General features: G+C 53.8%; 4 protein-coding genes across 13 annotated transcripts; 1 reads left to right on the top strand and 3 right to left on the bottom strand.

The window, feature by feature from the left end:
- The first annotated feature begins 19,647 nt into the window (after positions 1-19,647).
- On the top strand, positions 19,648-95,196 carry CPAMD8 (C3 and PZP like alpha-2-macroglobulin domain containing 8). The gene is made up of 42 exons (XM_079116630.1): positions 19,648-20,020; positions 23,316-23,467; positions 24,750-24,772; positions 31,717-31,882; positions 31,953-32,005; positions 33,844-33,861; positions 34,191-34,245; positions 35,728-35,841; positions 37,635-37,719; positions 38,717-38,825; positions 41,741-41,968; positions 44,262-44,432; positions 45,266-45,394; positions 50,049-50,238; positions 51,581-51,753; positions 53,081-53,230; positions 54,300-54,461; positions 56,236-56,378; positions 59,959-60,021; positions 62,962-63,193; positions 63,706-63,859; positions 64,145-64,275; positions 66,793-66,844; positions 69,705-70,003; positions 70,534-70,759; positions 71,639-71,815; positions 74,134-74,215; positions 78,529-78,685; positions 78,995-79,069; positions 84,906-85,071; positions 86,240-86,326; positions 86,432-86,568; positions 86,862-87,017; positions 87,092-87,154; positions 87,865-88,082; positions 89,256-89,343; positions 90,341-90,415; positions 91,055-91,160; positions 91,236-91,346; positions 92,154-92,363; positions 93,055-93,193; positions 94,260-95,196. Exons 1-42 carry the CDS (start codon positions 19,770-19,772, stop codon positions 94,279-94,281), a joined length of 5,598 nt encoding a protein of 1,865 aa, XP_078972756.1. The 5' UTR covers positions 19,648-19,769; the 3' UTR covers positions 94,282-95,196.
- An 880-nt stretch (positions 95,197-96,076) lies between these two features.
- On the bottom strand, positions 96,077-97,944 carry F2RL3 (F2R like thrombin or trypsin receptor 3; the record flags this gene model as incomplete). 2 transcript variants are annotated; one of them, XM_079114247.1, is made up of 2 exons in its annotated part: positions 96,077-97,460; positions 97,819-97,944. In XM_079114247.1, the coding sequence occupies 2 exons, from the start codon at positions 97,942-97,944 to the stop codon at positions 96,432-96,434; spliced, it is 1,155 nt and encodes a 384-aa protein (XP_078970373.1). In that variant the 3' UTR covers positions 96,077-96,431. The 2 variants fall into 2 exon arrangements, with proteins under 2 accessions (XP_078970373.1, XP_078970372.1); XM_079114246.1 differs by having other exon boundaries at positions 96,077-97,513; positions 97,839-97,944.
- A 3,538-nt stretch (positions 97,945-101,482) lies between these two features.
- Positions 101,483-144,490, bottom strand: SIN3B (SIN3 transcription regulator family member B). 2 transcript variants are annotated; one of them, XM_079116636.1, is made up of 19 exons: positions 144,364-144,490; positions 144,006-144,112; positions 142,581-142,734; positions 135,838-136,038; positions 132,312-132,455; positions 125,315-125,437; positions 124,334-124,423; positions 123,695-123,813; positions 116,285-116,492; positions 115,427-115,543; positions 113,804-114,042; positions 112,780-112,963; positions 109,584-110,190; positions 108,573-108,742; positions 105,313-105,486; positions 104,978-105,070; positions 103,932-104,026; positions 103,410-103,614; positions 101,483-103,310 (listed from the first exon to the last, which is right to left on the bottom strand). In XM_079116636.1, exons 1-19 carry the CDS (start codon positions 144,469-144,471, stop codon positions 103,080-103,082), a joined length of 3,369 nt encoding a protein of 1,122 aa, XP_078972762.1. In that variant the 5' UTR covers positions 144,472-144,490; the 3' UTR covers positions 101,483-103,079. The 2 variants fall into 2 exon arrangements, with proteins under 2 accessions (XP_078972762.1, XP_078972763.1); XM_079116637.1 differs by lacking the exons at positions 101,483-103,310; positions 103,410-103,614; positions 103,932-104,026; ... (2 more) ...; positions 108,573-108,742; positions 109,584-110,190 and having other exon boundaries at positions 112,842-112,963; positions 113,799-114,042.
- A 6,521-nt stretch (positions 144,491-151,011) lies between these two features.
- On the bottom strand, positions 151,012-218,130 carry NWD1 (NACHT and WD repeat domain containing 1). Of its 8 annotated transcripts, XM_079114748.1 has the most exons (20): positions 215,270-215,309; positions 214,894-215,118; positions 211,702-211,787; positions 209,751-209,867; positions 205,706-206,003; positions 199,568-200,840; positions 185,478-185,681; positions 183,834-183,993; positions 181,999-182,116; positions 180,541-180,699; positions 174,824-175,021; positions 172,884-173,006; positions 171,827-172,035; positions 168,971-169,243; positions 161,237-161,327; positions 160,049-160,203; positions 157,653-157,929; positions 155,835-156,385; positions 154,983-155,088; positions 151,012-153,061 (listed from the first exon to the last, which is right to left on the bottom strand). In XM_079114748.1, the coding sequence occupies exons 3-20, from the start codon at positions 211,783-211,785 to the stop codon at positions 152,766-152,768; spliced, it is 4,692 nt and encodes a 1,563-aa protein (XP_078970874.1). In that variant the 5' UTR covers positions 211,786-211,787; positions 214,894-215,118; positions 215,270-215,309; the 3' UTR covers positions 151,012-152,765. The 8 variants fall into 8 exon arrangements, with proteins under 8 accessions (XP_078970874.1, XP_078970872.1, XP_078970873.1 ...); XM_079114746.1 differs by lacking the exons at positions 214,894-215,118; positions 215,270-215,309 and adding an exon at positions 217,734-218,130; XM_079114747.1 differs by lacking the exon at positions 214,894-215,118 and having other exon boundaries at positions 215,270-215,458.
- Positions 218,131-233,152: the final 15,022 nt, after the last annotated feature.

The following is a 233,152-nucleotide window of genomic DNA, read 5'->3' as shown; positions in this document are numbered from 1 at the left end:
GGTGGGTGGCTATAACAAAATGCCGTAGACTGGGGGCTTATAACAACAAAATGGTTTCTTTCTCATAGTTTCGGAGGCTGGATATCCAAGATCGAGGTGCCATCAAATTCAGTGTCTGGTGAGGACTTGCCTCCTTCAAAGAAGGCTGTCTTCTTGCCATGTCCCCAGTGGTGGAAAGGTCAAGTGGGTTCCCTTGGGCCTCTAAAAAGGGCACTAACCCGTTTGCTGGGGCTCCACCCTTAAGACTGCTCACCTCTCAGAGGCCCCACCTCTTATCACCATTTTAGGACCAGGATTTCAACATAAGAATGTAGGTAGGAAACATTCCCACCACAGCTCCCAGTAGTCAGCCTTACATTTCTTCCTTTCTTCCTCTCTCTCTCTCTCTCTTCCCCGCCCCCCCCCCACCCACGCGTATTGAATCAGGGGCACTCGACCACGGAGCCACATCCCCAGCCCTGTTTTGCACTTTGTTTAGTTACAGGGTCTCACTGAGTTGCTTAGGGCCTCACAGTTGCTGAGGCTGAGCAGGAGTATCCTCACCAGATGGCTTTGAACTCACGATCCTCCTGCCTCAGCCTCCTGAGCCACTAGGGTCATAGGCAGGTGCCCCCTGCACCTGTTCAACCTTACATTTCTAATAGACTTTCTCCCCTGTCTGAGCTGCAGCCTAGCCCCCAGCCCCCCATCTCTATCCTCTCTTGGTCTGAAGCTCATGAAAAGGCTTTGCTTAAGCTCTGTTGTGGCCTGAGGTGCTGGACACTGTTCCATCCCCCGACCTTCCCACAAATCCCTAGTCTACGGCAGGATGGACCACCAGACCCTGGCCATTCTGTCTTCTTCATTTTGACTGATCCTCCTGACTTGCTCCTAGTGATCCCAGTAAGATGTCACACTGTAACCTCTGCCTTACGATTTTAAAAATCTACAAACGTGATCATGACACTTATCAGGGTCCTTTAATATTCAGGGACCCCTAGGCAGTGCCTTTGGTACGTCAGCCTTCCATGATGCTATCTTAAGTTCTTTGTTTCAGTTTACGAAGGTCCACACCAAGAGTGTTAGTACCCTATGCTCGGAACTGTGGCCGAAGACCAAGTATATTTTTTCTTACACCCAAGGTGGACATCATCTAGACTGGTTTTTGGTTGCTATAACAGGATACCGAGACTGTGATGTTTATAAAGGAAACAGGTTTATTTAGTTCACAGTTCTGGAGGGCAGGAAGTCCAGAGCATGGTGCTGGCATATTGTGAGGATGCTCCTGCTCTTCCGTGACACGGTGGAGGGCATCCCGTGGTAAGGCAGCAACCATGCCACTTCTCATTTTTGAAAGCCACTCCTGCGATAGCCTGTTGGTCCACAGTGGATCAATCCACTCCTGAGGTCAGAACCCTCACGACCCAGCCACCTCCCAGAGTTCCACCTCAACACCACGGCACTGGTGCCTGTTCCCAGCACGCGCACTCGGGGACGCGCTAACCAGAGCGGGTGCTGTTGGCACAGCCAGCAGAGGCCGGGGATGGCGCTCGGCGCCCTGTGACGCGCAGGGTGGCTCCTCCGCAGAGGTCCGTCCTGTCGAGTGGGTGGCTGGGAGCTCAGGACTGAAGACAGCACCTAGGAGGTGCCGCCAGACTCGTGGAGAAGCACAAAGCCTGCCAGGGTGCAGGGCCAGGCGCTGGGTTCCGTCCCGAGCCCCGGGGACCATCGAAGCCCCGACAGGGAAGAAACGAAGCACTGACCAGGGGCCAGCAGGGACGAGCCTGGGCCGTCCTGAGTGGGGAGCCAGCACAGCTCGCAGGCTGGGCTGCAGGCGCAGGGCGTGTCCAGGACAGGCAGACCCAGAGGAGGAGGCAGACGCCTGGGACGGGGCCGGTCTCCCTCTGGGGAGACCGCACACACCGCATGTGCCAGCTGCCCCTGCACCGTAGACTTAAAAATGGCCTGTGTCATGGAGGTTCCACCTCAGTTTACAGCCGGGATGACTGGCACCTGGCAGGAGGGAGAGCGGGCATGGGATGGCAGTGCCCTCTCAGCCGTGGGGCTGGGGCGGTGCTGCACTTCCCATCTGAGTGAGCAGGATGAGGAAGCCAGGGACAGCAGGGGTGAGTGGGGGGGACGGCACCACCTGTCACTGCAGCCAGAGTGAACCCTGCCATGCTGTGGGCATCTCCAAGCCATCAGAGGGAAGGCGACCTAATAAACTCAGCAGGGTGCCAGCAGCTCTGCCCGCTCCCAGGACGCTCCCAACCCACGGTTCCTCCCTGTCCACCTCCATTTCCAGACCAGGACCCAGGGTTTCCACAGGTCACCTTGGGCACTCTCCAGATGTAAGGCACAGAGCACTGGTTCCCGCTGGGGCCTTAGCCAGGGGTCTGGAGTCACAGCAAATGGACTTTGGGCCAAACCTGCAGGGACCACCTGTGCAAACCTCAGGGACTGTGGGCCTCCCGGGCCGCGGGGCGGGAGGAACCGGGATCAACTCCTCCCACTGGCCTATGTTTTAATTTGTACCTAGCGCAGTAAACATGAGCCCAAAGAGCAAACAGCCTCCGAATCATGTCCGGCCCCCGGTGTAAGCGCTGGATGTCTTTGTCCTTGGTACTGTGCAACCCCGGGCAGATGACTTTCCCTCCCCGAGCCTCTGTCCTCTCCTCTGTAAATGGGGAACGTAAGATCCCGCAGTGGCAGGATTCCAGGAGCTGCTTTGGGGGCTCACTGCAGGTCACAGGAAGAGCCTCACGGGACACCTCCGGAATTGAAAGGCGTCAGCTCCATTTAGCAGCGGAGGCGCAGAGCTTAGACCACTGGCTGTAAAGCGCTCGGCGACAGAGCGGAGGAGGCGTAACAAATTCCAGACCAGCTCCAGGGCCCCCGCTGCTGAGCTTGCGCAGACGCCGTGGTGGCAGGTTACCAGAGGGAAGCTGTTCATGTTAGGAGTCTAACTTTGCTGAGAATTTAAAAGCAAGAAGAAAACGGAGCGGGGCTTTCACAAAGGACAAGAAGATGGCGCTGGCCGGGCCCTCCTGCCCCAGCGCGCCAGACCCTGGAGCGGCCGCACAGCCCAGCCCCCGGGGCCTGTGCCAGGGGCCCCGGCTGATTGGGGTCCCCCGAGGGAGAACGCATAGTCCCCCAAATGCTCCTAATTGCTCAGGGTCAGCGGGTCACGGAGATAATCCTCTGGGCCACCTGGTGGGCGTCTCTGCCACGGCCAGGGGCCTTCCGGAACTCCCTGGGCCCAGTCAAGTCCCATTAGCCAGCTGAGCGGGAACGTGGGCTGGGCCGCAGCAGGGCTCCTGGGCAGGAGACAGGGCCTGGCCCGGGCCCAGCTGGCTCTGGGAAAAGGCCACAGGCAGGGGCCGTGCCTGGGCCAGGAAGGGGGGACAGGGGCTTGTGGTCCGTGGGGTGTCTGTCAGCTGCAGGGCCGGGGGTCTGGTGGCGCGGGCTGCCTGGGTGATCTGAAGTTCTCAGGCAGGACAGAGTGTGTGACTGTGCCTGCAGGAGGCCCAGCCTTGTCACCCTGCATAGGGACAGGAAGAGAAGGATGTCAGCAGGCTGGGCAGAGGCGCCGCGGGCAGCCTCGCTTCGGTGAGCCCTTGTGGGGATGCTGTAGCAGGGCAGGTGTGTGTCCGGGGCTGGGCACAGCAATGGGGTGTGATTCCTGCGCCTGCGCACAACTCGAGTGCACCGATGGGTGCCCATGTGGGAGACACTTACATTTTTACCACCAGCAAATAAAAATCACCTGGATTGTTTGCAGCCAAGGAATTTGGCCATTCAAGGCAACAGATTCCGGAAGCGTGCGGTCTGCACTCTTGTTGCAGGAGGAGGTGTTTAAGTATTTGGCAGAACGTGCTTAAGTTGATGTAAACGCCTAGTACGTTTCGGACAGAAGGGAGCGGGCCCTCTCTGTGCCCCAAGGGATTCTGACCTTTACGACAGCTGGCTCGGTGGTCCCGTCTGGCTCTGCAGGCCAGCGGGCCCACCAAGGGGTCTGCGGGGTCACGCCCCTCCAGAGGCTCTGTGGGTGACCCTTCCTGTCCCCTTCCACCTTCCGGGGCTCAGGTGTTCCTCGGCTTGGGGTCTCCATGTGGGTGTCCTTTTTTTTTTTTTTTCTTTTTTCACTTTCCTGTGTCTCAAATTTCCTTCTGTTTTCTCCTATCAGGAAACTGCCACTGGATGTCTTCAGACTGAGACATCCTCTCCGGGCATCTCTTTTTATTGTTTGTTCTACTTAGTCGTACATGCTATCGTGCATCTTTATGGGGTGCATTATGGCCCCACAGTGCATGTGATTCAGGCACAAGCACTTCCGTCTGTCTCTTCAAACATGAAATGATTTGTATGGGTTGGAAATTTGGACTTTTCTTTTATGGTCATTTTGAAAATATCATAGGCTGTTTTAACCAATTAGTACCCTACTGTGCTATAGAAAAACCAGGACTGTCCCCTGTGCTGTCCCCTGTCCCCTGTGCTGAATCCCGTGTTCAACTTCTTCCTGTTCCCTTCCTGACCTCTAGGGGTCGCTATTCCACTCTGTTCTTAACTTTATCAGTCACAGGAGGGAGAACATATAATATTTATCTTTCTGCATCTGTCTTATTTGGCTTAACATAATGACCTCCAGTTCCATCCATGTTTGCAAATGATGAAATTGCCTTCATATCTTATGACTGAATAATATCCCATTGTAGACATATACCACATTTAAAAATTTGTTTTCATTTTTTAAATTGTAGATGAACACAATACCTTGGTTATTTATTTATTTGTCTGTGGTGCTTAGAATCGAACCCAGTGCCTCACACATGCTAGGCAAGCGCTCTACCACTGAGCCACAACCCCGGCCCCTATGCCACATTTTCTTTATCCATTCATCCACCAGTGGGCATCTAGATTGATTCTGTATTTTAACTGTTGTAAATAGAGCTGTAACAAACACAGGGGTGTAAATACCCTTTCAGTATAAATATTTCATCTCGGTTGGATACGTGTACAGTGGTGGAATTGATGGATCTTATGGTGGTTCTATTTTTAATTTTTGAAGACTCTCCACATTGTTTCCCATAGTGGTTGTACTAATTTACACTCCTAGCCACAGAGTATAAGAATTCTCCTTCCTCTGCTTCCTGGCCAGCACTTGTTGGTGTTTGTCTTTGAGGTGATAGTCATTCTAATTGGGAGAGGATACCTCTTTGTGGTTTTGATCTGCATTTCCCTGATGATGATGAATGAGTGTCATTGGATCTAGGACCTATCCAAATAGGATGATCTCATCTTGTGATCCTTCTCTTTATTATATCTGCAAAAACTTTTTCCAACTAGGCAAGGTGGGGCACGCCTGCATATTTGGGAGGCTGAGGCAGGAGGATTCCAAGTTTGAGGCCAGCCTCAGCAACTTGGCAAGACTCGGTTTCAAATTTAAAAAAAAAAAAATTTAAAGGGGAAGTAGCTCAGTATTAGAGCACCCCTGGGTTCAATCCCGGTACCACAAACAAGTAAACATAAACCCCTTCACTGTGCGCTACAGCACCTGCCCCCCAGCATGCTGCATGTGTAGAACTTGAGGCTTATCAGTTCTTTGGGCAAATCTTGTTCCTTTATGTCCCTTTCCGCTGCTGGCCCAATCATAACCAGCTGTCTCATGACGCAGAGTTCCTTTGAAGACAAACAACAACAACAACCCAGCACTGAAACCGCCAGGTCACCAAAGCTTGCACATTCAGCCTTACAGGCAGACTGAGCAGACCAGGCCGGGCAGAGGTGCGCACCGCTGAGCAGAGAGGTCCCAGAGAGGGTCGGGGCCCAGCTCTGCCCCTGCGGAGGCTGCTGCAGCCCCTGTGGGGACCAGGGCCTGCATCACAACCTGCTTTTAAGTCCTACCTGCGACCATTGGGTATTGGTGCAAGATTCACTTCTCTGCTCCTCAAAACTACTCCAGAACTGTCCAGTGATTCTACTCCTGAGTGGAGACCCAAGTGGATCGAAGACGAGAACTCCAACAAAAACTCGTGCGTGAACATCCCTAGCAACACCGTCTCAAGAGCTGAAAGGTAGACGCAATCGGAACGTCTGGGAACTAGCGATCAGATGGACACGATGGGTCCACCCGCGTGGAGTGTGATTCTGCCATCGGAAGGAAGAAGCACGACGCATGCCCCCTGAGCCTGGAGGACACGTGCTGAGCGACAGATGCACATGGAGGCCACGGAGCGTGCGATCCCCCTGCAGGGATGAAGGCGTCCTGGAGCTACCCCAGGGAGGGCAGCGCAGCATGGCCAACGTGCTGGACGCCTTGCAGTCGTGTGTTTAAAGTGCATTCCGTTGTGTCATTTCAGTTTTGCCTCCCTGGGAAACAAAGAGTTACTTCTCTAAGGCAGTCCCCTGATTTTAAAGCCAGAGAAGAACCACGTCTTCTGAGACTCTGGAGACGCTCAGCAGTTCTGGACCAGGGAGAGCTCAACACCTGTCAACTGGTATCCCGAGGCCTTCACATCATTGACACGGTTCACCCTTCTGGGCTCTGGGGTGGGGGTGGGGGTTTTGTTTGTTTGGTTTTGGTGCCAGGGATTGAACCAGGGGTGCTTAACCAATGAACCACATCTCCAGCCCTTTTTTTTGAAATTTTTTATTTTGAGACAGGCTCTCCCTGAGTTGCTTAGGGGCTCACTAAGTTGCTGAGGCTGGCATTGAACTTGTGGTTCTCCTGCCTCAGCCTCCTGAGCCGCTGGCATTACAGGTGTGTGCCAACACACCCCTTATCTTGTTTTTTTTGAGACAAGGTTGCGCTGTGTTGCCCAGGCTGGCCTGGAACTCCTGGGTTCAAGGGATCCTCCTGCCTCTGCCTTCCCAGGAGCTGGGACTATGGAGTTTCTTATCCACTGAGACAATGTCAAAATCTTGATAATATGTTTGTCTTCTAGATGTTCATTGGCTCATTATATATAAGAGCAAATAACTGGAAACAACTAACATGTGAAGCAAGTCTTGCTGCACCATGAGGAACGGTCATGTTTTCAGATACTTGACATGACAAGAGGCCCATGAAACTGGAGCACATCTATGGTGCCGGCTGCTGGGGAGGCTGAGACAGGAGGATAGCTAGGAGTTTGAGGCTAGCAACTTAGTGAGACCCTAGCTCAAAACTGAACAAAAAAAAGCCAAAAAGTCCATTACAGGACAGATGAGCGAGAGGGAGGAAGAAAGGCACCTCCCCATTTGTGTGTAAAATTTGATTGGGGTTCTGTGTTTCAAATTTGAATCATGCTCATCATTTAGGGGAGACAATTCTGATTTGTATTCTGTTCTTTTAATTCTCTCAATTCTCTATAATGACCCTGTCAAAAGAAGTCTGATAGGAAAGGCTAAAATACCATTCTGGTCTGTGAGCGGGAAGTTGGTTTTTTCAAGGCAGGGCTGGGGGTGTGGCTCAGTGGTGGAGCACTTGGCAAGCACGCGGCCCTGGGTTCATCTCCAGCAGGGGAGGGGCCGGCGGGGGAGGGATGCGAGAGGCCTTGCATCTGCATGATGGGTCTGACTGGCAGGGGGCTGGGTGAAGGTGGCCCCAGGGCTCCAGCCTCTGATGGTGGTGGAGCCCGGCGGGCTGGGGATTTGCTGCCCCCCAGAGGCCACCTGCAGAATCTCCACCTGAGAGGCGCCACAGTGTCCCCAGCACCAGGTCTACTGGATGTGGCTTGGTTAAATCCAGCCTCTGTGCAGGGTACCGACCTCTACTGGGGCCTCTGCCCTGTCCCCTCTTTGAAGACCTGGCCAATCGGTGGCCCTCGGGCCTGCTGTCCTCCCCCACCCTGGCCACACAGAGGGGCGCATTCCTTGTGGGGTCTCCGGAACAGCCTGGGTGAGAAAGCCTCTCAGAAGTGACTTTGCCCAGGGCGGGGGCTCTGCCCCACCCCAGTCCAGTCCTGCAGGCCCCACCTTCGGTAGCAGCTCACAGACCATCTGAGGAACAAGGGGCGTCTGGCCTGGCTCTGTCTCTGTGACCTCTTCCTTCTGGTCTTCTCTCCCAGCCTGCGTCAATCTGCTGTGCAGATTTGGGGTTCCCACCTACAGACTTCCTCATGCCTCTTGATGACCCCCCAGGCCCCTTAGCTGGCTTCTAAGGGAGACTCTAACCTTCACTCGGCTGCAAACACCGTAAACCAGAGGGTCCCGAGCAGGGCTCTGTGCAATCTGGGGCTGGGACATTCTTTGACGTGAACCTGCAGGCTGTCCTGTGCGTTGTGGGATTTTGTGCAATCCCTGGGTTGACCTATGGGTGCCAGTCGCGACCCCTACCCCTGAGTCCTGACCGCCCAAAGTGTCCCCTGGCGTTACTAGTGTCCCGTCGGCCTAGTGAGCAGAAAGAACCCCCGGTGAAAACCAGGCCCCTAAGCTGACGGGACTAGGCACAGGCGTCACTCCCCGGAAATGCCATCGGCCTCTGGCGTGGGATGGGCCCTATTTCCTTTGCAATGGCCCCTGGAGCTGAATTCCTGCAGGGAGGCGCTGGAGGACTCCGCCTCCAGGCAGCCCTCCGGATCTTTCGCTGTGGAGCCTGGTGTGATGTGCCGGCTCCCTGGGCCGTATGGGCACTTGGCTTCCCAGGGAGCGGGGCAGAGGGCGAGCTTGCAGCGCTTCCCTCCACGGCGCGGGCCGGGAGAGGAGACGCGCCTGTGATGATCCAGGAGTGTGTGTGCGGAGAGGAGCAGCGAGCGCATCTCCTCCGGGGCGCCCCAGCCCAGGCGGCGATCGGGGTGCGCTTCTCATCAGGTTTGTTCTGAAATGGCAGGAGGAAGGTCGGGGGGCGGGGACGCTCGGCCCAGGGAACGCTTGGGTCCAGACCCAAGCTCCGCAGGCCTTCCCAGGATGGCGGCATTCCGGAACTTTCCCGCACAGACAGTCTCCTTACCGCCGAGACCTGGTGCCCAGGTCACATTTCTGAGCAGGACATCCGCTCTCCAAGCGCGCAGCCTGAGCGCCAGGTGTTGCCCGCTCCCGGGTCTTGCTCTTGCCGTGAAATGCACCACACATGCCGCAGATGGTGACGGACACCAGGCTTCTCAAACTTTAAAAATCCCCTGCCCCGAAGGACATGGTCAAGACACTGGAGGAAAAATCAAGGCCGCCACCAGAAGGGGAGGAAACAGTCCTCTTGCGGTATCTGCTGGAAATTTGTCCCGGAATCCCACGGACGCTCAAGTCCCTCGCGTCCAGCGGCGCAGGGCTTGTGGAGAACAGTCACCCCGAGCCGGCTTGGCACAGCGAACACCATGCAGACGCCCTGCAAATCGTCGCATGCTGTGTGGCTCAGGGAATAACGACAAGAAACGGCGACTCGCTTGCAGTACAGACGCAACATTTTGGGGGGACTATTTTCATTCTGAGGCTTTTGAATTTGCCGTCGCGGAACCTGAGATACAGAGGGCCGACTTCAACCGTGAACCCCACATCGCATGGGGCTTCTAGACCTGTTATGCAAAAAGAACTTCCATCTCGAAGACCAAAAGCAAATAACGCAATTTAAAACTGGACAAAGGGGCTGGGTGGGGCTCAGTGGCAGAGGCTTGCCTAGCACTTGTGAGGCCCTGGGTTCCACCCTCAGCACCACGTAAAAATAAATAAAGGTCCGTCAACAACGAAATAAACATTAAAAAAAATAAAGTGGACAAAGGACCTGGGTAGACGTTGGCCGTGGACTGAACGCTTGTGTTTCCCCACCTGGCTCCTAGCGAAGCCTGAGTTCCCCGCGACATGGCATTTGGAAATGGGACCTCTGAGACACCAGGTCATGAGGGCGGAGCCCTGGCGGATGGGGTCAGTGCCCTTTTAAGAAGAGACACAAGAGGGATGGATGGCCTTTCCACCTCTGTCCCTCTCTCCTCTCTACCTTGTGAAGATTCCATCGGAAGATGGCCTCCTTGAATCAGGGAGTGGCTTCACCAAGAACCCAGTTGTGATCTTGGACTTCCAGTCTCCCAGACAGTGACAAGTGCATGTTTGCTGTTTAAGCCCCTCGGCTGGTGCTCTGTCTGTTACCGAGACAGCTGCCTGCTGAAGGCATACGCATGGACCGCAGGGGGACAATGAGCCACTGGTCATTAGGGAAAGGCAAACCCATACCACAAAGAGTGTCACCTGCAACCAACCAGAACGGTTCTAATAATAAAAGGTCAGATAGCACCGAGTTTGCACAAGAACGAATAAAAACTGCAATTGTCACATATTGCTGGTGAGGATGGAAAAAGGTGCAGCCCCCTGGAAGACAGTTTGGCAGTTCCTGGAAACAGTCAACATAGATGACGTGACCCAGCCACCCGACCCCTGTGTATGTGCCCCCCAAACTAAAAGAAAACACATGCCAAAGAGTTGCTCTAGAGTGTTTGTTTCAAACTTAGCTGTAATAGCCAAAAGGGTGGAAACGACTCAAATGTCCCTCAACAGATAAATATGTAAACAAAATGACCATCTATACAGTGGAATATTATTCAGTCATAAAAAGGAACGCAGCCTCGACCTATGCTCTGATGGGAATGAACTTCAATAACTGGATGCTGAGTGACAGAAGTCAGACACAAAAGGCCACGTAGCGTGTGATTCCACTGGTATCGCTTGCCTCGCCAGGGCTGGGTTAGATGTATGGAGAGAATGTGGGTGACGGATGCAGGGCATAGTGATTCTCTGTGGGGTGATAAAAGCGCCCCACAATTGATTTTGGTGAGGGTCGCATGACCCCGTGCGTATAGTAGTTCCTCCTTATCTGCAAGGGACACAGCCCAAGCCCCCAGGGACATCTGAAACTGGGGATAACACTGATCCCTGTTTTCTTCTATGTACACATACTTATGGAAGTTTAATTTACAAATCAGACACAGGAAGAGATCATCAAGACAACATTAATAACAACATAGGACAATTTATATATATATATATATATATATATATATAAAGATAACGGAATTTTCCATTTAGTACTTTTGGACCACTGTTGACTATGGGTAACTGAAGCCACAGGAGGGGACTGTGTCAAGTGTGGCTTGGTCCCCACATCCATGCTGAGGCTGGGTCCCCAGGGCACAGGTGTTGGGGGCTATGAGTGGTGACAAGGTCAGTGAGAGAGACGGACGCCTCCCTTGGGCGAGTTCCGGCCTTTCCGTTAGTTGTAGTAAGAGGGTGGAAACTTGACCCCACCGTGTCGTTTAGGGCGATGCCTTCAGAAGTGATTAGACTCAATGAGGTCATTAGGGCGGAGCCCCGTGATTGACTTTATAAGGAGGAGAGGGACCCCACAGACACACAGATGCACACACAATCTGGGCATGATGTGATGCAGCCCAAGGGGGCCCTTGCCAGAGCCTGTGCCATGCCATATCTTCATGCCAAACTGTGAGCCAAAATGAACCTCTTTTCTTTATAAAGTAGTCTGCCTTGGGTATTTTGCTATAGTAACAAAAGGTTGACCGACGCGATTAGTTATGTAGAAGTGGGTTCCTGGTGAAAGGATGGCTAAGGTCCTCTGCCCCCGTCTCTTTAGCGCTCTTGCCCTTCTGCCTTCAGCCACAGGGTGATGCAGCCTGAAAGCTCTTGTCCGATGTGGGTCCTTCAGCCTTCACGTCCCAGCCTTCGGTACTCCGTGACAGCAGCAGGACGGGCTAAGGCACTGCTCTCGGTGACAGAGTGCACTGTGGTGTGCCATCTGTGGAGCCACAGGCCTTGGTGTCCTTGCCTCGTCAGTGCCCCGCGTCCTTTAGGTGATGTGAGTTTCACCTTGTGAGCAGAGAGGAGGAAAGCCAGGGCACTCCAGGGAGGTGGAGTCGGAAAGCTCCCACAAGCAGCTCGGAAAAGAGGGAAGGAGGCGAACTCGCGGAACACGGGACTGCTGCGGGCGTGCACCGCGGGAGGCGGGCGGGCGGGCGGCCAGGGTGCTGGATGTGTCCACCAGAGCTACCGCGATACGCTGACCAGCTGGGGATAGACACTTACTCTGTCCTGATTTCGGAGCCGGAAGTCCAAATTCAAGGTGCCCGCAGGGCTGGTTCACTCTGGAGGCCCTGAGGAGGCCCTGAGGGAGGCCTTGAGGCCCTGAGGGGGGCCCCCGAGGGAGGCCCCGAGGGAGGCGCTGAGGGAGGCTCAGAGGGAGGTTCCATCTGGCCGCTATCCTGGCTCCTGGCTGCAGCACTGCCTCAGCTGGGCCCCCGTGTGGCCTTCTTTGTGTCTCTGTGTGTCTGTCTCCCCTCCTCTTTCCTCCTGGCGCCAGCCATGGGTGAGGGAACCACTGTAAGTCCAGGATGGTGTCACTTTGAGCCGTCACCTTAATCACCTCTGCTGAGAACCTCATTCTAAATTGTGTCATATTCTAAGGTTCTGGGAGGACACGTGGGGGGTGTGCCCCAATTCAACCCACGACACGCAGCTTCCAGTGTATTCATATAACCACAACCCTCACCTAATCTAGTTCCAGAACGTTCTATCACCCAGAGGGAAACTCAGTCCCTATGAGCCACTTCTCATTCCCCTCTCCCAGCCCCAGAAATCACTGGTCTGCTTCCTGCCTACAGGTTCTCCTGTTCTGGATCTTTCATGTCAGTGGGATCACACACCATGTGGCCTTTGTGTCTGGCTTCTGTCGTGTGTTTGAGTTTCAGCTATGCTGCAGGATCCGTCAGTGCTTCATCCCTTTTCATGGCTGAATAATATTCTGTTGGGTGGATAGACCACATTTTCTTTATCCGTTCATCTGTTGACAAATGTTCGGGCTGTTTCCACCTTGGCTATCGTAAACAGTGCAGCTGTGGACACGTGTGCACAAGTTTTGGTGTGAATGGCTATTTTCCACTCTTTTGGGGTCTGTGCCCGAGAGTAGAATCGCAGGGCCACAAGGAGTTGGATGTTTAATATCTTCAGGAGCAGGTGACTCTGGCTCAAACCCCCGTGGTTGCAGATAGGACTTAGGGGAGAGTCTGTGCCCTCATGCAGGAGCCCCTGTCCAGGCCCGTGAAGGGAGACTGCCCGCGGCGCCTCTGGCCAGCCCTCCTTCCCTTCCTGCAGGGTGATGAGGCCCGGCCTCCAGCAGGCACAGTCACGCACTCTGTCCTGCCTGAGAACTTCAGATGACCCAGGCAGCCCGCACCACCAGACCCCTGGCCCTGCGGCTGACAGACACCCCACAGACCACAAGCCCCTGTCCCCCCTTCCTGGCCCAGGCACGGCCCCTGCCTGTGGCCTTTTCCCAGAGCCAGCTGGGCCCGGGCCAGGCCCTGTCTCCTGCCCAGGAGCCCTGCTGCGGCCCAGCCCACGTTCCCGCTCAACTGGCTAATGGGACTTGACTGGGCCCAGGGAGTTCCGGAAGGCCCCTGGCCGTGGCAGAGACGCCCACCAGGTGGCCCAGAGGATTATCTCCGTGACCCGCTGACCCTGAGCAATTAGGAGCATTCGGGGGACTGTGCGTTCTCCCTCGGGGGACCCCAATCGGCCGGGGCCCCTGGCACAGGCCCCGGGGGCTGGGCTGTGCGGCCGCTCCCTCCTTTCTTCCCTGAGTTGGACGGTTCCAGTTCACGGGTGCCTGAGGCCCCTCTGTTCCTCTCGCTCCTGACTCCGCGAAGCCACACGGCTGCCTCCCTTCTCCCAGGCCTCCTGCGTGTGCGGGCTCAGGGTTGGGTGGCGAGTGGCAGAAGGATTTCATTCACATCAGAAGCCTCCCCTTTATTTTTGATTTTCAGTTCTAGATGGACACAATGCCTTTATTTTTGATTTACTTATTTTTATATTGTGCTGAGGATGGAACCCAGGGCCTCACACGTGCCAGGCAAGTGCTCTGCCACAACCCCAGGCCCAGAAGCCTCCTTTTAATCTATTTTTTTTTTTTTTTTTTTGGTCTGATCCAATTGGAATGAAATTTGTGGAACATAAAATCAAAGATTTTCTTTTTCCCCAGGGAACTTATTCAGTCAGAGCACTCTGGAAACCTACATTTTTCACAGGGACCCAGATGATTCTAGGTTTTGATTTTTTTTCTTGTACTGGGGATTGAACACAGGCTAGGAGAGTGCTCCCCCTAAGCCACACCCCAGCCCCCCCTTTTTTGGGGGGTAGTGGGGATTGAACTCAGAGCCACTCGACCACTGAGCCACATCCCCAGCCACATCCCTATTTTGTATTTTATTTAGAGTCAGGGTCTCACTGAGTTGCTTAGGGCCTCGCTTTTGCTGAGGCTGGCTTTGAACTGGCGATCCTCCTGCCTCAGCCTCCCCAGCCGTTGGGATGACAGATGTCTGCCACCACGCCCGGCTCCAAAAGGTATCTTGGATGATGTTCTTCCTGTAGAGAATGATCACAAAGCCACCTGCTCTCTGGTGGTGTTGGTCCTCTAGAGAAGGGAGATAGGCAATAGATAATAAGCACAGGAATCAAGAGTGAACTAGAAGGCAAGAAGAACTGCCAAACAGGAAAAATCCTGAGATGGTGAGGAGGGCAAGCAGGCCAAAGGGACAGAGCAGGGATCTAGGCTCCCATAGGGCCAGAGTACGTCCTGCTGAGAATGTGATGTCCTGGTGGTGCAGAGGGGCAGCAGGGCAAAGGCCCAGCGGAAGGAGTGTCTGGCCTCGGGGGACTTGGAGCTGCCCTCTGCGCCTGGGTTGGCAGACCTGAGTGTTCAAGTCATCCAGACAGGGAGGGTGGGCCTCACCTGAGCAGGTGAGGAGAACCAGGCACAATCTCAAAGTTCCTCAAAGGCGGAGGGAGCGTGCCCGCCTGGCATGTAGCAGGGAGTCTCAGCTCCAGTGTAATCCCACAGCTTTTCCCAGTTATTTAATTTCCATATAAAAACGGGATTGTCATCTACAGAGAGTGTGGTGTAATCAGAAGTCAGCAAACTACACCCCTGAGCACCTCCGCCTGCAGCTTGTTTCTGTAAAATGGATTTATTTTTGTTATGTGGGCATGGCCACGTTCCCTCCTGACCCAGTGGCCGCAGCTCTGACGTGCTGCAATGGCAGGGATGGATTGCTGTTCAGAGACCTCAGGTGGGTTTTGCTCCTGCCTCGCTGCCTGGCTGACACGGGATACACGCTGGTGCATCCCCAGATCCAGACGCGGGTACAACCACATGCTTTGGGTGTGGTCTGGGGGTGCACCCCCCCGAGGTCCATGTGGGTGGCGATGGGAGAGGTGGTGGGACCTTTAAGAGGTGACCAGGTCATGGGGACACAGCCCTCAGAAGAGATCACTGTAATGCTCAAGAGACCTTTGTGAGCTCCCTTGAGACTGAGTTGTTAAAAAGGGCAAGACTAGGCCCTGAATCTCTCTTACTTCCTGTCTCTCCAATCGATCTCCTCTTTGCACACAAGATCCTGTCACGATGCTTTGTGACGTAGTCAGAAGGCACTCACCAGAGCTGAGCAGATATCAGCACGGTGCTCTTAAGCCTCCAGAACTAAACCTCTTTTTTAAATAAAATACCCCGCCTCGGGTATTCTGTTACAGCAATACTAAACAGATGAAGGTCCTACACCACAGGATGAACAATGTCTCCCCAGAGATATCCATGTTCTAATCTTTGGCACCTGTGAACACCTGCCTTCCAGGGACAGCAGCCCAGTGACCTTCCCGACACCACACCTCTAGAAGGTCCTGCCTGCCCCGTCCATGCCATAGCCTGGGGTGACACTGATTTTGGCCTCTGGGCTCCAGAACTGGGCGAGGGTGAACTCGTGTTGTTTGAGGCCACCAGGATGTTGGGGACTTGTCCCAGCAGCTGCAGGAAGCCAGCACAGCCCTCCTGGGCACTGGATGTGCCACCTGTCCCTCGCCGCATGAACGTCCCCCACAGCCACAGCCTTCTCCCTCCTGGGGGACACTTTGGTCATCTGCAGGGTCTCGCTTTGGTCACAGCCTGCAGGGCGCCTGCTGGGTCACTGCATTCGGCCTCTCTGCCTGTTTGGCTGATTAAAAATGACTCGTGCGCTCCTGCCCTGGGGTCACCAAGCCACCCCTCAGGCGCACAGCTGTGGCCAGAGCCCCTCCCCACCGAGCCCTCCTCCACCACCAGCCTGGTGTCCCGGGAGGCCGCTCCTCACAGACGTGCCACAACTGCAGAAGGTGGAAGGGCAGTGGCCACGTCCACCCGTCCCCGGGACCCCGCCTGCCGGTCACTTCGGCAGCCAGTGCACTCCACTCAGGCCACAGGAACCTCTTGACATCTCAGACTCTGCTGGGGAGCCGGCTGTCTGGCTGGGGTCTTGTCGCTTCTGGTGCCGGGGGCCAGAAACATAAGCGGTCCTGTGTCGTCCTCGAGCCAGAGGCACAGGAGACCCAGGGCCCTGAGGCCCTTGGGATGGTCGACCTTGACACGCGGGGCCTGAGACCAAGGGCACGGGAGGGCGGGGTGCCGGGCTCTGGGGTGACCTGCCACTCACGGAGCCAGAATGCGACTGTGATCATGGACCACAACGATTCTACACCTGGTAGAACTGTGAAGACGTTGTATGCAGAACAAGACGCTTGTGCAAGAACAGGCATCCCTTGCACAGAGAAGGGGACACAGTTTCCTGTGACATTCCTGCCATCTAATCGCTGGAGGGCAGACACTGGGGGTGACGACAATAACAGACCCTGCTGTCAGTGACTCTGTGCTCCAGGGCGCATCTTGGTGTCCACGAGGGCCACTTCCTGTAGTCCTGCTTCACTCTGTGTGGTGACTCTACCTCTGCTGTCCCTGAGTCGCTTGCTACGTCATCACCCTGTGTCTTTTGTTTTGATACCAGGGATTGACCCCAGGGGAGCTGGAACACTGGGCTGCACCCCCAGTGCCTTTTTAAAATTTTTAAATTTTGAGTCAGGATCTCGCTAAGTTGCTGAGGGTCTCGCTAAGTTGCTGAGGGAGGCTGGCCTCAAACCTGCGATCCTCCTGACTCAGCCTCCCGAGTCGCTGGGCTTACAGGCCACTGCAGCCTGCTGTGCCATCATTTTTTGACAGGTCGGCATCCAGGTGAACCCCTACTCACCGACACACGCACATTCACACACATACGTACATGCATGGTGCACAGTGTGAAGCAGTTCAGAAGCACACGGACACCATAGTAAATACGGCACTGACCTGGAAACAGCCCCAGGTTTCCTGGTGGACCTGGGTGTGGGCAGGTGGCGGCCTCTGGGTCACTACGAAGGCCTGGGAGGCGGTTGCCTGAGATCAGATGGGGCGCTGTGACTCCAGACAGGGCGGGCTGCCTCCTCCTGCGGCAGGGACACTGAAGGAGCGTGAGGCGTCCGGGGCGTGCAGGGTGTGAGCAGGACGCCCGGCGCCAGGTGCTGCTTTCTGCATCCACCGGGTGTTTTCTTGAAGAAGGAAGCTCGTGTGAGCACACGCGACGTCCAGCCTGTCCCGCGTGTCCCTTACGTTGGGACCCGCTTGTGTTTTCCCACCGGCATGAAGAGCTGGGCTGTGGCTCCGTGGAGGAGCGCCTGCTGGCCGCGCGGGGCCCTGGGCTCCGTCCCAGCACTGCAGAGAAACAAAGCAGAGACAGGCATCAGCAGCAGGCAGCATCGGTCTCCACCACTCCCCAGAGAAGCGGGGGACACGCGAGAGTCGCCGGCGACCCCAAGGAGAACAGGAGGCCGCGAAATAACCCAGCGGTGGGTCTGGGGTCCTCACGTGGCCTTCGCTCGTCTTTTTGGCGGTGCTGGGGATGGAACCCAGGCCCCGGGCGCGCTGGTCACGTGCTCTACCCCAGCCGCGCCCCAGCCCTGGGGTGATCGCCAGCCTGGGAGGCGCTCAGAGGTTCTGTGAAAGACAGACGCTGGAGCATCCTTAGATTTTTGTAGGCAAGGGGGACCCTGCCACCAATTCTGCTCAGATACTGAGGGGGGACCCTGCTCCCACCCAGGGGAGGAGAGGGCACTGCATGCCAGGTGGGGCCCCCCGGGGGTGGAGCCAGCAGGGGCAGAGGGTGGGGTGGCCTCTGGGCCACAGGAGGAGGCAGTTGGTGTCTCTGAACAGTCCCCACGAGCAGGCAGATGAGATCTGAGGGCCGCCGGGTTGAGGATAAGGTGGGGGTGTCTGGGGGAGCGGGGAACCCGCTTCGGCCGCGGTGGGTCCGGGAGACTCAGTGACCTCACTCCCAGGAGGTCAGGGCAGGCCCCTCTGCAGGGAGACGACCGAGGTGCCCCTGAAGGCCGAGGGGAGGGGCGCCAGTCTTGCCAGGTGAGGAGCATTGCAGAGGGCACGCTGGCACCTGAGCAGCCCTGGTGCGGTGGCACACGGAAGCCAGCGGCCCAAGCAGAGGCCCAGGAGGCCGGCCGGAGGCTGAGAGCAGGCGGCTGGCCGGGCAGCATGGGTTGAGGTGCAGGGCTGGGCAGGTCCGTGCTGGGCCTAAGAAAGACCGTGGTACCCTCGAGGGCAGGAGAGATGGGGCCTCGGGCGACTGTGTCATTGTGTGGACAGCCCAGAGCCCTCACCCCGAGGTGAGGCCGACCTCGCCTGTCGTCCATTGAGACACAGACAGCGAGGCGGAGAGGAAGCCCTGCGGCCAGTCACACCGCAGCTTCAAGGTCGACTTTTTTTTTTAATAAGTAGAACACACTCTAAAATAAGGACAAATGTCTAGGAAACAGGTCAAGCAGCAAGTCATCCATGGTCAAGTGCCGTGGGCTGTTCTCTAGGACCCGCAGCTTGGTCCCGCTGCCCGCACCAGCGTCACCGCAAACACGCCAGAGTGAGCCGTGCTGGGACGTCACGGTGTCACGGTGGCTGTGGCATCAGCAGGGGTTTTCCAGCTCTGTTAGGATCTTATGGAACCGTCACTGTGTACGCAGCCCTTTGCGGTGCTGGGGATGGAGCCCAGGGCCCCGCACATGCGCCTGCCCCTGAGCTGCCCCCAGCCCCGCAGCAGCAGAGGGGGTCAAGAGCGTGGTTCATTAGGTAAAGAGGTGGGACAGGGAGCTCAGAAATTAGGCTGAGGTCAGGGCCACCAGAGCCACTCTGGACAGTCCAGAGTTTGGGCTTGGTTTCGGTGCACAGGGAGCTCAGAGGATTGGGGGCAGCTGGTCGCTGGAAAGTCCTCATTCTAGGGAGCACCGAGGACTTGCGAGTGGCACAGGAAGCATGGGCCCCCTCCCAGAGGGACCTAGGACAGCGGGACCACCAGCGGGAAGGGGTAGGAGGAGGCACCCTGCCCACCCTGGTGGCAAAGCTGAAGGGGAAGCAGAACCTGAGGCCCACGGAGAAGGGGCCTGGTCAAGGGGGTCTGGGGACCTGAGGCCGAAGCCGGGAAGGATTGAGCCCTGGCTAGACTCAGTTTCCCCAAAGGGCCAGGCATACTGCACAGGGTGCAAGGTCCAGGCCAGGGCAGGAGGCAGGGCAGGGGCCCCAGCGGTGGGAGGGTGAAGGTGGTGATGCCCAGGCCCAGCAGTCCGGGGGGGGGGGGCAGAGGGGGTTCTTGCAGGGGACCAGGGGACAGCTGTAGAGGCTGCAGGGCAGGGCGCTGGGGTGGGTGGAGCGGAGGTTAGGGAGGGGCAGGAGCGGGGAGGTGCCGGAGGAGTAGGGCGGCCGGTCAGGGGGCTCAGGGACTCTGGGGTGGCCGCGGATGGGCAGGGGGCGTGGTGGGGTGGGCCGGAGCGGGGCGGGGTCGGCCGAGCGAGCCGGGACCGGACGGGTAGAGTCGGGTGAGTCGGGAGAGGAGCGGGGCGGGCGGAGGGAGGACCCGGCGGCCAGCGGGGCGGGTCGGAGGAGGGCGCTGGCCGGGCTGCCCGCTCGGCCGGGGCGCGGAGCTGGGCGCATGGCGCCAGGTGCGCACCCGGGCTGTGAACAAAGGGCCCCGGGTGGTGGCGTGGGGACGGCTGCGCTCGGACGGTGGCCCTGGCCCAGCCCGGGCCCGAACCCCTGCCTGGGCGCCGCGCCCCCGCGAAGCGCAAAAATGAAGGGCGCCCTGTCCCGGCCACTGCTCCTCCGGTTTCTGCTGCTGCTGCTGCTGCTGTCGCCGGTGTCTTCGAGCGACGGAGTGCGCGCCCCCGCGCAGCCCCAGGGCCCGTGAGTTTCCGTGGGCGACCCAGGAGGCTGGCCGCCTTCTGGGGCGGGGGTGGCGGGGATTGGCCCAGAGATTTGCAGCGACCTGACCAAGGCCACACAGCCTCTGCGCAGGGCTGGTCCCGGAGTGCTGTCCCCGTAATCGAAATGGGGAGGGGACGTTCAGAATCTCCTTGGTGGTCCGCGAAGGTCTAGGGACTCCCCAAAGGTCAGGCTGCCAGGCCAGCCCCCTTCTGGTGTGACTGTCATCTTGGGGGGCGATTTCCAGTTTTCAAGACGAAAAGGTAAGGAGGCCCTTGGGCCTTGGTCAAGGAGTGGGAGGAGAGCCCCACGGAGCTGTTTGCCTTGGGTGGGCGTCTGGGGTGGGGGTGTTTGTTTTGCTTAGACATTTTTCTGGAAGTTTGCTTGCAGAGCTTCTGGTGGGTCGTGGGGGTGAGGGGTGAATGACTAGCTGCTGGGAGCAGTTCCTCCAAGTTGGCGTCCAGGGAGTGATTCCGGACTTGCCAAGTGTAGATGAGCCTTTGAGGCTGGGGTTCGAGGGTGGCGATGCACAAGCTCAGCTGTAGGTCCAGCTGGGTGTGACAAGGTGGCCTGGTCCACCAGCTCTGGTGCAGGTAAATAGAGCAGGTGGGGTTGTCACTCCCAGCGACGGTTCCTTTCCGGTCATGGTTGGAAAAGTGCCACACAGGGCACCGTGTTCTGAGCATTGGGATTTCCATTTCCTGGGCTTCTTGGAAACTGGAGTCCTTTGGAGTAGGGGTTCCAAGTCCCTGCAGGTGGTTTTTGCTTCTCTGCGGTCATTCCGTGTCTGGAGGTATTTGGGTCGTCACAGCTAGGGGCAGTGCTGTTGAATCTTCTGGGTGGAGGCCAGGGACCCTGGCAAACATCCCGCAGGGCACTGGATGACCCTCCACCGAGAGGTCTGGACCCAACGGGGAACATCAGCTTAGAAGGACCAAATTCAGAGCCCTTGGGTTGCAGATTTACTTTTTATTTATGTATTTATTCTTTTGTGGTATGGGGGTGGAATCCAAGGGGGCTGTCCCACTGAGCTACGTCCCCAGCCCTTTTTATTTTATTTTTTAAAATTTTAAGACAGCGTCTCCTAAGTTGCCGGAGCTGGCTTCAAATTTGCAATCCTCCTGCCTCAGTCTCCTGAGTTGCTTGGATGACAGGCATGCGCCCCTGTGTCTGTTGCAGAATTTTAAGCAGTTTTCAGGAGTGTTTGTCCCAGACTAAAGTCACCCCGAGGTCTTCTCTATTGAGTCCAAAGGGATTTCATGCTAGGAGGCCCAGTGGGGATGAGAAGTTCCCAAATGTCCCACCCAGGGTGACGGATTAGCTGGCCTCCAAGACAGTGCCACCGTTCAGCTAGCCCAAGGGCTCTCCTCTGAAATAGCCCTGGCTACTCGCTCCTGTGACCTGAGCATTATTTAGGTGAAGAGCCCCTGACTCTAAAAACCAGCATAAATTTGCATACTATCATAGGGCCAGTTCTGTCTGTGCTTAGCTAAACACCCCATTTCCCAGTCTGGGACCTTCTCAGACCAGAAGGATGAGGAGACAGTACCAGCCTAAGTGTTGGCGAGTGATAGAACTTGGTTGGCAAAACACGCCAACAGCTGCATACAACTGCAACTTCTGAACAGCTCAGGAGATACAGATTTTGTTATGTGAGGTTCTCTGGATGAAGACTCTAATCCAGATTGGGGTTAGGTAACCAAGGAAACCAAGGAAGGTTATCTGGGAAAGGTAACCAAGGAAAATGGCCACGATTGTGTATTCACCAAACCATTTCTCATTCTCCTCGAGTGCTACATGGAAGACCTTGCTAAGCTCTAGGGCACTCCTGGGAGTCAGACAGAAACACTCTGTCCTCAAGGAAGCCGTGTTCCTGTGCTGGAGCCAGGCAGGATACCTTCAGACCCAAGGTCATTGTCTGTGCTGGGTAGTGCTAGAATTTGATTGTACACAACACATATCCAAGGTCATTGCAAGCTCTGGTTGGTCCTGAGGTTGTACATGTGTGTGATCCCATGGGACTAAACTGTGGTCACTGCGCAAGCCAGACAGCACTGCATGATCCCGGGGTCAGTGCATACTGTGGCCAGCCCTGTGGCCTGCAGCAAAAACCACAGACCTGTTCTGTTTCTTGAAACAGAAAATCTTTAATGATAATTGGATGCAGCCCAGTTATCAATTGCATTCATGGAGGGTGCTTTTGGCTTCTTATCCAAGAAATCTCTGCCAAACCCAAGTTCACGAAGACTTTCTCCTGTATTTTCTTCTAGTGCTTCTACAATTTTCTCTCTTAAAGTTACACCTATGACCCACTTTAAGTTAGTCTTAGTGTATGGTGTGAGGTAAGGGTCTAAATTCATGTTTTTGCATATGGACATGGTATGATCACAGAGAAGATTTTTGAGGAAATGAAAATCCTAATCTCATTGCCTGGTCCATTTCCTTTTTAGTCTTTGCCTTCCTGGTACCCATAGTTCTGCATGGTTGGGATGAAAGCATTGCCATTGCTTGGCTTCTTGGCACTTGCCAGGACATTTCATGTGCTGACAGAAACTCTGTGCTTTTCCATGGAAGGCTGCAGATACTGGGATGCAGGAGCTCAGGTTGGGAGGTCCTGGGTCTCCGACTGTTTCCTGCCTGGTCGTGTGACCTGGTGCATGTTCTTTATCCTTCTGGAGAGTCAGCTTCTCGTCAGAAAACTGGGATAATGACCCCTGCCTTCCGGAAATGTCTTAGACAGTCAGGGGCTTTTTGAAAAGTGAGAGAAGCTGTCTTGATTAGAATCCTGGTCTCTTGTCGACTGGGGCACATGGCTTGCCTTCTTTGGAGCTTACTTGTTGGCTCTGTAAATGGGGTAATTGTAACATTTCTCATATGATGACCGTGAGGATAATATGGGATCTTGCTGGTGGCCTGCTTTATGGAGGAGAATATTTTGAACACTGGGTATGTCATGTGCAAAGGTCCTGAGGCAGAAGGAAACAGCTGAGAAAGGAGACCAGAGGCCAGAATACAGAGAGTGAGGGGTGGTGGTGTGATCTGGGTTGATCCCATGAGACCAGATTCTCATCCAACATGGGGGCTTCAGAGGTGAATAAGTCAGTGCCAGGCTTCAAGGACTGGTGGCAGATGCAGACACACAAAGCAGCAGTGTCAGCCTGGCGTGGTTAGGAAAAGATGGGAGTCTGCCTCTGGGGAGTGGAGTTCCCTGGCCCAGCCAGGGTGTTGGCAAGGCCAGGCTGGGTCAGACCTTCTCCTCCCTTCTCCTTTCCTGAAGGGGCTATTTGATCGCTGCGCCCTCTGTCTTCCGCTCGGGAGTGGAGGAAGTCATCAGTGTGACCATCTTTAACTCCCCAAGGGAAGTCATGGTCCAGGCTCAGCTGATGGTCCAGGGCGAGGCGGTGGCACAGAGCCAGGGAGCCATCCTGGGTAGGTCCTCCAGTGCCTGACCAGGCTTCCTCTCCTTCCCAAAGTGGAGCCACCGGGCCTCCAGGGCTGGGGCATCTTGGACGTTGCTTTCCTTTCTGCCACTTCCCATTCTGGGAGGTAGGGAGGAGGGGAGGTGGGCTGCCATCTCCCAGTGTGACAGATGGAGAGAGAGCGTGAGGTCCAGGAAAGGAAGCCCCCGGCTAGTCGTGGGGTAATATCCAGCGAGCCCTGGTCCCCAGTGGCCCTGGGTCTGTGGGTGCAGACCCAGGCCAGAGATGGGGCAGGGGACCTGGAGGGGACCTCATGACCACCTCAGACCTTTCCTTGGGCTCCAGCGCCCCTGTTGACCAGCTGGGCTCGCGGATCTGCCACTGCGTGGCGCTCGGCTCCCAGGCAGTCTCTCGCCTTTAGTGAGCACAGGAGAGAAGGGTGGTGGCCTCCGCGGAGGCCCTGCCGCCGGGAGCCTCCTTCCCCCCAGAGCGTCACGCACAGGGACACAGATAGGCCTGAGGGGCTCTGAGGCCAGCGAGGCTGCCCCTGTCCCGGGGGTGGAGTTCCGCTGGCAGCCCCTCCTGGGTGGCTCCAGTGGCTCCAGCAACACAGCTTATTAACAGCAGAAAGCCGACTGTGAGCGGGGACCGTGGGCCGCCAGTCCTCATGGGGCCTGTTTCTCCGCCGAGACCAGGGGGTTCCTTCTGATTGGTGGATCTTGGGTCATGTGTTCTACACTGAGCCAATCCCTGTGACCAGGAGGAAGGCCTATGCAGATTAGCACAGAGCCCCCAGGGAGATGGGTGCTGCCCTTGGGAGCCAGAGAACCTGGAGAGTTCCAAGAAATGTGGGGTTCTGTTAGGAATAAGAGGATGCATACTAGGAGGCCAAAACCGTAGACACCTAACCAAGTCCCGGAGACCAGAAAGCCCAGGACAGGTCTAAGAACCTCAGGCGACTCGATGCAGCTAGAAGAGCTGAGGCGATGGTGGGAGACCAGTTCTAGTCGGCTGGGCTGAGCTCCACTGGGGACCTCAGTGTCCTCTTCTTTCTCGCCGCCCCTCTCCTTGTTCCTCTCCCCTGGTGTTTCCTCTTTACTTCCCCCACAGCTTACTTTGGGCAGGGGCCAGGGATGAGGTAAATGAAGTAGGCGGGCGGCCAACTTTCCCCTGAAGAGCTCAGCTTTGCCCATCCCCTCCAGCCCTCCCCGCCTGCCATCTTGGAGAAGACCTCTCACATCTGCCAATCCCAACACTTCCGGATTTAACTTTCTTCCTTTTTTTTTTTTTAGATAAAGGAACAATCAAACTCAAGGTAAGCTGAGAATTTTAAAAATCATAAATCCTACCTGGGCAATAAAGGATTGAATGGAAAGGAATAAGAGAAGTTGCTGGTGTTTTGAGAAAAGTGGGGACTTGTAAGGCGTGATTGGCGAAGGTTGGGAAGCGGGGCCTGCCCCCGATCCCACCTCCACTCTTCTCACTTCCAGTCTCCTACAAAGTCTTGTCCGCATCAAGACAGGCGTGCTTATGGTTTCGATTCCAGGTCTCCACCACGGTGTCCTGCTGTTTACTCCAGCAGTCTCTCAGCATGTCTCAGCATGCTCCGTGTTCCTCCGTCTCTGTTGTGATTTGCATCCTCCTGCTCACTGCCGCCTGCTTAGCCCTTGCAGGCCCTGACTCACTCACCCCCACCTTGCACACGGATTTCATTTGATGATTTTTTCGGTGCTGGGGAGGAGCCCAGGTTCTCGGGCGTGCTAGGCAAGCCCTCCTCACTCACTGCGCACCCAGCCTGTAGATTTCTTTTTAAGATTGTTTTCAGTGGGGCTGGGGGTGTAGCTGGGGGGAGCGGGCAGCACTTGTCTAGCATGTACCAGGCCCCGGGTTCCACCCCAGCACCACCACCAAAAAACAAGTCGACAGTTTTCTCAAAAATAAGCTTTTGCTTATTTTTAAAAATTTTTAGTTGTAGATGGAAACCATACCTTTATTTCACTTGTTCATTTTTATGGAGGGCTGAGAATTGAACCCAGTGCCTCGCAGGTGCCAGGCAAGCACCCTGCCACTGAGCCGCCACCCTGGCCCTGGTTGCAGAGTTTCGACTTAATCTGACACTCGCCGGGGTTTCTGTGTGTCCAGCAGTGCTGGCCCTCCAGATGCCTTTCCTGGCTAAGAAGCATGAGGAGGTCGGGATGCCAGCTCCAGCGGGTGGTGCCTGTCCCGGGAGACACCCCAGTGCCTGTTCCCGGCCTCGCCTGCCACGCGTTAGGGACCAGATGTCCCCACAGTCTCTTCGGCACTGATGTTGTTATTTTAAAATCATTTTACATCCCACTCTACACTGTACAGGATTCTCTGACATGGATTTTTAGACTGGAGCCCCTGGATTTCAGGGTTTGCTGGCCTTGTCTGCATTAGCTGTCCCTGACCTTTACTAGATGCTCCCAGAGCCGGTGAGCAACTGGGCTCCTTTAAACTACAGTGTTCCCAGCCCCAGTGGTGGGAAGAGGGCCCAGGAGGCTCCCCCTCACTGGGTGTGTTGTCCAGGGCCGTGGTCTTCCTGCCCGCCGCCCCTCCAGTGCCTCTTTCTGCCAGAGCCGGGGATGGAGCCGGGCCTTGCGCATGCTCGGTGAGCCTGCCGCACCCAGCTCCTCCCCCTGACCCCGCAGGCCTTCTTTGCACTGAGAGAAACCTTTCTCCAAGGCTGTGGTTCTTACCTGGTGGGTGGCTTTGCCCCCACGCCCCACCCCAAGGGGGCTTTTGGTGATGCCTGGAGACGTCACCTGGGGAGGGGCACTGCCGGCATCTACTGGGTCGAGTCCGGGGCCGCTGGACTCCTGCGCTGCCCAGGAAGCCCCCACCCCAGAGAAGGCCAAGCCCCATATGTCCACAGCTGGGGAACCCCGAATAAAGACCAGAGCCGCCCTGCCAGCTTCCTGTGATCAGATCTGCTGTCTTGGGACATCAGACAGGCTAGACAGATGTTTAGACCTTGTGCTGTCCCCAGCCACCGGACCTAAGAAGGCACACCTGGCATCCCATATGCTGGGGATTTGCACGAGACTTTGAGGAAGGGCTGTGTGATTCTGAGAGGGCGTCTAGCAGGTCTCAGGACGGGACTTCTAGAGACTTCCAAGAAAGGGGCTTAAGATGGAGCACTCAGCACAGCTCTGGATAAGCATTTCTCAGCTTGAGGGGAAGGGATTCCACCCCCTGGCAACGTCCAGAGATGTCTGTGGTGGTCACAATTGTGAGGGGTACTGCTATCAGCACCCAGTAGGGGAGGCCTGGGATGCTGAGAAACTTTCTGCGTGCTCAAAACAGCCAATGTGGCAAAGGAAGATCCGGCCCCAACTGTCAACAGTGCTGAGGCTGAGAATTCTGCTCTGGAGAGTGAATGTTTAGGTGTCCGATGACAGCAACACTGCTCTTGGGGTGCAGGATGCCCTCTTTGTTCTACTGTAGTTAGTCAGTTTTCCGTTACTATAATAAAATACTTGAGATAATTAACTTATAAAGAGAAAAGGTTTATTCTGACTATGGTTCTGGAAGTTTCAGTCCACGATCAGATGGCCCTGTTGCTCTGGGCTTGTGGAGCATTGCATCATGGCAGGTGTGCATGGTGGAGCAAAACCACTTAGAGGATGGTCCAGGAGCAAGGAGGGAGAGGCAGAGGCCTGCGTCCCTAAGCCTCTTTGAGGCCACACCCCCAATAACCCAAAAGCCTCCCATGAGGCTCCACATCCAAAGGTTGCTCTGCACCTCCCAAAAGCAGCACCTGGGAACCAACCCTTTAATACATGGACCTCGGGGACACTAATCCAAACCAAAGCATCCTCCCCGGGGTCTCCTCCGGGCACACAGGAATTTGAGGGTGTGGAGTTTGGAAGCCAGTACTGTGGGGACCCACCACCAGCTCCGGGACTGTGGGCAGGCCCTGCCCAGTCTGAGCCTTGCCTCTCACTGTGCAGCAAGGATGCTGCTCAGAGGCTCTCGGTGGAACTTCTAGAAATTGTACCTAAAACCCAGCAATGCTTGCTTTATTCTGATGGTTTGGAAATATCCATGCATCAAGTAATGTTTGTCTCTCAAATGTCTGTTGGGCCTTCCTTGGAAGTTGAACACAGTCCTGCTTTCTGTGCCACCAGCTTACCAAAGGGGGAAGTCAGAACATAATAAAATGTATGTGATTATATTTTAAGATATATCAGGGGAAGGGAGAGGATGCTGAGGGGATAGCAGAGTAGAACTGTACTTTCTATGACAGGAAGAGTGACATTTGGGCAGAGAACAGAAGGGGAAAGGCATTCCAGGAAGAAGAAATGGCCCATGCAAAGGTCCTGAGGCAGGAAAGAGAAAAAGAGAGGCAGCCCTTGGCTTGGAGCAGAGAAAGCCACAAGAGCTCCTGTAAAGAGTGGGAGGAGGGTTTCTAATCTGTGGACTCAGCCTCACCTACATTCCTGTGGCCAGTTTGATAGACTGGACAACTGAGAGCCAGAAGGGTCCTCATGGCCACCACCTGTGTGTCTACATGTGCTGAGTTCTTCATATGCATGATCAGAGTGCCTCAAGGTCAGCCTTACACCCACTTCCCAGAAGAGCAGATGGAAAGTCAGGAGGCCAAGAGAGTCCGGCTGATTCTCATGGTCATGCTGGGGTGTGTACAGGGCTTTGCCTCCCCCGCCACAGACCCGGGTCTCCTGGGGGAGTTTCAGGTCTTCTGGGACCTGGGCAGTGTCTGAGGCTGGGCTTCCAGCTCTCTGGTCACCCGGGGCCACGTGCAAGGGATGCTCTGGATCAGGGGCCTTCGTGCTGGGCCTCCTGGGGACTTGCCTAGGCTGTGCATCCCAGAGGAGGGCAGGACAGGGTCCTTTAGTCCAAGACCCACATCTGGACTGAGAGGGTCTCCCTGGCCTGTCAGGGGAGAGGGCTGGGCCCAGAGTCAAGTCAGCCACCTCTGGATGTTTGTTGGAGCTGACAACCGGTCCAGCCTTCCCAAAGAGGAGCTGGCCCCCGGGCCTCTTTCCTTACCTGGCTCCTGGAATCTCCACCTTTGCTCTTGGCCTCCAGTGCTGCTAACTTGTCCTGGCCGCCTTCTCGATGAGTCCCCCATGTCTTTTGTGCTTGGATCTCGATCCTCAAGCCCTTTGGTGTCACTGATGTTAAATGAGTGAACTTGGATCACTGACCTTAGGATTGGAGGGGTGCAGCAGTGTATTTCTTGTTGCTATAACAAAGTACCTGGAGCTGGGTACTTTATAAAGAGAAGAAGGTTATTTCATTCATAGTTTTCGAGACTGGAAGTCCAGGATCAGGGGGCCCCATCTGTTCAGACTCTGCATAGGCCCCTTTGGTGGGGTTCTATCATGCAGATGACGTCATGGTAGGAACACGTACCAGACAGAGAGATGAGGTGGTGAGAGAGGAGGCCAAGTGCCCGGGCCAGGCGCACGCTATGACAACCTCCCCTTGTGGAAACTGGCCCGAGTCCCCGGAGACCTGCATGAAGCCCTTCCCAGGGCGATGCCCCCTGGCCTAACCCCCTCCACCAGGCCCCGCCCCAAGGGTCTCACACTGCCCAACGTCTCTGCAGGGGGACCAAGCTTCTGGCATGCGAATCTCTGGGGGGACCTTGTCTGACCATATCTGTAGCACAGCCGGGGAACCTGCTGAGTCCAGAATATTCTGAAAAGACCTTTGAGGGCCGGCAGTAGGACACTGTTTTGAGAGCAGCCCTGCAGCTTTGTGACCTGGGCCGCGTCAGGCCGTGTCTCCCAGGGCCATGCGTGATGGGGGCTCCACAGCCTTCCCGGGCGAGCACCGAGGGGAGCAGGGCCGCTACACCAGGCCCCCTGCCCGAGTCCCCCACTGCCTCCCCGGGGGTCACTGGAAACAAAGGAAGGAAGAGGGCGCCCCGCAGGGCCTGCTGTCTTCTCCCAGGGGGACCCCTCCCTGGAAGGAGCACCCCTACCGCCCCTTTCTCCCAGGCCTGTTCCCAGGCGGGCAGAACACTTTCCTCCCTCTTTAACCTTTGGCCAAAGTGGAGAAGTTTCCAGAAACAGGGCAGGTAAGGATTTTTGGATTGGAGTCTGGGCTGAGGTTGATCCCCATGGCTGGTCCTGAACAAGGAGACTGCAGCCCAGAGAGCCTCCCAGCGGAAGGAGGCAGGAGGCCGGGGCAGAGGTCCTGGCGCACCCGGCCTGCCTGGGCGCGGCCCCCTGAGGATCGGGAGTTTGGCACAAAGCTTTGTACGTAGCCTGAGCCGAGGTCCTGCACCCACGGGCCGCGCCGGGCCTGGAAGGGGAGCGTGGGGGTTCCCGGGAGAAGGCAGCCTCCGGCTGGGGCCCAGGTGCGGCCCCGGGTCCCACGGAGGGAGGCCTGAGTGTCGTTTGCGTCCGGCTGACAAGGCGCCTCTGAGCATGACTCACACGCTGGGGGCTCTGCTCACTGCCTAGGGACACAGGAGGACTGTGGACGTCTGCCCTGCAATAACGGAAAGTGTCCCGGCGGAGCCTCAGCCGGGGTCCTTGCCACCTATGTGGGAAACATCCTCTCTCTTTTTTTTTTTTTAAACATTTTAAAGTGCACGATTTGGTTTTCTTCTTTGCCATTTTATTTTATTTTTTAAATATATATTTTTTGAATATATTTTTTAGATGTTTATTCATTTATTTTTGTGTGGTGCTAAGAATTGAACTCAGGGCCTCATGTGTGTTAGGCAAGCACTCTACCCTGAGTGGAAACCCCAGCCCCTTTTTTTGCCATTTTAAAATGGCATTTGATACAACGTGTAGTGCTTTACAACCACCTCTGTCTAGTTCCGGAACGTTTCCATCCCCCTAAAGGAGACCCTGTCCCCACCACCCCCTTCCCCCAGGCCCGACAGCCACTGACCTGCTTTCTGTCTCTGTGGATTTGTCTGTTCTGATTGTTTCACATAAATACAAGCACAGACTGGGCCTGCAGGTGTTTTAGAGGGAAGGGAATCGGAGAAGTGTATGTACCGTACGTATAATACATCTGACGACTACAGCTGGTCCTCTGTATCTGTGGGCTCCAGATCTGTGGTTTCCACCAACAGCAGGTAAAAAAATATTTGAACAAAAAATCGCTTCTACACCAAATATGTAGAGATTATTTTTTTGTCATTATTTCCTAAACAATTCAGTAGATCAGCTGCGTCCCCAGCATTTACCTTGTATGAGGAACTGTAAGTCATCTTGAGAGGATTTAAAGTCCCAGGGAGAAAGTGGTCGGTTCTGTGCACATATTATGCTACCTTTGCAAAGGACTTGATCTCCCAAGGATTCGGGTCCCCTGGGGAGTCCTGGAACCGGAGCCCTTCAGACACGGAGGATCACACACACATACACACACTCACACACACAGACACACACACACACACATTAACACACACACAGACACACATTCACTCACACACACACGCTCACACTCACACACACATTAACACACTCACACACACTAACACACACCCTCACACTCACACACTCGCACACACATGCTCACACTCACGCACATATTAACACACCCACACATTCACTCACACACTCACACGCACACACGCTCACACTCACACACATTAACACACTCTCACACTCACACACACTCGCACACATATGCTCACACTCGCACACTTACGCACACTAGCACGCACATTCACTCACACTCACACACATGCTCACACTCACACATATTAACACTCGCACACACTAACACTCGCACACACACTCACACACACACACACACGCTCATGCACACACACGCTCACACACTCACACTTTCACACACTCACACACACACTCTCACACACACACACTCACATGTCTATGGGGCGGGGCTCTCTGTCCCTGTCACCCACGGTGAATACACTTGGGGAAAAGGGGCAATGGTTCTTCTGACTGTCCCTGAGTGGTGAGTCAAAAGGCTCTGTGACATGTGGTGTCGCAGAGGCCACGGTGACTGAGCTCGGCCAGCATTCCTCAGCACAGACCTGCTGGCCCTGGGGCGGGGTCCTTCTTTACCATGGGAGGGGGTCCTGGTCCACACCAGCAGCAGCCCCGCCCTGGCTCCCCCTCACTAGATGCCAGCATGCCTCTGGCTGCCAGGAGACCCCCAAACAGCTCCAGAAACTGTCCCCTGGGGAGCGGTCACTCCAGGCCAGCGCCCCCTTTCTAGAGCTCTGACTGCTTTCCCATCATCTCGGCCCCCGTCGGGGACCCTGTGCTCTGCTCGCAGGTCCCCACAGGCCTCCGGGGCCAAGCACTCCTGAGGGTGCAGGGCCGCGGCCAGCGGGCGGAGGAGGGTGCCCTCTTCCACAACCAGACCTCGGTGACCGTGGACGGCCGAGGTGCCTCCGTGTTCATCCAGATGGACAAGCCCGTGTACAGGCCCGGGCACCGAGGTGGGTGTCGGGCGTGGCAGTGGGGGGCTGGGCGCCGCTGGAGCTGCCAGCTGTCCCCTCTTTCTTCCAGTGCACATCGGCATCTTCACCGTCTCCCCAGACCTGAGGCCTGTCAGCGAGAAGGTGAGACTGGCTTCTGGAAGTGTTCCAGACGCGCCTGGCTGGACGCCTGGCCCACTGTGTCCCCCTCGTCCCCCCTGAGCTCTGAGTATCACCGCCCATATCCTCTAAGAATCGAAGAGCGGCCAGCACAGCGGCGCACGCCTGCAATCCCAGCGACCCAGGAGGTGGCGGCAGGAGGATCCCAAGTTCAAGGCCAGCCTCAGCCACTTAGTGAGGTCCTAAGAAACTTAGCAAGACCCTGTCTTGAAATAAGAATTAAAAAAGGTCTGGAGATGGAGTTTAGCAGGAAAGTGCCCTGGGTTCAATCCCCAGTGCCAAAACAAAACGAGAACAATTGTCACTTTTAAAAATTCTGACATTGGTACGATGATAGTGACATAAAATCTGGTTGCCTGATGATGTCCCGTCTCACCAGCTTCTTTGCCGGCCGAGACTCAGATCCTGGATGGTGTGTTGCTCTTTAGTGTCCTGTTCTGCGGCCTGAGTTGTCTGCTGTGACGGTGACGTTTTCCCAGAGTCCAGGTGTGGTTTTGCAGCCTGTCCCTCGGGAGGCTGGCTGCTGGTCCCGCATCTGCAGGCAGGTCACAGGTCATCGACCGTAATTGCACAGTGTCGATGCTTCTCCTCTCCTGTCCCTCTGCACTTATTAGTTGTCGTTCTGCTGCAAGAAGGAGCTTTGGAAAGGGCGTTGTGCTAGAGTGAAGACGGGAAGGGGCCAGCAGGACCTACAGCTCAGGAACCCCAGGGTGATTTGGGCCGGGTGCTGGCCCTGCCGCTTGGGCATGTCCCCAGAAAGAGCAGGCTTGGATCCCGCCTTGGGACTCATACACAAGAAAATAACCCTGCAGATTTTCCCAGCAGGTGGGTTACCAGCCCAGAATCACAGTCTGTAGGCACGCTCTGCTCTTTCTTATCCGTCAGGACCCCAAGTCACTGTGCTTTTCTCATTGGACACTCCCCCGCCCCCAGGGGATCAAACTCAGGGCTGTGAGCATGTTCGGCAAGCACTCGATCACTGAGTGACATCCCCAGCCCCTTTTTATCTTGAGACAGAATCTCGTTGAGTTGCTGAGGCTGACCTTGAACTTGCCATCCTCCTGCCTTAGCCTCCAGAGTTGCTGGGATTATGGGTTGCGCCACCACGCCTGGCTTCACTGGATACATTAGGCACTTGCCCACTCTGATGTGATCTCATTGTCCTAGTCTATTTTGTGTTGCTATAACAAGAGACCAGAGGCGGGGTACTTTATTTTTTATTTATTTTATTTTATATTTTTTGCAGTGCTGGAGATCGAACCCAGGGCTTTGTGCTTGCAAGGCAAGCACTCTACCGACTGAGCTATCTCCCCAGCCCCATCTTTATTTTTTAAAAGGGGGGTTTATTAGCTTACAGTTTCGGAGGCTTGAAGTTCAAGATCTGGCCTCTGGGGAGGTCTCCTGGCTATGTCATGCAGGGCAGCGCCATCAAGAGACAGGGGCCATGCAGTGAGACAGGAAGCAAGAGAGCGGGGAGGGGAGGCTGGCCTTTGAGAGCAACCTGGCCTCTCAGAGCTGACCCACTCCCATGAGACAGGACAGCAGACCCCTCAAATCTGGTCGCCTTTCAAAGTCCCTCTACCTCTTAGCACCAGTTCGTCGGGCCTTAAATTTCAATATTCGTTTTTGGGATGACGAGCCGCAGGCAACCGCAGAAGACTGAAGACTAAGACTTTAACATATGTATTTTGGGGGAACAAAACTCAGTCCTTAACAGCAACTGTGCCTGAAGACACATCGCGCACAGAGGCCTGGGAACTTTCTGGAAGCTGTGCTCACTGCCCTGTGTGTCTGTCCTGCAGGTGGACGCGTACATCCTGGTGAGTGGCCATGACCCTTCTGGCTCTGACTTGGGCCCCAGCCTGCCTCTGTGGGATCTGGTCTGTTTCTCCCACCAGCCTCTGTGGACCCCTCCCCACCTGCCCCAGCCCATCCTGCCTGACCGGGCCCGTCCTGGTCCTGGGTCTGTTCATCTGTGTCGCTCTGCACACCGCTCCCTGACAGGAGTAGACCCAGACGGCCCCTTCTGCCCTGGTCCTCAAAGGGCCACTTCCCGGTCAGGAGCGTCCTTTAGCCTCAGCCCGCATTCTGGGCCGGGGAAGGTCCCACGCGGCCACGCCAGCCGCCCTGTAGCCCCTGTGCCCCGCAGGACCCCCGTGGCTCTCGGATCCTGGAGTGGCGGCACCTGAGGAGGCTGTGCTGCGGTGAGTGCCTGGCCGGCCCCTCCCGCCCCTGCTGAAGAGCAGCAGACCTTCAGGAGGAACCCAGGGTGCCGCGTCCAGGCGCCCCCGACGGGCCCCAGCTGGAAGGGACCAGGGGAGCAGCGGCAGGCTCTGCCACCTGGTAGCTGGTGCCACTGGGGTTCAGGTCCCAGAGCCTCGGTGCAGCCCTCCACCCTTCTCCGCAGCGTGGGGACCCCTGGGCTCTGTGGATCCAGACCTTTCTGGAATAGCGTGACTCCCGAGGCAGGTCGCCCACCGCCTCAACCCGCTGTCCGATTCCTCTTCCAGCTAGACCTTAGGAGATCCTCTGCGCTGGGTGAGGGAGCCACTCTTCTTTCTCTGTGACAGTCAGGGTCACGTCCCACTTTGCCACTGCTGTGAGGTGGGGCAGGAGACAGGTGGGGCGTGGGGGTCTGAGCACAGCCGTGCGCGTGCTGAGCCATCCAGGGACGAGGTGACTGTGGATCCCAGGGTGGGACTCACGGGCCTGCTGGGGACCCTCCTCCTGTCCCTGTCCTGGCCCTCGGTCCCTTGCTCTGCTCCTCCTCCACTCTGCTCCTTCCTCCCGCTGGGTCATCCTCTCTCCTTCTGGCCTCCTCAGCAGAGGCGGACACCGCAGAGGGCCAGCTCTCAGCCTGGCAGGAGCAGACTGACTGAGCAGCCCAGGGGACCTGCTCCCGCCAGCTCGGCCTCACCTGCCAGCAGCAGACCCAGCCAGGGAGGAGGTCGAAGTCCTCACGGTCCAATGGCTTCCCAAAGCCCCACTCTGAGCACCAGAGGTGTTGGGCAATGTTCTGGGTCCAAACCATAAGACTACCTATCATCATCACCTACCTACCCACTTACCTGTCTACCTACCTACCCACCTACCTACCTGTCTACCTACCTGTCTACCCACCTATCCACCTACCTACCTACCCACCCACCTACCTGTCTCTCTGTCCGTCCTCCCGTCCTCTGTCTAACCTGGGGTCTCTCTCCTTCCTCTCCTCTGTGTTTATCGGTCGTTCTGTCTTCCCATCCATTGTTCTGTCATCTGTCTATAATTCTATCCACTCTTCTGACTTCTGTCTGTCGTCTATTTATCATCCCCTCCCTGCATCTCGGTGATTCTCACCCAGGAGTGACTTGTCCCCCTGGGGTGTCGGTAATGCCTGGTGACGTCTCAGGTTGTCATGCTGTGTGTTGGGGGCTGGGACCTGGCATCTGGTGGGTGGGGTGAGGGACGCTGCTTGACACCCGCAGTGCAGAGAACTGTCCGGTCCTGGGTGTGTCTGCCCAGGCTCGGAATGACAGGTGGGGCTGAGCTGGTGAGTGGAACCGGCCATGTCCCTCGCTGGGGCCTGACACGGGCTACAGGGAGCCTCCGGGAGCCTGAGGTGCCGCCGGTCGGGGCTGAGGACTGGCTCCCGCTGGCCGCCCTGCAGCGTCCTGCCCGACACAGACCCACCTCTGTCCCCACAGGTGTCACCAACGTGAGCTTCCCCCTGTCCGACCAGCCCGTGTTGGGGGAGTGGGCCGTTTTTGTGGAGATGCAGGGCCACGTGTACAACAAGTCCTTCGAAGTGCAGAAGTACGGTAAGGAGGCTCTCCGGACCCTGGGATCCCTCACCTGGGGGACGGCAGGCGCAGGAGGGGGAGCGAGCCTGGCCCCGAGGGTTGCTGATCCCGACGCACGTCCTTTTGAAAATCATTTGCATGTGGCTGATGAAGTCGCATGACACGAAATAAATGGGTCGCTGTCACCGTTTCTCAGTGTCCAGTGCAGGGACATTGAACACGTGCCCAGTGTTTGCAGCCCTGACCACTTCCCGCCCCAGAGCTGTCTGTTCCCAGTGAGACTGTCCCCTCTGGACACTCGTGCCCCGCCCCTCCCCCGGCCCCCACCACCGCCCTTCTACCTTGGGTCCCTATGAATGTGACAACGGTAAGGACCTCACACAGGGATCAGACAGTGCAGCCTGGGGACTGGTTTCAGGATCCCCTGGGGACGCCGCGATGCATGGCCTTAGCCCGTACGGAGGGGTGTGGTGTTTGCCTAGAACCCCGCACAGACCCCTGCAGACCTCGAGTCCCCTCTCGGTGACTCGCGACACCTCATGCCCTGTGCGTGCGATGGAAGTAGCTTACACTGGGTTATTCAGGGGTTCATGACGAGGAAGAAGAAGTCGCCCCCTCCATTCAGGCGCAGCACCTTCCTGAGCACCTCCCATCCGCTGTCGGGTCTGAGCCCGAGGACGCAGTCGGGGTGTAGAGGCCGCGGTCCGGGGGTGGAGGCCGGGGTTGGAGGCCGGGGGTGGGGTCCTGGGGTGGCTGCTTATTTTCACTTAGCACGCTGTCCTCAAGGTCCGTCCTGGCCACAGCAGGAGTTGGGGTTCCCTTCTTGGGGACACTCTGTAGGCGTCTCCATGGAGCGGAGGCGGGACGGGCTGCGGGCGCTGCCCAGGGGACGGCTCCCGTGGTGAGGAGGGACCCGGGCCACTGCTCGGCTCTCCGCTCTGTCCTCACTGGACTTCTCCCCTCTGGGCCGAGGGGCAGCCCGAGGCTGGGGCTGGGGCTCAGCGGAGGAGCGCTGGCCGGCCCGGGTGGGCACTGGGTTCCATCCTCAGTACCGCGTAAAAACAAATAAATAAAATGGGGCATCGCGCCCGCCTCCGACTAAGAGAGGAGCCAGGTCCCTGGGGACGGCAGTGGCTGTCTGGCCCCGGTTGTGGGCACCAGAAGCCCAGTGCAAATGCCCCTTGGCAACGGAAAGGATTGCTGTCATCTCCCCATTTTCCACCATTCCACCTGCGGGTCGGTGGCCCACAGTCCACCCAGAATGAAACTGTAATATGGAAAATTCCAGAAATAAGCTATCCGCATGTTTTAAATTGCTGCCATTCTGGGCAGCATGATGACCTCGCCTGCCATGGACGCAGACCGTCCCTTTGTCCAGCCACTCAGGTGCAGGTCCTGGTGGCGGCCCCTTCTCTGGCTGCCTGCGGGGTGACAGGATGGCTCCCTCGTCCCAGGGCTGCATTCAGCCGTGGAGAGAGAGCCAGGCCCTGTGGCCATCCTATGAGGGACCTTCCTCCATGGCTCCTGGGAGTCATGGGGACAGGGGGCTCCATGTGGCCACCTGGCCTCCCTGGGATGGGCTGGGGTCAGCCACACCTGCCCTGGACCTGGTGGGGGCCCTGCCCTGGAAAGGGGTCCCGATCTCTCCAACGTAGGTGGTGGTGCAGGCCAGCAAAGGGCCAAGTGGACCCACCCGTCGTCCACCTCTGGTGGCCGGGTGGCTTTGCTCTCGGCCCCCCACACCCCTCCTGGTGCCCAAGGCCCCCACAGCAGCGGAAGCCACCCGCCTCCCCTCTGCTCTCTCTGCTCAGTGTTGCCCAGGTTCGAGCTCCTGATCGACCCTCCCCGGTTCATCCGAGACCTGGACGTCTGTGAGGAGGCCACCGTACGGGCCAGGTGAGGAACAGGGGCTCCTGCGGTGGCCCTCCCGTCCCCATCCCCTTCCCTTGCTGGCGTGCCCACCCCAGTGCTGCCCCCTCTCCTACGTGGGCAGCCCCTGCCCTTCGAGCATCTTCCTTCCCCAGCCCCCCACTGCCTCCCGCCCCCTAAGACCACCTGCGGGGTGCCCTTCCTCAGCGACCTCCTGCCTCCCAGGCTCCTCCCACGAAGCCCCCCCCCCGACCCTCAGCATCACCCCACACCCAGCTCCTGAGCCAGTGGGGCCGTCCCCTGATGGCCCGCTGTGACGAGCCCACAGCCCGCGCTCACCCGAAGGGCTCTCCCCTCTGGGGGCGCTGGGGGCCCTGAGCTCCCCATCCCGGCCCCAGCTGCCTCGGAGGCTGTGGCTGAGGGCCTCCCAGACTGTGTGTCCCCTCCCAGGGCGGCCTGGGCGCACTCTTGGAATGTCTGGCAGCGTCGTGCGCTGCTGACTCCCACTCTGTTCCTGTGAGCAGGTGTCCCTTCTGGGTCAGACGTGACAAGGCACCTTTAACTCTCACCAAAGTCCCCAAGCCAATGGTTCATTCCCCTCTGCGCGAGGAACTCAAGGCTCAGGGAAGTCAGGCCCCTCGCTTGAGTTGGAACCCCCCTATGGAAATGTAGCCCAGCCCTGCTGGTCCTCACAGGTTCTGGCGCCTCTGCACTGCCCTGCTCCAACTGTGTCACCTACCTGCAGCTCTCAGGGGCAGAGTTCCTCTCTGACCATCTGTCTCTTTTTCCATCAAAAGCAAAACTGGTGTAGAGGGTTACAGGGCTCTCCCATCATCTGTCCTGACTCCCGGTTGCAGAGAGGGCTGCAAGGGCAGAATGCAGAACAAGGAAGGGCAGCATCTCAGACACCAGTGGGTACTAGTAGCCACACCATGCGAGGCTGACCTTGCCGAGACTGGCCCCTTCCTGCTGCCCCATCTGGGGTTGCTTGGGAAATTGAGCCCCCTTGGTCCTTTTGTTCCAGGTATACCTTTGGGAAACCTGTGTCCGGGACCTTAACCATAAACATGACCGTGAACGGAGTGGGGTACTACAGCCACGAGGTGGGGCGCCCCGTCCTCAGGACCACAAAGGTAAGGAGCAGGGACCCCCGGTGCTGGCTCCTTTGGTCCCTTCCCACAACTCCAGTTTCATTACCACAGATTTTATGTCATTGTCTAAAAAGGTCACACGATGGGGGTTTTCCTGATGATATAATTCACACAGAGACTAAAATATACAAAAAGGAAGAAAAGAAAGCTCCTCTGTCAGGCAGGCGGAGTCTCTGTTGATCGCCACGTGCTTCCCCCTGGAATATGGTGCAGACAATTCAAAAAGGGACGATTTTATGAGATATTATCATTCTCTTTCCATGCAGCTCACCACAGAGCATCGGGTTCCGTGGCTTTTCTGCGTACTGCCGGTCCCCGACTGGCGATGGTCCGAGTTATGATTTTTTGACCTTTTGGGGGAGTGAGAGTAACATCCACGCAAGCGTTACGTGCTTCAGTTTCAGAAATCAGCAATTCGTGCGTCTGAAGTTGCACGCTGTGTTTGATAAAGGGCACGAGATTTTCCACACTGAATCTGAGACAGGCTTCGGGTGAGGGGACTGTGCCCCGCGGTGTCCACAGGTGCCCCGAGGGCAGGCGGCCGGGCTGGGGCTCCGCCGTGCTCCCTGGGCAGGGCGGGCTCAGTGCACTGCTGACCTGTGACATTCCACTTCAGGACGGGCTCGCCAGACGGAGCCCCATCATAAAGCGGGGGGCGTCTGTAGTCGTGGAGGGGTGCAGCCACCGCGGCGATCTGGCCTAGGGTGTGGTTGTCCCCACGTGTCTACAGGGGAGGTTCCAGGAACCCCAAAGTGCTCAAGGCCCTTCTGTAAAGGTGTCTTATTTGCACAGAAGCCTGCGCGTCCTCCTGTAGCCTTGAAGTCACCTGCGGATGCCTTGGAACACCCGAGGCGATGCAGGGCTGTGTGTGTGGCTGTCCACAGCATTGCTTAGGGACAGAGGCCAAGAAAGGGAATCTGCAAGTCGGTGCATGTGTGATTTTAAAAAAAAAAAATAGCGTCCACCTACAGTTGGTTGAATCCAAGGATGCAGAACCTGTGGCCTTGGCAGACTGACTATTTTACCAGTTCCCCAAATCCTGTTCCCCTCCCCTATCCCCCACCAACCTCTTGTCTACTTCTGGCTTCCATGAATTCGCCTGCTCTGGACGTTCCATATCAGTGGGATCACACACTAGGTGGTTTCTGTCACTCAGCATCATGTTTTCCAGGCTCATTCAAGCCTGTGCCAGTGCTTGGTTTCTTTTTCATGACTCAGTAATACTCCACTGTATGAATGTGCCACCGTTTGTTCATTCATTCCTCCACTGGTGGGCATTTGAGTCGTGGAAGCAGGTCCTCCTCACATGTGCTAGGCAAGCGCTCCACCCCTGAGCTGCACCCACAGACCCCATTTCCACTTTTTGGCTAGTGAGAATCCTGCTGCTGTGACTGTCCCTGTGCCAGTCTTGGTGTGGATGAGTTCGGTCTCCCCCAGGTGCTTACCTAGGGGTGGAACTGCGGGTCACAGGGTAACACGAGGCTTGGTCTTTGAGGAACCGTTGGGGCGGGTGCCGTCGTACCTCCCCTCGTGTGTAAAGCTTTGTGATTTTTCAGCGTCGCATTGTGAGCAAGCCACATGCACCAGGCACGCCCTTCCTGGTCATCCCGCCTCTGAAGGTGCCTCTGCCGCTGATAAATCCCCTGGTGTCCCGGGTCCCACAGACAGGACCCTCGTACATGGGACGTGATGGGTCAACCCCCTCAGTGCCGGCTCCTCCCCACCCACCCGAAGCTCCTTCCTCAGGACACTGACAGCCCCAACGCGCCCCCTCTTTCCGGTGCTTCTCTTCTCTGGGATGAACACAGGGCCACCCTTCCCTGCCAATCCGGCCATTCTCCCCAGAGGCTGCCTCCCGGTGGCCCTGGTTCTCTTACCCTGAGAGATTTGGTCCCCAGCTATTTCTGGACGAGGGTGTCTGCCAGGCTCCGGGGGACCTGGCATAGGGGTTGAGGGGGGGCACTGGGCTCTGGCCTGGGCCTGAGGGGGCCGTGACGCCATGGCGGCCACCTGCGTGCAGGACTCGGTGGCACATTGGCAGTGCTGGGAGCCGCAGCTCCTAGGGTTCCAGAACATTCCCATCCCGCAAAGGAGACCTGTCCCCTGGGCAGCCACTCTCATGGCCTCGCCCAGCTCCTGGCTGCCGATCTGCTTCCCGTCGTGGGACCACCTGCTCTGGACCTGTCACAGCCCTGGAGTCACGCGCAGGCCTGCGGCGAGTTTGGAGTGAGGCCCAGGGCAGAGGCTCGTGCGGATGGCCCCCAGCCCCCGCCGGCCCCACTCAGGTGTTCTCTTGACCTTACGATGGTGCACAAGTGGCCTCCGTTCTGTGGAAACCGTGCTGGGGATCGTGCACGTGGACCTTTCCCTGAGCTGCGCACGTGTGGTTGGATCCTGGCGCAGGCACAGCGCTCGGTGGGCGGCGGCGCCAGGGCGAGGACGGCCCCGTGCTGATGGGCTGACCCGGCGGGTCGGTCAGGCGGACTCACTGCCCTCTGACCACGGTGCTTCCAACTTGCCGCGGGCTCATGGGGACACCACGTGTGACATAACAACACACACACGTACATGCCTACACATGTACTCTCACTCATGTGTGGGTGTGCACACGCGTGTGTGGACTGGGGCGTTGGTCTCCATCGCCAGCTGTGGATGCACCGGGGCACACAGGAGACCGTTCTAGCTCCGCGTGTCAATGAGTGACAACTGCCGCTCAGCTTGGGACCCTCTGAAGCCTGGCTCTTGTGTGAGGCTAGGACAGGTTTCTCAGCCCGGGTGCAAAGTGGGTGTGTCCCCAGTGTCTTGGGGCCTCCCGGCAGCTGAGAGCCCAGGGTGTGACTGTGTGTGGGTGATGTCCTCCACATCCACCCCAAAGCACCTGTTTCTCCTCCTTCTAGATCCTTGGCTCCCAGGACTTTGACATCTGCGTGAGGGACATGATCCCAGCAGATGTTCCTGAGCACTTCCGGGGCAGGGTCAGCATCTGGGCCACAGTGACCAGCATGGACGGGAGCCAGCAGGTGGCCTTTGATGACTCCACCCCTGTCCAGAGGCAGCTGGTGGACATCCGGTACTCCAGGGACACAAGGAAACAGTTCAAGCCAGGCCTGGCCTACGTGGGGAAGGTACCTTTGGGGAACATGCCCGGGGCTTCCTCCTGCTCCTGCTCTCCCCCACCCGACAATGGAGACCGAGCTAAAAACAGGCGCTCTGGTTACACTGGCATTTTTTGCCTTTTGACACCGGGATGCTTTGCATTTCCTTCATTTGGTGCTGACTTTTTAAACATTTTTGTTCAAAGCTAAGACGTGTTGGGTGCAGTGGCCCACTCCTGTAATCCCAGCAACACAGGAGGCTGAGGCAGGAGGATTGCAAAGTTGAGGTCGGCCTCAGCAACTTAGAGCCTGTCTCAAACTTTAAAAACTAAAAAGATCTGTGGGTGTTGCTCAGCGGTAGAGCACCTGTGGGTTCAATCTCCAGCACGCAAAATAAATAAATGAATACGATGATAAAACCAAGACACCATCTTCCACCCCGTCTCCTGCCACTGGGGGGCCTTTGGGGGCAGCACCACAAGGAGCTGTCCTTCCTGTGCCAGCAGGGCTTCCTGGAATCCTCCTGAGGGACCTGCCTGAGGCTGCTGTTATAGTGGCCTTTTAGTTGTAAGTATAAAGACTGCGCTCTGAGCAGCGATGGAGACGTAGCGTAGTAGGTCCGCAGACAAGAGCCGTCCTTGCTCAGCATCCTCACCGAGTACGATGCACGTGTTGTGAGTGCTGGGCTTTCTTTTTGTTTTTGAGCCAGGGTCCTGTTAAGTTGCCCAGGCTGACCTTGAACCGGCTCACGCCCTCCCGCCTCAGCCTCCCGAGGGCTGGGACCCCGTGTGCTTCGCCAGGCCTGGAGATATGCTCTCCGTTTCCAGGACTGGCAGCTCAGTAGGTTTGTCAACGCCGGCGTTACGTCACCAGGTTCCAGGGCTACCAGGCCACCGGGCATGGGAGTGTCCAGTTTCCTGTGGTCTCACCTGCAGGACCACTGCATGTATGTGCTCTGTCCTCGACCCAGAACTTAGGCAGCGTGGGGACGGTCATTCTTGAACCTATGCCATTAACCTGTGTGTCGAATGTTTGTTTATTTAAAACATTTTTCTTTGTAGTTGTGGGTGGACAGCGTGCCTTTATTTTATTCATTTATTTTCTTGTGGTGCTGAGGATCCAGCCCAGTGCCTCACATGTGCTGGGCGAGCGCTCTGCCCCTGCGCCCCAGCCCCAGCTCCTGTTCACTATCCTTAGTCCCTCTAAAGCAGTGCCATTTCTTATTTAGGTTTGTTTTGTCCCCTGGTGACCTAATGTCAGAGTCCCCAAAAGACAGGTCCCCTCTGTTCCTGAGACAGATTGATCCCAGTGGGGAAGCAGTACTCCCACCCACCACGTGATTCATTTGCACAGGACAGTTTGAGGTGGCCAGATACCGTGGTACTTATTCTAACTGCTAATGTGGGTCTGTGTCCCCACTACAGCTATGGGGCAGGGCGACAGCAGAGCCCAGTGTCACTCAGGGGAAGCCCGCCATGCCCTCACGCCTGTCTCTGCTGCCCACACCCAGAAAATACACATTGTATCAGTCAGTTTTCTGTTGTTATAATGAAATACCTGAGGCTGCGTACATAAAGAAAAAAGGTTTTTGGGTTTTGTTTTACATCACAGTTATAGAACTGAAAGCTCAAGATCAGCTGGTCTCATCCATTCAATAAGGGTCTCCTGGGCCATGCCCCATCATTGTGGTTGGGGCTGAAGAGATGGCTCAGTGGTAGAAGTATTTGCCTAGAATATGTGAGGCCCTGGGCTCAATCTGCAGCCCTGCAAAAGAAAACAACCCACCGGCCATCACTGTGGATGGCAGCAGCATGGTGGGAGTGCACGAGCGTGGGAGAGATCTCACGGCAAGACCCCTGGTACCAAGGGGTGGCACCCAGGGTCCCTGGCATGCTAGGCAAGTGCTGTACCACAGAGCTGCATCCCCAGCCCGTTAAAATTCTATCCTTAAAGCCAGGGTCTTGCTAAGTCGACAAGGCTGACCTTGAACTCACAATCCTCCTGCCTCAGCCTCTCAAATAGCTGGGATCAGAGGCGTGTGTCCTGTGCCAGTTGAGCTTGCTCTTTTAACAATAACCCTCTTTGGAGAACTAACTCTGGGTCCCAGGAGAAGGACTTTGATCCCTCCTAGAGATCACCCCCAATGATCTGGCACCTTCCACCTGGCTCAGGGTTGCTGTGGCTCTTCAGGAACCCTTGTGATTCCCTGTGACTTTCAGGACCAGGTGGTCGGTTTCTGCAAAGCAGTCAGCATCACCGTGGAGACTGCATGGGTCCCCGTGGCCAGTGCCACCGCCCTGACCTGTTTGATGACCCCTTCCAGGTGGAGCTGTCCTACCCGGATGGCAGCCCAGCCGAGGGGGTGACGGTCCAGGTCAAGGCGGAGCTGATGCCGAAGGACAACATCTACACCAGCGAGCTCGTGTCTGAGGGTGGGCTGGTGCGCTTTGCAATCCCCTCCATCCCTGTGTGGGCTCAGCACGTGTGGCTGGAGGTGGGTGAGCCCCTGACCCTGGTCGTCCAGCCGTGGCCTGGTGCTCCCCTGGTTGAGGCTGCAGGGAGTCCACAAGTGAGGGGGACAGAGAACTGCCACCCCAGGGCAGTGTGGGAGGGGGGAGGAGGAAGGGCTGGCTCAGTCTCTCCAGGTGGACTCCTGGCGTGGCCAGACCTGCAGGAGCTCTGAGGTATGGTGGGCTGTCAGGACCCACCATGAGCAGCAGAGATGCCCCGTCGTCTGGGGAATTCCAGGGCTTTGTCCCCCAGAAAGCCAGGGCCAGCCTGGTTGGCTCTGCATCACATGGAGTCTCGGGGCGCCTGTGGCCTCCCTGCCTGCCAACTCCACCCTTTCAGCAGCAGGTGGCGGAGGCCGGCTTAGATCCCTAAGGAGCAAATGTCACATAGTCGCCTCAGCCTGTGGCTCGCGGGTGCAGGGCCACAGACTCCACCTGGAACATGGTCCTAGCCTGGGGCGCCGTCCAACATGGCTGCTCCCCTGTGTTGATTCTCCAAGGGGGTTTTCCCCTCCAAGAAGCCACGAGGGCGATTAGCAAGCTCAAGAGTGGAGAGAGGGGCTTTGCAGGCCGCCCCGAGGTGGGGCTGTCCTTTGGAAGCTGGATGGGCTCCGAGCCCCTGCCCACGCTGATACCTTTGGCCGGCCTTGGACCCTTGCTCCTGGGAGCCGGGGGAGAATGGGCTGGCCACGCTGGACCCCAAAGGGAAACGGAAGCATGAGAGTCCTGCTCCTGGGCAGGGCAGGAAGACGCCCTCCCAAGACCCCCTTCCAAGGTGGGGTGCCCTGACCTTGACCAAGTGTCCCCTGTTCTTCAGACCAAGGTGACGGCGCTGAACGGGAAGCCCGCGGGGGCCCAATACCTGCCCAGTTACCTCGCCCTTGGCAGCTGGTACTCCCCCAGTCAGTGCCACCTGCAGTTACAGCTGCCCTTGCGTCCCCTGAAGGTAAGGTCTCCAGGAGCCCCTTCCCGGTCCTGGGCACACGTGAGCCCCAGGGGACTGGACATTGAAGCCGGCGAGGCAGGGGCTCTCTGCCCCTCCCAAGGGCAGATTCCACGGAATGAATGCACCGTCTTTTATCCTGGCCCTCGGTTGTGACCCAGGGATACTGCCATGGGCACCCCTTGTGACTCCCCTGCTGGCGTCTTCTTGTGCAAAGGCCCTGGGACTTTCCCCGTCCAGAGACTTCCAGACAACCAGGCGCACAGCTGAGTTTAGCGTCGAGTCTCACTGCGTCTGTTGTTACGCAGTCCTGAGCGAGGGGCCTGTAGTCTTAATAAACTTCATTGAATTAATAGGCTTAATTTTTAAAAAACTTTTTTCAAAAAACATTTTTAGTTGTGGACGGACACAATGCCTTCGTTCTGTTTACTTAGTTTTTTATGGGGTGCTGGGTTTCCACCCCGGAGCCTCCCCAGGCGAGGTGAACGCTCTCCCAGGGAGCCGCCACCCCAGCCCAGCGGACTTACTTTTTAAAGAGGATTTTCAGGGTTAAAAGATACCGAACAAATAGTACCAAGAGTTCCCTCCGAGCGACCTCAGCGTCCCTATCATTGACATCCTGCCTGAACGCGATGCGCGTTGCGGTCGATGAATGGGTATTGATAGGTCGTCACTCACTAACCTCCGTGGCTTACCTGAGGGTCACTCTGATGGACCCTGGCAAATGCCCGACGCCCTGTCTTCACTGCAGTCGCCCCCTCGAGTCCCCAGGCCTCCAGCAGTCCATCCCCGCCTGATGGGCCAACCCCTTGTCCCTTTTTCCCGGAATGTCATAGAGTTACATTTGCAGCATTGGCCTCCTCAGATCGGCTTCTGCCACTTAGCAAGGTGCATTGGTGGCTTCTCTGTGTTTGGTGGCTTTGGAGCTCATTTCTTCCTATCATTGAATCACATCCCCTTGTATGGATGCCGTGCAGTCGATTGTCATGTCGAGGGATATGTGTGCATGTGTGTGGGTGTGCACGTGTGCCTGCGTACCTGCATGTGCATACGTGTACACTGTATTTGTGTCTGTACATACGTGTGCACGTCTGTGCTCATTTCTGCGTGCACACACAGCTCCCCCTGCCTACTGAAGGATACGTATGCTTACCATGCACCCTCCGTGGAAGGTGGGATAAATACGTGTGTGTCTGTGCGTCTACACGGCCGGCCCTCTGTATCCATGAGTTCTGCATCCAGGGGCTTTACAGATTCAGCAAACCGCAGATCAAAGTATTTGGGGGAGGGCTGGGGTTGTGGCTCGGGGTAGAGCACCCTCCTCGCACGTGTGAGGCACTGGGTTCCATCCTCAGCACCACATGTAAATGAATGAACATAAAGCCTTTGTATCCATCATCCATCTACAAGCAAATATATTTCTAAAAATATTTGGGGGAAAAATGCATCCACACTAACCACCTACAGACTTTTTTCTTGTCATTTTCCCTAAGCTCAGCATACAGCTCAGCAACTGTGTACGTGGTACTTACGTTGATTAGGTTCTGAGTACTTTGGAGATGACTAAAGTCCACAGGGGGTGTGAGTAGATTCCGTGCAGATCAAATGCCATTTTATACAACACATTTGGACATCTGCACACTTGGTCATGGGGGGTCCCCAAGGATGCTGAGGGATGAATCTGTGTATAAGGATATAAATTCTTCCATGGAAGAGTGAGAAAGCCTGTATTTGTATATGCGCATGTGTGTGTGTGTGTGTGTGTGTGTGTGTGTGCGCGCGCGCGCGTCCGTGTCTGTATGCAGACCGTGTCCCTAGTGGGTGGATGGACGAATTGGTGTAGATATGTGTCTTTGTATGTGCACACGTGTGTATACTCGTGCCTGAGCGTGTCGTCAGGCAGATGCATGCACGTTCACGCCAACGTTCCTGTGTACATTTAGGCGTCACCCTCTGTTACCCTGGTGGCCTCCGGAGCCCCAGGCTGCCCCGCGTTGCACGGGGCTGCGTTCCTGGCGGGGCCTCCAGCGGGACCGCAGCCCTGCCTAGGCAGAGGTGCCGCTCCTGATGGAAACCAGTTGCCTCCGCGGCCGCCCCGCCAGGCGTCCACAGACCCTCCCGCTCCTCTTCTGCGGGTGGAAGACCCACAGGGCGCAGTTCCCAGCAGTCCCGGCGCCATGGTGCCTGTTCCCAGGGGTTGATGGCCTTCACGGGGGTGGTAGAGAGACTCGGATGGGATTGTGCCCACTTAGCGGGACCCGCTGTTCTTCCTGTAATGCTGTTAAACAGCAGCGTGGGGTGGGGACGCCGCTGGCGCCTCCTTCTCGGGGGTAGCGAGGACGTGGCTCGGCCTTGGGATTCTGCTCTCAGGGTGTCACCGCCCCCTGCCCGACCCAGATCAGCGTGTCCCAGCATGTTCCTGCTCCCCGCGGGCCGCCATCAGGGGCCGGCGGCACCGAGGGCAGATGTGCTAATGCTCTGCTGGCCCCCGGCTGTGGCCGGGGCACAGTTGGAAGCCTCCCTCGCCCACCTCTCAGCCCGCCCCCAGCCTGCTTCCCTCTGTAAGCGCAGCTGTCCCCAACCTTCAGGGCCGCTGTGTCACCACGGAGCTGCCCATGAGCAGGAAGGTGTGAGTTCCTTCCTTCTTTTTTAATAAGACCTCAAACAGAAGGGGACTCTGCCAGGGGGACATTTATAAATCTGGAGATTAAATTGAAACAAAAACCTGTAAGGTCGATATGCCTGTCACCTAGATTTATGCTTATTAACAGTCTGCTTTTCTCCTTCTATTCTCCCTGTACCCATTTGTCCGTCTGTCTGTCCGTCCATCCACCTGCCACACATTTTGTGGGCTACAGCATTTGAAAGCAAGTTAAGGCGATCACGACACTCGTGAACGCTTGAGCATAATAGCTCCTAAAAATAAAGACATTGTCCTACCCGACCTCTAAGTCACGGTCACACCCAAGGAAACGACGTGAACTCGATCAGATGGTCGAATTCGCAGGTGAATTCAGATTTTCAAAGGGTGTTCTCAACATGGACTCGATGTTAGGTGTGACGGCACCGCGGGCTCACACGTGTGTGCACAGCTGTGTGTGTGCGTGTGTGTGTGGGCACCTGCGTGTGTGCGTGTCTGGGTGCTTCGGGATCAGCCGAGCGTTGCCTTTGGCTCTTGATTCCTGCCTTCGGCAGTTCCCTGGATGATTCTCCACCATGGCTTTGTGAAGTGTCGGGTCCCGTGTGTCTTATAGGTGACCCCACATTCTGACTTCAGTGCGGGTCAGAGCATATGGGGGACGGTGGCTCCATAGACGTGGCCCTGTTACGTCTCTTCAGGACGCAGACTAGGGCGACCCGCCCTGTTGGAGCCGATCTTATCTTGGTTTCGGTCTGGTTCCTGCCAACTCTAATACTGTGGCCACACTCCGAGGGTCCCCAGTTACCTCTCCCCAGCATCATGGCTGATTCTGGTTCACGCTGAGCTGCCTGAGGGTGAATTGTGAGTTCCATCCTTCCTTTACGTTTATTAGGGGACATTTTTCTGTTAAAAAAAAATTCCCCACCCTTGTTTTTACTGTTGCTGTTGTTGTTTTGAGTCTTACGGACTTAAGAACTTTGACAAGTCTGGGACACGTCATGCTTCTTTTTTAAAACCCCTCTATTTGGGGTCGTCTTAGGTGTGCAGAACTCTGCTCATCCAGTCCCCAGGTTCCTGCAAACCCTTCGCCCACCTCCCCTGGATGTTTGTCTTTGATTTGCAAATATTTCCCCTTTCTCTGGGTTCACTTTTCACTTTCTTGATGTTTTCATTGACACTACAGAAGTTTTTGTTTCTGTGAAATCCAATTTTTCTCTTTTCTTTTGTGGTTTGTGGTTTTGGTGCCGCGTCTGACACAACCCCCTGCAAATTCGAGGCCATGCAGCTCCACCTGGTGTTTTCTTCCAAGAGCCTTATTTTATGGATGGAGAAACTAAGTCTTGGAGAGGTGAAAGGAACTGCCCAAGGGCCACAGCAAGAATGAGACTGTGCCCTGCCCAGGTTTCCTCCTCTGACTTCCAGGGTGACCTAGCCATCTGGGGACAGTCCAGACTGCAAACATGGCATGCAGCAGGGGACATCTGGGTGGCTTCCCAGGCAGCCTCTGGCCTCCACGTTGGACTCTGGTCGTGCTCTACTACTCAGGAAGGTCGTGGGACCTGGGGGGCAGCACAGTCTACTGCCCACCCGGAAGTGCCCCTGAGCCTCAGGGTCCAGTCTTCATTAGGGCTCAGTGTCCACCTGACTGTCCATCCGCAAGGCTGATCCAGGCTCCCGTCCCCAGAGGTCAAACTCAGCCTAGGACCCTCCCCAAGTCACATTGTTACACAGGGGATGACTGAAGACCCCAGGCACACACTGACCCTCCTGCCAGGCAGGACACTCCAGGGGCTTAGAATGGCAGGAACAGCAGAGGCCGCATCCCCTGCAAGCCAGGCTGCGTTCTTGACTCCCCAACACACCACCTTGGGCTCCGCGCTGTTACCGCCTCCATCAGCAGACTGGGCGCCATCACCAGCGCTGGATGGTCTGATGTGGGGCCGGCACTCCTCCCCGTCCCTGGAGTGGGGCTGTGATGGTGCTGGGCGCGGCCTCTGACTCGGCCGTGTCCCCCAGGTCGGGGAGGAAGCCTCCTTTTCATTGTGGTCCACGTGTCCCTGCAACTTCACCCTGTATTACGAAGTGGCCGCCCGTGGCAACATTGTGCTCTCGGGCCAGCAGCCCGCCCACGTCACCCAGCAGCGGAGCAGGCGGGCGGCCCAGGCTCCAAAGAAGCCGATTCGCTTAATGCACCTTCCGGAGACAGGTGAGTTGGGAAGGTTCCTTTCTCCCTTCTCAGTCATTGAGAGAACAGGTGCCCTAGCAAGGAAGGAGGAGGCAAGACCCAGCCGAGGTGGGTATCTGCTCCGGGTGGAGGGCGCATGTCTCCAGGGGGGCCGGGAGGTCCACTGGACCCCAGGGACCCATTGGCACTGTGTGTCCACAGGGACAGGCAGGCCAGCCACGCAGGGTCCTGCACCACCCGCACCTCCTGCCCATTCACACTGTGCATGATGTCTCCTTGCCCAGGCTGACCCGGCCTCTGGGTCTTGTCCACCCACTGGCTCCACTCCCCAGGGGCTTCCCATGCCCTTTCCTCTTCTGCCCCAAGCAGGGTCCCGAATCTGTGCACTGTGGACGTGTGGGGCCGGGTCATTCTCTGGGGTGGGCTGTCACAGGAAGCTTAGCAGCACCCTGACCCCCACTAGATACCTGAAGTACCAGTTCCCACCCTAGTGTAACAACGTCAAGGTCTCCAGCCATTGCCAATATTCCTAGGGTTCAAGGTCACGGGGGGGGGGGAGAGGGAGAGAATGGATGAGTAGGACAATGGATGATGGATGGAAGGACGGATGGGGGGGCGGGTGGATGGGTGGATGAACAGTGGATAGGTGGCTAAGTGGGGAGACTGATAGGACAGCTTGTGTCAGGTAGATGGATGGGATGATGGATGGGGACTGATTGGTAGAGACAGAGACACAGGGTCTCTCGGGCTAAGGCAGAGTTTCTCAGTCTCAGCACAACGGACATTGAGGCCTGGATCCTTCTCTGGGTTCAGGGGAGATGTCACATCATTGCCAGCTGAGCGTCTGCATCGCGGAGCACCTCGCAGACATCTAAGACCCTTTACAGAGTGTGTGTTTGAGGGTCTTTTACCCCAGGGGAGAGTATGTGGCTCTGTTCAAGTCAGCCAACGAAGGCGTTCAGGTCTGCCGCTGGGCCTGGGCTCCGGAGGGACAGGGATGGTCTCAGGGAGGGGTCAGGGGCCTCCTGGGCCTCTGGGAAGGGTGTCCTGTGGGGCTGAGAGGGCACTGCCTGGGCGATCTGAGGACTTCGCTGCCGATGAAGGAGGTGGTGGGCTGGTCTGGAGCCAGAGGACTCCCTGCAGAGAGGAGAGAGCCGGCGATGAGCCCCAGGTCACCCTGGAGCTGGCTAGTGGGCATGGTCAGCGTGGACCGGGGCGAAGCCTGGGAAAGGCCTTGCAGAGCCAGATGCCAGACGTCTCCGTGCGTAGGAATGGGAGCCGGTGTGGGCACTGAAGCAAAGGCGGAGGGCCAGCGTCCCCGAGAGGCTGACTCACGGCACACCGGACTCTTGCCTCATCTCAGAGCCCCCGCCAGCCCCGGCCGCCGAGGTCAACGTGTGCACGACCTCCCTCCGCCTGGCCGTGACCCCCAGCATGGTCCCGCTCGGCCGCCTGCTGGTTTTCTACGTGAGGGAGAATGGAGAAGGGGTCGCCGACAGCCTCCAGTTTGCAGTCGAGACGTTCTTCGAAAACCAGGTAGAGCACCAGTGCCCGGCGGGGACACCCACAAGTGCCACTGGGGCTTCTCAGGGCGGTGGCTCGGGTGACACGGGGACCCGCTCCCCACGGTGACACAGCACAGCTCTTAGGGGTGTTCTGCCTTGAGGACTGGTCAGGCGCCAGGATGGATGTTTTGATCAGACACCATAGGTGCCACGGTGGGCCCGTAAGATTTACTGGAACTGAAAAATCCCTGTCGACACGGCACTATTCGTACCTGCCTGACGTATCGACTCGGAACTCTGAGTTTGTAGTGATGCTGGTGGAAACAGATCCACCGGGCTGCTGGCATTTCAAAGCATGGCACAGACGGTTGCGTACTAGGCGGTGACAACAATGGCGGTTACTGGCTTGTGCGTTTACTGTGCTATAGCTGTTTGTTTGTTTTTTGGTACCGGGGATTGAACTGAGGGGCGCTTAACCACTGAGCCACCTCCCCAGCCCTGTTTTGTATTTCATTTAGCAACAGGGCCCCACTGAGTTGCTTAGGGCCTTGCTAAGTTGCTGAGGCTGGCTTTGAACTCCTGGTCCTCCTGCCTCAGCCTCCCGAGTTGCTGGGGTCACAGGCGTGTGCCACTGCACCCGGCTTATCCTATAGTTTTTGTTATTATTTCGGAGTGTACGTCTTCCACTTATACAAATAATTCGTTGTAAAGCAGCAAGCCCTGCGACACGGGCAGCACCTCGTCCGCCTGGTGTGTGCCGCGCCCCTGCAGCGTCATTTTCTGCGGTGCTCGATTTAATGTCGTGTTGCTCTGTTTGTCATGGCTCGAGAAGCAACAGGCTGGGCCACATCTGTGCGCCACGTACCTCGGTGTGTAGCAGGCGGTGCCATCTAGGTGTGTGAGTGCACTCCGTGTCATTTGCACAAGGACGAGGTGCCCCGTGGACCTGTGAGCCCAGACCCCGACGTTCGGCAGGCCTGTGATTGGAGGCGTGTTGCCGAAGTGCTTCCAGATGGAGACTGCCTCATGCCCATGGGGAAAGGGCCAGCTGCCCTGCCCTCCTCTGGCTCAGTCCTGTCCCCAGCACCCATGTCCCCAGCTGCAGGCCCAGCCTCCTGCCCCTCTCCCGCAGCCTCTGAAATGAGCTGCAGGTGGGCCCCGTCAGCACCGGCCTCCTGGTTCTCCCCATCCCTCCTGACCCTCTGCCCATCACATATGAACCAGTTGGATCTGGGTAGGGGGACAGGGTCGCAGCTGGACTGGCTAGCCTGACTCTCCTGGTGGGCACTGAGTGGACAGGTGGGATGGAAGAGGCCTGGGGCTGGGCCAAGCTCTTATTTCCCGCTGTTCGTGTGCAGGTTTCCCTGACGTATTCAGCAAATGAGACCCGTCCCGGGGAGGTGGTGGACCTCCGGGTCAGGGCAGCGAGGGGCAGCTGCGTGTGCATTGCCGCCGTCGACCGCAGCGTCTACCTGCTCAGGTCCGGGTTCCGGCTGACTCCCGCGCAGGTGAGCAGGACTCTCCCTTGCCCTTTCCCCTCTTCCTTCCCAGGAAATGAAGAACTGGGTGCCGACTAGATTTGCTTTCTCCCGGGTCGATTCTAAGGGAACCCAGCGGGAGCCTGGTACACCCTAGTTGCTGTGCTCGCGCATGCGCAAGATCCCGGTCCGATTCCTCGGACCTGCGGGGTGATGGGGGGCGGGTACTGCGCACTCGCCCCAGGGTCCGTTGAAAATGGACGGATACGGTCAACACCCACTGCTGTGGATTGTCACGACGTGATACACAGATGGTCCCTGAGTTACCATGGTTGAATTTACGGTTTTTCTTTGAAAAAAAGAAAAAGAAAAAAAAATCTGTGTGTGTGTGTGTGTGTGTGTGTGTGTGTTGTGTGTGCGTGTGTGTTTTGTAGATGGACACAATACCTTTATTTTTATTTAAAAATTTTTTTTTGTAGGGGCTGTGGTTGTAGCTCAGTGGCAGAGTGCTTGCCTGGCACATGTGAGGCCCTGAGTTCCATCCTCAACACCACATAAAAATAAATAAATATAATAAAGATATTGTGTTCATCTACAACTAAATTTTTTTTTTTGTAGTTGCAAATGGACAGAATGCCCTTACTTATTTATTTTAATTTGTTACTTTTACGTGGTGCTGAGGATGGAACCCAGGGCCTCCCACGTGCCAGGCGGGGGCTCTACCACTGCCCCACCACTCCCGCCTGCGCTTGAGGTTTTTCAGTTTGGAGGTTGTGGGAAGCAATACGTGCCCACTAGAAATCGTACTTGGACTTGTGAATCTGGCTCTTTCCCTGGCCGGTGACTGGGGTCAGGTTCTCTCTCACTGCAACGCGCGCGGCTCCCAGCCAGCCCCACGGTCCGGGCCCGTGCGCCCTGGGCTGAGCGGATGCATTTTGGACCTGTGGGATTTTCAACCTGTAGTGGGTTTGTCAAGACATGAGCGCATGGGAGGTCAGTGACCGCGTCCCCGTGACAGGAGGCTGCGCCACCCACGACAGCCTCCCTGGGCGGAAATGGAAACGTCAGCGGACGCAGGCCTGCCCGCTCTCGCCCGCAGGTTTTCCGGGAACTGGAAGACTACGACGTTTCCGATGCCTTCGGTGTGTCCCGGGAGGACGGGTCCTTCTGGTGGGCGGGGCTGACGGCTCGACGTCGCCGGCGCTCCTCTGCCTTCCCGTGGCCCTGGGGTGTCACCAAGGACTCCGGATTTGCCTTCACCGTAAGGAGAGGTGGCCTCGTCCCTCCACACAGTCCGAGCCCCGCCCGTGTGGGGACAGAGGGTCAGGGTCTGGGGGTCCAGAGATGGGGTGGAGCCCACGCTCCAGACTTTCCTTTTGCGGGACTCTCCCTCGGGGGCACAGCCCTGAGGGGCAGAGCTGCGCAGTCACGCGTTGCTTAGCGACAGGGATAAGTTCCAAGGCCGTGTCTTTAGGTGACTTCGGGGGCTCACACCCTGAGGGTAGGGTGCAGCCGGGCTCTGGGTGTGTGCGCAGCACCGCCCGTCGCGCCTGGGGCCACGGTGACCAGAGCAACCTGAGGTTAAACCCAGCACCCGGGCAAATGATGCCACCGAGAGACCGGCCAGTAAGAGGCAGGCGAGGCTGTGGTCCCCTGGCGGGGCATTCTGTGGACTGCTACCGTGTTTACAAGTAGCCGGAGCCCGAGCTAGAGTAACAGTCCCGCGCGGTCAGCACACGGCCCGGCACCCAGCGGCATGCGCTGCAGGAAGCCGTGCGCTGCGCTCTCATGCGGCGGGGGCACTGCAGCCTTGCTTGCCGGGACCCCGCGCACAAGTTATGCACGGCAGGACGTTGAATGGCTACAAGTCCCGGTCTGAGGGTGTTTGGCCCACTGTGGGCCAGATTGTTCTGACGTGATGCACGACTGTACTTGTACGTGGTCAGGTTCAGATTGGAACTTGACTGATGGACCAGTCGTGTGGAAGGTGCTTGGCTGGAGGGAAACCCTCCCCAGGGCGTGGCAGCCGTGGCTCCTAGCTCTGCAACGCAGGTTGATTTGGCCGAGTACCTGGCAACCTCAGGGAGGGAAGTGGCTGCGTTCTCAGGTGGCAGGAGGTTCAATCTGCCCGGGTGCCATTTGGAGTCACACTGATCCAGAGAGGGTTAGTGGTCTGGAGCCGACGGTGAAGTCAGGATTTCACTGGCATTAAGATTGGGATGGGCAGCCGCGCACAGTGCCACAGGCCTTCAGTCCCAGCTGCTCAGTGGGTACTCCTGGGTCCAATTCCAGAGGGAGAGAGACAGAGAGACATTCAGACCTGAGGTGTCACTCAGAGGTGGAGACCTTGCCTGGCATGCACATAACCCTGGGTTGGACCCCACATGGGAAAAAATAAAATAAAATGAATCTTCTCACCCATCAAGTTGCTTCCAATAACTATCGCGGGGATGAAGATAATAAGGAAAGTAATCATTGGAATACAGTCACTGGCCCTCAGCCTGGATCACACGCTGGGCAAACTGATACTTTTTGTAATTGTGGTGAAATAACATAAAACCATTAAAGTGCACAATTCAATGACTCTTAGTTCATTCATGGTCATGCACCCACCAGCTCTGTCTAGACCCAGAACATTTCCATTATCCCAAAAGGAGACCCTTCCCTACAGCAGCGCCCCCAGCCCTGGCAGCCACGCTCTGCGTCCTGTCTCTGGATTCACCTGGTCCTGTTGTTTGCCGTCAGTGGCATCCTACAAGGTGTGGCCGTTTACGCATGGGCCAGCTGGTTTGGGCCACGACCTAAACGTGCCGTCGTGCTCTGTGCTCTGAGCTGGATGGTCCCTGGGTATCATAACCTCCTCAGCCAGTTCCACCAAGCCCAGAGCAGAAGATGACCCCTGCCCCGAGGCACCCAGCAGTGAGGTCGAAATCAGCACCCACAGGGTGACAGGGCCTGTTATTCCCTCCCCTTTGCTCCTGGGGCCACCAGTATCAACTTCCCCACCACCGCTTTGGCTGTTGTCTGTTGCCTAGGAAACGGGACTAGTGGTGATGGCCAACAGAGTCAGCCTGAACCACCGGCAAGACGGCAGCCTGTACTCTGATGAGGTTGTTCCTGCCTTCCAGCCCCACACGGGGACCCTGGTGGCAGTGGCGCCTTCCAGGCAACCCCCCAGGTAACGGTCTATACCTTGAGCAGGTTTTTGAACCTTGACCCTGATGGTGTCTGGGGCTTTGCTTACTCTGGGTTGCTGTAACTGGATACCATAGGCTTACTCACATTCTAGAGACTGGGAAGTTCGAGAGATGCAGTGACTGGTGAGGACCCATGACCTGCTTCGTAGATGGTGTCTTGTTGATATGTTGGAATAGGGTGAAATGATTTTCACATGGTGAACAGAACGAGAGAGCTCTTTGGGATTCCTTTCATAAGGGTGCTATGTTAATTTGTTTTCTGTTACTGTAATAAAACACCCAAGGTCAGCTAACTTTATAAAGAAAGGAGGTTTCTTGAATTCACAGTTCTGGAGATTCAAGAGCAAGGGTGCTGGCACTGGTTTGGGTCTGGTGAGGACCTCATGGGGAATAGTGGTACCAAAGCAGGAGTGTGTTTGTAGGATGAAGAAATCACATCTTAAAATAGGAAGTCTGGGAGAGACTGGGCTCCCACAATCTTTTCCAAGGGCACCACCCCTAATGACCTAAGGACCTCCCACTAGATCTCACTTCCCGACATTGCCACCCTGAGGACCAAGCTCCCAACACGTGGACCTCTGGGGGACAAACAGCACCCAGACTATAGGGGGCACCCGTCCCATTCAGGAGGGTCAGGAGGGTCATGACCCAGCACCTGATGGAAGCCTTATTCCTAGTGCCATCACCTTGCGGGATGGGGTTTCCGCGTATGAATTTTGATGGGGACATGAACATTCGGCCTGCTGCCGAGCTGGTTCATCCTCCCCTGGGGGCAGGAGCTGGGCACCAAAGAGCCCTCTCCCAGTTCTCGGCCTTGCCCCAGTGCCTGGGAATGGGGCAGAGAAGACAGAGGCAGATGCATTGGGGGCGCGGGCCAGTCTGAGAACAGAGGGGTTCAGGCAGAGAGAGAAGAGCCAGGCTCAATTGTCCCACTTTCAGGGACTTTGCTTAGAAAATTCTTTCTTTTGCTCTTTCTCCTTCCTCCTATCCTTCCCTTCCCTCCATTCTCTCATTCCTTTCCCCTCCAACTGTTTTCTCAAGTTGGACACCAATTAATTACCCTCAGTCTTTCTTACTTTAAATATAATGGCTATGCCTTTATAGGACTATGAATTTCCCTGTGAACACTGCTTTGGCTGCATCTACTTGGCACTCTGAAATATTTGCATTATTGCTTGGTTCCAAATTGTCTCTAACTTATTAAATAATTCCCTTTTGAGCCATGACTTGCCTAGAAGTGTTCTAAAATTTCAAGTGATTTCTGCCCCCTCCCCTCCCCCCAGGAATATTCTTATATGTTTTCTAAATTCAGGTCAAACAAGCATCTATGGCCTACATGCTCTCCACCCTTTGGTTTTTATTTGGAAGAATGTGTGTCTCTTTTTGAGAAAAGTGTCCAAGTGCCCCATCATTGAATTCTGGGCTGTCTGTGGGTACTTTAGGTCAAACCCAGTGATGATGGTGTTCAAATCCTCTACACCTCTGCCCATTTTTCTGGTCTGTCCAGAATCAACTACTGAGTGAGAGGAGTTCAGTTTGCTACCTTAGATGTGCAGCTTTGTCCCTGGAGTCACGTCCTTCACTGGACATGATGGGACCAGCTGTTCCCTGTCTCCCTCTTCTTCTCTCTCTCCACCTGCTCTGCCCACATCTGTTCTCTCCTGCCGGCTTCTTTACTCTGCCCCCTCACTCACTTCTCAACTCCAGGTCTGGCCCATCAGCTTGGGAAAGGTGTCCTGAGGACCCTGCTTCCATCTTTCTTTAGAGGACGGAGAGGTGTCCCCATTGGAGAAGGGACACGGGCCTTGGCGTACCCTCCCCGAGGAGGAGAAGCCAGGGAGCTGAGATGTGGCCAGTGTGGTCCACCGCGTAAACACCGGGGTCTCTCAGAGACCCGAGGGTGGTCCTAGGCTCCTCCGCCCTTATTCTGAGCCCGAGGTGACACGGCCGCTCTCCTTCCCTGGTGCAGGGCCCGGCCGTGAAACACTCACGTTCCCAAAAGCTCTCTGTACAGATTGGGGGCCTTCTTGTCCTGATGGGTCCTGGGGGCCGTGGTCCTGCCAGCTCTTCCCACCTGGGCCACACCTGTAGCAGGAGATTGGCTGGCCAACAGGGCTTCGCTTTCTAGACTCCAAATCGGGACCTCCCCAATGGGATTTCCTGCCATGGTTTGGGCAGATCTGAAAGCATTTCTAGGATGTGGTTGAATGAGGAGGTGGAACGTGGCCCGAGGGCCTTCACCAGCCAGCAGCCGCCTTGGGGGCCTCGCCCACCCGTGCGCAGGATCCCGGGGAGCTAGATCAGGAGTGGACATGGAAGTAGCTTTCTGAGACTTGACACCCAATGCAGACAGACACAAATGCCTCAGGAAGGAAGCATCCAGGCCTCCCTGTCAATGGATGTGCATCCTGCTTCTGAGAACAGGACTTCCTTACTCTGTCTACCGGCAGCCGAAAAATTATTCCAAACACTGTGAAAGGATATAAACGAGACTTCAGTCTTCCTCCCACCCCCAAGCCCTCCATGACCTTATTCAGACATAATCATGATGAATAATTGCTTAGATGGTTGTACGTATATAAGAATTTTTTAAAAAATCTAATCAACTACTTTAACTTGTGACAATATCTCATCATCCTATGTAGAGGCCGCCTATAGAAATCTATAAAATGTTATAGGATACATATAGAATTACTCAATTTAAGTTTTTACAGATGTCTTATATATAGGACAATGGGACGTAATGGGCTAACAATATTCTATATCTTCCTCTTTTAATAAGCCTTGGAAACCATTTCACCTGGGTACATACACTTTTGCCATTGATCTTGTTCACCAGTGTATACTATTCCACTGATGAATATGCTGTCCTTTGATTAGCCATTAACCCTGTTGAAGGCAGCTGCCGCCATTTGTGAACCCTCACAGTGCTGCCTCGCCCTCCCTGTCTCTTATCACACGTGTCTGTGGCTATTTCCAGGATGCGTTTCCACAAGAGATATTGCTGGTAGAAAGGGTGCGAGCATTTTTAATTTTGAGAGACTTTGTGAAATTTTACAAAGGACCTCTTTTTGATTTTCAAGAAAGGGCCCGTCCTAAGGACCGTGAGCTGTGAGGTTGCTGAGGCACGGAGAGGATGAATGGAAGGTTCTCTGCAGGACAGAGAGGAAGGGGAGCGAGGGGCTCCGATGAGGAGGGGGAGACAGTGGCAGGGAAATCAGTAACGGGAGGGGCTGGGGCGGTGCCCTGGTCCTTCCACCCGCTGCATCCAGGAAATAAGGCCCACTCTGGTTTGGGAATGGAGCCTGCCGGGCCTGACGCCTCACCTTCGCTAATCCTGAGTGTAAAAAAGTGGACGCGTGGCGTCCCAGTCAATAAGAGAGCCAACCCTTCTGGGTAAGGGAATGGACACCCACCACTCGATCAAGTCCAATGTCAACCCTGCCGGGCAAAAGAACATGGCGTCATATTCGAATCGAGTAGTAAGCTCACCTCCCAGTGAAGGTTTGTAATGTCCATGAGACTTTAATCACTTCTTTCTCCTTTTAAAAATTTTTATAGAACTGAGAAGAGGCAAAGGACGTTCTTCCCCGAGACGTGGATTTGGCATTGTGTGAACATCAGGTAGGGACCGTCTCTTTCCTGAGTTGACTTTTCTGATTGATTCCAGGGCTCTCACGCCGGTCCAGAGGGTTCCAACCCGTTTGTGGGCGGACTGGCCACCACTGCCCCGGGGTGACACTGCGCCTCCTTTTCTGACCCTCAAACCCAAAGCCATGAGGTCACCCTTGAGTCCTGCTGCCGCCCTGGACATCTGCCCAGGAACAGCGAACCTCCCTCAGGGACTCAGCCTGCTCTGTTTGCGTAATGAGCTGGCGAGAAGATCGCAGTTTCCCGGAACAGGAACGTGAACCCGCCGTCTCCCGTCTCCCTCCTGGCTCCTCAGGGATCGGGCTCGGCCGCGCGGCAGGCTGCCCTGTGGTCCCTGAAGCAGGAGTCCCGATGCCCTGGCTCTGCAGGATGCAGTGGGCTCTTTCCTTTCCATGCTCCATCTCCGAGTGCCTGGTGAAGGTGGCTGACCCGGCCGTGACAAACCCGTCTGGCATGAAAGTCTGGACCCCAGGTCTGGTGGGAAGCAGCGGGTGGACAGCTGCTGGACCAGGTCCTTCTATGCACCAGCACTGTGTCACGTACTCAGCAGGACCAGGAGCAAGCTGGAGGCCCCCAGGTGGCTGCCGGGTGCGTGTGTCCTCATGTCACCAGCCCCCCCAGGCCAGAGGCCCCTGCGGGATTCTGCAGGACTGGACTCAGCCACCCACGGGCACAGAAGTGAGCCAACCAGCACACAAGCATTTAATGGCAGTTTGGCAAAAACGGGGGCGGCCGCGACCTCCGCTGGGCCTGCAGGTACCCAGTTGGCAGGCGCGGGAGCCGGGAGACACAGGGAGTCAGCCGCCCAGCGGCGCCGAGGAAGGCGCCGTCCGGGTTGGCCCCCATTCCAGCCTCTGGAAATTGTCGCCAGCAGGGAGCTGGGAGACTGGGCTCTGTGGCGCCGGGGATGGGGAGGTGGAACCGAACCTCTGGCCCCAGCAGGGCCCGGCTGTCGCGTTTTGTTCTGGAAGCCCAGTTTCAGGATCGCGCAGCTGCTCTGCTCGGGCTGGGGTGTGGCCAGGGGAGGGCGCCGGCTTCCCCCGGGCTGGCTTCTGTGTCCCGGCTGCTGGGTGGTGTTCGGGGGGCCCGGGAGGCCCTCCGGCGAGGCAGGCGGGGTCCCTGTGCTCCTGAGGGCAGTGGGGTCCGTCCTCCGTGGGTGTGGGACACAGGCCTGGGCGTCCCAGGGGCTGGGGGAACCCTGTGGAGAGGCCGGAGAGGTGGGGTCCCAGCCACGAGGCAGACGTGGACCAAGAGGAGGAGGAGCATCGGGGAGGACCGGCCTGCGCAGGCGCCAGGGGCGGGAGAGCCGGCGGCCCACGTGGCGGGCAGGGGAGGGGCCGAGGGCGGCAGGGCTGTGCTGGGCCAGAGCCAGGCGACCCCCAAGGACCAGAGCCAGGGATCTGGGCCTTGGGACCTTCCTCCCCGCGGCTGGCCTCAGGGCCAGGTCTGAGGCCAGGGAGGAGCCTCCGGTGGGCCCGTCCAGGGATGGGACCATCGCTCTCTTTTATCCTGTTTTTGAAACTGGGCAGATTCGCGGAGCATACAATTGGCCATCAGAGCCTTTTGTTGGCGGGAGTACCGGGGATTGAACACGGGGCGCTTGACCGCTGAGCCACCTCCCCAGCCGAGTCTGTACTTTATTAGAGACAGGCTCTCACTGAGTTGCTCAGCCTCTCGCCGTTGCTGAGGCTGGCCTTGCCCTCACCATCCTCCTGCCTCGGCCTCCGAGCTGCTGGGATCACCCGCGAGTGCCGCCGTGCCCAGCGATCAGAGCCATTTTTAAGTGCACAGTTCAGCGACATTAAGCTCTCATGTCATTGTGTGACCGTCACCACCATCGTCTCCAGGACTCTTGTGAAACTGAAACTGTCCCTGCGCCTCTTCTTCGCCTGCCGCTGGCCTCCACCATTCCATTTTCTGAGCATGAGTGTGACAACGCTGGTGACCGTGGACTAGTGGAACCACATGGAGTCTGTCCTTCTGTGACCTTAGCATAGGACCGCCTCCCTCTGACAAGGCAGCCTCCACAGGGGTGCCGAAGAGGACCTCTCCCGGAGAACCCTCGGTGTGGAGCTCAGGAAAGAGCACAGCTGACCGGGCCGCGGCGTCTTCCCGGCGCTCCTCCAATGCCGCAGTGCTCTCCCTGGGCTCCTGGCCCGACGTGGGGGCCGGCTTCCCCCATCAGGCCTGCCAGGCAGTCTCTCTTATCTGTAGTCTGTGACCCACGATCACCATGTCCACAAATATTAAATGGAAAACTCCAGAAACAAAGAATTCACAGGTTTTAAGTTGCACGGCCTTCTGAGAGGCACACGCTCTGACCATCTCTCCCCCGAGTCTCTCAGTGCCGTCGCCGTGAGCGTGAACACGAGGGCACGCAGCACAGGGTTGCGTGTTGACCCGTGGACCAAGGTGTGACCAGAGGCTGACAGGAAGCCAGCCCTCTCCCCGGAGGAGCCCCGGCCAGTCTGCTAACCCGAGTTCACAGCAACTCCCCAGAGCATAACTAAGGCAAAGAGTGTGGCCTTATTTCCAGATTGTTCCTCGCTGCTTTCTCAGTTGGCAGAAGGGTGGCGTGTGTTTGTGGGACACAGTGCGATCGCTGACACATTCCTCAGGGTGAACTTGCCAGTGTCCAGTTGACTGACTGGTCTCATCCATCCTGTGGCTTTCTCTCCAAAACCAGGCGGGGCCAAAGTTCACGTCCGAACTGGGTGCTGTGTTCCCCGTCCCCTGCAGAGCTGGCCGTGTTTTCTCTGAGGGCCAGTCAGGGCTGAGGGTGGCTCTCTCTGGTCACATGTTCCCATAGTGCCTTAAATAGCTGTTTGAGGCCCTGTGTTCCTCCCTGGGCCCCCAAGCCACATGGCCCGAGTCCATTCCCACCTGGCCCTGGTCCATCTGGTCTCTCCGCAGTGACCCGTCTGGGGAGGAGACCCTCAGTGTGCAGGTGCCTGACTCCATCACCAGCTGGTTGGGGGAGGCCGTGGGCCTGTCTGCCTCAGGGGGCCTGGGGATTGCTGAGCCCGCCCTGCTCCAGACCTTCAAGCCCTTCTTTCTGGACTTCACGCTGCCCCCTCTCGTCATCCGCGGGGAGCAGGTCAAGATCCCACTGAGTGTCTACAACTACTTGGGCACCTGTGCTGAGGTATCATCCCCCCAAATGCATGGCTTTTCCCATTTGCTGGGGGGGAGGGCGGTGCCTCACCTCTCTCAGGGTGGCAGGGGTGGATTGGGGCCTGAGTGGGGAACTGGAGTGTCGCAGCATCTTTGTTATCAGGGAGGCAGGGGTGAGAGGGTGTCTTAGGCTGTTTTGCTTTACTATAGCAAAATAGTTGAAGCTGGATAACTTTAAAAAGAAAGGAGGTTTATTCATTTTTTCTTCTTAACTTTGGTGCTGGGGATTGAACCCGGGCCTCTCACTGCTAAGCACATGCTCTCCCTCTGAGCTACGCCCCCAGCCCCGGGAGGTGGCCGGAGAGGCTGCCCTTGCAGCCTGTGGGGAGGAGCAGGCAGCAAGCCCGCAGCAGGGCAGCCAGGCGGCACCGTGGTTTGCTCTGACTGGAAGTGGGAAGGGGCCATCTGAGGACCGGGTGGACAGTGGGGTGCAGGGAGGCTGGCCTGGGTTCCCGGCCCACGAGCACCTGCTGCCCTCTGCAGGTGTACGTGAAGATCTCCGTCCCCAAGGGTGTCCAGTTGGTGGGGTATCCCAGCAAACGTCACCTGACCAAGAAGACTTGCGTGGCCCCCGGGGAGATGGAACCCATCTGGGTGGTCCTGTCCTTCAGCAGCCTGGGGCTCAGTAACATCACAGGTGAGGACCCACCCACCCCCTTCCCCAGGCCACCGAGGGCTCCAGGCACTGGCCCTGCTGGGGATGAGGGGCGGGTGGGGCAGCAGGTGGGGTCAGGACCGTCCTGAAGGACAGGGGAGCAGTGCCAGGTGCCAGCATCACAGGGGACGTAGACACGTGCACACGCAGGCCACACACCGTGTGCGCACAGCTGTCCTGCCCAGGTGCTCAGAGGCACGCGTGGCCGCCGCGGGAGGCGGGCAGCCCGCCCTGGCTGGGACCTGCTCTGAGAGCCCGAATCCACAGCCAAAGCCCTGGCTTCCGGAGACACAGGCTGCTGCCGGGACGGGAGGCCCAGCGAGCACGCCGAGGGCGCTGCTCCCGACCAGAGGGTCCCCGCTGGGACGGATCACGTCCGGCGCAGCGTGACCGTCGAGGTAAGGCCAGGCCCTCCCCCGCGGGCCGGGCGGGCTCCCTCAGCCCTGAGGCGGGAGCAGCCGGGCAAGTGGTCTGTCTCACACCCGGTGGCCACTCGGGTCTGCAGCGATGCCTGGGGACACTGGGGTGGGGAGCCCCTCGCCAGAGGACAGTGGCCTCTGACCCCTCCTCACAGAGCTGAGCTGGCTTCGTGAAGTGGCCTGGCCCTCTGTGGGGGCTGGAGGGAGTGTCCCCTGACCCTGCCTGGCCATTTTCAAGGGCCATGTGCTCATCTCCTGGTTCTGTACTTTTCAAAGGCAGTTTGTGGGACTGTGACGTGGCAGGCGGGGCTTTGGTCCCTGGAACGCTGTGTGTGTGGGTCCGAGGGCCAGGGGCCTCCAGACGGCTGGGAGGCCAGGTCTGCCTCTCACCTCGGGGCTGAGCAAGCGTCCTGGTTCTCCAACCCTGCTGTGCAAAATGCACAGGGCTTACTCCCCACTCCAGGGTTGGGGACCAGAGACAATGTGTACAGACGGCTCCCAGCCCAGAGAGGTTGGGTGAGTGGCCCCATGTCACCCAGCAGAGAGTGGATGTGTCAGGGCTCTCTAGATAAACAACCAAAAGGAGACACACAGATAGACACGGACGCACAGACACGAGCTCGTTTCAGTAAACAGTCGACCACGTGTGTAATGGTGGTCCGTGAGATCAGACCACCTAGTGACAGCAAAGCACCTGCACCCTGTAGGTGAGCACACTCTGACGTCTGCCGGCGACAGTCACCCGTGACGCGTTTTAGGTCACATCCCCACGTGACAGATCGATCACACGCGGACACATGACTGTGGAATGAGTTTTCTTGTAAGGCCTCGGCTCATGTGGCCTCAGAGTTTGGGCTGTCCCATGACCTGTCCTCCGCAAGATGCAGGCCCAGGAAACCAGAGGTGCAGCCAAAGGCTGGAGAGCCATGGAGACCCGTGGTGGGGACCAGGCCCGAGGCCTGAGGACCGCAGCACTGGGGGCAGGGGACCACATCCAGCGCAGGCGGACAGGTGGACAGGCAGACAGGCGGAACTGAACCCTCTTCTGCCTCGTTGTGCTGTTGGGGCCCTCGGGGGGGACAGTGCCCACCCACACTGGGGAGGCCCTGACTCAGTGCTCTTGCAGAATCACCCCAGAGGCCCCTTTGGCCAGCTGACTGGTGTCCTATGACCCAGTCAAGGCGACTCAATTCACCATGCAGGGGAGTGGGGCCCACAGCTGCCCTGCCACAGCTACTCCTCTGTGTTAGGCAGCTTTCTGTGACTATAGCAAACAGCCGAGAGGATCGCCTTATAAAGAGAAGAGGTTCGTTTTGGCTCATGGTTTTGGAGGTTTTGGTCCACCGGCACTTGGCCCGTGGCCTTTGGGCCTGTGGCGAGTCAGTCCATCACAGCAGCAGCGCGTAGCGGAGCAAGGCTGCTCTCCCGGGACTGGAAACCAGGGAGGAAGAGGAAGGACTGGTCCCCCATCCCCCTCAAAGCCACACCCTCCCACCAGGCCCCACCTTTTAAAGATCCCCTTACCTCCTCACAAGCCTCCATCCCAGGGGTCTTTGGGAGACAGTCCAGATGCAAACCCTAACAAACGCTTTGAGGTCTGGGAGTTAAATTCTGGGTGCCCTTTTATTTTTTAGTTGAAACAAAATATTTGCTCATATTCATGGGGTAACTGTGATCCTTCAGTACGTGGATACAGTGTGTAAGGACATTTCCATCTCCTCAAATATCATCTCCCTGTACCGGGAACCTTCAGACTCTTCTAGATATTTCGAAATGTGTGTCCCTTTCTGTGTCCCCTCCTCTCCCCCTCCCAGCCTCTGGTGACCACTGTTCCAGTCTCTCCTCCCGTGAGATCGATGCTTTTAGCTTCCACAGTGAACCACACGCACAGCATCTGTCCCCATGCACCTGGCTTATGTCACTCAGCGTGACGTCCTCCATTTCCACCCATTACCGCAGATGACAGGACTTGTCATTTCCTCTGACTGAAGGATCCACTGTGTACATGTGCCACATCTCCTTTGTCCCCACACTGTTGAGTCCACATCTTGGCCCTTTTCAGAGAACACGCTGACTGCCTTCCGAGGATTTGGGGGATTTTTGCACAAGAGACAGAAATAGGAGCCCAGGTAGAAGGGACAGGAGAAAGAGGGGTGGGGTGGCCCGTCTCCTGCCGCCCTGGGCCTCTCCGGTGCTCGAGGACGTCTCTGGGCCTCAGGTCCCCACAGTGTTCTGGGCACCGGGGGTCGGGAGGGGCGGCAGGCGCGGAAGCAGGGGCGGGTCGACTTGGCCTCTGTTTCCCCACCTGGACCTAGGAGCTGGGTGGACAGGTCATCCTCAGGTGTCTGTGACCCTGGTGTCACCCCCCTCCCCTGCTTCCTCGCGAGCCCTGCAGCACAACTACCTGGCTGGGACGGAGCTGCTGCCGGGGGTTCTGGACGCCCCTCTGTGCTGACTGCCGCCCGCCCCAGCGCTCAGCGCCCGTTTCCGTTGCAGCCTGAAGGAGCGCCCCGATCCTACACCTACAGCGCCTTCTTCTGTCCCGGCGGTGAGTCCCCCCACCCATCCCCCGCCACACGGTGACGGCCATTCCCCTGGAAGCCAGCACCCCTCCTGGGGACAGGTTGGGAAGTCAGATGTCCCCAGCAGGGACAGCCCAAGCCAGAGGAAGGGCCCGGCATCCTTCCCACCCGGAGTTCACGCACACGATGCATACAGCAGGCGCCGAGTCCTTCCGGTTTCCTGCGTGCAGCCTACAGTTGTGTGTGTTCACTTCCTGCATAGCCAGAATCCCGGCACACTCCTCAGAAACCAAAAGGAACAAACTATTGGCACGCACCACAGTTTGGGCGAAGCTTGGATGAAGGGAATTGAGGGAATGAATTGTTCCATCCACGACATCTTCGAAATGACAAAAATGTTAGAAATGGAGGTCACGTCAGGGGTTGCTGGGAGTTAGGGAGAGAGAGGGAGAAGGAGGGTGTGGGTACAGCCTCAAACGGACAGGGCTGGGGTCCTGTGGTGTAGGAACTGTTAAAAAAGGCAGAGGAAGCTACCTGGGAGCTGGGCGTGGGCGCACACCGGCAGCCGCACCACTTGGGAGGCTGAGGCAGGAGGATCTCAGGTTTGAGGCTGGCCTGGACAACTTAGCAAAATAAAAAGTAAAAAGGACTGGGGGGCTGGGCATGTAGCTCAGTGGTAGAGCAGCCCTGGGCTCAATCCCCAGTACTGGAAAAAGAAAAGAAAAATTCCACCTATGTGAAAAGTTGTCTGAACACACACACACACACACACACACACACACACACATTCACACACACAATTGGAGAAATCTGAATAAGATCAGTGTGTTGTATCAATGTCAATATCCCAATTGTGACATTGTACTAGAATTTTGCAAGATTGGTGGGGGCACGGGGGCACAGAGCTCTCTCTGTATTGTTTCTTACAATTGCATGTGAATATCTCAAGAAAACTTTAAAGTGAAGACATGTTTAAAAACAAGACATATGTCCACATACTGTATGATTGCACAGGTATGAGGCCCTGAGGAGTCAAAACCATAGAGGCAGGAAGCAGAACGTGGTTCAGGGAGGCGTGCCGAGTTTCAGTTTTGCAGGATGTAAAGAGTTCTAGAGACGGACAGTGGGGACAGTTCCACCATATGAGTACTCAATGCCACTCAACTGTACACTGAAATGTGGGTACAGTGGTCAACTTTAAGTGATGTGCATCTTACCACAGAAAAAATGTTGGAAAATGAAAAACGATAAATATGTTTTAGAGGAAATTTGGAGAGATAGAAAGAAGGAAAACAGTTTGCACTGGTTCACCCCCACAGCAGACCTCCTCTGACACATTGCTGTATTTGTTTTCACAGGGTTGATTATTGTTATAAAATAGTTGTGGGCTCGTGCACTGTATAATCTTACATCCTACCTTCTTCGTGTAAGAGCTCCTGACCATTTTTCTTTGCTATTGCAAAGTTTCTATGAACAGCAGTTCAAAATGACTTCCATGCAATGACTGCTCCATAAATGGAAAGTTATGGAACATTCTGGAACATACGATTGTACTTTCATATCGTGTTTCTATTTTTAATGTTGTAATTAACTATTATAAGTATATTCATATTTTAAGAAGTCAATAACATTTTAAAGATGCTTTTGAGGCATAATTGACATATAACAAATTACACATAAATATTTTCTTCTCCTTTTCCCCCCATTGATGGACTCATGGCTAGGTACTGAGCTATATACCCAGCCCTTTTTATTTTTTATTTTGCAATGTTCTCACTAAGTTGCCAACACTGTCTAGAACTTGCGACCCTCCTGCCTCAGCCTTCTGAGTGGCTGTGGTCAGAGGCGTACGCCACCGCACCAGGCTTAATAGTGTCATCCATGAAACAGAAGTTTTTAATTTTAGTGAAATCCTACTTACCATTATTTCCTTTTATGCATTATGCCTTTGTTGTGTCTAAAACATCTTCACAAATCCTATGTTTTCTGAAGTGGCAAGGATCTATTTGGAACTGACACCACGCACAGTAGGGACCGACATTCGTTTTTTCTGCACACGGTTCACCCACTGCTCCAGCATCGCTTATATGAAAGACTTTCCTAATGCCAGCTGCTCGGGAGGCTGAGGCAGGAGGATCACAAGTTCAAGGCCAGCCTGGGCAACTCAGAGAGACCCTGTCTCCAAATGAAATTTAAAAAGGGCCGGGGACGTGGCTCAGTAGTAGAGCACTCCCCAGCCCCCATTCCATCCCCAGTGCCACACACACACACACACACACACACACACACACACACACAGACACCCCTCCTCTCTAGGGGGAGCGTCTTTGCACCTTGTTGAAAATCAGTTGTCGTCCGCGCCTGGTCCCCTCCTGGGCTCCCTGTCTGTCCCGTGGACGTGTCTGCCTTTCCTCCATCCCACCTGCGGCGCCCACTGTAGCTGCACAGTAGGTCTCCACGCCCAGTGGTGAGGGTCCTTCCACGTCGTTCTTTACCGCAGCCGTTTGGGGTCCTCTTGGCCCTTAGGTTTCCCATAAACTTCTAGAGTCGGCTTAGCGGCTTCTCTGGGATTCGCCCTGAGCCTGTGGATCAGGCTGCGGAAGGATCAGCTGTCCCCCCGGAGTCCAGCTCTCCGTGGCCCTGGGTCCTCTCACTTCCTGCGGCCGCCCGTGCAGTTTCTGGCGCCTTGTGTGTCCCTTGCTGGATTTGTCCCCGAGTGTTGCCCCGGGTGCCACCGTCAGTGCTGCCGTTGAGCCAGCACCCCTGCAGCTGTGTGCAGAGCCCCGGGGAGACTGGCACGTGTCCTGTGTCACCTCCTGTCACCTGTGGGGGTGGTGGATTCCTCCAGGCTCCCCCTCAGCCCTCCACCTCCTTTCCTCCATCCAGAGAGAATCCACATCTCCACCCCCAACAAATACGAGTTCCAGTACGTGCCGCGGCCCCAGCGCCGCACCCGCTTCGACGTGGCCGTGCGAGCCCACAACGACGCCCGCGTGGCCTTGTCCTCGCGGCCCCAGGACACGGCGGGCACAATCGAGATCGTCCTGGGGGGCCGCCAGAACACCAGGTCGTGGATCTCCACCAGCAAGATGGGCGAGCCCGTGGCCAGTGCTCACACGGCCAGGATCCTCTCCTGGGATGAGTTCAGAACGTTCTGGATCAGTTGGCGCGACGGGCTCATTCAGGTACCCGGCCCAGCCCGTGAGTGGAACCTGCGTCCTGCGGGTGTTGGCTGCATCCTGTTCTGCCAGGTTTGGGGGGCGGAGAGGTGTGAGGGCCCCTCAGCTGGCTTGCAATCTGTCTGGACTTGCTTACAAAGGAAAAGGGAAAAGGAAAGGAAGGGGGAGGGTGGTTGGGAGACTGGATGTGAGCAGGTGAACGGGGACAAGGGCGCTTTCCAGGCCCAGAAAAGGGGACTTAGTAAAGGAACGGCTAACACGAAGTTCCAGGGGACATTGGGTTTTGAAGCATGAATAGGAGTCTGCCTGGTAAAACAGGATATTCCTGGTACAGGGATCAGCGTATGTGGAGGCCCAGAAGTTCCTGGGAGCCCAGTGACTCTGGAACCCACAGACCTTGCTGAGGATGACCTCGAGTCTCCCTCACCTCTGGCCCCCGAGGACCCTGCCTCACACCATGGACCCTGCCTCACAGGTGATGGCGTGTCACTGCACGCTTCCTGCCGGCAGCCAGCAGCCTCCGTCTCTTTTTCCAGGTTGGCCACGGTCCAGAGCCATCTAACGAGTCCGTCATCGTGGCCTGGGCCCTCCCGAGGCCACCAGAGGTCCAGTTCATCGGCTTCTCCACCGGCTGGGGCTCTGCGGGCGAGTTCCGCATCTGGAGGAAGACAGAGGCGGGCGAGAGCTCCGGCGAGGCCTTCACCCTGGGGGTCCCGCAGGGCGCCATCCCTGGGTCTGCTCGGGCGGCCGTTTCCATCACAGGTGTCTGTCCACAGCCTGGCTTGGGGAGGGCAGGGGGACAGGGCGAGTGGACAAGACAGAGGCAAGAGGTGTAGCGGAGGAAGGAAACGGGCAGCAGAGGAGGAGACCCTGTGCCAGTGCCTGTGACTCGGGTGAGACAGAAAAGTGGAGAGGAAGATGGGAAACCAGAGGAGGATCGTGAGGAAGCGGGCAGGTCGTGCCACAGAAGCAGTGCAGAGGCAATGGCAGCCTCGGTGAGGCATGAGGAGGCTGAGGAAGGAGGTTGGTTCAGTGAACTGCAGTTATCCCAGGGGGTCTATGGGCAGTGTCTGGGACAAAGAGGTCAATCAGAGGATGTCAGAATGCCAAAGGAATGGAGAACAGAAGACCACACAATTAGAGAGAGAGAACATTATATTCCAGAATGTCCCATGTGTATGGAAACTAAAAAATACTAAATACTCATGGTCAAAGGGAAAATCACACATAATACCGGATGCTAGAAGAAAGTACCTGGAATGGAACAAGAATGGCTGCACTGACTTCCTGAGGTTTGTGGGTGCAGTTAAAGTTGCACTTTGAAGACAAGTTATAGCCTTAAAATGCATCTATTTTAAAACCTAGAAAGAAAAAAAGCATTCAAAAGAAGGAAAAGCTAGAGAATACACATCCAAGTTAGGGCCTGAAAACACAGAGGCACGTAGGAGAGGGAGGGCAGGTGGTGCAAAGCTGGGACACCGCCGTGCGGGTGGACAGAGGGAGCAGCTGGCCCCAGGGGCAGCGCCCGCAGTCCCGGGCTGGGGTCCAGTGATGGAGCAGGTGGCCCCATCCCCAGGGAGAGCCGCTGCCGAGCTCTCGGGACTGGCGCGGCTCCAGCCCAGCCTCCCTCCCTCCTGCCAGGAGACGTCATGGGGCCAACCCTGAACCACCTCAGCAGCCTCCTGCGCCTGCCCTTTGGCTGCGGAGAGCAGAACATGGTCCACTTCGCCCCCAACGTCTTCGTCTTGAAGTATCTTCAGAGAACCCGGCAGCTCAGCCCGGAGGTGGAGAAGGACACCACCAACTACCTGGTCCAGGGTACAGCCGGCCGCCTGGGGGAGGGCAGGGGAGGCCGCGCCTGCAGTGGGCGGAGCCTCTGGGGGTGGCTCCTGCCAGGCGCAGATGGGAGGAAGTGGGCCAGAGAGGCCATTCAGGGTGCCCCATCCATCTCTGTCCACCGGAGCCCAGGGTCGTGGCTGTTAGGGTGACACTCTTAATACTGCTGCTTAGCCACAGGACAGCAACAACACCTTTTTTAAAAAAAATAGAGATCTTCGTTTCACAACAAAAGCAATATAATCACATTATTTTTAAAATTTGGGAAAGAAAAAAATTCAGTGTGATCTTCATTATTGTTGGCTCTGAGTTTACCCTCCTGCCAGCTAGCTGCACCAGTGAGCTGTGTTGCTATTTGTGCCTTATAACAGTGCATATCTTCAGAAATAAATGACACCGTACCAAACATCTTCAGAAATAAATGACACTGTACCAAACATCTTCAGAAATAAATGACACCGTACCAAACATCTTCAGAAATAAATGACACCGTACCAAACATCTTCAGAAATTAATGACATCATACAGAACATCTTCAGAGATAAATGGCACCGTACCGAACATCTTCAGAGATAAATGACACCGTACAGAACATCTTCAGAAATAGAGCATACAGCACGGAACATCTTCCATTACCATGAATCAGGCCCTTAGGGTGTGTGGAGGGCAGGGACTCTGATTGCCTTCCTGTCCCCTCCACATAGGGTGGGCTGGGTAGAAGCTGGAACCTCGCTCCCGTCTCAGGCCCCATTCTGAGTGCTCAGCTGGAGGCTGCTCCTCGGTGCCCTAGTTTCCCATCTGTGTAGTGAGGGAGCTAAGTTAGCTGGTTCCAAGGCCCCAGGGTCTCCTGGGCTTTGCTCCTGGCCTTGGGCTGGAGCTGGAGTGGAAGGGGAGGCTGACCCACTGAAGAAGGACCCCACTCGGGGACTGAGGCGTGGGCACCTGCATTCCAGGGCCCGCCCTGGGGTTCCCACTCCTGGCCGTAAGGCCCCTGCGGTGGCTCTGCTGCATTCAAAGCCGTCCACGGTGGTTCTGGTGACATGGAGTCGCCCATTCTCGTGGACAGGGAAGGGACACGTGTGATGGCCGATGGCCGACTCTCAGGTGGAAGCAGAAAGCCAGAACATCTGGCTCCGTGAAGGTGGACGTGGACCTCAGGAAGGCCAGTACTGGGCTCGGCCGGCACTTACGTAGGCCTGAGGGCAGGGGACACGGGCCATCTGCCACAGGTATACCTTGGTGACCCATCCAGGGCCAGTCTGGTGACCCCTGCTTGTGAGCGGCAGCCTGACCTCACTGACCTGGTGTCCACCTGACCAGTGGCGACCAGATGCGCCCAAGTCAGCCCATCTCCCCAGCACCTGCCATCGGGCGTCGGGCTGCAGGACCAGGAACTGGTGGCTCAGAACCACACCCGCCTCATGGTCCTGGAGGTCACGGACACAGGGCTGTTCCGCGGAGGAGAGAGGGAGGCCCTCGCGGGCCCCTCCTGGCTCCTGCTGGCTCCGGCCGCTCCTCGGCCCTGTCTTCTGCCTCCGTTGTCCGTCGGTGGCCATCTCCTCTGCCGGGTCCTCTTCTTTATGAGGACGCCAGCCTCTGGCCTTAAATCCAAGACGATCTCATTGAAGATCTTGGCTTCACATCTGCGAGATCCTTATTCTCCCGAGACTCCATCACGAGGCTCAGGTGGACGTGAATCGGGAGGGACACTGTCCACCCAGCAGTCTCTCTGTCGCATGTCCCATCTCTCTGGAAGCAGCCCCGGCCTGCCAGCTGCCTGGGTGGCAGACCTTCCTTCCGGCCACACAGAGGCCCCAGAGCGTAGGCCCCTCCTGCCATCCTCTCGCCTCCCCATGGCCCCCAGCTGCCCCTACACTCCCAGCCCAGCCTTGGAGGCCCCGTGGCCACAGCCTCCCGCCCTCCTCGCTCGTTGCTGTGGCCGCTCTGGCACCTTCCATCCCCTGGGTCCACCGGCTCCAGCAGTGGGCACCCTGGGGAACAGAGGGTGCTGCCCAGCGATGGTGCATTTCATTGGTGACCTGGGCACCACTGAGGGCTGGCGTGTGACCAGGAGTCACAAAGAAGCATGTCAGGAAGTAAGAGGCGAATGAAGCGCCCCGCGTGTGGGTGTGGGGCAGTCTCCAGAGCCCCAGATGTGTGTGCCATCCGTTCCGGGGACCCAGGTGTGGGTGTGGGGCAGTTTCAAGGACCCCAGAGGTGATGCAGGACAGTTTCAAGAACCCCAGGTGTGAAGTGACATTGTTGGGAGGTGCCAGGTGTCCCCTCTCTTCCTTCCGCAGGCTATCAGCGCCAGCTGACCTACAAGCACCAGGACGGTTCCTACAGTGCGTTCGGGGAGCGGGACGCGTCGGGGAGCATGTGGTGAGCACCCCCGGGCATGTGGACCCCAGGTCTGAGACCCTGGGTGCGTGGCAGGAAGCAGGGCCGGGAGAGCTTTGGCCCCCGCCTCGGGGCTCCTGGGGGGCGGCCAGGCCTGGGCACAGGCGGTGATGTCGCTGGCACTCCTTCCGCTACTGTTGCCATGGTGACGGGAGCCCGCCCTCGCTCGCTGGCCCCTGAGTGCTCTGAGCTTCCCCAGAGTCCATGGGATAGAGGACTGGCGTGACCTCGGGCAGGAAGACATGGGCAGGCCCGGGCCACCGCCCAGGCCACGGCCCGCGGGAGCCGTGGGCGCCGCGGGCGCTGGAGGAGCAGCCTGGGATCCCGTTCCCTGGCGAGCAGGCCCCAGCCGGGTCGTGTGCCCCGGGATGTGCTGGTGCGGCAGGTCCAGGCATCCTGTGGGACCTCCCAGACTGGGTCTCCCCTCCCGACCCCTGTGCGTCTCTGGGCTCCTCCCTTGTGGCCCTGGAAACCACTGGTCCACTGACCGAGGGCCTGTGGCCCAGCCGCAATGCTGGAGGCCATGGGGCAGGAGGCGCCTGCTGAGCCCTTTCCTGCAGGGGGCCCAGCCTGGTGACCTGCCCAGTGCCCCCCAGAACCCCGTCCGTCTCAGGGCACGGCCGCACTGAGTCCCGGAGGCACAGCCCCATCCACACCCCAGCAAGCAGAGGTCCCCCCAGGAGAGAGTAGCCACTGAGTCCTGGTCCAAAGGCTGCCGATCCCCAGAAGCCCAGGAGGCCCCTGCTGCAAGTGGTGCTGGGCGTGCGCCTCCCTCATGCACACTCAGCATCTCCTGGGACTGAGTGCACAGCAGGAGCAGGAAAAACCACCCGCCACAGCACAAAGCAAATGTAACACCAAAAGCCTCTGTCTCCCCGTGTGCCTCTCACTAGTTTCTGAACACAGGCATTGTCCTGGGGACATGGTAGGATAAGGTCGCGATAAACACAGGGAGCCACATTCACCCTGAAGTTGGGCAAACCTGGACTCTCTTTCCTGTGAGCTGTGTGACCTTGGACCTGATGCTCAACCTCTCTGAGCCTGTTTCCTCACTACACATCCCTCTCGGGACCTGGATCCAGGAAGCAGTGGGATAAATCAATGGGCATGCTCAGTGCGGTACTAGGTACCCAGCATGAGGGGCATCCTGGTGGTGTCTCCCCTAAATACATACCTGAGAGGTCCAAAATGCAACCTGAAAGCCTTAAGACTTGGATCCTATCAAATCGTCCCATGGACCCAGCGTACACCCATTTATTTGTTCAACAGTGTGTGCTGATTACCTGAGTCTGTTTTTTGTCTCTGTAACAAAGTTCCTAAAGCTAGTACTTTACAAGGACAAGGAGCTTATTTGGCTCAGTCTGGAGCTCAAGGGCAGGACACCAGCACTGGCCTCTGGCAAGGCTCTCATGCTATCTCAGCACATGGTGGAGAGAGTCACATGACAGGAGTGCAGGACAGAGAAAGGTCACGTGACGAGAGAGAGGGTGACACACTGAATTACTTTATGTATTACATATGAGGAGGCCAATCCAGTTCCTCAAGACTTAGCCACTCCCAGGAGAGGGACATTCATGTCCTCCCAGGGTGGTACCCGCCATGCCTAATTATTTCCCACTAGGCTCCACCTCTTAAAGGTCCCGCCACCTCTCAAAATCGCCACCCTGAGGACCAAGCTTCCAGCACATGAACCTTTGGTGACACACCATATCCATGTCATAGCACTCACTTTGTGCCAGTCCCTGGTCTTAGTCCTAGGAGACAAGATGTGGCTCCTCACCTGCAAGTGCTCACTGCCCAGTGAGGGAGGGAGACCCCACACAAAGAGAGGTGTCCCAGAGGAGGTAATGTGAAGGAGGTGAGGAGGAGCCATGCAGAAATCCAAGGAAGGAAGCACCCAAGGCAGAGGGAACAACTGGTGCAAAGGCCCTGGGGTAGGACTGAGGCAAGTCACAGTGACTGGAGTTGTGGGGGCGAGGAGGAGAGTGGTCTGGTACAAATGAGGAAGGGGCTCAGGGCCAGATGCAGCAGAGCGGGGAGTTTGGATTGGGTTCAGGGTATAGTGGGGCATCCACAGAGGGCTCTGAGCACAGCGTCCAGAGATCCGAGCTTCTGGGTGGCCTGTGTGTATGGGTGTGTGTACTTAGTTAACACACTTTTATTTTTTAGAACAGTCTTAAGTTTGCAGAAAATTAAGTAGACTGAAGTTCCCCAAACTTCCTCTCCTCTTCACTTTCCACTGGTATTAAATCTGGCCTTAGTGGGGTGTTTGTTACCACTGATGGAGGTGTGGATTCACTATTAGAAAGTCACATGGTCTGGATTGGCCTCATCCATTCTATGCATCTGACAAATGCACAGTGTCACATCCGCCATTACAGTCCCTTACAGAATATTTTCATTGCCCTAAAGATCCCCCGTCCCTCTCCTCCGAACCCCTGCCTCCCACTGATCTCTTTATCGACTCTATAAGTTTTGCCTTTTCTGGAACGTCACATGGTTGGGTCGTAAAGCACATGTGCCCTGTCCTGATGGCTTCAGTCACTGAGCAACATGCTTGCGTGCTGGGTTCCGCTGTGTCTGCATGTGTGAGTCCCTTTCCTCTTAATCCCTGAACGGCATTCCATGGTATGGATGTGCAATATGTTCATTCCTGTTGGTGTTTAAAAAGGGAAAAGTGGAACTGAACCGGTGGCATAGCCTGTCACCCCAGCTCGAGGCCAGCCTCAGCAACTTAGCAACACCCTGAAAAGGGCTGGGGATGTGGCTCAGTGGTGGTGTGTTCCTGGGATCCATCCACAGTGCCACCCAGAGAAAAAGAGGAAGCGAGAAGAGCGAAATGGAGAGGACGGGACAGTGAACGCGGGGATTCCATGCCTCTAGTGCCCTGGTGCCCAGAGCTGTCTTTGCTCACATCCGGGTTACACGCGTCAATCTCCCTCTGGCTGCTGAGAGCACAGCCGGGGATGGGCGTAGCATCATGGGGCGTGGCAAGCAGGGGATGGGCGTGGCAAGCCGCTGATGGGCGTGGCGTCGCAGGGCGCGGCTTGGGAGATGCCTGCCGTGGGGTGGCCTGCGAGAGGCGGGGTCGTGGCTTGGGGGAAGAGGATGGATTTGAGCGTCTGGCAGGGACCCTGGCCCAGGCGCAGTAACTCGGGGGTGGGTATGGGTGGCCTTGGAGTGTATTTACTTTCAGGCTTGTGTTTCAGGTTTCAGGTGAGACACGAAAACAGCCTAGAGTCACTTGATTTTGTAGGGGACAGGTTATTCTTTGATCTTGAATTTGGTGCATTTCCTCTGCTGACAGTTCTGTTTTTCATCCTCTTGGCTCCCTGATTCCTGTCCGTGATCCTCTTCATTTACTCTCTGACCCCGTCAACTCTTAGTGAGGGTGCACCTTGGTGCCATCTGCACGGGGTGGACGACAGGCAACAGAGCAGGTAGAGATCGGTGATACAGAGGTAGGGTGGTACCCAGGACAAGGGAGAGTTGCAGGGGTCCAGAGGCAGTGAGCCCACCCCGGAGCGGAGGTACCTGTGAAGCTTCCTTTAGGGAGACATGCCTGGGCTAAACCTTGAAAGACAAGAGGAACCTTGTCTTCTGAAGCCTGATGTGTCCAGGGCCCCAGTGGGACTGGGAATAACAGAAGTTAGTAGGTCCATGTAATGTCTTCAGCTGCAAGCAACAGAAAATCACATGAAAATCCATGGTGGGAGTTCACACCACAGGGCCAGGGAGGCTAACGGTCCCCATGGAAGCAGCACAGCAGCTACTTCCCTCATGGTGACAAAAGGGCTGCACCGGCTCCCAGCATTGTGCCCATTTCAAAGCCATTTCCAGTTTAGGGATTAGAATGTCACAGATGGGCCCTCAGGGGCCCAGGCCCCCAAGGGAGGGTCATAACTGCTGAAGAAGACCATGGGTCTTTGGCGAGGAACAAGCAAGGGATGTCTTTGGGTAGGTACCTACAGGGCTTCTCTCAAGTGGCAGCGGAGGCAAGGCTAAGCCAGCTCACAGAGAAGGCCTGAGTGCTGGGCCAGTAGTGCTGGGCTGAGGGGTTCAGACAGAGGGGGCCCGAGCCCTCGTGAGGCCCCTCTGGGTGCTGGCTCTGAGCCCTCCCTCGTGCATGGAGTGCTCACAGAGGCCTGTGGAGGTGGTGTGGGCCCCTCCCAGCTCACGGATGAGGAAACAGAGCCTCCAGCGGTGCAGGGAGCCTGCTTGCTGTCCCTTGCCCAGCACGTGGAGAGGGGACGTGTTCTGTGACACACCCCCAGCCCCACCTCGTGCTCTTTCAGGCTCACAGCCTTTGTCCTGAAGTCCTTCGCGCAGGCCCGGAGCTTCATATTCATCGACCCCCAGGAGCTGGCAGCTGCCAAGGGCTGGATCATCCAGCAGCAGGGAGCTGATGGAGCCTTCCCCGCGGTGGGCAGGATCCTGAACAAGGACATCCAGGTGAGTGACCTCGCGGCCTGCCCACCCTGTCCTGCTCCTTAGAGCAGGGCGGGAGGAAGCGCAGACTGGAGGCGGGGCTGGGCGGTGGGGGCGTGGCCTGCGCTGGGTGAGGTGTCGGGCCTGAGCAGGGGCCGGGCCTGGGCCCGGTGCTAGAGATGTGAGGAGGGGCGGGGCCCGAGCAGGGCTTAGGCCGGTGTTGGGTGATGGTCAGGGTTATAGAGGGAGGAGGGGCCGTGGTGGAGGCAGGGCTATGGCGGGAGGTGGGTTGTCTCCTTTGGGACAGGGGTGAACCTGTGCGTTCTCTTTCAGGGTGGGATCCACGGCACAGTCCCGCTGACCGCCTACGTGGTGGCTGCTCTCCTGGAGACTGGCACAGTGTCCGAGGTGAGCCCAGGTGGAGTCCTGGGAGACTGGGGACCAGGGGTGGGGTTGGAGGAACAAGCGGGAGGTACCCCCTTATGGCAGGATTTATTTCTTCCTCATTACTTTCCTTTTTACTCATGAATGAGGATCTTTCAAACTTCATAGACTGTGGTCACAGAACATCCACCTTCTAAGCCTGAGCAGAGGAGACCCCTGTGGTAACCATGGGGGCAGAATTGGCACATGCTGGGAGGTATATTAGCTTTTTATCACTATAATGAAATATCTGAGGCAATTCACTTATAAAGAGAAAAGGTTTATTTTGGCTAATGGTTTTGGAGTTCCAGTCCATGATGGGTTGCTTGGGGCCTGTGGTGAGGCAGCGCATCACAGCAGGAACACGTGGTGCAGCAAACTGCTCACCTCTTGAACCAGGAAGCAGAGAGGAAGAGGAAGAGACCAGGATGCTCCCGTCTCCTTTGATGGCATGCCCCCAGTGACCCAGGGACTTCCCTGGGACATCTTGTAAAGGTCCACAGCACCTCTCAATAGCACCACCCTTGTGACCAAGCCTTCAACTCGTGGGCCTTGGGGGACCCTCGTCCAAATCACAGTGGTGGGCAGGGGGGAGTGGTGTCCGGAGGATAAAGACTGCCAGGACTGCCCACAGCTGCCAGCCCCACTTCGGGAAGCCCTTCGGCTAGCTCAGGTTCCTGGCCAGTGGCCCAGGGGCCGACTTCACAGAACTGCATACAGATGTTAGTCTCATGAGTGTTTGGGGTGCGGAGAGGGTCTAGAATGTTCAAGGATGGTGGGTACTGGACCCAGATGGGGCTTAGGTGGTCCAAGGCAATCCAGACTCTACTGACGGGGCTAGGAGACCTTCTGTGTCCTGTGCCCTTGCCAAGGAGGTCCCTGGTCCTGTGTTATGGGATGGATTATGTCCCCTCCTAAATTCGTATGCTGAAGTCCTAAGCTGTCTTAGTTGGGCTGCTATAATAAGAGCGTGGGCTGAGTGGATCAAACCACAGACATTTATTGCTAACGGTTCTAAGGCTGCGAAACCCACGATCAAGGTGCAGGCAGATCAGCTCTTGGCTCAGGTTCTCTTCCCGGTGTGCCTGCCTTCTCACTACATGCACACATGACCTTTCCATAGTATGTGCACATAGATGGAGAATTCTAGCAGCTCTTCTTATAAGGACACTAATCCCATCTTGGGGGCCCCACCTTCATGACTTCATCTAAACCTCACCTCCCGCTATCATTGTACTAGGGGTTCGAGCTTCCGTGTGAATTCTGGGGGACACAAACATTTAATCCATAACATTCCTTATGTCTTCACCAAAAACCTCCCATGGAAGTTTAAAAGACATTGGGTCATCTCTTAAGTGTGCTTTCCTGATGTCCCTGCCAGTGCTTTTGACTGTCACTCCAGCTGAGGTGAGCAGCATGCAGGCCGAGGCACAGTAGCTGCCCTGTCTGCTGGACCCCTTCCTCTCTTTCTTCCTCCCTTTTTTCTGATTTCCTCTTGTGCCTAGGTGTCCAAAGGGGATTGCTTCCAGGATCCTCCCTGGATACCAAAATCCATGAATGTGAAATTCAAGTCTTTTCCATAATTTTATGGACTGCATTGGCAGAGAACCTAGGCACATCTTCACATGTACTTTAAATCATCTCTGTGACATATACTACCTCATACAATGCCTACGTATCAGTTCTTTTGCATGGATTCAGAATATTTCATGGCCTGTGGCAGACTCAAGTTTTGCTTTTTGGGATTTTTTTCTAAATATTTTTTTATTCCTGGTTAGTTGGCTCTATGAATGCAGAACCTGCAGATATGCAGAGCCTGCTGCACTGAGAAAAAGTATTGGGAGGTGAACTTTTGAGGTCTTGCATGTCTGAAAATATTCTTATTCTGTTCCAACACTTGAGTGATAGTTGAGCTGGGTATAGAATTTTCTATTGGAGATTACTTTCCTGTAAGATACAGGATGACATTCCATTATCTTCTGGTTTCCAGTGTTCTGTTGGGAAGTCTGTTGTCATTCTGAGTACTTTTTCTTTGAAAATGGATTTTTCTTTCCCCTGGAAGTTATCAGGTCTTCTCTTTGTCCACAGCAATTTGTGCTTTTACGACACATACTGGGAAAGGAGGATTTTTTTTTTTTTCTGCTTTCTATTCTGGGCATGCAGGGAGCCCTTTTCTATAGGAAATTTACAGGTCCCAATAGGTTCTGTGAAGAAAATAAAAAAGAATCTTGTGGACTGGGGGTGTAACTCTGTGATCAAGCACTTGTCTAGCTTGGGTGAGACTCTAGGTTCCTTTCCAGCATTGTAAAAAATTACACAAGTCAGCCAAAATGGTTAGGGAAGAGCTCTCTGAAGAGTGGTATTTCCCCTTCTGATAAAAAATATAAGCCTTCAGAGGGCTGGTGTTTTTGTCTCTTATTACTGTATATACTCAGCAGCTAGTGTATTGCCTTGGACAGAGAGTGTGTCCCATAAATATTTGTGGAATGGAAGAAAAAGTTGAGACCTAAATGATGAGAAGGGAGTAGCCATGTGAAATATTGGAGAAGACTGTCTCTTGTCAAAGGAGCGCAAGTGCAAAGGTCCTGGGGTGGAACATACTTACCATGAGGAAGAGCAAGGCCAGTGTGGCTGACTGATGTGAGAGGGGGAATGGGAGGAGAAGAGGTCATCAAGACCACAGGCAGATTGCAGCAGGCTTTGCGGGGGTCGCCGAGAAGTTGGAAGTTATTCTAAACGTAGCTTAGAGCATGCTGTGTGAGGTGAGATTTTACGCATCCCATTTAAACAGTATCGAAAGGTGTCCTGTGGACATACCTCCTTCCCACCCTGAGTTCCCCTGTCCTCAGAGGAGTCCGTGGGGCTTGGCTTCATCTGAGATGACATCTACTTTTCTGAGAGGGACAGAGAGAGTGCTTCGTACATGCACAGCTCTTTGCTAGGAATCGATCCTGAAGCTCTCTTCCAGATGCTGTTTCTCATACAGTCCTCCACGGAGCATCCATGAGTGGCTGGTCCCAGGACCCATGCAGAAGTCCTTTCTGCAAAATGGCAGAGTATTTACACGGGACCTGCACACAGATTTTAGATCATCTGTGGATGACTTAGAACACCAACACAATGGACGTGTCACAGAAATAGTTGTTATGTGGTCTTGGTGAGGGAATCATAACGAGAAAAAAGCCTGTACGTGTTCAGGATAGACACCATTTTTTAATGAAATACTTTTGACCCATGGTTGGTCACATCTGAGGCTGTGGAGTTTACGGAAAGGGAGGCCGGCTCACCACGGGCCCTGTTACCCCCGGGCCTTTGCCCAGGTCACTGTGCCTCCTTCCGCTGACATACGGGTGGTTTGCCGACACGGACGCCTAGACGGCAGCTCTGCAGGGAACCTCCTCAGACGCTGGTCGTGCTCTGGACTGTCCTCAGAGTTGAGCCACCTGGCCCTGGGTGAGCACTCAGCAGGCCCTCCACCCCCTCCCCTCCCGAGGACACCCCAGTCCCCACAAAACTCTTTCTCTGCCTTCTCAGGTCCTCCCAACTCTGTTCCCCACCCCCGAGGAAAACTGAGCTCTCCCCAGTCTTCTGGGCCCCGAGTCTCCGAGGTGGCTCCCCTTGGAGGCAGAACCTGCTGTCTTAGTTTCCTTGGGATCCGTAGCAAACGAGGTGGCTCAGAACAACAGGAATCCATTCTGACAGCTTTGAAGCCCGAAGTCTGAACGCGAGGTGCTGGAAGGCCACCCCGACTGAAGGCTCTAGGGAGTGGCTCACTTTGCTTCTTCCAGTTTCTGGTGGCTCTGGACATTCCTTGGCTTGTGGCCACATCATTCCAATGTCTGCCTCCAAGATCACCTCCAAGGCTCCTCTCCCCTCCTTTTTTTTTTTTTTGAAAGATCTTAACGACTTCATTTTATTTGTTCTCCGTAGCTATACATGACAGTAGCGTGTATTTTGATAAATTGCACATACATGGAGTAGAACTTCCCATTCTCGTGATTGAACATGACGTGGAGTTTCACTGTGGTGTATTCGTACGTGAACCTAGGAGAGTGAGGTCCAATCCATTCCACTGTCTTTCCTATTCCCGTCCCCTTTCCCTTCCCTCATTCCCCTCTGTCTAATCCAGGGAACTTTTATTCTTCCCTCCACCCACCCACCCACTTTTGTGTGTTAACATCCTCATATCAGAGAGAACATTTGTCCTTTGGTTTTTTTTGGGGGGGGTTGGCTTATTTCACTTAGCACGATAGTCTCCAATTCCATCCACTTACTGGAAGATGCCATAATTTCATTCTTCTTTAAGGCTGATTAATATTCCATTGTGGGGGCTGGGGAGATAGCTCAGTTGGTAGAGTGTTTGCCTTGTAAGCACAAGGCCCTGGGTTCAATCCCCAGTACCCCCAAAAAAATTCTATTGTGTATATGTACCACATTTTCTTTATCCATTTATCTGTTGAAGGGCTCCTAGGTTGGTTCCATAGCTTAACTATATTCCATAGCTTAACTATATTCCATAGCTTAACTATATTGAATTGAGCTGCTATAAACATTGACATGGCTGTGACACTATATGCTGATTTTAAGTCTGTCTTCTTTCCTTTTAAGGATACTTGTCTTTGGATTTAGGGTCACTCTAATCCAGAATGATCTCATCTCAAGATTCTCAACTATATTTGCACAGACCTTTCCAAATAAGATCACACTGGGCTAAGATGTGGCTCAGTGGCAGAGCACTTACCTAGCATGTGTGAGGTCCTGGGTTTGATCCCCAGCACTGCCAAAAAGAAAACAGAGGCTACCCAAGTAAGATCACATTTCCAGGTGCCAGGGGACATATCTTTTGGGGGGACCATTCAACCCACTGCATCTGCACTGGAATCAGATGAGCTTGGGGCACTGCCCGCCCCCCGCAGAAAAAATTTAAAAAGGCCTCGGTTCCTCTGAGCCTGGTTGTGTACACTTGTTTGTAGATAATGGAGTTCAACAGCAGCAGATGGGCAGGGTGGGCTCCGTCCCCACTTGGTGAGGTTTTCACAGCATCCGGGACCCTAACTGCCCACGTGGCCTGGGGCAACTCCCACGTCAGCATCTCTGCCCCTGAAATGGTGTCGGGCCCAGTGCTGGACTCGTGTGGGTCAGACCTGGCTTCTGCTACTCTGCCCTCTTCCTCCCCACCTCCTGTTTGGGGAGGTACAGCTCACACCCCACCACAGGGACGGTCTGCATGCTTTGTCCTGGGGTAAAGATCAGAAGCGTTGGGAAGTGTTCCTTCTGTGGTTACAGCTTTACTAAAGCAGCGTTATCCTAACCCCGTGGCTTCTACCAGGGGCCACCAGAGCAGCATCTCTGCTCATTTGCTGAGTTGGTTCCTGCTTTAAACAGTCATTCTTTCCCATGAAGTCGAATTATTTGGAACCTCCTCTGAACCAAACCTGTCACTAGGTGATGACTGTGCCCATGTCTTCCAGCGGGTCATAGTCTAGGGGACCTGAGGAGGTCTCTGCAGAGGCACCTCTTGACTCTGGGCCTGGAGTTGGGAGAGGGCCTGGGCTGGGGGTCTTAGAGGCCAGATGTCTTCATGAAGACTTGGCCATGGGTGGGAGCGGGACCGGGTTGCCAGAGCTCTTCCTGCTCCCCTGGAGCGTCTTTGCATCCATCTGGCGCATCCTTGAGCATCCTGCCCAGACTTCATTTGGAAGAAGGGGCTGAGAAGGAAGGAGGTGGGGCTTGACTGCAGGGTCTGCAGGCAGAGGGAGCCACGGATGCAGAGTGAAGGGCCGCGAGCGTCCAGAGCTTCGGGTGTTGCCCCACTCTGCAGGAGGAGAGGGCCGCCATTGCCAAAGCAAGACGCTTCCTGGAGTCCAGGGGGCCCCTGGCCACCGATCCCTACAGCCGCGCACTGACGGCCTACGCGCTGACCCTGCTCCACAGCCCCGCAGCCCCTGAGGCACTGCGCAAGCTCCGCAGCCTCGCCATCATGCAGGGTAGGCGTCCCCTGCCCACCTGCCCCGAGGTCACCGTGTGGGACAGCCCACTCGGAGCCCCCTAGACAGCTCTTGAACCACGTGTGCAACTGGTGAGGCATCCTTTGCTGGCTCCTGACGGCTTCCCACTGGCTCAGTGCCAACCAGCCAGCCACGTGGTGGGGTGAAGTGTTCTGTCCAAGGTCTAACATGCCCGAGCATTTCCCGTGCCTGTGAAGTGGGGCTCTGACCCCTCAGGGAGGGCAGTGTGCAGCGGTCTTGGAGAGAGACTCACCCAAACTTCCTAGAAACTACCCCATCGGGGTCACAGGGAGGGCTGAGGTAGACCCCCACTCTCCCCTCCATGTGGGTGAGCCTCTGGAAGGATGCATTGTCCATCTTTGGGGTGTCATTTCCCAAATGCAAGATGATTGCTCTTTGTGTTCAGGGAGCCCTGGTCATCAAGCCCCCGTTTGTCCAGATGCTCCCAACCAAATCCCTTCTCCCACCCCAGCTCAGTGGTCCTGCCCTCGGCCGCTGCTGCCTCCCCTTCTTTGCTTTGGCATCAGCTGAAGAATTGCTTTCACTGCTTATGGGGAGAGAGGTTCAAATGTAGAATGCTAAAGTCAGCTGATGCATTGTCTCTTTAAGACCTAATGCTTAGGATCAGGGGTGAGGGTAGGAGGTTGGGGGCAGGGCTGGTTCTCTCCAGGTTTGAGGGCCTGACACCTCACAGGAGATCAGAGTCCTTGGAGGACTCCCCCACCTGCAAGAGGGAATGGCCTCCTGGACTATGAGCATTTGGGGCTGCAGCAGTACCCAGCCTGGAGGAAAGCCATTGCTTAGTGATGTCTGCCAGGGCAGGGGATGGAAGCCATCGCTTAGTGATGTCTGCCAGGACAGGGGAAGGAAGCCATCGATTACTGATGTCTTCCCAGGGCTGGGGAAGGTGGCCATTGATTAGTGATGTCTGCCAGGGCACAAGAAGGATTGGGCTGCTTTGTGTTTGAAAATATGAGATGGAGCCCTGAGGCCCTTCCTGTTCAACTGTCTCTCCCTTGGCACCTGTCCCACTGAGGCCTAGTCCCCCAGCATCTCCTCTTCATACCAGGCACACAGACACCCACCATGGGAGGCCAGGCTGAGTGCCGGGTGGGGTTGTGGCTCCTGACTAGCTTTGTCCTTGCAGATGGGGTCACCCACTGGAGCCTGACAGGTTCCCGCAGCGTGGACAAGGACGCATTCCTGAGCTTCGGGGATGGGGTCTCTCAGTCAGGTACCGGCTGTCCCATCCCCGCTGGGCCTGCCTCAGTGGCTGCCTCTGTATCACAGAGACCTGGGTTCCAGGGTTGCAAGTGCCCAGCTGGCTCTTTCGTTGCAGTGGTCTCGGCAGAGGTGGAGATGACCGCCTATGCCCTGCTGACCTACACCCTCCTGGGTGACGTGGCCGCTGCCCTGCCAGTGGTGAAGTGGCTGTCCCAGCAGCGGAACGCACTTGGGGGCTTCTCTTCCACTCAGGTGAGCCAGGCAGGGCCAGTGGAAAGGACTGGGTCTGGGCAGGGTCACTGCAGGGCTCCAGCCTCGGGGTCACAGAACCCAAGAGTGGGTAGGGGTCAAGGGACAGGGGTCCTGGACCCTCCATGGGAGCCCAGCCCCTGCCTCCATGGGGACACCTACTCAACTCTCCTGGGGTCCCGGTCCCACGGGTCTGTACCTGGTTCCGTCTCCATTCCAGCCCTGTCTTTTGTTAGGCTTCCCTGGACGGGGCAGCCGGCCAGCTCCTCCCCGGGCTAACAGTGGTCTCTTCCTAGGACACCTGTGTGGCTCTGCAGGCCTTGGCAGAGTATGCCATCTTGTCCTATGCTGGTGGCACCAACCTCACTGTCTCCTTGGCCTCCACCAACCTGGACTACCAGGAGACCTTCCAGCTGCACAGGGCCAACCAGAAGGTTCTGCGGATGGCAGCGGTGCGTGTTCCCAGAGCTGGGGTGCGAGTCTTGGCAGAGGAGTGGGCAGCCCCTCACGGGTCTTCTCTCTCCAGATCCCCAGCCTCCCTACCGGGCTGTTTGTGAGCGCCAAGGGAGACGGCTGCTGCCTGATGCAGGTGAGGCTGTGGGAGGCTGCGGGCCTCTGGGCTCAAGCTCAGCCTCAGCTCAGGCGTGTGGAAGGACGTGCGAGACTCCAGGGCAGGCTGTCAGCCCCGTGACGCTGCAGCCCGGGTCCCCTCAGATGTAGGGCCTTTGGCGATCCCCCAGGAAAACCCATTTGATCCTCACCCAGTAGATCTGAGCACGGAAGACCCCAGCTGCACACTGTGGGCTTCGGCCAGCGGCACAGGTTAATCCCCCTGCAGTGGCCTCCATGGGGAAGCTCAGCCTGGAGTCCAGCTGGTCCTTGACCCTCAGCTCACCATTCATCACGTTCTGGGATTTACCCCAGACGGGGCTGGGGCAGGGGAGTCCATGAGTTCTGGCTGGTGGTTGGAGAGCAAGTTATCTTCCATGGCCCTTGCTGGCCTCAGCCTTCCCAGCTCTAAATGGGAACCCAGACTCCTCAGAGGACAGGAAGAGAACCCAACGGAGCTGTGAACCCAGCTCTGCACCCAAAGAGCAGAAGCTGGACGGACAGTCGTGCCCACACCCACGTCAGTGGTTCCCAGGCTGGTGGCTAATCATTGTCCTTGGAACTGTCACTGGTATTGGTGTCATAATTTGGGGCACCCCCACCTTCCCAGTCACCCCACTTTCTCTTCCTCCAGCCCATGCCTCTTAGGCAGGGACTGGGTCCTCTAAGCTTGTCCTGTGACACCCCCAGATCGAGGTCACCTACAACGTGCCTGACCCAGTGACCAAGCCTGCATTCCAGTTGCTTGTGAGCCTCGAGGAACTCGAGGCCGAGGGGCCCCTGTCCCCCGTGCCTGCCTCTTCAGCTGAGGCCCCCCGAGGTGGGGAGCGGCGCCTGGCTGAGGATGACGACCCAGCCGCCGACCAGCATCGCCAGGAGTACAAGGTGCTGCTGGAGGTGTGCACTAGGTGAGCTGCTCGCCTGGACACAGGCACCCAGCCCAGGCTGCCCAGGGGGCGCAGCCCCAGCCCAGGCTGCCCAGGGACCTTCTGGCTCCTGTCTCTCACCAGGCAAGTGCTCAGTGATGGTTTTTGACATGAAAGTAAGTAAAGGAGATGTTCTGATTGGATACAACAGACCCAGTGACGATCAGAGTAGCCAGGCGGGGTGGGGACAGCCATATGTGGCTGGCAGACTGGTCCCTGCCTGATACACCAGCTCCAGGGCCCTTGGTTTCTGACCGTGATCCTGGAACCCAACCACAGTGGTCCTCACCCTAAAAGGATGCTCGTTGCTTTGGCGACAAGGATGCTTATTGCCACCACAAAGACCTGGGAGTCTAGAGGAGGATGAGTGGTTGCCGTGGTACCAGTGGCACATCAAGCTGTCCAAGCACCTGCCCTGACCGTAACCCTCGAATGCCCAAGGTCTGTCCGTGTCTTAGAAGTTCCGTCTGGTGAATAAAGACCAGAAGGCTCAAGCCCCCAAGCAGTGGATCCTGGGTCCCTGACCCCCAGCTACAGTTTTCTGTCCCAGCGTGAGACTCAGGATGCAGGGGAAGGGGAGGCTGTTGGGTGTGATCCAGCTGGCCACTTCAGCCCTGCTGGGGATGCCTTGGTTCCTCCCGAGGTTAGAAACCTCACTGTGCGCCACGCTGATTCAGGCTGGCCTCGCCCCCACCCCGGGGGCTGTGGCACCTGTTCCCTCTGGTTCACAGCCTGCAGTTTCCATTCTGGTCAGCCTCCCCTTCCTTGTCCCCAACACCAAGATTCCAGCTACCCCATCCAAGCCATAGAAGGAGAAGGTGAGGGTGGGAGCGAGGGGGTGCCTTGCCTGGGTCCCCTGTGGAGGAGGCGAGGTCCAGCACCTGGGCTCTGGCTGCCCCATGGAACCACCTCCCAAGTAGGGCTCCCTGCTGTTTCCCAGGCTGAGGCACAGGGTGGGGTGTCCCCCTTCAAGAGACTTGGATGAGGCTCTTTCCTTGTGGCCTTGGCCTCCTGGCTGTGGAACAGGCTGACAGAACTGGCACAAAGGGCCTGCTGGCCGGGCCCAGGGTGGACTTCAGGGGACAAGGGGACCATGAATTCCACCTAGGGGCTTGAGTTCAGGCCCGCAGCCCTGCCCTCTCCTCTCCTTGGAAGGTGGCTGCACACGGGGTCTTCCAACATGGCTGTCCTCGAGGTGCCTCTGCTGTCGGGCTTTCGGGCTGACATTGAGAGCCTGGAGCAGGTAAGGCCAGGAGGCCAGGTAGGTGGCCGGGGGCCTCTGAGCAGCGAGTGGGCAGGGCCTGAGCCCCAGGGGGCACATTGGCTGGTAGCTCAAGCCTCTCATACAGCACTGCAGTCATCATCTTGACTTTCTGTTTTTGTTTGTTTATTTTGCTTCTCTGGGCAAAGATGGTCACCTGCCTCCTGAGGGACAGTGGAGCAGAGTGGGGCTCTTCCTACAGGCAGATCTCCCCTTGGACCGCCCTAACTTTAGCAAAGATGTGGCCGGAGTGGAGTGCCGGGGTTTCTGAGACTGGCCGCCATCCTCGAGACAGACCAGCCTCACGTTGCTGTTTTGCAGGGGAAGGAAGAAGGGCGTAGGGAGCTAGCTGTCATGCCTGAGGCCACAGCTGAGCCTCAGGGGAGGGCTTGGGGAAGAGCAGCAAGAAGCAAGGACTCCTGGGGTCAGCGGAGCTTTGCAGTGTGGGAGAGGAAGATGGGGAAGGCGGTGGGGCGCAGAGGAAGAACTTCGTGGATGGCGGGGGCAGGTAGCTCAGAGACCTGGGCATGTCGGCGGGGTGTCAGTCAACCACTGAAAAGACAACCCCGACCGAGGGGGCAGGTTGCGTGGTACAGGTGAGGCAGGAGGAGGTAGCAGGGACCAGGCAGTGCATCACACACCAGAGAGACCTGGGCGAGCCAAGGCTGAATTAGGGGAGGCTGGAGGGAGGAGAGGCTGGTGCTCTGGGCAAAGGTACTCAGTCTACAATCCCCTCTCCTGAGTTCTAAGGGGCTGCCATGGCCTGGGGGGCCTTGACCATCAACCCCAGGCCTAGCCAGGCCCACCTAGACCCTGGCCTATGAGGGCTTGCTGGATGGCCATGGGCAGACCCCCAAATATCTCAGAGCTTTGGCTTCCTGCCTCTGGCTGACCAATGAGGGCCTCGAGATCAGGAAGAAGTGATCAGTGAGGGGCGGAGGGGCCGCCAGGATGGACCTGCTTCTCTCTTGCTTGACAGCTGCTGCTTGACAGACACGTCGGGATGAAGAGGTACGAGGTGGCCGGACGCAGGGTTCTCTTCTATTTTGATGAGGTACGGCCAGCTGGAGTCATGGAAGAGGCTTCCAGGTCGAGCAACTCTCTCATGCCCTCAAAGACACACGGGCGGGAGAGTTGCAGGCAGAGCTGGTGCTGCCGATGGCTCTGTGCCCGATGGATGGATCTTGGTGGAAAAGTGGGGAGGGGAGCAGCGGAATATTGTTCTTTTATAAACAGGAATGAAGCATTGATCCATGCTGTGGCAAAGAAACCAGACACCAAGGCCCCTCGTGTATGATTCTTTTGACATCCTAGTGTCCAGAACAGGCGAATCATAGAGACTGATCAGTGGCTGCCAGGGGCTGGGGGAGGGGAACAGGTAGTGACTGCCGATGGGGGGTTTCCTGTCGGGGGATAGAAGCATGCGGGAGACCCGAGTACAGCAGGGCAAACACACCATGCACGTGCACACAAGAGAGCCAGGGGGCTGAGGCCACAAGGCTCCCGCGGAGACTTTTCTCCAGATGGGATGGACCCACAGAACTGAAGATGGGCTTAGGTTTGCGTGCCTCCTAGGTACCCCGAAATCAGTTCTGGACCCACGTTCGAGGCATCCCAGAGCATAACAGGCTGAGCTGAGCCCCCTGGGCCTGGTGGTGCTAGCAGGGCCTGAGCTTGCCTGCTGTCTCCGCAGATCCCCAGCCAGTGCCTGACGTGCGTGAGGTTCCAGGCGCTCCGTGAGTACGTCGTGGGCAGGACATCGGCGCTGCCAGTCTCCGTGTATGACTACTACGAGCCTGGTAGGCCGGCGCCCACCCGCGCCCCCTGCCTGCCCCTCGTCCTACCTTTTTCACCAGTCATCCTTCGTCTCGCAGCCTTCCAGGCCACGCGCTTCTACAACGTCAGCGCGCGCAGCCCACTTGCCCGGGAGCTGTGCGCGGGACCCGCGTGCAACGAGGTGGAGCGCACCCCAGCCCAGGGTCGCGGTGAGTCCGCGGGGCCACTGTCGCCCCACCACTGACCTCCTACCACCCTGCCCCACCCCCGCGGGCTCCCGGAAAGGCGTCTTCTTGAGATCAGAGAAAGAGGGGTCGTCAGATACAGAAGGGGACTGCACAGTGAAGTCCGGGGGACGCAGCACAGTGGCCAGCCCGCGCAGTGCGGGTGCAGGGCCGCCGGGCTGAGCTGGGTGGGGCTGCCTTGTGAGGGGCGGGGCGGAGCGGGGCTTAGAGGAGCGCGAAGGGGCGTGGCAGGGCGGGGTTTAGAGGAGGGCGAGCGTGAAGGGGGCGGGGTGGGAACGAGCACCGTGCGGAGCTGAACCCATTGGTGGACGCGCACCGTGTGCCTTTGTCACCTTTCTCACCCGAAGTCTGTAGGTTTTCGTGCGTGGCGCAGAGTGGCCGCAGCAAAAGGCTGAGTCGGGCTGAGTCTCTTAGGGCAACTATTTTTAAATTTCCAAACTGCTTTTAGAATGAATTGATTGTTTTTAACTTAGGCGTTTAAAAAAATATGCGTATATATGTATATATGTGTATATATATATATATACACACACACACACACATAATATATATATATATATGCATATTTTTTTAAGTACTAGGCAGACACCTGCATGAAATTCCACTGCGTCGGGGCTCAGGATCGCCCACTAAGTGTCGCATTCCCTTTCCCACCCTATGGGAGGAGTGGTCCTGGCTCCAGGGACTTTTCCCTCACTCCAGGCCTGGAAGTTAGTGCAGTCAAGGTTTGGGTTGGGTCCACCGCCTAGCAGACCCTACCTCGTCCCCCAGGCTGGTCCCCCAGCGAGCTGGGCCCCATGGTGGCCCCTGAGGAGGGGGAGGCGATTGCGCGCTGCGGCTGCGCTCGGGACTGTGGCGCCCGCGTGCACCCTGTGTGCGGCTCCGATGGCATCCTCTACGCCAGCGCCTGCCACCTGCGGGAAGCTGCCTGCCGCCGGCGCACGCGCCTGGAACCCGCGCCCCCGGGTCTCTGCGCCCTCGGTGAGGACTCCACTCCAGCCCGGAACTGGGGCCCCACCTCGGGCCCCACCCGTTGGCGTCGGCCTTCCTCTTCTCCCGCCCTGGCCCCTTCGTCTGTCTTCTGGCTCTTCTCTCCCCTCTCTTCACTTCCCGGTTCTGGTGGCCACTGCAGGCCTGCGCCGCCCTGCGGTGTCCTCGCGTGCCACTCACCCGCCCACGGGCGCCCGGGTTGGCGTCAGCTTTCGTCTCTGCCCCGCACCTCCTCCTCCCGCTTCCGGTCTTTCTGTGACTCAGTCCCACCTCACTCCACCTTGGCCATCAGGCAGCCACCGGGTTCCGCCCTGCAGGCTCCCCCTCCTCTGACTGCTCCCCTGCCCCAGTTCCTTCTGCCCATCTTTTGACCCTTCACACCTCCCTCTCCCTCTTCACCTTTCATTCTGGGTGGACGCCCTTGTCCCTTAGGCTGGCTGGCCGCCCATGGTTTCTGCACCCCCATCTCTGAACCTGTCTTGCTGAGTCCCTCCTCATCTTCACTCCATCTTTGAGTCTTCTGCACTCCCTCCCCACATCTGACACTGGGTGTCCCCTACCCTGGTCTAGGGACTTCTCTCTGTCGCTCCTCCTCTTCCCTCAGCCTGAGTCCCTCTGGACTGCCAGCAGCCCCCTGTCCCTTCCTGCAGCACCTCCTGGACCTAGTCTCCCTTCCTTCCAGAGCATCAGCCACCGGCCTCCCACGGTGACGACCCAGCCCTACTGGACCCTGGACGCCCACAGCAGGGCGTGAGGCTGAGCGTGCCTGGCCTCGAAGCCCTGCACTGGGCCCCGGAGCCTGAGGGGGAGGCCGAGGAGAGGTGACCGTGGACCCACCCCGTGCAGGCAGGAGGGACCCCAATTAAGGGATCACCCCACAAGTTTCTGGGGGTGGTGGAGGGGATCCATTCTTCCCTACACTGCACCTGCCCAACATAGTCAGACCCCAGTCCCAGGTGTGGGAAGGGAGGTGCGGGGAGCAGGCATGGCGTGCCAGTGACACTCAGGAGGGGCTAGAGTCGGGGTTAGAGGCTGCAGTTCAGTGGTAGGGCCCGAGCCTCGTATGCGCAGGGACACTTCGTTGTTCCATTTAAGTTTGGGGGTTTGGGGTAGGTGTCCTGTATGTGGGACGCTGGGACGTGATGGGTGTAATAGTTATTGAGAGGCCTGTCAGTATTTGCTCTGCGTCTCACCTCTTCCGTGCCTCTTTTCAGTTAGTCAGGTACTTTTCAGAATTTTCATGTTAGCTTAGCCTTTGTCTTTAGCATTCTTGTTTTTTTGTAGGGCTGGAGTTGTCTCAGTGGCACTTGCCTAGTGTGCACAAGACCCTGTTTCATAACTAGCAACACACATGCACACACACGCACACATACACACACACACTCAATAACACACTCACACACACTTACACACACTCAATAACACACTCACACTCACACACGCACACACGCGCACTCACATATACACACGCACACACGCGTGTGCGCACACACACACACACCGGGTGAGGGGCAGAGGAGGGAGGGAGGGAGAAAGAACAGGCAAGGAAGGAAGAAGGAAACAAGGAGCAGCCATCCTGGGAATCGCAGCACATCCTTAAACGTTCTGCGTGTACTTGGCGTTAGTGTCGCCTAAAGCACAGGCACTTTGGAGTCACAGTGTCCACCGCCATCCGTTTGCCGTCCCTAACCAGCCCTTGTGCTAACGTAGGGCTTTGAGCCCCTGCAGCCGCCCCTCTGGAGAGCTGTTTGGTTTGCCCCGAGGGCAGGGTCTGCAGGTGCTGTGCTGGTGACCTGGCCTCTGGCCTCCACTGAGGAGCCCCTGGGGCAGGCGTGGGAGGGGCAGAGCCTGGCGGCCCCACAGGCTTTTCTCCTCCTCTCTGGTCAGTCAGAGCGGGTTCTCTTCCTAACGGCCACCACGCTCGAAGCAGGACGACGTGATCCCACCCCAGGTGACCCCTGCCTCTAGATGTCTGATGAACAGGATGACAGAAACCTGCCCCGCCCTGGGACCACAGGCAGTGGGCCCGGCAGGGGAGAGCCAGCCCTGCCTCCGCGGCTGGAGGACGTCCAGGCGCCCCACTCCCAGCTCCAGGGTTGGGGCCTCAGCAGCTTCCACAGCCTGACGTTCGTCGCCCTGGAGAAGGGACATCTGTGTGGGAGGTGTCGTGGCCCCAGACGCTTCTCTGAGAAGATGCTCTGACCCAGCCCAGCGAGGAGGACAGCATCCCCATCCCTGTCCGTAACCTTGAGACGAAACCAGACACCTTTCTCTAAAACACAACACCCTGGACTCTGGGCTGTCAGGCCACTGAGCCACTGGACAAGGACCTCAAGTTGTCGGGACTGTGGCTGCCCCTTCCCTCTGCTCTGGCCCCAAGAGACCGTGAGAGTGCGTCCTGGACAGCAGAGGGCGCTGTGGCCCCGGCTCCTGGAAGCGCACTTTGCCTCCTGGGCTGGGCGACCCCGGGCCTCCGCGGCCAGTCTCCCCAGCCCTGGCACCCAGGGTCGGGTCCTGTCCCAGCAGCTCTGAGGGAACCCCAGCCCCGGGATGGAGGCTGTGTCCTTCTGGGACCCTCCAGCTGCCCCGCACCCTGACCATCTTCCTCTTCCTCTGGTGGCCTCAGTCCTGGTATCTGTTCCCCACGTGCCTCTTCAAGGTGGTATTTATTTCAGCCACCATTTCTCTGATCAAGGGGCCCGGCACAGACCCCTCCCTGGTCGAAGGGCTCCGGCCTGTGGGGTCCTCACCTGCCAGCCCACGAGGGACAGGCCGCAGGACTTCACCCCCAGGCTGAAGCCTGTCCCACTCACTGTAGGGGTTGTTGATAAAAATAAAAGCTATTTCCAGACTCCGAGGTGGTTTTCAGCCTCCTGCAGGAAGTGGGGGTCAGCGCCGAGGGTACAGCCCTGTCCACACCCGGGGCCCGCAGCCGGCCACACAGCGGCTGGCCTTCCAGAGCGGACGCTGGGGGAGGGTTGTGGGGATTGTCAGGAGGTGTGGGGCACTTGGCACCCAGCTTTCCCCAGCGGTGACCATGGGCAGGCGTGACCAGCTGCCCAAAGCCAGGCTGCTCAGTTGGCTCCAGTGGGGCTCCCCACAGTCCCTGAGCTGCCAGCGTGGGGGGCCAGTGGAGGCGTAGACCAGGGACCACGGACCCCTCACGCACACACCTGCCATCCTTGACTGGCACGGTGTGGCCGAGGGTCCTCCGACAGCTCAGGGTAGCTGGAGCCCCTGCCACCGAGCACATGGCCACCCTCCAGTGGCTCCATCTTGTCGCTCTCTGGAGGGAGGTCCTTGGTCGCCGTGGTGACGGCAGGAGGTGAGCCTTGCTGGTGGTGGGTTCTAGAACATCAGGGATCCGGGGAGCGGAGGGTGCACCCCACACCCATGGTTCAGGGGCTGTGCCACCCAGAGCTGGGCCTCCGGGGACAAGGACAACTACGCAGGCCCTGAGCCATGGGGGCCCAGCGCCGGCAGCTGGCGCTGGCCTCCTCCCAGGCCTGGGGGCCCCAGCCTCCGACTCACCCCTGCCTCCCATGTGAGGAGCCTGTCGACTCGGTGCCACCCGGGAGCTGAGCTGGGCAGCGGCTGGGCCCGGAGGTCTGCACCTGGCCTCCGCGGCCCTGCAGCCTCCACGGCCCTGCAGCTGCTGGAAGACGCACCTCAAACCAAGTGGCTTAAGACAAAACAAGGCGCATTTATTGTCTGGGTTTTGGGGGCCAGAAACCCAGGAGCAGCGCTCTGGGAGGCTGGTTCCTCCCGAGCAGAGGCCCCTCCGCCCGCGGGCTCCTGGTTCCCGGGCCTCGTCACTCCAGCCCGCCTCCTCCACAGGGCCGCTCCCCACATCTCTGTCCTCTCCTCTTTATGGACAGACACCGGTCACCAGGCAGAGGATCCAACCCTCCTCCAAGGTGACCTTGTCTTAACTAAGGACAGTGACACGACCCTGTCTCCAATAAGGCCATGCCCAGGTCCTGGAAGGACGTGAGTTTGGGGGAAAGACCCTCCTCAACCCAAGGTGGCCCCTTCCCCTTGGCCACCCTCCCAAGCCTGTCACAGAAGCGAGGAGGAGCGGGTGGCTGTCCCGGGGCCGCCTGGCTCCCCGGAGGCCTTGGAGGCGGTGGTGGCCCCGGGTGGCCGGCGGAAGAGCCCGGTGCGCACCTTGTCCCTGAACTCGGCGGACACATAGTAGTACAGGAAGGGGTCCACGCAGCTGTTGAGCGTGCTGAGTGCCAGGCTGGGCACGTAGGCGGCGTAGAGGTCTCCCCAGGCCCCCGGGCTTGGGTTCGAGTAGTGCAGCAGCAGCAGCACGTTGCTGGGCGCGAAGAAGGCCAGGGCCGAGGCCAGCACCAGGGAGGTCAGCCTCAGCGCATGGCCGTAGCGCCGGCCACCGGCTGCCAGTGCGCGCAGGGTGGCCCCGTAGCACAGCAGCATGGCCAGCAGCGGCAGAAAGCAGCCCAGCAGCGCCAGGCAGGTGAAGGCTGGCCGCCAGTAGGAGGCCTGGGCGCCCAGGGGCAGCGCGTCGTGACAGAGCACCCGGTCCGAGCCCGCCAGCTGGAAGGTCTGCCGCTGCAGGGTCAGCGGCAGCGCCAGGGCGGCCGCTGAGAGCCAGGCGGCCAGGCAGAGCCCTGCGGCCAGGCGGTGGCCGCGCAGGGTGCGGGCCCGCAGAGGATGCACCAGCGCCAGGTAGCGGTCCAGACTGATGGCGGCCAGCAGCAGCACAGAGCCGTACATGTGGCCGTAGAGGGCCGCTGTGGCTGCACGGCAGGCGGCCTCGCCGAAGGGCCAGCGCTGGCCGTGCAGGTGGTAGGCCAGGCGCGGCGGCAGCACCAGGGCCAGCAGCAGGTCGGCGGCCGCCAGGTTCACGAGCAGCATGGTGGAGGGCAGCCGCGGCACCCGCGTGGCCAGCACCCACAGGGCCAGTCCGTTGGCGGGCAGCCCCACCACCAGGACCAGCCCGTAGAGGGCAGGCACCAGCCTGGTGGGCACCCAGCCCAGCAGCAGCGCCCGGGAGCTGTCTGGGAGCTGCAGGGAGCTGCTGTCGTTGGGGCAGGGCTGGCCTGGGAAGCCACGGGGGTGAGGCTGGGTGGGCGGTGTCACCTCCCTGGACCCGGGCAAGGACCCCAGCGGGCCTCCTGGGGAGAGAGGCCGTGTCAGGGGACCCGGGCTGCCCCCCTGCCCTGACTGCAGGGAGTCCCGAGGGGCCCCTCTGCCCTGGAAGGCCCTGGCCGCTGGTGCTGGGGCGCCAGCATGTTCCCGCCCGGCTCTCAGGAACCCGGGTGGCGGGAGAGCAGGACGATGACATGGACAAATAGCCTGGCTGGCGGGGTGGAGGCCAGGAGGCTGGAGCAGAGGGCGGGACCGGGCGAGAGCACCCCGCACTGCCCACCTCCCTCTGGCCCCGGGGCCAGCTCTGTCTCAGGGACCCCACCTCCCGGGCCCTGGGGCTGGGTCCCTCACCACTGCCGGCTCCTGTGCTGTCGCTCTCGTCGTAGACGCTGGGGGTCTGGGCGTCGCCCACCAGGCCGAGCCCCAGCACCAGGGGCCACAGCAGCAGCCCCCGCATGCTGCCGCGGGGTCGGCTCCAACAGCTCTGGCCGCCGCCTGGGCTTCCTGCCTGCGGAGCCCCCGCCCCAGCTTCCGGAGGCTGGTGGAGGAGCCGCCGAGGCCGCGGGGAGATAAGCGGGACAGCGTGGCCGCCCCGCAGGCCCCGGGGCCCAGTGCTCCCCACCGGCCCGTGGGAGGCCTGGGCATGGCTCGGGGGGCCGGCAGGCTCAGGTCACTGTCCCACGGGACATCTCACGGGCAGACAGAGCGGGGGTCCTGGACTGCCGCCCTGGGGAAGCATCTGTGGGCTAAGTGGCTACTTCCTGCCAGCCAGTCACGTCCGCAGCTCTTGTTCTGGTGACAGACTGGCCCTCCACATCCCTACCGCATCAGGGTACTCGGTCCTTCCTGAAGCCCCCCATTTCCTGCCTGTGGTGGGCAAGACAAGGGCCTGGCCTCCCTGCCCGGGCAGAGGTCGAAGGCAGGTGAGCAGCCCTGCCCCAGAGCACCGCAGGCCTCTTGGGGGCCACCCGCCTGTCACTGCCTCCCAGCTCTCCTCCGGGAGGAGCAAGGCCAGGGCAGCAGCGGGACCTTTCTTTCGAGTGTGGGCCCTGCTGAGGGTCACTGAGGGGCTCTGATGCTGGCCCCTCTGCTGTGGGGACCCTGGCTGGCGCCCCCTCAGAAGCCCTGGGCCTGGTTCTCCAAGCCCCTCTGCTTTTTCCTGCCTCCCTCTGCCTGGACCCCAGCGGGGACCCTGGGTGACTCTGGAGGGAAAAGGGACCGAGTTATCCTTCCAGGGTGCCCACGCCTCCCTTCCTGCCCTCCAGGTCACAGCTCCTGGTGATCTGGGGACACCGTGCACATGAAAAGCAGGCTCAGAGGGGTGGGTGGCGACCCTCGGTGCTGTCCCACCCTGCCACTCAGATGCCACCCGTCCTGCCCTGGAGGAGACCCGTTCTGGGGACTCTTGGTGCCTGGCTGCAGGAGGGCCAGCCAGGGGAGGTTGGGCCTGGGACGACGGAGCTGACCAGAGGCGGAAGGGGTCCAGCCTGGCTGGTTCCTGCCTCATCGAGTCCTAATCTAGCCACACATTCAAGGACACAGGGGCCAGCCAGGAAGTGACGGAGCAGAGTCCTGGACAGAGCCAGCCCCTGGCACGGAGAGGCGAGGCCATGGCCTGGAGCACTCTGGCCAGGGCAAGGGACCCCCACTGTTTCTGAGCAGCTTCTCCAGCAGCACCAAGTGTCCTTCAGCCCACGCCCGCATCCCCCAGCGACAGGGCAGGTGTCCCCCACACGCAGAAGGAGGCTGGTGTGAGCAGCACTGGGGCACGGTGACCCAGAGGCACCAGGGCGGGTGGCTGGCAGGATGCAGCGGAATAGCAACTTACCCGCCCTCAGGCTGGGTCCTGCATCTGGGAGTTTAGGTGACAGTCGCATGCTCCGGAAGACGCCCGGCCCAGGGTGCTCACAGCAACCCTGGGACAGGGGCCTGGATGTGCCCGTCACCAGCCCCTCCGCGGGACAATGCTGTGACAGCACCAGCAAGGATGCCAAGCCCCCTGGGAGGACGCTGTGACATCCCATTGGTGATGAGCAGGGCCCTGGCGTCTCCCTGGGCATCGACTGCTCTTCTCCATTTGCTTCTTCGTGCTGGTAGAACTTCCGTTGCGTTCTTTGCCATGAAAGCTGATGTTATTTTTAAAATGCCAACTATTAGTCTCACGAAGGAAGGACGCGGAGTGACAAACCACGGAAAGACAAACCCTGCGGACTCCGAGGTCCCTGGAGCCGTCAATCGAGGCAGAAAGCAGGGTGGGGCGTGGGGACTGAGCCCTCCATGGGACGGAGGTATGTTGTGGCACAGGGGCCATCTGGAGAGGGCGGTGACGGCCTCTGGCAGTGCGACTGCTCCATGCCCTCACTGCTCTGCAGAGCGATCTCTGCAGAGAGTTTTATGTTTATTTTTTTCTATTATCTGTATTTGTATTATATATATATATATATATATATATATATTTAAGAACTTTTTTTAAACAAAGAAAAGTTGGCAAATGGACCCAGGTCTAGCCTAGATTTCTTTGTCTTCCAGTCCTTCTAGACCCCGTGAAGCCCCTGGGGACGGTCCCCACACCTCCTCTCCTGCCCGTCTGCCCCACTGCAGGGGTGAGTTAGATGCCAGGGGCACCCACAGACTGGCCACCGCCTCCCTGTTCAGGGCGGGCATCGCCCTGAGGATCAGCACTTAACCCGTGAGACTGGCCTGAGGAGAGGGTGCACGTCCTGACCACTGGGGTCAAAGGTCATGCCCAGCGTCACACTGACAGCTATGGGAGAGTCAGGGTCTGGGGTCCGGCCCATCCAACTCCGTCCAGGCTCACAAACCCAAACCATCTGCTCCGGGGCTCGCGAGGCTGTGACCCAGGGGTCCGCAGGGCTGTCCTCCTCTACAGCCTAGGGCTTCCTGAGCCCCGTGGCTATTGGCAGAATTTGGGTCCAGGCAGTGGGCAGTCGAAGCTCTAGCAAGCTCAGGACACCTGCTGAACAGTCCCCCTCCAGACACCTTGGGGGGCAGCAGGTGACCCAAATCACACCACTGTCAGCAGGTCAGCCAGACCCCGCCCACTGGAGGGCAGGGGACTTCTCTGAGCACATCCACTAGGCTAAGATCCTCAGGGCCGCCTCAGAGACCTGCTCTCCCGGGACCAGGCACCCCCTCCGGGAGCTGCAGCCAGGAAGGCTGACCTGGGGACCCTGGACCCCTTGATGACAGGTTGGAGACAGACAGACTACCTTCAGCTGGCCTTCCCAGCCTGTCCACAGCCCCGAGCCACTGGTGTGCACATGGGGCAGACGCTGCCAGGGCAGCCCAGGTGTGGGGTGCACGTGGGTCCTGGGGGACAGCCAGCTCCTGGGGGAGGCAAGGGACGACTCATGAGCACAAGTGCTTAGGGGAAGGGGAGGTGAAGCTCGGGGGAGGGTGGCATCTGCCAGGATCAAGCAGAGCTGTGGCAGCAGCTACCTGGAGACAGGCGGGGGTTGGCAGGGGCTGCCCAGGTGTGAAGGGGACACGAGACTGGAAGGCCAAGAGGCAAGTGGAGAAGGCAGGCAGCTGGTAGAGGGCCGGGCCAGGCAACAGAAGGTGGTGGTGGTGCCGGTCTCAGTATGTGGGCCAGGTGGCCAATGTCGGCGGGTGCACAAGGCTCAGAGTCTCACATCGGGGTTTGGACCCAACACTCAGGCAAAGGAGACGATTCTCATTTCCACTGAATGTGGAAAAGGAATCAGGAAAGAATGTTCTAGAAAATGCTCCCACCCTGGGGTGGGCAGAGCCAGGGTGGGATGACCTTTGGGGAGGCCAGCACCGCCACCTGAGCACTGCTTTGACTCCTCCAGGTTGCAGGGGCAGGGTCCCGCCCTACTGGGGGGCTTGAGAGGGGCCCCTGGGCAGGGTTTGGGGACTTCCAGGCCCTGGGCGGGCACATGGGGACACCTGATGACTCACTCCGTGGTGAGCTGTCTGGATTCTCGTAGGAAATGACTGAAGGAACCTCTTGATTTTACGTCAATATTTAATTTTTAACTTTAATGTGCAAATAAATAGAAATGGAAAACTACATTCAAAACAGCTGCGAAGAAGGACAAGCCCCGGAACAGAAATCCCTTGAAAACGGAAAAGAGTCGCTCCCTAGAAGCATGCGGGAGGTGGGACGGCCGCGGGCAGGGGCTCGGGGCCTCCAGAGCACCCAGGCCCACAGGCCTCCCCTCTGGCCACGGGGGAGGGGCAGGAGGGTCGTGGGCTGCAGGGAGGCTGCTCAGGAGTCCTGAGACCAGTCCCCTCAGGAAACAAGGACGCATCCTACGCGCCTGCGAGACACTCCAGAGACCAGAGGGGCCCTGGTGGGCTCTTCAGCGCTGCCTTGCCCAGGCCTGGGGTCACAGGTGTTGGGAGACTCATTCCCGCAGGAAACTTCTGGAAACAAGTCTGCTTCCTGGTTCCTCGAATGTGGCTCAGCCTGGCAGCAGGGTGGGTGCTGCAGCCACAAGTGGGAGGCCATGCAGTGGGCCAGCTCCCCCACGGTGGCACAGGGCTGAGCGAGGATCTCCGGTGGAGGGGCCTGGGAAGCTGGCCCAACCCATCACGTGGGGTCTGGCCACACCCGGGGTCCAGGGAGGGACAAGTCACCTCAGTCCTTTGCGAAGGGAGAAAATGACTCTGGGAGCAGCTGGGCTGACCCAGGGACGGGCAGGGGGCTGTGCGGCTGCCTGGGTGGTGGTGCAGGGCAGGGGCATCAGGGTGGACTCGGGGCTCCCGAGATTGCAGCCCCAAGAAGCTGCGAGGCCTGGCTGCTGCAGAAGGCAATGACCACTATGCGCGTAGAGGAGCAAACACGTGTGCGTGTGTGCGCTTCCAGAACACCCTCCAGGCACAGGGCTGCCAAGCGGGGGGCCACTGGGCTCTGGGGGAAGTCTGAGCCCCTCCCCTTGTGGGCCCAGGGTCTGGCCACTGGACCGGCAGGGGGCCTGGCATCACTGATCCAGAGAGGGGTCTTCTGAGGCATGGCCTGCCTGCTCCGGGTCTGGACGTCAGTCACAGTGGGACCCAAGCGTTGGGGGCTCTTCTCAGAGTGACCGAGGGTGCCAAGCACAGCTGCAGAGCTGACACCCAGACCCTCAGGCAACGTTTCTGGGGTACTGGGGAAGGACTTGCTTTACGAGCAGGTCCACCCAGGGCCCAGCTGCTTTGGGGTGAGGGTCTCTGGGACACTCAGCCCCTCCCACATACACGCCTTGCGTGTCTGTCACTGTGGCTTTTCCAAGACACTGTGACTACAGGGCCAGTGATGGCACGTGCCCACCCAGCAGGGATCTGGCACCTGACGAACAGCCAGGGCAGGTGCATGAACGTGGTCCCTGCTCCTTGGCCAGCCCGGCTGCCCAGCCCTGGGACATGGGCCAGGCCCAGGGCTCAAGCACAGAGGGTTCGGGTTTGGCACAGGACAGGCCCATACGGGCCAAGGAGCCGAGGAGGGGCAGAGCCCTGCTCCGGGCTGGCTGTCCCGCAGCAGTAGGGCTGGGGGACGCGGGCCCCCAACTCGTTCAGGAAAACGTCCTGAGGACAGGGGCTGTGGCCGAGGGCACGTCACTGTCGCACTCAGGGCGAGGCGGGGCGGCGGCTGTACTGCACGCGGTAGCGGGTGACGGGCAGGCCGTGCACGTGCGCTGTCTCGCAGAGCGTCTTGCAGGGCACCATGTCCTCGTCCTCCTCACCCATTAGCCAGTCCTGTACCAGGCTGGCTGCCTCCACGGTCACATTGTCCTCCAGCCAGCGGCCATGCCACTCCTCGAAGTGCTGGTGGTGGCGCAGCAGCACCAGGGGCTGCACCTGCAGAGGGGAGGTGAGTGAGGGGGGCCCAGGGCCCAGGGCAGAGGGCAGAGGGTGGGACTCGAATAAGGACCCGCTGTGGGGGCAGGAGCGCAGCACCTGCTTGGCCCGGCAGAGGGTCCCGCGGCGGTACATGTAGTCCTCGGAGTTGACGATGAACACCATCTTGTGGGAGCTGAGCTTGAAGCGGCAGTCCACATCGCAGGCGCTCTCCACCCCCACCAGCCGCCTCCAGGAGCTCTTGGCCTCGCCGCGCAGGGCCCGCGCCTGCTCACACTGCCAACGCCGAAACTTCTTGAGGTTCCTGGGAGCAAAAGGGGGTGCCGGGGATGCTGGGGAGAGGGCGTGGAAGCAACCGGAAACCACCCAAACCTGACCCCACAAGGCCCGTCTGGGTCGGGCTCTGCCCGGGGGCCTGGTCCCGCCAGTTGCAGAGGCTCCTCCCTCCGGGGCTGGTGCCCGGGCCTCCAATGGCTCCCCGGGCTCTGGCCCCTCTCCTCTGCTCCCTGGCGGGCGAGGCTGCCCGTCAGCTGGGGCCTCTGGAACCACCCCTACCCTTGGTCCTCTCGCCACTGGGACTACTGTTCTGCTCGCTCCAGACTGAGCCTCGGGGTCCCTCACCTCTGCAGGAACACGGGTTTCAGCAGGAAGCCCTCAGTGGGTGAGCTGGACGCGCCCTCGGTCCCCACGTACTGCTCCACGTAGCGAGCCAGGTGCTGAGGACGGGGAGACAGCCATGACTGCTCCACATCAGGCCACAGGCCTCACTCTCTCCGGCTGAGCTCAGCAGTCACAGAGATCTCCACCCTCCCTCCCCAAAGCGTAAGGGGGCCAGAAGTCACCAAGGGCCCAGTGGGTGACAGAGACCATCACGCTGCTGCCTGCAATCAAGGACATGGCCGTGAGGAGACACTACAACCAGGTCACGTTGAACAAGACCTGTGACCAGCATTCCAGGCCTCTGGGGAAGTCAGGCTGCAGCTGACCTGGAGCTTGTCACACGGAGACCTCACTTGGGGTGGGGAGGGAGAGACTCCTCACAGCTGGAGTGGGGTCCGGGACAGAGGAAGGGGAGGAATGGATGTCAGGACACAGATGACAAGAAGAAGAGACAGGACCTGGGGCTGAGCAGAGTGGACATGGCCAATGGTGGCCCAAGGGACTTTTCACCCGCTCCCACCCTGCTGAAATCAGACTCGTGCTAAGGAAAAGCACATTTCCTGGCAACTTCTGGAAGGGGGTCTTCCACAGTGATGGAAAAGGCCAGGAAGGAGCCTCCCCTGGGGACTTTGCACATAGGGTGTCCCTGCCACCACCTTGATTGGGGACTTATGGTTTCAGGACCATGAGAGAGTAGGTCCTGTCCTTTGAGGTCCTCTGGCTGCAGCCCCAGGAAGTGAGTGTGCCCCCAGGGGAGGCGTCCGGCCCTCGCCCCACCCTGCAGCCCTGGGACATGGTGGATTCTGAGGGGCCAGTCCTGTTTGCTCTGGAAATGGAGGACAGCCTGTGGTGGCGGGGAGGGCGGTCTGCGGGCACCACTGCTGGGTGGCTGCCAGGTGGCCTCCCTGGCCAGTGTGTGTACGGGAGCCTCACCACACCGCCCCCCAGATGCTGTCCCCTCCACCGTGCAGTGTGCACATGTGTGGATTTGGGGGCTGGGGCCTCACCTGGACCTCCACAGGGTCCTCAGTCTGGGCCTCCTCAGTGTCCAGTAGCTCAATGGTCATGATGACCTGTCCTTTGCGCTGGAGGAACATCACCTGGGGTGGAGGTGGAAGGACAAAAGCCTGAAGCCACCAAGACAGCCTGGCCGGTACAGGACAGGGTCACAAGGACACCGATCACCTGCTCGGCCACCTTCCAAGGCCCGATGATCTTCTCGGGCTCTGCCTTCACACTCCTGGGCCAGGCCAGCGTCAGTCTTGGCAGGTGAAACGGTGGTACCCGTGGCCACCCGCAGCGCCCACCCTGGCTGTGCACCTGGCTGAGGGGGCGGCCTCACCTTGAAGCAGTTCTCGTCGGCCATGCACCGCTCTGCCTTCCACTGGTAGCTGGTCTCCCTGGCGGTGCGGACGCAGCGGGAAGACAGGTTCCCGCCAGCAGCCCCCCGCTTCTTCTCGTTCAGGTAGAGCTCCACCACCTTCAGGCAGACGTCATCGCTCACGAGGTGGTGCAGCTGGCAGGAAGGGACGGCAGGTGGCACTACAGCCCCACCTCCTGCCAGAGTCCCCACCCCACCCACGAGGAAGCTGGCAAAGGCCAGAAACATACGTGACATGGGGGCAATGACCAGGATCCTGATGGGCTACACAAGGTGACCTTTGTGCCACTGTGCAGACCAGTCCAGACCAGCCCAGCCCAGACCAGACCAGCCCAGCCCAGCCCAGACCAGTCCAGGCCAGTCCAGACCGGACCAGTCCAGACCAGCCCAGACCAGACCAGCCCAGACCAGTCCAGGCCAGCCCAGACCGGACCAGTCCAGACCAGCCCAGACCAGACCAGACCAGCCCAGCCCAGCCCAGCCCAGACCAGTCCAGGCCAGCCCAGACCAGGCCAGGCCAGGCCAGAGGGGACCAAACCAGGCCAGACTGACACACTAGGCCAGATCTGGTCAGACCACCACCTCTGCCTGGATGTGAGAAATACCCAGAAAAGACACAGAAGAAAATGTGCCAGACAGAGAACGGTCACTATTCTCCCTCTAACCCTTTGGCTTAAAGTCATTTTCATCATTTTTATCTTTATGTTCATGAAAACGAGGACAACGGGCTGTGGGGCCAGACTGAGCGGGTGGGCAGCAGACTCCACCAAGGCACAAGCCATGGGCTCTGACAAGGGGTCCTGGGCCTCGGGGGACAACACACATCCTCCCTAATTGTCACTTTGTTGAACAAGTGCAATGACATCTAGACATGCACAAGTCCCGAGGGGTACCTGACACACTGCAGGTGGCCATCGCAGACCAGCTGAGGCTGCTAAAAAGCAGAAATGCTAATTTTGTAAAAAGTGAGGCCAAGAGGTCAGACCCGAGCTGGACAAGGTAGGCCACAAGTGGCAGCATGAAAGAGCCCTGGTGGGGGGGCACCTAGCCTCGGGGCTGTAGTTGGGGCTCAGTGCAGCCACAGCTGGGGACGGCAGGCAGCAAAAGGCTGGGGTCCATCCACTGCAGGTACAGCTGCGCGGTGTGACCGTGCCTGCTTGTCTTTGCTGCGACAGGTTCTAGGATGTCTGCAGAGAAGGGTTTCGGTAGGTTTGTTTTTCTAAGTATTCATCAAAGTACCCAATCTGCTCTAACCTCCTGGTGCACAAATAAGGCTGCTGTCCCAGAAGCTGTGTGGCACTGTGTGCAGGGACCTGGGTGCTGTTTCTCCATGACTCAGCCAAAGTGGTCACTACCATGGCTGAAGTCAGGAAGGGACGGAGAGCCACCCTGGCACACAGCAAAGTGGAGGGCAAAAAGGGAGGGCATCAGGACTCTGCCGTGCAGAGTCCTGTGGCCTACCAGTCACAGGTGGCACAGGGCAGGCTCTGGAGCGACAGGGCCAACATTGAGGACAGCTCTCCTCAGGCCACACAACTTGAGCCCCGAGGCACCCCACCAGGAGAAAGACACTGATGGGGAGCCCTGGCGAGGACACAGGGCTTGGCCTCGCCCACTGCCAGGTGAGCCACTGGGAAACAGCAGGCCTATGCTGAGGCTGGACACACCTGCACCCTGCACCAGGGCAAGGGGACAGAGTGCGTGCAGACGACACCCTGTGACCCCCTGCTGCTGCTCACAGCCCAGATGGGGTACGGGCCCAGGCATCCCTAGTAGGCATGGGGATGAAGGAACGAGGAATCTCCCAGGGTGCTACTCCTGGACATGGCCGTGACACACCATTACACGTGGCTCGAACCTCGGGGCAGAAATCAGAATGGGGGAAGCCCGCGGTTGAGGGGGCGGCTGCAGGGGACACGAGGTAGGGACGTTACATTTGCAAAAGCCCATCCAGCTGCCCACTTCAGAGCTGGGTCCTGGGTGTGTGTGTGGCTCAGGAAGAAGCCCCTGGAGTGGGGCGAGGGAGTGGTGGGGCGCCTGGGAATGCAAGGCCCGGGCGCTGAGCCCGGAGGAAGTGCCTTTTCTGAAAAGCTTCCCGTGCCTGCGTCTGGATGGGAGAGTTAACGACTCTCTGTTTACAATAAACGGCCTTGCTTGATAATCAGGAAACAGAAGTCACCGTGAACAATTCTGGCTGCAACCAGACAGGGCTCGTGTCTTAGGGCCACCTCCAGCTAGGCTGTTTATGACCCACTTCCTTTGCTGACATTTAGGTGTGGCCATTTTCCACCAGCAATAAAACCCCTGTTGGTGGGCACCGGTGATGTCCCCCAGGGTGGGGGGCTGAGGTTTACACATGCTGTCAACTTAGTCTCCAGAAAGATCCACAGGGATTCAACCCCAAACTCGCACAGATGCTGCTCCACTGGTCACGGCCACGACCCAACCACCTGCAGTGGAGAATGGCTGAACACAGGCAGCCACAGAAGGGATGGCACAGGCCACCAAGTGGATGGACCTCAAAAACATGATGCCAAGTGACAGAAGCCAGATGCAAAAGGCCACATGGCGAGTGAGTCCATTGATACGCAGCATCCAGAACAGGCGAATTCAGAGACAGGAAGCAGGTCGGCAGCTGCCTGCCAGGGGACAAGGGAGGGGAGCGGGGGTCTCTTTTTGGGGGGGATGAAAATGCTATGGGACTAGAAAGAGGGGGTGCTGCACAACACCATGAATGGCACAGGTAAGTCTCCCTTTTCCAAATACTTAAAACTAGGAATGTCCTGGATTTGGGGTATTTTCAGTTTTGGAATATTTATATGTGCATAATGGACTCAAGTCCAGACAAGAAATTCACCTTATTGTGCTCCTTATACCTCATGTGCACAGCCTGAAGGCAATTTTATACAATATTTTAAATCATTCTGTGCATAAAACAGTGTTACGTGATGTGGAATTTTCTACCTCTGGCATCAAAGTTCTGGATGTTGGAGCATTTGGATTTTGGACTTTTGCATCAGGGATGCTGGGTCTGTATTAAGTGTTATGAAACCATGCACTTCAAAATGATTAATTTTATGCTATTTGCTTTTCATCTCAATTAAAACAGTGGAAAGTCTGCTGAGCTGACCCCGGGTCAAGCCTCCTAGGGTGAAGGAAGGACTGGTTTCCCGAGTCCAGACCGACGGGCGGGGACGGCAAGTCAGCCCCACCCCGCTCACCTGTCGTGCGATGTTCTGCACCAGTTTGTCCATGGTGAAGCCGATGTAGGCGTGGATGGTGAACATCTCGCGCAGGGCGTCCTCGTACTGCGTGGGGTCGATGCTCCCCTCCAGCAGGCTCCGCACCATGTCCAGGAAGGCAGGGTAGTACTCCTCCAGCTCCACCTCGCCTAGGGAAGACGGACGGCGAGGCTCCGCTCACGCCCCATGGCCACTGCCATGAGCAGACGTGGGCTGAGCTCCCACCTGGGGAGCCCCAGGAAACCCACTGTGGGCCTGGCAGCCTTGGCCAAGGACCTGGCGCACGCGCAGCCACCACCAGGATGAGAACACGAGCAGCCAGCGTGCACGGCCACCCTCCACTGAGGCTGCTTACTCTGGGTACACGGCTCAGCCACAAGACTTGGGGGTGGCAGCAAGTGCCACAAAGAAGGCTGTGGTGGCCTTACACACACCAGGAAGACTGGCGAGGAAAAGCCGTGGTGGGGGATAACGAGCAATGCCCACGTGGGTCTGGATATGATCACATCTAGAGAAGGTGTCGCTGCGGAGGAGCAGGGAGGGGGACCTGAGACTGTCTGAGATTCAACTTTCTAGTAGCAATTTCCCACTCAAAACCATTACTTAACACTCGTCCCTTGGTATCCACATGGGGCTGGTTCCAAACCCACAGATGCTCGAGTCCCTCTATAAATGGCAGCACCTGACAGGACCCAGAAGCAATCTCCCGTACTTCTGAATCACCTCAGCCTACTCAGAATACCTACTTCCAGGCACATTCCAGGTACACAGCTGTCACACTGCACTGTTCAGGGAACGGGACGAGAAGACCCAGTCTGCTGTGTTTTTAGGGGGACTATTTCGGACTGCGGCTGGGGAACCTGAGGCTGTGGCCTGAGCACACGGAGGGCTGGCTGCACTTCATCTGGAAGGGCCACCCGGAACGCAGCCTGGCGTGCTCGTCAGCTACAGACTGAACCCGGGGCCCCGACGGGCGGCGAGGGGCCTTACTGGGCTGCTTGAGCCGCAGCTCCATGGCGGGGTCACTGCCCTTCTCCCGGCGGCCCTCGCACAGCAGCTGCTCCCGCTCCTGCTCTGAGCGGTACTCCAGCAGCTGCTTCTGCGCCTGGCGGTAGATCTTCAGGAGCCGGGAGCACAGGGTCTGGTGCAGGCGCAGGAAGAAGTACCAGTTGTTATTGGCGAAGAAGAGGCTGTACACGTCGTCCAGGGGCTTGGGTGACGGCGCGGGTGGCTGCTCAGTGGCTGGTGTGTCCCCGAAGGTCGCCTTCTCCTCTGGGGGGCTGCCCTGTGGCCCTGGTGCCGGCTTCTTCCGTTCAGGGGGGTCTGAGCTCTGGCCTGGGGGGCCATCCCGGTCCTCGTCGGCTGACTCCTCAGAAGCCCCCAGGTCCAGCTGCTGGGAGAAGAAGAGGCTGGGCAGGAAGTGGTGCAGCAGCTGGTGGATGGTGCCCTGGTCCTCCTTCTGGATGGCCGGCTGCCGCTTCACGTAGTAGCTGATGAGGGCCGCCGCGTCCTCTAAGATCTGCCTGTCCTCATAAACGAAGATGAGGTGCGGCTCGCTGGAGGGGGCGCTGCGGCCCTCCGAGTGCTGCTCCTGGTGCTGAGGGGACAGGCAACTGTTAGGCAGAAGCAGCCCAGCGCAAGGAGGCCCCGCCCTCACACACGCGTCACCACGGGCCAGGACCCCAGGGTGGACCTGCACTGCTCAGAGAGGGCGAGGACCCGTGTGGGGACACTGTAGGACCTAGGATGAGGGACGTCTGCTCAACCTCCCTTGTAGCCCAGGGTCCTGGTCCTCTCACTGAAGTGAGGCAGAGTCATGGGTCCCCAGGCGGTAAAGATGGGTGAACTCCAAGACGGGGGGTCCTGAGGCCACGGGGTTCCGATGCATCACACTGAGCCTCAGCCTAGCTCCGGTACCTGAAGGGGCAGTGGCTCCCTGCCAGGGAAGCCTCCAGCAAGGCCAGCTTGGCACCACCAAAGCCAATGGCAGCTAGAGCCAAGTGCAGGAGGCGAGCAGCATCCCCAGCCCCTGGGCCCGGCTGACCCGAGCTGCCTGCACCAAGCCCTCCTGCTCAGGGTGCACAGCGGGCATCGCTGCCCTCTCGTCACTCAAGCGCAGATGCTCAGTGACACCAAGGCCTATGTACATTCGAAACCCCCCTCAGTCCTTCACACCATGTGGGTCACCAAGCCTCTGCCATCCCGTCTGTTCCCCCCTCCACCAGCCTCACCCACTCGGCCACTTTCCTTGCCATGTCCAGGGAGACTTGGTGACAGCAGCAGGGCTACGTCACTAAACCACCCAGACCTGCCCAGGCCCTGGGAACACCCCAGCCTCTGGGCACCGCCATAGCCCCTAAGGTCTCGCAGGAACCCTGCTCCTCTCCCGAGGCCCTGGGGCTCCAAGCTCCCTGCTATGTGCAGGGCCTCCACGTCGTCTGCCCACTGTTCTCCCTGGAAAACTGCCCTCCTGGGCTCGCCACTGGCCCCAGACTTTCTTCCCCAAACCTAAAGACAGTCACCACTTCCCCAGCATGCCCATGACACCCAGCCCTCTCCCGGGAGCACACTGGTCCCAGCACCAGGCAGAGGCAGAGGCCCAGGTTCCTGTGGAGTGAGGCTCGTGGCGGGGCTGGGAGTCCCTTGGGTGCTCAGGGGCGAGCCCAGGACCCAGCTTTCTGGAGCGGAGGAGCCCCGCTCCTCGTCAGAGCTGGGCCCCGTCACAAGGGAGGGGCGTGCCGGCAGCCCGAGATGCCCGGGAGCTGGCGCCCAAGGTGGGCTGCAGGCCCGGCCCTGCCCTGCCCTGCCGGGGCTCCTCGGTGACCTGAGCTCCCCAGGCTTCCTAAGTGCCCTGTCTCGTCTATACCACAGACACCCTCGGGAAACACTTTAAGAAGTCTTCTCTGGAACAGGCGAGCACCAGCACAGAGGTGGGAGCAGCAGGACCCACCAGGCGGGCGGGCGCAGGGCTCCTGGACCCCGGCACCAGACCAGTGCACCCCGCAGAGGCCCAGGAGCGCGGCAGCAGCAGGGCGGTCCTGAGGGCAGACCATCACCCTCACCCCTCGCAGGTGTCTCTAGCCCCACGGAGTCTCGGGCCAGAGGACCCACCTCAGGACCAGAGTGAGGAGGCCAGGGCAGCCATGGGGTGGGCCCTGGAGAGAAGGGCTCTGGGCAAAGATGGGTTGTCCCGCCGTGCCCCACTTAGAGCAGGAGGATTGGGACCAGTTTCCTGGCTCCTCTGCCTATGACTTTCCTACCGTAAGTCGAGGTACTACCATCGCTGTGTGGCTACGTGGGGAATAAGGGGACCGAGTGATTGGCTGTTTGTTTATGCGACGCTGGAACGTAGCCCAGCAGCTCTACATACACCGCGCTCCATCCCAGCCCTTTTTACTACTTATTCTGAGACAGGACCTTGTTAAGCTGCCCCAGCTGACCTTGAACTTCAGATCCTCCTGCCTCAGACTCCACAGCAACTGGGATCACAGGCGTGACCCGGTGGAACGAGGAGACTGGGTGAAGCAGGTGGCAGTGCCAGTGGACAGCAGGGCAGGGACAGAGCCCCCTCCCCAATCCAGACACTGCCCGAGAAGCAGTGCCCCTTCCCTCCCACCTTCTCAGAGTCGCAGCCACCCTCCCTGGCAGCTGGCTGCCACCACACCCAGTGGCCACTGTCCCACCAAGCTTCCCACCTCAGGCTCCTGCTGGTGCAGGTCATGCAAAGGGCCCAATTCTTGAAACCAGAGGGCGTGGCCCTGCCACAGCTCTGTATCTCAGGCCCGTGAGCCTGATGGGCACAGTCTGCCGAGGGACAAGGCAAAGCCCAGGGTCGGATGGATCCGAGGACTCGGGACCCTGGTCGCCTGCAAGTGGCCATGTCTGGAGCCTCAGTCTCCCTGTTCCAATCAGCACAACGACAGCTGAGCACAGCAAGCAAGGCTTGTGACGTTCCTTCTGAGCCCTGGCGGTGCCTGGCACACAGCAGCGATGACAGACGAAAGCTGCTCTTACTGGTCACCTGAACGAAGTCCTCCATGCCCACGGAGGGGCCTCGCCCCACAAACAGCAGAGTCCCTGATTCCCCTGGGCTGCGGCACCCAGAAACGACAGCTCGCCCACCATGGCCACGCGGGTGATGCCACTAAGCCCCCTGAGGCACAGTGGCCCAGGGGCTGGCCCTCACCTCGTCGTAGACGCTCTCGATCTCGTTGAGCAGACTCTTGGAGCGCAGGGCCTTGGTGTCGTTCTGCTTGAAGTTCACGGCCTGGTGGTCGAGGGACTTGAGGTACGCCTTCTCGTACTGCTCGCGCCAGATCTTGTTGAAGCCCTGCTGGGCCTCCCGCCACTCCTCCTCCTTGGCCTTCAGCCTGCAGGGATGAGACTCGTTCAGCACTGGGGACACCTCAGGGACCTTCCCTATAGAGAAGAAGCCTGACTCAACCAGGGACAGCCATGACTCAGGTTCAGTGGATGGCAGCCTGGTCTGTGCAGTGGACACTGTGTGGGACACAAAAGGGAAGGAGCAGCGGGGCTGCAGAAGCACTGCAGCTGGGGTTTCTCTCCCTCCTCTGGGCACTGAGCATGCTCAGTAGCTGCTGGTCCCCACTCAGCTCCTTTGCTCGACTGGCGCCCTTGAGGAAGGGGCCGCGACAGCCTGGTCAGGTGTGCACCCCAGGGCCAAGCACGGCGCCTGCCTGCGAGAGGCCACTGAGGAAACCACCTGCTAGCGCCAGACAGTTTCCAAAAGGTGCTGTTACACAAAACCAAGCCCTGACGCTGGGGGTCCCACTGGAGTTCTGAAGTAGTGACCCTCAACCCTCCGTACCGCAGACTCTGATCTGCAGATTCAACCAACTGCAGACAGAGACGCTTGAAGGGAAGAAGACGGTGTCTCAACTGAGAACAAAGACCTTTTTCCATGTGATTCCCTAAATAAAACAGCACGACAGTTCGCCTCGCATCTGTGTTGTACTGTGTCGTGAGACATCAGAGAGGATCTGAAGTCCCCAGGAGGCTACGGGTAAGTTCTGTACAAAAACTGCACTATTTTCTATAGGGACTTGAGCAGCTGTGGATTTTGGCACCCGCACAGGTCCCGGAACCAAGCCCTGCGGATCGGGGGATGACCACACCTACGTCTAGGGATGAGCACGCGCACAGGCACCATGCACAGCTGCAGCGGGCGGTCGGGCAGAAGCCTACCGCACCTCTTGAGGACCACAGGCACGGCCGTGACGGGGTTCTTCTTGAGGCTCTCAATGATCTCGGGGGCCTTGTCACCATAGATGCGGTGAATGGCGCGCCTCTGGATCACCTCCGACGTGCCGCCCAGGGCGTCATCCAGCCGGAACTTCTCCTGGTCTTCTGGCGCCATCCGGGAGAGCTTCTTCTGCACACTCTCCAACACACGAATGGTGGCCAGGTTGGTCTCCAGGACGACATCTAACTACAGGGAGGAAGGCAGGAAAGGTCGGTCACCAGGCACTCGGGAGCCTCCAGGGAGGCTGGTACAGGGAAGTGGTGCTCCTCACGAGGGCTGAGGTGAGCCCCGCTGGCTCTGGACCCCAGCAGTGGCACCACCACAGCACGAGCGGTCAGCAGCCAGGTCACGGACCCATCTGGGGAGGACAGTCCCCAAGGCTGACTTCCAGGGCATCAAAAGCAGGGTCACCCGCAACAATACACAGGAAAGGACCACGGGCACAGCCCCAGACACTCGGGACACTGTGTTGACACACGACTTCTTGAAATGACAAAGGGACAGAGGGGAGGACAGGCTGGCAGTTGCCAAGAGTTAGGGACAGGGTGGGGACGGGAAAGGACTGACGCAGTTATGAATCAGGGCAGAACGGGGGGTCTAGGCAGGACACGAACGGTTAAGAATCTCACTCTGGTGGACACGGGAGGCCCCAGTGAGAAGACTGCACACACGCCTGTGCACGCGCACTTGAGGCACATGTGTAAACACAGGCGCGCTCTCTGTTACGGTCTCCATGCCCCCTCCCAAATGCACACTGAAGCTGGACTACAGCGCACCAGTGCCACGAAGCGGGACGCCAGAGAGGGACGAGCACCTGGGCTCCGCCCTCCTGGCTGGTGGACGGCGTCACGGGAGTGGGTGTGCTGCCAAAGGCCACGTACCACCCCTCATCTTTCTTGCCTGCTTTGCCTTTCCCTGTGATGGCGCAAGAAGGCCCCCGCCAGATGTGGGCACCCCGACACTGGGCTTCTCAGCCTGCGGAACCCCGGGCCCACGCGTGTCTGCTGGCTATCAACCCCCACTGGGTGGGACAGCAGGGGAAGCTCCGAGACGCACACAGGCGCGTGGCGAGCCCAAGTCCAGCTGGGGATCTGAAGGAGACGGGAGGTTGTTTCGATGTCGGGGCCCGGCCCGGGCTGTGGCCCCGTCCTGGAGGTTTATGAGTCAGCTGCCCGCGGGGAAGGAAGGTGGAAGACACCTGGACTGGCTCTCACTTAGCTGCTTATGACTGATGATCTTCACCAGAATGTCGATGAAGAAAATACAATTAACCTCTAGCCTGGGCAACCGAGCACATCTTGTCTCAAAATAAAGTGAACTACAAGGGCCAGGGTGCAGCACGGTGTAGAGCAGCCACACACAGGTGAGGCCCGGGGTTCCAGCCCTACTACTGCTGCAGGGGGAGAGATCACTGTGTGGCCGGCGCGGGAGCCACCAAGGACCAGAAGACATGGGCAGCCTTGGGGAGCTGCCCCCTGCTGGGCAGTGCTGGCGCCCCTGCCCCCAGAGCCAACAGAGGTGTGAAGAAGGAAGGGACGCAGCCCAGGAGGACACGAAGGGGTGCCCGCACCTCGAACCGCTCGTCCTCACAGCGGTGTAGCTGCTCCTCGTAGGGCGTCTTCTTGGAGCTGACAAAGGTGGAATCTTCTGACCAGGACGGGAAGGAGACCCAGGTGTCATTCAGTACCTGCACCAGGAGGAAACGAGTGACAGGCAAGGCAGGTGCCAGCAGCCAGGTGCTGACTACACTACTTGGCACAGAAGAGGTGGACACTGTCCTCATTTATAGGCAATTACTTGGTAAAACTGACTTTTAGTAGGTTTTAAGGAAACGCGGGACTTTTGTTAACTGGCCATATTATTCTATTCCAGGGGTCAGTGAACTTTGTTGAAAGGCCTGATGATCGATATTCTAGGTGTTGAGGGCCACTGGCTCAGCCTTGAACACTCAGCTCTGCCCGTGCCCTGAGAAGGTAGCCACAGGCATCGGGCATCATGCCCTCGAATGGGCATGGCTGTGTGCCAGCAAAACTTGGCAAACACAGGCAGGTGGCCAGATTCAGCTGACGGTACTTTGCGAACCCCTGGACTATAAATATTCTGGAAACCAGCAGGCACTCCCGAATCCTGGAAAAGCAGCAATCCTCTGTCCACTAACTCTGAAGAAGTGTTTAAGGGTCAAGCTAAGCCACACTGATGTCAGCGACCCAGGGACACAGCAAGATCCCAGCAGCAATAAACCCGTCTGAAAGATGGAGGAGTAGGTCGGATACCACAGATCTGCATTTTGGGATAGGAAACTGTGACCTCTGCTCAGGGGAATTCCAAGGCCAAATCCTTCCCCACCTGTTCTCCCACAATTGGGGGCCAAGCACTTGGTCCCTCATCTGCAGCATGGGAGGGCTGGAAGGGAGGCCTGGGATGCTACCTCCTTGCAGATGGCCGTCCTCCCGCTGCACTTGGGCTGCTGGTAGGTTTTGGGGAGAGCCCGATAGCTGGATCCAATGCGCTTGCAAGATGCATAGTCGATTTCCCGGCTTATTCCATCCCCAGATCGGTCGCTCATGGGCGGTGCAAACGACAGCTCTTTCACTCCCAGGAAAGACTTGAATTGTGCAAAGAGTTCTGGAAATTTCCTTCAAAGACACAGATAAAATGTAAGCTGGCATCCCTGGGGCTATCTCAGAGTGGTCTAGAGATCTGAGTGGCCTCGTGGGGACACCTGAGGTTAAAGAGAGTCAAACTGAACACAGGGCTGGGAGCAGAAGGCAGAACCCAGCTTCAGTGCCCATAAGGTCTCTCATCCACCCTGGGGGTGCGAGCAAATCTGCCCCCAGCCTTTTGGGTCAAAGACCAGGCCCCTGTTTGCAGCTACTGACCCTGCCATTCTTGGGGGGCCTTGAAACACACTGGAGAAGACACAGGCCTCCCAGTTCTTCGCTTTCTTTCTGTGTCGCGACTGAGGAAACCACGGAGTGCTTTGTTGGTCCTGTGACCCTGCAGACTGCAGGCCTCACGGCAGACTGAGCACCATCTGCAGCAGAACACTCCCAGGGACGGAGACAGTGTCCAGACTGCTGCCCAAAACACGGGAGGAAGCCAACCTCAGCTCTGAGCTAAGTCCCGGAAGACCTCACATAAACTCCACCCCAGGGCAAGCTACACATGCCCAGGTGGGACCCTCCCCTGCTCCACAGGGACACACTACAGCACTCCAGGGTCCCTAACAGATGCTCTGGACCCATAACCCCAGGGTTGAGGGCTTCATTATTTGGATTCCCAACTGGTCCAATCTTGGGATGGTTTGGGGCCCTGCTGTGGGACCCTACTGCTGCTTTTGAGGCATATCTGGTCCCAGGTTTGTGGGGATAAAACAATGACCTAACATGGCAGAAACTGGGGCTCCAAAAGGAAGGAGCCCAGGAACCAGTCACATTCCTTGGATGGAAGATGCCAATCTGGCCACTGCGATTTTGTAAATAAAGTTTTATTGACATTGACACACAGTTTAGTGCATTTGCTTACTACTCCTGTGGCTGCTTTTGTAGGACTAGAGTGGAGAAATTTCCACAGTGACTGTCCCTTCACAGATCAAGTCTGCTGCCCCTGATATAGAGCCTTCCTCCCTCATGGGGAGACTTCTCCCTGAGAGCCCCTATAGGGACACAATCTCAGAAGCCAGGATGTAACCACCATGCAGTCACCAGGAGGATTTTACTGCAGTTGAACCCTAATGCCACTTGACTTTCGGTTTAAACTACCAAATCCTACCGAAAGGATGTGGTCACTTCATTTGCATGGTGATCCTGCTGTGACCTAGCTGGGCAGTTCCCCCTCAGAGACATTGCTGTGCACTGCACCCACCTGTGGGGAGGCCCCACATCCCACTCTGCTCATGGGAGATCCCCAGGCAAATGGCAATGTGGGGAGGAAAGACTGGAAGGCAACGGCATGGAGGGTGCCTGGAGGTCGCTGGGCGAAGGTGCCTCAGACGGGAGCGCTCAAAACCGCCTCGCCCCCTCCAGCTGTGCGGCTACAGGGAGCAGGTGGGAGCTCTCGGGTCACGCGCAGCTGCAGCTGCCCCCTGGCTGGAGCTGGCACAGACTTCCAGCCACGCTGGGCCCAGGGCAAGACGAGCGAGCAGAGGCCTGCTCCATTCTTCGTGGACCCTGCCCCACGCAGAACCCCAGATACCCTCCCTCATACAAATCTTGCTACTGCAGGGACATGGAAACCGAACAGGTGGCCCTGACCAAGCAGTGCCCGTCTGTCCAGCGCCTCACACCTCACAGTCCTTCATTCCTCTCCTTTAACCCTCCTGACCTCTCCAGGAGGGAGGATGGCCATCTGACAGATGCAGACACAGAGGTCACCTTCCTGGTGGGAAGCAGGGTGCTGATTCAGGCCCAGGGCTGGTCACACAAGTGCCTAGCTACACGTGGGTGCCTCCTGCGTCCCCACACACTGCAGCAGGCTATCTCACCCACAGCACGGTCTGTCCCCCCACCAGGTCTGGGCTCTCAGCGTACTCTGAGCTGGGAGAGGGGACTCAGTACGAATGTGTTCCATGTCCACATGGAAAGCCAGTGACATTTAGCTGAGGCTGGAACACTGCCTCCCTGCCCTGGACTGTTCTTCAGAGCACAACAGGCCTTCGCAGGAGTGAAGGATCACCCTCGCGCGTGCCTACTGTCTGTGGGACACCGGGAAGCATCTTCCGGTGACCGTGGCTGGCCCTGAGTTTCGCAGCCCAGGGCGCACGGGGTCAATGCTGCTTGTGGGCGCAGGGCAGACTAATGCCCATTGTTGCTGGTTCACAGAGGTAAGGTGATACCACCAGCCAGTGAGGGTGATGATGTGGACTCACAATCGACATGAAGAGAAGTCCAAGAAATGACAGTCTGAAAGAGACACAGTGAGCCGGCTGCAGTGGAGCCCCTGTCATCCCAGCTACTTGGGAGGCTAAAGCAGGAGCATCCCAAGTTCAAGGCCAGCTTAGACAGTTTAAGGAGACCCTATCTCAAAATGAAGTAAATAACAGAGCTCTAGAGATGTAGCTTGGTGGTAGAGGGCTTGCCTAGCACCGTCAAAAAAAAAAAAAAAAAAAAGATACTGTGGCTCAGCCTAACCGTGTGATACCATTTATGTCAAATTCCACGGCCACATACATATCCCAGAAGACAGAGCAGAAGCAAAGGGTGAGGCACTGGGGCTGGAGCACCTGGGACTCTGCCTAATAGCACACCAAGTTTGCTTGTGAGTGCTTGTCCTGGGTAAGTATTTATCTGGGCTCTGGCTTCCTAAGCTTAAAAGGAAAAAAAAAAAGAAAAAAAGAAAAAGAAAAGAATAAAGATTAGAAAATGTATTAAAACACCCCAGGAAGGTTTGTGTCTGCACAAGTATAGACGTTTTCTTGTCATTATTTCCTAGATGACAAAGTCTGGCAGTCATGCGCGCAGCCTGCACGTCATATTGGATATCCTAAGTTCTCTGGAGAGGTTTGACGTCTGCGGGAGGGTGTGGAGGTGCCAGGGGGTCACTGCCATCTTACCGAGGGTCAACAACATGGGATCTGCTGCTCTGCTGTCTCAGGCACTCGCTGGGGGGTCTCAGAAGTGTCTCCATTAGAAAACAAACCCCGAGTGACAGGGTGAGGCGAAGCTGTGTTCGGAGACACCCAGCTGGGGGCAGCCCAGGAGGCAGACCCTGCCAAGTCAGGAGCAGGCAGGGACTGCGTGGCCTGAAGGAGCCCCGGGCGCTGGAGTACCTGTTTGCGACCTGAGTGGTGGGTCCTCGAGGGCCTGCCTAATAATGACTCTTTACCGCTGGAGGTTTCCTGGGCCGAGTTTCACTTCACAGGAGGAAAGAAGTGTGAAGAAGTTTGTTTTTAATTAACAAAAAGAACTCACATAGCAGCACCCCCAGGGTTGTTTTAAGAGCTGAACAGAATAGCAACGCATCATATGCACTCACCATGTGTAGGATTTTTTTTTTTTGGGTGGTGGTGCTAGGGATGGAATCCAGGCCCCCCGATGCCAGGCAAGTTCTCGACCACTGAGCTGCATCTTCAGCCCTTTAAAAACAACTTTCTTTGGGACAGGATCTTGTCATGTTGCTCAAGCTGGTCTCTAACTCAGAGATCCTCCTGCCTCAGCCTCCAGAGCAGGTGGGACTACTGGCATGGCCACCACACCTAGCTTAAAACTTTGTTCATTTACATTTTCATATTTATATATTTTATATCTTTCTTGATGCTCTTCCTTGTTTTAGGTTGATGCAAGTTTGTTACTTACATCATTTTCCTTCTGCCTAAAGAAACCCTTTTTTTCTTTTTCTTCTTCTTTTTTTAAAGATGCTTTTTAAGGGTGTCCATGCAGAGCCTTCTTAGAACTCTCTGGAAACCCTGCCTAGGTAGATGCCTGCTGTACAACAAGGAAACCAAGGCTCGAGTAACCTTAAGCCTTGGCAAAGTAACTCATCCCATGGGAAGCCATGCTGGTCCCACCTGACTCCTGGGACTCACGTGGCCCTCAGTCACCTGCCTGCGTGTGTGAAGGGGGAGGGGTAACATGTATGTACACACGGACCTGAGTGTGGGAGTGTGTGTGCACGGCTGCCCCCCTCTTGGCAGCAGGGGCACAATCTTTGTTTCACTGACTGACTGACGGACTGTGCTGGGGACTGAACCCGGGAAAGTTCACTTGCTAGGCAAGCATGCTACCACTGAGCCACATTCCCAGCTCTGTGAGAATTCTTTAAAGAATTCACCATATGAAATCTAAAGCATTTTTATATGCAAGCGACAAAACATCTGAAAAGGAAATGAGGAAAACAACCCCATTTGCAATAGCCTCAAAAAAAATAAAATACTTGGGCATCCATCTAACCAAAGAGGTAAAAGACCTCTACAATGAAAACGACAAAACACTGAAGAAAGAAATTAAGGAAGACCTTAGAAGATGGAAAGATCTCCATGTTCTTAGATAGGCAGAATTAATATTGTCAAAATGGCCATACTACCAAAAGTGCTATACAGATTCAATGCAATTCCAATTAAAATCCCAATGACATACCTCACAGAAATAGAGCAAGCAATCATGAAATTCATCTGGAAGAATAAGAAACCCAGAATAGCTAAAGCAATCCTTAGCAGGAAGAATGAAACAGGGGGTATCGCAATACCAGAAATTCAACTATACTACAAAGCAATAATAACAAAAACGGCATGGTATTGGCACCAAAATAGACAGGTGGATCGATGGTACACAATAGAGGACATGGACACAAACCCAAATAAATACAATTTTCTCATACTAGACAAAGGGGCCAAAAATATGCAATGGAGAAAAGATAGCCTCTTCAACAAATGGTGCTGGGAAAACTGGAAATCCATATGCAACAGAATGAAACTAAACCCCTATCTCTCACCCTGCACAAAACTCAACTCACAATGGATCAAGGACCTTGAAATCAGACCAGAGACCCTGCATCTTATAGAAGAAAAAGTAGGTCCACATCTTCACCTTGTTGGCTTAGGATCAGACTTCCTTAACAGGACTCCCATAGCACAAGAAATAAAAGCAAGAATCAATAACTGGGATAGATTCAAACTAAATAGCTTTCTATCAGCAAAGGAAACTATCAGCAATGCGGAGAGCCTACAGAGTGGGAGAATATCTTTGCCACTCATACTTCAGATAGAGCACTAATTTCCAGAATATATAAAGAACTCAAAAAACTCTACACAAAGAATACAAATAACCCCATCAACAAATGGGCTAAGGAAATGAACAGATGCTTCACAGAAGATCCAAAAGCAATCAACAAACATATGAAAAAATGTTCACCATCTTTAGTAATCAGAGAAATGCAAATCAAAACTACACTAAGATCCCATCTCACCTCAATTAGAATGGCGATTATCAATACAAGCAACAATAGGTGTTGGCGAGGATGTGGGGAAAAAGGTACACTCATACATTCTGGTGGGGCTGCAAATTAGTGCAGCCACTCTGGAAAGCAGTGTGGAGATTCCTTAGAAAACTTGGAATGGACCCACCATTTGACCCAGCTATCCCACTCCTCGGCCTATACCCAAAGGACTTAAAATCAGCACACTACAGAGATACAGCCACATCAATGTTCATAGCTGCTCAATTCACAATAGCCAGACTATGGAACCAACCTAGATGCCCTTCAATTGATGAATGGATAAAGAAACTGTGGTATATATACACAATGGAATATTACTCAGCCATAAAGAATAATAAAATTATGGCATTTGCAAATGGATGAAATTAGAGAATATCATGCTAAGTGAGATAAGCCAATCTAAAAAATCCAAAAGACGAATGATCTCACTGAATAAGTGGATGATGACACGTAATGGGGGGTGGGAAGGGGGCAAGAATGGAGGAAGGAGGGATTGTATAGAGGGAAAAGAGAGGTGGGGGGAAGGAAAAAAATAATGGAATGAATCAAACATCATTACCCTATGTAAATGTATGAATATGCAAATGGTATGCTGTTACTCCATGTACAAACAGAAACAGCATATATCCCATTTGTTTACAATAAAATTAAAAAAAAAAAAAATTCACCATATGAATCTCCAGGAAATTTTGTTGGGCTTAAAAAAATAAAAAAGAGTCTAGCTTGGAAGGTTACATCTGTACATGGTACCATTTATGTAACATTTTTGTCATATAAATTTAATTTTATTCAATTTTATTCCATTTTGGTACCAGGGATTGAATCCAGGGGTGCTTAACCACTGAGCCACTTCCCCAGCATCCTCTTTTAAAATTTTTTTATTTAGAGACAGGGCTTTGCTAAGTTTATTTAGAGGCTGGCTATGAACTTGCAACCCACCTACCTCAGCCGCCCAAGCCATCGGGATTACCCGTGCGCACCACCGCGCCTGGCTGTCATAGGCGTCAGAGATGGAAGTTGAACGCGGTAGTGCCCATGTCTCCAGTCTCAGCTCTTCTGGAGGATGAGGCAGGAGGACTGGTTGAGCTTAGGAGTTTGAGGCCGCCCTGGACAACACATCCAGACTCCATCTCAAAAGCACTTATTTACAGTGGAGAACAGGTGAAGGAAATGGCCCCGGGTTAGGGCAGGGGACGAGAGCGATGGGGATGAGGGCGTAATGAGCCAGGGCAAGGAACCTCGAGGTGCATACCTGGCTTAGTGCCTAGACTGCAGTGGACACACAAACTGTCACGGGGAGAAACAGTGAGAATAATTCAGCTGCTCCTCAAGTTACAACGGGCTTATTAAATGGAAGCATCATTAAATGGAAAAAATGAACAGAATCCACGTAACCCGCCATGCACCCCTGCCTCACCACATAGCAGTGCCGTACCAGTGTTTCCCTGTGGTCACAGGGCTGCCTGGGGACAGTGCTCACTGCCAGCATCACAAGACAGGACAGGACCACGTACCACAAGTCCAGGAGAACCACATTCAAAATACCAAACACAGTTTCCACTAAACGTGTACTGCTTACACACTAGCAAACAGTCAGAACTTGAAGCAGAACCACCATTAAGTGGGACCCTCTTTACACACAAAAATGGGTACAATGGGGTTTGGTGGGTTGCTTAGGTGTCAATATCCTGGTTGTAACACTATCCAGGGGGACAGGGGATAGGGTACCCTAGCTTGCTCTGCGGTGTTTCTGACAAAAGTATGTATAGCTACAACAAACTCCATGACAATTTCAATTAAAAAATGAAACCATAAGACGCAGGCATCATTTTTCAAAAACAAGGCCGACGGAACTTGCACCAACACCCGCCTCCGCATCCCCGTCCCTGGGAAGCCCGTCACTCACCCTAGAAACGGGCTGATGAGCTGCAGGAGCTCAGAGCCCGACACCAGCTCCTGGTTGAAGAGGGCGATGCAACGCAGGAAGTTCTCATACACCTCCTGGCTCTTCAGCACCCTGCGCACCTGTGGAGAGAGCCCGTCAGGGGCTGCCGGGGCCCATCCCTCTGCCAGTGGGTGGTTGGAACGTAAGGAGGCGCTCCTGCAAGCCACCCACTCCAGCAGGTGCTCTGCAGGAAAGGCTGTGGCCTGGGTGTGAACACTACCCGGGGCGACTCTCAGCTTGGGCTCTCTGTCATGCACGCGGCCATCTCAGCGGCTCTGCCTACTGACCCTGGAGGAACCCAGGGCCACCCCGAATTTAGAAAAGGCCACACAGGGGCAGAGTGGCAAACACATCCTTGAACCCTGTTTGGAAGGAGTGAAGGCTTTGCCATTGGCTGGCCATGGGTCCACACGGCCCACCCCTTCTGTGCTAAGAGCAGGAGGCAGCCCTCTCCCCAGACCGCCTCCCCCTCCCCAGGAGCACTCCCTGCAGATGGGAGCTGAGCGAGCCCTGCCTGGATGGGAACAGGCCAGGCCCCACTGGACGGACCAGCCAGCTGCATACGGCGACCCGAGGTAGGAAGCCAGGGCCCGTTCTCACCTTATCAAAAAAGGAGAACTCCTGCAGGGTCCCGTACTTCCCCACGGCCGCGATGGACAGGTCTTTGGTACCACGGAGCTTCATTTTCTTCTGTGGAGAGAAATCCCATGCAGTTAGCACTCTGTGCATCCCAGGGTGGCCCCTCTGCAACAGGGAGTGCGGTCCTGGATACTCTGACATGGGGAACCTCTCCCTGTGCCTGTTTCATCCTGCAGGTTGAGACAGTGACAAGAAGGGGACAGCACTGGAAGGATCCTGGAGAAGTCAGTTTTTACATCTGTGTGAAGACTTTTGTCTCCAAGATGGACTTGGACCTGAGCTCAGCTGCTCACCCATGGTGTGAAGAACATTACTGTGCTGCCAAAACCATCTCCAAAGTGCCTGGAAAACAATGAGGCTACGTCAAGAGGGTGCAGGAGCTGGCCAGAGGGGCCCCACTGGCTAAAGCTGGGACAGTTTCAGCACAAAGATACACAATGATAGTAACGAAGCGCTCAGAGAGTCTGCATCAGAATGTGTGACCATAAATGGTGATATACTGCAGTACAGTCAACCAGTAACTGCACGAGAATGATGGAGTTAGATGACTACCATCAGGGGCGAGGAGTGGGACAGGAGCCAGATCTCAGTTACTCTTGCTTTGCAGTTGTGCCGTGACCAACCCACCCAACTGCACCTGGCAGCCCCATCCACAAGGGTTGACTGTAAAAAGTAGACAGTGCTACACCCCATTTCTTCAGGACTTGGAGGAAGAACGCTCCTCTTCACAACAATTTGTGAAACAAGGAGAACAGCTAAGCACCTGAGGGGCGGCAAACTTCTCAAGTCCCACTGATGGTGAATTTTGAACCACAACAGGGCCCAGCCTCAGCGCCTGGCCTGCTGCCTGGGCCTCAGCACAGTACGTCCCTGGCCCCCGTAGAGAAGGCCAGGCTGCTGGGTGACCCACGCGGCGACTCTGATGTGCGTGAATGGGGTTACCTTGGCTGGGGCAGACACGGGGCGGAGGAGAGAGGGCCGGGAGCGCTTTTTGCTGTGATCCAGACTCTTGTCATGCTCGTTCTTCTGGACGTTGTTCACTTCACACGGTCCGCCACCTGTGAACTGAGGAAACGGAAGCAGGTGAGTCCTGGTGGGGACAGGCAGCTGGGCCTGCCCATGCTGACTCTGCACAACTGGCCACCCAGAGCTGCTCTGGCTCAGACCACAGCCTAAGCAGGTGCTGTCTGCCATACGCAGGGGCTCTGTGCACAAGGTGACACCGGTGCACTAGATGCTCCCGTTTTCTAGAGACGAGACCTGTGTACCCAATCATTAAACACTGCAAGGCAGGGAGAAGGCTCACACAAGGCCATAATGGACCAGGACCTGATGGGCACAGGCAGGAAGAGGGGTCCAGGGACTCAGGAGGGAGACACCTGAGCAGGGACCCACCCTGTGGACCTCCAGCCATCTGATGGTTCTCTCACTGCACGTGCAAGTGCCACGGAGAGGCACAGCATCTTGGGCAGAGACAGGCAGCTGTGCAAAGCCCTGGCTGCAACAAGAGGCTGATGTCTGCTTGGTCACCAAGGGGCCCTCGAGCCAGGTTTTGGATTCCTTGTGATGAGTGATAAAATGTGTCCTGGGGGCGATGTCAGCACTTGCAGGGGTGGGGTGGGTGGCTCACAGCTGGTTGGGGCTCATCTCCCTGGCTCTGTGTCAGTCACTGACTAATAAGTAAGGATGCTCATCCTAAACAAGGTACCTACAGGGAGCTGAAGGTACCCACGGAGAATGATTCTGGAACAACCTATTCAGGATTTGCACCTGAACGAACACACTGTTAAGCCAGAGAGGGCAGGGGGAGGACAGATCGTAGCTTTTCTGCAGGCCGTGGGCAAGGCCAGAGAGGCCCTACGATGTTTTGAGCCACCAATCACACCCCCACAGGACCTGGACACAGAGATACTTCAAAAAGGATGTGCTGCTGGCCCAAAGCATGGGCAAGATGGACAAGTCACACGGCGGTGAGAGCTGATGAGCTGGCTCTGCCGCTGTTGCGACAAGGCGTACCTGACATACTAAGTGAAAAACAGAAAGGCCAAGTCCCCCCACCCCGAACCCAAGGGCAGAGCTGATGGGATGCCATTTGTTACTTTTTTTTTTTAAGAATAAGTGATTGCAATAGAAGAGAAAATTTCTAGAAAGATATAAGAATTATTTCTGAGAGAAGGACTGGGAGTGGAGATGGGGGAAGAAGTCTACTTTTCATACTGGACATCCTTTCTAACGCTTACTATTTTTTATGTATGTGTGCTATTTTTACAATAATAATAATACAGACCTGTTGTTTAGCCATAGATTAGAATTAAAGAATTAAACCTAGAGAACAACTGTTGAAGAAGTCTATGCTACTCCAAGAGCCATGAAGTGGAGAAGCTGGCACCCACACGACAATTTTCCACTGGTTTTTCTTTTTGTAGATTCCCAAACAGGAACACCAGTTCCAGAAAGAGGCAGAGAGGGAACAATATGACCTGTGCTGAGTGGGAAAAGGGAACCAGAAGGAGAGACCCACTACTCACCCAGCTGAGTCCTTCAGGGGAAAGAGCAAGGCCAATACCACCCACCCTCCTGGTTCACGTGGTTCCGATTCTTCAGGTAAGTCTCCCAAACTGTGAGCACCTAGGTTAGACGGACCCCAAGGGCCACAAGAGGCGAGGCGATCAGCCAAAACAGCCTGTTTTCATACATGAAGTGTTACTGGCACATAGCCGCATGGCGTCCATTGCTGCTCTCAAGCTACTAGGGCAGAGCTGAGCCTTGTAACAGAGGTCAAATGACCAGAAAGGTTGAGATTTAATATCTTGCCCTTTCTAGAAAGCTGCTGACCCTTGATCAATCAAACTTAATTAGGAAAGTGGCAAATTTCATCTTTGGTTTCTTCTTCCTGCCATTTTAATAGATGTCCACAATTTAATACAAAGATTATAAAGGTTGCTCTTCTGGGGACAGTTTCTGAGTCCGTCAGAATGGTTCAGCGTTTGACATACCCTCATAGGCTTTCCCACAATACAGCCTCTAACAAAACTAGACTGTCTCGAACCCCTGGTAACAGAACCATTTACCTTTATACAAAGAAGGTTGGGAAAGCACCAAAATAAGGTTCACTCATACTGTATCACAGAGTAGTGGGTGATTTTAAGAATCTAAAAAATTGATCCAACTACTCTAAGTGCACAAGATAGTTCTAATCACTCAAGACACCAAAAAAAAACACTGCTGACTTGATCACAAATGCTATTTAAAGAAACTGTACAGCCGGAGAGTACTAGAGCGCTTGCCCAGCATGGATGAGGTCCTGGTGCCACTCCCAATACAGCAGAAGAAAGGAGGGGTGGCTGGGAGCACTTTTCAGAGGGAAATGCTTATTTTTTGAAGATGAGCTTTGTCAAGGACCAACTTGGCAAATGCCAAGTCACTTCACCAGAGGGCGCTGCGGTCATAGCCTCTAGAAGATGGGAGGACCCACTCAGGCCCCTCCAAGATGACCAGGCCTCACAGTGACTTAAGAATTACCACCAGGCCAGGCAAGGTAGCACATGCCTGTAATCCCAGTTGCTCTGGAGGCTGAGGCAGGAGGATGGTGAGTTCAAAGCTAGCCTCAGCAGTTTAGCAAGGCCCTAAGCAACTCAGTGAGAACCTGCCTCTAAACATAATCTGAAAAGGGCTGGGGATGTGGCTCAGTGGTTAAGCACCCCAGGTTCAATCCCTCATACCAAAAAAAAGTACCACCAGGATACGAGGTCATGGAAATAAGGTTGTCCTTGCCACAAACCACCAGTGAGCAGCATAGATGGCCAGCTTCCTCAGTTACCAAGTAGCCGCTAGCCACAAACACCCACAACCCCAGCAGATGGTGCTCCCCACTGGCTGTACTCAGGTCCAGAATGGAATTGGCTGAACTGAGTTTAGGCAGCCTATTAGGGTGTAAAAGGCCCAGGCTCACTGGCCAGCTGCTTTCCTAAGGAATCTCTGGACTAATCGAGGGGGAGGTACCCTCCTTCCCTCCTTGCCACTTCCTGGATAAGACTCAGGAAAGGTCCCGCCAGGTTCCTGGAGGTGACCAGTCAAGACATGAACCAAGGCAGGGCTGAGAGGCAATCCAGAGCTCTGGGGGGCGTGGAGAAAGGGTATACCCCAAGCCCTAGGTCCCAGACGATGACACCCAGTGACAAGCCACTGAAAGGCAGGGAGCAGTGCGGGTCAGCACTTAGCCTGAGCTGCCAAGGGGCTCAGAAGGAGCCAACATGAGAAGGGGTGTCGCTGGGGTGGCCCCTGTGCTCTGCATGGGCCCCCGGCCCCTGGAACCAAAGTTAGGAGGATCTCTGGTAAGCAGGAAGTGGAAATGAAGGGGAAATCCAGGACTGACCCTGGGAGAGACGCACGGGCGGAGTGGACTCAAGGCGGCTGGGAGTGAGGGAGGCCCAGTGCAGACACCTGGAGAGGAGGGCTCCCCGTCACCACAGGGATTCCAGACAAGGCTCTGCACCAGCCTCCTGCAAGCCAGGCGACCTGGGACATGGGGTGGGGAGGTGGGTGTCTGTCCTCCTGAAGCAGATATGGGGAGGAGGAGGAGGGGACCAGCCTCTGGAGTCAACACCTGCTTTTCCCAAACAAATGCAGCAGCCCTTTCTGTAGAGCTGGGCACGTGTGGGTGCTGCGTGAAGCACCCCCAAGGTAGCGCTCATGGGGTCCCACCTGAGCAGGAGGGACGGCCATTCCTGTGTAAGAGATGACATGACACGGCTGCTCATCCTGCCTAAGCACCGGGCTGAGGTCCGGCCCAGGTGACGGTGGTCTCAGGACTCTGTCCAGCCCCCACAACCTTGAGGGCACCAAGGCTTTGGACTGAGGTGAAGACCAGGTGACAGGTCGCAGTCCCAGACGGGACATCAGTCCCACCAGGAGCAGTTTCTGAGCCGGAGTAATGAAGTCTTTCCCAGTGTCACCTCTGCTTAGGGATGGTGCTCAGTATCCTAGAGATGGTGACACCTAGGGACAAGTTCTGGCCCACTAGCCTGGACAGGATAGAAGAGACTTTGAGTAAGGCCAGGGGAAGAGGAGATTTGGGAGTGGGAAGGGGAGACCCCAGAAAACACAGTGGAAATCCGCCAGACTCAACCAGGACCTTGACCCCTGTCATATAAACCCAGACCCCTGTCACTTCCAGCCCCTCCCTCCCAGACCTGCATCCCCCAGCCCTATCCACTCCACTACATCTCCGTTCAGAGGAAGGACCAAGCAGCATTGACAATGGAGGCTGGGGTGGGGGAGAGGGACACTCTCATTGCTCACAAGCCCTGTGGTCACCAGGAGTGGAAGGGAACTCCTTCAACCTAATAAAGGGCTTGCAACCAATCCCAGGGCTGGGGTGTGGCTCAGTGACGCAGAGCTCAGCCATCAAGTGAAGCCCTGGGCCCGCACCAGGCACTGAAAGAGAAAGAGAGTGGAAGGAAACCGACCGCTCACATCACACTCCCGATGAACGACCAAAGCTGTTCCTCAAAGGCCAGGACGAGGGGAGGGAGGAGGCCTGCGTCGCCCCTTCTGATCCACACAGCACCAGAAATCTCAGCCACAGCGGTGAGGCAAGAAAAAGAAACAAACGGCATCCGTCCACACTGGAAAGGGGCAGGAAGATGACCTCTCTCCACAGATGACGTGATCAATACGTTGAAAATTTTAGTGTCGATAAAAATTATCAAAGCTAATAAACAAGTTCAGAGTTGCAGGATACGAAATCAACACACAAAACCAGTGGTGCTTCTACAGGTCAGCAATGCACAATCTAGAAATTAAAGAAAGAAAAACCACTCCATTTACAATGACATCAGAAAGAAATACTCATGAGTGGAGTTGAGCACAGTGTGCGACACCCGAACACCGAGAACCAGGGGACCGTGACCGGAGCCGCAAGAAACCGAGGACGAGTGAGTGGAAGGAGGTAGGTGTCCACTGGAGACCTGATACTGCTGAGACGGCAGCAGCCCTCAGGTGACCTCAAGTCAACTCAATCCCTATCAAAATCTCAATGGCCTTCGTTTTGTAGAAACGGAAAAGGTCTGCAAGGGAACCTGAATGCCAAAATCATCTGGGAGAGAACAAAGCTGGAGGACTCACACTTCCCGAGTTCACATTTACTACAAAGCAACATAGTAACAACAGCGTCAAACTGACATAAGAACAGACTTATAAGCCAACAGGTAAGAAGTTAGACTTCAAAACAGATCTATCTATACAACCGCAGTGAGATGATTTTAAACAAGAAACAAGGGTGCCAGAGAATCAGTGGGCAAATGTGATCTCTTCAGCAAATGGTGCCGGACAGCTCCACAGCAGAGGAGGAAGCTGGGCCCTGCCTTATGCCAAACTTTAACCTGAAATAGGAGAATGACCTAAGCATAAGAGCTAAATCTTTAAAACTGTTAGGAGAAAACATGAGGGAAAACCTTCATAACTTCAACTGACAATGGTTTCTTAGAGTTGACCCTAAAAATAAGAACAATGTAAGAAAAAACAGATAAACTGAATTTCAACAAATCTGAAAGCTTTTGTGCACCAAAGGACACTAAAAAGAAAGTGAAAACAACATACGGAATGGAGGAAAATCTTTACAAATGATCTATCTGGGAGAATCCAGTATCAGAACACGTCAAGAACTTTCACGACTCAACAAAGACAAACACGTTTCTCCAAAGGACTTACACGAATGCCTGATAAACACACAAAAGGAGGCTCAACATAATTAGTCATCAGGGAAATGCAGTCACAACTGTAATGTGATATAACTCCACACTGACTGTGACAGCTATGAAACAAAAAATGGAAAATCACAAGTGCTGTCAAAACATGGAGAAATTGGAACTCCAGGACAATTCTAGTAGGAATGTAAAATGGTACAGCTGCTGTGGAAAACAGGGTGGAAGATCTTCAAAAAGTTAAACAGAATGACCATATGATCCAGTAATTCCACTCTAGATAGAGACCTCCAGAATTGGAATCAGGAGTTCAGAAAAATATTTGTACACAATTGTCCACACAATAGTCAAAAGATGACGGCAAAAATCCAAATGTCTATCAGACGAGAGAATGAAGGAGATACGGTCCAGCAGTACAGTGGGATATTCTATTCAGCCACGAAAAGTAACAAAGCACTGACTTACTACGACATGAATGAACCTTGAAAATATGACACTGAGTGACAGAAACCAGACACAAAGGGACACATCATATGTGATTCCATTTATATGAAATGTCCAGAACAGGCAAATCCACAGGCAGAAGTAGATGAGTGGTTGCCAGGGACTGGGAAAGAGAGGGCAGGGGTGACAGCTCAGGGGGACACGGATTCCTCTGGCAGTCATGAAACCATCCTGACCTAGGCAGATGTGGTGGCTGTGCAACATCCACCAACACCTGTGCTAAACCAACACCTGTCCACGTGAGTTCTATGTTACATGAAATTCACGTAATTTCTTTTTAAAAGTCTACGTTCATCAAAACAACAACAACAAAAAAGGAAATGGAAAAGGCAGCCCCAGCAGGCCTCAGGTCACCCCAACCCATCCCATCCAGACCAGAGTCCCATTGGACAGAGGGAGAGGCACTGGGCCCAACTCCCCATACGTGTTCCCCATACGTGGGGCAGGCGTGGGTGGGGAGGCAGCTCTTGAGGGGGCACAGGAGATGGGATGCCTGGGCCCCAACGCCATCCCCTCGTCTCCCAGGGAGGATGCTCCCCTTCCCTCACCACCCCTCCAGATGCAGGCACTGTCTGTGGAGAAGCACTTCTAGGAATCTGTCAGCAGCCTTCAGCACAAACTGCCTCTGGGGGTTGCTGGGTGCCTGTGCCCCATGTGGCTTCCAGGCTAAACCCAGTGTGTCCTTGATGGCGGACAAGCCTGGCCAGGCACTGGTAGGACTCTGTACTCACCAGGGACCGCTTGGCCTCGGGCAGAAACTGCCCAAACTCAGAGAGCAGGTCCTCCTGGCCCCGGAAGAGGTTGGCCACCTCAGTGAAGACCTCCTCTTCGGACATGCCTCGGAACGGCCGGCCCTTTGTGTGCAGTTGCTCCTTCTGCAGGTTTGGGGAAAGGAAAAAGGAGACTTTAGGCAAGACCCACGACACCCAGGGCAGGGACACACAGGCATCCTGCTGTGCAGGGACAGAGGGGTGGTTCACAACAGGAACGGCCTGCAGATGACAGCCCGTGTCTGCATCTGGAGCTTGCTGCACAGCACGGTCTGAGCCCTGGCCATGGAGTGTGGAGGGGACATGGGAGGCTATGCTGTGTCACCAAGCAGGGGGGCCAGGGCAACAACGAGCCTGGCTGAATCAGGGGCAGGTTGGGGAAGTGCGAGGTCAGGGGATCCGAAGTCTTCCAAGGGCCAGCAGAAGCAGAGAGACTGCAGGAAAGGAGGCGAGGAGCAAAGCAAGGGGACTCCAGGTGAGAAACATGCAGGCTCAATGTCACTGAGAACTGAGGTGCTAGAGGAGACAGGCTGACCTGGAGACCAAAGCAACAAGAGGAGGACTGGACAGGGAACCCAGGTGGGAAGGCAGAATCTGGCCCGCAAAACTGAGGTTGACCTTTAGAAATATGTCCCTGTCAACTTCATTCCTGAGAATGTCACACGGCAAGAGGCAGCAGCGCTGGGGACCCTCCCAAAGTGCAGGGTATAGCTTTCTACATCCCCGCCATGGCTGCCAAGTGGCATGATTTACTTGGTGAAAGCTCCCTCCCACCAGGCCCACTGTGCCCTGTAAGAAGGAAAACAAGTTTTGTCAGGGGCAGAGGTGCTGGGGATGGGACCCCATATGTCAGGAAATCACTCTACCACCGAGCTGTACCCCCATTGCCCAGGGAAAGAAGCTGAAGTCTTGGCATTTATAGCACCTACTCAGGAAGAGGAAAGACAGACTAATCCCTCCCCACAAAGCTGCCAGTACACTTGAAAACCAAATAAACAATAAGCAAAGGCCACTCAATTCAGAGACTGAATGTGAATGATCTGCATACAAACAATGCCCACACTGCCTGATGCTCAAAGAAAAACAATTTTAAACATTGCTCTGGATATCTTTTTGGCTCCCGAGATTGACACATGAAAAGGGCTAGTAATTTCCCAGGAGGACTTGGGAACCTGGTGCTCAAACACAAGGCAGAGAAGACATCAGTGCAAGCTCTCAGAGGGGAATTTGTGGCTGCGCCTGGTACGTGTGCACATCCTCAATGTTGGAATGCACGTTCTGGGAACTCATCCTGCAGGAACAAACACTCTTGCCACAGAGCTTGTTTTGAACACACGTATCTGTGTGAATGTAATACCTGTGCCAGGGAATGTTTCAGCACAGTGTGAACTTCACATTTGCACACATGTGATTTTGTCCAGGAGTAATACTGGGTGACTTGCCGCCTATCACTGTACAAGGTCACAATGACCCATTGGATTTTAAAACATCCTTGTGTAACTCAAACCTGTCACCTCCCCACGTTGACAGGACCCAACAGGTCACCCATACCATGGATGGCAAACTTGTGGTCTATCAAAATGGCTTTGCTGAGTTCACATGGAGCAAATGCTGTCAATCTTATCATAAATGTGTGCTAAAAAGAATCTCACTTCTTCATCTGAATGTCAAGGTCATGCAGCTTTCATTTTTAAAAGTGGGCTCTGCTGCTTGAAAAAATAAACTTCAGAAACTCCACATTTGGGTGAGGACGACATCTAAGCCTGCATGTGATGTAGACCCCTGCTTGCCACCACAGCCTGCTGGCACTTCCTGTCCAGTCCCCTGCAGATGCCAGTCGTCTGCTCTGGTCCATGGACTCTGCACAAGTCTTCCTGGCATGAGAAAATCTGTCCCCCATCCATACTCACCTGCCCAATGGTTCTGATCGGCTTACCAAGGGTTCTGGCTGGAGAGCCCCTCTGGGACGCCGTGGGCTTGCTATTAACCTTAACACACCTTTCCTACACATCCCTTCTTTCCCAACCCAGGCTGTCTCTGAATTTCCTCTACCACTAGACTGAATTCCGAGCAACAGCCACCATTTGTCCCTGTCACTCCAGCTTCTGGCAAGGGGCCCAGCTGTAATCAGCAGAAATAAAGGCGAGTTGCAATGTTCAAACAACAACAAAGTTGTCTTATAAAAATAAGATTGCCTTTGTTTTTTTTTGTTTTTTTTTTTTCCTTTTAATTCCCCTAATGTGTGTTTCCCAGAATTTCTTGGATGCAAAGATGCCTCAAGGAGCAAAATCAGAATTAAACAGCCACTGTATTTGTTCACATTACTCCTCATGGCCAAAAGGTAGAAGAGATCAAGTGTCCATCAATGGAAGAGTAGACAGGCCAAAAGTGGCCCATGCACACAATCGAATATCATTCAGCCTCAAAAAAGGAAGAAAATCCTAACACATTCTGCAGCATGGATGAACCTTGAGGACATTATGCTCAGTGAGACATGTCAGTCACAGGAGGACAAACACCATGTGATTTTACTTCTGTGGGGTCCCCAAGAGTTGTCACATTCATAGCAAGTAAAAAGGTGGGTGGCAGAGGTTGTGGAGAAAGGAAAGGGGAGTGAGTGTTTCACAGATGCAGAGTTTCAGGCTGGGATGTGGCTCAGGGGTATAGCACCTGCCCAGCATGTGTGAGGCCCTGGGTTCTATCCCCAGCACCACCAAAAATGGAAAAAGAAAAGAATAAGATTCTGTATCTGGCCAGGTGCAGTGGTGCACACCTAGAATCCCAGTGACTTGGGAGGCTGAGGCAGGAGGATTACAAGTTTAAGGCCAGCCTTGGCAACTTAGTGAGGCCCTATGCAACACAGCAAGACCCTGTCTCAAAATAAAAAGGGGTGGGGATGAGGCTCAGTGATAAAGCACTGCTGAATTCAATCTGGAATCCTCAGTACTGGGGTGGGGGGAGTTCTGAATCTGAATAATTTCTAAATGCAGTATTTGTTTTTTTTTTTTAATTTTTAAAATTTGCTTTAATTAGTTATACATGACAGCAAAAGGCACTTTGGTACATCATAATAATGGAGTATAACATCTCATTCTTCTGGTTATACGTAATGTAGAGCTTCAGTTTTACAAGACGTAAAGAGCTCTGGTGATGGCTAGCTGAACAACGCGTGTGTACTTAATGGCACTGAGTCGAACACTTCAAGACAGTCACAACAGGGCATCCTATCGCTGATATGTAAATGGATCACTACTACCATACTTAAAAAACAGATGCAGAGTCAGGTGTGATGGTGCAGCGTACCTGCAGTCCCAGTTCCGGGGGAGGCTGAGGCAGGAAGATCACTTGGCCCAGAAGGCAACGTAACAAGACCCCAACTCAAAAAAAGGGCAGAATTTCATGGGACATGAATTCAGGCAAGAAAATCCAGACATTTTCAGTGCCTGTGACCAAGAAGGATGGCCCGGGTGAGCCTGGAGGCGCTCACCTGGTAAGTGTGAAGTATCTCCAGGAACGACCTGTAGATCTCCGGGTGGTCCAGGAAGCGGGTCTTGATCTTATTCACATAGCTGATGGCGTTGTTGAATTCCACGGAATCTGACTCCAAGGGCACCTGGGGTTTGTCCTCCTTATATGGCGTCTGTTGCTTGAAGTCTTCTGCACAGTCGCCATGGTTGTGGGAATTCTCCTGACAACAACATGACAGAGTTACCACCGAGTCAACGCCGGGTTCTGAGACACACCAGGCCTGGCTGCCGTCTAAGCCAGGGCAGACGAAACCCAGCAGAGCCAAGTTGCTGTTTTAGTAGATGCAGAGAAGGGGGACTTCTGGGGACTTCTGGGGCCTCGTGGGAGGAAGCCACGCAGGGCACACAGAGAACATGCCGACAGCTCTGCTCAGGGTCCAAGCGTCTGCAGGTCCCCAGGTGAGTCTCACTAACTCACCTGTACCTGATCCTTCCAATCTACGTGTGAACAGATGAGTTCAATGAGCCCTAATGCTTTGAAAACAGCATGTGAGAGAAATTTACAAAACGTGGATGTTAAATCCTTTTCAGAGACTAGTTTCAGGTGGTGTATAAAAAAAGTCTTCCCATGCCTTCTGTGATCCCAGGGCACCAAGACTGCTTTCAGGTAAGAGACCCCCCCTCCTGTGAGAAATCAGAATGGATAAGGTGGGGACCCGGGAGGCTACAGGCACCCCCACCCTGAGGACTGCAGGGATTCCCACACCCAGAACTCTGGATCAAGGTCATCGGTCACTTTAGAGAAGAGAGATGCCCCTGATCAACCACTCAGTGTACTTTTTTTAGTGTACTTCTCCATCACGACAGATGAGAGACAATAAATACGCCTCTCTGGTACATGCAGAACCTGGGTTCATGGTGGGACACATCGCGCCCCTGAAGGAGGGGATGTCAAGCCTCTAAACCAGACTCATCCTGCACAGCCCCCAGAACGAGGCGGCCAGTTCTGGGGTGGGTCAGGTTCCCTGGCCAGCCTGGCTGGCGGTCTTGGCTCAGACGACATCTCAGCGAATCTTCTGAAACATCTAACCAAAGTGAAATGACCCTGAAGCTCCTCCTGTTCTTTTCCTCCAAGGCACTTATCACCTTCCTTTATGTGACACGTTCTTCACTGTCCGTCCGGCCCTGACTGGTGGCACAGGCCATGAGGGCAGGGCTCCGGTTCTGTTCACTGCTCCATCCCCAGTGCCTGGAACAGGCTGGAACAGAGCAGGCCGAGTCCACCACTGGGGTGACCAGGTGAACGGACGAAGCGATGAGAGATGTGACCACTGCTCCCACTGCCCCGTGGTACCCAACGCTGCACCTGGCACCAACTGCTGCCTGTGGCAGAACTGTCACTGCAACGGGCACCTCTGCGGGACACAAGCCACCACCTGGGTAGGCAGAAGCTCAGGCTGCCTAGCACGGCACCACAGACTGGAGAGCTTACGCAGCAGACACTTATTTTCCTACAGTGCCAGAGGTTGGGAGTTCAAGATCAAGGTGCTGGCAGGTCTGGCCTCTGGGTTTGCAGAGGGCTGCCTTCACGCACGGGTCTTTCCCCTGTGCACGCCAGCTCCGAACTCTCCTTACAGGACACCAGATTTAACTGGAGTCCACTCTGATCGCCTCTCTTGATTAAAGCGCTTGCTTCCAAAAACAGTTGTCCCTTGATATCTGCAGGTAATTTCAAGACCTCCTTCAGGTGATAAAAACCAAGGGCACTAGAGTCAGTGGAGAAAAACGGCGTACTACTTACATAAAACCGTGGGCCCTGATTCCATCCTACTAACGTCCATGCTCAGTATGGCTGCAGTTTGTTTTTTCTGAATATTTTCAACCTATGGCTGGTTGAATCTGAGGCAGAACCCACAGATACAGAAGGCAGACAGTACAGTCACACTGAAGCACTGGGGTGTGAGGCTTCAACAGATGAAGGGGGTGCATGACTGAGCCCCCAGAAAAGGGCACAGGGACAGCTCTCGAGAGCTGGAGCAGAGGAACAGACACGCACAACATCCAGAGCCGCCACAATTCCAAAAGTTCCAAGACTCTCCAGGCATTGCCTGCCCACGCCCTAGCATTTGTGTTCCTAGGCAGGGAAGGAGTCTGAGGAGCCAGGAAGGGGTAGGGGCTGGAAGGAAGCAGTTGTGGGACCAAGGGTTGCTCCTGAGGAGACTGTGGGCTCACTGGGAGTCCCCACCGCTCCCAGGGGGCATTTTGAAGCTCCACATGCATCATGGTAAACTGCTCCTCTAGATCAGTGCTCGGCAAAAGGGGCGAGAGTGTGGAAAACAGCGTGGCAGTTCCTCAACGAATCTGACACACAATCACCCCAGGAGTCAGAAATTCCTTGCCTAGGGACAGACCCCAAAAGAAATGAAAACAAATCCTTATACGTGAACATGCAGAGCAGCACAGTTCACGAAGGCCAAACGGCACGAACTCCACCACTCACATGTCCATCAGATGAACGATGAACGAAACGTGGCCCATCCACACAGTGGATACTAGTCAGCCACAAAGAGAATGGAGCGCTGACACCGCTTACAGTGTGGGGGACCCTCAAGGGCTGAGTGACAGCAGCCCACAAGAGGCCACCCGGTGTGGGAGTCCACTGACACACAATGTCAGAGCAGGGGAAGCCACAGGGACAGAAAGCAGACTAGAGGCTGCCAGGGGCTGGAGGAAGGCAAGAACTAGAAGAACCAGGTTGTCTGGGGTGATGGAAATGTTCTAGAATTAGTGGTGACAGTTGTACAATAGTATGAATATACTAAATACCATGGAATTGTGCATTTGAAAACGGTTATATGAATTCTACCACATTCTAAAAAAATGTTTTAATGCAATCCTTGGAAAATATAAAAACCACCAGCCATTCAAAGCCAAACTGGCTCCAGTTTACAAACCACATCAAATGGACGCTGTCCTGAAACTTCTGGAATAAGCGACTCGTTCTCTCCCTCCTGGCTGGGCAGGCTCGACAGTCAGCAAGGCCTCTGGCCTCCGACACGCTGAGCCACTGCATGGCTGGGCCCTCCATCTGAGTGTCCACAGGCAGCCCCCTGGGCATTTAAGAAACGCCTCAATGGCACCAAGCACCAGTGGCCCTAGATGCCACATGGCCTCACTCCCTTCAGCAGGGGACGCCACCATCCCCAGAGGATCAGGCACCCTGCACTCACCACCCTATTCCCCGGGACCCACTTCTGGTCCTCGTCCCGTCACACAGGCCCTGCTGGTCCTCACTGTTCACTGGGCCCAGATCATTCAGGGTTCCCTCCTTGACTTCTCAGGGATCTCTTGACCCCTTGGCCCATTTTTGTTTTTTGGAAAGATAACAGTTTTTTTTTAAATATGTTTTCAGTTGTAGATGGACACAATACCTTTATTTTATTTATTTTTATGTGGTGCTGAAGATCAAACTCAGTGCCTCACACGTGCTAGGCTCCACCACTGTGCCACAACCCCAGGTCCCCTTAGTCTGTTCTGGTCATACAGAAGAGGTGCTTTCCAGAACTCTCCGTGGCTCCCCTGCCTGGCTTTCAGCAGCCTCTCCTTCAGCTCCCAACCCCGCTGGCCCCCCAGTTCACCCACTCACTCCACCAAGCCCTTGACACCTGCCACAAACATGTCCTCACAACACGGCTCCCCTTCCCCTTGTGCCTCACAAGCCCCTCCTGCTCGGCCTGGCCCTGCCAGCCCTGGTCCACGCACTGAATCTCCTCCCGCAGTCCGTCTTCCTGCTCCTCGGCTGATACCCATTGGGACCACGCAGGTACAGCAAGAGCTGGACTCCAAACCCCTACTCCCTGCTGGAGTAAGACGAGCTGCAGAACCCACCAGTCAGGGAAAGACGGACAACCCCACCCCCACAGGAGGCAAGGGTGGTCTCTCCTGACTGCCCACAGGTCACTTACTGGCTGCTCTCCAAGGGCTGTCACCTCCCAGGGAAGGCTCTACCTGAGGAGGACCTGGGGCTGAGTGCCACTGCTTTCCCACTGAATCCCGTTTCTCCTTCCCCACCCAGCACGTTCTGCAGTGCAGACAGCTGCGAGGACAGAGGAGGCCTCTGCCTCACCTGAGGCCCATCTGCCAGGGAAGGCGAACCAACAAGAAAGCACGGAGCCCAACTTCCTCCTAGCTTTGCCATTCTGAATCACAGAACCCAGAGTGCTGTGAGTGACTAGGGGGCAGAAGGGAGCGACTGTCTGAGGCGACCCTGCAACTGAGGCCTGAATGACCAGATCCCAAATGACGCCAGCTCGGGGGCTGAGGCCCTGGAAGACAGTGCTCCTCCACCACGCCCCCTGGACCTCGCTGGTCACATCATGTGTGTCTGTGCCTTGAGACTTGTGTTCTCAACTGGGGCAGTCCTGCTCACAAGAGGACACTTGGCAACATTTTTGGTGGCCATAACTAGAGGAGTGGACGCTCCTGGCATCTGGTGGATGAAGGCCGGGGATGCTATTCAACACCTTGCAGTGCGCAGGATGGCCCCCCATGAGGAGCAGCTGAAGCCCCCAAAGGGCAACGGTGCAGAAGTGGAGGAACCCACAGCAAAGGCTTCCCAAGGGCAGGGACGCCCGACCATCATCCTCAGCGCCTAAGAGCTACTTCTTCCTTGTCCCTGGGTGGCAGGCTTCAGGACAAAACAAAAACAAAGAAACAAACCAAAAGCTGTATTTCAAAATATGAAACTAGAAAAACAAATCAAAAAAGAAAATCACAGGAGCATCTGCGTGTGGGGAGCCCTGGACAGCTTCCTGCCTGTTCGGGCCTCTCAAGGCACTCCAGGAAGCCAAAAGAACACCTTTCATGTGCCTCTTATGAAGACACGCAAATAACGGCCTGGACTGCTGAGAAGCAAGGCAACACCCGATGGGTCTCACTGGTGGCTGGAAGCGCGTGGGCTCCAGGCCCTCCCCAGCTGAGGGACGAGGCCCTACAGAGGGTGCTTCCTGGCTGCAGCGAGACTGCAAACCCTGCTCTGCGGCTATACAATGAAAGCCCTTGGCAACTTTCTTCAAGTCAATGGGCCACTCTGGTCACCTAAGCTACCTACCAGGGACACAAGACTGTTTAGTGTCATTATCTACAGGACATCTCTCTGTGGTGCATGGGGAACAGCAGGGACCCCTCAGTCACCTCAGGGAAGAGCTGGCCCGAATACAACCACATGGTTCCTGTTAAGATCCAGTCTGGAAAGCAGGTTATGCCCATGGTCAGGGGACTGCTGAAGGGCAATTCCACAGGGACAGTGGATGGTTTAGCTCTTCCAACCCCAGCTCTTCCTTAGAAAGTGATGGTGAAAACATCCAGCGTTGATACAGTATTTCATTCATTCCACAGTCAGACTTTACGAAAGGCCTTCATGGCTGCTGCACCTGCAAATGAGCTTGGTTTTCAGCCCTGGCTGCAACTGTTCCAGAGATTCATCCTGCTAAGGCTTTTCTGGACTGGAGACATGAGCCCTACACCTGGATCCTGGGGCAAATATGAAATGGAAGCTCTTCAGAACTCAGAGGCCACATGTTTCCAAGTTTCCCTTCTGAAACTGAAGCTCCTTGGCTTCAATGAGACAAGCTGCTAACAGTGGGCCTTGCTGTGCACACAGAAAAAGCAGAATCCACACAGGAGCCAAACTCGAGAGACTGGTCACAGGCACATCACCTTTCCTGGTTCCCTTTCCAAATTCCAAGTCCCAATCGATCTGGCACTGCATCTCCTCCATCAAAGGGAAACCCAACAGTGCTTCTGACGGTGGCATTGTTACATTCCTGCTAAAACTCTCGGGCACGGACTGGAGGATGGGAGAGCTGGCTCACGTAGACCAGCAATTCGCAATGGGCAACAGTGCCCCCGGGAGACATCTGGCAATGTCTGCAGGTTATGTGGCTGTCATGACTGGATAAGAGTCTGGCGGTGGAGGCTGAGGACACTACGAAACATCCTACAATGCACTGGACAGCCCCTCACAACACAGAATTGTGGCCTACAAGGCAACTGTGCTGAGAGAAAAAAAGACATTGGTTACCTTATAAAAGTTAAATGCAAATGGGCTTTCTTTTTCTCCAACAGTCTGATGAACTCTAGCAAGAAAGAACTGCAGACATAGAAAGGGCAACAACCTGTCACTTAAGAGAGACGTTATCAAAGCCCCACACCTGAGCTGAGTCAATGACCCTGTCAGCAATTAAATGAAGCACAGTAACAATAAACATAGCTATTCACACATTACACAGCTCACCCACTTTATCTTGTTGGTGGCACCAAGAGCGATCTGATGCCGACAAGCAAATGCCCCAGCTCAAGGATAAGCCTGCCTGGTACGCTCACCAGGAAGCTTCAAGCCAAGACCTCAGCAACTATTGATGCGGTTATTTTGACTTAACAAAAAATTCTGTGTTAGGAAGATGATGTTCTGACATCCACTTTTTTTCAGTTGGTCTGGAACCTTCACGCACGCTCTACCACTAAGCTGGACCTCCAGCTCCTACTTTTGATTGTACGTCTTCCAAACAGATCAGTTTGGGAGGTAGAGGCTGCCTGCTTGTTTTGATCTATTTTGATTTGCACTAGAAGCAATTAGCACATCTAGAAAAAGAACAGGCCTTCCACAGAGTTCTGGCAATGACACAACTGAGACGCAATGCCCAAACTGAGTAACAGGGTGTACCACGTTAAGGTCCAGCTCACCCACCACCACACGGCATACCTGGCTCGACAGAGGCGACTGTATGTTTAACTTGCCATTCTTGGGAATGTCTATTCTGTATCCGAGGGGAAGGAAAGCATTAAATCCAACAATGAGGTCAGGGTGCTCATGGAAGAGCTGAGAGACACGTCTGATGACTCCAGGAGTGTCGATGCTGGAAGAGAGAAGGACTCGGTGGGCAAAAGGGTTTCAAGGAGCTTTCAAACGTGAGCTACCCCCAAGTCCCTCAACAGGTTTCTCAACTGGCAGAAAGGCAGTCTAAAATGGGACCGGTGTGGCATGATCTGCAGACAATCATCTGCTCCCTGAGTGCCAGGGCCTGGGCTCCCTGGGCCCTCTTGGCAAGAACTAGAGGATACTGACACAGCACAGCTTCCCAAACATCCCAAGCACATGCATTTGGTTCTGAAAATGTCAGGAGAGCTGACCATTAAGTCCTGGAACCCAAGAAACAGCAGGATGCCAAAATTCTCTCAGTGATGGGATAAGTTCCTTCATTTTCTATGAACCAGGATCAACGATGACACAGGTTTTGCTCTGAGCAATGGAATGCAACATCAAAGGGGGTGCGAGCGTGGGACATAGCTAAGAACAGAGGGGAGAAATGGGATCTCTCTCTGGCTGTGGTTACCACCCAGGCCTTAGTACTTCACATCCACAGAATGAACACTGCCTAGGAGAGGACAATACTGTGGTAGGTATGTGACTACAAGGATGGAACAGATTGAGGGTCTGAGTTCTAGTTCTACGTCTGCCACTAAGGTGGGTCCTTTACTGACTCCAAGCCCCAGTAAGTGTTCTGTAAAACAAGGGCATGATTCTGAGGTTCCCCACCTCCCTCTCACCCTGATTCCATCCTTCCAAACACAGCTCAGGTATTTCAACACTCTCTGTACGCCAGATCCCTTACTAAGCATTTTATGCCCCCTCTTCCCAAGTAGGCCTGGGATTGGAGAGAGCCAAAAGAGGCACCTTGGAAACAACATTTAATGGTGAGAGGGTGCCCCCAAAATTTCAATCAAGGTAAATAACATATTAACGCGGTGCTCCAAAAACAAAAATTTCAAAATTAATCCCTCTGATTCTTTCATGAACAAAACTTATTTAAAATTCAGAATTTTAAATAAAGACAGGATCTGCTTTCTGGGATTCACCATCCAGGTCTCCCCCATCCCTGCCCCTCCTTCCAGGAATCCCAACAGCTCCATAAGGTGGGTACTATCCAATCCCCCTCACCCCTCCTTTTTTTTTTTTTTTTTAACCAGAATGAACTGAGGCTCAGAGAGGTTCCACACCCTGCACAAGGTCACCCAGCTGAGAGGAAGGGGGCATCCTCTATAGGAGGTGGGAGGAGTCCCACCCTGCTCGGTCCGATTCAGGCCCTGGGGGTACTTCTCCGGGGATGGGGGAAGGCCCCACGGCTACCTCTGGCTTTTGAACTCCTTCATGATCTCCAGGAAGCCATTGTAGGTGGCGGGGTCGCTGCCAAAGCGGATCTTCACCTGGTCCAGGTAGGTAAGGGCGTCCTCGACCTGCGGGGAGGGGGAGGGTTCTAGACGGATCGCGGGAGGAGGAGACAGGGAGTCGGGGTCCCTGGTGGGCTGAGGAGGCCGAGCGGGCCTTCAGGGGGGACAAGGTGAGGGGTGAAGGGTCCGGGCTCCGGGGTGCGCAGAAGTGAGGCCGAGGCAGAGCCGCGCCAGGGCGGGCGGGGCCCGGGTGAGGGACGCCGGCCCGCGGGGGCTAGAGGACAGGACCCCAGAAAGAGCGCGGGGACGCCACTCACGTGCACCGGCAACTTCTCGTGGCCTGCGGAGCCGGAGCGACCCCAGCGGGCGCCGCTCAGCCCCCGGCCCGCGGGGCCCCCGCCGCCGCCGCTACCAGCGTGCGCCATGTTGGAAGTCGGAGCCCTGGCCCGCCCCGCCCCCGCCCGAGGGTCGTCCGCGCATGCGCAGTCCCCGCCCCGGGGGTGGGGCCTGGTTACGTCAGGAGATGGGCGGGGCTCTCTGAAGGACTCCTTAGAGGCTCTTCTCTTTTAAAATTGGAAGCTTAACTAATGATTCATAAAGCCGGGGTAGATAAACCAAGACCTGTTGCCTGATTTTGTCCGGTCCTGCAAGCTCAGAGAATAGTTTTTATATATTTACATAGTTGGGAAAAAAATCCAAACCTTATTTCATGACATGTGAAATTCACATTTTAGGGGTTCTGCATTAAGTTTTATTGGAACACAGGAACACCCACCCGTTTATCAAGCATCTCGGTCTGCTTCATTTTCTCTCTCTCTCTCTCTCGATACTGGGGATGGGACCCAGATCCTCACACATGCTTGGCGATTGTTTTAACCATTGAGCTATATCCCCAGCCCTAATAGATAACTGGAATACTAGGTGCTTTTGCCTTTTATTATATTCTTTATTTTATTTGCCATACTGCGGATCGAACCTACAGCATCAACATGTCAGGCAAGCACTCCATCATTGAGTCACATCCCCAGCCCAGCCCAGCCCAACTTGCTTTTCTGCTACAACAACAGAGTGAATAACTGCGAAAGAGTCTAGGACCTATATATCTTGACATATTTACTGTCTGGCCCTTTATGGAAAGAATTTTCTAGACTACTACTTATAAGGTTGATGTGAGAATGGAATCTGAGCATCAACACCCTAATATAGGACCCTATGCCATGTGAATTTTTACTAAATGGCCCTTCGTTTAGTCCCACTCCTCCTATCTTCACTTACCTAGTCTTTATCCCATTCCATCCCAAAGGACCAATTCAGGGAATCATGGGCCTCCCAACCAGCTTTCCGAGACCAGGTGGTATTAAGAACATAGATCATTCACCCACTGCTTCCAAATATCCAAGGTCTTCCTATTTCTTATAAGAGAAAGCTATGCATCTACATGCAACATTGCAGGTCACCAGAACCTGACCCTTACAAACTTTTTTTTTGCAGGATTTTCCATCTTAAAAAACTACCCTCTGTTGGTGCAGACCCTCCTCCCTGTTCCCTACTTCCTGGCCCCATGCATCAGCACAAAACATTCCCTTTGTCAGAAGTGCTTTCCCATCTTTTCATCTTGCAGAAAACACATATGCATCCTTCAAAGAACAAACCAATACCACTCCCCATTAGAAACTTCTGATCCTCCCACAGTCCCTAGTACAGAATCATTGCCTGGTTCATCTGCAACACAAATCTCTGACCCAGAGCCTCATCAGTGAGCAAGTATCAAATAAATGATCATTCAGTGAGTAAGCAAAGTGTCTTTTCATATGTGAAGAGGTGCAGGAAGGTTGAGAATAAATTGGCACGGTGCTAGGTGTCCGGAACAGAACTGTGAAAATCAATGTGGAATTTACCCTCAGAGCTTTCTAGTCTTTCAGGATAGATAGGAATCAATCACATGCAGAAAGGTAGAATTTCGAATGCTTCAAATAGAAGGTCCAAGTGTAACAATTACTAACTTTTTGTTACTATGCCTGTGTAACAAGCCAGTTCAAAAATAAACTTAAGGGGACAGGGATGCTTATTTTATTCTCCATTCTGCATTTTGGGCAGGCTTAGTGGGTATAGCTCATCCTTCGTCCCCTAGGTGTCCCCTGGGATGTCTCAAAGGTTGTGGACTGGAGTCACCTGAAAACTTGTTCCCACATGTCTCAGCCCTTGCTGGGCTGTTGCCTGGAACCTGCACGTGATTTCCAGGTGCAGCTTGGGCTTCCTTACAACATAGCCGCTGGGGTCCGAGAACAATTGTCCTGAGAGTGAGTGAATGAGCCAGCCAGGTGGAACCCACGTCAACTTTTCTGATCCAGACTTGGAAGTCACAAAGAATCAATCATTTCCATTGGATTCTTTCCTTAAAAGCCATTACAGATCCCTCCCAGGTTCAAGAGGAAGGCAAACATACTTCAGAACTTGAGAAATAGCCATGTCATGAGATCACCTGTGGAACACAGGATATTGCCATGACTATTTTTACGAAGTACCACCTGCCATGCAGGGGGCTCAACCCTGTCTAGTACGGCTCGAAGGAGTTTTCCCAGAGAAGGTGGCATTTTAGTGAGGCCTGAAAGACCCATGGGCATTCGCCAAAAGTCAGAGGGAACAGCTGGCAAAGCCCCTGAGGCGGGAGGGAGAAGGGCACATTTAAAGAAAAAAGAAAAAGAAAAAGATCTGTATTCCCCAACTGCAGAGCAGGAGGGGGAGAAAGAGAACGCAGGAAAATCAGCCATCTGTGGTCGAGAGTGGGCAGACCGCGCAGCTGCGGGATGAGTTAGGCTTTGGGTCTTAGCACTGGTGCTGGAAGCGAGCGTGTGTTTTGAGCAGAGATGCCTGAACCACCGCATCGCTCTGCGAGTGATGGTCTGGCTGCTCGGAAGGGAAGAAGCTGGAGGGGACCCAGGGAGGGTGCAGGAAGCTGATCTCATCATTCAGGCAAAAGACGATGGTCACTTAGAAGAAGGAGAGCCGGGTGGAAGGGAGGGGTCTGCAGAAGGTACAGCAGGGGAGTCGCGCAGGGGAGGGGAAAGGAAGCTCAAGGATACGTGGCTCCGGCCCGGAATGGGATTCTGACCGATTTCAGGGAGTTCCGTGGGAACAGCAGCAAAGACAGCCTGGACCCTCTCTGGCCACCAGATGTCTGGACACCGCTGCTTCACTGTCCTCGGGACCGACAACTCGCCTACTATCAGGACATGCTGACAGGCTCAGCCCACGGAGCCCCCTCTTCCCGTATATTTCAAGGATGACTTACAGTTTTCTCCCAAATGGTCACTCTTTCAGAGAACAGAAAGCCACAAGTCACTTCCATTTGGGACACATGGGGGCATGCGTGTACTTACGTGTGTACATGTGTGTTCACCAGACAAACAAAAGCACAGTCACGGGTCACTTGATGGGGAAGATGTGTTCTAAGATATGTGGTGTCAGGTGATTTTCCTCATTGTGCAAACATCATGGTGTGTACTTACACAGAGATGGCTGTGGCGTCACCAGCATATACTCCAAGACCACCCCATCACCACTGTCATGTATGCTGTCTGCTGTTAATTCCAACGCTGTCAGGTGGGAAATAGCTGTACTCACACATCTTTTAATCCTTATTTTTAACAAACATGAAAAATTGTTATGTTAAGCCAGGTGCTGTGGTGCATGCCTGTAGTCCCAGCAACCCAGGAGGCTGAGGCAGGGGGATCACAAGTTCCAGACCAGCCTCAGCAATTTAGCAAGGCCCTGAACGACTTAGTGAGACTCTATCTGAAAATAAAACATAAAAAAAGAGCTGAGGATGCAGCTCAGTGGATTCCATCCCTAGTACCAAAAAATAAAAAAATTTTTTTTAGCTTTTTTTTTTTTTCTTTTTTCTCTACTATTCTCATCTACGCAGATTAAGTTGAAAAGACTTGACAATTTAGATACACCAGCTTTGGAACACAAATTTCCCCAGCCTTTGACACATGTAATGTGCCATTAAGATGAGATTCTTAAGTAGGTCTTTAGTGGAACAGTATTTTGGCAAAGTTGAAAAGACAAGTTCAAAAGATCCTATTATGAACTGATTTAATCTTCCTGAATGGAAAACTTGATGACTCAACTCTCTGGAGTTGGGATTGTGTGTTACAGTAGGGAAACTTCTAAGGTGGCTCCCAAGATTCCCACTCCCCAGAATGCATGCTGGTATCAGTCAGCTTTGTCACTGAACAAAATACCCGAGATAAATCAACTTATAAATAGAAAAGGTTTATTTTGGCTCACAGTTTTAGAGAGTTCAATCCAAGATTGGTTGGCCCTGTGGCCCCGTGGAGTGTGTGGCAGAACAAAACAGTTCACCTACTGGCCCAGAAGTGAAAAAGAGAGGAAGAGCAAAGACCCAGGCACACTCCCAATGACACAGAAGACCCTCCACTAGGTTCTGCCTTTCTAAGATTTCACCATGTCCCACTAGTGCCATGCTGGGGACCAAGCCTTTACCACATAGACCATTGGAGGACACTCAAGAGCCAACGTATTGCACATACCTCATGTCAATCTATGAGTCCATGTTCTGTTGCTATAACAAAATGCCCAAAGCCAGTTAACGTAAGGTGAAGAGGTTTATTTGGCTCATGATTCCTGGAGGATCCAAACATCATGGTAGCAAAGAGTGAGGGTCCCTCAGCTACATCACAAAGATGGCCTCACTCTACCACCTTACGTACTCTCTCAACTCACTCATTCCTTGAGACCTAAAGTAATCCCTTCCCAGGGTGCTGCCTTCTACTAAACCACCTCCTGCAACATCATCACACTGGGAACCAAGCTTCCAGAATGTGAACCTCTGGAGGGCGCGCTCAGACCATATCCAGAGCTCAGTAATTACCCTACTGTGAAGGTGAATGGATTTGGAAGGTATATTTGCAGATATGTAAGTGTTGATTTTGAGCTGATCAGAAGAGATTGCTCTGGGTGGGCCTGTCCTAATAAAGGACATGCTTAAAAGATAAGCTGGAGATCAGATACCGAAAGGGGCATGAAAGTGCAGTCCTGCTGGTGTTGAAAGAGGAACTAGCTGTTTGGCAACCCGTCCATGGGGATGGGCAGCTCTAGGAGCCCCTGAGGTCCAAGTCCCACAGCTTCAAGGAGCTCGATTCTGCCAAAGACCTGAATGAACCTGGATCCGGACTTGGAGCTTCCCCACGAGAAGCCAGTTTCGCTGGCACCTGGTGAGCCACTCAACAAAGAACCCATTCATGCCGTGCCTGTCCTCTGACCTGCAGAAATTATAAGGTAATAAATGGATGTTATTTTAAGCTGCTAAGTTTGCAGTAATTTGTTATCTGGAAATTAAAAACTAATACACCGTAAGGTGTCCTTGTGAAAAATGTCTGCCCATGACGATGAGGTGTCAGTGCAGGTTCTTGCATTGTAACAGATGTCCCACTCTGGTGGGCAATGTTGGTTACAGGGGAGGCTGTGCACGTGTGGAGCAGTGGGCTGGGGGGCGGATATGAGAAACATCCACACTTTCCACTCACCCAAAGCTGCTAAAAAATAAATAAAGTCTATTTTTAAAAAATGTTCACCTTGAAGCCAGGCACAGTGGTGCAGGCCTTTAATCTCAGTGACTTAGGAGGCTGAGGCAGGAGGATCGTGAGTTTGAGTCCAGTTTCAGAAACTTAGTGAGACCCCAAGCAACCTAGCAAGACCCTGTCTCAAAAAGGGTGGGGGGAACTAGGGATGTAGCTCAGTGGTTAAGGTCCCTGGGTTTAATCCCTGGTTTTAGAAAACGTGTCCCCTCCATTCTAAAGGTGGGGATCCAATAACCATGCTGTCATGGCTGCTGGGGAGTTGGGAGACCTCACATAAGCTAGTCTTCTCCAAAGCACAGTGAATGCCAAACGTGCATAGCAAGCAGACTCTTTGTTGAATGAAAACTATTACAAAAATTATATATATACATATATAAAATAGGTATAATAGATATATACATGCATATATGTATGTATATATATACACACAAGCATATAGATGCAAGTTTACATATATGTGCATATATATATATATATATATGCACATGTATGTGTGTATATACACAAAAGCAACTATTTGGAGTGGCATTTTATTAGTTCTTATTAGTACAGCCACATGCCGCATAATGACATTTCAGTCGATGATGAACCACATATACCACAGTGATCCCAAAAGATTATGTGGCCTAGTGACATCAGAGCTGTCCTATTTGCATAACACACACTATGATGTTCACACAAACCTGGACTCACCTAACAACAGTCTCAGAGTGCACGCCTGTCAGTCAGGGATACGTGACTGTATTTAACGTAGAGTAATTGCTTCTCACGGAATCAATCAATCTTGATTTCTTGACTTTATTAAGATGAACACAGAAATTTTAAAGCAGAGATTATAGATGAGATCTCCCTGTGTTAAGCATCCACTTTATTTCTGTACTGAGTTAACACCTGACGCACAGACATGTTGGCAAATTCTTGCTTCCCGCTTTAAGGGTCCCCTCAACTAAGTGACTAAGCAACTAAGTGTGCTCTTTAGTTAAACAGAGATGGTGAGGCAACCCTAAATTAGTGACTCCCAGCACCTTAAAAGCTGCTCCTAAGGTATGAACTTGGCCTAGGTGCCCATGATGGATATGAACAAAAGAACATGTGATATATATGTACAACAGGGTATCATTCAGTCATAAAGAAGACTGAAGTTCTTTATTTGTGCAAAGCGGGTGGAACTGGAGGACACCGTGTTAAGTGAATTAAGCCAGACAGAAAGACAAGTGCTGCATGTTCTCTCTCGTATATGGAAGCTTAAAAATAAAATAAATGTGTCAAGTGCAGTGCGGTGATTACTAGAGGTCAGGAAGGTTGGATGGGAAGGTGGGTTATACACATGTGTTGAAATATCACACTGAACACCAAAAATATGTACAATTAATACATGTTAATAAAAATAAAGTAGAATTTTTAAAAACCTAAAAGAAAGCTGATGCCCAGTGCACCTGAGTATACATTTTAAGATCACAGTTTAAATATTTTAAAGCAGAAGTGGATGTTAACATTTACAGAACTGCCAGAGCCCACCTTGGAACCCTGGTTTGGGAAACAAATGAGCAATGTAGTCAGTAGGGTCTCCTCCACCTGAAAGCCTCGTTTCCTGCGCTGTGGCTTGTTGCTCTGCGGCACAGCACTTGCTGAGCATGTGCGAGGCTTCCATCCTGAGCACCAACCACAAGAACACCCCGGTCCTCCCAGGTTGCTTTTACTGAAAGTATCTAGAATCCAATGGAGGGGAGAAGGAGCAGCACCTGAAAGGTTTGGACTCCCTACCATAACGGCAAAGGCCCTGGAGGCAAGCAGGGCTTTTTAGAAGACTATGGGCAAAGAGGAAAGATCCATGTCAGTGAAATGAATCAGTTGGGCTGCTGAACCCGCACAGGCAGATGGTCCAAAAGCAGAGCAGAGATGTCAACAGCTCGCTCTCTCTGCCTGCTTCCAAGAGCCTCCAGTTTTCAAGATAAAAAAAGCATCTTTATCCTAGAGGCTTGGGAGCCAAGGAATAGTGCTGGAAGATTTATAACATGTTTATTATTTTAATGTAGCTTGAATCATGAAGTCAGCTCATGAACTAGAGACAGGCAGGCCAAATGTGCCTATAGATATAAATTTGAGACGATTGCCAACTTTAAGAAAGAGGAACATTTTGCATAAAAGCCTAGATGTCTGGCTTTCAGAAAAGAAGATCGAGCAACAGGAGGGCCCTTTTGCCATGGCCATTCTGGGCTAACGTTGGCATGCTCATGCCCACCTGAGAGAGAACACGTACCCTCCGTGTGCCCAAGCTGTCATGCCCTGAGGTACACTTAGGTGTGTGGGAGTCATCTAGATTACTCACTGGCCCTTGTGGGCTTTTGAGTGTGCACCCACCCCATGGAATAGATGCATCATACTTCCAAGACTAAAACTGGAGAGGTGGTCCCACAAGGACTGCTAAGGAAGCTTCCTGGATCTCATTTCTCAGAGCTTTTGTACAAAAAGGCTTGGAACTTGAAGCAAATCCTAGTTACCTCTGCAAGGCTATGTTTGCTCCTGTGTAAAATGGATGCCCTCCCTAAAGTATGAGTTGTGATGAGGCTCAGCATCTGTTGCTTCATAGACTGTAAACCTCTGTGGTCCACATCAGTGGTTTGGTCAGTCTCACATTCTTTCATCCCTCCTTCATCTGGTCCTAGCACCCCAGTTTCCTTCCCAGAAATACCTTCTCCCATTCTCAATCAACATGGTTGGGTAGCCATTATCTCCATCCTCAGCTCTGATCCATACAAGCCAGCCAATCAGAGCACTGCATTCTCCTAGAGACCGTAATTGGTTCAAGGATGAGCGTTGAGTCAATTGGAGCCAATAGAGCCAGGGTTAGAACCAGGTTTAAACTCGGGAAAGGGAAGTTGTCTTCTCTACTGAACTTGGAGATGGTAGCATGTTTGTTGCTAATCTGAGGGTGACAGATATGAGGATGGACCAAAAAAGAGGAAGGAAAGATGGAAAGATGAAAAAAATTGAGGCCTAGTTTCATAATCTGAGGCCCTGGGTCCACATGTACACCAGCAAATGCACTCTCTTTGCTTCAAGCAGATTTGATAGGGTAAACTCATTGGAACCTCACACTCCCATGGTGGGTTTTACACTAACAGGCAGACTTGTGAATGTTTGTTCCATTTGGATTTGTTTCCCTGGCCAGTCTTTGATGTCAAGTCCTGGGGTGTTTCTGCAGCCAACTCTTCTTTCTGCCTGGATTTGACTATCCACACTGCCTTCTTGAAGTTCTTGAGAGGATCCTGCTGTGAGGCTCTTGATGAAGGGCAGTGGAAACGCTCTCGGATGAGATAGCCATGTCTCGTGGGAGCAATAAAGCCATTGGAGGTGGGGATGATTCTATTTACCACTGCATGCACAAACTGGACAGCCAGCAGGGTACCTGTGGGGATCAAGGGCAGGGCATAAATGAGAAAACTGGGGTGCAAAGGCCAATGCTACACATTCCAGAGTTGGTTGCATGGCTGCCATGCTCCTTACTAGCTTAGACATGGCATTTAATCTCTTAGAGTCCCTTCACTTCATCTGCAAAATGGGAATGATAACAGAACCTATCTGCCAAAAGGTTTTTTTGAACATTTAAAGACATAATGCTTGCAAGGTATTTAGTATAGGTCTTTGACACAGAGTAAGCTTGATCAATATTATTGTTGGAGGACTAGAAAGAAAGGGTATGAGGATGGGCTTTTAAGGTCACAGACCTCAGCCTCAGCATCTGAGCCATCTGTGACTTTTTGCCAGGTATCTTTGTTACAGTGTGCTAGACTACAGTGTATCAGATTACAGTGTGTTAGATTGCAATGTTCTCAGATGACAGTGTTCCACTATAATATATCAGATGATAATGATTTGGACTCTACCTAATCTTGATTCAGTCACTTACTTGTTTTGTTTATAATTTTTAGTTGTAGACTGACAGCATGCCTTTATTTTATTCGTTTATTTTTGTGTGGTGCTAAGGATCAAACCCAGTGCCTCACGTGTGCTAAGGCAAGTACTCTGCCACTGAGCTACTGCCCCAGCCCTTACTTGTTTTTTTTGATCCCTAACCTTACTGAACCTCAGCTTCTTTATTGGTCAAACAAGGATAGCAATAACACTTGTGTGCCTACTGATGTCATAAGGGAGAGGAGATGTGAGCGTTCTCTATAGGAGATCACATAAGAAAGTGACAAAGGTGAGCACTAGAACCAGGCATGTTGGCACACACCTGTAATCCCAGCAGTTCTGGAGGCTGAGGTCAGAGGATTGTGAGTTCAAAGACAGCCTCAGCAACTTAGTGAGGCCCTGTCTCTCAAAAAAAAAAAAAAACAAAAACAAAAAAAAAAAAAAAACATTAAAAAGGGTTGGAGGTGTGTCTCAGTGGTTGAGCACCCACTGGGTTCAATACCCAGTACAAAAAAAAAAAGTGAGAACTGGAATCAGGAGGGCCAACTTCAAGCTGAAGCCTCCCTATTGCTCACTGTGTGACGCTGGGAAAGTCACTTAGCCTCAGAGCCTCCAGTTGTTGCCTGAGAGAATTAAATCACTCAGGAATAGCACCTAATACGTAATAAATGATAACGTGTGAATATGACCTTAGTGTAATAAAGAAAAGATCAAAAGACATTGGGGTTTTCAAAATGTATGGTCTTAAAATAGGTTGTCCCTAGCATTTATAGAGTCTGGGGCTGGAGAATAAATAAATCAAGACCCACTTCCTATAAGACACAATATATAAGCATAGCAAAGCTAGCATATAGACTAATAAAAATATGCTCTATCCTCCTGCATTGAAGAAGGTACCTTAGGAGCCCCCTGGAAGGTCAGGTTCAGGCACCTCAGCGCTCATTGCTGGGCTGTAACAGCATGGGAGAGCCAGCCCCCAGGATGGGCTTGGCCCTCTTCTCGTCCCATCCCCAGCTCCATCCACACCTCGAGGGGCCTCACATATACACACATGAATCCCTCACCCCAGTGCCGACATACAAACTCCATCCACACCACCCCTTGGTCACCTCCCAAGCATAGGTGTGCACACAGGAGGGGCACAGTCCATCCCCAAAAACATGCCCCTAGGCAGCAGGACTGTGGATAGGCCCTAAAGAGGGGTCAAGTCCATCAGGGAGGATGTTCTGGAGTTCCAGAGCATGTATCTGGCAGAGAGGTTGTAGGCCCATCCCCTCGGCCCAGAGACACCTCCCTAAGTTGAGGGACCCAGGGAGACAAGGCCAGAGCAAGGGCTTTTCAGATGCAGGTGCCACACCAGGGCACTTTCTGTCCAGATCAAAGCTCAGTCCTGACCTAAAGGCAAAATAACTCACCATCCAGCACACTCCAGACAATTATGGAGCGGTCCTTGAGGCCCACGTACACATACTTGTCATCCTTGGAGAAGCAAGCACATTGGATCCCTCTGCAGAAGGAACTCTGTGGAAAACAGACCATGTGATCCTGATTCCAGACTGAAACACAGCCAGGAGACCAACCTCATGGAGGCAGGCTTTGAAGCCCTCCTCAGGGAATGGATCAAAAGGAAATTCAAAGAGATGGCGGGGGTGAGGGGAGATATCCCCAGGACCGAGGTACATCTTCATTGAGATTAGATTGAGTGGTTATGGACATTTTGCATTGGAGAGTGAAAACTACAAGATTTGCTTTCTTAAGTGGCCTTGCTTATACAAGTGTTAACTATGATCATATTCAATTAAAATCTGTGCTAAGAACATTACTATTCCCAGGTTAGATCCCAGAACTAGAGGCAGGGATTACACATTGAGAATTCCTAATCCAAAAATCCAAAATCTGAAACTTTGTGAGAATTGACATGAAGTCACCAGGTATATATGAATGAATTTCTTGCTTAAACTTGGGTCCCATGCCCAGGCGATCTCACTATGGATATGCAAATATTCTAGAATCTGACAAAATCCAAAATCCAAAACACTTCTGGTCCCAGGCATGTTGGATGAGGGACACTTAACTTCTATTCCTCTTGATGACTGAGGTTTCTTTGGCATCCCCTTGAACTTTGTTCACAAGGAAAGTGCCTCCCTTACCGCACCCCAGTCCCCGCCCATGACAGTGGCACACGGTATGCCCTTAATAAATGACAGCTGTGCGCCGATTTTCTACAGCCAAGACTTGGCAGGAATGTGCAATGGCCAGACACGCACCGTATAGCTCATCTCGAATTTCCACTTGCATGCCTGCAGGTCCCAAAGGCACAGCAGGGCCTCCTCTGACCCGCTGACCACCAGCTCTTCCTTGTGGCTGACCTCCACACAGGTGACTCGGCTCCTGTGGGCCTCCAAGGGAAACACCTTGGAATTCGCACACTCGTACAGAAAGAGGTCACCATTGGTCATGCCATAGACTACTCGGTAGTCAGCCAAAACAGCCACATGGGCTATGGTCTCAGGCAGCTGGGTATAAAAGGTGTATGTCGGCCCATCGATGACCGGACAGGGGTCTCCAGGACTGATGTCCAGCACCAGGACGATGTTGTCATAGGCAATGGCCAGACGGTCCTCGTTCTTGCTCAAGGACATGCAGTTGATGGCCTTGCGGGCCTCAGGAGGGGGGATGCACATCACATCCTGCCGGGAGTCCAGGGGGAACACGAGGACAGTTCCCGAAACAAGCCCCGTGAAGAGGAGCTTGGCTTGCTCGGCGACCTCCAGACACTTGACCTCGTTGGAAGTATCCAGGGAATCTTGTTCCTCACCTGCCACAGGGAGAGGAGCACACTGAGAACGGATCGTTGAGGATTTTAAGGCTCATTACCCATAATCCCAACGTGGGGACTGAAAGTTTTCCTGAGTCCCTTCCTGCTCCCCAACGATCCGAGGTTCTTACAATGAAGATGGCCTCGCGTCCCTGTCCTGCTGAACGCGCCCGTGCTCTCCTACGACCTAAGACCACGAAGCGAGCTCCTTCCCACAGTCTCCAGGACCACTCGGATTTGATCCCAAACTTGCCCTTCACCAACCCCTGGACAGGGCCAGCCCCTTCCGCTGTAGCTCAAAAGCAGCTGCAGACAGGAAGTACTCAAATGTGTGCGTCCAGGTTGGGCCGGGGCTGTAGTCTGTGGACTCCTGCCTCATCCCACACCCCTCTCCATTTCTTGTGTCCTGCTTCACCCCTTAACTAGCAGGTAAGCACCTCGAGAACACTGAGCTACTGCTGTGTCCGACTCGCTCCCTGCACACCCCTTGCCTCGCCCGTTGACGTCAGAGCCGTTTGCCAAGTCAGTGAATGAATGACCTGAGTCTGAACTCGAGGGCCAGAGTTCCTCTCTTGTTTGTTTTCTCACTAACAAGGAGATGCTACGCCTCCAGCACTCCAGTGGGGTGTTGGGGGTACTGCTGGTAACCAGCTCAGAGACCCCTTCACCCGCAGTCCACCCAGACCCAGTGGTGCTGTTGGGCCTCATTTTTCTACTGAAAAATGGCATCTCGTGAAGGAAGCCACTTATCTGGGAACATCCGGGTCTCTTCCCTCCCCAGGCCAGCCCACAGTCCATGACCGCTGATAGTCCTCTATCAGGTACAGAAGCCAGGTGACTTGCTTAGAGGCATGTAACCCGATGGTTGCTATGGACAGAAGGTTTGTGTCCTTCCCCTCCGAATTCAGACGTGGGACCCTGTTGCCCAGCGTGAGAGTATCTGGAGGTGGGACCTTTGGGAAATGACTAGACCTTGAGATGGAGCCCTGAGGATGGGATTAGTGCCCTTGTAAGAAGAGACACGAAAGCTTCCTCTCTGTCCTGGTCTCCGCCACGGGACAGCACAAGAATATGGCCAACTGAAAAACCCCATCAGGCACAAATTTGCTGGCACCTTGATCATGGACTTTCTGCCTCCAGAACCGTAGGCAATGAATGTCCCTAGCTGAAGTCCCCAGTTCACGGTGGTTTGTTGTAACAGCCTAGCTGAGATGCGGGGGGCTTCAGTTCTTACCCACAAAAACAATCACACCCATATCTTACACACCTTCTGCCACATCCCAAATGGTGACTTTGTTTTTGTCCCCGATTTTGGGGAAGTAGATGTAGCTTCCATTGTGGGACACCGTGGTGAGGCCCGTGCGGTCCAGGAAGGGAGCAGAGGCCCGGGACTTCTGAGTGTAGGTCAGATCCCAGACTTTGAAGGAGGAAGACTGCCGGGAGGCAGAGGCCACCAGAGCCCCACCCCGGACCAGCAGACTCACAGGGGCTCCCACGCCTTCCAGGATGTCCAGCAGCGTCCCCTGCTCTGACAGACTCCACACCTGAGCATAGAGAACAGGAAGGCAGATCTGACATCTTCCTTACGCCACCAGATCAGGAACGTCCTTAAGCCCATTTACCCACCCAGGTTAAAAAAGGGCCTTCACCTCTCCCTAGCTCCTTACGCCCTTCCACACCTCACCGGCGGTCACAGCAGTTCTCAAAGGGTGTTCTGGAGAACCCCCGGAGGGGTGCCCCTGAGAACTTGTCAGAGGGTCTTCAAGATCAAAATGATTTTCATAATAATTCTAAGAGAGTATGGGTCTTTTTCACTCCCTTCCTCTTGCAAATAAGCTTTGGAATATTCCAGAAGCTATGTGACACTTGGCACCACAACAAATATAAGAATGCAGAATTGAATATGAGAATCCAGCCTATCTTCCACTAAGCCAAACGTTCAAGGGGTTTTGAGAACATTTGAAATGATGTCACTTTCCTCATGAATATGCGTATGTATAAAAAACATATACATCTGTTTCAGGAGACAGTTTTCATGAAAGTGTTACAGGTGAACATGTCATGCTAGTGAATTCCTGGCTACGCATTTCCACATTGCCTCCTCCTTCATTTTTAAAAGGGTAAATATGAATAGCTCCCAAAGCAATGAGGGATCCCAGGTTGAATCCCAGATGGGAAAAGGACCTTTGTAGGAAAACTGGTGAAATCAGAACGGAGTTTGTGGATCAGTCAACAGGATTGTCCTCATGCTGATTTCTTGGTCATGAGAAACGTGTGAAGGTGAGGTGGCGTGTTCACACAGGGGACTCTGGGATGCTCCCAAAACCTAAGATCATTCCAAAAGGTATTGTCCATGTGTCTGGTGTGCCTAGAACACACACACACACACACACACACACACACACACACACACACCCCATGCTGTGGTTTGTCCCCTCAGGGCAGGGTTCACGTGTTGGAAGCTTGGAACCTTTAAGAGGTGGGGTCCCGTAGCGGTGCCTGTCATTGGAGGCACCGTCCTGGGAAAAGATGACGTCACAGTCAGGGGAATCCTCATTAATTCCCATGAGAGGAGGCTATCGAAGAGCAAGCCTGGCCTCTGCTCTGGTCGCCTTTCTCTCCATGTGACCTCTTCCTCTCCCACAGGCTCCTGCCATGATGTGAGGCAGCCTGGCAGACCCTCACCAGAGACGAGGGTCTTTAAGACTGTGAGCTAAATAGGCCTGTGTGCGCGTGCTTGCTGCTGGGGATTAAACCGAGGGCCTCGCACGTGCTAGGTAACATCCCTAAAGAACCACACTTTCTACTCCAGAGGCCCTCTTAAACATTTTTTAAAGAATTTGAGACAGGGTGTCGTTGCTGCCTAGGCTGGCCTCAAACTTGTGATTCACCTCACTCCACCTCCCGAGTACCTGATATTAGAGGCATGTACCACGGCTCCTGGCTATAACCTCTTTTTAAAATAAAGTATCTGGCATCAGCAATTTCATTATAGCAACAAAAAATGCAACTGTAAAATATGCATCTATGTATAAAATTCTATGTAAACATAACCGCTCTGAGGCACCTGGTAATCTGTAAGAATGTAAAGAAGAGCCAGTGCCGTGGCATGTGCCTGAAATCCTGGCCACTGAGGCCGAGCAGGAGGACTTGCAAGTTGGAGGCGGCCTCGTCAATTTGGTGAGACCTTGTCTCAATATTTTAAGAGGGAAGGGAATGCAGCTTAGTGGTAGAGCGCCCCTGGGTTCGATCCCCAGTACACCAAAACCAATCACTCAATTAAATAAATAAATAATAAAGAAGGCTTGAGACCAAGAGACTGGGAAACTGATACTTGGCCACAACTTCCCTCACCAGCTTCGACCACTTTGGACTCACTGAGAATTTATCCTCACCACGACCCGGGTCTACCCTGAAAGACAAAGTCCTCCCAGTGATCCAGGTCTGATTAGGAAATCTGCCTCTTTGGTTGAGTATTGTAGTTCCCACCCAGGCCTGCTCCTAGGGCCCAGCAGACCCCTCCATATCCTCCCAATGAACTGCCCTATTTCACCCAAACTCGTGTTTGTAGTTTCTTGCAGTGCAGACAAAAGACTCCTCAAGAACCACATTTTCAACTCCAGAGGAAGAAATGAGGATACGGGCTCCTGGATCTCTCCGCACCTGAATGAGTGCATCCCGGGACCCTGTGACAATCAGATTGTTCTCAGCACCAAAAACAGCTGTCTCAACCACGTCCTCATGTTCCAAGTCAGTGGCCATGAAACGGTGAAAGTCCTGCGAGTCGGCCAAGAATATCCGCACGGAACTTCCGAAGCCTGAAACGGCAGGGCCTGGGTTATGCGTCTAGCCTAGTGGAGTTTGAGGGTAGCTGAGACAATCGCCAAAGATTTTGTGAAGCACCTACTATATTGTAGCGGAGGAAAGGTCGGTCTCCGTGTCTGTCTGGGTTCATCAAAGTAATAGAGCTTGACAAGGAGCAGACCCCTAGTAAATAGGACGGGAGGGAGGGAGGAGAAAGGGAAGGAGGAAAGAGAGAAGAAAGAAGGGAGGAAGCGCTACGATTTAAATATGGGCCTGTCTTCCAAGGTCCATGTGTTAAAGGCTTGGTCCCCAGGGTGGTGCCTTTGGGATGTGCTAGTGGGAGGCTCTTGATCACTGGGAATAGAGCCCCTGGAGGGGACTAGGTCCCTGGCTCATTCTCTGTTTTCTTCCTGGATCATGATTCAAGTGGCTTACTGGGTCACACGCTCCCTGCTGTTACCATCTGGGGTCCTTACTAGAGGCCCAAAGCAATAGGGTCACCTAGTCTTAGACTGGCACTGCTAGAACTGTGAGGCAGAATAACCTTTTCTCTTTATAAGTTAATCAACTCGGGTATTTCATTATAGTGATATGAAGCTGGCTAGTATAAGAAGGAAGGAGGAAGGAGGGAAGAGAGAAAGGAGGTGGAAGGAAGGAAGGGTGGAAAGAGGGAGGGAGATTACAAGTTGCTATAAGAGCAACAGAGGCAGAGAAAATGACACAGAGACCCACATGGAGAAGTCAATGTGAAGACAGAGGCCAAGACTGAGTCAGCGTGGTCATAAGTCAAAGGAGAGCTTTTGGCAGTTTGGAAAGGTTGGAGACTAAGGTCAGCCATGCAGACAACCAGCTCTACCTGTGTGACCCACGAGGCTTTGGTGAACGCCACTGGAAGGCAATCCCTGGCCAAAAAGTGTCTGCTCTGTGGCCTTTTGCAGAAGCTTGCTGACCTCTGACCTAGGAACCCCTTTGTCCCCAAGCCCCTCCCCACTTCCCACCCTATTCTGACTTCTTCCTCAACACTTGCAAATGAAAGTCAAACGCTACCTGCTGCCAGAAGGGACTCGTCTTCTGAGACCACCAGGAATCCCACGGCATCTGGAAGCTTCTCCAGCAACCTGTCTCCTTCAGAGGAAACCTGTCCAGAGCCAAGGAGAAAGGTCAAGCATGTCCACAGAGCGTGGGTTTGGCCCAGGGCCCTGCCACTCGCCAGCCGTGAGGCTAAGCAGACCCTCAACCCTTCAGCCTCCCAGTTTCCCCTTATTAAGTGGGAAACGATGCCAGGAGGCCCTCGCAAGGCTGGGGCAGGCGGAGGTGCGCTGGGACTGGTTCCCAGCAAGTAGTCGCCCTGCCAGCGTGGCCGAGGCCTGGATGTTGTCATGACCACTCGGGACCCAGGGAACATTCCAGCACATTTTCTGCCCTTGCAAGAGCTCTGGATCTCAGATAAGATCAGCACAAGTTGGGGCCACAGGAAGCCACGTGGGTGGGACACGGTTTGAGCGTGTCCCCAGGGCTCATGTATTGGCAGCTTGGTTCCCGGGGCGGTGGCCTTGGGAGGCAGGGAGGCCCGCAGGGGTGGGCCTGGTGAACAGTCTTCAGGTCAGCAGGGGTGGGCCTTCCTCTGCCGACTGGGTGGGTCTGAGTGTGGCCCCAGGGTCCTTGTGTTAAAATTTAGTCTCCCTGTGAAGCCTTAAGAGTGGAAACTCAATCTGATCACAGCGTCCAGACGTGGGGCCTTCGGGAGGCCACTAGAGTTAGGTAAGGTCATCAGGGTGGGGACCTCAGGATCGAATCCCAGTGGCTTTATAAGGAGAGGGAGAGAGATCTTGCACATACACATGTGCACACGCACACACACATGCCAACTCCCCGCCTGTCACCACCTGACTCCCTGCACCAACTGGAGACCCTGCCAGCAGAAGACCATCACCACGTGAAGCCTCAGAAGCTGGACCTCCAGAACCATGAAGCAAAATAAACCCCTTTTCTATATAGCTTACCCAGTCTGTGGTATCACGTTGCAGAAACAGAAGAGGAACTAATGTATTGTGGGACTGCAGACACCACTCTCTCCTTTCTATCTGTTGATGACATCTCTTCCTCTCCCTTGCATTCCTGCCAGGATGCCATTCAATGGGGCCGCCTGACCTTGGACTTTAAGCCTCCACAACTGCGAGCTAAATAAACTTTTTTTTCTTTATAAAGTTCCCAGCTTCAGGTGTACCATTACAGCAACGAAACAACAAACCATATACTCTGAGTGGCAGAAACGAACTGAATTTGTTCCCACCAGAAAGGAAGTTTATTCCTCAATCCTGATATTCGTTCCAAATTCAGCTACTGATTTTGGGGCACCTGACCTACAACAGGCCCTGAATTGAAAGCTTTACATTCATTATCTTGGGCAAATGGAATTCACAGGTAGCCCTGAAAAGTGAGTCATTTGCACCAGTTCAATATTTTAAAGATAAGTTGTTCAATATTTATTTAGTAGGGGCAGGGAAAAGTGAATTTCTTCATGGTTGTTGCAAAGTTTTTTAGGTGATCTTCCCCTTTCCCCCTCTCTCCTCCTCCCCCTCCTCCTCCTTTTCTTCTTTCTTCTATTTGGGTCTAGGACCTTGCATATGCTAAGCTCTCCACTCTACCACTGAGCTAGATGATTCTTTAAAAGTTCTTAAATTCAACAGTAGTACAGTATCAGATTCAAAAACAAAGAACTACCTGGAATGTGTGTGAGCTTCATCTCCCCGCCCCTGGCCCTGCGTGGTTCCTCTACCGCAGGCTGACTGCTAATGTTGTTTTCAGGATTAAATAACTCTCTCTCTCTCTCTCTCTGGTACCAGAGATTGAACTCGGGGCACTCTACCACTGAGCCACACCCCCTAGTCCTATCTTGTATTTTATTTAGAGACAGGGTCTTAGCGCCTCGATTTTGCTGAGGCTGGCTTTGAACTCGAGATCCTCCTGCCTCAGCCTCCTGAGCCTCTGGGATTACAGGCGAGCGCCACTGCACCCAGAAGGATTAAATAACTTTCCAGACATGGAGTCCTCAGAACAGTGAGCACCACAGGAGAATTTGTTGTTATTCCATGAAAGCACCTCTTGCCCAGAGGTCAGCAAACTTTTTCTGTAATGAGCCAGAAAATAAATATTTTTAGCTTGGTGGGCCAGACAGTCCCAGCCCTGACACTGTAGCCCAAGACATTCTAGAAAATGACCATGGCTGCGTGCTAGTCCGGCTGCATCTGCGGACACTGCCATATGGGCTTCACAGAACTGCCACATATCACAGAACACTCTCCTCAACCATACAAGATCACGAAGATCCTTCTCAGCTCATGGGCTGTCCAAAACAGGTGGTTGTCCATGGCTCGCTGCCCTCTGCTCTAGCCTGTATGATTTTCCTGCAATCCCATCATCTCCCTGCTACAGAAGTCCCTTGATTTATTTAACACTGCCCATGTATAAATATTTGAGATGATACCTTTTATGATTACATAAGAGTGCTCTAGTAAATCTTATCGTGTAGGCTAGTCTCATTTCAAGTAAGGAACGTTGCTATCATTTGGATACAGAGCAGGGGTCCCCAGAGCTTCATGTGCTGGAGGCTGGGTCCCCGGTGGTTGGTATTGATGGCGTGGGACCTTTAAGAGGTGGGGCCTAGTGGAAGGTATTAGGTGATGTGGCATCATCTCCACAGGGTTTAATGCTGGTTTAGTGAAATGAGTTAGTTTGAGAGAAAGCAGATTGTTATAAAGCAAGGCCACCACATGGACCTGGCCCCTTCTGAATCCAGTCATTTCTCTATGCTTCTCTACCATGTTGTGATGTAGTCAGTGGGGAGGGGAGTGTGCAGGCTTACCAGAGGCCAAATAGAGGGAGTCACCAGACCTTGGACTTTCAGCCTCCAAAACTGTGAGAAAGAAAACCTCTTTTCTTAATAAAGTTCCCAAGCTCTGGCATTTTGTTATAGCAGACGAAGACAAGTGTGTTCTTGAGGACCTCAGGTAACACAAAATAGAGTAGATTTAAGAAGGATTTCACCTTAGGACTGATAGATGCCAGTAGGTATTTCTGCTCATCACCTCCAGTGCTGCTACTATTGGCAGTAGTGTAAACAGAGTCAGCCATTTGCCCACCTCACCTCTGGCTGTGATATCATGAAAAGCTAGACAATTTTCTAAATGTTTCTGCATTTTTGCTATTTCAAATTTGCACATGAGTCTAATACTTTTATAGTCTTATTTGAAAGTTGCCTACTTCAAATTCATAGAAAATGTAGCTACTCTGTGTTTACATTTGTGTGCACCCATACAGGTATTTAGGAGAGATTCCTGGAAAAAGATTTTCTGGGCCCCATAGGAATGCCTTTTTGTCTTGCTAGACACTGGAAGCTTGCTTTCTCAACGAGCTTCACCAAGTCATACCTCCACTAGAAGATAAAATAGAGCCCAAGAAATGGAATATTTAAAAACATACACTTTTGTGTTCAAAATAAAGCTCATTTCTTGTGGACCAGATAACTCTTGGGAGGTGTTAAAAACATGAACATTTAGATAATAAAATGAGTGCCTGTATAAAAAGTGGCACTCCACGGATAGGTCCGATTTGAAGGCTCAGCAGATGGCAGTGACTGAAGGTCGGCCACTGGTCTCAGAGTTGGTGCTTCCATCTGGAGTGGCCCCATGCAACTGGCTCCCTGCTGTGGTTTGGATCTGGAGTGTGTGCAGGCTCTGAACCTGTGCAGCAAGGTGCAGAGGCGGGGCGCTGCGGAAGTGATTGGATCACAGTCTCGCCCTGGTTGGTCCACTATGGAGTGACAGCTGAATGAGCCACAGGGAGTGGTGGGAACTCTGAGTGGCACCTAGCTGAAGGGACTGGGTCCTCGGCGGCGTGGCTGGGGGCTACATCTTGTCCCCCGTCCCCCCCCCCCCCCCCCCCCCCCCGCTTCCCAGCTGCCATGCGGTGAGTGGCTTTGCTCTACTTATTTTGTATCCTTCCACCGCAATGTTCCGCCTCACACAGGCCCAGGGCTATGGAGCCAGCTGCTGACCATGGACTGACACCTTTGAAGCCATGAGCCAGGATAAGTCTTTCCTTCTTCAAGTTAATTTTCTTGGTACGTTGTCACAGCAACGAGAAGCTGATGGATGCACATGTGCAACTGAACAGCTGTGCCCAGAAGTGGATCTCTTTCTCTCAAAGTGAGACGGAGTCCTACTCAACGTTGTAAGCTCTTGCTCGGAGGTCTATTTATTTCAACACCAGGCTCTTGTCCACACATCTGTAACCTTCCTCTTCCTTCAGTGCCGAGGATGGAACCCAGGGTCTCATGTGTGCTAGGCAAGCCCTCTGCCCTTGAGCCACATCCCAGCCCCTGATTTTGAAGTTCTGAAACTCCCCATCTGTTCACAAAGGTTGTCCACTTTCCCCACTATTTATCAGAAACATTTTAAAATTCTTGTCTGATCATTTAAACACTGGAGTCATCTGTTTATCTACTTCTATTGATTACTTTTGCTCTTGACTACTATTTCATTTCTTCTTGTGTATAGTAATTTTTCTCATGTAAGGGAAACCATATATAAAAGAACAGTAGTACCTAAAATAAATAATGCCTACATTCAAAAAGAATATACTCTTTCTCTTCAGCTTCTGGTGTGGAATTGAATTAAATTAATTCAATTTGTATCCCTACTGGGTTCAGGCTTTATTGCATCTTTCATTAATTCATTTTACCAATGTCTTTAAAAGTATGAAGGATTGTATTATGGTTTGAATGTGAGGTGTCCCCCAAAAGCTCCCATGTGAGACAATGCAAGAAGGTTCAAAGGAGAAATGATGGAGTTGCAAGAGTCTTAACCTAATCAGTGAATTGATCACTGATGGGATTAACTGAGCGGTAACTGGAGGCAGGTGGGGTGTGGCTGGAGGGAGTGGTTCATTGGGGGCCTGGCTATGGGGGACATATTTTGTATCCCGAGAGTGGAGTCTCTCTCTCTCTCTCTCCTCTCTCTCTCCTCTCTCTCTCTCTCTCTCCTCTCTCTCCTCTCTCTCCTCTCTCTCCTCTCTCTCCTCTCCTCTCTCTCGCTCTCTCTCTCTCCCTCAGCCTCCCTGATCACCCTGTAAGCCGCTTCCCTCTGCTACACTCTTCCGCCATGTTGTTCCTGACTCACCTGGAGCCCTGAGGAATGGAGCCTGCTGTCTATAGATTGAGACCTCTGAAACTGTGAGCCCTCAGATAAACTTTTCCTCCCTGTGCTGGTCGGGTCATTTAGTCACAGTAGTGAAAAAGCTAAAACAGGTCGCATGAAGAATCTCCCTCCAGTAGGGCTGGGATTTGGGCCCTTGCGAGGCCCATGTGCTATTCTTTATAATTCAACCACCAGTTCAAAAAAACATCACGGGATTTCTCTCTCTACTGTCTTATCAACTTTTGGCATCGCCAGGGATTGCCTTCCAGTCCTGCCAACATCCTCCCACACTGACACATTTTGCCAGGGATATTGTTTGGGTTCCTTCGGAAACAGAAACATGGAGAGACTTTGGGTGCAGGTAGTTTATTTGGGAGCGGATCCCAGGACATAGTGGCAGGGAGTGGAGAACTGAGGCAGAGGAGGGAAGGAGGTGAATAAATGAAGCTCGTCAAGCCATCGCCAGTGCGGGCGGCTGGAGCTCAGTAGCACTGGGGGGGCCACAGAACCTTCAGAGTTGTCCCCACTGAGGTGGTTGACGGCAGCTGCTCCCACGAGCACTGACACGTGAGCCGAGTGTGCTGGGGGTCAGGAGGGCGTCAGGAAACAAGAGGCCCAGGTGCAGACTTGCAGCATTTTCAATAAGCAACACTTAGGAAGAGGGGACATTGAGAGGCTAGGAGAGGGTGTCACCAGTGAGTGGCTCAGGCGTGGTGAGTGCAGAAATCAATTTAGCTAGCGCCACATTTCCAGCTCACTCCAGTGATACCGTAGCACCCCTGCTGCTTGGGCAGGTACTCTTGCGTCCACCTTTGCCCCAGCTCTGAAGTGGGGACTGTTTTCCCTTACCAAAGGTGAGAAACTGAGGCTCAGGGTAGCTCTGGGCTAAGTCAGCCCAGAATGCAACGCATTAAAGGCAGGACTAGGGTTTTAACTCAACTACGTCTGATCCTCCAAGTTCAGGTTTTTTCTGGGCTTCATGAAGGCCGTCAGGGAGTGAAGGGGGACTAGAGGTAAACAGAGAGACTTGGAGAAAAGGGCTTGGGATCATCGTTGGTTGCTGTGTTGGTAACTTGAGATCTCACAGGGGCCCCCAGGGGCCCAGGGCCAGAATGTGGAGCTCTGGGGTGATTCTTCTCTCCTCCCTCTCAGTTCAGGGGATCAGGCCTAGGGCCTTGCAACCTGCCAGGTGAGCACTCCCCCCCTGAGCTATACCCCAGCATGGGCTGATTCTTCGATGGCCTTATTTCTCTTCTTCCCTGCCCAGCAGGTCTTACAAGAGCATCTGTGATCTGTCTCCACACACCTCTCTCTCACCTAAAATGCCAGCCACAGCTCTACCTCCCTACCACAATATTCTCTATTCCTTTTCCATCTTGAAAATCCTTCAGAGTCCAAGGTTGCTCTCCTGGAAGCCTCTCCAGATTCTCTTCTAGAAACATTTGCTCTTTCAGCTAACCAAGAGCACCCTGCCTCTACTTCTACAGAAAACAGATTTTGTTCCTTTTAGCGTCACTATAAGTTGCCAACAAACTCATCTCCTTCCCTAGATTTCATTCCTTGAGGGTAGTATGGGGGTTTGCTATAGTTTGGGTGTGGTTTGTCCCTGTGCTTGAGTCCATGTGCTGAAAGCTTGGGCCCCCATGTAATGATACTGAGAGGTTGTGGGACCTTTAAGAGGTGGGGCCTAATGGGAGGTGGTTAGGTTGTGGAGGCTCCACCCTCCTGAATGGATTACTGTCTTTCTTGAGAGACTGGGCTAGTTCTTTGGAGACTGGATTGGGGCTTTCAGGGCTGGATTCACTACTAAAAGTCTGGATTGTTATAAAGCAGGTCCCCTCTGTCTCTTTCTCACACACATGCCTCCTTTTTGCACACAGTCACTTCCTGTTCTGCTTTCCATCAAGTTGTCCTGCATTGAGGCCCTCACTAGAAGATGAGCAGATGCTGATACCACAGTCTTGAACTTGCCTGCCTCCAGAACTATGAACCAAAACAAACCTTTTTTTCTTTATAAAGTACCCATCCTCGGGTATTTTACTAGATCAATGCAAAGTTGACTGAGACAGAGCTCTTATATTTCTACAGTTCATCTACTGTCTAGCATGGTGCCTATACTTCTCCATTATGACTCCTTAAATAACTAGTTTTTGGAATGGCATTTAGGTCCCCTTCATGGTTTTCTCTCTTCCTGAAAGCTTTCTAGCTGCAAACTTTTCCCCTCCCAGCTTCCCTAGCATGTTTGGTTCATACATAAATGTCCATGGGAGCATCTGTCCACCATTGTGGAGTTGGTGGACAGCATTCAGCTGCTGGCCCCTCATGAGGATGACTCTGAGCATGTTCTACACTTCCTACCAGCACTTCCTGGAACGATGGAGCTCTGACCATTGCCATGTCACCCAGGCCCTGGGAAACATGCCCAGATGCTTCCTGAACCGTGATGAGTTGCAAATCCCCAGAATCAAGAAGCTGCATGTCATACAGAGAAAGATATAAGGCGAGCTCATTCTCCCAACTTCTAGGATATGTCATACTTTTGAGATGAATAGATGCTGGCATCATAAGCAGCAAAGTTGCTTACCAAAGAGATGGAGCCGTTGCTAAACCCAGTGACCATCTTTCCTTGTTTCTGGACCGAGACTGCACAGGTGGGGGTCTCTTCTTTGACACTGGACAAATGGTGCTTGCCCTGCAGACTTCCCGTGGCCGAGTTCCACAGAGCGACCTCGCCGCTCTTGGACACGGTCAGCAGCCTGTTCTGGGACGCCAGCACGGCTGTGCTCATCCAGGGATCCGAGGCATCTCCCAGGAGGCGGAAAACCAGTTCCGCAGTTTCCAAATTCCAAGCATTGATCTGATGCAACAGCGAAAAGGAAGAGGCATCTCAGCAGAAGCCCTAAGCTGCAAGCTTTCCAAAGTCAAATGCAAAACCCATTCTTTCTTCCCCCCTTTACTTTCTTTCTTTCTAACATATTTTCTTAAGACATGGCCTTGCTATGTTGCCCTGGTTGGTCTCAAACCCTTGGATTTGAAGCACCCTCCTGCCTCCTCTTCCGAGTAGCTGGGACCCCAGGCACAGCCACCATGCCTGACTAGACCCGATCTCTTGTATAGTTTATGCTCTTTATTTTCAGCACTAGCATTTCACACCCACCCGCACAAAGAGGAGTTATGGATCTTGTATCGGATCTTGGAAAAACAGAAGGACACATGGAAAAATTGATGGAATCCAAATCCTGTCAGGGTTTAGCTGACGGTGATCATCAGTATTAACGTCTGGACTGTGACAGACTTACTCTCGTTATAGAAAATGCTGGCAGTGAGGGCAGCTGGATGGAGGGATTATGGGAACTCTTGCCACCACACAGCTGTTACAAGAAGCTGACGTTGTTCCAAAGTTTAAAAGTTTCAAACATAGAAAAAACGTCAGCAGGACCCCACGCCTTGACGTATGTGTTCGTTACAAGCAATTCTTGATTAAAGCAGTTTATATAGTCCACTTCACTTCCTCGAGTATCTTTTTATTTATTTATTTATTTTTGGGTGCTGGGGATTGAACCCAGGGCCTTGTGCTTGCAAAGCAAGCACTCTACGGACTGAGCTATCTCCCCAGCCCCTCGAGTATCTTTTTATAAGCATTAATCATCTGATTATTAGACACTTGTTGTTCATTCTACTTCCAAAGTTTATATTAAGGAATTAAGGAGGGAGTCAGGCAGGGTGGCGTGCGTGAGGCAGGAGGATCTCTAGTCCCAGCTACTCGGGAGGCTGGAGAAGGAAGACTGCTTGAACCCCAGGTGTTCAAGACCAACCTGGACAAGAGTGAGACCCCCCCAACACAAAGAAGGACAGACACAATGACATGAATAAAATACATGAGTAAGCAAAGTTATTTTGGTTATTTGTAAGAGCAAAGAAATGGAAACAACTTATATGTCCAACAATAAAGGATTAAATAAATTATACGGAGTCATGTAATGGAATCTTGTGGAACCGCTATGTTTTTTCTTGTTTGTCTGTTTGTTTGGTGGTGCTGGGGATTGAACCCAGGGCCTCATGCATGCGAGGCAAGCACTGTACCAACTGAGCTAGATCCCCAGCCCAGCACACTGGTTTTGAAGAATGTTCAGTTATTGGCAAATGCTCATGAGCTTACAAAATAGTAAGTGGGAAAATAGCTTCATAAAATTGCATATCTGGTTTAATCCAATTTTATCTTATACATATGCACACATGCAAAAGCCCGTATGTGAGGTGTTTTGCAGGCATTATCTTATGAAGTAGATGGGGAAAAGGGAGTCAGAACTTCTGCAGAGTGACGTGACCGAGATCATTCGGCTCCCAAGAAGCTCAGCTGGTTGTTAAAGACACTCGGCCTTCTAGATCTGCTGGCTCCACACTGTGCATTCAGTCAGTCACAGATTCAAAATAGCTTTTAAAAAATTACATCTGCACTGAACATGTCCAGACTTCTTTTCTTGACATCATTCCCTAAAAAAATACTATAACTCCTGTGGACGTAGCATGTACATTGTATTTGGTATATACGTTATCTGGAGAAAATTTTAAATACACACAGGTTAGATGCAAATACCATGCCATTTTACATAGGAGACTTGAGCATCTGTGAATTTTGACATCTGAAAAAGTCCTAAACCAGTCTCCCTGGATATCAAGGGATGATTTTATAGGTTTTTTTCCCCTCTTGCTTCAGTTACTGAGTTTCTAGCCACTACGCTGTTGTGTGGCTATTCATGAAACCGTCAGATCACAGGGTCACAGCTGGCAACAGAATGAAGCAGCAGAACATGCGTCATCGTCAGATTTACATGGAATGCGACTAAGATCAGAAAACACCTCAATAGATTTGTGAGGATTCATATCATATCAAAGGAATCTAACTAGGAAAAAACAACAGAACACTGTCTGGAAATTCTTGACATTTTTGGAAACTGACAGCACATTTCTCTAGAGCACACAGTCAAACAAGAAATCAAAAATGAAATCTGAGAGTATTTTGAACCGAACACGAGTGAAAACACAGTGCACTAACAGCATGGAGCTGGCACCGTGGTGGTGCACACTGCTCATCCCAGCTTCTCAAGAAACCCAAGCAGCAGAGTCAGGAGTTTTGCCAACCTAGCAAGAGAGTGGGGCTCCTGCCTCGAAAAACAAAAATCAGTGGGATGCAGGTAAAGCAGTACTAAGAGGGAAACAGATAGCCCTAAAGAACTCTATTAGAGAAGATGAAAAGTCACAATTATTGAGAGAAAAATGCTCTCTCTCATTTGAACTTCTTCTGATGTCCCTTCTAGTGGTGGTGTACCCTGTTCAGACCCACCCCCATATCAGAGAGCCCTTCCGTGTGGAAAAGCCTGCTCCACCTTTGACTGCTTGGTTCCAGCCTTCCTTTACAAACAGGGCAGGTGTTCATTACCTTGGAGCCAGAGGCTGAATACACGATTTTATTCATTTCATCCACATGGAGGTTCCAGATCTGAGGTTCACTGGAATTTTTTGAGCCTCCATCCCAAATGGCAAATTTCTCCTGGCCAGAGAGTAGGTTCCACAAGCGCAGCGTGTGGTCCTTGGAGGCAGAGATGGCAAGAATCCCTTCTGCAAACACCTTCACGCATCTCACCTCTCCTGCAACAGAAAGTGAAGGGGAGAGTCTTTAGCCAGACACATTTTGTCCTCACAACTATTGAAGTGCCCATCAGCTTGTAAATCCCCTGGTTTACCAAAGAAAAGATGGGTGGATTTGAAGTTGTCCAACGTGAAATTGATGGAAGGCAACTGAGAAAGTTAAGAGTGACAAAATTGGGTGGGATTCAATCAATTGCCCCTGGTGTTGAATTTGTAATAAAAAGACAGTTGAATTTTACAAAGGTTCAGCATCCAGAGAATATTTAAAATTAATAAACATGCTTTAAGAATAGTGCAAAATTCTTGAAAGGTTATAGACTTCACCTGTAATTTTTATAATCTTGGAAAGATATATCCTAAACAAAACATGAAGTTGATTTGGAAGAAATAAAAGGGGGAGATTGACCAATTGGATTACCTCAATATGTAAAACTTTAGGAGAATAAAATGTAGTTGAAAGGTATGTGAGAGATGGAGAAAATATTTACAACATAAAACAAAGAAAGACTCTCCTTAATAAACAAAGAGTTCTTACAAATAATCAAGAACAATGCAGATGATCTACTCACAATTTGAACAAAGAAACAGGATTTTTACAGAAATACTGCTGGTAGACAATAACATTTGAAAATGATGGTTAACTTCACAAAAATGCAACATGAAATACCAATATATCATGATATTGCAAAATTTCTAAATATTGATCCTCTGAGTGTGCATTGCAAAGATTCATTATGCAACTCTAGCTAACCAATATAGGAAATAAGGCCCGAAGTGGACCTGTGGGGAGATCGCTGTGGGACACGAGGAAGGTACTGACCATAACCTGCCCCTTTGCTGAGCCTCACCAGTGTGTCCTGTTAGCATGTGGATCACCTGCTGCTCCTCCATGTCCCACACGGACACAATGCCATCCTGGGTGCCAACCACCAGCAGCTTCTCTTCCAGGCTCCATGCCATGGAGGTGATACCTGCAGCCATGCAAAAATGACAGTGGTGGCCTCTGTGCCATGTCCAGGTGACCACACAGGGGATCCGCTAGAGAGCCCCCACCTCACAGATAAGAAAACTGGGGCACAGACGGATTCAGGCCCTCGTGCAAGTCGCACAGCGGGGAGGCGCAGGGCAGGACTCTGCAGCCACCGTTGTCAGACGCCCGCGCGAGGGGCTTGCGGTGGCAGTCGTGTTGCTATTAGGTGGGAGAAAGGACCGAGCCACAGCTGTCCTTGGAGGCTCTCATCCACGGGTGATCTGTGCCCCAGGGGACAGTGGGTCATGTCACCACTGAGAACAAAGGTGCTCTTGGCATCTGGGGAGCGGAGATCAGGAATGCTGCTCAACACCCGAGATCGTTATAGGATCCCCAAATGTTAGGGTGCCTTGTCGGCCCTGTGATGCAGCCAGCTGTGGGCTTTTCCCAGTAAGCTTGACCCTAAGCTGGGGCCTGGAACATTGCCAGGTGCTGATAAAAGAATCTAGGTAGCTGCCCAGGCCTGAAAGTCAGAAATGTCCAAGTGCTAGTCAATAAGATAGAAGCAGAAATGATAAGTTCTGCCTTTAGGTCATTCTCTTCAAAGGAAGAGGCTTGACATCTGCTTCACCTTCCCCCGTTCCACTGACTGGAATACCATCGTGATGGAAAGAGCTCCAGCAGCCACCTTGTGCCAACAAGTCTCACATTGAAAATGGCAGAGCATCCAGATTGGAAGAGTCTGAGTTCCCAAGGCCCTGGGGACACCATTTTATCTTTGTTTACGCTTAAACTATTTCAGGAGAGAGGAATGAAATCCTATTTTATTTAAGTCACTGTTATTTTGCTCTCTGTCACATCTGAACCTGTATCCTAACGAACGCACAGCCTTTCCCAACTAAACCAACTTCAGTCTCGGATCCTCGGTGCAGCGCCTGAATCGGGGCCGCCGCCCGGAATCGATTCCACTCAGCATCTCAGAACGTCCCTTTTGGGAAACCAAGTGCCTGGGGAATGCGACTTTACTGGGTCCTGAAAGAGCCTCCGCGGTGGTGGCAGCTCCGAACCGAACCGTGAGCGGATAGATGTCACAGCAAGCGAGAAGCTGCAGGCGGGCGGGAGCAGGCAGGGCGGAGGGAGACGGAGGCGGGGCGGAGAGGCCGGCGTTGATGAGCAGCGGGGCGGGCGGAGGAAGGGTCAGGGCACAGGTGGCATTCGGGCTGGCCGCCAGGGTGGCTGGTGGAGGGCAGGCCGGCGGCGGGAAGGCGGCAGAGGGGGCGGTGGGTGGAGGCTCGGATGGACACGTGGGTAGGAGGTGGAGTCTGAGGGAAGGGGGGGCAGGTGGGTGGCAGGTGGGTGGATGGAAGGAAGGGAGGGAGGGAGGGAGGAAGGAGGCAGGGACGATGGGTGGATGGACGGATGGACAGATGGATGGAAGGAGAGAAGAAAGGAAGACAAACGAATGAGCTACCCTAGACTCTCTTCTCCCCTGACATTCTGGGGTCCTGGGGCCACCAGGCATCCACTCCTAGCTTCCAGACTTCCCAGCACAGGCCTGGAAACTGCAGACGCTCTCGGGGAGGGGACCCTGGAGGCACCCTCTGGCTGGGGCTCATTAGCAGCATTTACACTAGTAATCTCCAGGCCCTGGGGGACAGAGAGCCCAGCCAGCAGGGGACAGCCAGGACTCGCCCTGACAGCACCCAGGGGGGCCCTGACTGGCAGCTGATGCCCGGAGAGCAGCCCCAAGCACCTGCCATGTGCTGCCAGGTGCCAGGCAAGGGCCTGGTGGGATGTCCCTATGCTGGGGACACTCACCTTTGTGACAGCCAGTCAGGACTGCCTGCAGGGGTCCTCCGGGGGGCTGGAGGAATCCTGTAAGGGGCACCAGCACAGGATGCGGGCACACCCGGAACCAGCTCTGGGCTTGCTGGCACAGCTGCCCCACCAGCGCTGGATGAGACGCGGCGAAGAAGAGGAGTCTGGCCAGGAGTTCGGTGTAGAGGATGCTCCTGTCTGCAGGGGAGGGGCCGTGGGTGAGGTCGCGGCAGGAGCGCCGCCGCCCGGGAGCCCTGGCCCCGCAGGGCTGCAGGAGAACAGGGAGCAGCGCCTCGGGCGCGGCCAGTCCCCACCTGGCTCCCCTCGGCCCTGCCCGTGCTCTCCCTCTGCCTGCAGCGTCCCACCCTCTGCGTCCTCCCCCTCTCCCCTCCTCCTCCTCCTTAGGTGGCCACCCTCCAGGCGCCGCCCCACCCTGGGGTGGCCCTCAGCTGCAGTTTGACATTTCCTCTGCTTCTGTTTCTTTGGGCCTCCGGTCTCCCCACCACCCTAGACCTCAGCTCCCAGAACAAAGAGGGCATCTGCCTCGTGCGTGGCTGCCTTCGGAAAGACCCAGAACTCAGACTCGGCGAGTGTCTGCGAGGGAAATAGGGATCATCTCCCCTGCAGGGCACATGGTCTGGCGCCCCCACTTAGGATGGGCTGCACCCTCGGGAAACCCACCCTAAGTCCGAAAGGCAAGTCAGCGCCACGGGGAGGGCCGCCCCTCCCCTGGTGACCGTGGGCCTGCTGAAGCCCGGCCTCACCAGGGCGTCGGACGCTTCCCCGGAGCCGGAGGAAAGGCTGGGAATTCAGAGTTGGAAGTCCCGTTTCTACTGAAGGCACATCACATTCCCACCATCGTCAAACCAAACCGTCACAAGTCGGGGACCATCCGCAGGGCCAGGGGGTCCTACAATAGCCCGGACCCCTCACGGTTGTGGGGGCCAGAAGCCTGGCTCAGGGTGTTGGCATGGCAACGCCCCCTCCGTGGGCCCCAAGGAGGATCCTTCCGCCTTTCACCGCCTGCTGACTCCAGCTGTTCCTTGGCTTGGAGCTACGTGACAGTGACTGGTGCGGCCACTAGAGGGCAGTGTATCTTCTGGGGGAGGCTGTTTTTTCTGCCTACTACACAGAGGTACTATCATTATTATTCCAAATTTATAAAAGGGGAAATTAAGGTACAGAGAGATTAAGTGACATGCACAACGTCACAGAGACAGCAAGAGGAAGAAATCTGACCCTCAAAAGTTTAATTCCAATGCCCTGAATAACAAAGACCAGGTGCTAGGGTTGGGATATGGTTTGAGTGTGTCCCCCAAGGGTTTTTTTTGTTGTTGTTGTTGTAGGCGGACACCATACCTTTATTTTACTTTTATGTGGTGCTGAGGATTGAACCCAGGGCCTCACATGTGCTAGGTGAGTGCTCTACCACTGAGCTACAACCCCAAGGTTTTATGTGTTGAAATTTATCCCCTTTGTGAGGTATTAACAGAGCAAAAACATAACCTGACTGTGTCCTTTAGAGGTGAAGCCTTTGGAAAGTGATTTGGATTAGATGATGTCATCAGGGCAGAGGCCTATGATTAAACAGGGAGGAAGAGCAGAAGACATATTCACATTTTCTGTCTCTCACCATGTGATGCCCTGAACCACTTCAGGATTCTGCCAGCAAGAAGGCCATCAACCTTGGTCGAGAACTGTGAACCAAGATAAACCTTTTTTCTTTATAAAGTGGCCGGTCTCTAGTATTTAATTATAGTAATGAAAAACAGACTAATATACCAGGCATGCTGAAGGTAGATTGTTCATTCTGATTCTGTTGTTGACACTTTCTAACCATGGAGTCTGGGGAAAAATGACAAGAATTCCTTGGGCCTTGGCATGCTGGTTGTTTTGTGGGGTGGAATGGAGGCAGACCTGAGACCAGAAGTGAATTTACTGCACGTGCAAAATTTAAGGCAGAGCCAATAAACTCAACCATCAAGATAAATACTACTTTAATGCATTTTTCAAAAATTCAAAATCAATAGTCCTCAAACTTGTGATTAACAAAATGGTAACTTTTTCAATAATAAGATCAGAGCAGGGGATGTACTGGAAATCTCTAACTTCTATTCAATTTTCCTTTAAGCCTAAAAATGCTCAAAAAAAATAAAGTCTACTGAAACACACACAAGATCAGAAATGTCTCTGTGCCAAGTCATGTTGGACCCTGAAGCAAAAGGGAGAAATCCAAAAGAAGGGCCCTGGGGCTATTCAGATGGATGACCCCTGGCCCCAGCTTGTGGAGCGTCCAGGGTGAACGCATGGTTGTCCCGCAGTGACCCCTGGTGGTGATACTTGTTCCTACATCTGTCCAGGGCGAGCCACAGGTTGTCAAGGGGTTTGCAAAGATCTTGCTGGGATTTGGCCTTTTAAATCTTCCCTTAAACTAGGAAGTCAGCCCAGGGAGGCTTACAGTTCCTGGGGAGCACCTCTTACATTGTCGCTCTTTGCAGACATTCCCCGTGCTGTTCCGTGGAAGAGAGGGGGAGTGGCATGTGAGCCAAGGACAGATTTTAGCCGTCCCTGGAGCAGCCTCAGTAGGAGCTGGCTCTGTGGCTGGGACAGCAGCAGGTGGTCAGTAGCATTGCACGGGTGCACACGGCAGGCATGACCAATTGCACAGACAGCGTCTTCCACACTTGAGATCAAGTCTGCCTTATTCAGCGGTTGAAATCCCTGGCTGGGTGCAGCAAGGACTCATCCAAGGTCATTCACATCAACAACATTGACACTCTCCTGTGACAGAGACAGAACACTGATGGCACCACAGGGACAGGCTCTGCATGAATGGACTCACAGACCCTTCCACGAAGCCCTATGGAATGGTTGGTGAGCGTTCCCATTTTGCATATGGGAAAATGGAGGACTAGGAAGTGAATGCAGGGACAGAGAGGACTTCAGTGAGTGGCAGAGCCAAGATTTTAACTGACACCATGGGGTTCAAGATCCGTGTTCATGGCCAGGTCTGGTCTAAGGGGCAGGGGCAGAAGTTTGGCAGTGAGCAAACGAATGATACCATTGCTCTCATCAGGCACCGAGTCTGGTATGGCAGATGTGTTGCCAAAGGAAACCAATCACAATGACAATGAGGAGTGAAGACCCAGTGTGGTGGCCACACCTGTAACCCTAGCTGCTGGGGAGGCTGGGCCAGGAGGATCACAAGTTAGAGGCCAGATGCAGCTATTTAGCAAGGCCCTCAGCAACTTAGCAAGATCCTCTCTCAAAAAAAAAAAAAAAAAAAAAATTAGTGAAGAGAGATGGAAACAGGGGCAGGGGCTGAAATGCAGGGGCTGAGGGGACAGGAGGGTGTCAAGCTCAGCTGTGACTGACAAAGTGTCACTGAGGAGAAGATTTGGTGGAGCTCCAAAAGGGGCCATGGAAGGACTGAGACTGGCAGATCCCAACCAGGGACCCTGCGGATGTCCCGGGCTTTGGCCAGGCTTGGTCATTTCCAGCACCATGTGGAGAGAAGCAAGCAGCTCAAGGATGCTTCGCAGACCAAGATGAGCAGCTCTGCAAGGGAATCCCAGGCCCCTGCTCAGCCTTGGGCCACCACGAGGAGGAGCTGTGGATATAGGGACCTGAACACCTTTAACCCCTCCTTCCTTCACACACCCCTTCACAATTTATCGCCCGTTGTTAAAATGGTATATAAGCCCCCGGGTCTAACCACATCTTGGGTTTTTTTTTTTCCCCTCTTTTCTGTGAAACTTTCATGCGCATACAATTAATATTTGTGTCTTTTCTCCTGCTCACCTTTTGCTAGTTTAATTCCCAGGCCTCAGGCTCTGAATCTCAAAGGGTAGGGAGAAAGTTTTGCTGTGGTCGAGTCTGATCTTAAACTGGCACGGGCCACAAGAGAGGTAGTAGGGAATATTCCTCAGTTTCTCTGTGCAGACCGTTTGGCTTACTTAGACCATGGTGTCAGCGACTGCTGTCAGATAAGCTTGAGGAAAGTTCCCTACACGAGGTGGCGAAACAGAGTCGCCCCAGCATCCAGCAACCCTGCTTCTGGGCACAAACTCAGAAGAACTGAAAGCGGGGTCTCAGAGAGATGTTCGTGCATTTGTAATTTTACAAGGTCAGCATGGTCTCTAGAGCCAGAAGGTCAAAGGAAGCCAGACTCCCATTCATGGACGGATGGATGGATACACAGCATGCAGATTTCCCTAGGATGGAACGTCATTCAACCAGAAAAAGGAAGGAAATTCTGACTCGTGCTACAACACGGATGAACCTCGAGGACACTGGGCTCAAGGAAGCAAGTCAGAAAAAGCACGTGGACCATCGTCACACACCCGTGCTGTGAGGTCGCCTCGTCCCGGAAGCTAAGCTGGTCCAGCCTGACTAGCCCTCGGCTCAGAGACAGAAAAGGACAGTGTCGGATTCCCCTTGCGGGAGGGCCCCAGAGTCCTCAAAGCCACTTGGACAGAAGGAGACATGCTGGGTGCCATGGGGCTGGGAGGAGCCTGGGGAGCCAGTGTTGGTGGAGACAGGGTTTCAGCTGGGGAAGATAGAAGAGGCCTGAGACGGCCGGATGGCAGAGCGTGTACTCCCCATGCCACCAACAGCACGCATAATGGTTACGATGGTCAAATTCACTACATGGATCTGCTATAATTTTTATTTTTATTTTATTTTATTTTGGGACCAGGAATTGACCTCAGGGACACTCGACCACTGAGCCACATCCCCAGCCCTATTTTGTGTTTTATTTAGAGACAGGGTCTCACTGAGTTGCTTAGGACCTCACTTTTGCTGAGGCTGGCTTTGAACTCGCAATCCTCTTGTCTCAGCCTCCCGAACTGGTGGGATTACGAGGGTGCACCACCATGCTTGCTATAATTTTTAAAAATAGTGCTCAGCATGTGTGAGGTCCTGGTTTCAATATCACAGCACCAACAATATTAAATTAAATTCAAAGTGAAATAAAAACACACGAACAAAGCACCATCATAGACAGAGCAACAAGATTAAGAGAAATTCTCCAAGCTCTGGGAAAGGTTGGAAAAACTGCAGCCTGGGGTCCAGACCCAGCCCCATTCAGCAGAGTTAAGAACAATTCTGATAGATCCATGCACTGGCTATGCAACCCATGACCAGAAACAGAGAACCCCAATGGAGCACGAGGTTATGCCCCCCAAAATAATTCACTTCTTTCTCAAGAGTATACCTGAGTTACAAAAAAGTCATCTCTGTGCCCAGTGGTTATTATCATGTTTTGAATTTCATCAATGAAAAATCTTGGGGATTCTTTTTTTCCCTTCTTAAGAACAGACAGGCTGGGTGAGGTGGTGCACACCTGTAATCCCAGCAGCTCCGGAGGCTGAGGGAGGAGGATCACATCAAAGCCAGCCTCAGCAAAAGTGAGGCCTAAGCAACTCAGTGAGACCCTGTCTCTAAATAAAGTACAAAATAGGGCTGGGGATGTGGTTCAGTGGTCGAGTGCCCCTGAATTCAATCCCTGGTACTAAAAAACAAACAAACATAATTTCCTCCATTTTCCTTGAAATATTTCCTATGTGGATCTTTCTAGAGGAAAGGTGCGGCGGAAGGCACCACGGCTGCGTTGGGTTTTGTTCCCAAGTTCTCCCAGGCTTAATGCAACAACCCAGGCGCTGCTGCAGGAGGCGAGGCCACAGGCCCCTCCCGGCCAGGGCAGCCAGACTCACCCAGGCCTCGGAGCTCCACGGCAGGATGGCAGAGCTGGAGGGCTTCCCGGACCAGGCCCACCTCAGGGGAGTCCATGTGAGGGGCACACATGTCAAAGTCATCCAGCAGGCCCTCGATGCCCCCAGAGATGCCCCGGCAGCAAATCCAGCTCATGCTGCCTGTGGGGAGAAGCGGGTAGAGTGTGAGGAGCACACACCATCGGCCCACTCTCCTGGGAGAGCAGACTCCCCTCTGGGTTTCGCCCAGGTTCCCAAGCTCAGCAGCACTGGCACTTGGGGCTGGGTCGCTCTTGGGTGTCGGATGAGCTGTGCACTGTAGGCTATAGAGCAAGAACCGGGCCTCCACCCGCCAGAAGCTTGCAGCATCTCTACCCTCAAATGCCACCAATGTGACCCTCAGATGTGTCTCCTGCGGGGCGGAACACCCTTTGGTTCAGAGCCACGGGAATGAATACGTGAGTGGATGCATGCATGGACAGACAGATGGAGACAGAAGCACAGATAGATAGACGGACGGAAGTCTTGGGAAATGGATGGAGAGATACACACATCCACAGAAGGATGGATGGATGGGTTGGTTAGATAGAGAGATGGCTGAGTGGCTAGTTGGATGGATGGATAGGTAGATAGAGGTAAGTGGATGAATGGATGGAGCAAGGGACATGTAGAAAGAAGAATGGGTAGATAGGCATTATATAAAGATGGCTGACTGGCTGGTAGACAGATGGATAGATAGATAACTTTTTTGGTGCTGGGGATCAAACTCAGGGGCTCACCCATGCTAGGCAGATGCTCAGCTACTGCTCTACATCCCAACTGCCAGATAGATAGACAGACAGACAGACAGATGGATGGATAGAAGTGAAAGAATGGGTAGGGGGCCAGGCACGATGGTGCACACCTGTCATCCCAGCAGCTCAGGAGGCTGAGGCAGGAGGATCAGGAGTTCAAAGCCAGCCTCAGCAACTTAGTGAGGCCCTAAGTGACTTAGCAAGATCCTATCTCTAAATAAAAGAAATAAATAAAAAGGGCTGCGGATGTGGCTCAGTGGTTAGGCACCTCTAGATTCAATCCCTGGTACCCCCCAAAAAAAGGAGAAGGACAAGGAGGAGGGGGAGGAGGAGGGGGAGGGAATAGCTGGCTGGAAGGACGCATGCACACCTAGTTGAATGGGTGGATGGGTGGACAGAGACCATCAGGGCCGCTCACGCTGAGGCTGCTTTCTCGCCCTCTGCCTGTCAGTGGCCGGCTGGAGCGGCACCCTGGTCTCTACCACTGGATTTGAGCAGCACCTCCCCTGCAGCCATGACCCCAGAGACACCTGCAGACACTGTCAGGCCCCCTGAGTGCAGAAGCACCCCTTTGGAGAACCTCCGCCTTTAGAGTCGGCTGGGGTGCCCCCGCCCTTTGCCCCTCCCAGAAGGCAAGCGTGTGGCGGGTCCCCTGGGCGGGCCTTACCCAGCACCTCCTGCTTCAGCTCCTCCAGACGCCCCGAGTGCAGCAGGTGGTGGGGCAGCTCCCTCAGCTTCCGCAGGTTTGCCACCGTGTCCGAGAACCACAGCGGCTGCGGGGCCACCTGGTGGAGGGGACAGGAGGCTGGAGTCTGAAGGCAAGCTCAGGCACCCGCTCCACCAACACGGGCCAGGTCAGGCGCCGCCCGCTGGGGGACAGAGATGCCTCACACCCCCACAAACAGGGCTGGGGCAAAGGGCGGGGCCTGAGGTCAGCAGTCCAAGCCCCAGGGGAGGCAACACCCCTGAGCGAATAAGGAAGGTTTCCCGAAGGTGGGGGCGTCCAACCTGGGCCTCAGAGTAGGACTCTGCCTGCAAAAGTGTGCCAGGAAACAAAGGCATTGCTGAGTATCGCGCATGCGCCTGTCAACTGAGGAGAGGTGAAATCTTGGAAGGCTCCCTGGAGGAAGGGGTATTTGGGTTGAGCCTTGAGATGCTAGAGAAGCAAGAACAAGGGCATGATCCCCAGGCTAAGGATGCCCAGGCCTCATGCTCCTGGGCACGTGAGGGCAAAGACCAGAAGGAAATGCACGGAGGAGCATCCATGGGGCAGGTCTCCCTGCATGTGGGAACTGGGCCGTTTTTAATCTGCACTTTGAGCTTCTCTGTGTGTTTCACAATAATCACATAGAACGCTGATAACTAGGAAATCAAATATTATTTTTTAAGGGCCTGACCTGATGCACTTGGGGACCTCGTGAGTGGAAATAAGCCTGTACCAGGGAATTCACAGAGGAAAATATCCAATGCCCAAGAAGCAGATGGACAAGAAGACAGAAAAATAGACACAGTGGTCCCTCTGTGTCCACGGGAGAGTGGCTCCAGGACTCCCGTGGGTACTGGAATCCACGGATGCTCAAGTCCCTTATGTAAAATCCCTAGAGCTAGCACACAACCTACTCATCCTCCCAGACTGAGTTATCTGCAGACGACTTGGAATTCCGAATGGATGCAAATGCAATGTGCACTGTCGTTACTCTGAATTGTTCAGGGAATAATGACAAGAAAATAAAGTCTATAATCTATACATGGTCAATACAGATGCCTTTTTTTTTTTTTTTTTTTTTTTGCAGTACTAGAAATTGAATCACTCTACCTCTGAGCTACTTCCTCAACCCTTCTTTTTCAATGATTTATTCTGGACTGGGCGTGGTGGCCACCTGTAATCTCAGCAGCTTGGGAGGCTGAAGCAGGAGGATTGCAAGTTCAAAACCAGCCTCAGCAACTCAGTGAGACCCTGTCTCTAAATAAAATATAAAAAGGGCTGGGGATGTGACTCAGTGGTTAAGCACCCTTGGTTTCAATCCCTGGTACCAAACATAAATAAATAGATAATGTAGTTTGAGACAAGGGTTTTGCTAAATGGCCCAGGTGGGCCCAGATGCAATTTTTATTTTCAAATATTTTAAAACTGTGATTGGTCAAATCTGCAGATAGAAAGCCCAGCTGTAGATCAATGGGTGGGAGAAGTTTTAGGCTTCATGAGGAAGCCGAGGGCAGTGAGTTTAAACCCTGAGATGCTGGGCCTTGGGGCATTGTTAAAGGCGGTGATTTTCTCCTTCGGGAAGTTGGCCTGGGGGGTATCCCCCTCATCTGCTGTTCCTTGCTCCCCAAATTATACTCAGGGACTGAGGAGCACCTCACCCTCCATGGGAAGGGGAGGGAAGAATGCAGGAGGGCTTCGCCAGTGGGAAGGATGGGGGTGGGGATGGGGGGAAGGAGGCGAGTCCCACCAGGCATGGCCGGGAGGCGGTGGGTGGAGCAGGGGTCCTGGCACCTCACCTTACGGTCCAAGTTCAGGGGCTTCCCCACAAGGGGCAGGGTGATGAGCTTCTTGGTGCCCTGGCTCCAGGCACCCGAGAAGAAGTCAGCCAGAACTCCATGCCGCTTGGCTTTCTCAGGCCCAGACAGGTAGCGCGCCCAGATCACCTCAGTCAGCTGTCTGCAGAGAGGGGACACAGGCTGATGGCCCAGAGGGCACAGCCAGCTCAGAGGCAGCCACCAGTCTTCCAGGAAGCGGCTTCCAAATGCCACTCCACCCCACCCACCCTCGGGGTGCTGGCGGTGACCGCAGTATGTGTTCATCCCTCCATTGGCCCGTCTTGTTTTCTCTTAAGTGAATTTACTTTTAGAAGGAGGCTTAGGGTACATCGGCAGGTTAAAAAAAATTATCACATGGCCCAAAAATCCCACTTTGGGGTAGGGACCCCAAAGAACCAAAAATGGGTTCAAACAAAACCTCAAACAGCCAGGTACAGTGGCATACGCCTGTAGTCCCTGTCACTTGGGAGGCTGAGGCAGGAGGATCGCTTGAGCCCACGAGTTCAAGGTCAGGACAGCCTGGACAACACAGCAAGACCCTGTCTCATAAAAGTAAAGAAAGAAAAATAAAAGAAAGCTTATACATGCGCATTCCTTGCTGCACCGTTCACAATGGTTAAAAAGTGGAAAGAAACCGCTGTCCATCAGCAGATGGGGAGTGACAGGACGTGGCCCAGCCACGCAGCAGAACATCACTCCGTCGTAAGAGGGAGGAAGCACTAACCCAGGCCACAGCATGCATGGACCTTGAAAACGTGACGCTGAGTGACAAGCCAGGCACAAAAGGCCAGTGTGTGACTCCAGGGACTGAAACGTCCAGAACAGGTGAATCCAGAGAGACAGACACAGGTCAGTGACGCCAGGGGCTGGGCAGGGGAGTGGGGAGTGACTGCTGTGGGGACAGGGGTCTTCTTTTGTTTTCATTTCTTTTTCCTTTGATACCAGGGATTGAACTCAGGGGCACGTAGCCACTGAGCCACATCCCCAGCCCTTGTTTATATTTATTTAGAGACAGGGTCTTTCTAAGTTGCTTAGGGCCTTGCTAAGTCGCCGAGGCTGGCTTTGAACTCTATCCTCCTGCCTCAGCCTCCTGAGCTGCTGGGATGACAGGTGTGCACCATCGTAGCTGGCTCTGGGGGTCTCCTTTTGGAGTGATGGAAATTATCCAGAAGGACATGAAAGAGATGGATGCCAGCACAGGGAGGGTAGGAAACACCAATGAATTGTGCCATTTAAATGGCGAGTTGTATGTTATGTGAGTTTTATCTCGATTTAAAAAACAAGGGGGGGGGTGTACCTCAGTGGTAGAGCACTTGCCTACCATGCTGGACGCCTGGGTTCCACCCCCAGCACTTCAACAACAACAGAAAGAAAAATAAAAGGAGGAGGAGGAGGACGCTGGTTCTGTTGAGTTCCTGGGGTGGAGGTCCTGGAATTCTGAGAGAATCCCCTGGGAATGGGGAGTATGAAGGAGCTGGTCGAGGCTGGGGCTGTGGCTCAGTGGTAGAGTATATATGACAAAAAAAAAAAAGGAGCTAGTCATTGAGTCTTTGTTTTCAGGGTCCCAACCAGACTGCGCCGCCGTTGCTGCCCTGCTGGACCTACCTGTGGGCGATAGCCAGGAGCGTGAAGCCATCCACGGGTCTCCGGGCCAAGCAGTGCCCCAGGTCCCTGCGAAGCCGCACCCACAGCAGGGGCGGGAAGCGCAGCAGCTCCTTGCTGGGGGGCGTCCAGTCCCGGTACACCACCTGCAGCACCTCGTCGTCCAAGGACAGGACGTCCTTCAGCTCCGCCTCCGAGAGACCGTGCCTGTGGGGAGGCCGACAGGGCTTGGAACACACCTGGGACTTCTGCCTTTGGAGGACTCACAAGCCAGGAGAGGGAGCGGCGCAGCCACCTGCACGACGTCCGCGCACCGCCCTGAGGATCAGCATTTGGACAGCGCCCGGCAGGTCCGGAAGCCCAGCCGGCTGCACCGCCTAGGCGCGCGTTTTCTGATCTTTCCTCCGCGTGCACACCTGCACGACTGAGGGCCATCTACTCCCCTGCTCAGAGCAGTCTAGACGGGGCACAGGGAGGGAAGGAGGCGGGGACCCGAGGAATATGTGGCAGAAAACACTTGCCCCTGTTCCACCCCACCCTGGTCCACTGCATCCTTCCCGGCCTAAGGAAAGGCCCAGTGTTCTACTTTGGATCTGGAATGTCCTCGAAAGTCTCCGTGGTGAAGGCCTGCAGCAACACTCAGAGGTGGGGCTTTGGGGAAGTGATCGGTTGTGGGAGCCTGGCCTCATCAGTGGATTAATCCATTGATAGAGTCACACTGTGATGGCATTACTGGGAGGAAGAGGTCACTGGGGGCATGCTCTGGGAGGGCATCTCTTGTCCCCACCCTTCCTCTGTCTCTGCTTCATTGCTGCCATGAGCTGAGTATCTTTTGTCCACTACACCCTTCCACCATGATGTCTTACCTCACCTCAGGCCCAAAGCTACAGAGCCAGCTGACCACATACTGAAACCTCTGGAACCATGAGCCAAAACAGACCTTTCCTCATGAAGTGGTCACAGTGATGAAAGCTAACTAATACACTGGGTTAGAGGCAGGGGCCATCGTTAAATGGGCTGACCAATATAAGTTTGGGTGCTAGGACTAGAGCAGATTGTTCCAAGTAACAGGACTTCCCAGTGCTTTTGGAAAAGGATCCAATCTCCTTCCCAAGGTCCACCTGCTGCCTCCTGTTCCCAACCTGGAGCACTGTGGCCTGAGATCTGCTCATGCTGCTCCACCCTCTGGTCCCAGCCTGGCCGAGTCCCCTGCTCAAGCCCCTGACCCCTGCCCCTCACCTTGTCTGTCTCTCACAGGACTTGGCACATCTTCCTCCTGGTGCTTGGTACTACTCAAACTCTTCATAGTACTTTTTTTCCCTTTAGATTTTGTGCTGCTGGGGACTGAACCCAGGTTTTGCATATGATCAGCAAACACTCTAGCCCTCAGCCCCTTTTTTAAAACTTTTATTTTAAGATGAGGTCTCACTAAGTTGCTCAGGATGACTTCAAACTTGTGATCCTCCTGCCTCAGCCTCCTCAGTACCTGGGACTACAGGCATGTGCTACAGTGCCCGGCTGCTTTGCGTGTTTCCTGTCGGCCCCCACCCTGGCAGATAAGCCTCAGGGATGTTGCAATGGTCTGAATGTCTGTGTCTCCCATTCACAAGTGGAACTCTAACCCCCGGGGTGACGGTATTGGGAGGTGGGGCTTTTGAGAGGTGACTAGGTCAGGAATTGGATTAGTGGCCTTATAAAAGAGGCCCCAGAGAGCTGTTCACTCCATCTGCCACATGAGGACACAGCAAAAAGATGTCGTCCGTAAACCAGAAAGCAGGCCCTTACCAGATGCCAGGTCTGCCAGCATCTTGGTCTTGGCCTTCCCAGCTTCCAGAACCACGAGAAATAATGTCTGTGGTTCAGGCCCCAAGTCTACAGTGTCTCTCATACAGTCCAGACTAAGGCGGGACCTGCTTCGATTTGGAGGTGGCTGGAGTGTCCCCAAGGATGCACGTATTGAAATTCAATCCCGTTGTGCGGAATTAAAGACTGGAAACTTCACCTGACTCTGGTGTTCGGAGGCCGCCTTTGGGAGGTGATTAGTGTTAAACAGGTCGTCAGGGTGAAGCCCACAGGGGAACGCTCCTTCTTAGGAGAGAGAGCAGGACCCACGGGCACACTCCCTGTCCCTGGTCACGTGATGCCCTGTGCCTCCTCAGTCTCTGCCAGCAAGATGGCCATCACCAGCCGGGCACAGTGGTGCACACCTTTAATCCCAGCTTCTCAGGAGGCGGAGGCAAGAGGATCGCAAGCTAAAGGCCAGTCTCCATGACTTAGCAAGACCCTGCCTTAAAATTAAAAGGCCTGGGGACGTAGCTCAATGGTAGAGTGCCCCTGGGTTCAAGCCTCAGTACCACAAAAGCGAAACAAAACCAAACCACCGCCAGAGGTGGTCCCTTGACCTTGGACCAGAACCGTGAGCCAAGATACCACAGACATTATTTCTCATGGTTCTGGAAGCTGGGAAGGACAAGACCAAGATGCCGGCAGACCTGGCGTCTGGTAAGGGCCTGCTTTCTGGTTCACAGACGACATCTTTTTTTTTTTTTTTTTTTTTTTTTTTGGTACCAGGGGTTGAACCCAGGGGCATTTAACCACTGAGCCACATCCCAGCCCTTTTTATTTTTAATTTAGAGACAGTGGTCTTGCTAAGGGCCTTGCTAAATTTTTGGAGGCTGGCTTTGAACTTGAGATCCTCCTGCCTCACTCTCCCAGGTCACTGGAATTACAGATGTGGGCTTTTTTTTTTTTTTTTTTTTAACAAGGTACCCAGTCTGTGATACTATGTTATTGGCAACAGAAAATGGGCTACCAGAGTGTCTAACCCTCTGTCTCCCAGAGATCAACACCATGCCTCCGAGGGAGATGACGTTCCATCCATGGTTGTTGAACAAATGTGCTGATCCTTTTGTGGACGATCCCCACACCTTGTGGTGCAAACAGGTTAATAGGACTGGGGGGTGAAAACGGAGAGCAATCACCCAACAGGTGTGGATTTTGTCCTTTTGAGGGGGGTGCAGTGTTCCGGATCTAGACAGAGGTGGTGGCTGCAGGACCCTGCTGTGCTCAGTGCCGCTGAGGTGTTACTCTCAAATGGTTGATTTTCATTATGTGAATTTTTCTTTAATTACAACACCAACAACCGCCCTTCCTGCTAACTGCAATGAGGATGCCTGCCGGGCTCCACAGACTGCCACCTTGGGATCCGCTCCCCACCCACGCCTGCAGCTGAGGCTCCAGACTCAGCAGGGCAGGGAGCACACCCCATTTTCCAGAAGAGGAGACTGAGGTTTGTATGTTTGTGATCTTGAAAGTCAGAGGAGAGCCGGATTCTAGCTCTGAAGACTGTATCTTACCACATGGAGAACTGTGACACCCAGTGCAGGAGCCACCTGGGGGCATTTACAGTAAAATTCATTAACAATCAGTACGACCTAAGCTTCAGTTCCTGGTGGCATGAACTGCCCTCCAAGCCTGTGTGTGGCTTACAGCGACCATCCTGACCAACACGATGCCGAACATCGTCCTTATCACCGAGGTCCTACTGTGTGGTACTGGGGAGACATTGGGCACAGGCCCATGATCTCAGGTGAGCCCTGAGGTTGGCAGCCCTTCTCCAAGTCCAGAGGCACCCCTGGACAACACGGACCCCGGGACAGCTGCCCCTCTTGCCCCGCGCCCTGCGGGACCGCTTGCTGGCACCGCACAACAGCACTGTGTGTACGGTCACACAGGTCTACCTTCGATTCTGGCTGAGGGACCTTGGAAAGGGACCCATCTTCTCTTTGCCTCAGTTCCCTCTGCCAAGAGCAGAACTGTCACCTGGAGACTAAATAATATGCTATTGAATGAAACATGGAAAACAGAAAACATCAGGGAGGAGATAAAAATATTCTTATAGGTCATTGAGAATGACGATACAACATTTCAAAATCTCTGGGACACTATGAAAGCGGTACTAAGAGGAAAATTTATTGCATGGAGCACATTCAAGAAAAGAATGAAAAGTCAACAACTAAATGACCTAACATCACAGCTCAAAGCCCTAGAAAAAGAAGAACAAAGTAACAGCAAAAGTAGTAAAAGACAGGAAATAATTAAAATCAGAGCTGAAATCAATGAAATTGAAACAAAAGAAACAATTCAAAAAATTGACAAAACAAAAAGTTGGTTCTTTGAAAAAGTACACAAAATAGACAAACCCTTAGCCACTCTAACAAAGAGAAAAAGAGAGAAAACTCAAATTACTAAAATTCGTGATGAAAAAGGAAATATCATGACAGATACCAGAGATACATAACGTAATGAGAAACTACTTTGAAAATCTGTATTCCAACAAAATAGAAACTACCGAAGACATTGACAAATTTCTAGAGACATATGCTCCTCCCACACTGAACCAGGAGGACATACACAATTTAAACAGATCAATATCAAGCAATGAAATAGAAGAAGCCATTAAAAATTTGCCATCTAAGAAAAGCCCAGGACCAGACGGATTCTCAGCCGAATTCTACAAGACCTTCAAAGAAGAACTCATTCCAATACTTCTCAAAGTATTCCAGGAAATAGAAAAGGAGGGTACCCTACCAAACTCATTCCATGAAGCTAATATCACCCTCATACTCAAACCAGGAAAAGACACATCAAGGAAAGAAAATTTTAGACCAATACCCTTGATGAATATAGATGCAAAGATCCTTAACAAAATACTGACAAACCATATCCAAAAACATATTAAGAAAATTGTGCACCACGATCAAGTGGGGTTCATTCTTGGAATGCAAGGATGGTTCTTGGATAGGCAGAATTCAACATCCGTAAATCAATTAACATAATCCATCATGTCAATAGACTTAAGGATAAGAATCATATGGTTATTTCAATTGATGCAGAAAAAGTGTTCGACAAAATACAACACCCCTTCATGCTCAAAACACTAGAAAAAATAGAGCTAGTAGGAACATACCTGAACATTGTAAAGGCTATTTATGCTAAGCCCTTGGCCAACATCATTCTTAATGGAGACAAACTGAAAGCATTCCCTTTAAAAATGGGAACAAAACAGGGATATTCTCTTTCACCACTTCTATTCAACATTTTCCTTGAAATACTAGCCAGAGCAATTAGACAGACCAAAGAAATTAAAGGGATACGAATAGGAAAAGAGGAACTTAAGCTGTCACTATTTGTGGATGACATGATTCTATATTTAGAGAATCCAAAAAAACTCCTCCAGAAAACTTCTAGACCTCATCAATGAATTCAGCAAAATAGCAGGATATAAAATCAACACACATAAATCTAAAGCATTTTTATACACAAGCGATGAAACATCTGAAAGGGAAATGAGGAAAACAACTCCATTTGCAATAGCCTCAAAAAAAAAAAATACTTGGGCATCAATCTAACCAAAGAGGTGAAAGATCTCTACAATGAAAACTACAAAACATTGAAGAAAGAAGTTGAGGAAGACCTTAGAAGATGGAAAGATCTCCCATGTTCTTGGATAGGCAGAATTAATATTGTCCAAATGGCCATACTTCCAAAGGCGCTATACAGATTTAACGCAATTCCAATTAAAATCCCTGTGACATTTCTCATAGAAACAGAAAAAGCAATCATGAAATTCATCTGGAAGAATAAAAGACCCAGAATAGCCAAAGCAATCCTGGGCAGGAAGAGTGCTGCAGGAGGTATCACTATACCACACCTTAAACTCTACTACAGAGCAATAATAACAAAAACAGCATGGTAGTGGCACCAAAACAGACAGGTAGACCACTGGTACAGGATAGAAGATACGGAGACAAACCCACATAAGTACAGTAACCTCATACTAGACAAGGGTGCCAAAAACTTACAATGGAGAAAAAACAGTCTCTTCAACAATTGGTGCTGGGAAAACTGGAAATCCATATGAAGTAAAATGAAACTAAACCCCTATCTCTCACCCTGCACAAAACTCAACTCAAAATGGATCAAGGATCTAGGAATTAGACCTGAGACCCTTCACCAAATAGCAGAAAAAGTAGGCCAGAATCTCCATCATGTTGGCTTAGGACCAGACTTCCTTAACAAGACTCCCATAGCTCAAGAAATAAAAGCAAGGATCAATAAATGGGATAAAGTCAAACTAAAAAGTTTTTTCTCAGCACAGGAAACAATTGACAATGTGAAAAGAGAGCCTACAGAGTGGGAAAAAATCTTTTCCACACACACTTCAGACAGAGCACTCATCTCCAAAGTTTATAAAGAACTTAAAAAACTTTACACCCAAAATACAAAGAACCCAATTAATAAATGGGCTAAGGAAATGGGCAGACACTTCACAGAAGAAGATATATGGGTGATCAACAAATATATGAAAAAGTGCTCAGCATCCCTAGTAATTAGCGAAATGCAAATTAAATACCACCCTAAGATTTCATCTAACTCCAATTAGAATGGCTATTATCAAGAACACAAGCAATAATAAGTGTTGGTGTGGATGTGGGGAAAAAGGCACACTCATACATTGCTGGTGGAATTGCAAATTGGTACAGCCACTCTGGAAAGCAGTGTGGAGATTCCTCAGAAAGCTTGGAATGGACCCACCATCTGACCCAGCTACCCAACTCCTCAGTTTATACCCAAAGGACTTAAAATCAGCATACTACAGTGATGCAGCCACATCAATGTTCATAGCAGCTCAATTCACAATAGCTAGATTGTGGAACCAATCGAGATGCCCTTCAATTGATGAATGGATAAAGAAACTGTGGTATATATATATACAATGGAATATTACTCAGCCATAAAGAAGAATGAAATTATGGCATTTGCTGGTAAATGGATGAAGCTGGAAAATATCATGCTTAGTGAAATAAGCCAAGCCCCAAAAACCAAAGGCCGAATGTTTTCTCTGGTAAGTGCATGATAATATATAATGATGAGGGGTAGCGGGGGGAAGAGAAAAATGAAGGATCTTTGGAGGGTGTAGAGGAAAAGGGGGTGAGAGGGGGTGGGAATGGAAAAACAGTAGAATGAAACAGACAGTATTACCCTATATATATGTATGATTACATGAATGGTGTGAATCTACATTGTGTACAACCATAGAAATGAAAAGTTGTACCCCATTGGTGTACAATGAATCAAAATGTATCTGTAAAAATAAAAAATATTAAAAAAAAAAAAAGAGCAGAAGTGTTTAGTGCTAAGAATAGCACACGCTAGTCCCCTGCGGGCGCTCACGTTCCTGGGGCCAGCTGAGCAGGCCCCAGATTCCCTCCCTGCAGCAGCCCTGGGGGTGTGCACTCCCCACATCCATCATCCACTGGCCCCTTGCCCAGGGGAGGGGGTGGACACCAGGAGGAGTGCTGAGCCCTGACCACAGCAGTCCTCAGCCTCCCACCGACGACACTCAGGGCCAGATCATTCTTCAGGGTGGACGTCCTGTTCCCTAGAGGAACCTTAGCCACGTGCTTGGCCGCCCCCACCAGACGCCAGTAAATGATAGACAGATAGGAAGACAGATAGACAGATAGATAGATAGATAGATAGATAGATAGATAGATAGATAGATAGATAGAAAGATAGAAAGAAAGATAGAAAGAGATAGATAGAGATAGATAAGTAGGAAGATAGGTAGATAGAAAGGTAGATAGAAAGACTGATATATAGATAGATAAGTAGATAGAAAGATAGGAAGATAGGAAGATAGAAAGGTAGAAAGCTAGATAGGAAGATTGGTAGAAAGATAGATGGATAGAAAGATAGAAAGAAAGAAAGAAAGAAAGGTAGATAGAAAGAAAGAAAGATAGACGAATAGATAGAAAGATAGGAAGATAGACAATAGATAGAAAGATAGGAAGATAGACAATAGATAGGAAGATAGGAAGAAGACGGAAAGATTGATAGAAAGATAGAGAGATAGAAAGATTGATAGAAAGATAAATTGATAGGTTGATAGAAAGGTAGATAGAAAGATATACTGATAGAAAAATAGAAAGATTGATAGGTAGATAGAAAAATGATAGAAAGGTAGATAGAAAGATGAATAGATAGAAAGATAGGAAGATAGATGATAGACAGGAAGTTAGGAAGATAGATAGGAAGAAGACAGATAGATAGACAGACAGATGGATAGGTTGATAGATGGGAGGATGGATGAACAGATGGCCAGATGGATGGATGGATGATAAATACATAAATAGAGATAACAGACAGATGGGTATGTGGACAGAGGTGGGACACGCACCCATGCACACTTGGTTAATGGGTCTATGGAATTCTCTGTGGCAGGCCTGTGCTCCTACACACGTAGGGTGTCAACCAGCACCCCGGCCTCCTCCAGACGCCAGGAGCACCTCCTCCTCTAGGTTGCAGGACAACTGGAAACGTCTGCACCTTCAAACGCCCTCGGGCGAGAACCCTGGTTCAGAGCTGACTCGCATTTGTGTCGTGGGCCTCTGGCCATCCGCCACAGTGACCTTGTGGGGAAACATAACACATTTCCAGGGAACCACAGGGACCCAAATCAGAGCGCTACAGATACCTTCATGCACCACCTCCCCATCAGCCCTGGGAGGGGAGATCCTACACCCCGTGAGATGCCCCGCCTTCCTGACTGGACCAGTTATGGGGCCAAATGGGCCAACTAATTTCGATCCCCCTAGGATTTTGGCATTGGGATGCAAAGATCAAGCCAGTGAGATGGTGTCAGGTCCTTGAAATATGACTTATGCAGCCACCTGAAGCTCAAGGCAAGTTGAAGTTCCAAGCGAGAGAAAGGAAGAAGAAGAGCCAATGTCCAAAAAGGACCCCAAGAGTGAATGGGTGAGAAAGTAATAATCATGACTTCCTGGCTTCCATGACAACTGCTTCTTCCATGCACACTCATCACAGTGGCCTCAGGGACCACCTCTATCTGGGAACATTCACCTCTCTTGTACCCTTGTAGAGTTCGTGTCAGTCATGAGATCTGGCCACAACATGATATCTAGGGTACACCCCCAGGAATCAGCTACGGGTTGGCTTTGGATTTTCCCACCCTCCCCTTAGAGTAAACTCCTCCCTCCCTCCCTCCCTCCTTGCTTCTTTCCCTCCTTCCTTCCTTCCTTCCTTCCTTCCTTCCTTCCTTCCTTCCTTCCTCCCTTCTCTTCCCTTCTCTTCCCTTCCTTCCCTTCCCTTCCTCCCTCCTCTCTCTCTCTCTCTCTCTCTCTCTCTCTCTCTCTCTCTCTCTCTCTCTCTCTCTCTTTTTCTTTCTGGGGAGGTACCAGGGATTGAACTCAGGGGCATTCAACCACTGAGCCACATCCCCAGCCTTATTTTGTATTTTATTTAGAGACAGGGTCTCATTGAGTTGCTTAGTGCCTCATGGTTGCTGAGGCTGGCCTTGAACTCTTCATCCTCCTGCCTCAGCCTCCTGAGCCGCTGGGATCACAGGCGTGCACCACCACATCCAGCCCCTTATTTCTTAACACAGGCATGGGTGGGTTTTGGTTTTCGGTGAACAAACAAACAAAAAGACCCCCACCATATTGAGGAACTGTGGCAATCAAGACCCAAAATAGCAAAGACAGCAAGAAAAACTGCCCAGGGAGCAAGCACAGCCACAGAGTTTAAGACATGGACTTGAACGTCTTGTAGGCGGGCGCGGCAAAGGCAGTTTTGTTGCTGGGTGTCTCTGCTGACTGGCCTGCACCTGGCCCTCCCAGGGAGGGAGCTGGGGTGCCCGGTGCTTCTGATGAGCACCTGGGCTCTGTGGCTCGTTACCCTGACTCCCCGTCCATACCTGGCCTCCCTGAGCGAAGGCTCCTGAGCGTCCTGACCAGGTGCTGGGAGGTCACAGACCTGTGACACTCATCGGGCGGAGGGGCCACTTGAACAGTCCTTTCCTTCTTTGTACCTGTTTCTTTCTCCAGCTCAATGGAGGCAAGATTGACAAATAGAACTTGTGGCTACTCAGGGCGCACAACCTGACGATGTGACAGGGGTGTGCTTTGGGTAAGTTTGATGATGATCACAATCAAACTAGCCAATGCTGGCGGAGCTACCAGAGCTACCAGTGTGTTTGTGTGTGTGTGTGTGTGAGAGAGAGAGACTTGAGTTCTGCTCTCAGCAAATTTCAAGTCAACAGTACAGTGTCATGGACTGTAGTGACCATGCTGAAGAGCAGATGCTCATTCTCAGAACTGAGTCTTTTTTTTTTTTTTATTGAATGCAGGGACTCTCTACCACTGAGCCACATCCCCAGCCCTTTTTACCATGCTGCCAAGGCTGGCCTCAAACTTGAGATCCTCCTGCCTCAGCCTCCCCAGTAACTGGGATGATAGGCAGGCGCCACCGCACCTGGCCTGATTCCTCTAATGTCAGAAAGTTGACACCCTCTGACCTCCTTATTCACACCCCTGGACCCAGCCAAGCTCCTGGCACCCACCACTCTTCTATTTCTTTAAGCTTAATTTTTTCCCTTTCTTTGACCCTGTAAATACATTGGAATCGGACTTTTCTTTTTGCTTGTGGTTGGTTCCTATGCTACAAGCCTGAAATTAAACTCAGACACATCCTTGGGGTCAATTCTTTGGAAAAGTTTGTTTTAAAAACTTTTTTTTCCTGAAACCTCCCCTCGTATGTCTGTTTCATTCCAAAGAGGGACACAGCAAAGTTACAGCAAAGAGAAACCAAACCTCCCAGGCAAGGCTGAGCGTCCCTCAGGGTTAACGGTGGCCACAGGAATCGTGTCAGGCCCACCAGGTGAGGCACGCGCCACGGTCTCCCGGGCGGAAGGGTGACCCCTGGATCCGCAGTGTCGCCAGAGAGCCTGGGAGAAACCGTTCTCCAGGCCCCGTGTGGACTCCGACTCAGTGACCTGTGCTGCGCAGGCCCGGCGAGGACTGAAGAAGGCTGGCCCGAGACTAACTGGCCTGTCCTCTCCAAGCAAAGACAGGAGGAAGAATGTTCCAGAATAGAGAGGCCACGGACCGAACGTCCTGTCTCCTCTGAATCCACCCTGACCCTCAGTGTGACAGTCCGAGGATGTGGGGCTCCTGTGATAGGGAGCACCCCCAGTACGCCCCGCTGTGGTGCCACGTGGGGTGAACGAGGAGGACAGCCCTCACCAGAGCCCCACCATGCTGTGCCCGCTCACCACCTGCAGCCTCTTGAGCAGGGACCACAGTCGTCCCTTGGGAGCCACAGGTGATGGGGGCCAGGACCCCCACGACACCGAAACCCGCAGGTGCCCGGGTCCCTTCCAGAACAGGGCACAGAGTCTGCCGGACCCTCTGTGCTTCCTCCCGGGGACAGTAAGCCATCCTGCGTGACTCAGGGAACCCGAGGCGGTGCTCATGAGCCGCCCCCAGTAGTCACAGTGCCGGGCTGCCCAGGAGATGGCGGCACACGGCTGCACAGTCAGCTCGGACGCCGCCGGCTTTCGGAACCGGCCCTTGGTCGGATCTGCAGACACGGAGCCCGCGTACCCAGACAGCTGTGGCTCCCGGGTGGTCGGCAGGCCACGCGGTCTGTGACGCTCCAGTCGAGCAGCCTGGACACACCAAGGCAGAGAGCAACGAGTTCTGACAACCGAAGGCGACCCTGGAGCAGCACGGGAGGGAGACGGGGCGCTCTCGGCAGATTTCGATCACGAGCTGTGTGTCAATATCACCGATGACTGTCCCGTGGCAACGTGGGATTCTGACTGCTTTTGTTCTTGGGGATCGTGTGAAGTATTTAGGAGGAAAATGTTCAAGGGAAAATGACGTGTGAGTTCACGGGGGCGTGTGGGAGTGATGGACAGGCAGAGGGATGATAGGAAGATGCTAGAAAGATTAGCAGATGGATTCATGATGGAAAGATGGCAGATGACAGATGATTGATAGATAGATGAGAAACAAGCAGAGAGTGAGAGGGAAAGACAAAGGCCATGCAGGAAATCGAGCAAACTCGTGTCTGGGGGACTGTCCTCCACCAAGGCCTCCACTGCCTGTGGGGACACTTGCCAATGTACTGAGATGCTTTGGAGGTCGCTCAATAAATGCAAGGCACAGGGAAGCCCCCACTGCAGGGGACCATGGGCTCAGCCACCGTAGCCCCGAGATTCCCTGTGTGTAGAAATTCTCTGCACTCTCCTTGCAATCATCGATAAATTTAAAGTTATCTTAAAGTAAAAGTTTTACAAAATAAATACTAGAGGCAAATCCAGAGAGACAGAAAGATAAATGTCTGCCAGGGACTGGGGAAGGGAAATGGGGAGTGACTACTAACAGGGACAGGGTGTCCTTTTTGGGTGATGGAAAAGTTTTGGTGACATCTGCACAGCATTGTGAAGGCATTAAACGTCACCAAATTGTATTCAATTTCATGGGTCCGAAGGCACAGCCCAGCAGAAAGAATGAGTTCTGTAGTACTGTCACGTAGAAAGATAAGCGGAGTTAACAATATTGTATCGCGAAATCAAAATAGCCACAAGAGAGGATTTTAAATGTTCTCATGACAAAGAAATGATCAAAGTTTGAGCTGACGGATGGCCTAAGGATTCTGAGTAGATCATTACGCAATGTGTACAGGTAGCGAAATGTCACACTGTGCCCAAGAATGGGTGTGATGATTTTCCGTCAATTATAAAATTAATTAAATTTGGGGGGCACAGGGGATCTAACCCAGGCCCATTCTACCACTGAGCCACATCCCCAGCCCTGTTTTTTTTTTTTTTTTTTTTTTTTTTAATTTTGAGACAGGGTCTCACTCAGTTGCTGAGGCTGGCCTTGAACTTAGGATCATCTTACCTCAGCCTCCCAAGTTGCTGGGATTACAGGCCTGCCCACCACACCTGGCTAGAAATTAATCAAAATTTTAAAATGGTTTTTAAAAGAATGAATTTACATTATATGAATTGCGCTGAGCTTGTGATGGGCTGACAGATCTGGCTCCATGAGAATATTATAGGTCAGACTCTAAGGGAAATGACTAAACAGACTCCATTTTGCTCTGAGACTCCATGTTATATAGAAAATAAGCTTCTCCCATGGGAACACCCCACCTCTGTACCCATCATCAGTTACTTAGTGTGACATGTTTAACAAAACAAAATGAGGGCTAGGGAGATAGCTCAGTCGGCAGAGTGCTTGCCTTGTAAGCACAAGGCCCTGGGTTCGATCCCCAGCACACACACACACAAAAACAGAATGACAATTCCTATGTAAAGAAAAATTGTTCTCTTTTGATTCTTATTGCTCCTAAACAATGTACCATGTGAACAGTGATTGTATGGATGTTAGCAACCATTCTTTAGTTTGTACCTAGGTAAGGGTCATTTTAATCCACTTCCCCCTCTGTCAATGATCTCATGATGTTAATGTGTAATTTTGAATCATAGCAACAGACACTTATGATTGATGTGATTTTTGGTATAAGAACCCCTGCAACCCTGTGGTCAGGGCTGTTCTCCCAATAGCCATTTTTTGGGGGCATTGTGTGAGACAGTCAGCTGGCCAGCTTAATAAAGACTCTCAAATTTGGACTTCTCAGTAGTGATCCGTCTGTTCTTAAGTTGCACCCCATAACAGGTTGAGGAGTGTCCCCCCCAGAGTCCGCACCCCCTGAAAGCCGGTGACTGTGAGCTTACTTGCAAACCTGGCCTCCCTCTTTGGAGAAGTAACCAAGGTGAAATGACAGCGTGCTGAACCAGGGTGGGCCTAACGCAGTGAGTGGCATCCCCTCCGGAGGAGGGACTGTGTGCACAGAGGCAGAGACTGGAGGGTCCCACCCACAGTCAGGAAAGCCAAGCGAGGCTGGCAATAGCAGAATCTGTTGGGTGCAGGGCAGGTCTACCCCCAGTCACTGGAGGGGACACAGCCCTGTCCCCACCTTGATTCTGGACTCTCCAGAGCTGCGGGAGAATACCTTCCCACTGCGCTGAGCCGCCCAGCTGGCGATTTCTGCAGCAGCCTAGGAGACCAGAGGTGAATTGTATCTCGATTTCGAGAACAGCTAACAGCCGGGCGCTCAGCGGAAGAGGCCTGCTTAGCACGCTCGAGGCCCAGGCTCCATCCCAGGACCCCCCCCACCACCACTCATGATGTAATAAAGTCACAAAGTAGAAGCCTTACCTGGAGCACACGATGTAACCCAGCACGTGGGCCACCAGGAGCTGCCCGTGCGTCTGCTCCAGGCGGGCACAGAGCTGGTGTGTAGCCTCCTCCGCGGTGGAGGCCAAAGGGGCAGGCACGGTGAAGGAGGCCCATTTCCGGGCCTCCTCGAAAGCCAGCCTCAGCCGCCCCGGGTGGCCGCACTCCGGAAGGCTGGCCCAGAGCAGGTCCCTCTGCATGGGGCTCAGGGTCCTCCTGGCCGCCCCCAGCAGGAGTTGGATCATCTCTTGCCCTTGGTCCCCAGAGAGGGGCCTCACCTCCCAGTAGGACTCGGAGTCTGTGACTGTCCGCCGCACCGCGTCCAGAGCCCCCCGCTGCCCCGAGCAAGCAGAGAGGATGAGGTGCACCTTCGGGGGACACCTGCGAGGCAGCCAGGGGACCCTCCGAGAGCCTCGAACAGAGTCCAGGTCATCCACAGAGTCCAGCAGCAGCACCAGGGACTCAAAGTTCCTGCAGGAGACGGTGTGGAGCAGGCCGTGGAGAAACTGGCCCAGCCTGGCCTGCGCCTCCAGGACCTGGGCCGGGGGCGGCGGCAGCCCGTAGGCCAGGCACACTTGGAAGCAGAGGCTCCGGAGGAGGCCGCGGGTGTCTGAGCTCATCTGCGAGGTCCCCAGCAGCCGCAGCACAGTCACCGTCTTGTGGCCGAGCAGCCCTGGCATCTGCTCAGCCAGCTTGCACATCAGGGCAGACTTCCCGACACCCGGGGGGCCGAAGAGCACCACGGGGGCGTGGGGATGGCCGTCGTCGCGCCTGAGCCGCTGCCCGAGCTGAGCCAGGAGCTCCCGGCGTCCACAGAAGGACCCGGCGGCCTCTGCACTCTGCCCCAGGTGGTGGCGGATCTCCTGGTAGAGCCATGCTAGGTCCTGCCTGGCCAGTTCCAGCTCCCGGAGATGCTCGAGGACCTGGTGGTTGGCCCTGGCCGCAAACTGCTCCCCCAGTTCCCTCAGGTAGCGGGCGTGAGCCTTGTTCTTGGGGTTCACCAGGTCCCGGCTCCACGGCAGGCAGTGGGTCTTGAGGGCCCTGGGGTGCGCGTCGGCGATGCGTCCCTTGAGCTCCCTCAGAAGGTTCTGGGCATCGGTGTCCAGGCAGCCGTCGGCGAGCCGGTCCACCATCCTGAGGGCACAGTCGTCCAGGATGTGTTTGTGGAGGTCGCGGATCTCGCGGAGGAAGACCGTGGCGCCCCGCTGCCCGTCCGCTGAGCTGAGCAGGCCCTGCTCTATCTCCCACTCCATGACTGCAAAAGCAGAGGACGGGGAGAAAGGCCGGTCACCATGGCCGTCCACCGGCCTGCAGGGGCGCAAGTCTGCCTGTGGCAGAGCTACCTGGACCCACCTCCAGAAGTTTTGATTCGGAACTCAGGGGGCCAGAGAGTCTGCACCCCGCCGAGCTGCAGGGGCTGCTGGTGCAGGGACCACAGGAGGGCAGCACTGACTTAGCCACGATTGGTAATCAAATAACCTCTGCAGCAGGCAGACGGCGGGAAGCTGCCCATCATAAACTAACACTGCTGTCTTCAAAGAGCGAGCCCTGTGGCTCAGTGGCAGAGCGCTTGCCTTGCATGTGTGAGGCACTGGGTTTGATCCTCAGCACCACATAAAAATAAATAAGTAAAATAAAGGTCTATCAACCTCAAAAAAACTACTAAAAAAAAAAAAGTTTGCCCTGAGTTCCCACTGGGCCTGGCAATTCACTTCTAGGAATCTGCCTGGAAGAACTGAAAACAGATATTCAGCAGATACTTGTGTACCCTTATTCACAACAGTCAAAAAATGAAGACAATTTAAATGCACAGCAACAGATAAAGGGAGGAACAAAATGTGGTCCAGCCCTGTGGTGGAATATTATACAGCCATGAAAAGGAGCGAAGCACTGACACCTGCTGCAGTGTGGACAAACCTCAGAAACAGGAGGCAGAAGGAAGGAAGCCAGGTGCGCAAGGCCACTGGGCATGTGATCCACTGAAATCAAGTGTCCACACCTGGCAAAGCCATAGAGCCAGAAAGTGAATCAGTGGCTGCCAAGTGTGTGGGGAGAGGAGTGGGGCACAACTGCTAGATGGGAGGGGGTCTCCTTTCAGGGGGATGAAAATGTTCTGGCTGCACAACATTGTGAATGTACCTAAAGCTACCAAACTGTTCACTTTCCAAAGGTGAATTCCATGCTGGTGAATTTCACCTCAATCTTTAAAAAGGGGGGGCTGCAGTTGTGGCTCAGTGGCAGAGGGCTTGCCTTGCACACGTGAGGCACTTGGTTCACTCCTCAGCACCACATAAAAATGAATAAAATAGAATAAAGATCCATCAACAACTAAAAATATATATATTTAGAAAAAAAGAATCCAGGTGTCTTGTTTCCAGATGCCCCCTCACACATTCACTCAACAAACATTTGTTGCACTTCTACTTGGGCTGGCCGCTGCTCTCCACGCTGGGGACACAGAAGGTCCCTGCCCTGGCGGAGGGAACATTCCTGTCTAAGTGAAAGAAAGGCAGTGTAAAGGACAGACAGCTGGCGAAGAACCAGTTGGTCTTTCCTAACCGAAAAGGGCAAGCGGGTATTTGAAGCTGAAGGGGAAGAAAATAAATAAATTGTATATATAAAAAATTATTTAGATAATATATTATTTAAATATACTATATATCTGCAAAAGCAGGGAAGCTGGAAAAGAGTTTTTAATGAGTTTAGAGTCTGGCTTCCCGGGCAGGGGCGGTGGGGGAAGAAAGCCATCCACTCTGCTGTGAGAGCAGGGTCGGTGCATTTAACCCTAAAGGGCCAGAGAGTAGGCACCTGAGGCCTCCGCTGGCCACCCCGCGGGCCAGGTGACTCGCTGCTCATCAGCGCTGCTGTCAAAGGGAGCCAACCCCGGCACTTGGGTGTGTGCCAGCAGAACTTTATTTGCAAAACAAGAGGGAGGCCAGAGTTGGCCAGGAGGCCACAGCTTGTTGACCCAGCCCCCAGCATGCCGCTGCCACATTTCCCAGAGCCCACACTGACTCCTCCGTGGAGGCCGTTGTTTTGAAAGAGTCCCACAGGAGGAGTTATTTTTGAAGCTGCTCTGGGCGCGGTGGCGGCTCCCAGCTCTCTGCGGCTGAAGGAACCAGGCCCCTGGAGATAGGACTAACTCACAGTCAAGTTAAGAGCCGCCCAAAAGGCCTCCTTAGCCAGATGTGGTGCACACCTGTCATCCCAGCTACTCGGGAGGCTGAGGCAGGAGGATGGCAGGTTCAAGGTCAGCCTCAGCGGCTTACAAAACCTCATCTCAAAAGAGAACTTTCTGAAAAGGGAGAGGCTGGGGCCAGGTGCAGTGGCGCACGCCTGTCATTCCAGCGGCTCGGGGGCTGAGGCAGGAGGATCGCGAGTTCAAAGCCAGCCTCAGCAATTTATTGAGGCCCTAAGCAACTTGGTGAGACCCTGTCTCTAAATAAAATCTTTTTTTAAAAGGGGCTGGGATGTGGTTCAGTGGTTAAGCACCCCTGGGTTTGATTGTCAGAAAGGAAGGAAGGGAGCGGGGAGAGAGAGAGAAAAAGAAAGAGAAAAGGGAGAGGCTGGGCGTATAGCTGAAGGCCCCTGGGTTCAGTCCCAACACAACACAGTCACACACAGTCCTCCACTGAGAGACCGCAGAGCCCTTGGCCTCCAGGGAGGAAGGTGGGATGGAGGCGACTGCACTCCTAAATGGAGCCTTCGCACACATCTTGCTATGAACCCATCTAATACGACCCTCTCTGACACCCACAGGCTGTGTGGCCTTGGCACATCTGTACCTCTCTGAGCCTATTTCCTTCCCAGGTGCACCAGTCCACCCTGATGGGGGCGCTGCTGTGAGACTTTTCTATGGAACAATGCTTGTGAAAATCTGAGCATTCTGCGTGGGAGGGAAAGAAACCGGTCTCCAAAGGCTAAGATCTTGTGACTCCATTGTGTATTGTTCAAGTAACACATTAGAGAGAGGGTGATGCCTGAGTGACGGCCAAGGGCTGGGGTTCGGGGGACACAGTGAGTGTGGTTACAAAGGGGAAGCAGGGGGAAAAGGAAAAGGAGAAAAGGTGGTGCAGCAGGAGAGAGAGAGAAAACGCAGACCTGAACCCCAGTCCAACCACAGGAAAACATCAGACAAGCCCAGACCTAGGGACACCCTACAGCAGACCTGACCACGTTTCCTCAGAAGCATCAAGGTTGCCAAGCACGGTGCAGGCCTGCCATCCAGCTACTCAGGAGGCTGAGGCAGGAGGACCACAAGCTCGAGGCCAGCCTCGGCAATTTAGTGAGGCCCTGTCTCAAAATAAAACAAAAAGGTCTGGGGGTGAGGCTCAGTGGTACAGGACTTGCCTAGCAGCATGTGTGAGGCCCTGGTTCAGAAAAAGGAAGGAAAGAAGAAAGGAAAGAGGAACGAAAGGGAAGCCAAGGTCACCCAGAACAAGGAAAGGCTGTGAAACTGTCACAGACCAGAGGAGCCCAAGGAGACTCCTTAATGCATCATGGGATCTGGAGAACATTCATGGGAAACTGCTGAAATCCCAATACATTCTCAAGTCTGGTCCACAGTAATGTCCCAAGATGAATTTCTTAGTTTTGGCAAATGTACAGTAAAACCCTATATAAATTCCTTCTTTCAATATCTTTATATAAATCCATATATTTAATGTCGAGGATATAAATTCATGTATTGAACACATTGATGATAGAAATGCATATATTCAATATTTTGGTTTTGTAGTCTCCCCTTATCTGTGTTTCTGCTAACCTGGGGTCAATGGTGGCCTGAGACAACCTGTTTTAAATTGGACGTTCCAGGTGGTGTGACGAACCTTGCGTGCCCCTGCTGCACCCTCCCCGCCCCCCAGCACATGAACCATCCCTGGCCAGCGTATCCCCGCTGTGTGCGCTACCCACCCGTCACCACTGGGCTAGCACAGGGCTGTGTTCAAGTCTCTTCCATCTTCCTTGGTAACGGCCGAAGCGCACACTTACAGTCTATTGCTGCAAATGCTCTGTTTTCATCAGGTAGCGTGAAGCTACTGCTGTGCCTGACTTTCGACTGAACTCTCTCAGAGCTCTGCGCGGGGAAAATCACAGCCGACGCAGGGTGTGGCGCCACCCGCAGTTGGGGGCATCCCCTGGGGGGTCTTGGGAGGTACCCCCTGGGGTAAAGGAGGGCTACTGTGATATGTCAACCTCCTCAAAATCCATATGCTAGCATCCTGCTGACTCGTCACTAAGAAGGACCCGTCTCTGTTAGACAGCAGGAGTGTCACGGCGCATCTGCGCAGCAGCGGGAGGGAGGCCTGGGTGGGGCCCTGTTGCCAGGAGGGCGGGAGGGGCCAGAATCCTTTGCAGCGGAGGGTTTCACAGGGACGGGAGCCCTCTCTGGGGAGGCGGAGCCACCCCAGGCTGGAGCCGCCAGGGGACAAACTCCTGCGTTCCCAAGGGTGAACCCTGACTGGCCCCTATGGGCGTGAGCCTCGGAGGCAGGTGGGAGAAGCCCACGCTCAGGGCCAGCTCAGGGCCTCTCGGCAGGGGCCGCTCTTGGGCCGCCACAGGGGGTCAACTCTTCTAATCTGAGACTGACTAGGTTGTAGCACCACAAATCTTTTTTTTTTTTTTTTTTTTTTTTTTTTTTTTTTGGTACCAGGGGTTGAACCCAGTGCTTAACCACTGAGCCACACCCCAGCCCTGTTTTGTATTTTGTTTAGAGTCAGGGTCTCGCTGAGTTACTCAGGGCCTCACCAAATTGCCGAGGCTGGCTTTGAACTCGAGGTCCTCCTGCCTCAGCCTCCCGAGCTGCTGAGATGACAGGCGGGCAGCACTACAGGTCTTGAAGGTGGTTGACCCAGAATTCTTCCCCCACCCTTTCTGGGACACTTACTGGGAGAAAGGCTGAAGGATCCAGGGGAAGTGAGGCAGGTCCCAGAGATGAGGATCACCCAAACTGGCCTGCACTGTCTTGCACCAGCAAACAACCTAGTCCAGCAGCAAGTGTCCGGAGCTGGGGTGCACTGGCACCAACAGCAAGCTTGCATTTGGGGCATCGGGAGATGCACACTCTGGATTCGCCATGCACTTCACCTGCGCCACGCGGGGGGCTCCCTGCAGCCTCACCTGACCAGTGGTGGCGCTGACACTGCTCCTGGCTGATGAGGCCCAGCCTCCAGGCCTCCTGGGCTCCAGAGCGAAGGACAGAGGTCAGGGTGGCCTCCTCAGGCCCAGGGGCCTCCACATCCCCTGCTGCCTGCAGGACGTAGGTGGGAGGAACCGCATTCTCATCCCTCCGGAAGCGACGGGCCACCAGCTCCAGGTCACGTGGCCTGGCCGTCAGCGGGACCCTCAGTGCCTCCCATTCCTTCTCCTCGATCACTGAGGGGACTGGACAGGGGCCATACTGGTCACCTACAAGGGCCTGGCAGAGAGACGGGCAGAGAGGGGAGTAGAGCTTCCAATCTCCACGTGGCGCTCAGCTCTGTGCCCAGAGAGGAGCGAGCAGATCGCCTCGTCGTGGGCCTGGCGGTAGAACCAAGGCGATAAGTACTAAGAAGGGCATGCCAGGCGCGGCGGGGCACCTTGGAATCCCAGCGGCTCCGGAAGCCGAGGCAGGAGGATCGCGAGTTCAGAACCAGCCTCAGGAACTTAGCGAGGCCCTAAGCAACTCAGCAAGACCCTGTCTCAATAAAATATAAAAAAGGGCTGGGGGTGCGACTCAGTGGTTAAGCACCCCGGGTTCCATCCACAGGAGGTGACCGCGACCTGCACCCAAGTGCAGAGGCGGCCCAGGACATGGGACGGTTAGGCTGTGGTGCATTATTACTTTTTAGACTGCTCTTGCTGTTTTCCAGGATGGCCCCAAGCTCCTGAGTTCAAGCGATTCTCCTGACTCGGCCTCCGAGGTAGCTGGGCTGTGGGCCGGACCGCTCCAGGCGGGTGGGGTCATTCCAACGAGGCCCCAAGCATCACCGCCTCCTCCTGGAAGCACCCGGGGTGGCTGAGCAACAGCCCCTGACAACATCGTGAAAGCCGTCAGAATCGAATCGATCCCGTGTCAGAGGTGGGCGAAGCGAGAGGGCGTGAAGGAAGAGCCCTCCTGCAGCACTGCCTGGTCGCAGCTCCCAGAGCCGCCACAGACCCGGTTCAAAGCCAGCGTCCACACGGACGGCTGCTGGCAACTGTCTGCACCACCTTGGACCGCAGCCACTCGGGTTGAGCCATTGTGGCTGGGGACGGTTCAGCCCAGCTGATAGATCACTCCTCACTTCTGTCTTTTGAGTTTTTGCCGGGGCTCCGTGGTAGAGCGCTTGCCCAGCATGTGGAAGGCTCTGGGTTCCAGCCCCAGTACGGCTGGGGTGGTGGGGGACTATTGGTGCTAAGGCTTGATGATGGTTTGTCCCCCAAAATTCATATAGGGGCCAGTCTCAGTCTCAGCCTTCTTGGACATTTGAGTCTTAATGAGAGAGGCTGATAGGCATCAGTCCAAGAGTTGGGCCAATGTCAAATTGCAGCTAACAAATTTCTAGGAGGAGAGTGTATACGTGGGTTCCATGTGGACTGTGAAGTCAAGGAAACTCTCCCAGGAAAGTGAGGATCTGGTTCAGAATAGAACAGTATAAGGAGTTTAGCAAAGGTCATGGTATGTGCAAAGGCCCTGTGGCAGGAAGAGGCATGGTCAGTGCAGGGAAGCCAGGAGGCTAAGGCACCAACAGAAGTGGACAGTAGAGAGAGATAAGGCTGTCCCCTTGTGCTAGATGTTATAGGGTATGTCGAGGCCAAGATTTGGGTCTTAATGCCAAGAGCAAAGGAGGCTCCTTTCTGCCCAGCACACTTGGAATGCAACACACTGGAGCAGGCTTAGGACTTCAGGCTAGTGCCAAAGTCTTGAATTTCCTCATGGCAAGATGGAAGCAGTCACCCACTCCACTGGGTTGTTGTGCCAGAATATTCCAGGGGTGTGTACCTGGGAAAGCTGGGTGAACAGAATCTGATGATGGAGTGTTGAAAGGCCTCCCAGGGTCCCTTCAACAGTAATGGCCTTGGAGGAGCAAGAAAGGCTGGAAAAGTCATGGCCGGTCACCACAGAGACCAGGGTAAGGAGAGGCTGGCTAGTGGGATGGAAGCAGGGAAAGAGGAAGAGTTCCCAGCAGGAGTGACTTGGGGCTCTGGAGACCCGGGAGCTACAGGTGGCCCAAGAGACCAGGCCTGGAAAAGGGAGCCCGTGGGGAGCCGTGCCTGCCGACGCTGCCGAGTGGCTTGTTTACCAGAGACGCCTCTCCACGGGCTCCCAGCTCAGCTCTGGGTTTCGTGGAAAGTTCTCCAAATCAGAGCCGGGGAGGAGGACAATGATGTGCGTCTCGGACAGTGGAAGGGCAGGGCCCAGTTCAAGAGAGAAGCAAGAAGTGAGCAGAGGCCCTTCTGGAAGTTTCCCAGGGCGGGTTGGTTAGAGCTGGGAAGCTGGAGATCACCCTCCCATCCCCCAGGCCAGCTGGACGCCTCGATGCTCTTTTTGCTGCCTGTGATTTCCCGGGGTCTCCCCCCGCTCACCCTGCTTTCCCTCACTTTCTGTTTTCTTTTTTTCAAACAATTTTTCCCCTTGGAAACTCAACAGCATGATCCTAGAGTTCTTTCTGAAAATTGATTTTAAAACACCAGAGGGCTGGGCTGGGGCTCCGTGGGAGGGCGCTTGCCTAGCGCGTGTGAGGCCCTGGGTTCCATCCTCGGCCCCGCATATAAATACATGACATAAAGGTCCATCAACACTTAAAAAAAATTTTATTTAAAAACTAGAGAAATAGTTGTGAAGGGAATTTATAAGCGGGGCTGTGGAGCCTTCCAAATGTGACAACACATTTTAAAGCAATAGTAATTCAAATAAATCAGTGCTAATCTGCAAAGAGAAGTACCCAGCAAAAATATGCTCAGGACCAACCCTGAAGTAATATATAATCAAGAAAGCTTCTCTCATCACCTGTCTGGGTCTTAGTTTTGTTTGTTGGTTGGCCTTGCTCTTGAGGGAGGTCAAATCCATAAGGCGGCACTATCCAACCGAACTTTCTGCAAAGCTGGGAGAATATTAATCCGCAGTGACCAACAGGACAGCCTCTTGTTGGAAATTGGTCAGTGCAAAGGAGGAGCTGAAATCTTAATTCTATTTGATTTAGTTCACCTAAGCTTGCATGGCTGCCTGTGATTCCCGGCCCCTGCCTTGGACAGTGCGATTCTGCAGCCAAAGAGCCTGTGTTCGTTTCTTTTTATTTCCCCAGCAAACAGCCCTCTCCTCCGTTCTACCTCATCTCCGGGAGACCTTCTTCCCTCTTATTTGGAGCTGCTAAGAGCCTCTTCGTGATTTGACTAAGGCCTGTTGGGCAAAGATACTTTCCTTTCTCCTTCTTTGCTAACTAGAGTAAGGGTTGTCAAACTCTTTCTGGAAGGTGCCTGAAGGTCTAGGGGGTCTCTGTAGTTAGAGTGTCCAGGTCAAGGAGACTCCGCTCTGCTACTGTTTAGTCCCAGACTACAGGTAAATCGAGAGGGCGGGGAGCACCTGAGTGACAATAAAATGTCTTTACAAATACAAGCCGTGGCCAGATTCGTCTCAGAGACAGTAGTCGGTAGCCTCACTGGTGGCTGCTGCTCTAGGGTCTGTGAAGGTAACGCCAGCCTTCCCTGTATGTGGGACTCATGGGGCATGAAGTCTGGGTGCTGACATATAGTTCAGTGATAAAGGTTTGAACAGTTCCCTGTGGGCAGATTGTTTTGATGGAAAGCAGGTACGTCAGGGAGCACCAGGAGAGAAGGCCAGCCACCTGCCATCTGCAGCTACATGGAGAAAAAAGTTCCCGACCCCTGTGGGTTTCTACCTTCCTGCGGTTTCCCACCATCCCAAAGTCACACGCCATCAAGGGGAGGGGTGGGGAAGGAGGAGGAAGCTTCCATCAAATTCTAAGATTCTTTCCAGCTTTGACCTTCTAGTCTCCAGCTCCTCTGCTGCTTCATTTGACTGGTCATGCCTGGATCCCAGCTAGGGCTGCAGGGGCGTGATCCATTAGCAATGTCTGCCGTGGGCAGGCTGCGGGAACCAGGTATGGAAATGCCACACACTCCCCTCCTCTGTCTGCTCTGGCTGGGGATCAGGCCCACGTCCTGCCCTCGCCCCACGACTCACAACGAAAGCTGGCCCGATGGACGACTTCCGACACCGCTCCAGCTCCTCTAAGCAGAGTTCGGTGGTCATGTGGTCAGTGGCCTCCGTGTTCTGAACACCCCACCTCAGATCCACCACCTGGGGATTAAAGGGTGGGGTTTGTCAGGGAGGTGACATGCTGGGTGATTTTTTTCAACTCCCTTTGACAAAAGCACTAAGTTCCTTCCAATCATTTTTGACACGAGGGGAATTTCTGGATTAAAAGAATTTAGACGAAAATCCATAACCTCAGTGAACTCATGAGAAAAACATCAGATAGACCCCGAATAGGGAGAAGGGAGTTCTCCATCCTCCTTAAGACTGTCACAGGCCACGAGCAACAAGGACGGACTGAGGACTGTCTGTCACAGACCGGGGCAGCCTGAGGGTCGGGACCCTGGATGGGATCCTCCACCAGAAAGAACTGGCAGCATGGAATAAAATCTGGAGGTTGCTTAATAGCAACGTACCCACATGGCTTTCGTGGTTGTAAAGAATGTCACAATTATGGTAATGGAGTTGTCTGAGGTTGGAAAGATCTTAACAATGCGAGAGAGGCAGGCTTGGGAACTCTCTGTACCGTCTAGGCAAACTTCCCGCCAACCTAAATTCCAAAGCCAAAAATCTACTTGAAAACAACATTAGAAAAACTTTTTGAAAAAGGAGTCTGGGTGTTGTCAAACTGCTCCTTTTTAAGCGAGGACATGTCCATGCTTGCTTCCAGATCCTTCTTTCTAAAGGAGGGTATTTAGCTGGACCGAAATTGGGTGCAGTCAGGTCTCCTTGGCGACTGCACGCTCACGTTCCATTTTTGCCTGATCTCCAGAGGGAGGCCGAGCAGGACGGTTTGACTCAAGAGGCCAAGCTGACCCTGTGGAAGACTGGAATGAGGGGGAGAAGAGGGGACCCGGAACGGTCCCTTGCTCCCTAAAATCTTTAGCTCAGAGAGAGAAATGCAGACTCGTAACCAACTGCAGCAAGGGATGACGAGCATCGGGCTGAAGGGGTTGGAGCACCGGACGGGATCCCGCGTCCTGGGTGCAGAGAAGCGAGATGTCGAGCAGCCCTAGGCAAGGACTTTGCCTTGGACCACTGTCGCCCGACCCCCGGGGGAGGATGCTCACGAGGACCAGCACGCAGCACCGCTTGGGCCTCAAAGAGCCGCACGCGTCTCATCGGTTCAGGGCCAGAATGTTTTCCCGCTCGCTCCTCTGACACTGAACTCTCACGACCAACGACGGAGTGGAAGTCCCAGCCTCACTTTTTCTTCATACTATGTAAAGGGTGGTTCATCTCTTAATCCAGGGGACTCTGATGCCATGAGTCACTGTCATGAATCCAAGGAGGTGGCCTCAGTGTCGGCCAAAACTCCAAAGACGGTTCATCGGATTCTGCATTGAAAAGTTCAAGAAACCGCATCCCAGCCAGGCTGGGATTGGCTCAAGAGTCACAGAAGACCCCGTGTGCGGACATGGCGACTGTGCCAGTGAGCACAGCATCAGGCTCCGGAAAGAAAGAACAGCCCACCGCCATCCCACCCCCAAAACCCCACGACACTCTCCGCCTCCTCCCAAAGCTGCCCCAGGGCATCGGGCCCCCACAGTGGGGTAAACGCAATAGCACAAGGCAGTTCAATGACATGCCCAAGGTCACAGCTCCCGGAGAGCAGTGGTGAATCTGGGCTCCAAAGCGATTTCCTCGCCACTGTGCGGTGCCACCTGCACGGCCAACCCCAGACGCGTGGCCTAGCCCTCCCCAAGGACCTTCATCTCCACAGCCACCTTGCAGGAGGGGTTGCAGGGCCCCGTGCAAAACAGATGCAGGTCTCTTGTCTTAGAATCATGGTGAAGTTCAAGACCCAACAAGTCATTAGATCTAGCCGGGGCCCGTGTGGCTCCGGGTGACTTCCCGAGCCACTCAAGGAGACCATTACCTCGAACATCAGGCCGAGCTGCTGGCAGAAGGCTCGCACTTCCGGGTAGGCGGTGCCCTGCAGGGCCTCTCTCTCCGCATCCATGTCTGCAAAGAACGCCCGAGGGGGTCAGCGGGAGACCCCAGGGCCTCGCAGCCCGCAGCTCTGCTCACAGCCTCGTTTGTCCCCAGCAAGGCCAGAGCCGATCGGAGCAAATCAAAGATACAAACATCATCAAGCAAACCCAAGGAAGCGGCTGGGGCTGGGGCTCAGGGGTAGAGCACTTGCCTGGCACGGGTGAGGCACTGGGTTCCATCCTCAGCACCACATAAAAATAAATAAAGTAAAGGTGTCCATCTACGACTACAAACCAACCAGCCAGCCAGCCGGCCCAGGGGGCCAACCATTCTGGTTGCCTGGGACTTTCCCAGCACGGACTATTCAAATCCCATAAATTCTCTGTCCTGGGCCGGCCAGGATGATTGCTGGCCCACCCTAGATAAGGGTTGCCAGATAAAACCCAGGATGCCTGGGTGAACTGGCATTCTACATAAGCCATGAAATACCTTGTTGGCATAAGTATGTCCCAAGGCATGCAGTATTTGGGATAGACTTATGCTAAAGGATGGATGGTAATTTATCTGACATGCAAATTGAGCTGGACGTCCAGGGGATGGAGTTGTGTGGTTTCCTTTTTGCTATATCTGGCAGCTGTGCCCAGTGTAAACTTGGACTCTAAGACTGTCCCCACCAGTGACTACACTGCGTAGCTTTGTGCCAAGTGTCAGGCTATCCTCAGTTTCCCTTTCCATAAAATGGGGGTGATGCCTCTCTTTGCAGGGCTGCAATCTCTCCAAAGTCAAGGACCATGGATTGCCTTGGCCATTGCTGACACGTCTCAGCACTCAACACAGGAAGCATAGCTGGGTCACCGACTCTCCCGGGTAGCTCTGAGTGAAGAAATTTTTGTTTTCTGTGTGGTCAGGGGGATGTCTCTCTAGCACCCACGAAAGGAGTTTCTCAAGACTACTGATACAAAAAGTCTGTCCGGGGCCTTAGCCTGGTAGCTGACCCAGGCGTCCAGTCTTGGAAATGCTCCTACCCACTTCTGTCATGGTCCCTATCTGCAACGTAGTAAGGTCATACCTGCCTGCCAATGCCACAGGCTACTTAGATGTGTCCATAGAATATTTATCAGGCAGTCACGTTAGGCCCAGACCCTTGGTAAGCATCAGTGGCACAATAGCCAGGGAGGCAGATACACGATTAACCTGTGTGGGGTCGCAGGCCCGGAATCGCAGACTCAGAGGCCCAGTCAGGAGGATCTCAAATTAGAGGCCAGCCTGGGCAACTGTCTGAAAATAAAATTATTAAAAGAGCTGGGGATGTAGTTCCGGGGTAGAGTGTTTGCCTAGCATGTGAGAAAACCTGGGTTCAACCCCCAGCACTGGGAGAGGAGAGAGAGAGAGAGAATCAACATGGGATGCTTTGGCCAGCCCCTACTGGCTAGAAAAAGCTGCTAAATCAAAAAAGTCAGCTGATTGTTAACACAGTCATTATTAAACATTAAATTAAATTGTTTAAAAAATTTAAAAACCTGAACTTACAGTGCAATACAGTACACTAAAAGCAGAGACTCTAAAATACACAAACCTCCAAATTATTTGACTCCGTTTGCCATGCGCTTTGCCCTTGAGGTGGCTTATGAATGTGAACTTGGGATGACAGAAACAGGAGCTCATGGTGTGCTACTGCACTGTTGGTAAATCCACCTGGCAGCTTGAAATTGTGGGGGGAGTATTTACAGCCCGGAAATTGGCAGCTAATCTGGACCGGGTGTTTTGCGGACTGGGTCTGCTGGTGTGTCTTCTCTTTTGGAGAACAGACCACTAACCGTTTGCCAGGACATGACTCTAAGGAGCAGTAGCTCTTGTGAAGGTCACAGCCTGGTGGCAGGGGACTCAAATTCAATAATTGCAGCTTATGAAAGTGATGTTTGAAAAGCCGCGGTGTGCTGGGCTGGAGAATACGGGACAAACCCACTCCACCAGGGACTCTCAGGAGCAGGGTTTACACTGAAACCCAAGGATGAGAAGACCAAGGAAAGAGGGAACTCGGGACGAGGGTCTCGACGTGAGACTCAGGGCTTCGTGGGTCCCAGGACGCCTCAGACACCAGTGTGGCTACAACGTGGGGACAAGCTGAGGATGATATGGGATACAGCTAGGGAGGTGGACAGGGTCCTGCCACAGGATCACGTAGCTGTGGCAAAACCGTGGCACTTTTTAAGCCTGGTATACAGCACATTTGTCACAAATGTTCTTTGCAATATCATATGCCACTCCGAGCAACGCTTCAGTCCAGCTCACAGAGGAGGAAACAGAGGGTCCGGGAGGCTCCCCCTCCCTGGCTCCCATGTGGGTCACTAGCTGAGCTGCATTCACAGGGACCCTGTGAGCCATGTCCATGCCCTGGCACCCCCAAGGCTGCGCACATGCCTGGGGCCCTCAGTCCTGCCCTGCACCTTACCTGAGACCGTGGAGCTGACGAAGATGGCCACACTGCTGGGCGGAGGCTCTGGGAGGGGACCTGCCTGACCGTGGAGGAGCCTCCGGCGAGTGCCCTGGCTGAGGGGCTCCACGTTCATGCTGCCCACCCACCTAGCTGGTCCTTCCCTGGGAAGGGGTCTAAGGCCCAGGAACCTCACACCAGGGGTGGGGTGGCCAGCCAGGCAAAGCCATCGGGAGGGGGCCGCCTGTCTCACCCTCCATGGAAACCTGGGCCGTTGGCAGCCCTGGTCACCTCAGCCTCATGGACACTGGGCTGCTGCTCCCTCTGCTCTTCGGGTCTGTCCGGAGGTGTTGCCCGTGGCCTCCCAACCAAGGTCCCTGGGTGCGGCGCCTCCAAGCACCACAGCCTTCTTCTGCCCCGCCCCGAGAGCGCAGTGGTCGCCACAGCAACTGCGGTTTCCTGGTGCTGGGTGTTGGGACCCAGGGACCAGCCAGTCTTTCCAACACCTGGGTCCCCGGGGGCCTCCGTGTAAGTTGAGCCTGGACCCAGGTGTGCAGAGGGAGGCGTCCCAGCCCTGGCTCGGGCTCGGCGGCCGGCGGGACAAGCCTGGGTTGAGCTCACCCCACCCCTCACTCGCCACCAGCTCCAGTGAGACGCGCCCCAGGTCCGGGCACCTGGGCATGGTGAAGCCAGCAGTCTCACCCGGGGACACCTGCCATGTCCGTGGACACTTCTGGTTGTCATGAATGGGGTGCTCCTGACATTGAGGCAGTGGAGGCCAGAGATGCAAAACAAACCACAGTGCACAGGACGGCTTCCCCTTGAAGGTTAAATGGTCTGTCCCCAAATGTCACAGTGCCAAGAAACTGAGGAACCAGCTTTAAACCAACTCTAGCCAGGTGTCCTGGCCTGCGGCGGACTTGGAACCTGAGACCAAGGCTCTAGAGAAGATCAGCAGGGCTGTGGGGAGGGGAAGCACAGCTCGGTGAGCAGAGAGACTCTCCCATGAGGTGACGGTGACATTACTGAGGCCACCCTGACCATTAACCCTGTCCGCCCACCTCCTGAACAAACATACCTTGGCACCCGCGGGCCTGGCTGTATCTTGCTGGCCCGCCCGGGAGCTTCATGGGAGCAGATCAAAGTGAGGGCCAAGCTCTCCGTGACGTATAAACGTGGACAGGGCCGTGGGCAGCTGGGTCTTCGAGCGCCCAGGCAGAGAGTGCAGGGTGCACAGGACACGGCTCCACGGCCCCAGGCGGCCTTTTCCTGCCTCCAGGTCTGCTCCTGCTGTCCTCTCTGCCTCAGCCTCCCCAGTCCACCTGGTTCACCCAGGAACGCCTGTCACTCAGGAGCCCCCAAGACCTCGCTCAGTTTCGATGATTTGATAGAAGAACTTATGATTTCAGAAAAGCTCTTATAGGTATGGTTAGGGTTTATTATAGTGGACGGATTAGAACCAGCTGCAGGGGAAGGTGGAGGGAGGAGGAGGTGGAGGGAGAAGGGATGGAAGGAGGAGGCTAGCAGGTCCAGGGATGCCGCTGGAGAGGGGAGGTCATTTCTTCTCTTCCTTTTTTTTTTTTTTTTTTTTTCTGGGTGGGATTGAACTCAGGGGCCCTTAGCCACTGAGCCACCTCCCCAGCCCTTTTTGTATTTTATTTAGAGACAGGGTCTCACTGAGTTGCTTAGGGTCTCACTAAGTTGCTGAGGCTGGCTTTGAACTCGTGATCCTCCTGCCTCAGCCTCCCGAGCCACTGGGATGACAGGCGTGCACCATTGCGCCCGGCTGATGGCTAACAACTACTACTTGTGTCTTTCAGAGCAGCTGGTAGAGAGGATGTTGAGTGTGCCCGACACAGATGAGTGATGGCATTGCAGTGGTGGATATGCGATCCCTCTGGTCTGCTCGCGGGCGTGGCCCACGTGCATTGGAATGCGCTGCACCTCACAAATACCTATGACTATCAGGTGTCCGCTGGGACTTTATAGATGATGGATGTGGCTGGGTGGTGGCTGGGTGGCAGGGCACTCGCCTAACAGGCTGAAGGCTCTGGGTTCCAATCCCAGCACCCCGGGGGGCACATCTATATACCATCAGCAAGGTGGAGTGGGGGGGGGGGGGGGGGCAGGGTCCAGGAGACCAGGTGCTGGCTCCCCTCCCAGTGAAGATGACGGCCATCATCTAATTCTTCCAGGAGTAATATGTGACAAGAAACATGACGTCCCGCCAAGCAGGGCACCTCCCCCAAGCCTTGGTGCCCAGGGTTTACTGGAGGTCGGTCACGGGGACCGGCTTTTATCACCCGCACGGCCCACTGCAGTCTCTGGCCGCTCCTGAGGCCACTGACTCCGAGTGATGCAAAGTTCCCACCGTCGGTCACCTGGTTACAGTCTGGTGTGACCCTGAAAGTGCTCTTATCAGCCAGGACATTCCCAGGGCTCCGCGGTCACCTCTCAGAAGCAGGTTGGGGGCTATACTTTGACCTGTTAAGTCCCGAGTTTCGCAATCTGCCCAGAAGGGTGGCCCGCTGGTCAATGTGCAGCTGCGGACAGGTGGGCCTGTGGATTTCATCTTAACTCTGAAGTCCAGTAAGGAGAGCTGACTGTCACCATTTTACAGATGAGAAAACCAAGGCTTGGAGCGGGAATTTCTCACTAGCCCTAAAGGGAGCATCAGGGATAGAGCTCCTCTGGTCCCTTCTACAGAGACCCCAAATTCAGCCTGGCCCTCCAGCCACCCTCCTGCCATCCACCCAGACCCTCTGGACCCTCCTAGGCCCCTGCTTCAGACGCCAGCGTCCATCCCCAACTTCCTTCCACCACCTTGCCAGCCTCCTGACCTTGAAATGACCTCTTCTGCAATTCTGTCCCTTTCTCCATTGCCTTGGGTCCCAACAGGTCCCTTGGACCCCCTCACACTCCATCAGGTGGCCACACTCTTGGATTACTGCTTCCCAACCAGCCTAGGAGGACCCGTGACCTTTGACCTTGACATCCACCCCCACATTTCGGCAAGTTCTCCGACCCAGGTTTTTCAATCCCTGTGTAAGGGACATTTACAACCTGGCCATTCTCTGCATGAGGGCTGTCTTCTGCATCCTAGATGTCAACAGCAATCCCTGCTACACCAAAGTCATGGTGATTTAAAGTTCCTCCAGAGCTGGGCACAGTAGCGTACACCCGGAATCCAGCTACCTGGGAGACTGAAGCAGGAGATCACAAGTTCTAGGCCAGTCTGAGCAAGACTCTGTCTCAAAATAAAACAATACACCATCTCCAGACATTGCCAATGCCTTGCAAGGGGCAGAACCACTCCTGGTTAAGAACCCCTGGTCTAACACATCCAGCTTGTTTCAGCTTCAGGCCCTTTGCACATGCTATACCAAAACTCTCCAGCCTGCATTCTTTCATATCAGTCACAATTCAGCTCAAATGCTACCTCCCGAGAGGTTCTCCCTGACTGTCCCATCACTCAGTGACCCTTTTTGTCACTTCAGTCCCAATACTGTCACCCTCTTTTGATTTTTCTGCATGGTACTCACCACCAGTTGATATGATTCTACTCGTACACTGTCTGTCCTGCAAGAATGTGAGTTGCATGGTGTGAGGATCTTGTCTGGCACATAGTAGGTGCTCAGGAAATGACCGTCACCTCAGTGGGTTCATCCACAGTTGTCCATCTTTCTTGACTCCTATTTGTGGTGGCAGACAACTGAGCAAGCCCGGGCTTCCCCGGGAAAGGCAGAAACCCTTTGCAATGTCCGTCCTTGGTTTCCCTGGGGCCTTCAGCCTCCCTCCTGTCCTTGCTGGTGAGATAAAGACCAATTTAGAGCCCTCTGGAGAAGCAGGTCGGAGAAGAAAGTTTTCTGGGCCCAGAGCCACCGGAAGACAAGACTCCTGCAATCCTAGTAACTTTTGTCTTAGGTGCTTTCTGGGTCTTTCCCCGCCCATTTCTCCCAGCAACTGGGATAATGAAAAGACTCGTCTGGCAATCGGGCACCAGCTTAGCCGGGCGCTCAGCCAGGCATGGTGGTTAACTGTTGTGTGCCAGGCTGTTACCACTCACCATACCAGGTGCCATCTGCTGAGGGTCTGGGAGGTGCCAGCCAGTTGGCCTTTGGCATCAGCAGTCCGAAGAACAAGCCCAAGCGGCAGACATTAGGTTCCCATCCCACAGGTGCAGAAAACAAGGTCCAGAGAAATGAAGTCACATGTGTTTTCTCACCCTCCCGGGCTAGTAAGAATGAAATGCTTTTGTAGAGAGAGTGGGCCTGGGTCCCACACCACGCCTGCGTCATAGGAGGGTCCGCCAGATGTTGGCCATGATTATTCACCATCATTACCACCGCCAGCTTCACTCACCAAGTGGCAGTTAGGAATCAAATCCAGCTCTGCCACCAATGTCAAAAACATTCCAGCAGCCGGGCATGGTAGCACACCCCTGTAGTCCCAGCAACTCAGGAGGCTGAGGCAGGAGGATCACAAGTTGGAGGCCAGGCTCAATAACTTGGCGAGGCCCTAAGCAACTTGGTGAGGCCCTGTCTTAAAATTAAATAATTAACAATAATAATAATAATAATAATAATAATAATAATAAAGGACTGAGGATGTGGCTCAGTGGTTAAGCAGCCCTGGGTTCAATTCCTGGTACAAAAAAAAAAAAAAAAAATGGAATCTAAGTTGCTCGACCAGGGTTTCCTGACCTTGGCACGGATGACATTTGGGCTAGAACATTCTTCATCGTGGGCAGCTGTCCTGTGCTTTGTGGACTGTTGGGCAGCATCCCTGGCCTCCCCCTATGGTGATAACCAAAAATGTATCCTGACCTTGCTAAGGGAGCAAAATCCCCCCACCCCCCAGCTGAGAACCACTGATCACTACCAATATTACTATCTTTTTTTCCTTGTTTTTGCAGTGCTGGGGACAAAACCCCTGGCCTCAGGCGTTTTAGGCGCTACCACCGAGCCCTCCTCCAGCCCACTATTACTATGCTTTGAATGGACTCAAGTTTTAGGTACAAATACATATACTGTCTCCAGTTCTCCCAGCAAACTTGGGGACTTCAATTTCCTCCTCTGATTGATCAATGATGAAAATAAGCTTCAGAGAAGTTATATAACGTGCTCAAGTTCCCATGGCAAAGGCGGTAAGCTGAGAGTCAAACGGAAGCATAATTCTAAAACCTGACTTGTTAACCAAACAGGAATCCGCGGACGTTGAAGAATTCTTGGCAGAGGTTTTGAAATGTGATAGTGGGATTGTGGTTAGTTTTCTAAAGAGTCTCTATCTTTTAGAGACACATAATAAAACACAGTTTTCCATATCTGTGGGTTTGGCATCTGCAGATTGAACCAATCACAAATCAAAAACATTTGGAAAATGTGCATCTGGGTTAAACATATATAGACCTTTCTTTTTCCTGGCATTATTCCCTAAACAACAGTGTCACAACTACATACAGAGCATTTGCATGGTGTTAGGTATTTCAAGACCACAGGGGATGTGTGCAGGCTGTATGCAAATAGCTGCCCTTTTATAGCAGGGACTCCAACATCCCAGGAGTTTGGTATCCTTGGGGTCCAAGAGCCAACCCCCCTTGGATATCCAAAGAAACTGCATTTATGGAATGATGAGATGACCTAGGTTTGCCTCAAAATAATTGATAGAATGTATATGGAGTGGGCTGGCCGGGGGATAATGGTGGTCCTGGCTGGGGCAGGGGGCTACGTCCGTATGTTGTTCTGTCTACTTTTGTGAGCGTTTGAGTTTCTCCATAAGCCAAGAATAGAATAATTGTCAATTAGTACTCTTAAGGAATAGCCGGTGACAATCCTTATGCGTTGAGTAGACACTGAGCCCTCAGGCCTTTCGATAGCTCTTGGCCACCTCTGCAAAGTTGACGTCATCATTCCCACCTTACAGAAAAGAAATCCAGGCTGAGATATGTTAATAAGCCCACCTCACCTCCCAGCGGGCAAGAGCCGGCGGGGCGTGAGCGGGGCAGCAGCGCCCTCCCGAGGCCAGCACAGGAACTGCTGCACGAATGGGCGGAGCCTTGGGAACTCAGGGCGGGGTGGAAGGGGCGGAGGGGAGGAAGAAGGCCAGGTTTCAGCGTTTGGGGGAGCGGCACAAAAAAAATTGCAATAAAGACAAATAATATGCTTTCAACTTTTAAGTTGTAGACAAAAGATAAATAATATGTAATGCAATATTTTTGAAAATCAAAATTAACACAAAAATCTACAATGAATAAAATGTCAAAATTTTAAATAAAGCATAGTGAGTAGGGTAAACCGGCAAAAGCAGGGTTGGAGCCTTCTTTAAAAATGTTTGATGTTTTGTTCATCATGGATTTGGATTGCATTTGATTTTGATTCTTTAAAAATATTACTTGTAAAATATTACTTATCTTCTTATCAAAACTACCACCTCCCACTGAGTAAGACAAGTATTTAAAAATGTAGGGAGGCACCTGCTCACCAGGCCCAAGGCCTTGGGTTCCATCCTGGCACAAAAAGGTGGGGTTGGGGTGGGAAGTAGAAAACCCCAAGCATGAGCAAGGACGTGCTGATATCTAACCTTCATATGTTACTGGGTGGAAGGCAAAGTGTTTCAGCCACCAGGGAAAAACAGTTTGTTGGGTCCTAAAAATGTTAAACACCATGTGATAAATTATTATATGATCCAGCAAGTTGATTTACCATATAATCCAGCAATTCCGCTGCTACATCTATACTCGGAGGAACTGAAAACAGGTGTTACAAGCACTCATGTTCATAGCAGCACTATTTACGGTAGCCAAAAGATGCAAACAGTCCAATGTCCATCAACAGACAGGTGGACAGACAAAATAGGGTCCACCTGAACGTGGAATATTATTCAGCCATGAAAAGAAACCAAGTACTGAGGCTTGCTACAGCATGAACAAACCTGGAAAACATGATGCTGAGTAAAAGCCAGACACACAAGGCCACCTGGGGTGTGATCCCATGGGCATGAAATGTCCAGAGCAGGAGAATCCAGAGGCACAGAAAGTGGAGGTGAGGTTTCCAGGTTTGGGGGAGGGGAGCGGGAAGTGACTGGTGACAGATGGTTTCTTTTATGGATGATGCAAAGGTTTTTTGGGCACTTTTGGAGTTTGTCCCCTCCAAAGCTCATTGAAATGCAGTTGCCATGGTGACACTCTTAAGGGAATAAGTTCTAGCATCCTTTAGCACAGTAGGGTGGCATAGCCAACAGCAACCTATTCTATATTTCCTGAGGAACTAGAAGAGCTGAGCTCAAACACAGAGGAGGGAGCAGGAGATGGAAATGCCAACTCACCTGATGTGACTGTCACCCTTGACGAAAGTGTCAAATTATCACACTCTTCCCGCGAAATGTGCACAACAATGTGTCAATTAAAAGGAAGAGGTGGGGTCTTAAGAGGTGATTAGGTCATGGGGCGGCACCCCCAGGAGAGGAACCGGTGCCCTTATGGAAGGAGTTTGCCACCTGTGCCCTCAGCTCTCTCACCTGCCCCCAAGCGAGGGTGCAGCAGGAAGACCTTCAACAGTGCCAACACCTCGGTTTGGGGCACCCCAGCCTGCGGGACAATGAGCTAATACATGTCTGTTGGTCATAGATCACCCCATCTCCAGGATCCCGTCACGCGAGAGATGAAGGTCGTGGTGACTCGGCACCGTGAATGTACTGAACCCCACTGAACCACACGCTGGAAATGCTGATGTAGGAGCGGGGCGCCCAGCTCAGTGGGCGAGCGCTTGCCTCGCATGGCGGGGGCCTGGTTCCATCCCGCTGCAATAAACAGATACCTGGTGTATACACAGGTAGTCCCGGGCTGAGGCAGAAGGGTCCCTGAGCTCAGGAATCTGAAGCCAGCCTGGGAAACACAATGAGACCCCCATCTCAAATATGTGTGTGCGTGTGTGTGTGTAAATAAGTAAATGTCACCCGTCCTGTAAGGTACAAACTTTCTTGTCGCTAGTCCCTAAATAATACAGGATGACAACAATTTCCATACCATTTACGTCACATCAAGCAGCAAGTCATCCAGAGATGATTCAAGGTCTGCAGAAGGATGTGGGCAGGTCCCCTGTGAGCACCATGCCACCTCGCGAGAGGGACATGAGCATCCTTGGATGTTTGTATCTACGGGCGTCCTGGAACCAATCCCTGGAGATGCTGGGAAGGCCAGAGCTGCAGGAGAAGTACTTGGAACCAGGTCCATCCTATCGGATTTTCAGATTGATCACTTAGTGTGATCAGTTTGATTTAAACCTCAAGTGAACCAGGCTGTAGGTGGCTGCCCGTGTCCAGGGCTTCTCTTCCCCAACCAGCCTGGAGGCGTCTGGTTGGTCCAACACTGGGCCCAGCCCAGAAGGGTCTGGAATGACCACACTGTAGAATTCAACAGTTGACCTGTCTGTCTATCTCTCTCTCTGTCCCTCTCTCCCCTGCTCTGTCCTCATGGGATGCCCTCCTGCATGCTAAATATCACCAGAGCTCCACCAGATGCCCAGACCTTGTGCTCGGATGCTCGGACTTTCCATCCTCTAGAACTGAGAGACTAATTTCTGTTTATTATAAACTCCCAGTTTCAGATATTCTGTCCGAGCAGCAGAAAAATCAACTAAGACAAATGATGTTCACAAAAAAGTCATGTCTATGTCGTAACCAGATGGGTCCTAAATCCAATGACCCCCGTTCTTCTAAGAGACAAAAGAGAAGACAGGACACAGAGAAGCTGGCCTCTTGATGGTGGAGACAGAAATCGGAGTGACGAGACCACAAGCCAAGGGGTGCCTGGAGCCCCCAGAAAATGGAAAAGGCAGCTCCGAACTCTTCTGCAGGAGATGCACCCGATCACGAGAAAGGACATGGCTAGTTCCGAGGACCCCTGATATCTAGGTGAATGCAATATTACCTGTACCAAGTAAAATCATATATACAACAGAAAAAAATGGGTGGTCGTGTTCCCACCATCTAGCAAACTTTTTCAAGAAAAAGACAGATGGAAAATATTTTCGGCTCTGGGAATCAGACAACTCTGACTCAGTTCTTCAACTCTGTCTCTGTAGCCAGCAGCCAAAGACGATATGTAAATGAGGGGATGGGACTGTGTCAATAAAGCTTCACTGGGAGACACTAAAATTTGAATTTCATATCATTTTCACGTGTCTCGAAATAGTCTTCCTCTTTTGATTTTTATCCCGTGACCACAAAGTAAATGTAAAATTCATGATCTCAGGCCAAGCACAGCGGTGCACACCTGTAATTCCAGTGGCTCAGGAGGCTGAGGCAGGAGGATTAAGAGTTCAAAGCCAGCCTCACCAACCTATCAAGGACCTAAGTAACTTAGGGAGGTTCTGTCTCTGAATAAAGTACAAAAAAGGGCTGGGGATGTGGCTCAGTGATAAAGCACCCCTGGGTTCAATCCCCAGTTAAAAAAAAATTCATTCTCATATATGAAAAAGAGGTGATGCTGATTTCTGTTAAGAACGAGATCATTTCTAAATTTCTAACCCAATCATGAGGTGTATAATGATTCTTGATCAATAGCAAACCCCAGAGATGACAGTGATACCAAAAAATTAGAGAGGAGCTGAAAAATCCCTGTTGCCTAGTGACATGGGGGCCACATCCTCACGTCCGCAGTGATGCTGGACAAACCTCCTGAGCGTCCAGTTGTACAGAAAGACAGCACAGGTGACCAGGCGGCACGTCTGCCCCATCATGATAATACATGATGATGTTGCTGGCTTATGTATTTACAGTATTAGACTTTTAATCATTATTTTAGAATGTACGTCTTCTACTTGTAAACAAACCAATAAAACTCGCTGTCAAGCAGCATGTGATGTAAACGGGCAGCAAACTGGTCCACCTGGTTTTCTGCGTCCCTCGGTGGAGAGGTCTCCTCTCTCCTGTCTTGTTCATCTTGGCTGTAGAAGCGGAAGGCAGGACCTTACATGCCACCAACCTCCTGTAGAGTAGGCTTTCCAAGCCAGGGTCCTGTGACGCAGTCCTTGGGATGTGTCCTCCTCAGTAAGTGACCATATTCGAAAGCCCCCTCCTCCAGTTACTAAGGGTAACTACGTTCTGCTTCGCGGGCTGACCATTCTCTTGGTTTGTGAGATGAATTTACTGAAAAAAATGTTATCCCAATACATTATATTATCGGTTTTGTATCTTGGGAGTTTTTCTAGAAAACCACACTGTAGGGATTCTGACACGACTTGCTTTCTACGTTCAACACATGTTTGACATCCGTGCACCCTAGAATTTGTTCCCTTTTCACAGCTGAGTAGAGTTCCAGCACATGGTTACAAGGGGATCTGTTTACCCTCCTGTTGTTGGACACTTGTGGGTTTTTTCTGATTTTTTTTTTTTCCATGAGAAAAAAACTTAGGAAACAAGTGCTTCCTGTGAACATTCCGGAATATTCTAGAACATTCTGAAGATGTTTGAAGCCAGGGCTTGAGGTAGTTTGATGGATGGATTAGAAAAGGGGGCCGCCCCCACAGTCATTTGTCGACAGGTTTTGATAAATGAAGAAATGGATTGTGGTTTAAGTTGGCGAGTGCACATTTGGGGAAACTGAGGCTGGGTGAAGTTTAGCGAGGCCCAGAGCCACGTGGTGTTCGTGGGTGTGGCGGGCAGCCTCCCTCAGGACCCCTCCTCCTGGAAGGCGCATCCCTGGATGGTTCCTTCCTGCATTGCTCCAGGGCTGCTCTGGGCGACGGGATGAATGTCGTTTCTGAGATGAGTCAGGAAGACAAGTCCCGGGCGCTCTGTCGCTTGAGTTCGCTATCTGCTCTCATAACCAACACCCGACATCGTCAGCGTAAGGAGAAAAGGTCTGTTTTGGCTCGCGGTTTTGGAGGCTTGTCCGGGATGGATGGGCCCCATGGACGTGGGGCCTGTGGTGAGGCAGCAGGTCCTGCAGCGGGTGTGGCAGAGCCGGAGCCGCGGCCTCAGGGCAGCCAGAGAGCCAAAGAGCAAGAGGAAGAGCCGGTTCCCACCACCCGCTGGAGGCACGGCCCGGGACGCGGGGCTCCGCTGGACCCCACTCTCCGCTGGACCCCACTCTCCGGTCGCCACCACCTCCCTGCGGCACCTCCTGGGACCGGCCCTGTGCAGGGCCTTCGGGGACACTGAAGATTTAGCTCCTCGGTGGCTCACTCCAGGGAGAGCAGCCGCAGGGTTGGGAGCAGCCTGGGAAGAGGCCGAGCCACTGAAAATCGTAGCCTGAATCCATCCCAGAGGAGCCAAGGCCTGAGGGCCGCTGTGGAGGGGCCCTAGAAGCCCAGCTGCCCCTTGCCCTGTGATGGGGTCCGGTTCCAATACGCCCCCTGCAAGCTGAAGCCATGGCGGGCTGAAGATTTCTCCCACCCGCCCCCTCCACTGTCGCCTCCTGGGCTCAGCCTGCGATCCTAGGGCAGGGCTGGACTGCATGTGGCCAGCTCAAGGAGAGACCAGAATTCAGAATTCACCGTCCAGTTTCTATGGAATGTGGATGGCTTTCACACCCGTTGTGTGCCAGGGACTATCCACAAGTCCCCCAGCGGTAGTCAGACTTTCCAGTCTTTTCTTTCCCCTTTGTTGTGTGGTCCTGAGGATGGAACCCAGCGCCTCTCGCACGTTAGGCAAGGGCTCTACCACTGAACTGCATCTCCAGAACTTCTTATTTTTTATTTTGAGACAGGGTCCTTCTAAGTTGCTGAGGATCGCTCAAACTTGCAATCCTCCTGCCTCAGCCTCCTGAGTCACTGGGATTACCGGCACCACTACTTTCCAATCTTGACAGCAATCTTGTAAAAATCTGTCCCAGGGGGCTGGGACAGTGGCTCAGTGAAGCCACTCCGTGGGGTTGTGGCTCAGTGGAGCGCTTGCCTAGCATGCGTGAGGCCCTGGGTTCGATTCTCAGCACCCCATGAAAGCCAGTGAATAAAGCTCCATCAACAACTAAAAAAAAAAAAAAAAAAAAAAAAAAATCTGCCCCAGGACTTCCCTACTCAGTTACTCTCAGGTTTCGGACACACAGAAATCCCAAGAGACAATAAATATACCTGCTTTCAAATTGCTATAATTTGGGGGCAATTGGCTACATAGCAACAGCTAACTGGAGGCAAGGTTCAGCTCCTCCCCGAGGCCCTCACAGGCGGCCTCAATCCTTCCTGGCTTGGGTCCCAGTGCCTTTGCTCCACATAGAGTCTTTAATAACAATGTCCTTCCATCTTTTAGCAGCGGAGATACATTTCAGAGGACCCCAGCCCACAAATGCAATAGTGGGGGCAAGAGCGCTCCTCTCAATCGTGATGCAGGGGCCCACCAGAAGGGAAACTGTCCCACCCAGGAACAGGACAAGGACACCCTGTGCTTCCCAGTCTGTCCAGCCAGGGATTCCTCGGATATGTATTTTCTAAACATTCCTACCTCCAGCCTGTACCCGTGCTGATCTCCATCTGGAACTTCCCCAGATCTTCTAATCCTCCTTGTGTATTTCAAGGCTCCAGACAAATCCCTCTCCTCCTCCAGGAAGCCCTTCTTGATCTCCAAGGCATTTTACTCCCTCTTAGTAGCAAGAAATGGGTCTTCACACTCAGTGCCCCCGGGCAACTCAGCACGGATACGCTAAACTTCAGCAAGTGCTTGCTGAATGAATTTATGTTTCCCAGGGTGTTTTGGGTTGCAGGTTTGTGTCCTCCTCCTTTGAGACTTTGGGATGTCCCAGTGTGATGGTAGTTGGAGGTGGGACCTTTGAGAGGCGGTTAGGGTTCAATGTGATCATGGTGGTGGGGCTTCAAGGTGAGATGAAGATCTTTGTAGCTGGGTGCGGTGGTGCACGCCTATAATGCCAGCAGCTCAGGAGGCTGAAGCAGGAGGATCGTGGGTTCAAGAGGATCATGAGGCTTCCCAAAGTCAGCCTCAGCAATTTAGTGAGGCCCTGAGCAACTTAGAGAGACCCTGTCTCTAAATAAAATACAAAACAGGGTGGGATTTGGCTCAGTGGTAGAGCAATCCCTAGAAGGGCTGAGGATACAAGTCAGTGTTGGAGTGCTTGCTTAGCAAGGGCAAGGCCCAGTTCTGTGTGAGCACGTGCACGCGTGCACACACACACACACACACACACACACACACACACACACACATCTTTACGAAAAGATGAGGAGATCTGGGATCTCCCTTTCTGCTCTGTCCTGTGAGGACAAAACAAAGAATTGTAGCTTTCAAACAGCTACAGTTTGGGGCAGATCCAGACCCTGGATCTGCCGATACCTTGAACTTGGACTTCTCAGATTCCAGAACTATGAACAATGGATGTTTGTTCCTTAAGCCACCTGGTCTATGGTAATTCGTTAGAGCAGATTGTATTAGTCAGGGTTCTGCAGAGAAAGAGGATCAATAGGACAGACACAGACGCAGATATGGAGAAGGAGAATTAGTAGGAGATTGGCTCATGCTGCTATTGAAACTTGATCTGCCATCTCCAAACTGGAGTCCAGAAAGCCAGGAGTACAGTTCACATAACACGTAAAGCTCTGAGGACCACTGGGACCCCAGACTGAGTCCAAAGTTTCAAGAACCAGGAGCATCGATGTCCAAAGGCATACGACAGTGGGTACTCCAGCACAAGATGGAAAGCGAATGCACCCTCTCTTCACTTTTTGTCATATTTAAGGACTGTATTAGTTAGTTTTCCATTACTGTAACAAAATACTTGAGAAAAACAACTTAAAGGAGGAAATGTTTATTTTGGCTCATGTTTTCGGAGGTTTCAGTACATGGTGGGCTGACTCCGTGGCATGTGTTGAGGCAGAACTTCATGACAGGGAGCTCATGGTAGAGCAGAGCATCTGTCTTTATGGCAAATGAGAAGCAGAAATAGAGGTGGAAGAGCCCTTGAAGGTACCCCAACTACTCCCCACCTACTAAAGTTTCCACCACCCCCATAGTCCACTAAGTTCTGAATCCATCAATGGCTACTCCATTCATGAAGTCAGAGTTCTCATGACCTGCTCACCTCCCAAAGGCCCCACCTCTGGTCACTGCTGCACTGGGGACCACACCTTCAATATGTGAGCTTTGGAGAGACAATTAAGATCCATGCCATAACACAGGCCCTCAAAGAATTGAGTGATGCCACTCACATAGGGGTGGGGATCTTCCTTACTCAGTCTACTGATTGAAATGCTCATCTTCCCAAATCACCCTCACAGACACACTCAGAAATAAGGTTACTAGCTAACTGGGCATCCCTTAGCCCAGTTAAGTCAGAGCCGCATGAACTGATGGCAATCTGTCTTTACTGCAGAATTTATCGGGCACTCCACCACGACCAAGAGGGCTTCGTCCCTGTAATGCAAGGTTGGTTCAATGCACAGAAATCAATTAATACATCACATCAACAGAATTAAAGACAAGAATCATGATTATCTCAACAGACACAGAGAAAGCATTTGACAAAATACAGCACCTCTTCATGTTCAAAACACTAGGAAAACTAGGGATAGTAGGAACATACCTCAAAAATAGTAAAGGCTTTCTAAGCTGAGCTGATGGCCAACATCATTCTAAATGGAGAAAAATTGAAAGCATTCCCCCTAAAAACTGGAACAAGACAGGGATGCCCTCTTTCACCACTTCTATTCAACATCATCTTTGATTGCTAGCCAGAGCAATCAGACGAAAGAAATTAAAGGAAATTAGGAAAAGAACTCAAACTATCATTACTTGCCTACAACATGATTCTATATTTAGAAGATCCAGAAAACTCCTAGAACTCATAAATGAATTCAGCAAAGTAGCAGGATATAAAATCAATACCCATAAATCAAATGCATTTCTATATATAAGCAATGAATCCACTGCAAGAGAAATTAGGAAAACTACCCCCATTCACAATAGCCTCAACAAAAATGAAATACTTGAGAATCCATCTAACAAAAGAGGTAAAACACCTCTACAATGAGAACTACAGAACACTAAAAAAATAAATTGAAGAAGACCTTGAATCTCCCATGCTCCTGGATAGGCAAAACTCATATTGTCAAAATGGCCATAATATCAAAAGTGTTATACAGATTCAATGCAATTCCTCTTAAAATCCCAATGACATTCTTCATACAAATAGAAAAATCAATCATGAAATTCATTTGGAAAAATATGAGATCCAGAATAGGCAAGGCTATCCTTAGCAAGAAGAGTGAAGCAGGAGGCATCACAATACCAGACCTTAAATTATACTACAGAGCTATAGTAACAAAAACAGCATGGTATTGGCATCAAAATAGACATATAGACCAATGGTACAGAATAGAGGACACAGAGGCAAACCCACATAAATACAGTTACCTCGTACTAGACAAAGGTGCCAAAAATATACATTGGAGAAAAGATAGCCTATTTCAACAAATGGTGCTAGGAAAACTGAAAATCCACATGTAACAAATTGAAACTAAACCTCAATCTCTCACCCTGCACAAAACTCAACTCAAAGTGTATCAAAGACTTAGGCACTAAAACCTAATAGAAGAAAAAGTAGGCCCAAATCTTTATCGTGTTGGCTTAGGACCTGACTTCCTTAACAAGACTTCTAAAAATGCAAGAAGTAAAATTAAGAATCAATAAATTGGATGGATTCAAACTAAAAAAACTTCTCAGCAGGGGCTGGGGAGATAGCTCAGTTGGTAGAGTGCTTGTCTTGCAAGCACAAGGCCCTGGGTTCGATCCCCAGCACCGCAAAAAAAAAAAAAAAAAAAAAAAAAAAAAAAAAAAAAAAAAAAAAAAACCAAAAAACAACTTCTCAGCAAAGGAAACAATCAATAATTTGAAGAGAGAGCCTATCGAATGGGAAACAATCTTTACCACAAGCACCTCAGACAGAGCACTCATCTTCCGAATTTATAAAGAACTCAAAAAACTTAACATAAAAATACAAATAACCCAGTCAATAAATGGTATAAGGAACTGAACAGACACTTCACAGAAGAAATACAATCAATTGACAAATATATGAAAAAATGTTCATCATCTCTTGAATTAGAGAAATGTAAATCAAAACTGCTCTAAGATTTCATCTCACTCCAGTCAGAATGGCAATTTTCAAAAATACAAGCAATCATAAGTGTTGACAAGGATGCAGGGGAAAAGGCACACTCATACATTGCTGGTGGAGTTGCAAATTGGTGCAGCCACTCTGGAGAGCAGTATGGAGATTCCTCAGAAAACTTGGAATGGACCCAATTTTGACCCATCTATCCCACTCCTCAGTCTATACCCAGAGGACATAAAATCAGCACACTACAGTGACATGGCCACATCAATGTTTATAGCAGTTCAATTCATGATAGCAAAACTGTGGAATCAACCTAGATACCCTTCAACAGATGAATGGATAAAGAAAATATGGTACATATACACAATGGAATATTACTAAGTCTTAAAGAAGAATGAAATTATGGCATTTGCAGGTAAATGGATGGAATTGGAGAATATCGTGCTAAGTGAAATAAGCCAATCCTGAATCCTGAAACCAAAGGCCGGATGTTTTCTCTGATAAGCGGATGCTGATCCGTAGTGGGGGTGGGTAGGGAACAATGAAGGAACTTTGGATTATGCAGTGGGAAGTGAGGGGAGGGGTGGGCAGTGGGAATAGGAAGAACAGTAGAATGAGAGAGATATTATTACCCTATATACATACATGAAAAAAAAAGAATTTATTGGGCACTCAAGGCAGGACAAGATGCCCATCTGCACAACACAGAATTTCATACCTCTCCCTAGGTTTTATCTGGTTAATAGTACTGCTCATTTCTTCCATGGATCATCAAACTTCTAATCAGAAAGAATCTTAAAAATCATCTAGTGGGGTTGGGGATGCAGCTCAGTGGTACAGTGTTTTCTTAACATGTTCGAGGTCCTGGGTTCCATTCCCAGAATGAGGGGGGAAAGCCATCCCAGGAGTTGTCAAGTTTTTTATTTGTTGTCGTTGTTGTTTTCAAAAAGTCAGATAGTCCACATTTTCAGCTGTGCAGGCCATTTGGTCTATAGAAATGACTCAGCCGTGCTGTTGTAAGCATAAAGACCAGTTTTAGACAATGTGTAAACATATGCTCATGAACCATATGCCAGTAAAACTTTATTTAAAAACACAAATGAGAGGCCGGCTTTTTTTTTTTTTTTTTCTCAGTGCTAGGGATGGAACCCAGGACCTTGCTAGGCAAGCCTCCACCACCGAGCCACACCCCTGGCCCTGGCTGTCAGATCTGGTCCGTGTTTACCTTCACCTAACCCAATGTTTTCATTTGCCCAGAGGGGTTCACTCACGCTCAGAGCCAGATAGTAGCAAAACCAGAACACACACTCCGGCCTGCCAACAGCCTATCTTTGTGACTTGACTTTGACCTCTCTGTTGGCTTCCATGGGCTCAATTAGATGTTCATTTCCTCCACTAATTGGCCTGGGACTTTTCCCAGATGCCTCCAGGCAGGTGCCAGCAAGAAAGCACAATGTAAACACAGTTAGAACTGCCCACTCTGGTAACTGCTGGAAGGCGGCCTGGGAACAATGACATGGGATGGAAAGGTAGCTTTGCTAAAGTCTGCTTAGTGTCAGGGACTGTGCCAAACTCTTTCCTCACAAGAATCATACACGTCCTTAAAGAGAAGCAGAGAAGTGGAGTGTAAAGGAAGAAGCCTGGGCTTTGGAATTAGAATTAGCCGGGCCAGGACTTTCATTCTGCCCCACTGTAGCAACATCTGACCTGTGTCAACTCGCTTCACCATGGAACCTCATTCTTGTCTTCTGTGACATGATTTTAATAAGCCCCTGGAACACACGGCGTATGTAAGATACCTGCTCGTGTCCTTGGCGTGTTGGGAGTGCTCAGCAGAACTTTCCAGGCGCGCAGGCATGGCTTGGATCTGCTCACAAGACATGGTGGGCAGCAGCTGAGCAGGCTGCCGGGGATCCCTGGCTCCCCGATCTCACGTCTCTGCATCATTCTTTTCCCTTAGATGCAGGCGACCTGCGATTTGCTCCTAACAAATATCATTCGCTCGTGCTCCAAGGAACGGCATTCCTGCCGACAGCAGGCCCCGTGTCTGATGGCAGTCACAGGTTGTCATGGAGCTGAGGTAGTCCTGTTGGCTGGTGACGTCTAGCCGCTGTACCCCATTCCTCCTGTTTGTGGCGACACTGGTGTAAACAAGCCTACCTGGCCGCCAGTCTTACAAAACATAACACACACAATTATGTGCAGTGCAACATGCTTGCTAATGATAATAAGCTATGTTACTGGTTTGTGTATCTACTGTCCTGTATTTTTATTGTTATTTTAGAGTGCAATCCTACTTATTAAAAAAAAGTGTAGTGTCAAGCAGCCTCAGGCAGGCCTCTCCGGAGGGACTCCAAAGGCATCATGCAGCACGGGAAAACCAGCTGCATATGTATTGACCCCCAAGACCTGCAGTGAGAGGAGATGGGGTGGGGCAGAGGGCGGTAGTGTTGATCCTGGCCCTGTAGGGTCCTAGGCTCATGTGGATTTGTGCCTTAGTGTTTAATAAAAAAATTTAAAGCCAGGCGTGCTAGTGCAGGCCTGTAATCCCAGCAGGTTGGGAGGCTGAGGCAGGAGGATTGTGAGTGCAAAACCAGCCTCAGCAACTTGGCAAGGCCCTAAGCAACTCAGTGAGACCCTGTCTCAAAATAAAAAATAAATAAATACAAAGGACTGGGGACTGTGGCTCAGACATAAAGCACCTTTGGGTTCAATTCCTGGTACAAAAAAAATTTTAAAGTAAAAAAAAAAATGTTAAAGTAGGCTATGCCATACAGCAGGTATACAGTAGGCTGCACCAAGTTCATTGCAGCACTGTTCATAATCAATAGCTAGGACACAGGAGCTCCCCAAATGTCTACCAACAGAAAAGGAATGGACAATGAAACGTGGTCCTTCCAC

This window comes from Sciurus vulgaris, assembly GCF_902686455.1.
Source record: "Sciurus vulgaris genome assembly, chromosome: 16".
Lineage (NCBI taxonomy): Eukaryota > Metazoa > Chordata > Mammalia > Rodentia > Sciuridae > Sciurus > Sciurus vulgaris.
This window is presented reverse-complemented; position numbering and strand designations above follow the sequence as displayed.

Bases quoted from the DNA above. Each gene is read 5' to 3' on its own strand.
- CPAMD8 (XM_079116630.1), top strand. From the start codon at position 19,770: ATGGCGCCAGGTGCGCACCCGGGCTGTGAACAAAGGGCCCCGGGTGGT. The intron at 34,246-35,727 runs GTGAGTGCCTGG...CTGTCCCCACAG, and splicing joins CCTGAGGAGGCTGTGCTGCG to GTGTCACCAACGTGAGCTTC. The intron at 38,826-41,740 runs GTAAGGAGCAGG...TCCTCCTTCTAG, and splicing joins CCGTCCTCAGGACCACAAAG to ATCCTTGGCTCCCAGGACTT.
- SIN3B (XM_079116636.1), bottom strand. From the start codon at position 144,471: ATGGCGCACGCTGGTAGCGGCGGCGGCGGGGGCCCCGCGGGCCGGGGG. The intron at 114,043-115,426 runs GTGCGGGCACCC...TCCTCCCTGTAG, and splicing joins GTGAGGACGAGCGGTTCGAG to TTAGATGTCGTCCTGGAGAC. The intron at 105,071-105,312 runs GTGAGGCCGCCC...CCTCCACCCCAG, and splicing joins CCGACGAGAACTGCTTCAAG to GTGATGTTCCTCCAGCGCAA.
- NWD1 (XM_079114745.1), bottom strand. From the start codon at position 214,327: ATGAACGTGGAGCCCCTCAGCCAGGGCACTCGCCGGAGGCTCCTCCAC. The intron at 211,788-214,209 runs GTAAGGTGCAGG...CGTTCTTTGCAG, and splicing joins CGTCAGCTCCACGGTCTCAG to ACATGGATGCGGAGAGAGAG. The intron at 161,328-168,970 runs GTAAGCAACTTT...GGCTCTGGACAG, and splicing joins GCAACGGCTCCATCTCTTTG to GTTTCCTCTGAAGGAGACAG.